Source organism: Hylobates moloch, unplaced genomic scaffold (assembly GCF_009828535.3).
Source record: "Hylobates moloch isolate HMO894 unplaced genomic scaffold, HMol_V3 SCAFFOLD_9, whole genome shotgun sequence".
NCBI classification, from domain to species: Eukaryota; Metazoa; Chordata; class Mammalia; order Primates; family Hylobatidae; genus Hylobates; species Hylobates moloch.
Genome location: NW_026652284.1, coordinates 99,905,015 through 100,190,672, shown reverse-complemented (window position 1 = coordinate 100,190,672; position 285,658 = coordinate 99,905,015). Strand labels below are relative to the sequence as shown.

General features: G+C 40.5%; 3 protein-coding genes across 6 annotated transcripts in view; 2 read left to right on the top strand and 1 right to left on the bottom strand.

The window, feature by feature from the left end:
* The window catches only part of DEPTOR (DEP domain containing MTOR interacting protein), a 193,111-nt gene extending 109,480 nt beyond the window's left edge, over positions 1 to 83,631 (bottom strand). Inside the window, exons 1-3 of the mRNA XM_032760338.2 lie at positions 83,387 to 83,631; positions 29,685 to 29,863; positions 28,314 to 28,437 (exon numbers count right to left, since the gene is read on the bottom strand). Coding sequence (XP_032616229.1) covers positions 28,314 to 28,437; positions 29,685 to 29,863; positions 83,387 to 83,508 — 425 coding nt within the window. The 5' untranslated portion in view covers positions 83,509 to 83,631. The remainder of the gene's footprint in view (positions 1 to 28,313; positions 28,438 to 29,684; positions 29,864 to 83,386) is intronic.
* Positions 83,632 to 105,247: 21,616 nt separating this feature from the next.
* Positions 105,248 to 127,020, top strand: DSCC1 (DNA replication and sister chromatid cohesion 1). Of its 2 annotated transcripts, XM_032760339.2 has the most exons (9): positions 105,248 to 105,528; positions 108,170 to 108,338; positions 110,867 to 111,001; positions 113,971 to 114,061; positions 117,337 to 117,475; positions 118,249 to 118,301; positions 119,131 to 119,285; positions 122,614 to 122,762; positions 125,994 to 127,020. In XM_032760339.2, exons 1-9 carry the CDS (start codon positions 105,347 to 105,349, stop codon positions 126,100 to 126,102), a joined length of 1,182 nt encoding a protein of 393 aa, XP_032616230.1. In that variant the 5' UTR covers positions 105,248 to 105,346; the 3' UTR covers positions 126,103 to 127,020. The 2 variants fall into 2 exon arrangements, with proteins under 2 accessions (XP_032616230.1, XP_058300582.1); XM_058444599.1 differs by lacking the exon at positions 110,867 to 111,001 and having other exon boundaries at positions 105,255 to 105,528; positions 125,994 to 126,978.
* Positions 127,021 to 128,189: 1,169 nt separating this feature from the next.
* Positions 128,190 to 242,045, top strand: TAF2 (TATA-box binding protein associated factor 2). 3 transcript variants are annotated; one of them, XM_058444597.1, is made up of 27 exons: positions 128,190 to 128,551; positions 129,304 to 129,357; positions 139,545 to 139,705; positions 152,725 to 152,843; positions 155,096 to 155,237; positions 157,529 to 157,760; positions 162,140 to 162,324; positions 162,893 to 163,006; positions 164,379 to 164,478; positions 166,593 to 166,678; positions 168,575 to 168,710; positions 170,295 to 170,449; positions 171,134 to 171,248; positions 171,594 to 171,703; positions 174,892 to 174,957; positions 176,526 to 176,778; positions 178,940 to 179,080; positions 182,306 to 182,416; positions 198,229 to 198,422; positions 200,103 to 200,242; positions 202,638 to 202,707; positions 204,687 to 204,796; positions 213,829 to 214,058; positions 215,688 to 215,843; positions 216,334 to 216,439; positions 219,341 to 219,463; positions 240,353 to 242,045. In XM_058444597.1, the coding sequence occupies exons 1-27, from the start codon at positions 128,468 to 128,470 to the stop codon at positions 240,400 to 240,402; spliced, it is 3,543 nt and encodes a 1,180-aa protein (XP_058300580.1). In that variant the 5' UTR covers positions 128,190 to 128,467; the 3' UTR covers positions 240,403 to 242,045. The 3 variants fall into 3 exon arrangements, with proteins under 3 accessions (XP_058300580.1, XP_058300578.1, XP_058300579.1); XM_058444595.1 differs by lacking the exon at positions 240,353 to 242,045 and adding an exon at positions 229,823 to 230,368; XM_058444596.1 differs by lacking the exons at positions 215,688 to 215,843; positions 240,353 to 242,045 and adding an exon at positions 229,823 to 230,368.
* Positions 242,046 to 285,658: the final 43,613 nt, after the last annotated feature.

Below are 285,658 nucleotides of genomic sequence, written 5' to 3'. Positions count from 1 at the left end.
GGAGCGCCTCTGCCCGGCCACCCATCATCTGGGATGTGAGGAGCGCCTCTGCCCGGCCGCCACCCCGTCTAGGAAATGAGGAGCGCCTCTGCCCGGCCACCCTGTCTAGGAAGTGAGGAGCATCTCTGTCCGGCCGCCCCGTCTGGGAAGTGAGGAGCGCCTCTGCCTGGCCGCCGGGTCTGGGATGTGGGGAGCGCCTCTGCCTGGCCACCTCGTCTGGGAGGTCTACCACAGAGGCCAGAAGCAATGTGGGGGCTGGACGTGGTGGCTCACGCCTGTAGTCCCAATACTCTGGGAGGCCGAGGCGGGTTGATAACTTGAGGCTAGGAGTTCGAGACCAGCCTGGCCAACATGGCGAAACATATGAAAAATACAACTGACAAACCAACCAACCAACCAAGTGACAACAAAACAGGTCTACCCTGTTTTGTACTCTAATTTTTTCTATTTTCCTCCCTTTCTGATCCTTTATCCCACTTTCTTTTTCTTCCTCTTCCTTCTCCTTCTTTGTCAAATAGAGGATTGAGTTATTATCATTGATCCATACAAAGTCCCTCTCTCATTTATTTTCTTTAATTCCCACTCCCCATTTCTATTCCCCGTCTTCCCATGGGCAACCTTCCTAATATGTTTCATATGCATCTTTTTGTTTGTATGTACTTTTAGAAAATGTTTATTGTTTTGTGTGCAAAAAAAAATTAAAAATAAATAATTAATTAATATGATTAATTATTTTTAAAAGCAAAACAGACTGGGCATGGTGGCTCACACCTTAATCCCAGCAGTTTGGGAGGCCATGGTGGGAGGATCACTTGAGCCCAGGAATTCAAGACCAACCTGGGCAATATGGCAAAACCCCATCTCAACAAAAAATACCAAAAGATTAGTTGGGTGTAGTGGCACATGCCTGTAGTCTTAGCTACTCGGGAGGCTGAGGTGGGAGGATCACTCGAGCACAAGAGTTTGAGGCTGCAGTGAGCTGTGATCGCACCACTGCACTCCAGTCTGGACGACAGAGTGAGACCCTGTCTCCAAAAAAAAAAAAAAAGTTAATAATTCATTCACCCAAATATTAAAACGGTTACCTTGGCCAGGCGTGGTGGCTCATGCCTGTAATTGTAGCACTTTGGGAAGCCGAGGTGGGTGGATCATTTGAGATCAGGAGTTTGAGACCAGCCTGGCCAACATGGTGAAACTCCATCTCTACTAAAAATACAAAAGTTAGTCAGGTGGTAGTGGAGCACACCTGTAATCCCAGCTACTTGGGAGTCTGAGGCAGGAGAAACACTGAAACCCAGGAGGCGGAGGTTGAGGTGAGCCAGGATGGCACCACTGCGCTCCAGTCTAGGTGACAGAGTGAGACCTTTCTCAAAAGAAAAACAACAACAACAACAACAACAACAAAAAACTGTTACTTCTGGAGTAAGTCATGAATGAGTTTTCTTTTCTTCTTAATAAAGTTCTTCTGGCCGGGTGCAGTGGCTCACACCTGTAATCCCAGCACTTTGAGAGGCCCAGGCAGGTGGATCACCTGAAGTCAGGAGTTCAAGACCAGCCTGATCAACATGGATAAACCTCATCTCTACAAAAAATACAAAATTAGCCGGGCATGGTAGTGCATGCCTGTAATCCCAGCTACTTGGGAGGCTGAGCCGGGAGAACTGCTTGAACCTGGGAGGTGGAGGCTGCGGTGAGCTGAGATCGCACCATTGCACTCCGGCCGGAGGCTCAACAACCACACTTTGGGAGGCCGAGGCGGGGGCATGAGGTCAGGAGATCGGGAACATGGGGAAACCAAAATTAGCCGGGCGTGGTGGCGCGCGCCTGTAGTCCCAGCTACTCGGAGAGGCTGAGGCAGGAGAATGGCGTGAACCCGGGAGGCGGAGCTTGCAGTGAGCCGAGATTGCGCCACTGCACTCCAGCCTGGGCGACAGAGCGAGACTCCATCTCAAAAAAAAAAAAAAGAAGCTAACTGACCTATCTTGTTTGACTGTGGGTCATAAGATTCCCATTCCAGAGAGGGTCTTATCCCACACTCAGAAGAAATGCATGCTCAGAGACACCAAGAAGAATCTAGATAAATGGGCTTTACTGGGTTTCCCCACTGAGTCTATTAACTGTAGATCATACCCTTTTTGTCTAGTCATATTTCTTTCTTTTTTTTTTTTTGAGACAGAGTCTTGCTCTGTCACCCAGGCTGGAGTACAGTGGCACGATCTTGGCTTACTGCAACCTCCACCTCCTGGGTTCAAGTGATTAAGTGATTCTTGTGCCTCAGCTTCCCAACTAGTTAGGATTATAGGCGTGTGCCACCATGCCCAGCTAAGTTTTGTATTTTCAGTAAAGACGGGGTTTCACCATGTTGGCCAGGCTGGTCTCAAACTCCTGACCTCAAGTGATCCGCCTGCCTTGGCCTCCCAAAGTGCTGGGATTACAGGCGTGAGCCACCACGCCCGGCCTCCAGTCATATTTCTACACAATTGTCCATAATTTCTTGAACCTGAGCATAAAAATGGACAATTTCCCCTGTATCTTTGGGTCTTCATTTTAAAGGCTCCTATGTCACATAAAACTATGAATAAATATATATGCCTTTTCTCCCTCGGCCCCAACAGCAAGAAAGGGAAGTTTTCCCTTGGCCTTGACAGCAAGAAAGTATTAATTAGGGAGAAATGCTCACATGAGCATTGATATTTTTAAGTACTATGCTATTGTCTATAGAACACATGTTACATAGCTAAATTGATGCAATTTTCATAATAATTTGGTTTGGAACTAATAAACAGCTGCTCAGTTAATATTTATGAGTAAAAATACTGCATACTGGAAAAGGTGAGGAACAGGGGAAGAAACAGCACTTTATAGTCTGGCAATGAGGATCTTCTACCCTCCTTCACCAGCCTTCGTATCAGACACTGAATAGAACATACTCAGTCTCACCTTTCCTTACTCATGGTGTTCCCTCGCTTCTTCCCGTTTTCCCTTCCCTGAAGAAATTGAAACTACACGTCCTTTGCAGGGACAGGGATGAAGCTGGAAGCCATCATCCTCAGCAAACTAACACAGGAACCGAAAACCAAACCTACATGTCCTCACTCATCAGTGGGAACTGAACAATGAGAACACATGGACATGGCCCGGGGCGGGGGAGGACAACACCCACTGGGGCCAGTAGGGGCGGGAGGGTGCAGGGCTTAATACGTAGGTGTCAGCAAACCACCATGGCACACTATTACCTATGTAACAAACCTGCACGTTCTGCACATGTATCTCGGAACTTTAGGGGCTCCTTGTACAGTGATACAGGTTGTTCACTGTACAAGGGAAGCTAGGTTCAGGGGCTGAAATCCAACTCCAGGCCTTCATGACCAGTCCTGTGTCCTATGTGGAGGTGAGGGGCTGCACCAGCCTGATGGAAAGAGCAGAAGGGGCCTAGCTGTCATTCATATAAAGTGTCAATGGAGACAGTGGGACTATTTTAAATGGACAGATTAAGCCCTAAGGTCTCTGTGAACGTAACCCAACTAAGGAGCAATCCATACAGTCTTGCCCTCTCCTTGAATTTCCTCTCTCTTTTTTTTTAAAGAAATTCTTTGACTTCCTCTTTTTTTTTTGAGACAGAGTTCCACTCTGTCACCTAGGCTGGAGTGCAGTGTTGTGGATCTCAGGTCACTGCGACCTCTACCTCCTGGGTTCAAGCAATTCTCTTGCCTCAGTCTCCCCAGTAGCTGGGATTACAGGTGTGCGCCTCCATGCCCAGCTAATTTTTATATTTTTAGTAGACAGGGTTTTGCCATGTTGCCCAGGCTTGTCTCGAACTCCTGACTCAGGTAATCCACCCATCTCAGCCTCTCAAAGTGCTGGGATTACAGGCGTGAGCCACTACAGTCGGCCTGAATTTCCTCTCAATTTTTATGTACTATTTTTATCCCTCCAGTGAAACTAGAACTTTCTGAAGAACAGGCACCATGTCTTAAATGTTTTTATTTCTTAGAAAACTGAGCCCAGGGAGGAGGTATACATCAGGCGCTCAACAAATATCTTCTAATCGACTGACTAAAAACTAAGTGAATACCATAAGCAACAGTAATGGAGGGTGTTACTTGTTTTTGGAAATAAAATCCCTTCCTCTTCGCTTGCTATTTCAAATTAGCTGAAAGAAAGATGAGACCTTTTTAGTGTTAGTTTTATGCTCTGAAGAGACTGATATTCTGGAAAGTTGTAATTTTCACATTCCCTATGGGTTTTAGTGTTGCATTCAACAGCCATTTTCAGAATCTGAATCAGCTTTAGATAGAAGCCAAGGGTGGATTCTCAGGCCATGGCCGTCCTAAAAGGCTACACTCAACTATGGTTTCATCACCACAAAATTATATAAGAAGGAGAGAAACCAAGTGCTTGTACCCTCAATTCAAAACAATTCAAACCTCGGTGAGCCTTTTCAAACAAATGTCAAGGGAAGCTGGGTTCTAAAACCTATTATAAAGGCTCATCTGACAGGAATGGTTATTATTTATTTTGAATGCTTTCATAATTATTAGAAAATAGAAGAAATTGCTACCAAAACCCAGAGAAAGAAAGGAGGATTAAATACAGATATTTAGGAGAGGTAAGATGAAGTGATGAAGGAAACCTGACGACAATCTGGGAAAACTGATGTGTGTGTGTGTGTGTGTGTGTGTTTGTGTGTATTTTATATATATATATATATATATATAAATTAGATAGTGTCTAACCCTGTCAGTGGTGTGACCACACCTCACTGCAGCCTTGACTTTCCAGGCTCAAGCAATCCTACCACCTTGGCCTCCCAAAATGCTGGAGTTATAGGTGTGAGCCACTTCACCATGCCAAATATGTTCAAAAGATATAAGAAACATGGCAGGGTGCTGTCGCTCATGCCCGTAATCCCAGCACTTTGGGAGGCCGAGGTGGGCAGATCTCTTGAGGCCAGGAGTTAGAGACCAGCCTGGCAAACATGGTAAAACCCCATCTCTACTAAAAATACAAAATTAATTAGCTGGGCATAGTGGTGCACGCCTGTAATCCCAGCTACTCGGGAGGTTGAGGCAGGAGAATCGCTTGAACAGGAGGCAGAGATTGCAATGAGCCGAGATTGCACCACTGCACTCCAGCCTGGGTGACAGAGCGAGATTCCATCTCAAAAAAGAAAAGAAAAAGAAGAAAAGAAAAGATTAGCAGGGTGTGGTGATGCACACCTGTAATCTCAGCTACTCAGGAGGCTGAGGCAAGAGAATTGCTTGAACCTGGGAGGTGAAGGCTGCAGTGAGCTGAGATTGCACCACTGCAGTCCAGCCTGGACCACAAAGCAAGACTTCATCTCAAAAAAAATTTAATTTAATTTAATTTAAATTTAAAAAAAGAAACTGATAAAATATTGAACACAATGATAAGTGTTTCTACATAATAATAGGTTAGGTGATAGCAGGGCTTCTCTGTCCCTCATATTTGTGGAAGCAATATAAAAAGACAAGAGAAGCAGTCTCTGCTTTCATTATTCAACCAAGGTGTTTTATATTATTATCTATCGTAACACAAATTTTAAATCACTACTTTGGTATGTCTATGGTCAGCTGATTTTAACAAGGGTGCCAAGGCCATATAATGGGGAAAGGGTCGTCTTTTCGACAGATGGTGCAGTGACAGTTAGAAAGCCACATGCAAAATACTGAAGTTGGATCCTTAACCTCACACTGCATAGAAAAAATAACCCTAAATAGATTTAAAAGCTAAATGTAAAAGCTAAAACTACACTTCTTCTGGGATTACAGTCTGGTGGCAGTGGCTCGCACCTATAATCCCAGCACTTCAGAAGGCTGAGGTGGGTGGATCACCTGAGGTCAGGAGTTCAAGACCAGCCGGGCCAACATAGTGAAACCCCGTCTCTACCAAAAATACAAAAATTAGCTGGGCATGGTGGCATGCACCTGTAATCCCAGCTACTCAGGAGGCTGAGGCAGGAGAATTGCTTGAACCCAGGAGGTAGAGGTTGCAGTGAGCTGAGATCACGCCACTGCACTCCAGCCAGGGTGACAGAGTAAGACTCTGTCTCAAAATAAAAACAAAAATAAAAGTGGGCAAATGATCTGAATAAACTAAAGGAAATATAAAAATTAGCCAATAATTACATAGAAAGATTTGCATCAGGGAAACTGCAAATAAAAACTATAATGACATACTATTTCATATCCGCTAGTTGGATAGAAACAAGACAGAGAACAAGTTTTGGCAATGATATAAACTAGAAGCCTCATACACTGTTAGTGGGAATTTGAAATGGTGCAGGCACTTCAGAAAATAGTCTCGGTTCCTCAAATCATTGAACACAGAGTTACTGTATGATCCCACCATTCTACTTCTAGGTACATGCCCAAGAGAAATGAAAACATATATCCACAGAAAACCTTGCATATGAATGTTCATAACGATATTATTTATAAAGGCCAAAGAGTAAATACAACCCAAATGTCCATCAAATGATGAAATTGAAAACGTGGTATATGCATACAAGGAATTAGTAGTTGGCTATAAACAGAAGTGAAGTACTGAAACAAGCTACAACATGGAGAAATCTTGAAAACATTACACTAAGTGAAAGAAGACAGTCACAAAAGACAATACATTATATTATTCCATTGATATAAAATTATCAAAATAGAGAAATGTGGCCGGGCATGGTAGCTCATGCCTGTAATCCCAGCACTTTGGGAGGCCGAGGTGGCTGGATCACCTGAGGTCAGGAGTTTGAGACTGCCTGGGCAACAAGGTGAAACCCTGTCTCTACTAAAGTTACAAAATTAGCCAGGTGTGGTGGCGCATGTCTGTAATCCCAGCTATTTGGGAGGCTGGGCAGGAGAATTGCTTGAAACTGGGAGGCGGAGGTTGCAGTGAGCTGAGATGGCGCCATTGCACTCCAGCCTGGGCAACAAGAGTGAAACTCCGTCTCAAAAAATATAAATAAATAAAAATTAAAATTAAAAAAATAGAGAAATGTATAGAGACAGAAAGTAGATTAATGTTTGCTTAGGAATGAGGGGGTAGAAAAAGGCATAGGGGAGTGATAGCTATGGGGTAAGGGGTTTCTTTTTGAAGTAATGAAAATGTTCTGAAATTGACTGTGGTAATGTTGCATACATCTGTGATTATGCTATAAACAAAGTTTTTAAAAAGTATAAAATTAACTTACATGCTTTAAATAGGTGAATTGTATGGTATGTGAATTATGTCTTCATAAAGCTCTTAAAAATCAGTATTTAGTACTTTCATTAGTTCATTTAATAAATACATTTTTTAATTCTTATTTTTATTTTAGTTTTTATTTATTTATTTTATTTTTTGAGATGGAGTCTCACTCTGCCACCCAGGCTGGAGTGCAGTGGTGCGATCTTGGCTCACTGCAGCCTCCACCTCCTGGGTTCAAGAGATTCTCCTGCCTCAGCCTCCCAAGGAGCTGGGATTACAGGCACCTGCCATGATGCCTAGACCATTTAAATATCTATTGAGCATCAAATGTCTCCCAGGATATGCAGAAATGAAAAGAAGTGGCCCTCACTCTTAAGTTGCCTACTATCAGATGGGGAAACAAACATTAAAAAACCTATGTGCAAGACAGATAAATGCTATAACAGAGGTACAGGTACATACAAGATGAAGGGGAAGCAAAGGAATGAAATACTTAAGTGTCAGAGGGCACTTTCAACTTCCAAGTTAAGAAGAAATGGAAGTTGGTCCTTCGAGATGGTGAGAGGACACAGGATCAAGGAGCAAGTACAAATGCATGGTGCAAATGAGAGGTCAGGACAAATCATGTGGTACTCCGCAGGGAGAGGATGGGGGAGGGCAGGAGAGCAAAGCACAGGGAGCTAAGCATGGGCAGCAGGCAAAGATTAGGTCTGAAAGGCTTCATTGCCTATAGGTGATAGCCACGGTAAAATTCTGAGCTCAAGAGTGTCAATCAGGATAAAGATGACAGCATAATGATCCTTTTGTTCTGTGATTATCCATCACCTTTTCACTTTCATTATGGCAACAGTGCTTTCAGTTCAGCAAATGTCTCAGGCACTTACTGGATACACTGCCCTGTGCTAGTCACTGGGAATATAAAGATAAGGCAAAATTTCCACTTTGGAAGATCAGGAGGAAGCAACGTAAACAAACCTCTTGAAAGCTGGAAACTGCTCTTATATATAATGATTTCACCCACTGGCTAGAAACCAGAAGGGGTTCATCAGAGCCAAAGCATCAGTGACTAACTTCAGTCTAGGGTCGATGGGAAAAGGAAACACTCAGCAAGCAGGAGCCACTGGTGTGCAGGCAGATGCTTGGTGACTGTCAACCATCTCAGCACAGACTAGGAGAAAGGAATGGTTTGCAAAAGCAGAATATGATTGAAAGGGAAAACTTCACAGTTCTTTCTGAATACATCTGTCCTAGCACAGGAAGGAAATATAATGAGTACAAAACAGTACTCCAGAGCCACACAAAAGGTGTTGGGATGATCTGGTCAATTACCTTGTCCCCCTTTCTTGCCTATGAACATCCCTAGCTCTGGAGAGGTAGTGGCAGGAGGGAAGCCATCCTGAGACTTCTAAGCTGCAGTTGGGTGCTATGATCCTGAGCTGCTTCTTGTACATAATGAGGACAATAATACTTACCTTAACAGAGTCATTGTGAAAATTAGAGCTAATCTGTTTAAAGCATCTAGCATATTGCCTAGCATAAAGTAGCATGAACAAGTGATATACAAGGTTCATACACACACGCCCCTCAGAGCTGACCTTTGCAGAGGCTGGATGACAGTCTGAACTGGCCAGAATAACAAATTCCTGGCATCTGGAGAGGGTGAGGGAAGAAGGGTTGCATCAGGCGGCAGGTGAAACAGAGAAAAGCCAAGGAAGTTAAGTTACTTAAAAGAATGTTTTATATTCTAGAAGAAACTAACACCGATGCAAAAGTTAATTTTGTTTAGGATATTAAACCTTGGTAGAATACAGAGAACATTTTGTATTTTATTTTATTTTTTGAGATGAAGTTTCGCTCTTGTTGCCCAGGCTAGAGTGCAATGGTACAATCTCGGCTCACCGCAACCTCCGCCTCCCAGGTTCAAGCGATTCTCCTGCCTCAACCTCCCGAGTAGCTGGGATTACAGGCATGTGCCACCACACCCGGCTAATTTTGTATTTTTAGTAGACATGGGGTTTCACCATGTTGGTCAGGTTGATCTCGAACTCCTGATCTCAAGTGATCCACCTCGGCCTCCCAAAGTGCTGGGATTACAGGCATGAGCCACTGCACCCGGCCTCAGAGAACATTTAAAAAAAAAAAAACCACTATTTGTGTGGTGGTTCCACAGGTGTGTTCAGTCTGTGAAAATGCATTGAGCTGTACACTTACGACATGTTCAGTTTATGGAGATTACATTTCAATAAATTTAACTTTATCATTAAAATTTAATTACAAATTTAACTTTAATAAAGTTAAAACTATGATTTGGATTTTCTTTCTTTCTGGTCTGAAACACTCTTTCGTTAGGGGGTCTGAAATTATTAAATGCTTTCTGTCAATTTGGTGCTTTTTCCATTTGGTGGAACAATGTCTTTGTTTTCTCTCCAAAGCTCTGTGTGAAGGGACTGCAATTAAGCGGGGATGTTTTCATTTAGCAAACAAAGCAAGAAAAACAATACAGCAACTACACCCCTTGGAATCATCTCTGCGCTTAACAACAAAGCACCCGACCACCCGAGTGAGCCTTGGTTTGCATGCACAAAGCCTTTAATCTCCTCCTTTAAAAACTTCCAGCCATGCCTTCCACTGGTATCACTCTTCAAATATCCACTTTTACTTCAATACGTGCCTCTTCTCTCAGAAGGCCCCAACCCCGTTGCTGCTCTGTCTGTGTCTTAGAACGTTTAGCACAGCCTAAACCTGCCCCATGTGCCTTCATCCATTGGCTCTAGAATCTCCACACTTAAAAATAAACAAGAGGGATTTCCTCTAGGAAGGACTCTGAGTTTTAGTCCCTCTTCCAGATGGAATCAACTGACCCTCTGTGGCAGCTAGGGTTCTTGGATTCAAAACATGCTGAACATGGCATTCAATTTCTATAGGTTCACTGCAAGGAATTTAACTTTTTTATTTTTAATGCGGAATTGTGGGAAAGTGAAGAGCCTCTTCCATGAGCAACTTCTGGCCAGAATCACTCCTTAGCAAATGGAGTATTGGAAGCATCTACTTAGCCCATCTCAAATTCACCTTCCTTATTTGTAAATTGGTGATGAAAATATTTTCTTCTTAGAGGTGTAGGAAGGATTAAATGAACTAATATGTAAAAAACACTTAGGAAGGTGCCTAGAACATAGAAATCCTCAGTAAATGATGACTAAGATTATTATTCTTATCTTCTGAATTTTTATGATCAGAACCCACAACCAATAAACACAAATATAGTGACCTTAGAATAATCAACATCTACTACTAGTTTTACTGAAATTTCAACATTCTTCAGGTTAGGAAAAGGAGGAAGGGACTGCTTATTGATTTCTTTCCTAATTAAGAATTACATGCACTCATCTATCTATTCATCTCTTCAACAAACATTTATGGGGCATATGCTATGTATGTATACCAAAGTTGTGTGAGGCCTCAAGGTGCATGACCTCAGAGAGCTTATAGTCCAGCTGGAGAGACTGAAACATCAAGACTCAATCACCCTGTTGAGATGGCTGCTGTGCTGGGACCCAAGGTGATACAGAAGCAGAGAGGAAGGGTGTCAAAATAATTCATTATAGGCCGGGAGCAATGGCTTACGCCTGTCATCACAGCACTTTGGGAGGCTGAGGTGGGCAGATCATGAGGTCAAGAGATTGACACCATCCTGGCCAACATGGTTAAACCCTATCTCTACTAAAAATACAAAAAATCATCCGGGCATGGTGGCGGGTGCCTGTAGTCCCAGCTACTTGGGAGGCTGAGGCAGGAGAATGGCATGAACCTGGGAGGCGGAGCTCGCAGTGAGCCGAGACTGCACCACTGCACTCCAGCCTGGGCAACAAAATGAGACTCCGTCTCAAAAAATAATAATAATAATAAAATAAACAGAACCAAAGACAAAAACCACATGATTATCTCAATAGATGCAGAAAAGGCTTTTGACAAAATTCAACAACCCTTCATGCTAAAAACTCTCAATAAATTAGGTATTGATGGGACGTATCTCAAAATAATAAGAGCTATATACGACAAACCCACAGCCAATATCATACTGAATGGGCAAAAACTGGAAGCATTCCCTCTGAAAACTGGCACAAGACAGGGATGCCCTCTCTCACCACTCCTATTCAACATAGTGCTGGAAGTTCTGGCCAGAGCAATCAGGCAGGAGAAGGAAATAAAGGGTATTCAATTAGGAAAAGAGGAAGTCAAACTGTCCCTGTTTGCAGATGACATGATTGTATATCTAGAAAATCCCATTGTCTCAGCCCAAAATCTCCTTAAGCTGATTAGCAACTTCAGCAAAGTCTCAGGATACAAAATTAATGTACAAAAATCACAAGCATTCTTGTACACCAATCACAGACAAACAGAGAGCCAAATCATGAGTGAACTCCCATTCACAATTGCTTCAAAGAGAATAAAATACCTAGGAATCCAACTTACAAGGGATGTGAAGGACCTCTTCAAGGAGAACTACAAACCACTGCTCAATGAAATAAAAGAGGATACAAACAAATGGAAGAACATTCCATGCTCATGGGTTGGAAGAATCAATATCGTGAAAATGGCCATACTGCCCAAAGTAATTTATAGATTCAATGCCATCCCCATCAAGCTACCAATGACTTTCTTCACAGAATTGGAAAAAACTACTTTAAAGTTCATATGGAACCAAAAAAGAGCCCGCATCGCCAAGTCAATCCTAAGCCAAAAGAACAAAGCTGGAGGCATCACGCTACCTGACTTCAAACTATACTACAAGGCTACAGTAACCAAAACAGCATGGTACTGGTACCACAACAGAGATATAGATCAATGGAACAGAACAGAGCCCTCAGAAATGATGCCGCATATCTACAACTATTTGATCTTTGACAAACCTGACAAAAACAAGAAATGGGGAAAGGATTCCCTATTTAATAAATGGTGCTGGGAAAACTGGCTAGCCATATGTAGAAAGCTGAAACTGGATCCCTTCCTTACACCTTATACAAAAATTAATTCAAGATGGATTAAAGACTTAAATGTTAGACCTAAAACCATTAAAATCCTACAAGAAAACCTAGGCAATACCATTCAGGCCATAGGCGTGGGCAAGGACTTCATGTCTAAAACACCAAAAGCAATGGCAACAAAAGCCAAAATTGACAAATGGGATCTCATTAAACTAAAGAGCTTCTGCACAGCAAAAGAAACTACCATCAGAGTGAACAGGCAACCTACAGAATGGGAGAAAATTTTTGCAACCTACTCATCTGACAAAGGGCTAATATCCAGAATCTACAATGAACTCAAACAAATTTACAAGAAAAAAACAAACAACCCCATCAAAAAGTGGGCAAAGGACATGAACAGACACTTCTCAAAAGAAGACATTTATGCAGCCAGAAAACACATGAAGAAATGCTCATCATCACTGGCCATCAGAGAAATGCAAATCAAAACCACAGTGAGATACCATCTCACACCAGTTAGAATGGCCATCATTAAAAAATCAGGAAACAACAGGTGCTGGAGAGGATGTGGAGAAATAGGAACACTTTTACACTGTTGGTGGGACTGTCAACTAGTTCAACCATTGTGGAAGTCAGTGTGGCGATTCCTCAGGGATCTAGAACTAGAAATACCATTTGACCCAGCCATCCCATTACTGGGTATATACCCAAAGGAGTATAAATCATGCTGCTATAAAGACACATGCACACGTATGTTTATTGCGGCACTATTCACAATAGCAAAGACTTGGAACCAACCCAAATGTCCAACAACAATAGACTGGATTAAGAAAATGTGGCACATATACACCATGGAATACTATGCAGCCATAAAAAATGATGAGTTCGTGTCCTTTGTAGGGACATGGATGAAACTGGAAAACATCATTCTCAGTAAACTATCGCAAGGACAAAAAACCAAACACCGCATGTTCTCACTCATAGGTGGGAATTGAACAGTGAGAACTCATGGACACAGGAAGGGGAACATCACATTCCGGGTACTGTTGTGGGGTGGGGGGTGGGGGGGGCGGGGACAGCATTAGGAGATATACCTAATGCTAAATGACGAGCTAATGGGTGCAGGAAATCAACATGGCACATGGATACATATGTAACAAACCTGCACATTGTGCACATGTACCCTAAAACCTAAAGTATAATGAAAAAAAATAATAATAATAATAATAAAATAAAAATAAAAAAGACAGTTTATAATAAAGGAACTACCAAAGCTACGGGTAGGGTTAAGGGAAATTATAAAGGATGGTGGCTCCTGGGTTGACAGAACGGGGTGGTCATTAACAACTCTAGGCCTCAGGATTGTAGAGAGAGACCAGTTTCCAGAGCCCAAAGGGGACAGCTGCATGACAGTAACCGTGACTGATGTGGTTTGGCTCTGCGTCCCCACCCAAACTCATCTCGAATTGTAATCCTCATAATCCCCACATGTCGAGGGAGGGACCTGGGTGGGAAGTGACTGGATCATGGGGGCAGTTTCCCCCATGCTGTTCTCATGATAGTGAGTGAGTTCTCACGAGATCTGATGGTTGTATAAGTGTTTGACAGTTCCTCCTACACTCTCACCCTCACCTGCTGTCATGTAAGATGTGCCTGCTTCCCCTTCTGCCATGATTGTGTTTCCTGAGGCCTCCCTAGTCATGCAGAATTGTAAGTCAATTAAACCTCTTTTCTTTATAAATTACCCAATCTCTGGCAGTTCATTATAGCAATATGAGAATGGACTAATACAGTGGCCTTCAATGGCAGGGAGGAAGCAGGGGAATAAATACACTGACCTCAATCTCCTTCCTCCCACCTACTTCCTACTTCCTAGTGCCCCCCACTGACTGAGCTGAACCGGAAGCCAAAGGGCAGTGGACTCTGGTGAAACCGTCCATATAAGTCAGCCTCTTGGGGACACAGCAGGTTGGAAAGGGATGGAGAATGGATCTGGAAGGACAAACAGCAATGTCCCACATACAAGCTGAATATCTCACCATGCTGAATACAATTCTAGTGTAGGAAGGCATGTGTTTTTTATGCAGCTTGGGTAGCACAAGAATACTTCAGACTACATGCATTGCATTTTTCGTTGTTTATTAGAAACCTAGCATATCCTGCATTAGATGAGACTCCACTGGATTTTATCATGACCTCACAACATGCCTGTAAAGTATGCATTTTCTTCCCATTTTCAGATGAAAAAACAGAGACTCAGAAAAGCTGAATGTCTTGCTAATAAGGGGCAGGATAAGAACTCTGACACATCCTTCTTCAACTCCAGAAAACTTAAATGATTTCTCCATTCTATCAAGTTGAAAAATTACTACAGAGATGGATTAGCAACATCAATGTTACAGAAACTTTGTTCATAGCCCTGACATTACATAGGATTAGGAAAACTTGGCGGAAGTAGCCAGCTCAGTCAATCTCCACCATCAATGAGTCCAGTCCACCATTCAAATAGCAATATATTTACCTTTAAATCAAGTCATGGCCGGACGCGGTGGCTCACGCCTGTAATCCCAGCACTTTGGGAGGCCAAGGCAGGTGGATCACCTGAGGTCAGGAGATCGTGACCAGCCTGGACAACATTGCGAAACCCCGTCTCTACTAAAAATACAAAAATTAGCCAGGCGTGGTGGCACATGCCTGTAGTCCCACTACTCACAAGGCTGAGACAGGAGAATTGCTTGAACTCACCAGGAGGTGGAGATTGCAGTGAGCCAAGATCATGCCACCATACTTCAGCCTGGGTGGCAGAATGAGACTCTGTCTCAAAAAAATCAATCAATCAATAAATCGATAAAAAATAAATCAAGTCACTTCTACATAATAAACCAGAGCTAGAAATCTGCAGATGACAATGTAGGCCTGATGGCTTCTGGCAAGCACAGCTGGCCGGCTGCCTGTTTTGCATGTTAACAAATTGCCACATATGTTACAGCAGGGGGAGGGTGGCATTACAAAGAAACAGTAAGAAGGATGTGATTTCCAAAACCAGACCCAAGAAGTTGGCATGAGCCAAGTGACAGACACTTTTCCCCCCACTCATTTAAAAATTGATTAAGCTGCATCCCATTTACCTTTATTTAGTGGGTTCATTACTGTTGCTGCCTGGGACTGAAGGAAAAAGAATTAAGATCATGGGTCCTAGAGCCAGAAACCAGAGTTTGAAGATGCTCTCCCACCCTTTCCAGCTGTGTGAATTTAGGTAAGTTAGCTAACCTCTCTAGACTCAATTTCCCTATTTTCCAAAGGGAGAATAACCATATTTATCTTCTAGGTTTAGAATGAAGCTTTTAGAAGATACTTGTAAAGTCCTTGGTATACAATAAGCATCAGTAAGGGCTACTCACCCTGGGTTTGCTGCCTTCATCATTATCAACATCTCCAGGCTTACTCTGCTATCTCTTCAACTCCTCCAATCAAAAACATCTGGCCCCAACTGTTTAGATATCATTTTGGCGTTCTCTTGCTTGCCAGTACACTGATAAGATAAGCCTGTCTGTTCCCCACTCCCTGCCTTTTTGTGTGTTTTAAAATATTGATTTACTTTATTTTTTACTGTGGTAAAATATACACAACATAAAATTTACCATCTTAACGTTTTTTTTGTTTTTGAGATGGAGATTTGCTCTTGTTGCCCAGGCTAGAGTGAGTGCAACGGTGCGATCTCTGCTCACTGCAATCTCTGCCTCCCAGGTTCAAGTGATTCTCCTGCCTCAGCCTCCCAAGAAACTGGGATTACAAGCATATGCCACCGTGCCCGGCTAATTTTTTTTTTTTTTTTTGAGGCGGAGTCTCACTCTGTGGCCCAGCCTGGAGTGCTGTGGTGCGATCTTGGCTCACTGCAAGCTCCGCCTCCCGGGTTCATGCCATTCTCCTGCCTCAGCCTCCGGAGTAGCTGGGACTACAGGAGCCCACCACTATGCCCGGCTAATTTTCTCTATTTTTTAGTAGAGACGGGGTTTCACCGTGTTAGCCAGGATGGTCTCGATCTCCTGGCCTCGTGATCCACCCGTCTCAGCCTCCCAAAGTGCTGGGATTACAGGCATGAGCCACCGCGCCCGGCCCTAATTTTTTGTATTTAGTAGAGATGGGGTTTCACCATGTTGGTCAGGCTGGTCTTGAACTCCTGACCTCAGGTGATCCACCCGCCTCAGCCTCCCAAAGTGCTGGGATTACAGGCATCTGCCACCGTGCCCAGCCCCATTTTAACCATTTTTAAGTTCAGTAGCACTAAGTACATTCATAGCAGTGTACAACCATCAGCACCATCCCTCTCCATAACTTTTTCATCTTCCTAAACTATACCTCTATACCCATTAAACAATGACTCCCTATTCCCTCCTTTCCCCTGCTCCTAGGAACCACCATTCTACTTTCCATCTCTATGAATTAACTGTTCCAGGTGCCTCACATAAGTGAGATCATATAATATTTATCCCTTTTGTGATGAGCTCATTCCACCTAGCATAATGTCTTCAAGGTCCATCCCTGTTGTGAAGCATGTCAGAATAATTTTTCTTCTTTTTAAATTACTATTGTTATTTTTAATTTGAGACAGAGTTTCACTCATCACCCAGGCTGGAGTGCAATGGCGTGATTTTGGCTCACTGCAACCTCCGCCTCCTGGGTTCAAGTGATTGTCCTGCCTCAGCCTCTTGAGTAGCTGAGATTACAGGCACCCACCACCACATCCGACTAATTTTTGTATTTTCAGTAGAGATGAGGTTTTGCCAAGTTGGCCAGGCTGGTCTCAAACTCCTGACCTCAGGTTATCCACCCACCTCGGCCTCCCAAAGTGCAGGGATGACAGGCGTGAGCCACTGTGCCTGGCCATATTTTTCCTTTTTAAGGCTGAATAATATTCCATTATATGTGGCTATCACATTTTGTTTATTCATTCATCAGTGAACACTTGGGTTACTTCCACTTTTTGGCTATTCTGAATAATGCTGCTTAGAAATATGGGTGTGCCAATATCTCTTCAAGATCCTGCTTTTCTACTTTTGGGTGCATACCCAAAAGTAGGATTGCTGGATCATGGTAATTACATGGTTTTTTTGCTTGGTTTTGTTTTGTTTGAGATGGAGTTTCACTCTTGTTGCCCAGGCTGGAGTGTAATGGCGCCATCTCGGCTCACTGCAACCTCCACCTCCTGCATTCAAGTGATTCTCCTGCCTCAGCCTCCCAAGTAGCTGGGATTACAGGCATGCACCACCAAGCTTGGATAATTCTGAATTTTTAGTAGAAACAGAGTTTCTCCATGTTGGTCAGGCTGGTCTCGAACTCCCAACCTCAGGTGCTCCGCCCACCTCGGCCTCCCAAAGTGCTGGGATTACAGGTGTGAGCCACCGCGCCTGGCCTGGTAATTATATGTTTACTTTTTTAAGACACTTCTATACCATTTGTCATAACTGCTGCACCATCTTACATTCCCACCAGCAATGCAAAAGGGTTCTAATTTCTCCACTTACTCACCAACACAAATTTGTTTGTTTTTTTGTTGTTGTTTAAAATAATAGCCATACTGGCCGGGTGTGGTGGCTCACACCTGTAGTTCCAGCACTTTGGGAGGCTGAGTCAGGCGGATCACTTGAGGTCAGGATTTCAAGATCAACCTGGCCAACATGGCAAAACCTCATGTCTACTAAAACCGGGCATGATGGCACATGCTTATACTCCCAGCTATTTGGGAGGCTGAGGCAAGAGAATCACTTGAACCCACGAGGTAGAGTTTGCAGTGAGTTGAGATCGCACCAATGCACTCCAGCCTGGGCGACAGAACGAGACTCTATCTCAAAAACAAAAAAAGCCATACTAATAGATGTGAAGAGATTGCCTGCCACCACCTGTTTTCCAATAGCTCTGTGTTCACACATGCATTTTACCACTGGTCCCTTGGTATAACCAAATATGTAGACACTGACTAGTTGTTCTATTCCCAGGAAAGAGGACTGAGCTCAGCTACTTGGATGAAACTAGACATGAGGCTGCCTCCTGAGATGGCCCTTCCCTGGCAGACCAAGCTTGCTGCTATAGAAGATGAGCGAGCCAACAAAGGTGACCTAGGGCTGGTTATTTCCAACATGCAAGCACACTCTTTGACATACTTTAAATGACACTTATAATTTATAAGGCATTGATTACCATAAATTATACAGTATAAAACTTTTGTTGAAATTTAGAATTATAAAACACTGAGTTTGCTTTATGTAGTCTCTTCAGTCCCCAAGACCCCTGATGGGCAAATTACAAAGCATCTGAATAACCTGTCAGGCTAGACAACTTTGCATTGCTTCCTATAAAGAAATTAGAGAAACACACACACACACACACACACACACACACACACACACACACACACAGAGAGAGCAAGAAAGAACACAATGAAAAGAAAGAAAGAAAAAGAAAGAAAGAAAAAGAAAGAAAGAAAGAAGAGAAAGACAAAGAGAGAAGGGGGAGGGAGGGAGTGAGAAAGGGAGAGGGAGGGAGGGAGGAAAGGAGGAAGGAAGGAAAGAAGGCAGGCAGGCAGGCAGGCTGGGTGTGGTGGCTCACACCTGTAATCCCAACAATTTGGGAGGCTGAGGCAGGCAGACCACTTGAGGCCAGGACTTTGAGACCAACCTGGCCAACCTGGCAAAACGCTCTCTACTAAAAATAAAACATTAGCCAGGTGTGGTAATGCACACCTGTAATCCCCGCTTCTGGGGTGGCTGAGGCAAGACAATCACTTGAACCCAGGTGGCGGAGGTTGCAATGAGCCAAGATTGTGCCACTGCACTCCAGCCTGAGCAACAGAGCAAGATTCTGTCTCAATTAAAAAAAAAAATTGAAAAAAGAAAGATAAAGATTTTAGGAGCATCTAACAAACATGTATTTCTAGGTGAAAAATTTCCCATGGCTCTAAGCTGCACATGAACAATAAAACCACTTAAATTTTGTTCTAAAGTTATTAAATACCCTATGGGAAGAGAAGATGGCCCTTTAAAATTAGCATAGGTTTAAAACTTTTAAAACTAACTTCTTTTCTGAAATCTTTCATATAATCCATTTTCAAATTTCATGTTTACGACATTTATTTATAAAAGTAAAACAGAGAAACCTATAAGGTAGTCTTGATTACACAAAAAATAAATAAATAAAAGGATTGGTGAGGATAATTACGGCAACCCCAATGATCAGCTACGGAATCCAATTTACTTGTACATTTTGTTGTAGTTGTTGGGAGATGATTCTTTATGTGTCTCTCAGATTTCTTTATGTCTTATAAGCAGAAGCACTGACAGCTTTTGTTCCAGACTAACTTTTCAAGAATGTTTGCACAGCGAACAGACCTAAAAGATGAAGGTAGTATTTCTTTCTGGAGCAAAAGGGCAGATTTGTTTTCTGCCAGCATAATGAAGATAACATTTTCCTTATCTCGGACAGAGGGCAAGTTTGCTTGATGACCATTAAAAAATACTCAGGTTCCTGAAGCTTAGGGTTCCTCTGCTGTCACACAGCCCACTGCATGTGCAGGTATCACTAGACCCTCACTGTGCTGTTCTGCGAGAACTATGGCTTGGGAACTGATTCATTAAAATTGATGATACTCTGGCTGTTGCTCTTTCTGAGAGTAAGTAATGAGCTGTCTTTGTCCAGAGGTCTTCTGTTTTCTGCCAGTATCCGCAAAATGGTGGCAGCAAACTTGTGAGCTTGCAAGTAGGGTAAAAATCTCAGACTCCTAACAGTTCTTGACATTAGTTACATAGTGTAAACATCTCTGCTCACACAAACAAAAAGTTACAAAAGGTAACAACTTTTAACCCACTCACATTGCAATCTTAGGACATTCTTCAAATAAACCAAGAAGGCCGGGAACATTCATTCTAAAGTTATATGTAACCACTAGGGCAGCACAAGTAAACTGAGAAAGTGCATATCTATGCATATATTAGAAAATATGTAAATGTTTTGAGACAGTCTTGCTCTGTCACCCAGGCTGGAGTGCAGTGGCGCAATCATGGGTCACTGCAACCTCTGCCTCCCGGGTTCAAGCGATTCTCCTGCCTCAGCCTCCCAAGTAGCTGGGACTACAGGCACATGCCACCACCACGCCTGGCTAATTTTGGTATTTTTAGTAGAGACTGGGTTTCACCATATTGGTCAGGCTGGTCTTGAATTCCTGACCTCGTGATCCGCCCGCCTCAGCCTTGGTCCCAAAGTGCTGGGATTATAGGCGTGAGCCCGGCCAGAAAATATTTTTATTACAGTTTGCAATTTGTAAAACTCAGGATCTCAGTTTAAGAAACATTTCTTTTTAAATAATTACTTTATTTTATTTATTTATATTATTTTTTTTAGACAGAGTCTCACTCTATCACCCAGGCTGGAGTGCAGTGGTGTAATCTCAGCTCACTGCAACCTCCGCCTCCCGGGTTCAAGTGATTCTCCCACCCCAGCCTCCCAAGTAGCTGGGACTACAGGTGCCCACCACCACGCCCAGCTAATTTTTGTAGTTTTAGTAGAGATGGGGTTTCACCATGTTAGCCAGGCTGGTCTCAAACTCCTGATGTAAAATGATCTGCCCACCTTGGCCTCCCGAAGTGCTGAGATAATAGTTGTGGGCCACTACGCCTGGCCTTATTTTAAAATTAATAGAAACAGTCTCACTATGTTGCCCAGGCTGGTCACCTGAAAAACACCTCTATACTGGAAATAGAACAAGATGGAGACAAAAGCTTGAAGACTTTTTTTGTTTGTTTTTCACTCCAGTTCCATACCTAGGGTCTATCTCAGTCATTAAACCTCTCTCCATAGCTCATGTCCCCCATTTTTATAATGGGAATAATTATGCCTGCTGGGTATAACTCACAGAGTTGTACAGAGGATCAAACAAATTAATGTATATGATGGTTTGTGGGCTCTAAAGAGGCCAGACAAGGTGAATCTCTGGCTATTGTCGCTTGTTATTAAAAGCAAGCTCTGTGGAGCTCATGGTACAGGCTCAGAAGCTCATAGCAATCACAACATGTAGAGCCCTTTGTTCATTCAACAAATATTTATTGTCCCAGGCACTGGGAGAGAACAGGAGAAAGATCCTAACACACAGGGTAGAGAAACTTCTGATAAGATGAAACACACAGAAGGGCTTTGACTCTTTGGATAACTTTCTCCCTTTTATTTCTCTTTGGTCCTGTGGAAGAGAAATTGAAGGAAGCAGTGGGAATTCAATAGACATCTAATGGCATACGGGCATGTTAAGCCAATTCTTCAATCAGGTCTAAACTCCTAAGCAGGATAAAGAGACTAATAGTAGCTGGAGATAGAAACTCCTGCTGCTGAGAAAATCAAGGCCCTTTGGATTTAAAAAAAAAAAAAAAAAAACTAGACTAATGTGTCTATGAACCAGATTAAGAGGGGATTTAGTTCCATATCAAGACTGAGGTTAAATTAAAATTAAGAAGTCTCTTCTAAGTCTGAAGATGAAATCAAGGTTAGTTTAAAATATATATTTCAACTACTGGGTTTAGTAAGGAAAGACCAAATTGTACCTCAAACGCACACTCTCTTTTATAGCTGATTTTATTTGTTACTATACAGAGGACTTGATAAACCTGAATTCAACTTTTGTCTTTTTTTTTTTTTGAGATGGAGTCTTGCTCTGCTGCCCAGGCTAGAGTACAGTGGCACGATCTCAGCTCACTGCAACCTCTGCCTCCTGGGTTCAAGCAATTTTTCTGTCTCAGCCTCCTGAGTAGCTGGGATTACAGGTGCATGCCACCACGCCTGGGTACTTTTTGTATTTTTAGTAGACACAGGGTTTCACCCTGTTGGCCAGGCTGGTCTTGAACTCCTGACCTGAAGTGATCTGCCTGCCTCGGCCTCCCAAAGTGCTGAGTTTACAGGTGTGAGCCACCGTGCCTGGCCAGCTTTTTTCTTGAAGAAATCTATTTTGCCAACCAAGTTTTGCGGTGGGGAACATGCACTCAAAACACTTTCTAACGCTGGGTGCGGTGGCTCACGCTTGTAATCCCAGCACTTTGGGAGGCCGAGGCGGGCGGATCACGAGGTCAAGAGATCGAGACCACAGTGAAACCCCGTCTCTACTAAAAATACAAAAAATTAGCCGGGTGTGGTGGTGGGCGCCTGTAGTCCCAGCTACTGGGAGAGGCTGAGACAGGAGAATGGCGTGAACCCGAGAGGCGGAGCTTGCAGTGAGCCGAGATTGCGCCACTGCACTCCAGCCTGGGTGACAGAGCGAGACTCCGTCTCAAAAAAAAAACAAACAAAAAAAAAACACAAAACACTTTCTACCATCTTAAGGCCGCATATAGAGATTCGACATTGTTCTTTTAAGTTATGGGTACTATCCTGCTTATAAAGGTTTCCTTTGAGAAGTAAAAATTGTACTGTTTGGGAAAATGTGACTTATGTTCATGTGTTGAGTGTCTTGGGTACTTGTGCCCATGCAAAATTAAGTGGAGGGCTGTAAGCACCTCCCGAAGAGACAAAATGCTATGCCTTATTCTTTGCATCCTCAGTCCATTTGCTGGCCATAATGAAGACTCAACAGAGCTTAGAGCTTGTTGATGAAAGTGTATTGTACCCTGAATGCACTTAGATGAATTCCTCAAAATGACAACATCAGGGCATCAATCCATAAGCACACACTCTCTTTCTCATACTCCCCCAAAGCTGGCAGCAGGAGGTGAGCAATAGCATACACTCATATCTGATGCGGACCCTGTCCTGTGTGCATACCCCTTAGTCCATTTTACCCCCACAACAAGTCTATGAGGTCAGCAAGGTCAGTATCTCCATTTACTAGATAGGCAAATGGAGACATAGAAAGATAAAGCCACTTGCCCCAAGGCATGGAGCCAAGATTCACACCCAGGTAGCTGGGTTCCTGGGCTGTTGTTATCTGCTATGCAAAGCTGCATCTTAAAATAATTTGAGAAAACAAGAAGAATAGGTGTCACGTATTTATATTATTATTTACTACGCTAATAACAACAGCTAACATTTCCTAGGCTCTCAGTCCATGTCAAGCAGTGTGCTCAGCACTGTAAGATGGATCTCGGTCAGTCCTCCCAACAGCCTTTTCCAGCAGTGGGTCCCAGCCTTATCTCCATGGTAGACTGCAGATCAGAGAGATTTAGGCAGCCTGCTGAAGGTCACAAAGCAAGCAAGTTGTGAAGCTGGGATGGAAGACCCAGGCCGTGTGACTCCAGAGCCTACAGCCATTGCCACTCACTACGCAGGACGATCCACGCCTCCAGTTCCTCTAAAGCTTTCCTCACTCACACTGGGGCAACTTCAAAGGGCCAGCTTCTTGCTTCTTCATTAGCGTTTGTTCCAGCGTGTCTGAAGTAAGGTAACTAGAGTGACATACATACCAAGAGCCAGCAGAGTTACTGAAATTGTAGTTTTGAGACCTGGGTTTATCCTACCAACGAGCAGACTGAGAAACACCACTGTGGGTTAGAAAGCCAGGGTACCCAGGCCGGGTGCAGTGGCTCATGCCTATAATCCCAACACTTTGGGAGTCTGAGGCGGACAGATCACTTGAGGCCAGGAGTTTGAGATCAGCCTGGCCAACAAGTTAAAATCCCATCTCTATTAAAAATACAAAAAATCAGCCGGGCGCGGTGGCTCAAGCCTGTAATCCCAGCACTTTGGGAGGCTGAGGCGGGCGGATCACGAGGTCAGGAGATCGAGACCATCCTGGCTAACACGGTGAAACCCCGTCTCTACTAAAAACACAAAAAATTAGCCGGGCGTGTTGGCGGGCGCCTGTATTCCCAGCTACTTGGGAGGCTGAGGCAGGAGAATGGCGTGAACCCAGGAGGTGGAGGTTGCAGTGAGCCGAGATCGCGCCACTGCACTCCAGCCTGGGGGACAGAGAAAGACTCCGTCTCAAAAAAAAAAAAAAAAAATACAAAAAATCAACCAGGTATGGTGGCACACGCCTGTAGTCCCAGCTACTTGGGAGGCGGAGGCACGAGAATCGCTTGAACCTAGGAGGTGGAGGTTGCAGTGAGCCGAGATCATGCCACAGCACTTTAGCCTGGGTGACAGAGTGAGATTCTTATAAATAAAAATAAAAATAAAAAAGAAAGCCAGAGTTCCCAAAAATCAACATGGTTCAGCAAAACCTCAGTCAGAAACCACAAAGTTTCACAAAGTCCTATTTATAACACAGAACAAACAAGCAAGAAAAGAGCCAAAAAGAAATACTGACAATACGCCCACCCCCTCAGAGCTGCTGAGACAGCAGCAGCCCCAACACCTGCCACCCCAGGTTCATGTCTCACCCCGTCCCTCACAAACTGTGTCAACATCACATGTAAATTACTTAAATGCATTGGATCCCAGATGCTCCCTCTGAAAATGAGCCAGTAAAGTAATGCTCCACCTATTTTAAAAAGAAGCTTAGGTAAAATAATCTAAAGGAAGTGCCTTAAGAAGCTTAACTTACAAATAATAAACATTGTTTTGTTTTGTGTGTGTGTGTGTGTGTGTGTGTGTGTGTGTGTGTGTGTGTTTCTTTGAGACAGAGTCTTGCTCTGTTTCAAAGAAAGGGAGCTTGAACCTGGGAGGTTCAAGCGATTCTCCTGCCTCAGCCTCCCAAGTAGCTGGGATTACAGGTGCCAGCCACCACACCGAGCTAATTTTTATATTTTTAGTAGAGATAGGGTTTTGCCATGTTGGCCAGGCTGGTCTCGAACTCCTGCCCTCTGGTATCTGCCCACCTCAGCCTCCCAAGGTGCTGGGATTACAGGCATGAGCCACCCACATATTACTTGAGCCACCTTCACAATTAACGGGAAGCCACAGGAGTCAGTGATTTAGGGAAAGGGGTGGGAGCGGCATGAGTCCTCTAGGCAGAGGGAACAGCACATGCAAAAAGTATATCAGATTGCCACTTTCCCACTCCCTCCTTTCCAACAGCCTCCCATTACACTTAAAATCACCAATTCTTACCGTGGTTTTAAGGGCCCGATTATGAACTGACCCCGTCTCATCTCCTACTACTCTCCTCTTTACTTCTGCCCTCTGGACACTCTGGTCTCATTACTGCCCTTAAATATGTCCAGCACATTCCCATCTCAAAGCCTTTATCCTTACCATTGCCTTTGCCTGGAATGTTCTTCCACCAGATATCTGCAAGGCTTCCTTTATTCAAATGTTGTCTCTTCAAAAACATCTTCCCTGATGCCCCTATTTAAAGTACCCCACCACCCTCAGTAAGTCTATTTTTCTTTCTAGCACCGATGACACCTGTATTATACTCTATCACATCTTCATGTGTCTGTGCCTTTAATGTCTGCCTCTTTAACTGAAGTGCAAGCTCATGAAGGCAGGGGCTTTGCTACAGGCATTTCTAGTGTCTTTAGCATTTCTAGTGTCTATAGCTCAATCTATATTTGTTGAATAATTAATGCATTAATGCATCTCCTGAAGGGAAAGAAGATGCTCAGAGATACACAGTGCTGTGTGACTGGCCCGTAGGATGGAAGGGAGATGCAACAGAACATGAGGCTGGAGTGAGTCTGCTTTCTAGAAGGTGTGAGCAACTTTAACTCTTCTTATTATTATCTTGCCATCATAACTATCTCATTAAGCAATAACAGTTCTCTGCCAGACATTTTCAATTATAGCTGATCCCTGCCCCACAGTGTGGTTATGCAGATCCCAAGAGATAAGCTGTAGCTACAGAAGAGTGTTATAGGTGCAGTAGCTCATGGCTGTAGTCCCAATGCTTTGAGAGGCCAAGGCAAGAGGATCACTTGAGGACAGGAGTTTGATATCAGCCTGAACAACATAATGAGACCCTGACTCTAGATAAAGTTAAAAAAAAAAATTGCTAGACATGGTAGCATAAGTCTGCACTCCCAGCTACTTGGGAGGCTGAGGCAGGAGGATCACTTGAGCCCAGAAATTGAAGGTTACATACAGTGAGCTATGATAATGCCACTGCACTCCAGCCTGGGGGACAGAGTGAGATCCTGACTTTATAAAAAAAAAAATATATAATAATAATAATAATAATAATAATAATAATAATGTTAATCTTTTTTAATTAAAAAAATGGAAAAGTGTTACAGAATCCACTGGCCTTCATCCATGCATGCATGTTTTGGCCAACATAGAATCATTGTTTGAAAGGAACATCATCATAATTGAAATACCCAACATCTGCTAGAATTTTACAAAAGGAACTAAGAAATTAAAAGAAAGTAGCAACAAAACAAATGCACATGCTCAAGTAAACAAAAGGAGGTACTGATAGATCCCTTCCATTAAAATTCATATGAGTCAGAAAGATGAGAGAGTTTCTCCATTTCGATATAGAAAGCAAGGGATAATAGACTAAGTACAAATTAGGACATCAAATGGTGACCATACTGCCTCAAGAAACGGAGACAAGAACTGGGACAGAGAGCATAACACAGGAAGGACATAGTCAAGGGTGGCCATCAGTACTGTGCTCATATTTGGAATGGCTATCATCTGTGAGGTCTTACTACAAACCAGAGACCCTGAGCTAAATACTTAAGCACTTGACACAGTTATCCTTTTAATTCCCACAACAGCACTAGGAGATAGGTTCTATTGCTGCTGTCATGTCACTAATGAGGACACTGAGCTTTACAAAGGTAAGGTGACAGGGCTACACTTCAAATTCTGTCTGGCTTTTAACTATCATGCCAATTAATCTGACCACTCAGACACCCACCCAGACCCTTACCGCCACCCACTGTAGAACAGGCTCTTTTATGTGACAAATATGTTTTGTTTTTGTTTTAGTTTTGAGATGGTGTCTCACTCTGTCACCCAGGTTGGAGTGCAGTAATGTGATCCTGGTTCACTGCAGCCGCTGCCTCCTGGGTTCAAGCCATTCTCGTACCTAGCCTACCGGGTAGCTGGGATGACAGGCGCTCACCACCATGGCGGGCTAATTTTTGTATTTTTAGTGCAGACGGGCTTTCACCATGTTGGCCAGGCTGGTTTCAAACCCCTGACCTCAAGTGATCCACCCACCTCGGCCTCCCAAAGTGCTAGGATTACAGGCATAAGCCACCACGCCTGGCTGATAAATATGTATTTTTCAATTCCCTCAAGTCTTGTAATGCAGCCAGGGTTACAAAGGAGGTGCCATTGCTTCTGCTCCTCTTTTTCTAATGGTTGCCCTGGAAAACTAAATGAGGAAGGCAGGATGGTAAAGAGGCCACAGAAGTAGCACATCAAACCAGAGATGGCGACTCAGAAGATTCGAGACCCACCAGCCAAATACTCCTGTGCTACACTATACTTATCTCTTCAAAGAGCTGAAACTTGTTCCTCATAGACATCCTGCTATCTGAAGTTCTCTCACTACTCATCTCCTGGCCTGACCAATTCCCCTGCTCTCGATGCTGCTTCTCTAGTCACTTACAAGCCTGAATCTCCAATTAACACAACAACAGTATTTAAAAGAAAAAAGGGGGCCAAGCATGGTGGCTCACACCTGCAATGCTAGCACTTTGGGAGGCCGAGGTGGGTAGACCACCTGAGGTCAGGAGTTTGAGAAAAGCCTGGCCAACATGGTGAAACCCTGTCTCTACTACAAATACATAAATTAGCCAGGTGTGGTGGCTCACCCCTGTAGTCCCAGCTACTCAGGAGGCTGAGGCATGAGAATCACTTGAACCCAGAAGGCGGAGGTTGCAGTGAGCCGAGATCATGCCACTGCACTCCAGCCTGGGCAACAGAGTGAGACTCAGTGCCAAAAAGTAAAAAATAAAAATAAGAGAGGAAAGGGGCCTCCACATCATTTGATGGTAAACAAAAGTTCTAGAGCTTTGTAGAATCGACTTAAATACAGAAAATAAGATTTAAGTAAATTCTTTATTAAGAACCTTATGAAATTGACTTATTTTCTGGCAAAGAGAAAGCGAATGCTTGATAGTTTTCTCATATGGAAAAGAACAGTTATGTAACCAGCCCACATAGAAGAGCCACGCTGAAATCAACATAATGAGACTGGCACAGTTCTGCTTCTCTCTACAAGTCAAGATTACAGGGAGGATTTCATGTGGAACATACTTTTCATATAGCCTCTGTCCTCTCATAAAGGCCTTCACTTCGTTATCCAATGGGAAGGTGCCGTCATCCTTTCTAAAGCGGTAGAAGAGTTTGACATCCTTGAATTCCTTATGCTCATCACACACTGAAACACAATATGCACAGAGAAGCAAATGAGAAAAAAAAAAATCACTCTTATTGAATTACTCAAGTGAAGTATGATGCTAATTAAGAATTATTTCACTACCAAATTCTTCATGCATGCAAGTATCTACCATATGAGCTAATACTTGCAAAATAGTTACATAGTACTTGGTACAGAGTAAGTCCTCAGTATTTTTAGCTATTATTATCACCATCACCATCACCATAATCATCATCATCATCATCATCATCATCTTTAGGAAGTTCACATAATTCAATTCATCATGCAATCCACAAATTCTTCTAAAGCATATTGGGGCATGCATCAGCCTCAAAGAATGTGAAATCTAGTGACGTAAGGAGAAATGTCAACTGTAATTGAAATATGGTATGATAAGGCTACAGAGGTAAGGAGAGAGTGCAATGGGAGCCCAAAGGAAGAGTGCCCAGTGCTCCAGGAACACAGTGACCCAGCTTTCGAAAAAGAAAGCTTCCCTGAAGAGTTTGCATGTAAGTGGAGACCTGAAGAACGAATCGAAATTGGGCAAAAAATGAGGGGAAAGGGTTTTCAAGAGAACGATGGCATGTGCAAAGGTTGAGGCCAGGATGAGAGATTTCAAGAAGACATGTTGGTGAATCTTCATTGAACCCACTGAGAGTAACAGCAGAAACTTCAAAACCATGTAAATGCCCACTGAAAAATGTATAGTGGCATAATAATACATATGTATTATGCAACAGCAAAAATAACAAATAAGACATATACTATCAATGTGGATGAAGCTCACAGTGTGTTGATCAAGTTGCAAAAGAATAAATATGCACTTCCATAATGATAGAAAACTTTTAAAACAATATGATGCATTCCTTAAAGATGCATATACAGACAGGTATAAAGCAGTACATAGAAATAACCCAAATGCCGGCTGAGCACAGTGGCTCACGCCTGTAATCCCAGCACTTTGGGAGGCTGAGGCGGGCAGATCACCCAAAGTCAGGAGTTCAAGACCAGCCTGACCAATAGGGTGAAACCCGGTCTCTACTAAAAATACAAAAAAAAAAAAAAAAAAAAGGAAAGAAAGAAAGAAAGAACCCAAATGCCTCTTACAGGGAGAAAGAAAATGCAATCAGAGAGGTACACTGGAGATAAAATAAAGCAAAATGTTTTCTTTCTTAAGTGGGTATGTTCATGAAAAGATTTAGTCCTTCAATTTCTCTCAAGTCACCTTGACTCGCCACCTCACTCACCATGGTGAATAATGCCCCTGTCTGCTAATTTCTGCATGAGTTTAATTGCCGTCTCTCTGTCGGAAGCCTCTTTGTGTTCAATCAGCCAGTCAATCAGTTCTTTTGCGACAAAACAGTTTGGGTAGGTCTTGAGATGATGACGTCTATCTTTAATAACCTTTTCTTCATGCAGCCTGAGGCTGAAAGAAAAATTAGCAATTACTTTGGAAATTTTGATGACAGCACAAATTATTAAACCAATCCCAGAGAGTAATAACATAACAGAAGTTCTAAAGGCATGAGAGTGTCATTGAATATCTTTAGCTCACTTGGTGATTTCCATACTGTCAGAGCTCAAAGGCTCCAGAAAGTGACTCCAGCCTCTGATCTAGACGACAGAGGTAAATATGAGGGTGAAACAATCACAGCCAACCCAGAACCCTCCTGCCACTCCTGAGAGTGAGAAAAGCTCTCCATCTCCTACTCTGCCTCACTCCCTGCTTTTTCTCTCGCCAGTGGGGTTATTGTTTCAACCAGCAAACAAAAACCCTAGAAATGTGCTGAAACAAAGTGCACCCTCTTTATCACAAATTGTTCAGGGCCCACCCTACTTGTAGTCATTCATTCATATAACAAATATTAATGAATGTCTACTACCTGCCTGTTAGGTACTTCTAGGCACTAGAGACAAACATCAGGGTGTGGTGGCTCACATCTGTAATCCCAGCACTTTGGGATGCCGAGGCAGGAGGATCACTTGAGGTCAGGAGTTTGAGACCACCCTGGCCAACATGGTGAAAACCCATCTCTACTAAAAATACAAAAATTAGCCAGGTGTGGTAGCAGGTGCTTGTAATCCCAGCTACTCAAGGGGCTGAGGCAGGAGAATCGCTTGAACCTGGGAGGTGGAGGTTGCAGTGAGCTGAGATCGTGCCATTGCACTCCAGCCTAGGCAACAAGAGTGAAACTCCGTCTTAAAATATATATAATATACATATTTATATATATATATAATAGATATATATGTATATATGCGTCTTGAGCTACTACTAGCCAATCTTGCCATCATAAAGGAAGAACCTGCCTGGAAAGAAATACAACACAGAGGAAAGTGGACCAGATAGATAAAGAGATAGAGATAAAAGAGAGAGACAGAGAGATTACAAACAACCCTATTTGAGCACCTGAATTCAACAGTTCATGAAGCCACCTAACCTGGGTTTAAATTATATGAATCGATACATTCCCTGTGCTTTAGTGAGCTTATTCAGGTATCTGTTACTAATACCAATATTGTCCCAATACACCCTTGAGCTGAATGCTAGCTTGCGGCTCCATGGCACGAAATGTTGCCACAGTGGTACCTTCAGAGACCACATAAACGGCCAGAGCTATGTACTCTGCAACCAGTGGTTCCAGAACTTCCTAGGGTCTGTTTCTCATTCTCCTATCTCCTTCCCCTGTCCTGCTGTGATATGCACCTGTTGTCCTTGTTCCTAAACTCAAGCAGTTCCCCTAATCTGCTGTTTCTGTTCTGCCCATGGTCTGCTAAGTAGTCAGTATTTAGGATTTAAAATATTTTGAGCAAAAGCCTGATATGCACATCTATGAAGAAAGAAAATGAGCATTTTGGGCATGGAATTTATGACATCTATTTTGGTTGCTCAAAGACTATCTTATGTGCTTTATTACTGCCCTTTGGCTGAGTGCTAACTAATTGGGAATAAATGTTAATGATGCTTACTTACTGTACAATGTTCTACCATCTGCGAATATTATCTAAAACTTAAGAGTCAAGTCATACTATAGGATTGGCTAAGGAAAGGACACAGCAATGAATCCACTAGTAACAGAGATGAGGATATCAGTGATACCAGGAAAATACTAAAGGAGAGGTATCCAATAGACCCAGAAAACATTCTCATAAGATGGTGGTGATAGAGTAGGGCTGCCAGGTTTAGGAAGGAAAAACCAGACAGGAAACCCAGTTAAATTTGAACTGCAGATAAACAGCAAACCATTGTGTAGTAAAAGCATGACCCAAATATTTCATGGGACCTACTTCTACTTTAAAAAAACAATTCATTATACTGTATCTATAATTCAAATTTTAGTGGGCACTCTGCATTTTCTGACAACCTTATGGGGGATATATTTTATTAAACTCGAAGGTTAGTACATTAGGATTAATGTTTTATGCTAAAAAAGAAAGGAACCTACATTGATGCCAGAAGACACTTTGAGTCCTTAGGGCTTCCTCTTCTAGGGAAAGCTAGTTGTGTGATTTTTTTAGAGCACCTGAATTATCATGTTTATCTAAGTATTCCAGAAGATACTTCAACCCATGTGCTTGGAGCCAGACTAGGCTTCGTTTGCCAAGGACCAGGTAGGAAATGGGAACTGTAAAGATTATAAATTGGTAAAGCTGGTAGAGTAAAACCGAAGCACAGAATCTCCCTTTCTTCATATTCAGGAAAATAATTTAAAAACAAACAAACAAACAAAAAACAAAAAAAAAAACCCAGCAAACAGAAGTAGCCAGACAAAGAAAAAGAAACCCTAACTACATAAATGTTTTTAATTGGCATCCTAATCAAATTAATGCTGGAACAGAAAACCAGTACCACATGTTCTCTCTTCTAAAAGGGAGCTAAACATTGTGAACACATGGACATCAAGAAGGGAACAACAGGCCGGGCATTGTGGCTCATGCCTGTAATCCTAGCACTTTGGGAGGCCAAGTCAGGTGGATCACTTGAGGTCAGGAGGTCGAGACCAGCCTGGCCAACATGGTGAAACCCCGTCTCTACTGCAAATACAAAAATTAGCCAGGCATGGTGGTGCACGCCTGTAATCCCAGCTACTCAGGAGGCTGAGGCAGGAGAATTGCTTGAACCTGGGAGGCAGAGGTTGCAGTGAGCTGAGACCGCACCACTGCACTCCAGCCTGGGCAACAGAGCAAAACTCTGTGTCAAAACAAAAAGTAAACAGGCAACAATAGACACTGGGGCTGATAATGGTTTGACTGTGTCCCCCACCCAAATTTCACCTTGAAATGTAATAATCCCCATGTGTCAAGGGCAGGGCCAGGTGGAGATAATTGAATCATGGGGCAGTTTTCCCCATACTGTTCATGTGGTAATGAATACATCTCGAGATCTGATGGGTTTTTTTTTTGTTCTTGTTGTTGTTGTTTTTATTATTTTCGTTTGTTTGTTTTTGTTTTTGAGGCAGAGTCTCACTCTGTTGCCCAGGCTGGAGTGCAGTGGTGCAGTCTCGGCTCACTGCAGTCTCCACCTCCTGTGTTCAAGTAATTCTCCTGCCTCAGTCTCCCAAGTAGTGGGGCTTACAGGTGTGCACCACCACTCCCAGCTATGTTTTGTATTTTTAGTAGATACGGGGTTTTGCCATATTGGCCAGGCTGGTCTCGAACCCCTGACCTCAAGTGATCCACCCACCTTGGCCTCCCAAAGTGCTGTGATTACAGGCGTGAGCCGCCACACCTAGCCTTGATGGTTTTATAAATGGGAGTTTCGCTGCACAAGTTTTCTTGCCCACCGCCATGTAAGAAGTCCTTTTGATCTTCCTTTGCCTTCTGCCATAATTATGAGGCTTCCCCAGCCACGTGGAACTGACAGTCCATTAAACTTCTTTCTTTCATAAATTACCTAGCCTCAGGTATGCCTTTATTAGCAGCATGAGAATGGACTAATACAGGGGCCTACTTGAGTGTGGAGGGTGGGAGGTGGGTGAGGACCCAAAAACCACCTATTGCCTACTATGCCCATTACCTGGGTGGCGAAATAATCTGTACGCCAAACCCCTGCAACATGCAGTTTATTCATGTAACAAACCTGCACGTGAATTCCCTGAAACAAAAATAAAAGTTGGAAAGAAAAAATAATAAAATAAAAATAAATGAATAAACAAACAAGCAAAAGGAATCATGATATAATAAAGTGATTTAGGCCTGTATTACTGATAGGGTAGATTAGCCTTAAAATACTCTCTACCCATTGAAATGACCAAAAAAAGGCTTTGTAATTTTTGAATAAAGGGAAAAGATGAAAACATAAATAAAGTAGCAGCCAAAAAAATAAGCAGGAGATTTTAGAGTGGCAAAGTAAGGCAAGTAGACTCTCACCACCCAGAAGCCTTGTTGCTAAGTCAGTGAAATCCTCAGAATTTTCATTAATAACCCCAAAGTTTGAAGAAAAAACACCCATAAATAACTTAGTTTTCTGTCTTCTGATTAGGAGACAGTTGAAATGGCTGTCGGGGAAAGATAGGTGCAACGAAGGAGATGAAGAACTAGACCTTTTCTCTAACAGTGAAGCCTCCCAAGCTCAATAATAAATTTGGGGACCGTTGCAGCGGCAAAAATATCCCTCCATAGCAGTGGGATCCATCTCTGACTATGTGAAATGAACCCTGGGACAGGAAGTTGAACAAAACCTCAGAAGCAAGACTCTCTCCTTCCATCACCGGAGCCCTTAAGCTGTAAAACAATGGAACAAATAATTAGCTATCAAATTTAGCTCAGAGGGGAAAATGACATTCTGAGATGACTTAGGAAGGTTTTAAGGAGATGTCACCTGCCTTTATTTCCGAGCACAGATAGAGTACGGACAGATTGAAAGCATGGACAAAACTATCTGCATTAAGCATAAACATCATGGGAAAAAGCAAACAGCTATGTGATACTGTGAAGCAAAAATAAATAATACCAAAAAAAAAAAAAAAGAAAGAAAGAAAAAAGAAAAGAAAGGAAAAACAGAGGGAAGGGAAAAAGCATTCAGTAGATAAGAAGAACCCTGTCTGAAAGAAAACACAGCCGGGAGCGGTGGCTCACACTTGTAATCCCAGCACTTTGGGAGGCCGAGGCGGGCGGATCACGAGGTCAGGAGATCGAGACCACAGTGAAACCCTGTCTCTACTAAAAATACAAAAAATTAGCCAGGCGTGGTGGCGGGCGCCTGTAGTCCCAGCTACTCGGAGAGGCTGAGGCAGGAGAATGGCGGAGCTTGCAGTGAGCCGAGACTGCGCCACTGCACTCCAGCCTGGGCGACAGAGCAAGACTCATTCTCAAAAAAAAAAAAAAAAAAAAAGAAAGAAAACACAATTCAAGAAACAGACAATTTCCTTAAAGTGGTCTGAACTATAAAAAATTTAAAAACAATTTAAAAAGAACATAAAGTCAAGAAAATAAGGACTCAAAGATAAAATGATTATGAAGAGGGAGATATAGATCTTGGAAAATAAATGGATATCAGACAGTTTATCAAGCAAATTATAAACTGTCAGGACAAATAAATCACATAGCTGAAGAATGAAATTCTTATTGAAAAAATACTTCAATAAAACAAAGAAGAAAAAGCAATTAAAGCAGATAGGCTGGGCATGGTGGCTCACACGTATAATCTCAGGACTTTGGGAGGCCAAGGCAGGAGGATCACTTGACCTCAGGAGTTCAAACCAGCCTGGGCAACATGGCAAAACCCCGTCTCTACAAAAATACAAAAATTAGCTGGGTGTTGTGGCACACACTTGTAATCCCAGCTACTTGGGAGGCTGAAGTGGGAGCATCACTTGAGCCTGGGAGGCAGAAGTTGCAGTGAGCCAAGATCATGCCACTGCATTCCAGCCTGGGCACCACAGAGAGACCTCATCTCAAAAATAAATAAATAAATAAACAAATAAATAAATACAGCAGATAGAAGTTAATAGATATGGAGATTTTTTAAGCCACTAAGTTAATTTATAATATTACCTCGATATACATAATAAGTCTAAACAAAACCAACTAAAATAGCCTCCAGCACACAGCTCCAGGGAAGACCTAGGTGATCTTCAGAACAAAAGAGGTGGCAGGAGTATTTCCCAGCAAGCCAATGAGGTTCAGTTCTTCCTTTTGACAACGGGCCCATGTTCTGGGCTGGTGTTTCAGGAAGTGCAGACCCACCAACTCTTCCTGGGTCTGAAGTACTTCCTGGGGAGAAGCACTACACACTATCCCTACTGTCCCACCAGGGCCTGCTACATTTCCACTCCACACAGATTTGTTCATTTCTGACTATCACAGATTTCACCCTAAAATGTCAGTTCTGAGGATAATGAGAAAAACGGGAATAGGAATACAAAGACTTGGTTCTCACCCTGGTGCTGCCAGTAACTCTACAACTTCTGAGCTTAAAATGAAGATAATCTTATGCATCTATGTGCTAGGGACAGTTTGAACTGCTTTATAGGCATTAATCCTCATAACAACTCCCTGAGGCAGTCAATTCTAAAACCACAAATGATACCTATGTAGAGCTGTAATTATTAATAATAAAAACTAAGCACCAGCTTAAAAAAAAAAAACAAGTTTATGTAGGGTGTACTAAAGTCATCCCATGAATCCTTCTAATTAATTCAGTGACAACGACACTGAGTAATTTGTTTAACATGCTCAGAGTGGCAGAATGCAAAATATTAATTCTTAGATGTGATGTCTGTCAGGAATCCAAGAATAATGAAGACCAATTTACTTAGAAATTAAAATGTGGAACAAGCTACTATGTAATTTGTTATATATAGTAGGAGGAGGAATATATTATGAGCCAAGAGAAAAGTTTTAGCTCCTGTAAACTTTCCAACCTAGAAGAATTATTAGATAGTATTTATCTTTTTTTTTTTTGAGACAGAGTTTTACTCTTCTTGCCCAGGCTGGAGTGCAATGGTGCAATCTTGGCTCACTGCAACCTCCACCTCCTGGATTCAAGCAATTCTCCTGCTTCAGCCTCCCAAGTAGTGGGGATTACAGGTGCCCGCCACCATGCCCAGCTAATTTTTTGTATTTTTAGAAGAGACGGGGTTTCATCATGTTGGCTAGGCTGGTCTCAAACGCCTGACCTCAGGTGATACACCCACCTCGGCCTCCAAAGTGCTGGGAATTACAGGCCTGAGCTACTGCACCCAGCCTATTTATTTTTAAATACTACAAAATAATTAGCCGGGTGTGGTGGTGTGTGCCTGTAGTCCCAGCTACTCGGGAGGCTGAGGCAGGAGAATTGCTTGAATCCAGAAGGCAGAGGTTGCAGTGAGCCGATATCATGCCACTGCATTCCAGCCTGGGTGACAGAGCAAGACCCAGTTTCAAAAAAAAAAAAAAAAAAATAGAACCTTTCAGTTACTATCCTTCTATGACCCTTGAGCTTAGGGCTAATTCTTGAACATTACTGATTTCCACCAATTCCCTGCAAGGGTGGAAGGGGAGAAGCACTACACACTATTCCTACTGTCCCACTGGGGCCTGGTACATTTCCATGTTTAAGAAAACTGAGTATGATGAGGGGGAAATAATTCTGGATCCAGGATATAGCCTAGAACTCAATATTTTTAAACATGTCACCAGGGGTTAAAATCTATAAGAACTGTGCTATTATCTTTTTTCTTTTGTAGTCAGAAACACAGACTTCTAAAAATGAGCTTTGAAAATTGTATATTCCATAAAAACTATCCCAATAAAGAGATAAAAATTTTCACACTGCACACATATGTGTTTTGCCTGGCAGAGCAAATACTTAATACTTGGTGAACCAATGAATGTATAAGGACCCTAATAGAAATGATGTTCTTTTCAGCTGGGTGCGGTGGCTCACGCTTGTAATCCCAGCACTTTGGGAGGCCGAGGCGGGAGGATCGCCCGAGGTCAGGAGTTCAAGACCAGCCTGGCCAATATGGTGAAACCCCGGCCGGGTGCGGTGGCTCACGCCTGTAATCCCAGCACTTTGGGAGGCCGAGGCGGGCGGATCACGAGGTCATGAGATCGAGACCATCCTGGCCAACATGGTGAAACCCCGTCTCTACTAAAAATAGAAAAAAAATTAGCCGGGCGTGGTGGCGGGCGCCTGTAGTCCCAGCTACTGGGGAGGCTGAGGCAGGAGAATGGCGTGAACCCGGGAGGCGGAGCCTGCAGTGAGCCGAGATCGCGCCACTGCACTCCAGCCTGGGCAACAGAGCGAGACTCCGTCTCAAAAAAAAAAAAAAAAAAAAAAAAAACCGTCTAAAAAAAAAAAAAAAAAAAAAAATATGGTGAAACCCCATCTCTACTAAAAATACAAAAATTAGCTGGGTGTGGTGGCACATGCCTTTAGTCCCAGCTACTACGCCGGCTGAGGTGGGAGGATCCCTTGAGCCCGGGAGGTGGAGGATGCAGTGAGCTGAGATTGTACCACCGCACTCTCCAGCCTAGGTGACCGAGCAAGACCCTGTCTCAAAAAAAAAAAAAAAAAAAAAAAAAAAACTCAGTGCTAAAACTCATCGAGGAAACTGGACCATCAGGAAGGAGAGGGGAGTGGGGGCAGCACAGAGAAGTCAAGAAAGCAACAGGAAGCCCCTGAAGCAGCAAATGAGGGATGCAAGAGGAACAAGTTGCAGGAGTTCCTCAGATCCTTAGAGTTTTCCAGTTCCTCTTCCAAGCCATGTGCACTCCTATAATAACCAAGACACTACCAATCCCCTCAGGGGGCTGAGTGGGACTCAACTCCCTGGATCCAAAAGAACCTCACCTACCCAGGAGCTAAGGAGGCCTTCCACCCTGACGCTAGATTCCGTCTTGAGCTTCCTTGTCTCTCTCACCTCCCAAACACATGCATTCCTGCTTTGTACTCTGAATATTCTGAACTCTTCTTCAGCCTCTGAACATGCTAATCACCCTCCATGCCTCTGCTTAGAATGCTTCTTCTTCCTGCCTTCAATAATTCAAAACCATTTGACTTATCTTCAAGGGTCAGCTTTTCAAGGGCATCTCCTCTGTGAACATTTTCCCAGCCTTCCAAAGCCAGAAAACAGCCTTCTCTCTCCTCTACTGTCCCACAGTATTTTAGCACCAACAGTAAAGCATTCATCGCACTGTATTACAACTAGATGACATCGGGGATACTAAAGGAGAGTTGCTTATTTATGGTTGCAATTCTAGTGCGTAGCAAATAGTAGAAGATAGAAATCTCATTGATGTGAAAGTTAATTCGTGCATATTATGTATTCAGCATGGTGGGAAGCATAGATAGAATAGTTTTCTGAGCAACAGAGTCCCAATCACTCCACATTAAACCATTGGGAAGAGTGACCATCTGTATTTTAGCGGCATTTTCAATCCCACTGGCTATGAAATATAAATTAAGAAAAAAAAACCTTCCTATTATTCATCTCAGACAGCTGGTTCACAGGCTTTAGATTCAAGGTGATTCTGTAATGTTCTGTTCCTGTCCAGCTAACCAGCTGCTGAAATTGCATCAGACCATTTCCTCTTCCAGCCCTAAGAGAACAAACATTACTGGGTGCAGGGTGTTAATAATACCTGCAAAATCACTGTCCATCTGATAAGAAATGTAGAAATTGTTTTTCAAAAATAGCTTGCAGAGAACTGTGGCAGATTGTGGGACTCGGGGAACAAAGGGGAGATTGAAACCACATATTCTCATTTTAAAACAGCGTCATAAATCTCAGCCAAAGTAAACAGTTTAACAAACACAGCAAGCCAAATAGTGGGGCTGACAGTGTGAGCCTGTGATTTGGGCAACAGTACTGACATAGATGTGCTTTAAACTACAGCTAGCCTCCTTTCCAGATGTTCTGCAACAGCCAATATCTGTCCTTGGGGATCTGAGAACCCAGGGAAAGTCAATCTTTATCACACACCCTTGAAAGACTCTGAGTCTAAAAGAAAAAAAGAAAAACAGGAAAAATGAAATATAACACACTGCATTTCCTTTTAATGTTTGAACTTATTTTCTAATTCAGATTTTAAATTATCAAAATAATATATCCTCACAGTAGAAAATAATTCAAATATATATAAAAATAAAATTAAAAGTCTCTTTTCTTGGTTCAGATGAACAATTATTAAAGCTGGGTTAACTGGCAATGAACTGATCACTGCTGAAGCTAGGAGATGGGGACATAGAAGGTCACTATATGTTTCTACCTACTGTGCAAAAAATATGTTTCAAGCTTTCCTCGACCTCCACTTTCCAAAGGAACCTAATATAATAGCTGCCTATGTATTCTTACAGAAATCTTCTATGTACGTGTACACATATGGCTATATTTGTATATTTTTTACATGAAATGGGATCATAATACACATTTCATGTAGTTTTGCTTCAAGAAAATGCTTGAATTCTCCTAACCTGATCAGAACAAAACAACAAATACAGACAGAAATAAGAAGGAAAGAGAATAGAACTGGTTTATATAAACAGAGCACAGGTGATTCTGTAGAGCCAGAAGCAATTGGTCTTGGACAACACACACACACACACACACACACACACACACAATGCAAATAGCTGCAGTAACCACTTCATAAGGTGTTCCATGGCCGGGCGCAGTGGCTCAGGCCTGTAGTCCCAGCATTTTGGGAGGCCAAGGCAAGCAGATCACCTGAGGTTGGGAGTTCGAGACCAGCCTGACCAACATGGAGAAACTCGTCTCTACTAAAAATACAAAATTAGGCTGGGCACGGTGGCACACGCCTATAATCCCAGCACTTTGGGAGGCCAAGGAGGGCAGATAACAAGGTCAAGACCATCCTGGCCAACATGGTGAAACCCCGTCTCTACCAAAAATACAAAAATTAGCTGGGCATGGTGGCACGTGCCTGTAGTCCCAGGTACTCGGGAGGCTGAGGCAGGAGAATCGCTTGAACCCAGGAGGCGGAGGTTGCAGTGAGCCAAGATCGTGCCACTGCACTCCAGCCTGGTGACAGAGCGAGACTCCGTCTCAAAAAATAAATAAATAAATAAAATAAAAAATTGGCCAGGCATGGTGGCACATGCCTGTAATCCCAGCTACTTGGGAGGCAGAGGTTGCAGTGAGCCGAGATCGTGCCATTGCACTCCAGCCCAGGCAACAAGAGTGAAATCTGTCTCTAAATAAATAAATAAATAAATAAAGGTGGTCCATGCCAAATGTTTCAGTAGCAATGGCTCTGTGAATAAAAAACAAGTCAGAGTCCTAACTCCCATACAGAGCCCTTCCAGGACTCATGTCAAGTTAATACAAAGCAAAGTTCTATGCAACGTCTGTGTCTTGTCACTGCAATGGATTGAGAGGATAAACACACCCAGGAAGTGAAGGGGTGGATTGCCCCTCTGCACCTGTGGGTTTTTCTCGTTAGGTGGAATGAGAGACTTGGAAAAGAAAGAGACAAAGTATAGAGAAAGAAAAAAGGGGGCCCAGGAGACCGGCGTTCAGCACACAGAGGATCCACGCCAGCCTCTGAGTTCCCTTAATATTTATTGATCATTATTGGGTGTTTCTCAGAGAGGGGGATGTGGCAGGATCATAGGATAATAGTGGAGAGAGGGTCAGCAGGTAAACACGTGAATAAAGGTCTCTGCATCATAAACAAGGTAAAGAATTAAGTGCTGTGCTTTAGATATGTATACACATAAACATCTCAATGCCTTAAAGAGAAGTATTGCTGCCCGCCTGTCCCACCTCCACCCTAAGGCGGTTTTCCCCTATCTCAGTAGATGGAATATACAATCGGGTTTTACAGGGAGACATTCCATTGCCCAGGGACGGGCAGGAGACAGATACCTTCCTCCTGTCTCAACTGCAAAGAGGCGTTCCTTCCTCTTTTACTAATCCTCCTCAGCACAGACCCTTTACGGGTGCTGGGCTGGGGGATGGTCAGATCTTTCCCTTCCCACGAGGCCATATTTCAGACTATCACATGGGGAGAAACCTTGGACAATACCTGGCTTTCCTAGGCAGAGGTCCCTGCGGCCTTCCGCAGTGTTTTGTGTCTCTGGGTACTTGAGATTAGGGAGTGGTGATGACTCTTAAGGAGCATGCTGCCTTCAAGCATTTGTTTAACAAAGCACATCTTGTACAGCCCTTAATACATTTAACCCTGAGTTGACACAGCACATGTTTCAGGGAGCACAGGGTTGGGGGTAAGGTTACAGATTACAGAACAAAATGGAGTCTCCTATGTCTACTTCTTTCTACACAGACACAGTAACAATCTGATCTCTTTCTTTTTCCCACAAGGAAGGAAGCATGTTTCATTCTGAATCTCATATATCATGTACTGTCTTTGAAATCAACATGGATTATTAGCAGAGTGAGACAATGTAACACATATAAGAGGGCATGTTTGCTCATTTCTGTTTCCAACATAATTTCACAAATTCCTTGACTCTAATAACGTGTAGCTCTCTAGAAAGATACTTTGAAGACAAAACAGGATAGAGCACACAGCCCCCTAGGTCTCTTGCCAGAGTCACTGTACACTTTAAAAGATAAATGAGGCCCCACACCATGGCTCACGCCTATAATCCCAGCACTTTGGAGGCCAAGGCTGTCAAGATTGCTTAAACACAAGAGTACGAGACCAGCCTTGGCAACATGGTGAAACCCCATCTCTAGCAACAAAAATAAAAAAATTAGCTGGGTGTGGCGGCACACGCCTCAGCCTGGGTGATAAATCCAGACCCTGTCTCAAACAAACAAACAACCAAATAAATAAATAAATGATAAAGGACTCTAGTCCTTGCCTTTTCCTACCCATAAGATAACATCTGAAGGGGTTAGTAATTATGCCTCTGTATTCTACAACCAGATGTACTCTTACATCCAAACCTTGATGTGATTCAGCTTAATGTAATTTCTGAACAAGTCTGATGTGATTTTGCATGTACTGAACCTCCACCACCTGTATATAAGCAATGGGCTGAAATACTGTGCTGGGGCAGTTCAATAGAACCTTTCTAAAGGGCTGCTCCTGAGCTGCTGACCCCTGTCTATAGTCCTCAGTAAGCCTTCCAAATAAAACTAACTTTAATTCTTTAAAAGCTTAACTTTTTCTTTGGTGGACAGCAGACATAGTAACAGTAATACCTTACATCTGAATGGTGCCATAATACACTATCAGAGCTGAGCCTTATAATATCCCTCTTGGCTGGGCACCATGGCTCGTGCCTGTAATCCCAGCATTTTGGGAGGCCCAGGTGGGTGGATCACTTGAGGTCTGGGGTTTCAGACCACCCTGGCCAACATGGTGAAACCCCCATCTCTAAAAAAAAAAAAAAAAAACACGAGAAAACAAAAATTAGCCTAGCCTGGTGGCATGTGCCTGTAATCCCAGCTACTTGGGAGACTAAGGCAGGAGAATCGCTTGAACCCAGAAGGTGGAGGTTGCAGTGAGCTGAGATCCCGCCACTGCACTCCAGCGTCCACCCGTTATTCACTGTGTAACTTTGGACAAAGCATTCAACTTCTCAGTGCCTTCACTTTCTTATCTGTAAAATGGGAATGATAGAGTATGTATGTCTCATAGGGTTATTGAGAGGATTAAACGAGAGTCAGATTTTGCCAGAAGTGCCATCAAGAGGCCACTAAGTAGCATTTCAGCTTTTTTTTTTTTTTTTTTTTTTTTAACAAATGAAGTCCTGAATCAAGGAACAATTGATTGGCAACTATTGGAGAGACTTGGCTGTTCTCTTTTGTTAAAGGATTAGAAAGAGAGCCCTTCTGGTGGAGTGGTAAGTCAAAGCAGAGAAAAGTCCAGGTGAGAGAGTGCTTGGCCACTCCTTACTGCGAGGTTTGCTGGAATCAACCTCATCTCTTCTATGGTATCAACCTAACTGATAACCAAAATCACTGAATTGTCTTAACTGGAAAGAAAAGTCAGGCAATCTAGTTCAAGTCCTTGCCAATATCACTGTTTTACAGCTGGAAAAACGGAGACTTACAGAACTTAGGTAACTTGCCTCTTTTCCCAGATAAGACTTAAACCTTGACCTCCTGACTGCTACCAGAATATTGGTTGAGTGCCACTGTGGAAACAGAAGTTGCTAATCTAGTGCTTTAACCAAGAGTGGACCGCTAATGAGAGAGCTAGCCTAGAATCTGTTTGTGACAGCCCTGCAAGTCATTTCTGGAAACACCCAGATTATACTCACTCTTGAGAAAGACACTGCATTGCCATGAAATGTTTAGTCCTGGAAACTGAAAACTTCTTCCCTGAGAAGAAACGGTGTCAAGGACAATTTTAGACAAAGACAAAATATATAGAAAGATCAAATATAAAAATATTATTTAAATAATAACTAAAATAGGCCAGGCGTGGTGGCTCATGCCTGTAAGCCCAGCACTTCGAGAGGCCGAGGCAGGCAGATCACGAGGTCAAGAGATCAAGACCATCCTGGCCAACAAGGTGAAACCCGCCTCTACTAAAAAATTAAAAATTAGCTGAGTGTGGTGGCACGTGGCTGTATGCCCAGCCATTCGGGAGGCTGAGGCAGGAGAATTGCTTGAACTCAGGAGGCAGAGGCTGCGGTGAGCTGAGATCGCGCCACTGCCCTCCAGCCTGGTGACAGGGCGAGACTCCATCTCAAAAATAATAATAATATTGCCCAATATACACCCCCTCATGGAATATAAAAAATACACACCAAGTAATCTGCAGACTGCTGCAACTATTACAGTCAGAGAAGGTGAGAGCAGTAATTCTCAAAAATAGACTGTGTTTTAGAATCACCTGAAGGGCTTGTAAAACACAGAAGGCTGAGCCCCACCTCCTGTGGTTTGTAATTCAATAGGTTTGGGGTGGGCCCAAGGATTTGCATTTTTCAAAAGTGCTTGGGGGATTGGCAAGCCCAGCACTTTGGAAGGCCCAGGCAGGCGGATCACCTGAGGTCAAGATTTCCAGACCAGCCTGGCCAACATGGTGAAACCCCGTCTCTACTAAAAGTACCAAAATTAGCCTCGCATGGTGGCAAGCACCTGTAATCCCAGCTACTAGGGAGGCTGAGGCAGTAGAATCACTTGAACCCGGGAGGCGGAGGTTGCAGTGAGCCAAGATCGTGCCACTGCACTCCAGCCTGGGCAACAGAGCAAGACTTCATCTCAAAAAAGAAAAAAAAAGGCTTGGGTGATGCTGATGATACTGATTAGGGACCACACTTTGCAAACCCAGTGGGGTTGGAATGAAACAGAGCCAACATTGCATTATGAAATAAATAAGAGGGTGGGCGCGGTGGCTTATGTCTGTAATTCCAGCACTTTGGGAGGCCAAGGTGGACAGATCACCTGAGGTCAGGAGTTTGAGACCAGCCTGGGCAACATGGCAAAACCTTGTCTCTACTAAAAATACAAAAATTAGACAGGCGTGGTGGCACTCACCTGTCATACCAGCTACTTGGGAGGCTGAGGCAGGAGAATCGCTTGAACTCAGGAGGTGGAGGTTGCAGTGAGCCAAGATCGTGCCACTGCACTCCAGCCTGGGTGAGAGTGAGACTTCTCAAAAAAAAAAAAAAAAAAAAAGAAAGAAAAAGAAAAAAAAAAGAAAAGAAAAGAAAAAAGAAAAGAAGGCTGGGTAGGTATTAAAGCCATTCCCATTTTGATGGGGAAGAAATTTAAACTAGGAAGCCTCATGATTTAGAAGGAAAAGCAGGAGGGCTTGTCCCGCTGATAGGAAAGGATACACAGAGGTGACGCTAGGGAATGGTAAGGCAACTTGACAATTGTCCAAGCCTCGATGGAACAACAGAAGCCAGGGCCTGTGTTGTCTCTAGAAGTCAGGACACCTAACTGAAGAGTATGCATTGCTGCTTTAGGTAACGTGGCCTGCGGAGATCTCTCACCCAACTAAGACCTCAGCTTCCTGAGGAAACTGACTGGATTTATCTCTAAAGTCTCTCAACTCAAACTTCTCAGGTTTTTATGGACACCTTGATGAACGTTGAGAAATAAAAACCTTTTATCTGAGGAATATGAGCCCCTTTAAATTATCAGGCTTAGAAAGACATTTAAAAGGTAACAGTAGTCACATCCCACTGTCACTTGAGCTAAATAATTACCTCTTGAAGACACTTACTTTGTGGGCTATACACTGACACTAAGTAGCCATAAAATGCCATACACCCTGTAGTTCAACAATGTACAGCCAATCACCAATCAATGTTATTTCTGTAAACCAGTGAAAATTCCTGATGAACAACTTTTGTCATTGCCCCCTCTTTTAGTTTGTCCTCTTTTTTCTTTAAAAATGTGAACCTCTCTTTTGTTTTCCAGACCACTCCCCAGTGCAACTTGGAAGTGCCTGGTGCTGCAGTCCTCAAACTTTGAGCTTGAATAAACACTCTTTAAACTAGATGCTGGCCAGGTGCAGTGGCTCATGCCTATAATCCCAGCACTTTGGGAGGCCAAGGCAGGCAGATCACTTGAGGTCAGGAGTACAAGACCAGCCTAGCCAACCGGGTGAAACTCCATCTCTACTAAAAATACAAAAATTGGCTGGGTGTGGTGGTGGGCGCCTGTAATCCCAACTACTCAGGAGGCTGAGGAGGGAAAATCTCTTGAACCCAGGAGGTGGAGTTTACAGTGAGCCAAGATCAGGTCACTGCACTCCAGCCGGGGCAACAGAGCAAGACTCCATCTCAAAAACAAACAAACAAAAAACAAAACAAAAACAAAAAAACAAAACTAGATTCTGATCCTTTTTATTATTTTAGGTTGACAGCCTCTAGGATACATCCTCACACACAAGATCAAAATAGAATCAACTGTGTTGGGCACATTTTGTACTGAAAAGATCTACCGTAAGCCACAAGGCCAGGGAGCACAAAACAGCAAATCTCATTTCCTTTGGGCTTCCAAACAAGGGTGAACACATTAAAGTGAATCTTGTGCTAAGCATGCTGTACAAACACTGTCTAGGGTTATGACCATCTATTTTCAGTTCACAGGACAGACGCTGAGGCTGCCAAAGTGCCACAGGCTTTGAGTGTTGCACGTCTATAACTTGAGAATAGACAAGGTTTTTCTGGATTTAAAAATATTTCAAATCTTCAGAAGTGTTCTCAGGAACATCCACAGCTATCACGGAGGCAGCTTGCAGTTAAGGGGCTTGCAAAAATTTCTCAAATGAAACACATTTATTGATTCCCAACTGCATACCTGGCATAGCTTAAACAACTGTTCATGCTGGCCCGGTTTCTGGAGTTCAAGGATTATGTAACTGAAACAGGTGTTGTTTCCTCCATATGGAAATGTTGTATTCTATATGTTAGGGAATTGTGTGCGTGTATGCCAGTCAAATTTCCTTAATATGTTAAAACTCAATCTATCCAACATTATTTTCCTCTTCCAATTTTAGCCCAATCCTTCTTTTCTGCCTCTTCCCTATATTTAGGCTACTCCCTTTTCAGAATATGCTCTCCCTCTTTTCCTATTTATCCACCAAACTCAAATGCCTCAGCCGTCTTCCATGATGCGTTCTTTCCTCCAACAGATATGATCTACTTTCTAAAACGCTCATGTTTACCTATATAATATTTTGTATTACTTTAATCTTATTTGCACTAATTCTCTTCAATTATACTACAAATTTGATGAGTAAAAAACTATCATCCTTCTTTCATATTTCCCAAAGTGTGTGGGACAGGGCTTAGGGTAAATGATACTCCATGAGTATAAAGGTTTGGATTTTCATCTTTGTTTCAAGGCTGGACAGAAAGAAACCACAGTGTAGTACAGAACGCAAACCTTGAGCCTCTAGTGTGGGGTCCTTTGATAGCTGTGTTGATAGCTGTCATGTCCATGGAAGGGAAGGACTTCAGAATGTTTCTGCCATCACCTTTCTATTAATATGAAGAAGTATTTGGACTACCCATGTGTGTGTTTAGTTCCGCTGGATAAGAAATGTTACATAACCCTTCCTTCAGGAAGGAACCTGTTATTCTTCACAGAATGTGTACACAGCAGGGGCCGGGTGTGGTGGCTCAGGCCTGTAATCCCAGCACTTTGGGAGGCTGAGGTGGGCGGATCACCTGAGGTCGGGAATTCAAGACCAGCGTGACCAACGTGGTGAAACTCTGTCTCTACTAAAAATACAAAATTAGCCAGGCATGGTGGTGCATGCCTGTAATCCCAGCTGCTTGGGAGGCTGAGGCAGGGGAATCACTTGAACCGGGGAGGCGGAGGTTGCGATGAGCCAAGATCACGCCCATGCACTCCAGCCAGGGTGACAAGAGCGAAACTCCGTCTCAAAAAAAAAAAAAAAAAAAAAAAAAAAAGAATGTGTGTACATAGCACAGTCCTGGCTGTTGGCTGAAGCTCTGTCTGCTGTCAGGATCCAGGCAGGTCTGGATAGGTGTAGCTCAGGCTCGTTCACAGGGCACTCCAGGAGACAATGGACAGCTGAGCAAAGAAGTCAGAGCATTAGCTAGCAGGGAAATTGATAGAAGGCCACGGTATCTGGTCAGTCCCAAAGATAAAGAGCCAACACTGAAGGTGCTCATGTTCACTAAAGTCCTGTGAGGCAATGGGCAGAGGCAGCTCTGCTGTGTTGAAAAGATAAAACGGCACCCACCAAAAATGCTGAATACTGAAAATCTCAGACGCAGTGATGGAAACATACACACACAAACACACACACACCTCTAGGAAACGAAAAAGTCACAAATGATCCCAAACCACTCCACATTAAGCATTTTGGGGGTTAACTATCTCTTACTCATCATTAACTCACGTAGTCAAATGTTTAGGCCATCTTTGGTACTCAGTGCAGACATCAAATACACTTGGTACTGTGATTTCTTTTTATGTCTAACAGAATGTGAGTTAAAATGAAGCCTGCGGGCTGGGCACAGTGGCTCACACCTGTAATCCCAGCACTTTGTGAGGTTGAGACGGGTGGATCACTTGCGGTCAGGAGTTCAAGACCAGCCTGGCCAACATGGTGAAACCCTGTCTCTATTGAAAATACAAAACTTAGCCGGGCACCTATAATCTCAGCTACTAGGGAGGCTGAGGCAGGAGAATTGTTTGAACCCTGGAGGCGGAGGTTGTAGTGAGCCGAGATCGTGCCATTGCACTCCAGCCTGGGTGACAGAGCGAGACTCTGTCTCAAAAAAATAAAAAATAAAAAAAAAGGCCTGAAAAAAAATTCAAAAACCCTAAAAATTTATATTTCACTACTGACAATGTAGAAAACAAAAATGTTTCCCAGGGCTGCATAATAAAATGCTATTTCACATATCTGATACCACCCTCATGAAAATCTTCTTTTCTATAGGTCTGTTAGACACAGCCAGTGAAAAGCACCTTCTGGTAATCTGTATATTGGCTTATGCCAGGTTTGCATTTTTGCTTTCTTAACATAGGTGCTCTGACTTTTGCAGGTGTTCTATATACTTAGAGTCAAATTTTCAGACTACCTGTTTCCCAGTGTAGCCCCTGAATACTCTTGGTATATGCCTGTATATGATGAGGCTTTGGTAGATACAATTTCATATATCTACATACACCTCTATCTAGATCTCCAGGTCACTCAAACAGTTTGAGGATCAGAAAAAAATACAAGAGGCGCCAAAGCCATTATCAACAGCCAAGTGGAAATTTGTATCAGGTGTGAGTGAGACTTTAGGTGGTAGCTCCAGATTATCCAGTGTTCTATATATTTGATACCTAATGAGGTTCTACATAATAATAAATCCAAATTTCATGTGCTCAGCACATTATGGCTTATAAGTTACCTCTACATACTGCATCTCATTTGCAAAAACTTGATTTGGCAAACAAGCATATAACCTAGTTAAGAGATGATTAACCCCTGTCTGTAGATGAGAAGAAGGTTCACTTCTGGTGATTGGAATTGGTTATGAATAATTTGTAAGTGGCAAGGCCACATACAGAACCTAGAACTTAAGATTTTTCACTCATCAAGACTCATATTTTAAAGAGTATATTTAGTCTTATTAATATTTCTGCATGGTTTGCAATTGTTTACATTAATGGTTTTATCTGTAGAGTTAATTTGCATATTTACACCTTTCATGCCACCCTAAAGGCTCTGTTTTCTCTCTGTAACTTTCTACTTTGCTATGGTAGATGGGCAGGTGTTCAAAGCCTGCTGATGCCTATATAAAGACGGAAAACTTAACTCTATTTAGAGTCCCAAGAATGCCGACAGGGTGCCAAACACCTGTGGCTACTTATAAAATACAGCACTCATTAAGCCAAAGACAGTGTCTTCTAAAGATAGCTATGTAACTAAAGACTTCATCAGTTATCTGTCACATTCTCCTGACAGCTGTCATTTGAACTGGGGTGGCACTTGGCAAGAACTAAAAAGTCACACTCTATTAATTAGGCTACCAGAGGCAAGGTAGGGAAGCTGAAAGAGGACCCTTTGGAAATCATTAAGATTCTAGACAGCCTTTGAAAGTCTTTTCTCAATTTAACATAATCACGCTACTGCACCTGTCTTCAATATCTTTCCATCCTAGCATTTGTTATTGTGTGAAATGCTAGGAAGCAAAGCCAATACGACAAACTCTCACTCCAGGCACCAAAAAGTAAATGATACTTGTGTTCCGAGAATTAGTGGGCTGGCTGTCATGGTTTTTAAATGAGGCCCTGGCATCTATTTTAGCCTAGGGCTCTGTTCCTTGGTGACTCTGATTTACATCACAGTTACATTTGCCCTGGAGGAATCTGATAATTCTCTGATTTATTTTTCCAATGAAATGTAAAATGTCCAGAAAATCAGTTCGCATTTATCAGACTTGTAATTTTCCCACTGATTACACAAGGGAAGCTCAGGGACAAACAGCTTGATTCAATAGCAACTCAAGTCCTCAATTTCTTTGTTTTAAGAAAAGAGCTGCAAGCAGCCTGGCCAACATGGCGAAACCCCATCTCTACTAAAAATACAAAAATTAGCCAGGTGGGATGACGCATGCCTGTAGTCCCAGCTACACTTGTCCCACAAGACTGCCCCCACTCCAGATATCAATTGCAAGTAGTAGGCAGTCACCTGTACTTTTAACTGACTGGCTTTAAATCAAGATTCCCATCGTCTCCTCCACAAGTTCAAATAATTTGTTAGGAAGGCTCACAGAAGTCATGGAAACACTTCCTTACATTTATTGGTTAAAAAAAAATTTTTTTTTTTTTTCATGTTTTGTACTATCAGGGTCTCGCTATGTTGCCCGAACTGGCCTGGAATTCCTGGCCTCAAGCCATCCTTCTGCCTGGGCCTCCCAAAGCACTGGGGTTACAAGTGAGCCACTGCACCTCACCCATTTACTGTTTTTTTTTTAATCCAGTGTATTAGAGGGGATACTGATGAACACCAGATGGAGATGGATAGAGCAAGATATAGAAAGGGGGACACAGAGCTTCCATGCCCCTCTTTTGGCCAGCCACCCTCCCAGCACCTACACATGTCAGCAACTCAGAAGCTCATCAAATCTCATTGTTCAAGAGTCTTAGAGTTTGATCTCCAGCCCCCTTTGGCCTCTACTTTTCCTAGTGGTTGGTGGGTGGGGTTGAAAGTTCCAACCTTCTCATCCTCTAATCACGTGGTCTTTCTGATGGCCAGCCCCATTGTGAGGCTATCTAGGCTTCCCACCCTAAGTCACTTTATTAACATAAATTCAGTTGTGCTAATAAGGGCTTATTATAACAATAGACACTCTTATCACTTGGGAAATTCTGAGAGTTTAAGCTCTGTGAGGAACCAAGGACTAAATATATTTCATATTATATCACAGTGACTCAATTGCCCTCCATCGATTCATGGATTCTTATTTTCCTTTTCTTCCCCCTTTTTATTTATTTTTTATTTGTATTTTTTTTGAGACAGAGTCTCTCTCTGTCGCCAGGACAGAGTGCAGTGGCATGATCTCGGTTCACTGCAACCTTTAAGCGATTCTCCTGCCTCAACTTCCCAAATACCTGGGGTTACAGGTGTGCACCACCACGCTCCGCTAATTTTTGTATTTTTAGTAGAGATGGGGTTTCACCATGTTGGCCAGCCTGGTCTCAAGCTTGATCTGCTTGCCTCGGTCTCCCAAAGTCCACCATGCTGGCCCTTATTTTCTTTCTCTACCTAAAAATTCATCTCCCTAAGGGCAGGAATCATGGTGTCTATTTCTCGATATTTTGTTTAGTACAAGCGAAAGCTGGTCCCACAGGCCCTTAAAAAATATTTATAGGCTGATTAACTAAACATAAAATATTATCAGTAGGCATATGTATTTTAAAAATCATTCTAGGAAGAAAATATTTTTTTAAAAAATATCTAGGTTTCTTTGAAATTTGGTGAAGAAATCTGTGCCCTATATATTTCTTAAAAACCTCAAATTAATCTGTAATACAATGTTAATCGCACTTCACACAAAACACTACCCTTCAACCTTGTTCCAATCCATCCATTAGTAGGAAGGTAGTGTCATGGGCCAGATCTTATGTTTTGTTGCCATGTGAAAAACACAGTTTTGTTGCTGCAACATCATAGACCCCTGGATTTAAAAGTCAAACAGAAAAATATGCTTTTGGTGTTGTTATCACCAGTAAGAGTCACAGTGGGAGGAAGAATAGCCTCATTCTCTTCGCCTGCTTATACAAGGGCTATTTACCATGTTGATAGTCCTTTCATCCCTGCCAAGAGAGTCACAATATCCCTTTTATTAATCACTCACCACAGGCGCCATGTAATGCACAGGAATACTATTGGCCCTGATGAACAGCACGAATGCTCTCAGAAGACACAGAGAAATTATGTGAGGGTCTTGACTACCCTAAGATAAACAGTGAGGGCTAGAGCTCAAAATCAAAGCTCTGGTGTCCTGCATAGAGCTGGGAACTCCTATGAAGGCCTTCCTTCAGTAAAGTCTACAAACATTTGTCACCAGCCATCACTTGAGGCTTATGGTCCAGCAATAGGGAAAATCAAACTCAATCCAACAATCTATATTTATTGGGTGCCTAGTAATGCTAGGCAAGGGGTATACAGCAGCGAATCTGATAGGCCTGGCCTCTCTCACAGGGCTTAGAGTCTTAAGAGTGACCTATAAAGGAGGGGCCTAAGACCAACCATTGGTGCACAGCTAGAAAACATCAGCATATCTATACTTTTTCTTAAAAAGATTTTAATATTTTTTTCTTTTGAGTCAGGGTCTCACTCTGTCACTCAGGCTGGAGGGCAGTGGCGTAATCTTGGCTCACTGCAACCTCCACCAGTTGGGCTCAAGTGATCTTCCCACCTCAGCCTCCTGAGTAGCTGGGACCACAGACATGCACCACCATACCCGGCTTTTTTTTTTGTATTTTTAGTAGAGATGGGGTTTCATCATGTTGCTCAGGTTGGTCTTGAACTCCTGAGCTCAAGCAATCTGCCTGCCTTGGCCTCCCAAAGTGCTGGGATTATAGGTGTGAGCCATTGTGCCGGGCAAAATTTGTGTGTGTGTGTATATTTATGATATACAGAATGCTTTAGTATAGTAGTACATTTGTGTAACTGTTACATTAGGCCAGGCACAGTGGCTCATGCCTATAATCCCAGCATTTTGGGAGGCTGAAGCAGGAGGACTGCTTGAGCCCAAAAGTTCGAGATCAGCTTAGGCAACATAGCGAGATGCTGTCTCTATAAAAATAAATAAATAAATAACATTTTAAAAATTGGCCAAGTGCAGTGGCTTGCACCTTTAATCCCAGCACTTTGGGAGACCCAGGCAGGTGGATCATTTGAGGTCAAGAGTGCGAGACCACCCTGGCCAACATGGTGAAACCCCATTTCCATTAAAAATACAAAAATTAGCTGGGCATAGTGACATGTGCCTGTAGTCCAAGCTACTCAGGAGGTTGCGAGACAGGAGACTCGCTTGAACCTGGGAGGCAGAGGCTGTAGTGAGCCAAGATCATACCACTGCACTTCACTGTATGTCATCCTGGGTAACAAAGCAAGACTCTGTCTCAAAAAAAAAAAAAAAAAAAGCCCATATAAAGCCCATATTGGGGAAAAATCTATGCCTAAAATATTTTTACAGATAGAGATGGGCAAGCAGAAACATCAGAAACATCGAAAACCACTAGACGACAGGAATATTTCAACTTTCCTAAACATGTCATGTTATTTCACACCTTTATTTCTACCTGCTCTTGTCTCTGTATAGTGCTTCTCCCTTCCTACACTGCACTGCTAGTAAAAACACCTCCAAACTTCAAACCTCACTCAGCTGTCACCTGCTGCAGGAAGTCTTGGCTATCTCACTCTCCCAGGTAGTCTGTCACTTCCATCCGGAGCTCCCATTGCACCTTGCACATCCTTGTATTGCAGAAATTCTCATGCTGGGTTGTAATTGTCTGTCCACATTTCTATCTCTGGCTGTAGCTTTCTGGAATCTCATGCTGTGAGCTTCTTGGGGACAAGATTCCAATGGTTTTCATATTGCCATCAAGGGCTAGCACAGGGCCTGGCACACAGAAGACTCACAGTTTAGGTAAAAGGTTATTCACTGGCTAGGCATGGTAGCTCACACCTGTAATCTCAGCACTTTGGGAGGCCAAGGCAGGAGGACTTCTTGAGGACAAAAGTTCAAAACCAGCCTGGGCAATACAGTGAGACTCTGTCTCTACGAAAAAAAAAAAAATACAAAAATTAGCCAGGCATGGTAGCGTGTGCCTGTAGTCCTAGCTACTTCAGTGGCTGAGGTGGGAGGATCACTTGAGCCTAGGAGTTTGAGGCTGTAGTGAGCTATGATCACACCACTGCACTCCAGCCTGGGCAACAGAGCAAGACTCTGGTCTCTTAAAGGCCGGGTGCAAAATGGCTCATGCCTGTAATCCCAGCACTTTGGGAGGCCAAGGCGGGTGGATCATCTTAGGTCAGGAGTTGGAGGCCAGCCTGACCCACAAGGTGAAACCCTGTCTCTACTAAAAATACAAAAATCAGCTGGGTGTAGTGGCAGGCACCTGTAGTCCCAACTATTTGGGGCAGCTGAGACATAAGAACTGCTTGAACCTGGGAGGTGGAGGTTGCAGTGAGCTGAGATCCTGCCACTGTACTCCAACCTGGGAGATGGAGTTAGACTCCATCTCAAAAAAAAAAAAAAGAGAGAGAGAGAGAGAACTGAGGTTTCACACAGCCAATTAAATCGAGTGCTTTTTACTTCCTCCTCCTCTTGTGGAGGGATAGAGGCACTTTGGGGTGGGGAAGAGTGTTCAGGCTCAAGATGTCAGAGTAGCAACTCCTGGCCCCCAGAGTCAGGAATAACATTTACAGAAGGGAGGTGGGAACGCTACACATTTTAAATTTACCAGTGAGGGCTGCCCAGTTTCAGTCTTGAATTAAAGATTGAGACTAAGCACTGGTAAAGCTGGGAAGACCAAATTGGAAATGCAGAAAAATGCTGTGTTTGGGTGGCACAGTCCTGTGAAGATGCCTGCAGGACTAAGCAGAAAGGAGCCCAGGACGGAGCTGGAAGCCTCATGTCCTGCTCAGTCTCTGTAGGTTACCTCAGAGGCCACTCGGTCTCCAGAGGAGTCAGTCTGGATTCCTCATAAGTACTTTCATAGTTGACATGATGAAATAGGAGCTCAAGACTGTCAGTTCTCATCCCCGATCTAATACCAAATCAGATGGCCAAGCAAGAGTCCTTTAAAGGAGCTGGATTAGATCATTGCTGTTTCCTCCAGCCTAAGTTTCAACAACTTCACTATGTTGATGACATAAAGATAGTATGTTAATCAACCATGCATGGTTTGAGTAACCTTTAGGAAGACCCTCATTAAGGTGTGACTTATGGCAACAAACTTAGGGTAAAAAAATAGTATTTTTGGCTGGGTGCAGTGGCTCATGCCTGTAATCCCAGCACTTTGGGAGACCGAGGTGGGTGGATCACCTGAGGTCAGGAGTTTGAGACCAGCCTGGCCAACATGGCAAAACCCCATCGCTACTAAAAATACAAAATTAGCTGGGCATGGTGGCAGGGGCCTATAATCCCAGCTACTTGGGAGGCTGAGGCAGGAGAATTGCTTGAACCCAGGAGGCCGAGGTTGCAGTGAGCTGAGATTGCACCATTGCACTCCAGCCTGGGCAACAGAGCAAGACTCTATCTCAAAAAAAAAAGGACCTCACCCAGCCAATGAATATTACTTGAACTCCTACTTCACTGCTGTCCATTGGGCACTGTGCCAGGCACTGGGCATAGAATAGCAAACAGACACACATAGACCCTGCCCTCACAGAGCACACAATTTTACTACATTTCACTTGTCTTGTCTCCAAATGTACAGGTTCTTTCGTGTCTAAAAACCCTGAAATTTGATGATTCATTCTAAATTCCAAAATGGCATGACCCTCAAGATGTTCTCTCCAATTCTGCATATTTTTTAAAAATTCCCCTTGAACACATAAGAACTATACAACTTAATTTTAGCTGAAAATAATTCCTCATCCAACTTAAGAAATCTGCATCTTAAGATTTCAAATGTGTTTCTTTACTTTAGCTCTTAGCATCACTATAAACTACTTCAGTTGTCCTCTTTGGCGCATAAGCATTAGAAAGCTGTATGGAACTTGGAGTCAAAAAATCCTAAATCTGCCAGACATGGTGGCTCATGCCTGTAATCCCAGCACTTTGGGAGGCCGAGGCAGGTGGATCACCTGAGGTCAGCAGTTTGAGACCAGCCTGGCCAACATAGTAAAACCCCATCTCTACTAAAAATACAAAATTAGCCAGGTGTGGTGGCACACGCCTGTAGTCCCAGCTACTCAGGAGGCTGAGACAGTAGAATTGCTTGAACCAGGGAGGCAGAGGCTGCAGTGAGCTGAGATCGTGCCACTGCACTCCAGCCTGGGCGAGACAGAGTAAGACTCTGTCTCAAAAAAAAGTCCTAAATCCTAAATCTGAGCACTGTCTCCATCACTTAGTCATGTGTGCCCATGGCCAAGTCACTTAGTTTCTCTCTGAGCTCCATTTATTTTGCCACTTAGCATATTTTTTATTCCGTGTCTATTGTATACCCATCTTTGTGCCAAATCCTGGGGACACAACATTGAGCAAGGAAGTATTACAAGACTTCACGTAACGCTTTTCATCTCTAAATTGGGAATCAACATAATCAGTCAGGTTCCTCTCTGCTCATAGGATTAAGTGTCAGTAGGATGTTGGGGATCAATAGAATGGTGTATATAAAATCTCTTTCCAAAATATAAGATGCTGTGTAAATGTTAGCAGATGTTCATAATATGTATCACAGACACTTAGCACAAAACTAAAATGAAGAAAAGAAAAATTGAAAAAAAAGTTTAAAAAGGATAAAAAAGAAATAAATAAAATGAAATAAGGAAAGGAAAACTGTTATAGAAATAGTGGAATTTCCTTATATTTTCATCTCACCCAGCAAGTGTTCCTTGTGATTCTACAGACCAAAGGCTAACAGTATGACCTATGTCCATTGCTTCAGAGAGCAATGGAGCCATCAGCAAATAGCTGCTGTGAATCAATGAGAGTGAAATTATCACATCTTTCTTTTTTTTTTTTTTTTTTTGAGACAGAGTCTTGCTCTGTTGCCCAGGCTGGAGTGCAGTGGCACAATCTCGGCTCACTGCAACCTCCGCCTCCTGGGTTCAAGCAATTCTCCTGCCTCAGCCTCCCAAGTAGCTGGGACTATAGGCACATGCCACCACACCTGGCTAATTTTTTGTGTTTTTAGTAGAGATGGGGCTACACTGTGTTAGCCAGGATGGTCTCGATCTCCTGATCTGGTCATCCGCCCGCCTCAGCCTCCCAAAGTGCAGGGATTACAGGTGTGAGCCACCGCGCCTGGCTGAAATTATCATGCCTTTCTAACAGCATCAGGGAGAGCTAAAAATATTAATATGTTTGTGTATCTTCTCACCTGCAATTACATAATCAGCTGATTCTGAAGTGGGAGTTTGTGTTTGTACCTAAATATTTAGCAGTTTCAATAGCGCACTGAAGTGACAGACTGAAACATAAAAAGACCAATAGAAAGTTAATGGCTCATGAGAGAATTGCATAAATATCCTTGTCCATGCATAGATCTGAAACTGCAAACAACCAAATGAAATCAGTTAAGTAGAAATACTCTGCTTCTTACTCCCAATGTGAATTCCAAAGCACAGAGAGATTCAATTCTTAAAATCTGAGTCTTCCTACTTTTGAAAAAGGAAAGAGGAGAATGAAATTTCAATGCTTTGAAACTAAAAGCAATTTTACTTTCCACTAGGGATCAATCAACATGCGTTTCACATTTATTTATATTCTACTCTATGCCTAGAAGAGTGAAGATGCTGTGAGAGTTGCAAAAATAGAATAACATTCAGCCATTTATATAACAAATGTAGTCAGAAGTCAAACATTTTTGGGTATTAGAGCTCATACAAATGTGAGGGATAAGACGGTTATTCTATATCAAGCAGAATTAGCCTTTGCTTATACCTTGTAGCAGGCCATACTTTAATATAAATAGCTCTGTCTTTGTGCTTTTAGAAAAGAAAAAAAAAAGTGTAAGGTCCAGGTGCACTGATTCATATCTGTAATCCCAGGACTTTGAAAGGCTGAGCCAGGAGGATCACTTGAGCCCAGGAGTTCCAGATCAACCTGGGCAACATAGTGAGACCCTGTCATTCCAAAAGAAATGTAAAATGAGCCAGGTGTGGTGGCACATGCCTGTAGTCCTAGCTACTCAGGAGCCTTAGATGGTAGGATCACTTGAGCCCAGGGGGTCAAGGTTGCAGTGAGCTATGATCATGCCACTGCACTCCAGCCTAGGCAACAGTGTGAGACCCTGTCTCAAAAAAAAAAAAAAAAAAAAGGCGGGGGTTGTGTAATAGATATTTAGTTGTTTTTTTTTTGTTTGTTTGTTTTTGTTTTTTTATGAGATGGAGCCTCGCTCTGTCGCTCAGGCTGGAGTGCAATGGCACAATCTTGGCTCACTGCAACCTCCGCCTCCCGGGTTCAAGCTATTCTCCTGTCTCAGACTCCCGGGTAGCTGTGCACCACCACGCCCAGCTAATATTTTGTATCTTTAGTAAAGATGGGGTTTCACCATGTTGGCCAGGCTGGTCTTGAACTTCTGACCTTATGATCTGCCTGCCTCAGTCTCCCAAAGTGCTGGGATTACAAGTGTGAGCCACTGCGCCCAGCCGACATCTATAATTTTTGTCACATAGAATTCATATTTATCCCATTCCTGGTACTAATCTCTGTGTTAACTACGGTTCTTTGATTACAAGAAACAAGAACAAATTCTGGCTAATTTAAGCAAAGAGGGACTTTACTGAAAGGAAATAGAGGCTCTTATAAATTCAAGGGAAGGCTAAAAAACCAAGCTCAGAAAAACATAACTGTATAACTGTGACTATGCTCAGGAGTCTCATTAGGGAAGCATAGGAACTACTAGAAGGATTTAAAATTAGATAGGTAAGAGATTTCCAGAGACATTTAAGAACTTCTAGATGATGAAGACTGCAAGATCTTGAAATAGGTTTGCAAGTTTCTCTGAGCTATGTAGTGATTCACGGAGCACAAATTATGGTTGTCTCATAACAGATTGTGATTTTTAAAAAAATGTTTTACAAAACAAAAACCATTCCAATTGCCAATGCCAGAAAACTCATTTCAGAAAGCAGATACTTTATTTAACTTAAATTTTTTGACTACCATTTTAAATAAACATAGATTCTTGCACAGATTTAAGGCATTAACCTTCTATAAGTCTATATTTAGCATCTGAATGAATGTATGCATGCCTTTTGGGTCCAACTGACAAACAACTTTTCCTGCTTAAAGAAGACATGAAAATGAATGAAGAGTAGGTAATTCCTTCTTCAGCCTTCATTCAGCTCCTAGATAAAATCCTGAGACAAAGAACAAGAATTAAAAGATATCGAAAGAGACTCCTGTGTTAGTAAAGTGCAATCCAGCTAAATAATAGCAGGTTTCTAAAGTAATTTCTTATCTCATAACATGAGGAAGTCTGATAACATCAACAAAAACAAGCAGCTGATAAATATATGACAAAATGAATAAATCACTCTATTACAGGATAGGGAAAAGCTGAAGAACCGTATGACTTTCTATCTACAATACTACTTTTAAATTTATAGTGGCTGATAGAGGGTTCACCAAAAGAGATGGGAGAAAATTAAGTCAGTATTCCACATCTGGCTAAAACAACAATACATGTGGTCTCACATGAATTTCACCGAAAGGAATATGGGGTTTTGGCACAGGCTGCACAGAGAGAACCCATTAGTCCTTAGTGGCATATATATATTTTTTTTTTCTTGAGACGGAGTCTCGCTCTGTCGCCCAGGCTGGAGTGCAGTGGCGCGATCTCGGCTCACTGCAAGCTCCGCCTCCCGGGTTCATGCCATTCTCCTGCCTCAGCCTCTCCGAGTAGCTGGGACTACAGGCGCCCGCCACCGCGCCCGGCTAATTTTTTCTATTTTTTTTAGTAGAGACGGGGTTTCACCGTGGTCTCGATCTCCTGACCTCGTGATCCGCCCGCCTCGGCCTCCCAAAGTGCTGGGATTACAAGCGTGAGCCACCGCGCCAGGCTGGCATATATATTTTTAACGTCATCTTCTGTATCAATGAAATAAGTGGTAGGCATCTATGCTGAGGGGAAAATAACTAGAAAACAAATGGTTTACGGTTCTATGTGGCTAATTATTTAAGTAAAGTATTCACCCTTGATCAAAACTATCACAATGTCCCTAAGCTTGCTTTCCTAAAATATAAGCCTTTTTTTTTTTTTAGTTTTCATTTTTTTTGAGACAGGGACCCAGGCTGGAATGCAGTGGTACAATCTCAGCTCACTGCAACCTCTGCCTCCTGGGATCCAGCGATCCTCCCAACACAGCCTCCTGAGTAGCTGGGACCACAGGCACATGCCACCATGCCCAGCTATTTTTTGTACTTTTTGGAGAAGTGGGGTTTCACCACGTTGCCCAGGCTGGTTTTGAACTCCTGAGCTCAAGCAATCTGCCCTTCTTGGCCTCCCAAAGTTCTCGAGATTACACACGTAAGCCACCACGCCCAGCCCAATACAAGGCTTTTAAAATTAAAATTATCATAATCAACACCAAACCTTTCGAAATCAAGTTATAAATTTATAATCTCTTGTTTGGGAGAATGCCAACAACTTCTAGTAAATGTTCCTTAGTTTAACCATATAGAAACCACACACACACATTCACACATGTACACAACACACATCTTTTCTTTCTTAGATACACACCAAGGGTTGGCAAAGTTTTTCTATAAAGGGCCAGATAGCAAATATTTTTGGCTTAGGAGGCCACACAATCTCTGTTGCAACTACTTAACTCTGTTGTTGAAGCATGAAAGTAGTTGTAGACAATATGTCAATCAATGGGCATGATTGTATTTCAGTAAAACTTTATTATACAGGTAGCCATAGTTGTTGTCTATCCCTCACATAGGCATCTATAACTTAAACGTCTCTACATTTAAAATGATGCATGAAAATTTGTACATCTTCATTTCATAATTGAAAAAAAGGTACTTCCTGAATGTTAACTGAGTCACGTTGACCTATTTACTATTATTAATAGCAGGAACAACCTAACAATGAGTGTTTCCTACATGCTAGGCCTCATTCTAAGAACTTCAAATGCATGTACCCCAAGTACCCCTTTTATTCTTCTTATTTTATAGAGTAAACAGCCCAGGCGCGGTGGCTCACGACTGTAATCCCAGCACTTTGGGAGGCCAAGGCAGGCAGATCAAACAGATCCCATTTTCTACCAAATCTCAAGGTCTTGTGTGAAAAAATTCAGTTATAGTCATAAAATTATTGCCTTATCTATTCCTACAAAGAAAGCAGGAGGGTCTTGAATTAGTTGTCCAGTGCTTACAGAAATTGAGACATATCTTGAAAAGCTCTTATATTACAATATACCAAATAATTTTTTGAATTTTTTTTTTTTTTTTTTTTGAGACAGAGTCTCACCCTGTCAACCAGGCTGGAGTGCAATGGTGCAATCTCAGCTCACTGCAACCTCTGCCTCCCAGGTTCAAATGATTCTCCTGCCTCAGCCTCCCAAGTAGCTGGGATTACAGGTGCCTGCCACCATGTCCAGCTAATTTTTGTATTTTTAGTAGAGACAGGGTTTCACCATGTTGGCCTGGCTGGTCTCGAACTCCTGACTTCGTGATCTGCCTGCCTCGGCCTCCCAAAGTGCTAGGATTACAGGTGTGAGCCACCGCTCCCGACCTGGAATATGTTTTAATGATCCTTACATGAGATTCTGTTGGATAATCTATCCCTTATGTGTAAAACACATCCAGTCTGGGGATATGCATTTTCCTAGAATTTCATGTCATAGAAACTCTTCGAGAACCTAAAATATAACCAACAATACTCATATTCTAGAACTTCTAATATTTTTAGTTAATTATAATCCATAGTGATATCTTCTTATATGTGTACATATACACATACACTGATCAGTATGTTGTCTGGTAATTAGGCATACATAATAGTATGAATAAATAATTATTCATGCAACCAACCCAAGTTTTTGTAGCTTTTATTAATAAATATTTCTTCATTTACAATGTATTAATGTTGTTATTAATCATTTCCATATATGTAGTTGACACAATTATTATCATCTATTTAAGTTTAATTTTTGCCCAACACAGACACAAATATTCAAAGATTAGTCAAGGTTGGGCACGGTGGTTCACGCCTGTAATCCTAGCACTTTGCGGGGCCGAGGCGGGAGGATTGCATGAGGTCAGGAGTTTGAGACTAGCCTGACCAACATGATGAAACCTCATCTCTACTAAAAATACAAAAATTAGCCAGACAGCGGCACATGCCTGTAATCCCAGCTACTCGTGAGGCTGAGGCGGGAGAATCACTTGAATCCAGGAGGCAGAGGTTGCAGTGAGCTGAGATGGCTCCACTGCACTCCAGCTTGGGCAACAGAGCAAGACTCAGGCTCAAAACAAAACAAAACAAAAACACCAAGAAACAAAGAAAAGTCAAAGTTCAAAGGTCCAGGCTCCATGTCCACAATAGCTGGGGCATCTCCGCCTCTGACCGTCACACTCCAACAGCTTAGGGCTGAGCCCAGCTGTGTCCTCAACCATCAAAGAGCATGGCCTTTGGAGGGAAACTGGAGCTGCAATCCCAGCTCCTACCTGCTCATCTTGTAACCCTGGGCAAGTTTCTTAATCTTTCTAAGCCTTTGTGTTCTCATTTCTAAAATGGGACTAATGATACTTACTCAAGGATTAAATGATACTGTTCAAATAAACTGCATGCCACTACTGGTCACATAGTATGGTTCAATAAATACTGGTTTTTATTTTTATTATTGTTGTTACTATTTATTGAGAAGATTGAAAGAAAATCCATATAACACAAAATCCATAAATACTGCAAAAAAATAGCATAATAACAAAATTTACAACCTACTCCCAAGGAATAAATTAGTCACGTATCTTGGCGGACATAAAATAGAGTGCTAAAAAGTGTTAAACAATTAAAAAGAATAAGAGGTTAAAAAAACAACCTAGTTTAACCTTTGATCTAAACATCCTTATCTAATAAGATAAGGTAAAGTTTAAAGTCCTCATTTCAAAGCATCAGTGTAAGTCAAAATGCATTTGTACCATGGAAATAATGGTATGCCTCTTCCTGGATTTTAAGCAGGGAACCCCTGGATATATGAATGAATAGGACACCATACCTCACCTTGGAAAGTGTGCAGACATGCCAGCTGTGGAGGGACCCATGGAATTTGTGGATGTGACCTCAGAGGCCCAGCTTGACCTGCCAGGCAGTGAGTGGGCTAGGACTAGTAGCCTGGCCTTTCCATAGCAGGAGAAGCTGCAGCTTCAACCAAGCCCCCAAGGCTTCAGCACTTACTCTTTCGCAGCTCAGTCTCTTCTGTGCCTGAGTTCAAAATACTTGTCCTCCAGAAATAAAGTCATTCAGCCATTCTCATGCTTACACTATAACAGAGGGATAGGGTACCCCCTGAGGAACAGAAACATGCAGCTTGGCCAGACAGCTTGATGTACCTGCCCAACTCACTGTAGGACAGTAAGAGGACAGAGGACCATACGTCCCTTCTTGCTGATCCTTTGCATTTATGGGTGCCCAGTTAAGCTGTTCCTTAATCTGGACCATAAAATGTTGTGGTATTCACCTTTATCTACTTCACCACACAAACGAGACAGAAATGTACAAGGCTGTAGACCCTCTGATGGAAGTCTTCCCCTCAACACCTGTCTATTTAGAAGCTCACAAAGATGAGATAGAGTTCTGGCCACTAGAAGTTTTCTCTGGCAGAGGCTGGAGAATCAATGGAGAAACACTGGTAGGGTAGCGGAGTTACAGGTGACAGAGCAGTGTTCTGAATCTCAAGAACCTATGGAGAGATTTTTTTTTTTTTTTTTTTTTTTTGAGACGGAGTCTTCTCTGTCACCAGGTTCAAGCAATTCTCCTGCCTCAGCCTCCCGAGTAGCTGGGGTTACAGGCGCATGCCACCACACCCACTGATTTTTGTATTTTTAGTAGAGATGGGGTTTTGCCATGTTGGTCAAGCTGGTCTCAAACTCCTGACCTCAAGTGATCCACCCATTGCGGTCTCCCAAAGAGCTGGGATTACAGGCATGAGCCACCAGGCCTGGCCTAGGAGAGATGATGTTTATGAGATTCATCCACCAACTTCATGCACTCCCAGTAAGTCTGGCTTCAACCAGGAAATCATAGACTACAGATAGATAGGAACAACATGAAGGAAACAAAAATGTCCAGATAATCCCCAAATTCTCACGGATTTCAAACTCCTCCCTGAATAAACGTTCTTCCAGAACTGCTGACAAGTAGCCAAACCAACTTCCTCTCCTTCTCTGTGTTCCCCTTTAGGGAAAGAAATTATCTAGCAGCTGAATAACCACCCAAAGCAGAGGAAGACAATTGAAGAGATTCCCCTGGTTAATTAAGCATATAAATAATCAAATAACTTTTTGTCCCATGATAAACAAAATGGCTCAATAAATCCTGGTGCATTGGGATAGTTGTTTCTAAAGAATTCCTGCCCCTAACCACTATACCTTCACTTGAAAGACGTAATTGTAAATTATAATAAAGTCCTTAGTAATCAGACTCTGCTCTTCTTGGCTTAAAGCTCTCATTAGCGCAGACTCAGCAAATGGGGAACATGTAGACAAATGTGTTGGCTCCAAGCCCAGCTTCTTGTATTTCATAGATGCTTCTCAATGGGTTTAACTGGAGCTTCTCTCTTTTGTAGTCAACACAGGCATAAGAAAAATCATGCTTTTCATATCACAGTTCCTTGTCAGTACTTGAGTACAAAAGGTTTGCTGCATGTGGACACGTGCTTCCCATTTCATAGAATAAAAGGCTAAACTCATACAGTATTATCTGAGCATAAAACCATTTTTATTTGGATTTATTCCTATTACTTATGTCTGTGGTAAGATGCAGTACCAAATCAATGCCAAAGTTAGTGTTATAATGTCAATTCAATGATATACTGAAGTATAAGCTTAATCTTATTAACAGTGGAGAAAAAAGTTGACACCTTGATAATCAAAGGTAGCTCCAGGCCAGGTATAGTAGCTCATGCCTGTAATCCCAGCACTTTGGGAGACCAAGGTGGGCAGATCACCTGAGGTCAGGAGTTTGAGACCAGCCTGGCCAACATGGCAAAACCCCGTCTCTACTGAAAATACAAAAATTAGCCAGGCATGGTGGCACGTGCCTGTAGTCCCAGCTACTCGGGAGGCTGAAGTGGGAGAATTGCTTGCACCCGGGAGGCGGAGGTTGCAGTGAGCCAAGATTGCACCACTGCACTCTAGCCTGGGTGACACAGCCAGGCTCTGTCTCAAAAAACAAAAGAAAACAAAAAACAAAAAAACAAAGGTAGCTCCAACAGAGGCTGAGGGGATGACAAATATATTGAAACACATGACCTGAAAGACCTTTACTCAGTTGAGTTATGCAAGTAAAGAACATTTTGCAGTTTTCCCAGAAGTCTGCATCTTAATTATTCCTTAAGTAGCTTTGCTTATACAAAGAGATGACTTTTATACAGCTTTGGCTGGGACTCTCTCTGGGTGGAGGTGTTTCTTGGAAAGACATCAAAACTCAAGTAATACAAAAATAATTCCATGAAATTTGAACGTAAGCCAATTGCCACTTCAGTCATATGTTGAGAGCTCTATTTTACTTTATTACTGAGCAAATCTTCGTGGGGGGGACGGGCATATCTTCCAAGTAAGGGAATGGTTTGGGGTGAAGAAGTGAGCATGGTGAAGAAGTGAGCATGATGAACAGGCCATCCTCATGGTGAGGAGGTTTACCAGGACAATTACATTGTAAGTAGTAAAGAACAAAATGTACACTAATGTCTCCTAATTTTTCCCAACCTGTATCTTTTTCTGTGGAATATTTTCTTCAACCAATGAAGGACATTGCTGTGCCTTAATATCTAGTGGGTCTGTGAGTTAAGATGATTCAAAAAGATCAGAGCTCACGACTTTCGTGGATGGTGAATGGCAGACAGTCCTGTCTTCAGTCTTGATTGCTGCGGGTGGCCATTGTATGACTACAAAAGAAGTCTTCATGAAGACATCGTGAATGCTTAGAGTAGAATCAAGGAAATTTAAGAGAAATAGACCTGAGTCTACAGCCATACCACCCTGAATGTGCCGGATCCCATCTGATCTCGGAAGCTAAGCAGGGGCAGGCCTGGTTAGTACTTGGATGGGAGGAATAGACTTGAAATCCTGATCAAACCCTCTCCTGGAATTTAATGTTACATAAGCTTAAGAAATTCCCATTATTGTTTAAACCATTCTATATATTGCCCTTTTGAATTAGTACCTAAATGCGTATGTCTTTTCCTCCTTCCCATCCTGCTTAGACGGTGACCTGAAGGCAAAGAGAATAAGCCTTACTTCCTGATATTTTACAGGGCTACCTCCACAGCTGTATGTATGTATTCTGAGAGGCCTGGATTCAAAACCAATAAACCAAGCTCCCACACTTACCACATGTGTGACCGTGGCAAGTTGCTCATGCCTTGGTTTCTTCCATTTTAAAATGGAGATAATAAAACTATTGTAAGAATTCAAGGAAATAATGTACATATAAAAGCATAAAATAGGACATGACACATTGCTATCACTATTATTTAACAAATGACTGAATTGTTGCATTTCTTCAAAACTCACATATAGGCCAGGCACGGTGGCTCATGCCTGTAATCCCAACACTTTGGGAGGCCGAGGTGAGTGGATCACCTGAGGTCACGAGGTCAAGACCAGCCTGGCCAACATGGTGAAACCCCCTCTCTACTAAAAATACAAAAATTAGCTGGGCATGGTGGCGGGTGCCTGTAATCCCAGCTACTTGGGAAGCTGAGGCAGGAGAATCACTTGAACCTGGGAGACGGAGGTTGCAGTGAGCCAAGATCGTGCCACTGCACTCCAGCCTGGGTGACAGAGTGAGACCCTATCTCAAAAAACAAACAAACAAACAAACAAAACTCATATAAAAATGGACACCTTGCCAGGCTTGATGGCTCACACCTGTAATCCCAGCACTTTCGGAGGTCGAGGTGGGTGGATCACTTCAGGTCAGGAGTTTGAGATCAGCCTGGGAAACCTTGTCTCGACCCAAATACAAAAATTAGCTGGGTGTAGTGGCCCATGCCTGTAATCCCAGCTTCTCAGGAGGCTGAGGCATGAGAATCACTTGAACCCAGGAGGCGGATGTTCCAGTGAGCCAAGATTGCACCACTGCCCTCCAGCCTGGGCAACAGAGTGAGACTTCGTCTAAAAACACAAAACAAAACAACAAAAAAGACACCTTGATCACCCTCCTCTACAATGATTATTATCATCTCTAACTTTTTGTCCCAAATTCATCTAAAAGTCATGAGAAGATCTTCATACCGTACTGAGCTACTGCCACAAGCTTGTTAGGTCAGAGGGGCAACCCAGAAGCTAAAGGGTCAATTCTGGCCTGGTTTCCCACAACACAGACTCTTTATCACTTATCCTAGGTTTATGGTCTTAAGCCCCCTTGCCCTGCACTCCTTTCTCTTCCCCACTCCTCTCCTCCCCTCCCCCCACTCCCCTCTCCTCTCCTCCCCTCCCCTCCCCTGTCCTCCTCTCCCCTGCCCTCCCCTCCCCTCCCGATCCCTCCCCTCTCCTCTCCTCTCCTCTCCTTTCCTCTTTCTCTTTTCTGAGACAAGCTTTCGCTCTGTCACCCAGGCTGGAGTGCAGTAGCCAGAACATGGCTCACTGCAGTCTTGACCTCCTGGGCTTAAGTGATCCTCCCACCTTAGCCTCCCGAGTAGCTCAGATCACAAGTATGCACTAACACACCTGGCTAATTTTTTAAATTTCTGTAGAGATGGGGTCTCCCAGTGTTGCCCAGGCTGGTCTGAAACTCCTAGGCTCAAGCCATCTTCCCACCTCAGCCTCCCAAAGTGCTGGGATCACAGACGTGAGCCACCGCACCCAGCTTCTGTGGAAGTTTCTAAGACAGTTATCTTCCCTTGTGTTAGAAGCATGACTTCCTTTTTTAAGTGTCCTTCTTTGCCAAGAATGCCTATCAGGCATTCTTCGATACTCCCTAACTCCTCCACCGTTAGATTTTGAATAACTTCATTTTAATGTTTCTCAGTTTTTATATCTATTGAATTATCATCAATATATTTATTAAAGTTATTGTGTACAAATTTTTAAATAAATTCATTATATGAATAGTGTATGAGACATGAGATTTCTATAATATGTGCTTTTGCCCTTTTCCACCCAGGCATCCTCCCAACTCCCACTCCTATGTGATATACACCCATTCATAAAATTGATTGATTTTGCCTCAGGACAAATACAAATGAACAGATAAAGAAGTCTTTTTTTTTCCTGAGACAGAGTCTCTCGCTCTGTCACCCAGGCTGGAGTGCAATAGCATAATCTCTGCTCACTGCAACCTCTATCTCCCAGGTTCAAGCAATTCTTCTGCCTCAGCCTCCCGAGTAGCTGGGACTACAGGCATGCAACACCACATCCGGCTAATTTTTATATTTTTAGTAGAGACGGGGTTTCACCATACTGGCCAGGCTGGTCTCCAACTCCTGGCCTCAAGCCATCTTCCTGCCTCGGCCTCCCAAAGTGCTGGGATTACAGGCGTGAGCCACCGTGCCAGCCTTGGATAAAGAATTCTTGTTTATCAATCAAGATTGTTGATTGTTGACTGTTTGTCAAACTAGTGATGAGGCACTGAGAAAAATCCTGCCCAGAATTCAACAGGAAGACAGAGCCCTTTATGCCACTGTTGAGTCAACTTTTGGCTTCAAAATGTACAATCCAATCTTTTCTACAGCTTTTTGACACTTCTGCCAAGTCGGGAGCTAAAGGGAGGGGAGGAGAGGGCTTGATGTACGACAATTCTAATAGTACAGTATCATAATTCTAAGGATGCAGTACAATTTCGGAAGAAACATAGTCACCTACAAGCGTGGCATCATTTGGTTTTTCTATTTGAAGGAGCTGTTTCTCCTAGAAGGAGAAAAATATGATGTTGTGTTCTCTTTGTTCTCTTTCTAATAAAACAAATAATATTTTAAATTAATTGCTATAGTAAAAAAATAAATAAATAACTGAGGCCCAATACAGTGGTTCACCTCTGTAATCCCAACACTTTTGGAAGCCAAGGTGGGAGGATTACTTGAGCCAGGAGTTTGAGAACAGCTTGAGCAATACAGTGAGACGTCGACTCTACTAAAAAGAAAAAAATCAGCCAGGTGTGGTGGACTACACCTGCAGTCCCAGCTACTCAGAGGCTGAGGCGGGAGGCTCACTTGAGTGGGTAAGGTTAAGGCTGCAGTGTGCTGTGATCATGCCCCTGCACTCCAGCCCGGGTGACAGAGAAAGACCATGTGTCCAAAACACAAAACAAAGAAAGAAAGAGAAAACAAAAACAGCCGCGGTGGCTCACACCTGTAATCCTAGCACTTTGGGAGGCTGAGGTAGGTGGATCAATTGAGGTCAGGTCAGGCATTGGAGACCAGCCTGGCCAACACGGTGAAACCCCATCTCTACTAAAAATGAAAAAATTAGCTGGGCGTGGTGTTGCATGCCTGTAATCCCAGCTACTTGGTAGGCTGAAGCAGGAGAATCACTTGAACCCTGAAGGTGGAGGTTGCAGCGAGCTGAGATTATGCCACTGAACTCCAGCCCAGGTGACAGAATGAGTAAAACTCCAGAAAGAAAAGAAAAGAAAAGAAGGGAAGGGAAGGGAAGGGAATGGAAGGGAAGGGGAGGGGGGGGGGGGGGGGGAGGGGAGAGGACGGAAGAGGAGGGAAGGGGAGGGAAGGGGAGGGAAGAGAAGGGAAGTGAAGGGAAATAACTGGTAAAAACACATAACCATTTCTCCATAGTCTTTAACATAATGTGGTTTTAGGTCATGAATTACACTTAGTACACACACTTGGTAAAACTGGGCAGGATATATTTTGAGCTGCTCAAGAATAAGAACCTTCTCTTATTTCACTTGGTATCTCTCACAGCTAGTACTGAAATGCCTGACAAATAGCAGGCACTGAGTAAATATGAGCTGAGCAAGTGAAGAAACGGTATCATTTGCTAAAAATAAGGTTTGTTTAAAAGAAATTCTCATAAAATTAGCTGAAATATAGTTGTCTATTATAAATTTAAGGATTACTATCACAGTGTTGACCTCTTGATTCGTAGTTTTACATTTGCAAAGAAATAAAAGATTGTCTTTTCACTGGAGTATTTTCTAATTTGTTACACTATTCTTTTTCTCAAAACAACATGTACTAGTGGGTTTTTCCCTTTCTCAAAATAGCAGAAAATTATATTAACCAGTGCAGTTTTTCTGGAAGTGGTAGAATAGGGTTGTGGGTGAATCGTGGAGTGACTCCTGTATGTGTCTGTGTGTATGTGTGTGTCTGTGTGTTTATCTGTGTGTATATGTGTGTGTCTGTGTATGTGTATGTGTGTGTCCGTGTGTCTGTGTGTGTGTATTGGGGGAGATGCCTCCTTGGCTTGTGTCATTCCCCTCCCCTGGCTACAATCCCACCGACTCAGGAATAGGCATGTGACCTAACCAGCGAAATCAGGGTGAACCTCAGGACTTGTGATTGGAGTCCTGAATGGAAATGCTTCTTCTCCTTCTCCCAGACATCATTGTAAGCCATGTGAGGCCTGAAATTCCTGTTCTACCACTGGCTGGAAGATGAAGCCAACCAATAAAAGAGCTGGCACATAAAGGAGCTACAAGAGAAAACCAAAAGAATTGCAGAGAATCAATTAAATTTTAAGGCATTGTATCTCCTGAACTTCCACTTATAGGAGGCAATAAGTTTAAGTTGATTGTCTGTTTCTTGCAGTCAAAAACATTAAAAAATATCTGGATAGGGATTTGGGTTGCATAGATTTGCAATTGCCTTAGCCAATATTCATCAGATGGTATATTTTATTCTCTATAAATTTTATCTCTGAAAAAAAGAACCAAAAGCATAGTGAATACTAGTTAGCACACTGAGGGCTGAAGGTTTTAGGAAAAGTGTATTATTGTCTACAATGTACTCTGAAATACTTTCCAAAAAAGATGAATTAATTGATGGATGGATAGAGGGAGAGCTAGATGGATAGTTATGTGACAAAGCAATACAGTGAAATGTTAATTGTGGAATCTTAAGTGGTGGACATGAGTGTTCACTATAAAATTATTTAAACTTTTCTGTACATTTGAAATTTTTCATAATACAATGTTAGAGGAAAAAGCTCTAGCTTACTCCTATTGCTTATACTTGGATGTCCTTAAATATTATGTGATGGCTTCTGGCTCTTCAAGTATAGCAAGAGAAAAAATGTTCCTTATCATGGCGTCAAGGCCTGCTAATCCTCTCTTGTGACAACCTAGGCTATGCTCACTGTAGAACAGTAGAATTTGTTTCTACTGTTAGAATTTATTTTATTGATGGCTGGTTTGTAGAATGTGATCGGCAATATGAAGGAAAATGAATCAGAGTCATACATTAGGTAATTCCCTCAAAACCACATCCCTAAACAGTTTTATTATTGTCAGTTCCTCAGAACAAAATAGGAAGAGCTTTGGTAAAGTCTTATTTTATCAACCACACTATAACTTAAGATGATTAAGGGGCATTTCACACTTCAATGTAAAACACAGTCATATACCACTACAGGGAATACACCCCACTTTTTGCAGTGAATATATTCTGTGTACGTCACTTTCATATATAGAAAAGTTAAAGAGTAAAAAATAAGTAGCGCTTTAAAAAAATTCAGTGAAAAGAGGGTCCAAGGTTACCCCATTCTCCTTTCCTCTTGGGAAAGGAGAAAGAAACTAAGAAGCAAAACAATAGTTCTTCAAATCAAGAAATTCAGGCCAGGCAAGGTAGCTCCACCTATAATCCAAGACGGGCCGATTGCCTGAGCTCAAAAGTTCGAGACCAGTCTGGACACGTGGTAAAACCTCATCTCTACTAAAATACAAAAAGTTAGCTGGGCATGGTGGTGCACGCCTGTAGTCCCAGCTACTAAGCAGGCTGAGGCACAAGAATTGCTTGAACCTTAGAAGCGGAGGTTGCAGTGAGCTTGAACCCTGGAAGCAGAGGTTGCAATCACGCCACCACACTCCAGCCTGAGCAACAGAGAGAGACTGTCTCCAAAAAAGAAAAACAAAAAAAGAAATTCTCTCTCTACTACACTCATTATATGTGTTTGGAAATAGGACACAAATCTTATCTGTATAAGGAACTTGCATTTTAAGTAGCAAACTAACTCAAGATCCTCAGTAGAAATATGTGCTCAATTCTTCAACATGAAAAAAAAAAAAAGCCAATCCTTTAAAAGTATTTTTTTTCTTTGCAAATTGCCTTTTCTCATATTGGTTGTCCTTAAACCAGCAAATAATTCTTTATTTCTACACTGTCCCTCCTCTACACTATCTTCTTTGCTTTTGGACACCACTCACGACTTGCATAGTATTCCTCCAGAATTTCAATACTTGTTAGACGTTAGCCAAACTTCATACATAATAAAATGCAACTGGCCAGGTGCAGTGGCTCATGCCTGTAATCCCAGCACTTTGGGAGGCCGAGGCGGGCAGATCACTTGAGGTGAGGAGTTTGAGACCAGCCTGGCCAATATGGTGAAACCCTGTCTCTACTGAAAATACAGAAATTAGCAAGGTGTGGTGGTGCATGCCTGTAGTCCCAGCTACTGGGGAGGCTGAGGCAGGAGAATCACGTGAACCTGGGAGCCAGAGGTTGCAGTGAGCCAAGATTGCACCACTGCACTCCAGGCTGGGCGACAGAGAAACATCATCTCACTCTAACTCTAACCTAACTCTAATGAAACTAGGGTGGCATGCAGTGAGAGAATGGCCATGAGAATGTTCATTTGTTTCTTACACCTTAAGTCAAGGTCAGAGTAGCTACTGAGCGTACTGTGCTAGGACTAGTCCTTCTGAATCCTGCCTGCTCTGCACACAAAGGACAAGGTTCAGTTTTCTATAGCTGTAATAGTTTAACCACTCAAAGGAGAGCCTCATAGAGCTGGATGATCTAAACAAGGCCAAGACATAGATACGCACTGGCCCAAGGCTTGCTCAATAAAGAGAGCTTCCGGGTAAATATCAGAACCCAAAATCTGTAGGTAAAAGTATTGCAGGGAGATAGGAGGACACAAGGATCCAAGCAAACAAACACAATCAAACAGATCTATAAGTAGCAGCCTGAGAGTTATAGGTGGAAAGACTTGAGCCTTGAGCCTCCCTCAGCTGCTACCTACCTCCTCTTCTGCAGCTGCCACGGGCTTCCCCAAGCTAGAGGCCATGACATTTGTTTCCTTTTGCTACACCCTAGAAACAGCTGTTATCTGAAAAGTGGGACTACTAAAGCATATCATTCTTTTTTTTTTTTTTTAGATGGATTCTCACTCTGTCACCTAGGCTGGAGTGCAGTGGCACGATCTTGGCTCACTGCAACCTCCGCCTCCTGGGTTCACGCCATTCTCCTGCCTCAGTCTCCTAAGTAGCTGGGACTAGAGGCATTTGCCACCACACCCAGCTAATTTTTTTGTATTTTTAGTAGAGACGGGGTTTCACTGTGTTAGCCAGGGTGGTCTCAATCTCCTGACCTCGTGATCCACCCACCTCGGCCTCCCAAAGTGCTGAGATTACAGGCGTGAGCCACCACGCCTGGCCCTAAAGCATATCTTGTCTCACACTGCAGGGTATGTTTTCTCTCCTCATCTCCCCATCCAAACTCACAAATATTTGTAAAGCTACCAAAAAGTGATTCTCTGCAGCCAGCCCTGATGAAAATAGCTCAAGTTGATCCTGAAGGTACCACCCTGCAAGCATGCTGTCTGTCCCACTGAATCCTCTCCCCGACTCCATCTTCACTATGTCCCCCATGTATCTAATGATACATAGAAACAATCACTGACATAAACTTCTAAGTTTAGTTAAGGCCGATAATACTAGAACAAGGATCTCAGATTTGGTACCCACCTCTCCTTGGTAGATAATGGAACACGGAAAAGTATAATTACCATGTAGAAAGAGGGACTGATTGTTCTTTCCTTCGCCATTTCCTAATCACTAAACTCATGGAAACCAACCATTTAAGAGCCACCAATGAAGGGGAAATGAACTCCTGACTCAAATGAAAGCTAGAAAGAACAGGACAGGAAGCTGGTGCTGATGGCCTCTAATATCAGCACTTTGGGAGGCTGAGGTGGGAGGATCGCTGGAGTCCAGGAGTTTGAGATCAGCCTGCTCAACATGGCAAGACCCCATCTCTACAAAAAATACAAAAATTAGCCAGGTGTGGTGGTACGTGCCTGAGTCTCAGATACTTGAGTCTCAGATACTTGGGAGGTTGAGGTGGAAGGATCACAAGAGCCCGGGACCCAGAGGCTGAAGTGAGCCAGGATCATGCCACTGCACCTGGGTGACAAGAGTGAGACCCTGTCTAAAAAAATAAAAATAAAAATAAAAATAAATAATAAAAAAAGATATAAAACAATGTATTTTTTTCTAAAATTAAAAAAGAAAGAAAGAACAGGACAGAAGAATGACCTTCCTTCACCTTGCATTCTCTTCCCTTGAGGTTTATTTAACTTATTTTCAGTTTTATTGATTCCAAAGCTGATGGAAGCCATAACTTATATCAGCAATGGCCTTTTAGAAAAGTAATTACAAGGCCAAGTGCAGTGGCTCATCCCTGTAATCCTAGCATTCTGGGAGGCCGAGGCGGGTAGAAAACCTGAGGTCAGGAGTTTGAGACAAGCCTGGCCAACGTGGGGAAAACCCCATCTCTACTAAAAATTAAAAAATTAGCCGGGCACAGTGGCGCTTGCCTGTAATCCCAGCTACTCAGGAGGCTGAGGCAGGAGAATCACTTGAACCCCAGAGGTAGATGTTGCAGTGAGCTGAGATTACACCACTGCACACCACCTAGGTGACAGAGTGAGACCCTGTCTCAAAAATAAATAAATAAATAAATAAATATAGAATAAACATTTTACATAAATTAGGCTCTTGATCACTGACTCCAAATACAGGGACTCTTCATTTCCTAAAGCCCTTGTTTTTTAAAAATCTGTATAGGCAGTAATTTCCTGACTCCAGGATATCTCTCTGCTATTTAGGAGAAGAAAATTTCAGTCCCAGCTTCTAAGGGGACACCCCCTAAGATATTCTTATACCAACCGTAAAGTTCCTTAGGTGCCTACTTGAATAAAATGAATTATTTCTCCTTTTCCTGTTGTGTATGCTCTAAATTCCTTATCTCATATTCGATTTATTAGAGGAGCTTGATCTTTGGTTCAATGGCTGATTTTACCTTTTTTTTTTTTTTTTTTTTTTTTTTGAGACAGAGTCTCACTGTGCCTCCCAGGCTGGAGTGCAGTGGTGCCATCTCAGCTCACTGCAACCTCTGCCTTCCTGGTTCAAGCGATTCTCCTGCCTCAGCCTCCTGAGTAGCTGGGACTGCAAGCATGCACCACTACACCCAGGTAATTTTTTTGTATTTTTAGCAGAGACGGGATTTCACTATGTTGGCCAGGCTGGTCTGGAACTTCTGACCTCAAGTGATCTGCCCACCTCAGCCTCCCAGAGTGCTAGGATTGCAGGCCTGACCCACCACACCTGGCCTGTTTTTACCTTTTTTCTGAAAACTGCATTAACAGTTGCAAAGTAAATTCAGGAAAGTAATTCAATATTTATTAAAGACGTTTTTATTAAAAAGACAATAGCAAACTTGTAAGAGCCTGAAAGGCAGCCTGTTATAGAAAAAAGGCAAAGGTGACAAACAATTTGAAAGAACTGCATTTCCTCCAACTTAGCTAACTAAACTCATAGCCTAGTAAGTTGCCTTTGAGAAGTCAGCCTTAGTGATTGGATAAGATTGTTGTAATTAGCACACTTCATCTTGGTAGAGGAGCAAAAGTGAAATTAATTATGAATTAATGAAATTAAATGAATTAAAGTGAAATTAAGGATTAATGCATTTTCTCTCTATTTAAGCATTCCCTTTATTATACATTCTTAATTCTCTTCCTTACCCTACTCCCATTCTCACAGATGGCAAAATAGAACTGCAATTTATCTTCCCATTAAAATGGTTACAAATTCTGAATCAGTGGAGTCCAAATTCACTTTTCAAAACCACATGTCAGGAAAGATTGAGTTTAATATTTAGTAGAGAAAGTGACAATCCTACCTTGTCAAAATATAAATACTCACAGGAATAAATCAGATTTTCCCCAACAGAATGGAAAAGCTACTTGTCTACTTTTTTGTTTACCAAAGTTGTCACACTGCAATGTGATATTCTCATATACATGATTCTGTTTTAAAGTTGTTTTAGTGTTTCATTTTTTTTAACCCTCTAAGTCATTAGTTGGGAACACTATTGTACCTTATCATACTGCTTAAGAGCAGAAACGCTGAACTCTACCGTAATTTTCTGGCTGAATAATCTATGGCCTGTTGGTTTAAATGATCTTTTCCTCAATTTTTTAATCTACAAAATACAAGTAATAAAGGTATCTACTACATAGAGTTGCTATAAAGATTAAAGGCATTACCATACATAAAGTGCTTAGAAGTGTCCTTAGCAGGTAATAGGTGCCATGTAAGTGTTATTGTTATTATTATAATTGCTACCATTGCTAGAAAGAGAATAGTGATATTGTTGGCCTTCTTTATTTTATTTTATTTATTTTGAGACGGAGTCCCGCTCTCTCACCCAGGCTGGAGTGCAGTGGCGCAATCTCGGCTCACTGCAACCTCTGCCATCTGGGTTCAAGCAATTTTTCTGCCTCAGCCTCCCGAGTAGCTGGAACTATAGGTGCCTGCCACCGCACCCAGCTAATTTTTGTATTTTTAGTAGAGGCTGGTCTTGAATGCCTGACCTCATGATCCACCTGCCTCAGCCTACCAAAGTGCTGGGATTACAGGCATGAGCCACCGTGGAGTGAGATTCCGTCTCAAAAAAAAATAAAAAAAATAAAAATAATAAATGTCATGGCATTCTCTGGCCAATCCTTTTTATTGCTGAATAATATTCCATTATATGGATATATCACATTTTGTTTATCCACTTATCAGTTAATAGATATTTGAGCTGTTTCTGTTTTTGATTATTCATTTATTTATTTTTGAGACAGAGTTTCACTCTGGTTGCCCAGGCTGGAGTGCAATGGTACAATCTCAGCTCACCGCAACCTCCGCCTCCTGGGTTCAAGTGATTCTCCTTCCTCAGCCTCCCAAGTAGTTGGGATTACAGGCATGTGCCACCATGCCCGGCTAATTTTGTATTTTTAGTAGAGACAGGGTTTCTCCATGTTGGTCAGGCTGGTCTTGAACTCCCAACTCAGGTGATCCACCCACCTCAGCCTCCCAAAGTGCTGGTTACAGGTGTGAGCCCCTGTGCCCGGCCCTTGATTATTTATTTAAGACAGAATCTTGCTCTGTCACCCAGGCTGGAGTGTCATGGTGCAATCTCAGCTCACTGCAACCTCTGCCTCCTGGGTTCAAGCTATTCTTGTGTCTCAGCCTCCTGAGTAGATGGGACTACAGGCATGTACCACCACGCACAGATAATTTTTGTATTTTTATTAGAGGTAGGGTTTCTCCATGTTGTCCAGGCTGGTCTGGAACTCCTGACCTCAGGCGATCCACCCACCTCAGCCTCCCAAAGTGCTGGGATTAACAGGTGTGAGCCACTGCACTCAGCCCTGTTTTTGATTATTATAATACTGCTATGAACATTTGTGTACAAGTTTTTATGTAGACATGTTTTCTCATTTCTCCTGGGTGTATACCTAAAAGCAGAATTTCTAGGTCATATGATAACTCTATGTTTAATATTTGAGGCGCTGCCAAATATTTTTCCAAAGTGGCGGTACCATTTTACATTCCCACCAAGTAGTGTGTAGGAGTTCTAATTTCTCCACAATTTCTCCAATGTGAAATTGGAGCCAGCCCCCAATTTCACATCTGGAGGTTACAATAGTCATAACAACACTCTTCTTGCTTTATTGATTTATTTTACAAAGTTTCTTCCCATGTTGTACCCTATTTGACTTGTGACTCTGTTTTGTTATACCCATCCTGGGGGCTGTGAAGTAGTATCCAAATACATTTTTTTTTTTTTTTTTTGAGACGGAGTTTTGCTCTTGTTGCCCAGGCTGGAGTGCAATGGCGCGATCTCGGCTCACTACAACCTCTGCCTCCCAGGTTGAAGCAATTCTCCTACCTTAGACTCTCAAGTAGCTGACATTACAGGCATGTGCCACCACGCCTGGCTAATTTTGTATTTTTAGTAGAGATGGGGTTTCTCCATGTTGGTCAGGCTGGTCTTGAACTCCCGACCTCAGGTGATCCGCCCGCCTTGGCCTCCCAAAGTGCTGGGATTACAGGTGTTAAGCCACCGTGCCTGGCCCCAAATGCATCTTTAAGATGCAAAAATATAAATACATTGGGGGAAGGAAGTAAAATATTTTATGACGAGGGAAAAACATGAAGAAATTAAACAAAGGGTCCTGCAGTTAAGCTGAAAAAGGAAGCAAGAGATATTTTTAGGTCTGTTAGTTAATTTCTTGTCCTTATACAACCAACTGCCCTTTAAAAAGTGTGAGGATTGGCCGGGCACGGTGGCTCACGCCTATAATCCCAGCACTTTGGGAGGCCAAGGCGGGCGGATCACGAGGTCAAGAGATCGAGACCATTCTGGCCAACATGGTGAAACCCCGTCTCTACTAAAAGTACAAAAAAAAAAAAAAAAAACTAACTTGGCGTGGTGGCGCGCATCTGTAGTCCCACCTACTTGGGAGGCTGAGGCAGGAGAATCGCTTGAACCTGGGAGGCGGAGGTTGCAGTGAGCCGAGATCGTGCCACTGCACTCTAGCCTGATGACAGAGCGAAGACTCTGTCTTTAAAAAAAAAAAAAAAGTGTCAGTACTGGCTGGATGCAGCTCATGCCTGTAATCTGAGCACTTTGGGAGGCTGAGGCCAGCAGATTACCTCAGGTTGGGAGCTGGAGACCAGCCTGACCAACATGGAGAAACCTCATCTCTTCTAAAAATAAATAAATAAATGAATAAATAAAATACAAAATTAGCCACAACCTCCACTTCCTGGGTTGAAGCGATTCTTGTGCCTCAAGAAAAATAAATTTAAAAAATACAAAATAGGGCGTGGTGGCGTCCCAGCTACTTGGGACATTGAGGCAGGAGAATCGCTTGAACCCGGGAGGTGGAGGTTGCAGTGAGCCAAGATCACGCCATTGCACTCCAGCCTGGGCCACAAGAGTGAAACTCCATCTCAAAAAACAAAACACAAACAAAAAAAGAAGTGTCAGGATTGTGGAGCCAGCCCCCGATTTCACATCTGGAGGTTACAACAGTCATAACAACACTCTTCTTACTTTATTGATTTATTTTACAAAGTTTCTTCCCATGTTGTACTCTATTTGATCCAATACCACAAATCTTATGTGGGAAGATATTATTATTCCCATTCTGTAGGGAAGGATACTTAGGACTAGAGAGGTTAAGTGACTTGCTCAAGAGGGCATAGCTACAATTAAAGAAAGAAAAAGAAATTGATAGACCTGGGCCTAGAGGCTAAATTTTTTATTTCAAATCCCAGTCCTTGGTTTCCTCTTATCACCTCTACCTCATCTTTGATGACCCAGAAAGTAATGCAAAGCGAGAGAAAGCAGGGGGGAACTGAGAGTGTGTGAAGCACTTAAGAGTCAGGAGGCCTGGACGTTGCAAAGCACTTACAATCCTGCAGCGAGAGGGTAGCTGCAGACAGAAGAACTCTTTGTGAAAGTGACAATAATGACTGAACTTCCAACCCTCCAATAACTAGGAAACCAGGCATACGACCACTTTAATTCCTAAATTCTGACTATTATATTGCTCTGTACTAACAGAAGTATATTGAATACTTACAATATTCATTTAACTACTTACTGAGTAGTTACTATGTGCTAGTTACAGTGACAAAACAGTTGAGATAAAAAAGAGCAATGATTAAAATTTTCCAAAGTAGAATTAAGTGGCTAACATTTACTAAGCCTTTTACATGTAGCATCTCATTTAATCCTCACAGAGCTCCTGAAGAAGTGTCATCAGAATAACATTTCGTAGAAGAGGAAACTGAGGCACAGAGAGGCTAAACATATTGTCCTAAAGTTACAGAATAAATGGTGGAGGCAGAATAAGAACCCAGGCAGCCTAGTTCTATATCCTGCCCTCTTCACCACCACCCAATCCTTCCTGCCCGATCTTACTTGGCTGGAAGTCACATGCAGTGATGCAGAAAGACCAATAATACTAATTAATTCCAGGAACTATTTGTTGAATGCTCATTAATACATGAAGCCCAGGGGCAAATTCTCACAACTCCATGAAATACATTCATCTTCACTGTCTTTTTCAAATGTGGAAACAGAGACTCAGAGAAGTGAATTTCCCTGTCCAAGGTCACAGAACTCTACCTTAGCTAATGTTGACCTGGTGCTTACTACATATCAGAAACTGTCCTAAGTGCAACTCATCTAATCCTCATACTTACACCATGAGTATGTATGTAAAATTCCATCATTATTACCCATCGTTCTTCTTTTTTTTTTTTTTTTTTTTTGAGATAGAGGCTTACTCTGTTGCCCAGGCTGGAGTGCAGTGGCACTACCTTGGCTCACTGCAACCTCTGCCTCCCAGGTTCAAGCAATCCTCTTGCCTCAGCCTCCCAAGTAGCTAGGATTACAAGCGTGTACCACCACACCCAGCTAATTCTTGTATTTTTAGTAGAGATGAGGTTTCACCATGTTGGCCAGGCTGGTCTCGAACTCCAGGCCTCAAGGGATCCACCTGCCTTGGTCTCCCAAAGGGCTAGGATTACAGGCACAATAACTTGTCGAAGGTCCCACACTAGTAAGTAGCAAAGCCAAGATTCAGTCTAGCTTAAAGTCTTCCTTGAAACAATTTAATGCTGACACTTTCCTACATAATGGTGGAGCAGTCATTCAAGCCCAGGTCTAATTCCTGCGTGACAAGGATGGCTCTCAAAACTGCTGCAGTGCAGAGAGGCGCTAGAAAAGCGGGGAATAACAAGTGCTCTGGGGACTGCAAGGAAGAGGCATTTAAACTGCATCTTAAAGGAAAAAGTACTTGCTGGACAAAAAGAGCCATCATGCAATTTAACATTTGTAAAATAAATGAAAAATAAGTAACCCTATCCAACGGAAGACTTAAAAAAGATGGCCCAGTAATGAAGAACAGAGAAATTAAACTTTCTTTCCCACAGCAGGCTTTAAAGGGACTGAAGCCTGTTATCACTCGCCCGCTACAGCTTGGGCTTCTAAAGGCTACAAACTCTCCTTACAATTCCCCCATTTTACCTGTCCCAAAACTGGACAAGTCTTACAGGTTAGTTCAGGATCTGCATCTTATCAACCAAATTGTTTTGCCTATCCACCCTGTGGTGCCCAACCTGTACACTCTTTTGTCCTCAATACCTTCCTCCACAACTCGCTATTCCATTCTTGATCTTAAAGATGCCTTTTTCACTATTCCCCTGCACCCCTCGTCCCAGCCTCTCTTTGCTTTTACGTGGACTGACCCTGACACCCATCAGTCCCAGCAACTTACCTGGGCTGTACTGCCGCAAGTCTTCAGGAACAGACCTCGTTACTTCAGCCAAGCCCTTTCTCATGATTAATTTCTTTCTACCCCTCTGCTTCTCACCTTATTCAATATATTGATGACCTTCTACTTTGTAACCCCTCTTTTGAATCTTCTCAGCAACACACCCTCCTGCTCCTTCAACATTTATTCTCCAGGGGATATCAGGTCCCTTCTTCCTTACTCTACTCTTTACAACAGGGCTTTATGAAGTCACCCCCCGCCTTCTTGGACTGCACCTCACAAACTTACGCCACTATCCATTATCTACCCAACTCCTGTAAAGCAACCCCTTCCCCATCTCCCTTCGCTGACTCCTTTTTTAGACTCGGTCCACCTGCACCCAGGTGATTAAAAAGCTTTATTGCTCACACAAAGCTTGTTTGGTGGTCTCTTCACACGGACGCGCTTGACAGGTTTCATTAGAGAGTACTTTTGATGAAGGAAAAGTTTTTATTCCCTTTAATTTTGACCACATATTTTTAAAAATCAACAAAGAATCGATAGGTGCAATTTGCCTTTTGTAACATTAAAAATCAGTTAATTCTGACTTCCAATATTGGTCTCCTTTAAAGACCTTTGCCAGTCACTCTTTCAGGTCCTGAAACACAGACATCTAGAAACCAAAACGAACTGGGGAATTCAGGCTAAGAACTAGAAGTAACAGGGGCCCGCGTACAAGTTGTGGCTCAAACGCTGCAGAGCTGGGTTTTCTTTTTCCTGGCAAACTGATTTATGACCACACGAAGGGCAGCTGCAGAACCAGTTAGACCATAAGTACTATTCCCAAACAGCCCTAGAGGAAGGACCATACAGGGATGGGAATGGCAAGGGGGATTCTGGGGGTCATCCTTGTTCCCAAGTTCCGTGAGACGCCGCAAGCCTTAATTCTTGCAGCAGCCAGGGTCCCCATGGATCCCGCTGCCCAAAACGTGCGGGACCGGGGAGTTGGCACAACCTCAAGGCAGCCCGACAAGGTGCCTCCACGCCCCCTTGCGGACCCAAATGATTGAGGACGATGTGCCAATTAACTGATAGGTGCAGGGTTTCAGAAATGCTCTCTCAGTTTAACCCCACAAAAGCCCTTGAATCAGCCCTGTTTTACAGATGTAAAACACCGAGGCTCAGGGGAGTGAAGGAAGACTTGTCAGCAAAATGGAAAACCTAGTGAAGGCTATCGTTGGTCTTGCTCCTTTTATCAAGGAGTAGAGGGGCTGGGGTCGCCTCGGGACCCCACAACGACCCCTCTTGCTCTCTTGGCGGACAAGGCGCAGGCTGTCAGCCGGGAGGCCTGGCGGCGTCCAGGTACTCGGGAAGACGGACAGCGCGGTGGGTGGCAGGGACTCTGCCCGGCACAGGGCTGCAGCAGCCAGGCTAGGGCGCAGCGCGCACCACCCGCTCGTCGGCTTCTGCCAGGCAGCCCCGCGTGGCGAGCGAGTCCTCAGGGACAGGGGCTGCAGCTACGAAGGGCGGGCGCACCGAGGACCATCCACGCGCCCGCAGCCGTCCCGACGCCCCACGCGAGTCGCAAGCCACGAGCCAGGGAGCGCGTGCGCGCAGGACTGCAGCGGGCACGCGTTGGCAGTGCCATCGTGAGCTCACCCGCTGTGTCTCCTGCCTTACCGTAGCTGCTCCCCGGTGACCAAGACCTCAGCCATGCGCTCCAGCTCCCTTTGCTGCGCGCCGCCACTCCCGCTGGTGCTGCTGTCACTGCCAGCACTGCCAGTGCTGCTGCCCTCCTCCATGGTTGGGGCCGTGCGGCTAACACTGGCTCCGCTGTGCGCCGAGGGTTTGGGTGTTCGGCTCAGTTTGCCCTCACAGACGCTTCCCGCGCCATCTTTGTTCGGGGCAGCTCCGCTGCTCTGACTGGATTGGCTGGAGAGGGAATCCCTGTGGGTAGGCAGACGCGCTGGGCTAGTCCGGCCCCAGAAACTTGAGCTTGGGGGCGTGGCTAGAGCCGCTCGTGGTCGGGGGGCGGGGCCGATGGAGGAAAATATAAACATCTGGGCGGGGCGCTGCTTCGGAGCTGTGTGTGCTGCTGGAGGCTGAATTTGGTGAGCTTGCTTTACCCACAAAGCTCATGCTGTAGAATCCTGGGGACAGGCCTGGAGGTTACTAGAATGAAGGCCTTTTTATTGTACGTTCCATATCCCAAGTTGCCAGAGAGCAAAACATAATTCAACAATCTGGCCAAATGGTCAACAGTGAAGGTTATACATGTCATTGAAGGGCATGGAGAAATTAAACATTCTTCTCTCCCCAACCTCTCTCACCAAAGACGACTTGTTCGCCTTATGTTGTAATCAATAAGGAACGCCGGCCTAGGAATCAGGCCGACCTGGGATCCAGCTCCACTCCTGTGATGTCCTATTTAAATGTGTTTAATCCTCCCTTACAAAATAAAAATAATTGCGGCTACCACTTTTTGACATCTGCTGCATTAAAGATACTTCAGGTATGTTATTACCTCGTTTAATTATTACAGTAAATCATAAAATGGGTGTTGGTGTTTATTTGCATCAGAATGCAGGCTTGGAGAGGTGAAGTTACTTGTCTAAGGCAAGCAAATAATAAGTATAAGAAGAGCCGGGCACAGTGGCTCATGCCTGTAATCCCAGCACTTTGGGAGGCCGAGGCGGCAGATCACCTGAGGTCAGGAGTTCCAGACCAGTCTGACCAACATGAAGAAACCCCGTCTCTACTAAAAATACAAAAATAACCGGGCGTGGTGGTGCATGCCTGTAATCCTAGCTACTTTGGAGGCTGAGGCAGGAGAATCGCCCGAACTCGGGAGGCGGAGGTTGCTGTGAGCCGAGTTCGGGTGAGCGGAGTTAGTACCATTGCACTCCAGCCTGGGCAACAAGAGCAAGACTCCGTCTCAAAAAATAATAATAATAATAATAAGTATAAGAAGAAATCTAACCCAGGCCATTCTGGCTTCAAACTTATGCTTTGAAAAGACTGAAAGACTGCCTCTTAAAATGGGGATACAATGGTATTGTCTACGCATAAAAGATTATGAAAGGAACTTTGATTAGTACCAAATAAATGTTCTGTTTTTCTGTTTCATGCAGAGTCACAGCTGGTCTGCAGGAAGGCGAAGTAATGTTTATGGCAGTATTCATGTGTGTTGAGCATCTATTCTGTGCTTTACCTTGTGCTAAACACCTTATCCTCACAAAACCCTGGAGTTTGGTATTATTTTCAACTTACAAATGAGAAAGCTTAAGTATAGAAAGATGAAGTAATTTCCCTAGAAAGTTAGGCAGCCCTTAAACCCTGGCCATGCTCAGCCCCACTCCAGAAAGAGAATAGTCGTCCAACTCCCTTGAGCATCCAGGAGCAGACCAGCTCTGACTCTGCATGAGACAGATGTTAGGTGACTGTTTTGCCAAAAGAAATTATTTAAGTTTCTTAGCTTTTTAAATAGGCCACAATAGACATGTAGACCAAGGCAGACATAGTTCTAGGTGACTGTGATTCTAAGAGCCTTATTCTGCATAAGAGATATAAATCATTGAACAGAAGTCCCAGAGTTAATGAGATTAAAAGGTGTCTGTTGCTCATGTTTTAATCTTATAACTACTAAATAGAATATCAAGAGTTTGCACAGGCTTCTCAGTCAAACATGCAATTTCTATCTCAATTCTGTCGTTTGCTAATTTTGCAACCTTGTGCTAGTTATTTCTCTTGGCCTCCCTTTCCTATCAATAAAACAGGAATAATAATTTCTACTTCATAGGGATGTTGTGTGGCTTAAATGAAATAACGTAATCCCAGTTCTTTGGGAAGTTAGGGCGGGAGGATTGCTTGAGGCCGAGAGTTCAATGCCAGCCTGGGCAACATAGCAAGACCCTGTCTCTAAAAAAAAAAAAAAAAAATTAATTACCCAGGCATGGTGGTGCATACCTGTAGTCCCAGCTACTTGAGAGGCTGAGGTGGAAGGATCACTTGGGCCCAGGAGTTCAAGGTTACAGTGAGCAATGATTGCACCACCACACTCCAGTGTGTGTAACAGAGCAAGACCCTGACACTTAAAAAAAAGAAAAAATAAATAACATTAAAATTTCTATTATGTAAAGTTTCTAAGATCCATGTCAGTAACAAAAATTTGTAAGTTTAAGATAAAAAAGCACCTTAACATAAAGAAAAGAAAATTCAAGTTAGGAAAATACCTGGTGCTATTGTTCCAGTGACAGTGAGAGAGCATGATTTATTTTTCTTGCCTGATAAGAAGTGTCTGTAGGGGGCGGTGTGTGTATAGGTAGGTATATTTGAACAGGAAATGGGAACTGGTTTGCTGTTATTGTTTTAACCTTTTGACATATGACACACACCATGCTCCACTGGGTAAGAAGACAGATCCTTTTTCCTAACTTAGGAAAAAATTGGTGAGCCACATCCTGAGGACATGTCCATGACTGTGAGCCCAGGAGCAACTGGTTCCAGATAAACTGTAAGTTTTTAGATATTGATCAAGGAGAAAAGGACACTCATTTGGCAATTAATTCAGCATAAATATTTTAGAAAAACAGAATTCTGACAAACCTTGGTTTGATTCTTGGCCATGTTTGGGCAAGCTCATTATCTTCTCTGAATTTGCGGTCCTCTTTTGTAAAATTAAGATCATAACACCAATACCATTGGGTTGTTGGGAGGATTAAATAAAATTTACTGAAAGCACTTATTACAGGTGGGAACTATTAAGTGTGAGCTTTCTCTTCTAGCTCTCCACACTTTTCTCTTCTAGCTCTCCACACTTACCTCTTTCATGCCTTCTGTCTGTTTTGGTGCTTTGGGGCCAGTGCTTCTCAAAGGTTTGGCGGGGAAGAACCACCTGTGTGTGTGTGTATGCTTTCAACCCATTGAAGCCTGATACTTTGATGAAATACAATAATAAAAATGAAGCCAGGCGCAGTGGCTCACATCTATCATCCCAGAACTTTTGGAAGGTGACGCGGGCGGATCACTTGAGGCCAGGATTTCAAGACCAGCCTGGCCAACATGGGGAAATCCTGTCTCTACTAAAAATACAAAAATTAGCTGGGTGTGTTGGCAGGTGCCTGTAATCCCAGCTACTTGGGAGGCTGAGGTGGGAGAATTGCTTGAACCTGGGAGGCAGAGGCTGCAGTGAACCGAGATCGTGCCCAGTTAGCAAACCAGGCTTGGAGTAGCACTGGTGTAATAAACTATTCCTAAGGGTCAGCAGCAATGTGAGAAGGAGATGAACTTGAATTGATAAAATGCGTGAAAGAATACTGTCAGCTATGAAGTTTAATACGTTAGCTGTCATGATTATTGTTGACTTTTAATATGCATTGGTGTTATTCTTCCCTGATTTTAATTTATTTTATTTATTTACTTATTATTTTTTGAGACACAGTCTCTATCAGCCAGGCTGAAGTGCAGTGGCATGATCTTGGCTCACTGCAGCCTCTGCCTCCTGGGTTCCAGCAATTCTCCTGTCTCAGCCTTCTGGGTGGCTGGGATTACACGCACGTGCCACCAGGCCCAGCTAATTTTTTTGTATTTTTAGTAGAGACAGGGATCTCACCATGTTGGTCAGGCTGGTCTCGAACTCCTGACCTCAGGTGACCTTCCCACCAGCCTCCCAAAGTGCTAGGATTACAGGCGTGAGCCACTGTGCCCAGCCATCCTGCCTGATTTTAAAGACTAACTGAAATGCCACCTTCTCTGTGCTATTTTCCTGCACTTCTCCAAGCAGTTTATTGCTATTTATCGCCCAAGAGGTTCACCTTGCCCACTGCCTAGAAAAAGCCGACTCATCAAGACAGGGGAATTGCAATAGAGAAAGAGTAATTCACACAGAGTTGGCTGTGCCAGAGACCAGAGGTTTTGTTGTTGTTGCTGTTTGTTTGTTTTTAATTATACTTTAAGTTCTGGGATACATGTGCAGAACGTGCAGGTTTGTTACATAGGTATACATGTGCCATGGTGGTTCACTGCACCCATCAACCGGTCATCTACATTAGGTATTTCTCCTAATGCTATCCCTCCCCAGCCCCCCACCCCCCGACAGGCCCTGGTGTTTGATGTTCCCCTTCCTGGGTCCATGCGTTTTCATTGTTCAACTCCCTCTTATGAGTGAGAACGTGTGGTGTTTGGTTTTCTGTTCCTGTGTTAGTTTGCTGAGAATGATGGTTGCCAGCTTCATCCATGTCCCTGTAAAGGACAAGAACTCATCCTTTTTTATGGCTGCATAGTGTTCCATGGTGTATATCTGCCACATTTTCTTTACCCAGTCTATCATTGATGGGCATTTGGGTTGGTTCCAAGGCTTTGCTATTGTGAATAGTGCTGCAATAAACATATGTTGTGCATGTGTCTTTATAGTGGAATGATTTATAATCCTTTGGGTATATACCCAGTAATGGGATTGCTGGGTCAAATGGTATTATGCAGCCAACAGACATATGAAGAAAAGCTCATCATCACTGGTCATTAGAGAAATGCAAATCAAAACCACAGTGAGATACCATCTCACACCAGTTAGAATGGTGATCATTAAAAAGTCTGGAAACAACACATGCTGGAGAGGATGTGGAGGAATAGGAACACTTTTTTTTGTTTTGTTTTGTTTTTATTTATACTGTTGGTGGGAGTGTAAATTAGTTCAATCATTGTGGCAGACAGTGTGGCGATTCCTCAAGGATCTAGAACCAGAAGACCAGAGTTTTATTATTACTCAAATCAGTCTCCCCAAGCATTTGGTGAGCAGAGTGTTTCAGGACAACTTGGTGGGTGGGAGGAGCCAGTGAGCCAGGAGTGCTGATTGGTCAGGGATTAAATCTTAGAGAGTCGGAACTGTTTCCTTGCGCTGAGTCAGTTCCTGGATGGGGAGGCCTCCAGATCAGATGAGCCAATTAATCGATCTGGGTGGTGCCAGCTGATCCATCAAGTTCAGGGTCTGCAAAATATCACAAGCACTGATCTTAGGAGCAGTTTAGGGAGGGTCGGAATCTTGTAGCCTCCAGCTGCATAATCCCTAAACTACAATTTCTAATCTTGGGGCTAATGTTAGTCCTACAGAGGCAATCTAGTCCCCAGGCAAGAAGGAGGTCGGCTTTGCGAAGGGGCTGTTATCGTCTTTGGTTTAAACTATAAGCTAAGTTTCTCCCCAAATTAGTTCAACCAATGCCCAGGAATGAACAAGGACAGGTTGGATGTTAGAAGCAAGACAGAGCTGGTTAAGTTAGAACTCTTCCGCTGTCTCAGTCATAATTTTACAAAAGCAGTTTCACTGTTTCCTACAAATGTACATCTTTTTCTTCTTCTTCTTTGAGACTGAGTTTCACTCTTGTCGCCCAGGTTGGAGTGCAATGGCGCAATCTTGGCACACTGCAACCTCCGCCTTTTGAGTTCAAGCGATTCTCCTGCCTCAGCCTCCCGAGTAGCTGGGATTACAGGCGTGTGCCACCAAGTCCGGCTAATTTTTGTATTTTTAGTAGAGACGAGGTTTCACCATGTGGCCAGACTGGTCTTGAAATACTGACTTCGGGTGATCCATCCACCTCGGCCTCCCAAAGTGCTGGGATTACAGGCGTGAGCCACAGCGCTCGGCCCAAATGTACATCTTCTTACAGAAGATTTAAATTGTTCTTAACCATTAATGGAAGTCCTGATTCTTTAGCTACCACAATTTTTATTCTCTTTGTGAATGGAAGATTGATGATTTAGCAATATTCTGTGCAGATCTTTCTGTTTGTAGATCTTTTAAAAATAAATGTAAGAAGCCGGGCACAGCGGCTCATGCCTGTAATCCCAGCACTTCGGGAGGCCAAGGTAGGTGGATCACCTGAGGTCGGGAGTTCAAGACCAGCCTGGCCAACATGGTGAAACCCCGTCTCTAATAAAAATACAAAAATTAGCCGGGTATGGTGGCGCACACCTGTAATCCCAGCTACTCCGGAGGCTGAGGCAGGAGAATCACTGGAACCTGGCAGGCAGAGATTGCAGTGAGCCCAGATCGCACCACTGCACTCCAGTCTGAATGACAGAGGGAGACTCTGTCTCTAAATAAATAAATGTAAAAACAGAGAAAAGTACAATTTCCATGGCTTTTGTCATTCACACCCATTTTTAATATTTTTGTCATATTGAGTCATCTTTTTGTAGTGATGGAAATAAAACATTACAAATAAAACTGAAATCCTCTTGTCCTTCATTTCCAACCCTGCTCCCCTCCCGGGAAGTCTTACTAATCCTAACCTTGGTTCCCGCATGGTCTTGAGTACCTTGATATATGCTGCCACCTAGTGATTGCTTTCGCAATGACATGAAATGCTTGTATGTCTATAGAAAAAGGGTCACCCCCAACGAGGGTTTGTTGGGAAATTTGGGGTGTAGGCTGTGGTGTGTCATATTATCGGGAATGCTACTGGATTTAGTGATCAAAGACTAGGAATGCTAGATATTCTCACTTGTTTGGGACAACAACTCACAAAAAAATTGGGTTGTTCCAAATCCTTAATGTTTTTCTTATGAGGTATTTTTGTCACAATTTTAGTATGTAGGCTGCGCTTGGTAACTCAGACCTGTAATCCCAGCACTTTGGGAGCCTGAGGAGGGTGGATTGCCTGAGCTTAGGAGTTTGAGACCAGCCTGGCCAACATGGTGAAACCTCAAGAAAAAATACAAAAAATTAGCCGGGTGTGGTGGTGCATGCCTGTGGTCCCAGCTACTTGGAAGGCTGAGTGGGAGGATTACTTGAGCCTGGGAGGCGGAGGTTGCAGTGAGCTGAGATGGCACCACTGCACTCTAACCTAAGTGACAGAGTGAGACCCCATCTCAAAAAAAAAAAAAAAAAAATTAGCATGTAATTCTCAATGGTCAGGAATGTAACTATTGTGTGCATTGAGAAAAGATTGTTCTATTCAAAATATTACTAAGAAAGGTTTATCACTGCATAAAATTACTCCTCTTTTGTGCCATTTGTGTGGCATACACACCTCCAGTATAACACAAATTCAGTCTGCATTTGGAGCTCTCACATGTGGGGTAATTCTAGGTGTGTGTTGAATAGGAATATGTTACTTAGCCAAAGCTTAAAATGCCAAGTATAAAAAAGAAGTGATGGCAATATTCAGCTAAATATTGTCTTAATTTTCTTACTCTAAAATTATTCATTATGAGTAGTTGTAAACATCTGACTACAACTATCTCATTAGGCCTTCTACTGTAATCATTTAAATACTGAAATATACATTATTACACATAATTTCTCTTTTTTAATACTCTATTAAGGGCATTGTATTGATTTTTCAAATTACGTACACAGCAAGGTTATGTTATCTATGAATTTAATTACAACAAAATAAAATGAGAGTTACATATCTGTTATTTATTTATTTATTTATCGAGACATAATCTTGCTCTGTCACCCAGGCTGCAGTGAAGTTGTGCAATCTTGGCTCACTGCAAACTCTGCCTACTGGGTTCAAGCGATTCTTGTGCCTCAGCCTCCCAAGTAGTTGGGATTACGGGAGCCCACCACCACACCCGGCTGATTTTTGTATTTTTAGTAGAGACGGGGTTTCACCATGTTTGCCCAGGCTGGTCTCGCACTCCTGACCTCAGGTGATCTGCCCACCTCAGCCTCCCAAAGTGCTGGGATTACAGGCATGAGCCACCGCACCCGGCCACATATCTGTTATTTTTAAAGGAGACATTGAATTAGATGGGATTGATAATTTTTTAGGTGGAATAACAATAAGATTATATTTATTGAGCTCTTGCTATGTACCATGTTCAAAAAGTATTACGTTTATATCTCAAAATAACCCTGTGAGTTGGCTATTTCCCTTCCCATTTTCAGATGAAGAAGCTGAGGCCCAGAGAGGACTAGAGTAGAGTATAGAGGTTGGGTTAGAACCCAGCGTCTCTGGCTTTAGAGGCCCTGCTGGAAGTTCCTCCATTCTACTGCCTCTCCATAGAGACAGATCACTGAGCCCCCAAGCTCTTCCCACCGGCCCGTCGCTCTATGTGCTTTACTGGCCTCATCACAACCCTGTGATATAGGTGTTATTACCTCCAGGCTGCCTAGCCACTGAGAGCCCCAACTGTCTTCACTATTGGCTGTTTCAGACCATGAATGTGATGGTAACATCAACTTCACAGGATTGAATGAGAAATTCGAAGGAGCTTTGCAAGTGCTGTACATGGTATTAGTTCCATCCCCCTACGGGCCTGGATAATCAGCTAGTGCTTTATAACTACATCAATAAAGGGGAGCCAGGCACAGTGGTAAGCTACTTGGGAGGCTGAGGTGGGAGGATCACTTGAGCCAGGAATTCCAGGCCATCCTGGGCAACATAGTGAGACTCCATCTTAAGAAAAAAAAAAAAAAAAAAAGGAGGAAGGGGAATGATGGCGGTTCTCTGAGATCAGCCTGCTATGACTCCTGCACTGTCATACTCCTCAGTTAGCATCACATTATATGCTAACCATCAGTTAGCATACTCCAATACAGCATGGAATAGATTTTGTTTCTTGAGTGTATGTCTTCTCTCTCCTCCTAAATTATAAAAAAGCATGGCACCTTTGTCATCCTCCTTTCTCCCTTTGTGGGGTCCAGCCCAGTTCTAGGCACAGAAAATGTCCTTATTCAGTGCCTTGCAACATTAAAATATTATTTTGTTCTCAAATGAAAAATACCATTGATGAAGAAGTTATCGAACATCTTTACTTTTGTCCATCACAATAGATGACCTGGAAAATCATTGAGCTTGATATAAACATGTGTGCTTACTGGAAAGTTTTGCTTGATTAAAGGGCCACAAGAGTTCTCTCAACAGAAGCACTGAAAACAAAAGGTCAAAACTTTGCAGGTTGTCATAATAAAGTCTTAAAACAAACACAAAACAAACACAAAAACAGTATTACAAGTATAACAGTTGGAAGTAATGCTGTCTTTATTTTATTTAACAAATCCCCATAGAGCGCTTATTATATGATAGATACAATTCTGTTTCCCAACTTTTTTTTTTTTTTTTTTTTTTTGAGACAGAGTCTCACTCTGTCACCCAGGCTGGAGTGCAATGGCATGGTCTCAGCTCACTGCAACCTCTGCCTCCTGGGTTCAAGCGGTTCTCCTACCTCAGCCTCCCAAATAGCTGGGACTACAGGCGTGTGCCACCACACCTGGGTAATTTTTGTATTTTTAGTAAAGACGGGGTTTCAGTATGTTGGCCAGGCTGGTCTTGAACTCCTGACCTCGTGATCCGCCCTCCTTGGCCTCCCAAAGTGCTGGGATTACAGGCGTGAGGCACCACACCCAGCCTATTTCCCAAATGTTAAATCATTTAATCACAATGTTTCTATGAGACAGAGTGCTAATCTTTTAGGACCTGTTTGCTCTCTAATTCCTAAATCCTTTCCTAGCTCTACTCTATGTCACAAGGGGCCGGACCCTGCATGCTGCATTTCCCAGGCCCAGCCACTGAAATGTGGCTTCCAGTTAGATTCAGTTAATGGGAGGTAGTGGTGGGAGATTGGAAAGCAGGCATAAAGGAGGAGTCAGGGCATTTCTCCTTCACATTCTTTGTTTCTGTGGCTTTAGGTCTTCCTCAACAGGTCCATTATATTTCCCAGGGGAACCACAGCTCCTAGGGACCAGGAGCTCTGCCCCTTTCCCTTGTCTCTCTGGCATGGGGATAATAGAGGTTTCCTGCTGTCACTATTCTCTCAGTTGCTTCTCCATTCCTCTTCTTGGCTTTTCAGATCTTCTATTACCCATAAAATCCATTTCCTATAATAAATTCTCCTCTCTTTTAAATGCTTAATGGGTGTTCTGTTTTTCTGCTGGGATCCTGACTAGCTAGTATCATCATCTCTATTTTATATAAAAGGAAACCGAAGCAAAGTTAAGGAAATTTACCCCAAGGTCATACAACCAGTAAGTGACAGAGTGAAGATTCCAACAGGCAGCAGAGTCCATAGCATCACAATTAAATGTAAGTTAGAGATTATCCCTGCTCCACTCCCAAGAGATGCTATATAAGTCCACAGTTCTCAAACTTTTTTTTTTAGAAAAATAACAGTCTCACTCTGTCACCCAGGCTAGAGTTCAGTGATGTGATCTGGGCTCACTGAAGCCTCCACCTCCCGAGTTGAAGTGATTCTCTTGCCTCAGCCTCCCAAGTAACTGGGACTATAGACGCACACCACCATGCCTGGCTAATTTTTAGTAGAGACCGGGTTTCACCTTGTTCGTCAGGCTAGTCTCGAACTCCTGACCTCAGGTGATCCACCTGCCTTGGCCTCCCAAAGTGCTGGGATTACAGGCGTGAGCCACCATGCCTCGGCACACATGGCTAATTTTTAAATTTTTTAGTAGAGTCGGGGTTTCAGCATGTTGACCAGGCTAGTCTTGAACTCGTGACCTCAAGTGATCCTCCTGCCTTGACCTCCTAAAGTGCTGGGATAATGGTGTGAGCCCCACGCCTGGCCTCAAACTTTTTAGTCTTAGGACTCATTTACACTCTTAAAAAATTATTCAGGGCCCCAGCATGCTTTTGTTTATGTGGGATAAAGAGAAAAGTCTTTTTTTTTTTGAGACGGAGTCTCACTCTGTTGCCCAGGCTGGGGTACAGTGGTGCGATCTTAGCTCACTGCAACCTCCACCTCCTGGGTTCAAGCGATTCTCCCGCCTCAGCCTCCTGAGTAGCTGTGATTACAGGCGTGCGCCACCACCCCGGCTAATTTTTGTATTTTTAGTAGAGGCAGGGTTTCACCATGTTGGTTAGGCTGGTCTTGAACTCCTGACCTTGTGATCCACCTGCCTCGGCCTCCCAAAGTGCTGGGATTACAGGCGTGAGCCACTGCGCCTGGCCTGAGAAAAATCTTTAACATAGATAGAGAAAAGCAACCCATCATATTTAGAGGAACGACTATTCAAAAGAACATGGATTGCTGAGAAACTATGGCGGTCAAAGACAGTGCAATAATCTCTTTACAGTACTGAAAGAATAAGCTATAAAAACAGAATTCTAGGCCGGGCGCGGTGGCTCAAGCCTGTAATCCCAGCACTTTGGGAGGCCAAGGCGGGCGGATCACAAGGTCAGGAGATCGAGACCATCCTGGCTAACACGGTGAAACCCCGTCTCTACTAAAAATACAAAAAATTAGCCTGGCGTGTTGGCGGGCGCCTGTAGTCCCAGCTACTCGGGAGGCTGAGGCAGGAGAATGGTGTGAACCCGGGAGGCGGAGCTTGCAGTGAGCCGAGATTGCGCCACTGCACTCCAGCCTGGGCGACAGAGCAAGACTCCGTCTCAAAAAACAAAAAAAAGAAACTCAGAATTTAGGAAGAAACGAAGAGCATAACAAATGATATATGTATATCTCTTGGGAAATGCAGATTTTTTTATCTTAATTTCTTTATTTTTATTTCTTATTTATTTACTTTTGAGATGGAGTCTTGCTCTGTCACCCAGGCTGGAGTGTGGTGGCGTGAGCTCAGCTCACTGCAACCTCCACTTCCTGGGTTCAAGCAATTTTCCTGCTTCAGCCTCCTGAATAGCTGGGATTACAGGCACGTGCCACCATGCCTGGCTAATTTTTGTATTTTCAGTAGAGACGGGGTTTCACCATGTCGGCCAGGCTAGCCTTGAACTCCTGACCTCAGGTGATCCACCCGCCTTGGCCTCCCAAAGTGCTGGGATTACAGGCGTGAGCCACTGCGCCTGGCCTTAATTTCTTTAAAATATATGTGATTGTTTAAAGCAAAATTATAACATTGTTGAGTTTATAATCAGCAGGATACTAATGCTGGCATGTACTAGCTCATGAGAACCAATTGCTAAATTTTCAGGAAATTTATGAACCAGTTGAAGATACACTGGTAACTTGAAATTGGCCATGGTGGGAATATTTACACTATGAAATCAGCAAACACTGTAAACTGGACCTTTTTCTTTAGATCCAGTTGTCAAATATTAACCAGCCACCATTGTTTATAATGTATGTAGATATGATACATACAACAACTATAGCACAAGGGATGTCCGATGGTCTTAAGGGATCTATATGACTGCAAGTTCTCTACATGATAAATGAACTGATCAGTGTTAACTCTAAGTGTGCAGTGAAAAGTTAAGGATATAGATTTTAACATCTACAATAATGACTGGAAAAAATGCAAAGAGAAAGGGCTAAAATGACAATAGATAAATTATAATGAAATTCTTTTAAACATTCAAATAGTCCACGAGCGGGCGAAAAGGGAGGGAAATAAGAAAAAAGGAGGGAAAAAAACAAATAAGAAAATAGTATTTTCACCAGGAAAGTCTTAATACATTTAAAATGATTGAAATCATAGACAGTGTGTATGTTCTCCACATATAAGCAATACCATAATGACATTAAATTAAACCATGACAGTATTAAATTAAAAATTAGTAAAACATCTGGGAAATCACAAATACTTGGAAATACAATCCACTTCTAAATAATCCATGGGTCAAATAAGTAATCACAAGAATTACAAAACATTTCAAACTGTGTAATAATGAAAGATAACTTTCCAGCCAGGTGCAGTGGCTCACACCTGTAATCCCAGTACTTTGGGAGACCAAGGCGGGTGGATCACCTGAAGTCAGGAGTTCAAGACCAGCCTGGACAACATGGTGAAACCTGTCTCTACTAAAAATACAAAAATTAGCCGGGCATGGTGGCAGGCACCTGTAATCCTAGCTACTTGGGACGCTGAGGAAGGAGAATCACTTGAACCCAGGAGGCGGAGGTTGCAGTGAGCTGAGATTGCGCCACTGCACTCCAGCTTGTGTGACAGAGCGAGACTCTGTCTCCAAAAAAATAAATAAATAAAAGAAAGACAACTCTCCAATACTTCAGTTACATCTCCACATTTGTGGGATGTAACTAGAGCAGATCTTAGAGGAAAATTAATAGTTTAAAGTATTTATATTAGAAAAGAAAGGTCTAACACAAGGATAAGAATCTAGAAAAAGAAGAGTAAAGCAAACACAAAGTACATAGAAATTAGTATTTCATAAATATTCCTTCTCTTTCTTTTACTTAGGGCAGGAGAAAACTTTTGGGGGTAATGAGAATGTGTGCAATATTAAAAACCAAATATGCAGAATATTCTCATCACCCCCCCAAAAGTTTTCTCCTGCCTCTAAGAAAGAGAAGGTATCAGTGTGTACGTGTGCCAAAAGATTAAATTGTATACTTTAAACAGATGCAGTTTATTTTACTTAATTTATACCTCAAAAAGGTTGATTAAAAAAACAAAGGAGCCCTGAGGTAAAAGTGTGTTCTGTAAATTTAGAGAGTGGCAAGGTGTGGGTTATGGGGTGTGGGGGCAATGGAGATTGTGTTAAGGTCTTATGGGCCTTGGTAAGGACTTTGGTCTTTATTCTAAAGGAGATCAGAATCCACTGAAGCATTTTGAACAGAGAAATGCCAAGATTCTGACTTACATTATTGCAGGGACTGCATGAGATAGCATATACAGGGTACTCGGTTGTGTCTGTTTGTTTGTTTGTTTGTTTGTTTTGAGACAGAGTCTTGCTCTGTCGCCCAGGCTGGAGGGCAGTGGCCGGATCTCCGCTCACTGCAAACTCCGCCTCCCGGGTTCACGCCATTCTCCTGCCTCAGCCTCCCGAGTAGCTGGGACTACAGGCGCCCGCCACCGCGCCCGGCTAATTTTTTTTTTTTTTTGTATTTTAAGTAGAGACGGGGTTTCACCGTGTTAGCCAGGAAGGTCTCTATCTCCTGACCTCGTTATCTGCCCGCCTCAGCCTCCCGAAGTGCTGGGATTACAGGCATGAGTCACCGCGCCCGGCCTATACACGGTACTCAGTTAAGTGCTTAACTCAGTAAATAACTGAATAAATATTCCTTCACTTTCCTTTTCTAAGGCAGTGGAAGAAAAAAAAGGCAAAGCAGGCTGCTCTATAAAACATTAAATAATACTGCCATCTAGTGGGGGAAAAAGCCTGTTTTATAAGCAAAATCTTGGAAGTTTAACAAAAGATGTGAAGTTAAAATTTAAGCTACTCTATTTTTCATAGAATGAAATGAATCTTGCTGTAAACCAGAACTTGCTTATTTGAAACAAAGTAATACAGTTTCCAAGACAGTGCTTTATTCTATTTCTCCAACTGCTTGCAATTCTTTCCTCTGGCAGATACTTCTTTCAAGGCTTCTACCTCAAATGTTAGTGAGGCTTTAACTTCAGCCCTTTTATCAGTTGCACATCACACTGTCCCTGGATGATCTCAATCATAGGTACTCTCCGACCTGGGCCGGTTCACCCCTCCTTAGGCAACCTGGTGGTCCCCCGCTCCCGGGAGGTCACCATATTGTTGCCGAACTTAGGGCGGACGGACACTCGATCGGCATAGCGCACTACAGCCCAGAACTCCTGGACTCAAGCGATCCTCCAGCCTCAGCCTCCTGAGTACCTGGGACTACATGCACGCGCCACCGAGCCCGGCAATCACAGGCACTCTCATAACTACAATATATGTACACTTTAAAGCTTTATATTTTAGCTTCTGGCAAGACCTTAATTCAAACTCCAAGTTCACTGTTGTCCATGCTATCTCCAAATTATCATTATTATTACTATTATTATTATTATTATTATTATTTTGAAATAGGGGCTGGGCGTGGTGGCTCATGCCCGTAATCCCAGCACTTTGGGAAGCCGAGGCGGGTGGATCACCTGAGGTCAGGAGTTCAAGACCAGCCTGGCCAACATGGTGAAACCCTGTCTCTACTAAAAATACAAAAAAAAAAATTAGCCGGGCGTGGTGGCAGATGCCTGTAATCCCAGCTACTCGGGAGGCTGAGGCAAGGGAATCGCTTGAACCTAGGAGGCGGAGGTTGCAGTGAGCCGAGATCATGCCACTGCAGTCCGACCTGGGTGACAGAGCAAGACTCCATCTCAAAAAAAATAAAAATAAAATAAAAAAAGAAATAGGGTCTCACTCTGTTGTTCAAGGTGGAGTGTAGTGGTGCAATCATAGCTCATTGCAGTCTCAAGCACCTGGGATCAAGTTATCCCCCTGCCTTAGCCTCCTGAGTAGCTGGGACTGCAGGCATGTGCCACCACAACAACTAATTTTTATTGTATTTGAAAAAATGTTTTGTAGAGATGGGGATCTCACTATGTTGTTTAGGCTGGTCTCAAACTCCTGGACTCAAGCAGTCTTCCTGCCTGGGCCTCCCAAAGTGCTGGCATTACAGGCAAGAACCACCATGGCCAGCCCTAATTACTTCTTAAATCCAGCCACCTTCATCACTCATTTGGCCTCTTAGCAGGTCTCCTTGCTTCTATTCTTGTCCCCCTTTAATCTGTGTCACAAAATAGAATGATCAGCTCTTTCCTTCTCCTTTTCCCTCCCTTCTTCTCTTTCCTTTTTTCTTTCTCTTTATTCATGTATGATTTATTACCTGCTCATTTGAAGTTATTGTCTGTACATTGGGTTTTGTAAAGCTGAGGAAAATTTTTTTAACGTTTTTAATTGCACATATTTAATGCATGAATATGTTCTCTGTGTTGAGATATATAAAAATAAGAAATCCCTTTTTATCTACCCTTCTACTCCTCTCCTTAGAGGTAAAGCATTGTTATAATTCATTCATTCATTCATTCATTCAGCAAATTGTTCAACAAATATATATCATGATCTACTACATGCTGGGCGTTTGCTTAATGATAACCAAAATTTTATCTTATTGAAGTCTATAGTCTGACAAAAAAGACATTAAGTAATCACACAAATAAATACAAAATTGCAATTTACTTAAAACTAAAAATGAGAAGACTTTCTACCATGAGAGCCTATATTAGAGAGATTTGACCTGATCAGGGAGAGCAGAGAAAGATTTCTGAGAAGCGACTATTGATTTAGAGTTGAGTGTTCCAATACAGTAGCCACTAGCCACAGGTGGATGTTTAAATTTAAATTAACTAAAATTGAATACAATTTAAAATTCAGTTTCTCATTCTAGCTGTCCATATTTCAAGCACTCAAAAGCCACATGGGGCTAGTAGTTACCACTTCAACTGTGCAGCTATAGAACATTTCCAACATCTCAGTAAGTTCTGTCAGTGTTATTGGCTAGAGAATGAATAGGTGGTACCCAGATAAAGAAAATACGGAAGAAAATGCCAGACAGAGCCCTGTATGGCAGGAGGCAATATGATGTAAATAAAAACCTAAAAAAAAGAAAAAGAAAAGAAAGCCAGTGTGCCCAATGCTACAAAGAAACATTGAAGAGGAAAAGGGAAAGCAATAGATGAGTTGGGCTAGGGTACATATGTTCCAAACTGCCGGAGGAAAAAATCAAAACAAAAGCAATCCAATGAAAGATAATGAAGAAAATAAGCAACAAAACAAATATGCCTATAAATAGAGAAAGAAAAAAAGGTGGGAGAGATGAGGTCAAACATAACAGATACAAAAACTGTAAACCATGCTGAACTGTCTTAGGAAAGATACTACATTCATCACAGCAGTTGCAGGGGCCAGACAGGTGAATTAAATGCAGGTATTAAAAGGAACCACTATCTCTGCATTCTTTAAATCTTTAAGGGTAGCATTAATTTTTGCCATTGCCTCTGTTATGTGATGCTGTTTTTAATTTCTGCATGGAGTCAATTTCAGTGCTTCTACTTGGCCTTTTCTACCACAATAATTCTTTTCTATTTTTGTACAGATTGTCCAGGCTGGTCCTGAAACCCTGGGCTCAGGCAATTCTCCTGCCTTGGCCTCCTAAAGTGTTGGGAATACAGGCGCGAGCTACCATACCTGGCCTAGTAATTCTTACTCTATGAATGAAAGACTTAACGAGAGGCTGCCAAATACTAAATATGTCATTCCAAATGGGACCGACATTTGGGAAGCTGGCAAATGATCTCTGATCTCTGATTGACTCTTTTCTATGAATTCTCTCCCATCACTGTGAAGATAGTGTATTTACCATAAAGTCATGTGGTTTTTGCTCTATTCTGCCTCCTTGGGTGCTAACTCTTCTATTTGATGATTTTAGATGTCTCTATTTTGTGCTATTGGATGTACACAAACAATGATTCTCTCTTCAGCTTTATATTTGAGAAGCCCTGTGCACTAGCTGTTCTGTGTTATTTCCCTAACTCCAGAGATTGTGGGGAGGGAGTAAGGCCATACCTTGAATAGGGAGGTTTGGTGGTAGTTTGTCTTCTGGGAGCTGATGCTCCCCAGAGCTGCAGATTCATTAGCTGCAAGGTGGGAAGGGGGCGCATTTCTCTGCCTATCCAAGACCATTTCCCACACTGCTTTAGCTTACAAAGTTACCGCTAGCTTATTATAGCTGGACACGAGGGAACTACCAGCTTAGCTGCTCAATCAACCTGATACTTGCCCTAGAGCCATCACTCACTTCTTGTACCTAGGCTTTGAGTTTCCCTGATCTTTATTCACTGTACCCGGGTGTACCAATTGTTAACATTTTGCCCCACTTTTTCTATCATTTTCTTTATCTTGCTAAAACCAAATATCTGATATTGAAACTTACATGTCTATATAAGAAAGTATAAAAAGTAGATTTCCAAAATATAGAACAGGCCAGGCACTGTAGCTCATGCCTGTAATCCCTGCACTTAGGGGAGGCTGAGGCAGGCGGATCACTTGAGTCCCAGAGTTCGAGACCAGCCTGGCCAACATGACAAAACCCCATCTCTACAAAAAAATACAAAAATTAGCCAGGCATGGTGGTTCCCGTGCCTGTAGTCCCAGCTACTTAGGAGGCTGAGGTGAAAAGATAGCTTGAGCCTGGGAGGCAGAAGTTACAGTGAGCTGAGATGGAGCCACTGTACTCAAGCCTGGGCAACAGAGTGAGACTCTGTCTCAAAAGAAAGAAAGAAAAAGAAAAGAAATAAAATAAGGAAAGAAAGAAAAAAAAATCTGGGCTGGGGTAGCAGTGAGGGGATCTTATCAAGGAAATCATATAATAAAACTTCCCAGAACTGAAGAATAATGTAGGTTTCCATACTGAGAGAGCCTGGCACAGGCCTGAAGAGAACTATGAAGAAACCATTAGAAACTCCAGCCCACTGCTGCTATCCAGAAATATGAGTCCCATGTTGAGAGATATCCTGATTTTTTTTAAAAGACAAAAAACGAAAATGTTAATGAAAACTTTTCTAATTTATAAATGGGCTGGGCATGGTGGCTCACACCTGTAATCCTAGCACTTTAGGAGACCGAGGTGGGCAGATCACCATCACCTGAGGTCAGGAGTTCGAGATCAGCCTGGCCAACATGGCGAAAACCCGTCTTTACTAAACATACAAACATTAGCTGGGCGTGGGGGCACACACCTGTAATTCCAGCTACTCGGGAGGCTGAGGCATGAGAATCGTTTGAACCCAGAAGGCAGAAGTGAGCCGAGATCGTGCCACTGCACTCCAGCCTGGGTGACAGAGTGAGACTCCATCTCAAATAATAATAATAATAATGTGTAAATGATGGCTGAAATTAAACATGCCTGGCCACACAAGCATGACAGTAGGGAAGGATGGGGCCATCTGTAGGTTTGGCTATCATGTATGTGAAGAGTACTCAGGGCCGTGGAGTCTGGAAAGGCAGAACGGACACAAAACACAGAAAACCAGAAACCAGCGGAGGTTTGAGTATGAGCTTTGACAGGAGAGGGAGGGGTTGATGACCTGTGAGCATAGTGTAATGTCATTAGAGAACTTAATGTTCAGAAAATTAATCTGACTGTGGTATAGAGATGGAGGGGTACTGGGAAGAGGGATAAAAAGCAGGAAAATCTGTTAGAAAGTCACAGTAATAAGAATAAGGACTCAAACCAAGGCCACATTTTCAGTTTTTGGAATGTCTGGAAGTGACTGTGTTCCTTTTTTTTTTTTAGACAGTCTCACTCTGGAGTGCAGTGGCATGATCTCCACTCACTGCAACCTCCGCCTCCTGGGTTCAAGTGATTGTCCTGTCTCAGCCTCCAGAGTAGCTGGGATTACAGGTGCCTGCCACCATGCCCGGCTAATTTTTTTGCACTTTTAGTAGAGACGGGGTTTTGCCATGTTGGCCAGGCTGGTCTCGAACTCCTGACCTCAGGTGATCTGCCCGCCTTGGCCTCCCAAAGTGTCGGCATTACAGGCGTGAGCCATGGCACCTGGCCGTCACTGTGCTGTTTATTGAATAAAAAAGAAGAGAAGAGGAAAAGAAAAGGAAAAAAGTTCATACATGATTCTATAATATGAACTATGATTTAGTAAATAAAATTCTCATTTCATGCCGTGAAACACAATATATGAGCACTATAATCAAGAGTACAGTGTCCATGAGAACAGAAGCAATTTTAGCTGATTCTGTTCTCATGAACAGAACTTTTGAAATTTATTATAACTGTTCATTTTTTTTTACCTGATACAGAATATTTTTTTCCTGCTACCAGATGATTAAGCCAGCTTCAATTGTTTTTTGAAAAGGTGCAGAAAATTTCTTACTTTAGAAAAACGTATTAACATAATTTTAAAGAAAGAATTAATAAAAACTATCATCATTTTATCTTATGAGAGGAACACAGGTCCAGCTCCCTGCCAGAATATCAAATTAATGGCAATAATTTCATATCATTAATTGGAAATTAAATTCATAATGAATACATAAAAACAGAAAGAACTGCTGCCATCTATTAAGTAGCCATGCATTTTATTATTTTTATTTTATTTTATTTTATTTTTTGAGACGGAGTCTCGCTCTGTCGCCCAGGCTGGAGTGCAGTGGCGCAATCTCGGCTCACTGCAAGCTCCGCCTCCCGGGTTCACGCCATTCTCCTGCCTCAGCCTCCCGAGTAGCTGGGACTACAGGCGCCCGCCACTATGCCCGGCTAATTTTTTGTATTTTTAGTAGAGACGGGGTTTCACCACGTTAGCCAGGATGGTCTCGATCTCCTGAACTCGTGATCCGCCCGCCTCGGCCTCCCAAAGTGCTAGGATTACAGGCGTGAGCCACCGCGCCCGGCAGCCATGCATTTTAGAATGTAGGTCTTATGTCCTTTTTAATCGATAAGGAAGTTGTACTCGGAGAAATTAGGTAAATTGCCTTAGGTCACAAAGATCTGAAGAAAGTTGGGATTCCCAGCCATGCCTGTCTGATGTAAATGTCAGGGTTCTAGTTGACACTGCTTCTAGTTGTAGGGAATGTTTCCCATTTAATAGAGCAACTACAATGGTTGATTCTCTTCAATAATAACTTCTCATCAGGCAACCACTGTCACATTCAGGATTTCATTCCCTCGAATTCCTATGCATTCAAATGTAAAAGAGGCTAGTGAAGAAGTAGGTCACATGAACCAACCTTTTCACCACCAACGAAAGCACTGCCCAGACTCCTGGGATGCCCTACTCTGGTATTTTCATATCATTTTACCCAAGAATTGAAAAAAATGTCTGCTCAGATCCTTTGAATTCAACACCTTACCCACCTCTTTCTTTCACTTCAAGCAAGATCTGATTTGCACTAACTAGTAGGAGGTCACCATCTCTTAAGTGATTCCTCCTAGACTATTTTAGCTCTCAGGGACAGCCAGGGCCCTAAATGAGTCTGTAAGCATCTCTGGGAAAGTTTACACATTATGCTGTTACAAGCAATTCATGTATGTGTGCATAGTGAAAACCTTTTCTCTTAAAACTCTTAATACTGAAGTTCCCCAAACCTTTGGAAAATGTACAAGTCACAGATGCTCCTGTGACTTGTGTTTTTCCCTTCGGGTGCGTCCTCATCCTTGGTTAAATAAACCTCTATTGAACGAGACCTGCATCAGTCACTTTTCGGTTAACACTAGGTATTCAGCGAATACACTAGTCCCGCCGTTGTCTCCAGATATGATGGTGCCCTGACCCAAAGAAGTGAGATACTCCTTCCCAGGGCCTCGCTCCCGAGCATGGCTTATTTGCACAAAACCCCGCAGGAAGCTTTTAGAGCCACGGTCAACTAGGCTGGAGTCAGACCCTCTTACCTCCGGGCTCTGCCATCACGAGCAAGGAGCCTGCTTCTTCATTGGCAAAAGGGAATGACCAAGGGACCACTTTACAGGGTTGTGGCAACGGACTCATGGAATTATACATGCCAAGTGGTTATCACAGGGCCCGCCACTAGCGGAAGGTGAGACAATGTGGACGGCGAGGAAATTGGAGCAACGGCTGGAAACCAGGGCCGGAGATCGGGGATGGGGGGCGGGCAAGGGGACAGCGGAAAGGGTGGGCGAGGGATCCGTGTCCCAACCCGCCGGGTCCCAGCTCTACCCCTGCGAGCTTCCGCCGAGACCGCGCCCCGGGAAGCCGCGTTTCCTTCCTGCAGTCACGGTCCGGCATGGGGCACGGAAGGGCTCGCGCACCCAGAAGCCGGCAGGCCTTCCCGAGGGCGGGCCCTCAGCGCGCTCCGCCCCGGAAACACGCCCACGGCCGCCTTGGCGCGCTTTCGAAACGCTCAGGCTTCCTAGCTTCCCGCTGCTTGGGAACTTCTTTGTTACCCGCTAAGCCCGCAGCCAGCCGGGCGCGGCGGGACCACTAGACCCGGCGCTGCAATGAAGAGGACCCGCGAGGAGGTGGATGCGACGCTGCAGATCGCCAAGCTGAACGCAGCCGAGCTGCTGCCGGCGGTGCACTGCCTGGGCTTCGGCCCCGGGGCTAGCGGCGCTGCCGCCGGCGACTTCTGCCTGCTGGAGCTGGAGCCCACGCTGTGCCAGCAGCTGGAGGATGGACACAGGTGAGCCCTGGACCTGCCGCGCCCCCAGCCTCCGGCCGGCCGCTTTATTTGCTCAGTGGGGAAACTCGGGATGAGGAAACAGGGCCAGAGAGATGCAGTGACCTGGCCGGGGGCTCACAGCAAGCTGTCTGTTCCCAAGGAGTCCACGGCTCCGGTGGGCCGTCCAGTTAGCTGCAGTGCGGTAATGAGTAGCACTGGTTCAGCTGACCTTGGAGGCATGTGTCAGCGGGAGCAGGTCAGGAAATACTAATACAACCTCAGTGAAGTTTTTGAAGAGTTACCGGTGATTACAGAGACTCCACAGGACACCTGTCATTTTACCTTAAAATACAGTGGTGATACCCAATATTTATAGAGCTCTTGCCTTCCACTTATATTTATTTTACTCAGACGATAGATAGGAAGTGTTGGGAATCAGCTTACAGACTTGGTGAGACCCCCACCCACCCCAAAGCAAACTTGCTCAGTGGGGATCTGAAGCTGTTTCTAATTCCAGGTCAGATACAAAGTTGCTGCAAGATCATTGATTAAAAGCTGAAGTTGAGGTATTTTTTAAAGGCAGTCTTGAGAAGTTTAGAGAATCGTTGTATCCCTCCACCCTGTGCAGTCCCAACTCCTGCAAAATAGGAAGCTCCAGCTTGATTATCTTCTGCACAATTGGTCCTCTGACACCTATATATATATATATATATATATATATTTTTTTTTTTTTTTTTTGAGACGGAGTCTCGCTCTGTCACCCAGGCTGGAGTGCAGTGGCACAATCTCCGCTCACTGCGAGCTCCACCTCCCGGGTTCACACCATTCTCCTGCCTCAGCCTCTCCGAGTAGCTGGGACTACAGGCACCCGCCACCATGCCCGGCTAATTTTTTTGTATTTTTAGTAGAGACGGGGTTTCACCGTGGTCTCGATCTCCTGACCTTGTGACACCTATATTTTATTAGGCTATTTTTTCTCTTTTTTCTTAATGGAATCCTTTAGGCTGTCTTTCAGTTTTCGTACTTTGCCCACCAAAGAGTATTAGAGTAAACTGGCCATTCTTCAGATACCTACTATATACCTCAAAGTACCTTTAAGGGAACTGGAAGAACTTAACTAGTCTGTTTCCATCCCACCTCAGTTGGTGGAGAGTTGAGAAAGGAACTCAGGTGTGAGGACTTTCTCTCGGTCCAGTTCTAGTTAATCTAGCTGGCAAAAACAAAACAAAACAAAAACAAAAAAATAAAAACGGGCCCTGGAAACGTGTGTTTTTAATTTTGGGGTGTAGGGAGTGATGGTATACACAAAATATTTCAAAGTGGGGGTAGTGCAGTTAGAGAAATAAATGTTAAAGACTAGGTACTTGGGTCTATTAAGCATTATTAGCATTAGGAATCTAAAAAACCTTTTATTCTTTTTACTTAAATGAAGACTTAGTCAAAAATAAATACACAGTCTGCTATTTCAGGTTTCTTATTATCTATTCAAAAGTTTTAAACGAGTTGTGCACAGGAGAATTAAATGCTTTACAGACAAGGAAAACTACTAGACCCAACTCCCCTGTCATTGCCATCATCTTTGTCTTTAATCCTTCCTTTTCCTCCTCTTCACCTTCATCCTTTCCTCTTCCTTCTTTTTTGTGGGGAGAGAGTGGTGGGAACAGGGTCTCACTCTGTCAGCCAGGCTGGAGTGGAGTGGCACAATCATGGCTCTCTGCATGATGGTGCCATGACTACTTGGGGTCAGGCGATCCTCCCACCAGCCTCCTGAGTAGCTGAGACTTAAGGTGTGCACCACCACACCCAGCTAACTTTAAAATTTTTCTTTTGTAGAGATGGGGTCTTGCTATGTTTCTCAGGCTGGTCTCAAACTCCTGCTCTCAAGCGATCTTCTGGCCTCAGCCTCCTAAAGTGCTAGGATTACAGGCATGAGCCACTGTGTTCTTGCTTTTCTTCAGCTGTGACAAAATCCCTTTGCCAAAGTCTTTGGTTTAGTCCAGTTTGTAAACATATCCTTTTCATATTTTTCATTCACCACTGCATCCTTTTTTTCATAAGGTCCCGATATTTTTGCAGCACAACTTATGGTTAGGCCAGGATGTGCTCCTTTGATTGTGAGGGGGTACTCAGAACAAAAGAAGGACGACACTTGGGTGGGTACCAGGAGCAGCAGCTTGGCCTTTCTTGGGGAGCTTGTTAGAAATACGGGACCCTGGGTCCCATCCTAGACCCAGTGTATCCCACTCTGCTTTTGAACAACACTCTCTAAGATGCCTATGCATAAATTTGAGAAGTACCACTTTAGCATGCTGTAGAAAATTGAGACAGCTTGACAGAAGCTTCAGGATGCTTTGTCTTGTGTTCTTTCCAGCAGTTTGCACAAGATGCCATGTAGTGCCATTTGGCCTCTTGGCCTCTATGAATCTGTCTTGCCCATCTTTAATTATTTTTCCTTAATGAGGCTCTGGGTGGGGCGTCTGTGTGGCTCTCAATTGGCCCAATTCTTGCTGTGTGGAATCCAGCATTGTGCTAGCAGGGGGCAGAGGCAGCATCAAAACTTAATTCTAAGTTCTGTAAGCCTAGAGGGTTTGAGAACTGTTTATAATGAAAATGGCTACTGGATTGTCAATAAACTATATATTTTTCCCCCATTTTGCTACAGTCTTGTGATTCGTGGTGATAAAGACGAGCAAGCTGTGCTGTGCAGTAAAGACAAAACATACGACTTGAAGATAGCAGACACTTCCAATATGTTGCTTTTCATTCCTGGTTGTAAAACTCCGGACCAGTTGAAGAAGGAAGATTCACACTGTAACATTATTCACACTGAGGTGCTCTTTTCTGTACTCTGATTTATAAAAGTCTGAGAATGAAAACAGATATGGTAATTTGGTCTTTAGTTTAAAAGTTTACCTGTAAAATCTATAATCAGGGAGAATCTAAGAAGTTCTTTAAAGAAATTTGAATTTCTCAGCATTGTTATTATTATTGCTTGTTTGTTGGAGTCTTGTGAACTTGTCTGTTTTTTCCTATTTTGATTTTCAAGTCCCAATTTGATCTTTTTTCTATAATGTGCAAAGTTTGTTATTCAATGACTCATTCTAAAAATTCTACCTATTTTTAGTAGATTTTGCTGTGGATGTGTTTTGAAAGGAGACTCCCTCAAACCATAACTGGTTCATTTGGTAATATTTATGAGGTGGAGAAATGAAGAAATTTGGGCCAGGTGTGGTGGCTCACGCCTGTAATCCTAGCACTTTGGGAGGCCAAGGTGGGCAGATTGTCGGAGCTCAGGAGTTTGAGACTAGCCTGGGCAACACAGTAAAACCCTGTCTCTACTAAAATACAAAAAATTAGCAGGGTGTGGTGGCATGTGCCTGTAATCCCAGCTACTTGGGAGGCTGAGGCAGGAGAATTGCTTGAACCCAGGAGGCAGAGGTTTCAGAGAGCTGAGATCACACCACTGCACTCCGGCCTGGGTGACAGAGCAAGACTCTGTCTCCAAAAAAGAAATGAAGAAATTTGAGTTTTTGAAGGAAGTGTGTTTCTTAGCTTTGAAGTTGGTTTAGTTCATTAATATCTGTAGCCAAGTATAACAAATTTTTAATTATTTTGGAGAATATTGATGGCAGTAACCAAACAACTGTCTAAGTTGTTACATATATAAAACAGTAACTGTCTAAGTTGTTACATATATAACAATCCAAGCATAGCCCTTATTTCTTTGGGAATGACTTTAGACCAACTATATCCTTAAATACAGAATTGGAGAGGAAAGAAAGGAAAATGCTGGGAAGCTTCAGTGATTCATATGATGTTACTAAAACAGAGGAACATCCAGTAAATATACTAGGTTGGCTTTTGTAGGTTTTAAGTCTTTCGTTGTAATTAACTAAAAATATTGGCAGTTCATCCTATTGTAAAAAAGTAGTGTTATTTTTTCATCACTTATCTGTTCTGTAGGTGTTTTTGTGAGGGCATAATAATGCCTATGAGAATCTTTGAGCTCTTGCTTGTTATGGAAATTCTATGTACTGAGATTGGCTAAAACTTCAGGATCCACTAACCAAAGCCATAATCCGTGACTGAACCTGAGATGCTTAAAGGGGTTAGATGAGAAATAGGCTGGGGTTGATAAATGGCAGATACCCAGGAGTAACAGGGAGTGGTTGGGTCTACAGCAAATTGGAAAGCACAATCCCCAAGTAGGCGGACGGCCACTACTCAGCTGCTTTGTGGGAAAGTAGGCCCAGCGTTGCTAGACTTTTGACTTATTTTTTCCAAGTAATTCTTGAAATTTAGATTTTTGGGGTGAAATCTCCTAATTTTTAAAATGTTGGCATCTAATTGAAACACTATGCCAAACCTCCCCCAGCACACAAAAGCATACCACAATATCTGTGTATTGGATGTAGCCAGAAGGCTGCCATTTTTTTGTTTTGCTTTGTTTTTCCTGAGACGACAATAAAACAGCAAACCACTTTTAACTATGGGTAAAATCAGTCTGTCAGATTTGGTCCTTAAACTCTTCTTTGGGAAGTCTTAGATTCAGCAACATCTCCTTCAGGCTCTAGGCCTCATCTTGTCAGTCAAGCCTTATCCTAGTTTGAAAGTAGAAGCATCCCCTGTCCTTCCATTTCAGAGTTGGAGGGCATCCCAAAGATAATCCAGTTTAGCCTTTTTTTTTTTCTTTTATGAAACACTTATTGGGCACCTACTCAGTGCTAGGAACTAGGCAAGTCCTGTAGGTGCAGGCAAGGATAACAGATACTCATCCATTCTGTAGCATCCTACAACTGGATTTTGAGTGGTAGGCCTCTCACTATTTCACAAATCAAACAGTGGAATTAGCTGCAGTTCTAAGCAGTAGAAAGATCTTGCATTAAACAGAAATCTCTGTCCCTTAACTTCTGCCTCATTTCAACATGAGCAACACACCCCCTCTTCCCTTTAACGTCCCTATTTGAAGACTATGATAATACCTTTTTTCTGTTTTCTGGTTTTTTTTTGGCCTAAGTATATTAACTTTTAGTGGTTTCCATCTGGTTTCCAGAATTGTCACCATCCTGGTCATTTTTTCTGGGCATACTCTAGTTTTCAGAGTACATTTGAGATGTGACACTCAATTATTGATTCTCACAATGTTGATGGTGTCTTATTAATGGGATTTGAAAAGATGTTCTTGAGGATGCCCATCCATCTAGTTGAGATGGCTGGATAAATACCTTCCTGATACAAAGCAGAATACCTTGGGGCTTCCTTTTCCCGGTACTTGTTGAGGGGGCAGATTGATTAGCTGGAATTTTGTATGATATTTTCCTTTAGAATGGCCCCTAAAAGGTTATATTATAATTTCTAGATCTTTGGTTTTTCTAATAATTATTGGGAATTAAGAAGACGTAGACCTAAGTTAAAGAAGCTAAAGAAACTTTTGATGGAAAATCCATATGAAGGACCTGACAGTCAAAAAGAGAAGGATTCAAATAGCTCAAAAGTAAGACTCTTATTTTCACTTTTTTATTTGGAATTTAACAACTATAATCAGAGGCACTTAAAGGTCACATTCTTACTTTTTAAAATTTATGTCATATAGCTGTTATAAATGCTTGTGTTCAAAAAGTTATAAAATTTCAAGCATACCCCAAAGCAGACAGAGTAATATAATGACCCCCATATATTCGTCATTCACTTGAACAATTAATGTCTTGTCAGTCTTGTTTCTTCTATCCCGTTTCTATCCTTCCATCTTTTTAATTTTTCTAGAGTATTTTAAAGCAGATCCTATATATCATAATGCCATTTGTATAGCTAAGAGCTTCTCATATTCTTAACCTTGAAAACAATAGTTTTTTTTAGTGGTAAAAAATTTATTTAATTAAAAATATGACTAGATGCTCTTGAGAAGGGACATAACGGAAGGTATTCTTACTCCAATGTCAAAATTAACTAATTCCTGAAAGTCAGGAAAAATATAAACAAAATAAAAGTTTTAAAGTTTTTAATTTAAAAATTACAGAACTCTACTGGTATATGAGGACCATGTTTGTACTACAAGTTCCCTTTTTTTCCAATGGACTCTTTCTAAAAATTTTTTTGGTAACAGCTTTATTGAGACATAATTCACATACCAAACAATTCACCAATTTTAAAGTGTGCAACTGAGTAATTTTTAGTACATTCACAGAGTTGTGCAACCATTACTACCATCAAGTTTAGAACGTTTTTATAACCCCAGAAAGAAACCCTGTAGCCTTTAGCTGTCACCTTCCAGTACCACTTTCTTCTCTCCCCTTTCCCCTAGGCTACCACTAATAAACTTTCTGTCTATATAGATTTGCTTATTCTGGACATTTCATATAAATGGAATCATATAATATGTGGCCTTTTCTGACTGGCTTCTTTCACTTAGCATAATCATTTCAAGGTTCATTTATGTTGTAGCATGTATCAATGTTGTGTTTTGTTTTGTTTTGTTTGCAGACGGAGTTTTGCTCTTCTTGCCCAGGGTGGAGTGCAGTGGCGCAGTCTTGGCTCACTGCAACCTCTGCCTCCTGGGTTCAAGTGATTCTCCTGCCTCAGCCTCCCAAATAGCTGGGATTACAGGTGCACACCACCATGCCCAGCTAATTTTGTACTTTTAGTAGAGACGGCGTTTCACCATGTTGGCCAGGCTAGTCTTGAACTCCTGACCTCAGGTGATCTGCCCACCTCAGCCTCCCAAAGTGGTGAGATTACAGGCATGAGCCACAACGCCCAGCTGCAGTGTTTTATTCCTTTTTATTGCTGAATAATATCTCATTTTATGGACATACTCATATTTTATGCATTCATTTGTCAGCTAATAGACATTTGGGTAACTTCTACTCTTTGGATATTAAGAATAGTGCTTCTGTGAACATTCGTGTACAAGATTTTAATGTGGACCTATGTTTTCATTTTTCTTGGGTATGTACCTAGGAGCAGAATTGATGGGTCATGTGGTGACTCTGTAGAAGCTTTCAAGCTGCCATACTGTTTCCAGGCTGCACTATTTTCCATTGATGTTGAACATCTTCTCATGGGCTTATTGATGATTTGTATATTTTTGGAGAAATGCCTATTCGGTTTCTTTGCCTGGTTTTTAATTATTTATGTTTTAATTACTGAGTTGTAAGTGAATTCTTTAGATAGTCTAGATACAAGTCCTTTATCAGATATATTATTTGCAACTATTTTCTCCCATTTTGTGGGTTGTCTTTTGACTTTCTTGCTTTTTTCAATTGGAGTAAAATATACATAACATAAAATTTAACACTTTTGGGGTTGGGGCAATGGTTCATACCTGTAATCCCAGTTTAGGAGGGCAGGGTAGGAGGATTGCTTCAACCCAGGAGTTTGAGACCAGTCTGGGCAACATAGCAAGTACCTGTCTCTACAAAAAATTTAAAAATTAGCTGGGGATGGCTGCATGCCTCTAGTCCCAGATGAGGTGAGAAAATCACTTGAGCCTAGGAGGTCGGGGCTGCAAGTGAGCCGTGATCACACCACTGCAGTCCAGCCTGGTGACAGAGTGAGACTTTGTATTAAAAAACAACAACAACAAAAAGAGGCCGGGCGGGGTGGCTCACACCTGTAATCCCACCACTTTGGGGGACCAAGGCGGGTAGATCACCTGAGGTCGGGAGTTCCAGACCAGCCTGACCAACATGGAGAAACCCTGTCTCAACTAAAAATACAAAATTTGCCGGGTGTGGTGGCGCATGCCTGTATTCCCAGCTATTCGGGAGGCTGAGGCAGGAGAATCGCTTGAACCTGGGAGGCAGAGGTTGCGGTGAGCCGAGATCACACCATTGCACTCCAGCCTGGGCAACAAGAGCGAAACTCTGTCTCAAAAAAAAAAAAAAAGAAAAGAAAAAATAAAATTTAACCATTTTAAAGTATACAGTTCATTGGCATCAAGTACATTCATAGTGGTGTGTAGTCATTAGCACTATCCATCTCTAGAACTTCTCCATCTTCTCAAACTGAAACTCTGTACTTGTTAAACAATAACTCCCATTTCCCCTGTCCCCTCAGCCCCTGGCAGCCACCATTCTACTTTCTGTCTCTCTGAATTTGACTGCTCTTAATACCTCAGATAAGTGGAATCATACAGTATTTGTCCTTTTGTGGTGATAGTGTTTTGAAGTGCAAAAATTTATTATTTTGATGATGTCCAATTGATCTACTTTTTCTTTTGTTGCTTGAGTTTTTGGTGTCATATTTAATAAGTCATCACCAAATCCAGTGTCATGAAGATTTACCTCTGTTTTCTAAGACACCCATTGATTTTGTGTAGAAATCATTATACATTAACAAAAGAAACTGAGCTAGTGCATAAATATTGCCTTAATCTGTTCTGTGTATTTATTCCCCAATATTCAGCAAGAAATCTAAAAACAAAATATTCTTCAAAGGCCTTAAAGTATTTTTTTCTTTTTGCAGTATACAACTGAAGATTTGCTTGATCAAATTCAGGCAAGTGAGGAAGAAATAATGACCCAATTACAAGTTCTAAATGCCTGTGAGATTGGAGGTAGCATTACTTACTACTATTTTAACAATGATGAAATTGGGCATCATAAGGGAGAGAAGGTTTTGGACATCTTCACCCTACTGCATATAGTTTATTTAATATTCTTTTGGGTTTAAGGATGGTGTCATTTGGGCCAGGCGCAGTGGCTTACGCCTGTAATCCCAGCACTTTGGGAAGCTGAGGCGGGTGGATCACTTGAGGCCAGGAGTTTGAGAGCAGCCTGGCCAATGTGGCAAAACCCTGTCTCTACTAAAAAAATACAAAATTAGCTGGGTGTGGTGGTGCATGCCTATAATTCCACCTACTTGGGAGGCTGAGATACGAGAGTTGCTTGAACCTGGGAGGCAGAGGTTGCAGAGAGCTGAGATGGCACCACTATTCTTTAGCTTGGCCATCAGAGCGAAACTCTTGTCTAAAAAAAGAAAAGATGGTGATATTTGTCTTTCTCGTTGTGGGATAGAGACTACATGTGATCATCTTTACATGAGGTCAGTCTGCTACCAGTGACTTTAATCACACTTTGACTCCTTCCAATTTTTTGAATTAGGTGGTAAAGTAAGAATCATGTTAGATTAAGAAAGGTCCAGGCTGGGCGCAGTGGCTCACGCCTGTAATCCCAGCACTTTGGGAGGCTGAGGCTGGCCGATGACAAGGTCAGGAGTTCAAGACCAGCGTGGCCAACATGGTGAAACCCCATCTCTACTAAAAATATAAAAACTAACCAGGCGTGGTGGTGGGCGCCTGTAATCCCAGCTCCTTGGGAGGCTGAGGCAGGAGAATCCCTTGAAACTGGAAGGCGGAGGTTGCAGTGAGCGGAGATTGTGCCAGTGCCCTCCAGCCTGGGCAAAAGAGCGAAACTCTGTCAAAAAAAAAAATAAAAAGTCCTTAGACATCAAATAGTCTAATCTTTTATTTTTTATAACTGGTGAGGAAACTAAGGCCTAGGAAGGGCAACTAACTTGTCCCGGGTACATGTGGAGTTAGTAACAGCATATGGCATAGAACCCAGGTCCTTGAACTCCTAGCAAAATTAATTTTTTTTTTTTTGGATGGAGTCTCACTCTGTCACCCAGGCTGGAGTACAGTGGTGTGATCTCGGCTCACTGCAGCCTCTGCCTCGTGGGTTCAAGTGATTCTCCTGCCTCAACCTCCTGAGTAGCTGGGGTTACAGGCATGCGCCACCATGTCCACCTAATTTTTGTGCTTTTGGTAGAGATGGGGTTTTGCCATGTTGGCCAGGCTGGTCTTGAACCCCTCACCTCAGGTGATCCTCCTGCCTTGGCCTCCCAAAGTGCTGGAATCACAGGTGTGAGCCACGGTGCCTGGCCCTAAAGCTTTTTTTTTAAAGGCAAACGAAACCATGCATTTTAATGCCGCTCTCTGCATTATTAACTTGCAGCATGGGGATGGATACAATTTCCATAGGGGGATGCATAGATTACTTCTCGCTTTCTTCCTCAGTTTTACATCACGCGATCCATTTTTTAAATGTTGCCTTTATGTTTTCAGAGTAAGAATAGAAACATTCTCCTTTAGAAATGGTGGATGTATACTTTTCTTTCTCTGGGGTGGTGGTCGTGCCATCAATTATAAAATGGCATTTCATGGCCAGGCATAGTGGCTCATGCCTGTAGTCCCAGCACTTTGGGAGGCCGAGGCAAGTAGACCACCTGAGGTCGGGAGTTTGAGACCAGCCTGGCCAACATGGCGAAACCCTGTCTAGCACAAATACAAAAAACATGGCTGGTCATGCTGGCGCATGCCTATAGTCCCAGCTACTCAGGAGGCTAAGACAGAAGAATCACTTGAACCTGGGAGGTGAAGGTTGCAGTGAGTTGAGATCGTGCCACTACACCTCCAGCCTGGGCAACAGAGTGAGACTCCATCCCAAATAAATAAATAAATAAATAAATAAATAAATAAAAATGGCATGTCATACTCTCTCACAGGAATGGGAAAGGGATCTTTATGATGCCCAGCCCTTAACCTGGCCCTCATCCACATTGTACCTCAGAGTCTATCATCTCTTTGGTGAGCTGGACTTCTTTATGAGTATAGAAATGCCTCTGCAAGATAGCTGTGATGAGAGTTATAACCATGGTAGTGCAGCACAGCAGAGATTATCATGAATATTGAACCTATGACCTTCACCTCATTTGTATGACATTCTAATGAAATGACTGTACCAACTGCAGATTTCCTAATTTCTGTTTGGAATGACAAGATTATTGTGAGATAATTGAATGTCAAAGCACTGGAGAGAGGGGTGCCATGGTATGTGCCTTTAATATCCCAGCTACTTCAGAGGCTGAGGCAGGAGGATCATTTGAGCACAGGAGTTTAAGACCAGCTTGGGCAAGAGTAAGATCCCATCTCTAAGGAAAAACAAAAGCAAGCAAACACTTGAGAAAAGCTAGTCATATGTAAAGTGCTCTTGAAAAACAACTTGATCTCCCTGAAGACACAATTTAAAATGATTGGGAGAAAAGCTTAAAAAGAAGCACTGTTAACAGAAAGTGAAGACTTTTTTTTTTGAGACAGTCTCACCATTGCCCAGGTTGGAATGCAGTGGTATAATCTTGGTTCACTACAACCTCGGCCTCCCAGGTTCAAGCAATTCTCATGCCTTAGCCTCTTGAGCAGCTGGGATTACAGGTGTGTGCCACCACACCCAGCTAATTTTTTGAATTTTTAGTTGAGATGGGGGTTTCACTATGTTGGCCAGGCTGGTCTCGAACTCCTGGCCTAAAGTGATCCGCCAGCCTCGACCTCCCAAAGTGCTGGGATTACAGGAGTGAGCCAGCATGCCCAGCCTAGTGTCTCTTTTTTGCAGTGAGCAAGAGTATGCTGTGACTTTGTCAATCTATTAGTTAGTTTACGAGCAAGAGTATGCTGTGACTTTGTCAATCTATTAGCTAGTTTACATAAAATGTTCTTTGGGCCGGGCACGGTGGCTCATGTCTGTAATCCCAGCACTTTGGGAGGCTGAGGCGGGCTGATAATGTGAGATCAGAAGTTCAGGACCAGCCTGGCCAACATGGTGGAAACCTGTTTCTACTAAAAATACAAAAATTAGCCAGGCATGGTAGTGCATGCCTGTAGTCCCAGCTACTTGGGAGACTGAGATGGCAGAATTGCTTGAACCCAGGAGGTGGAGGTTGCAATGAGCTGAGATCATGCCACTGCACTCCAGCTTGGATGACAGAGTTGAGACCCTGCCTTTAAAAAAAAAAAAAAAAAAGTTCTTTGGTAAATCTAACTTTTGAAATTTGTAGGTTATTGGAGGATTCTTGAATTTGATTATGAGATGAAACTTCTGAATCATGTAACTCAGCTTGTGGATTCCGAATCGTGGTCTTTTAGTAAAGTTCCTTTGAATACATGCCTTCAGGAACTTGGACCATTGGAGCCAGAGTAAGTATTTTAATTTCTTGTCTATCCAGATTTCCTTAAGGGGAAGGGAGTTCTTTTACAGATTGGAATTAAACCCAGGGCATAAACTACAATCGTTATATTTTGATATCTTTGAGAAATGTTTAAAATTACAACCAAAGAAGATTTGGGAATTTTGGTCACTGGGGTGAATACATGTGCATTATCTTGTTTGTTTTTGGCCATAAAAATATAAAGAAATAAGCCAGGCGCAGTGGCTCACGCCTGTAATCCCAGCACTTTGGGAGGCCGAGGTGGGTGGATCACGAGGTCAGGAGATCGAGACTGTACTGGCCAACATCGTGAAACCCTGTCTCTACTAAAAAATACAAACATTAGCTGGGCGTGGTGCCGTATGCCGGTAGTCCCAGCTGCTCGGGAGGCCAAGGCAGGAGAATTGCTTGAACTCCGGAAGTGGAGGTTGCAGTGAGCCAAGATCGCACTACTGCACTCTCAAATAAATAAATAAATAAATAATAAATAAAGTAAGGAAATAATATGTTTGAGCTATTTTATAATAATAAATTTATGCTTACATAATTGATGTTAAAATGTTTAGCATGGGGCCTGGCACATAGTAGCTTCCCAGTATATTTTAGTTAGTTCCTAATTTAAATAAAATATTATTTGGCAACCAAAATCACTTAGTATTTGAAATCTCAAATCTGTTTCTTAATTTTGAGTTGGCAGTGGGGTTAAAATATAGTGCATAAAAATGCTTATAACTTTTCAAGTGGGTGTTTTAAATTTTTCAGGGAAATGATAGAACACTGTCTTAAATGTTATGGGAAGAAATATGTAGATGAAGGTAAGATTTGGAAAGTATTAATACTCATTTAACTCTTACATGTTAAAACTGGCATACCTTTCTAAAGCCTGTTGGTGTTAAAAATAAGAACCCTGGCTGGGTGCAGTGGCTGACACCTATAATCCCAGAACTTTGGAAGGCTGAGGTGGGTGGATTGCTTGAATCCAGGATTTCAAGACCAGCTTGGGCAACATGATAAAATGCTGTCTCCACAAAAAATATACAAAAATTAGCTGGGTGTGGCAGTGCATGCCTGTAGTCCCAGCTACTCAGGAATCTGAGGTGGGAGGATCACCTGAGCCCGGGGAGGTCGAGGCTGCAATGAGCCTTGATTTTGCCACTGCTCTCTGGCCTGGGCAACAGAGCGAGACCCTCTCTCTCAGAAGAAAAAAAAAAAAAAAAAGGCCAGTGCAGTGGTTCACGCCTGTAACCCCAGCACTTTGGGAGGCAAGGTGTGCGGATCACCTGAGGTGTCAGGAGTTTGAGACAAGCCTGGCCAACATGGTGAAACCCCATCTCTACTAAAAATAAAAAAATTAGCCAGGCGTGATAGCACACACCTGTAATCCCAGCTTCTTGGGAGGCTGGGACAGGAGAATCACTTGAACCCAGGAGGTGGAGGTTGCAGTGAGCCGAGATCACGCCAATGCACTCCAGCCTGGGTGACAGAGCGAGACTCTGTCTCAAAAAAAAAATGAACTATGGGGTTGTGGGAAGTGAGTTTAGGTGTATAATTCCTTTCAAGAAACTGCAGCAAAGAAAAGGAAACGTTAGTATAGTATTTAATTATAAGATGATAATATGAAAATATCTGATAACTTTTCCTTAGGCGAAGTTTATTTTGAGTTGGATATTGATAAAATATGCAGAGCAGCAGCACAAATGCTACTTCAGAATGCGGTGAAATTCAGTCTCGCTGAGTTTCAAGAAGTGTGGCAGCAGAGTGTTCCTGAAGGAATGGTAACTAGTCTTGATCAGCTTAAGGTAATAGCAATAGACATTGCTACCTTACTTCAACAGTTGATGAATTACTAGGTGAACGATACTTGAGTTGGAGCTGAATTTGGAACCAATTTCTTTTCTTAGACACCCATTAGGAGTGCATGTACATCCAATCCATCACATAGTCCTTAAAACCCAATAAAGTATTGGGGTATAATTTACATATTATAAAATACACCTTTAAAATATTTTAAATAATTTTAAAATAAGTTGCTCTCACTACAGTACAGTTTTAGAACATATCTATCACCTCTGTAAGATCGCTTGGGTCCATTTTCTGTTAATCCCTCTTCCTACTCAGTGTATCTCATTTTTTCCGTTTCTCACCATTTCCATCACCCCTCTCCTAGTCCAAACTACCTTGATTTTCTGCCTCTAAACAGCAATAGCATCCCTAGGCAGGCCCCTTGCACTTTTAATTTTGCTCCCTTCCAATCCATTCTCTGTGACGCTACTAGAATGATCTTTTAAAAATGCCAGTTAGACCAAGTGCGGTGGCTCACGCCTGTAATCCCAGCACTTTGAGAGACCAAGGCAGGCAGATCACCTGAGGTCAGGAGTTCAAGACCAGCCTGGCCAACATGGCCAAAGCCCATCTCTACTAAACATACAAAAATTAGCCAGGTGTGGTGGCCGGCACCTGTAATCCCAGTTACTCGGGAGGCTGAGGCAGGAGAATTGCTTGAACCTGGGAGGCGGAGGTTGCAGGGAGCCGAGTTCATGCCAGTGCAGTCCAGCCTGGGCGACAGAACGAGACTCTGTCTCAAAAATAATAATAATAATAATAATAATAATAAATAAATATGTAGTCAGATCAGTGAATGTCTAAACACTTTTTTTTTTTTTTGAGATTAATCTCATTCTGTGGCTCAATCTTGGCTCACTGCAACCCCCGCCTCCTGGGTTCAAGGGATTCTCCTGCCTCAGGCTCCCGAGTAGCTGGAATTACAGGCACCCACCACCACACCCAGCTAATTTTTGTATGTTTAGTAGAGACGGGGTTTCGCGATGTTGGCCAGGCTGGTCTCGAACTCCTGACCTCAGGTGATCTGCCCACCTTGGCCTCCCAAAGTGCTGGGATTATAGGTGTGAGCCACTGCACCTGGCCTTAAATCAGTTTAATGGTCGCCTACTGCACTCAGGATAAAAAACTCAGAATTCGTGTTTTGGCCTATAAGGCCCAGCTTCATCTCTGGCTACTTTCCCTTCTGCTCACTGCCTACCAACCCTCCTTCAGGTTTTCAAGATCATCAAGCTCTCACCTACCTTAGGACCTTCACACAAAGCTTTCTGTTCTAGAATGATATTCTCTCTAATTTCATCTGGTCACCTCCTGCTCATCTTTGAGTCACTTCATCAAGGAGGCCTGCCTTCATTCTCTGCTTGAAGCAAAGGCCTCTGGTTTTACTCTTCGATAGCATGCTATTCTTTCCTTCATGGCACTCTCCCCTTAGCTTGGAAAAATGTTTATGTGGTTCACCACTCTCTACTTTGATGGCATTTTGTTTGCTGTTGCTTGCTAGTATGTAGCATACTACCTGGCATGTGGCGTATACTTGGTAAATATTTTGTTAGTTAAATGAAAAGATTTGCTTGGTATTTATGGAGTTCTTTTTATGTCAAGGCACCATGCTAGGTGCTCAGGAGAAAATGTCATACAAGGTGTCATCATGGTGCTTAGCCTGGGAACTGGCAATGGGGGACACATATTACATGCATAAATCTGTTCTTACAATGCAGAGTGATCTACGCCATGGGAAAGGCGTGCACACGAAGTTATGAGAGCAAAGAAAAGGGGCTTAGCCATCAGACTGGTCAATCACGGATGACTTTCTGAAGGAATAGACGTTTTAGCTGCTGAGTATGGAAAGATGAACTGTTGCTCTCTAGATGGAAGGAAAGCCAGAGGTGGAAATCTAGGAGAGCATGGTCAAAGGTGGGGGGCAAATAAAAATTAAGGCACTGTTATAGGGATGCATGGGCTGGAGTAAAGGATGCTTGTGAGGTAAGGACACTGGACTGTGCTAAGGAATTTCAACTCTTTCTAGAAAGCTCTTTGAGGCCACTGAGTGACATCAGTTAGAGGGGTTACCTCATCAGGAACTCATCAGTTTGGCCTTTTGAAAAGAATACTATGACAATAAACAAGATGGACAGATGGAAGGTTGGTTAGATTATGAAAAAGGATTACTGTGCAGGCTGTCAACACATATGCTCCCAACTAAGAGTACTGGCCGAAGAGATAGGTAATGGGGGAATGGATAGAGGAATCCTGAAGCCTTAACACCTATTATATAGACTTTAGTGACCACATAGGTGTGGGGTTTGACTAATGGAATCAAAGCTGATGCCTAGGTTTCCTGTTTTCCTAGCATAGTGGAACTAGAGCAGGTTTGGATGATAAATGAGTTCATGTATAGATTTGGATGTAGAGGTCTGGGACTCAAGAGACATCTGAGCTGAAGATATAAATATTACAGTCATTAGCAAGTAAGTGGTGGCTCAGGCTACAGGTTTAGATGAGGTTACTCAGTAGAGTGACAGTGAAGCAAGTAGAGTGGTTGGGATGGAAGCCTCAGGGAGCTACAACATCAAGTTACGAGGAAAATAAGAAGACTGTGATATCAGGGATGGAGAGAGATTTAAAGGAGGAGGAGTAATCTACAGTAACAAAGAAAATAGAGGGCTAGGGACTGGCCCAGTGGCTCACACCTGTAATCTCAGCACTTTGGGAGGCTGAGGTGGGTGGATCACTTGAGGCCAGGAGTTCAAGACCAGCTTGACACATAGTAAAACCCCTTCTCTACTAAAAATATAAAAATTAGCTGGACGTGGTGGCGTGCACCTGTAGTCACAGCTACTCAGGAGGCGGAGTCAGGAGACTCTTGAACCCAGGAGGCAGAGATTGCAGTGAGCCAAGACTGTGCCACTGCACTCCAGCCTGGGTGACAGAGCAAGACTCTATCTCAAAAAAGAAAAAAAAGAAATAGAAAATAGAGGGCTAACACGATGAATCCAAGAAAAGGGCCCACTGGATTTGGCAATGACAGGTTACTGGTGACCTTTAGAACCAGAGCTGTCTTGATAAACTGCTGGTGGTAGAAGCCAGATTGCAGAGGAGGAAAGAAGTCACTGCTTAAAGGATCTCTGTGTGTGAAAAAGGCTATTGTAAATCTCTGGGTAGTTTAAGTTTCATATAGCTGACATTTTGAATATCTTGAGCTAAGCTAAACCTAAAGGGAAAAGAATTAGTCATGTTTAAATATTACAACATTACTTTAACTGTTCTGTTTCTTCTCATTTCTTGTAGGGTTTAGCGCTGGTGGATAGACACTCGAGACCAGAAATCATATTTTTGCTGAAAGTAGATGATTTACCTGAGGATAATCAGGAACGTTTTAATAGCCTTTTCTCTCTAAGGGAGAAGTGGACAGAAGAAGATATTGCTCCATATATTCAGTAAGTAATTTATTAAAGATGGATTTTGAGGGTTGTTCTTTTTATAGTGAGTGGCACAGCATTTTAGATTTATGATTGGAACACAATTTTCTTGAGTATTCCCTGAGGATACTGCTTCCCTAGAAAACTCTTAGGTGGTGGCTGTCTTCTCTGTCCTCCACAATTACTGCTTCTGGAGGTGGAATATGTGTTATCTCTGTTCCTCACTATTGCCTCTAAAACCACTTCTCTGCTCTCATTCCTGGAAAACTGTCTCCTTTGCGGGACAAAATACATACCCCACTATGACTCTAAGGCAAACACCCATCTCTGATTGCCACCTCATGCCTTACTTTATTTAACATTGTGGGAGAGGCCAGATTGCAGTAGAACACGTTAGCCCCAAAGTCACTTCTTACAAAATCTTGAGTCCCCTAATGCTTGAAATCCACTAACACTACAGCTTTGTCACTGCATCACACCTCTCAGGTGCTCTTTCTTCTCTTTACCCAGCTTGAATCCCGTGGCCAGTCTTCTTAGCTCTTACTGTCTACACTTTACTCCTGTGGCCCTCTCTCTCTCTTGCCATATCTCCCTGGCAAAAAGCTAAAAAGATTAGACCCAACTTTCTGCTTACTCTGTGCCTACAGGTGGCCAGCTGAAACTTTCCGGAGAATACACAATGAAGCTGCCAGTCTTGCTTAAGAACCTAGCGGTACTTAGAACGGCCCCTCACCAGGCATGATTTCCTCATGAAACTTCTCTACCCTTGGAGCTTCTTCTATATCTTCTTTTCCTTTTTCATACCGGCAGTACCCTCTGTTTCCTTGTATGATCTTATTTTTTTCAGAACATAGAAGCAGTGAGGCCAGAACAACCTTCTTTCCCACTGTCAAATCGGCCAACCTCCTCATGTGTACACCTACTTCCTTTGCAGTCCTGGTAGCGTATGAATTGTCCCTGCTCCTAAGGCCAATCCTTCTGCACTAGGTCCATCTCCTCTGCCTTCTTAAAGACTTGGATCCTCGAGTTATCCCTTTCACCCCTCGTGTTATTAATGTCTCCCTCTTCTGGATCATCTCCATCAGCATACAAAATTCTGTAATATTGCCCATCTTGCAAGACAACAATAGCAACCTACTGGACCCCGTGTCCTTTGCTCTCCTTCATAAGAAAATGCCTTTTACAAGTTTCCTATACTCACTCTATGCTTTTCACCTCCCATTCGTTCCTTTACCCAATGACGTCTTCTTAATCCAATGACATCCATCTTTCTATACTCAATGCTTAATTATTTGTCCTTGATTACTTGACTTAGCACTATTTGACAGTGTCTGCTTCCTCCTACTTGAAACACAAGTTTGTCCCCTCTTCCTTGGATGAGAGGGGAGAAAACCATCTCTTTCGTTAATGTCTCCGTGTTCTTCTCCATCTTTAAATGTTGGAGTGCTCCAGGTCTATTTCTGGGCCATCTTCTCTTCTGTTTATACTTTTCCTTTGGTGCCCTCATCTAGGCCTGGAAACAAATTTAATGACTTCCTAATTTCATCTTCATACTTGCCCTTTTCCCTGAGGTCCAGATTCCTATATCTAGTTGCCTAATTCACCTTTCCAGTTGGATATCCAATAGGAATTTCAAGCTTAACATGTTCATAACAGAACCGTTGCTTCTCCCTCATCCTTAACACAGTTAACAGCACCATTACTAATCCAGTTACTTAAACCAAAGTCTAGGAATCATCCCTGTCCTTTCTTTCCCCTACCTTCTGGTTCAAACTATGAGCAAACCCTGATGGATCATCTATGCCTGCCTCTGAATTGGTCTCCCTGTTCTATTTTTGCCCCCTTCCCCTTTCTCCTTCTTATACTGTTTAAATATTCAAAAATGACAATATAATGAAACCTCCATATATCCACTGCTCAGCTTCCATAATCGTCAACTCATTGGCTCCTTTATTTATTTGAGACAGAGTATCACTCTGTTGCCCAGGTTGGAGTGCAGTGGTGTAATCTCGGCTCACTGCAACCTCTGCCTCCTGAGTTCAAGCAATTCTCCTGCCTTAGCCTCCCAAGTAGCTGGGACTACTGGTGTGCGCCACCATGCCCAGCTAATTCTTGTGTTTTTAGTAGAGACAGGGTTTCACCATGTTGGCCAGGCTGGTCTCAAACTCCTGACCTCAAGTGATCTGCCCACCTTGGCCTCCTAAAGTGCTGAGATTACAGGCGTGAGCCACTGCGCCCGGCCACCTCCCTTATTTAAAACTTAGATCACATTGTACTTTTCCAGTAATTAAAACACTCGAGTTGCTTCCCATTATGTGTAGAATTAAGTCACAAATCTTTTTCCCTGTCCTTCAAGGTTCTATGTGATCTAGTTGTTGCCCTTTCTCCCGCTCATGTCCTCCTATTCCTCCCTCTCCTTATTATGTTCCAGTCATAATCTTCTCTTTGAGGTACAGAAAAGGAAACCAAAGTTCAGGAAGCGCCGGTAACCTAGACAAGTTCACACAGGTACTTTGTATCCAGGTTCTCTGACTCTACGCCCTGCTGTGTAGGCCTCACTGTATTACACTGCTTGTATTTCTAATTTAGAGGCTATGTCATATAATAGAAATAGCATAGACTTTGAAGTTATACAAACTTGGTGGCAAGATTTGACTCTCATTTATTACTTGTCTGAGCCATAGTTCCTCATATCTATTAGAGGGTTAAATAATACATTACTTCTAGTTTTTGTTTTTTGCTTTTTGTTTTTTTGAGACGGAGTCTCACACTGTCGCCCAGGCTGGAGTGCAGTGGCATGATCTCTGCTCACTGCAACCTCCGCCTCCCAGGTTCAAGCAATTCTCCTGCCCCAGCCTCCCAAGTAGCTGGGATTACAGGCGCCCACCACCACGCCCAGCTAACTTTTTTCTACTTTTAGTAGACACAGGGTTTCACTATGTTGGCCAGGCTGATCTTGAACTCCTGACCTTGTGATCTGCCCGCCTCAGCCTCCCAAAGTGCTGGGATTACCGGCGTGAGCCACCCGCCTGACCTACTCCTATTTTTATTGTGTGGGTTAAATGAGACAATACATGTATTTAATTAAAACTTAGAACCACTCCCCACCCTCTCTCTCCCACAAACACCTTCACTTACGCTTGCTGAGAAGACAGATTCAGGGGCAGAGAGATAAAATAAGTACATAGTACTGTATCATAATATGTTCCCTAAAATATTCATGTTATATATTTTTTATTGTTCCTACAGAGATTTGTGTGGAGAGAAGCAAACCATAGGTGCATTACTCACTAAATATTCTCGTTCTTCGATGCAAAATGGTGTTAAAGTTTATAATTCAAGAAGACCCATTTCTTAAAAGAACAACAGTCTTTTCTTTGGGACTCAAGCTGCTTTATAAAGTTGCTGGATACAAGAAAAATAACTTGTACTTTTATTTCTGATTTTTAAATACCTAGTCTTCTAAGGCATTTTTCTCCTCATCTTAAGATTTTGAAACTACTGTTGTTATTTCTTAAATGTTATAGGATGTAGCTTTCAAATTATATTTGTACTATGTACACAGTGTAAACAAGGACAGAAGAATTATTTCCTATTTTATGTCTGAGGTCTCTGATTTATTTAAAGTTTGGCCTTTTATATTTAAAATGTCATTTCTTTATTTAGGATTTGATGTTCTAATCATTAATATGCTTACGTTTTCCAGAGAACTAAATAGTAATAGTTTCATAGAAGAGAATTATTTATTCACTTAAATATCATTTCTCAAGTGAGTGAATTCCCCTCTACTTTTAGCCTTCCCAAACTGGAAGCCACTAGGTGCTATCAATTATTTATATTCGTTGTTTACATCCATGAAATTGGCTGAATAATTACTCCTCTGCCTGGCATAGACATGCGCTTTGGGAAAAAAATAGGTTTATAATCCTATAATGAAGAATACTGGCACAGGCAGTGCTCACTTGAAAACTTCAAGTAATTTCTAGTTGGTTTTGGAATGCTTGATAAAGTTCCTTTATAGCTTTATTTTCCTGATTTGTTTTGGTTTAGATCAAAGTTCAAATTAATTTTAACTTAGCTAATGAACTCGTCACCAGGACAGTTGGAGGGGGTAGGCCAAGGTTAAATGGTCCAAGTTTCAAAAATGTTAATGGCTAATCCATAATTAATTAAACAAGGTTTTACTGTTACTGAAGTTTACAAGTTTTATTGTCACGAACATGAAATACAAACACGATGGCTTTGAAATGTCTTTCAATAAATGTTTCTGCATTTATATGGATTATATGATATATATACACAGTCTATGTATCTATATGTAGTCTATTTATTTATTTTGAGACAGAGTCTCGCTTTGTCTCCCAGGCTGGAGTGCAGTGGCATGATCTCAGCTCACTGCAAACTCGGCTTCCAGAGTTCAGGTGATTCTGGTGTCTCACCCTCCCGAGTGGCTGGGAATACCGGCGCACGCCACGACGCAGGGCTAGTTTTTGTATTTTTAGTAGAGACGGGCTTTCACCATGTTGGCCAGGGTGGTCTCAAACTCCTGACCTCAAGTGATATGTCTGCCTCGGCTTCCCAAAGTGCTAGGATTACAGGAGTGAGCCACCACGCCTGACCTGTCGTCTATATTTTATTTATTTATTTATTTATTTATTTTTTTTTCTGAGACAATCTCGGCTCTGTAGCCCAGGCTGGAGTGCAGTGGAACGATCTCGGCTCGCTGCAACTTCCGTCTCCCGGGTTCAAGCAATTCTCCTGCCTCAGCCTCCCAAGTAGCTGGGATTACAGGCGTGCACCACCACGCCCAGCTAATTTTGTATAATTTTTAGTAGAGACGGGGTTTCACCATGTTGGTCAGGCTGATCTCGAACTCCTGACCTCAAATGATCGGCCCGCCTTGGCCTCCCAAAGTGTTGGGATTACAGGAGTGAGCCACTGAGCCCGGCCTTGTAATCTATACTTTAAAATAAATACTAAGGCAGCAGTGCCTAGTGAGAGCTCTGGAGTGCTGGAGTTTTGACATTTAGACTACCGGCAGCCTAATCACATATTTTACAGTTTAAATCACCGGACCCAGTGTGTCGGTTCACACAGCAAGCCAGAGGCACGCACCTCCTCCTGATTTCCGGAGACTTCCCCCCGCCCCACCCCCGCCCCGCCCCGCCCCGCCCCGCCCGGTTACTAGCACCCTGCCCCAGCCTATTTATACCTGGCTCTTCGCAAACTTTGTCTTCCATTCTTCTCAATATGCTTGTACTAGAAAACTACCTTCCCTCCTTTTCTTCCTGCTGTTCTCGCTTCATCGACTAAATAGTTTCTTCGCTTTCCTAAATTTTAACAATTCTTCACGGTAAGGCACATGCGAAGATCGCAAGACCTGCCCGTTGACAAGACTTCCTGGTTCTACCCCCGCCGCCGTTCCACTTCCGCTGACGTCGAGGTCGGAGGTTACAGAGAAGATGTCTGCCGATGGTCGCTGTGAGCACTTGCGGAGAGGAGCATCTCTGTGACAGAAGCTTGTCGACGGCGGCTTCTAGGAGCTAGTCGAAGGAGCGAGGTTGAGGCGGGCAGCGACCCCTCAGGTCGCTGTCCTGGGGACCGGCCAGCTGCGAGACGTGACTTGGGGACCGCAGGGGAGCGGGGAGTGTGAGGTGCCAAAGACCAGTAATGCCCCGTATGCCCCCGGGAAGCCGGGAAGCCAAGCTCCGCGGGACCGCTTCATGCCGCTGACTGGTGTAGAGCCCGCCAGAATGAACAGGAAGAAAGGAGACAAGGGCTTTGAAAGCCCAAGGCCATATAAATTATAAGTATTTTTTCATTTCCCTTCCTTCCTTTTGGTTTTGTTGCCATTAATTATATTTTGTGATTGCTTGAAATTGACTTGGTGGGCCTGGGAAACCTAGTGGGAAACTAGAATTTACCCACTGTGATGGAAATGGTGTTTGTAAGGTAAAAATGCTTTGAATGACAGTGTTATTCAGCAAATTTAATTCCCATTTCAGCTTACTAAAGTTTTTTTCTAAGTACTAGATTGTATTTCTGTCAAATCTGTTTTCGTGACTGTTGCTAGATTTTAAAAAGTTATCCCAATTGGTAGAGTGTTTTTTTTTTTAAATTTTTTAATTTTTAAGATGGAGTTTCTCTGTCGCCCAGGCTGGAGTGCAGCGGCGCGATCTCGACTCACTGCAGCCTCCATCTCCCTGGTTCAAGCTTTTCTCCTGGCTCAGCCACCTGAGTAGCCGGGATTACAAGCATGTGCCGTGATGCCCGGCTAACTTTTGTATTTTTAGTAGAGACTGGGTTTCACTCCGTTGGCCAGGCTGGTCTCGAACTCTTGACCTCGTGATCTGCTTGCCTCGGCCTCCCGAAGTGCTGGGATTACAGGCGTGAGCCACCGCACCAGGCCCCAATTTGTAGAGTTTTAAAATGAAATATTGACATGTAATTTTGAATTACTTAGAACATAGTCCTAATTTATACTTGGATAGAATTATACTTTGATTTAATAATAATAATTATTTTTTCCTTATTTTCTTTTTATATTTATTAATATACAACCCATCAGGTCGTCTGCATCAACAACATAAATTTCCAGAGAAAATCTGTTGTGGTAAGTTTATTCTCAACAATTATAAACAGTAACAAGTCCACTATAAAGAGTAACAATCCACCCCTCACAGTACTTAGAAAGTTTATAGTCTTCCAGATAATTGTGTTTCAAGAATAGGTAAAGAATTAAAATTAGGGTCTATATGATTACAAGTTCCATGGTCCTATTAATACCTATTGCCTCCCAAATTCTCCCTTTCCTTTTTTTTCAATTTCCTAGTTAAAATTTTATTCCTCTTTATCTGGTGTATAATATGAAAGCCTATATAGCCAAGCATTTTATAATTGTGCACAAAACAAGTATAAGCCCATAGCGACATTTCTTCTATGAAAAAAATTAAGATTAATACACTCACTGACTTGGCTTCTAAGAGGCCACTTTTGCTTCTTGACTGACTTGGTTTAGGTGATGTTGCTTTGTAATGAGGTTTTAGATAGAGTATTTGAGATCTAGAAACCCTCTACCTCCCCCTGCCTCCCGACACAATTTAGATGTGTGGATTACTGATGTAATCAATTTTAGGAAAAAGCTTGAACATTCAAGTTTTTTATTTGCTTGTTTGTTTTTTGGAGACAGAGTCTCGCTCTGTCACCGAGGCTGGAGTGCAGTGCTGTGATCTTGGCTCACTGCAACCTCCACCTCCTGGGTTCAAGCAGTTCTCCTACCTCAGCCTCCCAAGTAGCTTGAATTACAGGTGTGCACAACCATGCCCAGCTTATTTTTGTATTTTTAATGGAGTCAGAGTTTTCTCCATGTTGGCCAGGCTGGTCTCGAACTCCTGACCTCAAGTGATTCACCTGCCTCTGCCTCCCAAAATGCTGGGATTACAGACATGAACCACTGCACTGAAAACTGGCTGAAAACTCAAGTATTTATTTAATTTACTTTCTTAGGGCTACCTTTATTACATAGGCTAAAATGTTAATGAGATCTGGTTTTCCTTGAGTGATGGTATCAACTTCTCTGTCAGATTTGTTACCCATGTATGTATATATTTACTTAGGATAAGCTGAATAGATAGAAAAATGTCACTTTTCATGAGTCATAGAATCTTAGATTTGTAATGTTCCTAAAAGGTTTATTAAATCTAGTCTCCTCATTTATGGAATTTCTCATGCAGTCTTCCCTAGGTTATGTACCTTGTATCTTATATAGTAGGATACTTGAGTTGTATTATGTTGTATGAATTGGGTAGGAAAGATAAGGGAATTAGGGAGTCTAGTTCAGAGGTTACTGCAGTGATCTAGGGGAGAAATGGTGAAGTCCTAAATGAAGATAGCATTAGTGAAAATGGAATTGAAATAGAGTTGACATGATTGAATTAGTGAACATATATTTAGCCATTAATATATGTAAGATATCTTCTAAGGTTTATGTGTATTAACTCACTTAATCTTCATAATTACCCTGTGAGGTAGATAATATTTTAATCCTAATATTAGAATTAAAGTATGATTGAGGCAGCTAAAAGAATGGAGGTTCAGGGCCGGGCGCGGTGGCTCAAACCTGTAATCCCAGCACTTTGGGAGGCCGAGGCGGGTGGATCACGAGGTCAGGAGATTGAAACCATCCTGGCTAACACGGTGAAACCCCGTCTCTACTAAAAATACAAAAAATTGGCTGGCCACGGTGGCAGGTGCCTGTAGTCCTAGCTACTCGGGAGGCTGAGGCAGGAGAATAGCATGAACCCGGGAGGTGGAACTTGCAGTGAGCGGAGATTGCGCCACTGCACTCCAGCCTGGGTGACAGAGCAAGACTCCGTCTCAAAAAAAAAAAGTGGAGGTTAAGTAACTTTCTTATGGGCATAAAGTTGGCAAATGATGAAACCCTTTTTAATCACTGATGACCTAAGAGTTTGATGCGCTTTTTACGTCTGTCATTCCCCCTTCCACCTGTGTTGTCCCTGAGTAATCAATAGACAGAAGTTGCACATGGCTTTTTCAGGACTGCTATAAAGGGGTTGTGGATGACTTAAGTTTCCCATTGGAAACTTTGGTTGGATGTTGTATGGGTTAGGATCTTGGTAGGAAGTAAATGGCAGATATATATATATATATATACACACACACAAGTTAATTGAGGGAAATGAAGGGACTGTTTAGAACAGAGTTAACAGAAACCAACATGAGGTGGAGGAACGCTCTGAGCTATCAACAGGGAGGAACAGTTGCCTAGGCCTGAAACAACAAAGGGAAGGGGAAGTTACTAGAACCTACTGTAGCCATGAAATGGGTCACCTTGTAGGACCTGTGTCTTTTAATAGAAGAATGAGGCTACTGCTTACCTGCAGCCTGGCAGAAAGGAATCTGGGGTAATTAATATAAACTTGCTTTCCTTCTGTTTTCCAGTTTCCTTTTTGTGGAAACTGTTGGACCAACCCAGCCAGAAGGGTAGAGCCCAGTTAATGCAACTTGTAGGGTATTGAGTAGGGTAGAGAGCAGATCAGGAGGGGCAAAATGAGAATAATCAGAACAGTCTACCTTTTTAACCCCAACACATCCACTATCGTCTTTGGTTGAGATGAAAAGCTAGTGCTCCTAACATGGGGAACTTACAAAGTCCTATGAGCCACTGAAAGAGTTGGCAATGGCTGACTACTTGTTTTTTAAGTGAAATGTTACTTGAACATAGCCATCCCCATTTAGTTATATATTGACTGTGGAGGTTTTGGAGCTACACTGGCAGAGGTGAGTAGCTGAGACAGACTGTGTGACCCACAAAGCCTAAAATATTTCTGTCTATCCCTTTAAGAGAGAGTTTGCTAACCCCTGAGCTATTCTGTTAGTGTGAGAGATGACAGTTCAGCCCTGTTTCCACCTAAAATATTAGTTACCTCTAGTGTCTTTTATGCAAGATAATGGAAAGAAAAGTGGTTGAAATAGTATAAAACTAAATTGTACCAGTCCCTGTTTCCCTTAGCTGGTAGCATGGCCGAAGTTGATATATACTGCTTTATTTCTCCACCCCTTTGGTCCTTTTCCTTCTGCTGATATTTCTATTGGGATGACCTAGACCCTTGTTTCTTTAGGACCTTCACTGCTGTTCATGTCTTTATTGGGTTGTTGCAGTTTCTGTTGCCTAGGACTGTTAGGGGGGATATGAGAGGCGTTTCGGGGAATCCCCTAGATTTCAGATGTGATTCTTGTCCTTATTGTATAGCAAAGCTTTAATTTTCTATTTGGTAATTGAAATGATTAATTCCAGCCAGAACAGGACCCCTTTCTCTGCTTTTTGGTTCTTTGGGATGAGGAGCTCAAGGTGGTCAAGGAGCAGCCTCAACTTCCAATGGAATGGAATCATGGTTATGTGCCCTGGTGGATGCATTCTTCACTTAGGCACTAGGACCTCTCAGCACGCTGAACCCAGGGTCACAGAGACAGGAGCCAAAAATTCCTTCCATGGCTGGGCACGGTGGCTTACACCTGTAATCCCAGCTCTTTGGGAGGCCAAAGCGGATGGATCACCTGAGGTCAGGAGTTTGAGACCAGTTTGGCCAACATGGTGAAACCCCGTCTCTACTAAAAATACAAGAATTGGCCAGGCACAGTGGCTCACGCTTGTAATCCCAGCACTTTGGGAGGCTGAGGCGGGCAGATCACGAGGTCAGGAGTTTGAAGCCAGCCTGGCCAACATAGTGAAACCCTATCTCTACTAAAAATAGAAAAAATTAGCTGAGCATGGTGGCAGGCACCTGTAATCCCAGCTACTTGGGAGGCTGAGACAGGAGAATCACTTGAACACAGGAGGCAGAGGTTGCAGTGAGCCAAGGTTGTGCCACTGCACACCAGCATGGGCAACAAGAGCAAAACTCTGTTCCCCCCCCCAAAAAAAAATTCCTTCCATGGCTTTTTTGGTGTAGTAGTGAGAGTAGTCACTCCAACTTTCACCCCTTGGTTCCCAGTTTTGTTTTGGCTAGGAGAGATATATTGTCCACTAATTTAAGGCAGCATCCTGTAGAAGGTTTCTCAATTGTTGCTGTAACTGAGCCTTCAGCAACTGATCATGCCATCTACTTCTGTATGATAGGGTACAAGATAAAATGCGTAAGTTTAAACAAATGCTTACTGTGTGTATGGAAGGGAGGGGCAGCAGGTTTGAGAGGAAAGATTCATAGGTCATATTAGAAAATGTTACATTTCATGCACTTTCAGGTTATTAAATTGAGATGAATAGTGAGTAGTTGGCTACATGTCTGTGCAGATAAAGGATGGTGAGAGAGATTTGGGAGCCTTTGATATACAGTTGTTCATTAAGGGTGTGGAAAAGCTTACTTAGAGTATCTAGCAGGAAGTGAGCATCAGGGAGAAATATCTGAAGAACATGATATTTGAGAATGCTGACACTTGGGCTGTAGAAACCAGGGAAAACCTTTTTTATTTGAGACAGGATCTCACTGTCACCTAGGCTGGAGTGCAGTGGCGCAATCACAGCTCACTGCAGCCTCAACCTCCCTGGGCTCAGGTGGTATAACACCTCAGCCTGCTGAGTAGCTGGGACCACGGGCACGTACCGCCAGCCTGGCTAATTTTTGTATTTTTTGTAGAGATGGAGTTTTGCCGTGTTGCTTAGGCTGGTCTCAAACTCCTGGGCTCAAGTGATCCACCCTACTTTGGCTTTCCAAAGTGCTGGGATTACAGGTGTGAGCCAGTGCGCCTGGCTGAAAAACATATTTTAAGAAGGAGGAGGCTGGGCATGGTGGCTCACACCTGTAATCCCAGCACTTTGGGAGGCCGAGCCCGGTGGATCACCTGAGGTCAGGAGTTTGAGACCAGACTGGCCAACATGGTGAAACCCCGTCTCTACTAAAAATACAAAAAAATTAGCTGGGTGTGGTGGCAGACGTCTGTAATCCCACCTACTCGGGAGGCTGAGGCAGGAGAGTCACTTGAACCCAGGAGGTGGAGGTTCCAGTGAGCTGAAATCGCACCGCTACACTCCAGACTGGGCAACAAGAGTGAAACTCCGTCTCAAAAAAAAAAAAAGGAGGAAATAGAATGGTTATTAATTTTAAATGTAAACAGTAAATATAAACTTGAAAACTGAAAGTAATTCTTGGTCATTAGTGACCACAGCAAGGGTAATGTATTAGACCATCTTCATGCTGCTGATAAAAACATACCTGAAACTGGGCAATTTACAAAGGAAAGCGGTTTAATGGAGAACTCACAGTTCCATGTGGCTGGGGAAACCTCACAATCATGGCAGAAGGCAAGGAGTAGCAAGTCACCTCTTACATGGATGGTGGCAGGCAAAAAGAGAGCTTGTGCAGAAAATCTCGTTTTGTTGTTGTTGTTGTTATGTTTGTTTTTTACTTATACTGGGTTACATGTGCAGAACATGCAGTTTTGTTACATAGGTATACACGTGCCCTGGTGGTTAGCTGCACCCATAAACTTGTCACCTACATTAGGTATTTCTTCTAATGTTATCCCTCCTCTAGTCCCCCACCCCACAACGGGCCCTGGTGTTTGATATTCCCCTCCCTGTGTCCGTGTGTTCTCATTATTCAACTCCCACTTATGAGTGAGAACATGAGGTATTTGGAAAAACTCCTGGTTTTAAAACAATCAGGGCCGGGCACGGTGGCTCATGCCTGTAATCCCAGCACTTTGGGAGGCTGAGGCGGGTAGATCACGAGGTCAGGAGATCGAGACCATCCTGGCTAACACAGTGAAACCCTGTCTCTACTAAAAATACAAAAAAAAAAAAAATTAGCCAGGCATGGTGGCGGGCACCTATAGTCCCAGCTACTCGGGAGGCTGAGGCAGGAGAATGGTGTGAACCCAGGAGGCAGAGCTTGCAGCAGTGAGTCGAGATCATGCTACTGCACTCCAGCCTGGGCAACACAGCGAGACTCCGTCTCAAAAAAAAAAAAAAAAAAGAATGAGTCAGATCTGTGTAGGCTAATATGGAAAGATCTACAAAATACATAAATAAGTTGTTTAAAGAAATACAGGATAGAGTGTTATATATTAGACTTTGTGTTTAAAAATAGAGATAAACAGGGCCATCTAAACTGTTCCAACCTGTGCCTATTACCCAGTTCCGAAGTTGCTTCCACATTTTCAGTTAACTTTTTAGCAGCACCCCACTCTATTGGTAGCAGTTTACTGTATTTATTTTCGCTGCTGATAAAGACATACCTGAGACTGGGCAGTTTACAAAGGAAAGAGGTTTAATGGAGATCTTACAGTTCCACGTGGCTGGGGAAGCCTCACAATCATGGCAGAAGGCAAGGAGGAGCAAGTCATATCTTACGTGGATGGCGGCAGGCAAAAAGCTTGTGCAGAAAAATTCCCGTTTTTCAAACCATCAGATTTCATGAGATTTATTCACTTTACGAGAACAGCACGGAAAGACTTGCCCTCATGATTAAGTTACCTCCCACCAGGTCTCTCCCACAACACATGAGAATTCAAGATGAGATTAGGGTGGGGACATAGCCAAACCCTATCAGGTAACTTCAGTGGAATGATGACTGCATAAGTCATATTGTACTGAATGGAAGAGAGAGTTGGAACAGTGAACATATTCTACTTTTTCAAGAATTTCTCTTTTGAAGATATGGGAAAAAGATGGCAAAAAATTCATTTGAGGGTAGCATAGATCTAAAGGCTTTTAAAACCTTGAGTCTTGAACATATTTATAGGCACAGGAAAAAATTCTACAGAAAGGAAAGATTGTAATTATAGGAGAGAGAGAAACAGTGATATTTCTGAGGATACTGTGGGGAGTGGGTGCTAAAGGACCATTGGATATATCATTCTTAAACAGAAGGGAAAGATAATTGGTAGTTGGCAGAGGAGTGGTTGAATTTAAGGTTTTAGGGTGAAGAGAGAAAAAGCCCCAGGAGTGCCAATAAGATTGTGGTGAGAAATGGAAGAAGTCAAGTTCAGGCAGTTGAACAGGAGAACTGGGAGAGAAGTAATGAGAGGGGTGAGGAGAGGCATTGTGGACATTTGAGTTCATAATGTCAGCATCAGAGCAGTTCTAAGCACTGATGAAGTGCTTTTCAGAGTGTGATCTTGATTCTTCCTGGATGGAAATGAAGATTGTAAGAATTGAGGTCAAGGAACTTTGAGGCAGTTTTATTGGATGGATTAGACACATCTATATTCAAGTCACTTAGAGTGATGGCAGACATGTGTTACAAAAGAAGAATATGTGACCAGGTGCAGTATTTATACCTGTAATCCCAGTGCTCTCGGAGGCTCACTTGAGGCCAGAAGTTCTAGACCAGCTTGGGCAACATGATAAGACCCGTCTCTAGAGAAAAAACTTTTTAATTAACCAAGCGCGGTAGTGCATGCCTGTAGTCTCCAGCTACTCTGGAGGCTAAGGTGGGAGGATCACTTGAGCCTGGGAGGTTGAGGCTGCAGTATGCCATGATTGCTACACTGCACTCCAGCCTGGGTGACAGAGCAAGACCCTGTCTCTGAAAAAAAAAAGAAAAAAAAAAAGACAAGAGTATGAGCCTTCAGCAAATGTTGGGGAATTTCATAGATATTAATGAAGAAGCATAAAGGATGGTGTACCTGTATAGCATGAACACAGAGGATAAACAGAAAAGAATAACAAAAGCATTTATTAAGCATATACTAGATGCCAGCTATAATTTTAAGTGATTTCCGTGTAAGTTTTTCAGTTGTCTTTGTTTTTTGAGATGTGATCTTGCTCTGTCACCCGTGTCACAGTCATGACTCACTGCAGCCTTAACCTCCCAGGCTCAAGCAGTCCTTCCACCTCAGCCTCCCCAGTAGCTGGAACTACAGCCACCATGCCTGGCTAATTTTTTAATAGTTTGTAGAGATAGGGTCTTGCTATGTTGACCAGGTTGTTGACCAGGCTGGTTCTGAACTCCTGGACTCAAGCAGTCCTTCTGCCTCAGCCTCCCAGAGTGCTAGGATTACAGGTGTGAGCCCATGCCTGGCTGTTCGGTTGTCATAGTAACACTAATAGGCCAGTAATGTCATTTTTTATGAGGAAACTGAGGCACAGTGAGCTGGAGTTACTAGCCCAAGATCATACAGTTACTAAGTGGTAGAGCTAGGATTTGAATACAGGAAGTCTACCTCCAGAACACCTGCTTTTCACGGTGACACTACACTGTCCTTAACCTTGTAGTGTACATTAAATAAAATCCTGTAAGTGGCCCAGAAGTAGTCGTGGAAACTAGGAGAATGCCTATTTTCCACTACCCTCATTTATAGTGAATGGGAGAGTAAGGAGGATTCAGGAACCATTTCATTTAAGGCAAGAGGGTAGAGAGGGAGTTTTAGAAATGGTTGAAAGGCACAGGGGAAATGTTTAAAATGGAATGTGGGCTCCAGGAGAATCTGTGAAGTGGTGGGGAGAGAGCAAGAAGCAAGGAGTGAGAAGCTAGGTGACCTGAGGGGCTTGCAGTTATGCCAGTGGCTAAGGGCGGCAGAGATTGAAGACTTATAGAGGTTAATGGGTCTGAATGTTTCAGGCAAGTGTAGGTTAGATCCCTAGGTGGTGGCAGAGGCCTGATGGTGGAAGGAGACTGGGCTTTTCCTATCTTCCTGAACTACATTTCATCATTCTATTATTGTTACCAGAGTTTAGAAAGCCAGATGCTGTTCTTATGTCCCACCCAAGTGGCAGTTGACAGTACTTTCTTTAATCTTTTGTTTTGTAGTTGTCTTGGTTCTAATTCTTATCTTTCAGCTGATCCAAGCTCATTTAAATTTAGAATGGTCATTGGATGACAGATAGGCTAATTAAAAGGAATTCCGGTCTTCCTTCATACAGCAGCTCATAGTTTACACCTTTAAACACAGAATCTTTATCAACTTTATTTTGGCCTTTGCTCTTTTGTTCTCTGTGTTTCTAACTCACAGATATGTGCAGATTGTTCTAATTTAAGAGTGTATGGCTCTCCTCTTACTTGGGAATTGAGAACAAAGGGGCTACAGAATCTCTAGGCTTTCTTGAGCAGTAGGTCTAAATGTTACCTAAGAACAATTCTTGCATATTATTTAAAACCCTTGTACCCACAGGCATTATGGCATAGTGGGAATTGTTTGGAATTATTTAGTTGTGTTTGAATCTCTAGTCTCTACTTATTACTGACCGATTTTTTTGCCTTTGTTATCTTTAAAAAGTTAACTTTTTTTTTAATACTTTACAGTAGTATTTATAGCTTCTCTGTAGAAAGTATGAAGTACTTGTTTACTTATGTAGAAAGTATATAAGTACTTGTCTCTTAGAGTTGGTATTAGGATTAGAGGGAACATAGGAAAGTATCTAGTGTAATGTCTGGTACATGGTAGCAGCCATTATAATCTAGTCCTCTATGATTGCTATCTCAATTTTGTCTTAGATATTTCTGTTATAGCCTCTGAAATTTTTCTGTTCACTTTGGAGCCCCTGAAATATTGCTATTTCATGCCCTCCCTCGTTTTTTGTTTGAGTACATAAATTTTCAACCCAGGATATTAAAATCAATTGACATATATTCTGTGTTTCATCTGTTCGTCTTTCCCATTGATTCAATACAAGAGGGTGGTGGGCAGTCTGTATTTAACTGTTTTTCATGTGTTGGATACAGAGACCATTGTTTGCTACCATACAGCTAACATGGTAGAACTACATATGGCCTCTGGACTACTTGATAGGAAGTGATTGAACACTGTGACGTATGTGCTGCTCCTGGATATAGCAGCAGAGTCTTCCTACTTGCCTTGGTATCTTTTGTAGCTCTTGCCATTTTACATGTCCTAATTTACTCATGAGCAGAAACTCATACTTGTTAGCTTCAGTGGTATAATTTTTTACCCCTTTCTTTTCTGCCATGTTCTTTAACTCATCAACCTTTTGGTTTTGATTCTCTTTCTGCTCTATCATTTTTTTCTTCTTCCCTTTTTAGGTCCTAGTCTGTTCAGAAATTCTTGTTTTTGAGAGTAGCAAGCCCTTTTACTTTTTTCTGACTACCTAATTTTCACTGATAGTAAATATGAACCACCAGGATGATGAAGTATACATAACTCACACCCATTCAGTCACTAAGACAATCATGTTTGATACTTGGAGAGCATATGTATGTATGTAGCTATTTGGGATTTTGTCTCTGGAGTATAATATGTGTATAAGTGGTAAAAATAAAAGAAATATATTCTGAAACATAGCAGTCTTTATAATGAAGTTGTTATTCTCTATCTTTACAGGGATTTGTGGAACTGACTATATTTCCCACAGTTGCAAACTTGAATAGAATCAAGTTGAACAGCAAACAGTGTAGAATATACCGAGTAAGAATCAATGATTTAGAGGCTGCTTTTATTTATAATGACCCAACCTTGGAAGTTTGTCACAGTGAATCAAAACAGTAAGTTATGCACTTTAAAAGTCACTATTTTTAACAGTTTTGAAAAAATGTTTTTAATGATTGGATTAGTTTTTCTCAAAGTATTTTTTTTTAGATCATTAATAGGCTCTGAATCCCAATCTTTTTTTTTATCTGTTTTACCACTCTGTACATTTGGTTCAAGTGATTTTGCTAGCTGTGCCCAACGTAGTTACTAAGTTTCCCTTCTTCATGTTAAAACTCTAAGGAAGTATTATCTGGGAACTTTAATTAGATTTTCTTAGTCATTTTTTTACTTTCAATGTTTTTCTTAACTATTTACTTCATAAATATTGAAAGTAATTTTCAGTGGGTTAGATGGGCACTGTAATCTGTAGACCAGAGGCTACTTTAAAATATTCTATAAAAAAGTTTTAGAAAGTAGCTAATGACATTGACTGCATTAAGCTATCTTATAAACATATTAGGTCTAAAGTAGCTCATTTCTTCACCTTAGATAAATACTACATCTATTGAGGCTACTTCTGATTTTTATCATTAAACATATATTGCTGTTATCAGTTTTATGTTCTACTTTTTCTATTTCATACTTTGTTTCCATTTTCTGTGTGTGTGTGTGTGGGCTTCATTTTTTGTCATCTTTATGGTTAAATAATACTCCATTTGCTCAGTGTACTATAGTTTGTATAATTATTCTCCAGTTGTTTGGCATTTTGCAGTCATAAGTAGTGAGTGAATGTTTTGTCACATACAAATTTTTTTCTCTTTGATTATTTTACTTGTCATTTCTAATGGCTGTTTTCAGTATTTTACTTGATTGTGCCCTAGTATTTAAATTTATACGACTTTAAATACCATCAAGTACAGTTGAGGGCACTTGCTTTTTCAAAGCTTTGATAACATTGGGTTATATCATTTCTGTGATTCTTTGTGTTTTGGGGTAGGATGCCAAAACTTTATCATAAACTTTTTAGTCGGGATGATGTTTTAACTAGTCCAGATGTATAATGCCTTAAGGCAGCAGTTCTTAAAGTGTGATTCCCAGACAAGCATCAGCATCAACTGGGAACTTGTTTGACTGGCCAGTTCTCAAGCAATACCCCAGACCTAAGGAATCAGAAATTGTGGGTAGGCTCCTACAGTTTGTGTTTTAACAAGCTTGCCAGGTGATTCTGATACAGACAGAAGCTTGAGAACCACTGCCATAAGCAATTGCAAAGGTGTAGAAGGGAGGCTTATTTTTAGACATATTAATGGTCCCAATAATCATTGGTTTAAAATTTTTCACATTTAGAGAGGAGATACACAAATGGGATTAGAAAAATTCAGGGAATCCCTGATATACTCCTGTAACTTTCCATTTCACAAAGGTGAGTTGTTGAAATTACATTGCTTTTAAAGCCACATTTGTAGAACTGACATAAAAATACTTATTAGAAAATTATCTGCATCCCTTTCCCCCCAGAAAACAAAAACAAAAACTTCTACCTTTGGGGAAGTTAGTATACACCACTAATAAATGGAAAGGTCACCTGATAAAGAGTAGATAGAGGACCCATTACCTTGCCAGAAGGCCAAAATATCCACCCTGTCAAGCCTAGAACTCTGCATTTGATAATAGAGTAAGATGCCTGTTTGTCGGTCACAAAAGACAGTGTCTGTACATCTTTTTTACTAATTATTTGTTGTTGCTGCCCAGGTCTCAAGATAATCTGTTAAGTGTAATGACAGGGCTCCTGGTCTGTTAAGGAAACAAGCTTTACTTCGCTCTTTTTATTTTGATGATATTCCCTAAAATTTTTCTCTGGTGATAATGGAAGATGTCTCATTACTTTTAGTGTTCTAAATCAGCAGTTTCATGGAAGACAGTTTTTCCACGGACCAGGGGGGCAGAGGGGGTTTTGGATGAAACTCCCACCTCGATCATCAGGCATTAGATTCTCATAAGTAGTGTGCGACCTAGATCTCTTGCATGCACAGTTCACAATAGAGTTTGGGCTCCTATGAGAATCTAGTGCTGCTGGTGATCTGACAGGAGGCAGAGCTCAGAAGGTAATGCTTGCTCACGTGCTACTCATCTCCTGCTGTGTGGCCTGGTTCCCAACAGGCCACAGACCTGTGTATATATTATATTTATAATATAAAGAATGAAAAGGAAGTTATAAAAGAGAATCTTTTCAAAGGTTAGGCTAGGAAATTGGGAAAGATGGAATGTATTTAAAGTTTTTCATTCAACTAGAACCATAGCTCTGTTGGCCATGGCCACTTAGTAAATGCTTGACTAATAATTGACTACTATACTTGACTATCCCTGCTTTTTTGCTTAGTTTTAGAATCTTGATTACTCTTTAAGAGAGGTGATTTTCAATATTTTTTGCTTCTGTTTATCCTCTGAATTACTCAAAAAGAATTTGAAATTTATTTTAGAGTTTTATTAGACAAAAGTTTTAGAAAGTAGCTAATGAAATTAGCATGAAGGATAAACAAGTATAGGATGGTGGATACTCACTATTAAGTTACTGCACGATTCCTAGAGGAAAACTGCAGATTTGTGTCTTACATTTCTGACTGCCATAGCAAAGAGGGTTTTTAAGATTCATAAGACATGACAAAAACATACCAATTATTCAGAAGAAATATTATGTTTATTGGCCGTTAGATATGAAAAAGACAAGTGAAAGATGTTATTTTTAAAGAGAACTTTGGGAAAGGCAGATAGCTAAGGCCTTTAGCATGCTCCTAGATGCTTCTGTTACTTATTTCTAAAATAACTTTCTTTAATGAACCAATAAAGCTAAAACAGAAATTAAATATAGCAGTTTTGTAATTAAAAGTGAAATATCAAATTCAGTGGTAAATTTGATTTTACCATTGATTTTACATACAAGTATGTCTTAATACCGAAAGAAGTACTATTCAGTCACGTTTTCTTATTATTTGTTTTAAAGTTAAGGTGCCATGCCCTCCCTATTTTTGATTGAAAGAGTGTGCTTACAGGCCTGGTGCGGTGGCTCACGCCTGTAATCCCAGCACTCTGGGAGGTCGAGGCGGGCAGATCACGAGATCAGGAGATCGAGACCATCCTGGCTAACACAGTGAAATCCCGTCTCTACTAAAAAAAAAAAAAATACAAAAAATTAGCCGGGTGTAGTAGTGGGTGCCTGTAGTCCCAGTTACTTGGGAGGCTGAGGCAGGAGAATGGCGTGAACCTGGGAGGCGGAGCTTGCAGTGAGCCGAGATTGCGCCACTGCACCCCAGCCTGGGTGACAGAGACTCCATCTCAAAAAAAACAAAAAAGAGTGTGCTACAATGGTTGAGATTCAGCTCCTTTGAACTGTAGAGGAATATAAGGAAAAGAAACATTTGGATAAGAGGCTGAAAGGCATTTCTATCTATTTTATCCGACTGTTAGCTGACATGTTACATTACGTATACTAACAATTTAAAAACATACTGGTTATGTAACATGTATAAGCGGCTGTCTTTTTGCTTTACCATTTGTCAGTAAAATAATTCAGCACTTGAAGTTTTTCTACATATATTTTGTGCGTGAATCTTATGGATTGTAGATAGATTGTAGATTGTCTCCACAGGAGCTACACTTTGGTGTTTTTGTTTTTGCTGTATTTCTCTTTTCTTAGAAAAAGTTAAATGTAGACTTTGTCAGAGAAACTGTCTCTGTGGATGGGTAACCTAGCTCTTTTTCCTCTTTGTTTTGTTCCTGGATAGGCTTTGCCTCTTTTTCTTTTCTTTTCTTTTTTTTTTTTTTTTTTTTAAGACCAAGTCTCGGCTGGGTGTGGTGGCTCATGCCTTTAATCCCAGCCGAGGCAGGCGGATCACGAGGTCAGGAGATCGAGACCATTCTGGCTAACACGGTGAAACCCTGTCTCTACTAAAAATACAAAAATTTAGCTGGGTGTGGTGGCAGGCGCCTGTAGTCCCAGCTACATGAGGGACCGGAGGGGGTTGAGTGATTACAGCCATGCACCAGCTGGTGAAAAAAAAAAAAAGACCAAGTCCCGCTCTGTCATCCAGGCTGGAGTGCAATGGTGCAATCTCTGATCACTGCAACCTCTGCCTCCCAGGTTCAAGCGATCCTCCTGCCTCACCCTCCCAAGTAGCTGGGATTACAGGCACACGCCACCACACCTGGCTAATTTTTGTATTTTTAGTAGAGACAGGGTTTCACCATATTGATCAGGTTGATCTCGAACTTATGACCTTGTGATCTGCCTGCCTCAGACTCCCAAACTTCTGGGATTACAGGCGTGAGCCACCACACCTGGCGAGGCTTCGCCACTTTGAGAAGCCACCCCCGCCCCACTTTTCTTTTTTTTTTTTTTTTTAAGACTAGAGTCTTGCTTTGTCGCCCAGGCTGGATCACTGCAACTCACCTCCGGTTCAATAATTCTGTGTCTCACTTCCTAGTACTGGGATACAGGCTGCCCACCACACCTGGCATTTTTGGTAGAGACAGTGTTTCACCACATTGGCCAGGCTGGTCTCGAACTCCCGACCTCGTGATCCGCCTGCCTCAGCCTCCCAAAGTGCTGGGATTACAGGCATGAGCCACCACATCCAGCCAAGAAGCCCTTTTTTATTTTACTTGAAATGTCCCAACTTTTCTCAGTGTCAAAAATGAGTTTAATTTCCACCAAGGAGGGGCAGCGGAAATGAAATTATCTATTTTAGTATATAAATGAAGTAGTTATCCAGTTATAATGATTTTTTTAAATTGCTGTGTTTTTTTTTTTAAAGATTTTGTAGATTCTATATTTTAATGCAGACTTCTACATGGAGTTTAAAATTGTTTCATTAATGTCACATAATAGAAATTGGTAATTCCCTTATTGATTATGGTTAAGTAATAGCAACAGTTTAACTCAGCTACAATGCTGCACTGCCAGTTGGTTTATTAGTATTAGAATTAAGTTATCTTAGAGTTGGAGGGACATTAGAGTTTATTTAGTTTAAACTTCAAAGTGAAGCCTTACTATTTCGTCTTCTACTTGAATACTTCCAGTTCGGCAGGGCTCATAATATGTTTTTCTTAATTTTTTTATTTTTATATTTTTAAAGACAGAGCCTTGCTCTGTCACCCAGGCTGGAATGCAGTGGTGCAATCATAGCTTACTGCAGCCTTGAACTCCTGCACTCAAGCCATCATCTACCTTAGCTTCTGGAGTAGCTGGGACAATATGTGCATGCCACCATGTTGGTTAATTAATTTATTTTTTATTTTTTTACCGGATGCATGGTCTCACTATGTTGCCTAAACTGGTTTTGAACTCCTGGCCTCAAGTGGTCCTTCTGCCTTGGTCTCCTAAAGTGCCGCAATTACAGGTGTGAGCCACCATGCCTGGTCCTCATTATATTTTAACGCACCCCTTTCATTATTTCTAAATGCTGGAAAGTTCTTTATTACATTGAGCTACAGTTTGTTTTGCCTTAATAGTCACAAACTTAATCCTAATTAAATAAATACCTTTCCCCTAAGTTTTCTCTTCTTCAGGCTACGGAATTATTGAGGTTATTCTCGACCATTCCTCATGTTAGAAACTCTTTCTCAATTTATTTCCATCCTCTTTGTCCTTCTCTGGATAATCTCAGATTTGATACTGTGTTTTCTTAAATGTGGTAATCCCAGAACTCTAGATATGGTTCTTCCTATTTGGACTAATCAGTGTATACATTCCAGTAGATCCATTTTGTACTTTATCTAGATACAGTATTTCTAGTAGCTTGAAACTCATTCGCCTTTTAAAAGTTGTTTTAGGATTAAAAATCACAAACCAAATATCCACTGTCCTCAAGAGAATCACCTAACACCCATAAGGATTCTTGTAGACTCACAGTAAAGGGGTAGCTATTCTTTTATATCAGATAGCAGGAGTAGCTATTCTTTTATATCAGATAAAACACATTAAAGCAACATAAATAGTCATTTGTTAAAAGAAGATATACAAATAGCCAACACATATAAAGAAATTCTCAACATCACTAATGATCAGGGAAATGCAAATTAAAACCACAATGACATACACCTTATCCCAGCCAGAATGGCCATTATGAAAAAGTAAAAACAAAAACAAAAAAAAACCAGATGTTGGCATGGATATGGTAAAAAGGGAATGCTTATACACTGCTGGTGGGAAGTAAATTAGTACAACCTGCGTGGAAAACAGTATGGAGTGTTCAAGTAGATCTACCATTTGATCTAGCGTTCTTACTACTGGCTATCTCTTCAAAGGAAAATAAGTCCCTATGTCAAAAAAGACATCTACATGTCTATGTTTATTGTAGCACCATTCACAATTGCAAAGATATGGAACCAGCCTAAGTCCACATTAACTGATGAGTGGATAAAGGAGATGTGGTATGTGTACGTGTGTGTGTATGTATATACATGTGTATATACACACATACACCACATATATACACATATATACATACACACACACACATACACCCCATGGAATACTACTCAGCCATAAAAAAATAATGAAATGTGTTTTGTAGCAACGTGGCTGGAACTGGAGGCCAGTATTCTGAGTGAAGTAACTCGGAAATGGAAAGCCAAATACCATATGTTCTCATTTTTTATTTGTATGTTGAAATCTAAACCATCAGATTATTCGAGACTGAGCTATGGGTATGTGAAGACATACAGAGTGATAGAAGTCTGGATATTGAAGACTCAGAAGCAGGGAGGAGGGAGAGATTTAAAAAATGATATTGGGTACAGTGTACACTACTTGGGCAACAGGTACACTAAAATCTCAAACATTCCTATTGTAAAATTCATCTATGTAACCAAAAACCACTTGTACACAAAAAGCTATTGAAATGAAAAAAAAAAAAAAAAATGAGGTGGCAATCACATTCGGCTCCCTGTCTTGAGCTATCAATACCTTGAAACTGCTTGTTATCGCACAGGTAGTTAGTTAACCTAACAATGTCACATAGGATACTATAACCCACAGAGTTATGATATAGTATTTTAAGCTATAGCTTAAAAATATATAGCCAGTCACTAATCAATGCTATTTCTTTAAACCAATGAGAATCCCTGACAGACAGTGTTGTGTCAACCCACTTCCTGTCCCTCTTTTTTGTCTTTAAAAACTTGCATGCAACAAAGTTTAAATGGAGGTCATATCCAAGGTTACTTGGGTGAGTCTTCTGAGCAGCTGTCGTCACTTTGGCTCACGTAAACGCTCTAAATTTAAAAAAAAAAAAAAAAGTTGCATTTGTAGTTGGATCAAATTTGAGCTTGTAAGCAGTGAAACCCCTAGGCCTTTTCATAGGAAAACCTGGTAAGGTAGATTTTTCACTCAGCAGCCTTATGTCATGGTTCCAGGTTAAATTTTGTTTTGGTTATTTTTAGAGTCATCCTTATTCATTGTGGTTTTGGCTTATTACTTTAATTTTTCAGTTTGTGAAAATTTATCGAGCTGTTTACTAGGGTGTGTGTAGCTTTCTGATTTACCTCCATAAAAGTTTACTTCTATAAAAAAATTTTTAAATAGAGGGAAAGTTTACAAATAATTGAAACTGAAGTTTTATAAAATCTGTACCTATAGTTTTAAGAGGCAAATGTTCTTTATTTGACAAATGATTATCAGATTACATTAATTTAATATGGATATTTAAAATTCTTAGAGAAAATTATATCTATTCCCTTAATTTACTAATTTTTCAATATCTCTCTATTGCATTTCTTCCTTTTAAGTTGCATTTCCATAAGGAGGATTGAGAGATGGGGATGGTAGAGGTTATAGGGGAAGGACATATTAAATATTTTATAGTCATTATTATTCTGAAAATTGAAAACACATTATAATTTTACACTGTAATTTTTGACTTCTATGAAGTTATTATGAAAGAAAACATTTGATTTGTGTATTGAAATCTAAATCATCAGATTATTTGAGACTGGCTTCCCAGTTGATTCCATTTATAATGACTCACTCATGTTATTTGGACCACTTCACCTTTTCTCAGGAAATGAGATTAAATGAAAATAATTTCCCATAAAAAAACGAATAACTCTAATATGTAATGTTTAAATCTGGCTTTCTTTTTGTACAATAGTTATTTTATTTTTGCATTTCCCTGATAACTTGGGGTGGAATACAAGTTTTGCAATCATCAAATTTTATGTTTTTGAAATTTTATTGAAAATAAATTACACTCTATAGATAAAATAGTCCTTAAAATTAGATGGTGTGTTAAGTAAGTGCTGACAAGGATTTGGAGCAACTGGCACTTTCAGATCTTGCTGATGGCAATGCAGAATGGTACAATGTTTCTTCTGAAACAGTTTTGTAGATTTTTAGAAAGTTAAATGTGTTTACCATATGACTCAGTAGTCCCATTGTTAGATATTTGTACTACAGAGATGAAGCTTATATTCACACAAAAACCTGTACACAAATGTTCATAACAGTTTTATTTCACACTTCCAAAGCTGAAAATAACCTAAATGCCCTTCAGCTGGTCAATGGATCAACAAACTGGTACAGTCTATACAATATAATACCACTCAATGGCAAAAGGATCAAATTATTAATATATGTAACAACTTGGGTGAATTTCAAAAACCTAGTGACACAAGCCAGTCTCGAAGGGTAGGATTCTATGTGATTCCATTTATTTGACACAAAGGATAGCATAAGGGACTTTTTGGGGTTGATAGAACTGTTCTATATCCTGATTTTGGTGGTGAACTGAATCTGTACATATGTTAAAATTTATACAACTGTAGACCCCCAAAAAAGGTTTTTTTTATTGTATGATAATTTAAAAAAACAAGCATACCTCCTTTATTGTGCTTTGCTCTATTGTGCCTCACAGATACTGTTTTTTTTTACAAATTGAAGGTTTGTGATAACCTTACATATGCCATTTTTCCAACAACACGTGCTCATTTCATGTCTCTGTGTCACATTTTTGTAATTCTTGCAGTATTTCAAACTTTTTCATTATTATATCTGTTAAGGTAATCTGTGATCAGAGATCTTTGATATTACAGTTGTAATTGTTTTGGGGACGCCACAGATGGCATCCGTATAAGATGGCAAACTTAAATGATAAACATTGTGTGTGTTCTGACTACTCCGTGGACCAGCTGTTCCCTGTCTCTGTCCCCGTCCTTGGGCCTCCCTATTTGCTGAGACACACAATATTGAAATTAGGTCAATTAATAACCCTACAATGGCCTCTGAGCATGCAAGTGAAAGGAAGAGTCTCATATCTTTCACTTTAAACCAAAAGCTATAGAAATGGTTAAGCTTAGGGAGGAAGGCCAAAAGCTAGACCTCTTGGCCCCAGTTAGCTAAGTTGTGACTGCAAAGGAAAAGTTCTTGAAGGAAATTAAAAGTACTGCTCCAGTGAATACACAAATGATAAGAAAATGAAACAGTCTTATTGCTGATGCCGAGAAGGTTTTAAAGATCTGGATAGAAGATCAAACCAGCCACACCATCCCTTAAGGCCAAGCCTAATCCAGAGCAAGGCCCTAACTCTCTTCAGTTCTGTGAATGCTGAGAGGTGAGGAAGCTGCAGAAGAACATTTTGAAGCTAGGAGAGGCTGGTTCATGAGATTTAAGAAAAGAAACTTTGTCCGTAACATGAAAGTGCAAGGTGAAGCAACAAGTGCTAATGTAGAAGCTGCAGCAAGTTATCCAGAAGATTTAGCTAAGGTTTTTGATGAAGGTTGCTACACTAAGCAACAGATTTTCAATGTAGATGAAACAGCCTTCTACTAGAAGAAGATGCCATCTGGAACTTTCCCAGCTAAAAAGAAGTCAGTGCCTGGCTTCAAAGGACAGGCTGACTCTTTTATTAGGGGCTAATGCAGCTGGGAACTCTAAGTTAAAGCCAGTGCTCATTTACCATTCCAAAAAATCCTACGGCCCTTAACAATTATGCTAAATCTATTCTTCCTGTTCTCTGTAAATGAAGCAACAAAGCCTGGATGACAACAGGCGTTCACAGTATGGCTTACTGAATTGAATATTTTAAGCCCACTGTTGAGATTACTGGTCAGGAGAAGAGTCCTTTCAATATGGTACTGCTTATTGACAAGACACCTGGTTACCCAAGAGCTCTGATGGAGATGTACTAGATTAATACTGTTTTTATGTGTGCTAACATAACATCTATTCTGCAGCCTATGGATTAAGGAGTAATTTCTGCTTTCAAGTCTTATTATTTAAGAAATGCATTTCATAAGGTGATAGCTGCCATAGATAGTGATTCCTCTGAGGGATCTGGACAAAGTCAGTTGAAACCCTGAAAAGGATTCACCATTCTGGATGCCATTAAGGACATTCATGATTTAGGGAGGAGGTCAAAACATCAACATGAGCAAGAGTTTGGAAGAAGTTGATTCCAAACCTCATGGATGACTTTGAGGGGTTTAGAGAAGGAAGTAACTGCAGTTGTGGTAGAAATAGCAATGAAACTAGAATTAGAAGTGGAGCCTAAAGGTAAGACTGAATTGCTGCAATCTCATGATAACAACTTTAATGGATGGAGGAGTTGCTTCTTACAAATGAGCAAAGAAAGTGCTTTCTTGAGATGGGATCTACTGGTGAAGATGCTCTGAACATTTTTGGAATGTCAGTGTTCATTGTCATTGTCAACAATGTTTATTTAACAGAAAGAAATTTATATTGAGAAGTCTTTTCACTTCCAGAACTCTGTGCTTTGTAGTTGTTACCTTGAATAGTTGTTAAAGCCATAGTTATATTATATCCTTCCTAATTGGTAGAGAGATTGATGAAGATGGAGAGGGAATGGCCTCTGTCAAGTTAAGAGTCTATAGCCTTAATGTTTCTTTAATGGCTTTTCTCATTTTATTTTTCCTTTAATTATTCTGTAGAGTATGTGGAACTTTTTATTTTTATTTTTTAATTTTTTTGAGAAAAAGTCTCACTCTGTTGCCCAGGTTGGAGTGCAGTGGTGCAACCTCAGCTCACTGCAACCTCTGCCTCCCAGGCTCAAGCGATTCTCGTGCCTCAGCCTCCCGAGTAGCTGGGATTACAGGCACGCACCACCACGCCTGGCTAATTTTTGTATTTTTAGTAGACAGGGTTTCGCCATATTGACCAGGCTGGACTTGAACTCCTGTTCTCAGGTGATCCACCACCTCGGACTCCCAAAGTGCTGGGATTACAGGCATGAGCCACCGTGTCCAGCTAAAACTTGTCTTTTAACTAGATGAAAAAATTATTAAGCTATGGGAATGTCACTAATTTCACCTTGTGGCTACACCTAATGGCAGGATGGCAGACATAAAGGTATACAATGAGGATGTGGCTCATGGTGTTTATGTATTTCATCTTGTATTCTTGCCCTTCCCATTCCATATCTTTTTCCTGTCTTTCATTTCTTTCGTTTTAAACTAATTTCAGCCAGGAAATGTAATATGTGTATATATACACATATAAGTTGCTTTTATGGAGTACGATTTAAAAACCAGTTGGGAACAACATTTCACGTTTCCGTAAGACTTTGTCGTATTGTTTTCATCAAATGGGAAATAAGGTCAGATAACTGTGGAACAAATATGTAGTAGTTTCTCCTGACATAGTGAATATAACAGTGAGCCTGCTGAAAATTCTCTGCTTCATTAAGCTTACATTGTGATGCACTAATGGGTGGAGGTAGGTGCTATTACATTTTGAGGAAGTGAGTCCCATCCTGATTTGTTTTAGACATGTTAATTTTTGTCAAATTATAAAGCTTGTTGAATCCATTCAATTTTTTGCCACATTGATAGGGAATAATTATTTATTCAGTGCTTCACGTATTCTTTTTTTTTTTTTTTGAGACGGAGTCTCGCTCTGTCGCCCAGGCTGGAGTGCAGTGGTGCGATCTCGTCTCACTGCAAGCTCCGCCCCCCGGGTTTGCGCCATTCTCCTGCCTCAGCCTCTCCGAGTAGCTGGGACTACAGGCGCCCGCCACCACGCCCGGCTAATTTTTTGTATTTTTAGTAGAGACGGGGTTTCACTGTGGTCTCGATCTCCTGACCTCATGATCTGCCCGCCTCGGCCTCCCAAAGTGCTGGAATTACAAGCGTGAGCCACCGCGCCCGGCCAGTGCTTCACATATTCGTTACATTTGTATCAAAAAAGTATTGGCTTTGTCATTCCAAAATTAATGAAGAATGTGATAGTCATAATAGTCATGTAACTTGGTGAGTAGAATATATATTCTGTTGTAGTCATAGATTAATAGTTTTTAACATGGTGAGTAGAACAAACCATTACTTGGCTAAAGAGTGTTTTTAGAAATTATATAAGAAAGGCCGGGCGCGGTGGCTCACGCTTATAATCCCAGCACTTTGGGAGGCCGAGGCGGGTGGATCACGAGGTCAGGAGATCAAGACCACGGTGAAACCCCGTCTCTACTAAAAATACAAAAAAATTAGCCGGGCGTGGTGGCGGGCGCCTGTAGTCCCAGCTACTCGGAGAGGCTGAGGCAGGAGAATGGCGTGAACCCGGGAGGCGGAGCTTGCAGTGAGCCGAGATTGCGCCACTGCACTCCAGCCTGGGCGACAGAGCGAGACTCCGTCTCAAAAAAAAAAAAAAAAAAAAAAAAAGAAATTATATAAGAAGATAAAATGCTTACAAATAATTGGTATCAAATGATATTTAAGAAAATGCTCAGAGGCCAGGCGTGGTAGCTCATGCCTGTAATCCCAGCACTTTGGGAGGCCAAGGTGAATGGATCACTAGAGGTTAGGAGTTCGAGACCAGCCTGACCAACATGGTGAAACACCATCTCTACTAAAAATATAAAAATTAGCCGGTTGTGGTGGTGGGTGCCTGTAATCCTAGCTACTCTGGAGCCTGAGGGATGAGAATGCTTGAACCTGGAGGTGGAGGTTGCAGTGAGTTGAGATGGTGCCACTGAACTCTGGCCTGGGCAACAGAGTGAGACTTCATCTAAAAAAAAAAAAAAAAAAAAAAAAAAAAATGCTTGGGAAGATATATGTCTTATTATTAAAAGTTGGCTCTTTTTTTCCCCAGGAGAAACCTCAATTATTTTTCCAATGCTTATGCAGCTGCGGTTAGTGCTGTGGACCCTGATGCAGGAAATGGAGAACTTTGCATTAAGGTTCCATCAGAGCTATGGAAACACGTTGATGGTAAAGCACCAAGAGTATATTGACTGTACACTAAAATCATGTTAGATTCAGAGACTAGAGAATTTTACATGAAAACTAATGATGCTGGCCAGGCACGGTGCCTCATGCCTGTAATCCCAGCACTTTGGGAGGCTGAGGCGGGTGGATCACCTAAGATCAGGAGTTCAAGACCAGCCTGGCTGACATGGCGAAACCCCATCTCTACTAAAAATACAAAAATTATCCCGGCATGGTGGTGGGCGTATGTAATCCCAGCTACTCAGGAGGCTGAGGCAGGAGAATTGCTTGAACCCAGGAGGTGGAGATTACAGTGAGCTGAGGTCACACCCCTGCACTCCAACCTGTGCAACAGAGTGAGACTCTTGTCTAAAAAGAAAGAAAACACTAATGATGTCAAAATTGATTGTAAATTAACCAGTTGAAATATACAGAATGGGTTGGAAGCTCTTTTTCTTATTAAGGATCACTGTCTAATAGGATAATATCATTTCAGGGCTGTGGAAAAAGCAATTTATTTCACTGTTGTTTTTTAAAGCAAAAAAAAAAAATTTTTTTTTGTTTTTTTGAGACGGAGTTTCGCTCGTTGCCCTGGGTGGAGTGCAATGGCGTCATCTTGGCTCACTGCAACCTCTGCCTCCTGAGTTCAAGTGATTCTCCTGCCACAGCCACCGAGTAACTAGGATTACAGTCTCCCACCACCATGCCTGGCTGATTTTTGTATTTTTAGTAGAGACAGGGTTTCACCATGTTGGCCAGGCTGGTCTCGATCTCATGACCTCAGGTGATCCACCCGCCTTGGCCTCCCAAAGTGCTGGGATTACAGGAGTGAGCCACTGCGCCCGGCCGTGAAAAATATTTTTAAAAAATCGTATAGATAGAACCCGCACAATATCAAATTAGTTTAGAATTACAGCATTTTGTAGCAGGAAAGATCCTGAAAAATGTGGTTAAATTCCTTCTTTTTACAGAAGAGTAATCTGAAGTCTAATGAGAGTGAGTGACCTGCTGAACTTCACTTAGCAAATTATTGGTGAAGTTAAAGCTAAAACACATGGTTACTGATACTCAGTCTCCAGACTTTTTAAACCTTCTTTGTGTCTTATATAAAGTTTTAGCCATTGTAATATTGTGTATTAGCTTCTGCCTTGCTTATTTAGCCTTATAAAAATTAATCAAGATAAGGAAGTAAAAGACTTCTTGTTTTGTTTATTGGTTTCTGTTGTGGGTGCTGGGGATGGGGTAGGGTTTGTGGAGGAACTTACCCTAATTTAGGGGACAGACGTGGAAGTCATCATTGCATTTTTAGGGTTTGGAGGTAGTGCATATGATTGTAATGCTTGGAGGGAAATTAAAATCTTATGAAAGCAACGCAGTTTATAGTGAAGAAATCAAGCTTAACAAAAAACGTGATAATAATGCAAATTCTCAAGTGGTGTTCCCTACTCTGCCTCTCATCCTTGTACTCCCCAAAGTCACCTAGGGTTAAGTTTGCGGGATAATGTAATAGGAGAAAGAACTTGAAAAATAAGTGTATTAGTCTGTTTTCATGCTGCTGGTAAAGACATACCTGAGACTAGGAAGAAAAAGAGGTTTAATGAACTTATAGTTTCACATGGCTGGGGAGACCTCACAATCTTGGCAGAAGGCAAGGAGGAGCAAGTCATGTCTTATGCAATGGCGGCCAGCAAAAAGAGAGAGAGCGAGCTTGTGCAGGGCAACTCCCATTTTGAAAACCATCAGATCTTGTGACACTTACTATCACAAGAACAGCATGGGAAAGACTTGCCCCTGTGATTCAATTACCTCCTACCGGGTCCCTCCCATACCACGTGGGAGTTATGGGAGCTGCAAGATGAGATTTGGGTGGGGACACAGAGCCAAACTATATCAGTAAGTTTGGGGTTGGATTTGGAAGGCCTAAGTGTGCAGTGTGAGAGTTTTGGACTTTTTAGGCATTGTACATTGTCAGAAATGTTGAGAGAAGAATGTGGCGTAACCAAAGATGTATTTTTGGAAAATAATACAAGCAATAATTATAACTGATTGGAGGTAGAAGACCAATAGGAGCAGCCTGTTGAGTTAATATAGGCAGACATATGGTAAAAGTCTAAACTAGGGTAAGTAGTGTGGTTTTTCATATAAATCTCAGTCCTCAATTCCATTTAATGTTCAGCATTAAATCTTTGTCTTTATTATATAGACCACTGTAACTTACTTATGTATCAATGTATGTATATGTTTATTTGTTGCAGAGTTAAAGGTCCTGAAGATACACATCAATTTTTCTTTGGATCAGCCCAAAGGAGGTCTTCATTTTGTGGTACCCAATGTAGAGGGAAGTATGGCAGAGAGAGGTGCTCATGTTTTCTCTTGTGGGTATCAAAATTCTACAAGGTAGGTTATAGATTCTTAAATATTTCAATTAATTTTTAAATTGCATTTTTTATGTATAAGCAAGACATACATTTAGTGTAAAACAAGAAATACTAGTTTTATTCCCTCCCAAATTTAGACTTCTTTCAAATTACTTTCTGTTAGTCATTCCTCTTAAGTTTTTTTTTTTTTTTTTTAGACAGAGTCTTGCTCTGTCACCCTTGTTGGAGTGCACTGGGGTGCTATCTCTGCTCATTGCAGCCTGTGCCTCCTGGGTTCAAGTGATTCTCATGCCTCAGCCTCCCATGTAGCTGGTGTTACAGGCATTCACCACTACACTTGCCTAATTTTTTATATTTTTAGTAGAGGTGGGGTTTCACCATGTTGGCCAGACTGGCCTTTAATTCCTGACCTCAAGTGATCCACCCGCCTCGGCCTCCCAAAGTGCTGGGATTACAGGCATGAGCCACCATGCCCGACCCCTCCTCAATCTTAATCTCCCTTCTTCTCTCTCATTTTCACGTCTGCTGTTCTAAAATAATCATCTCACTTGATACCTTCTTTTTTAAAAACTTTATATTGAAGTAAAACATAACAGAAAATTGCACAGAATGTAAAGCTCGATGAATTTTCACAAGTCAACAAGCCCACATAATTTACACCTAGACAAAGAATATTACAAGCATTATAGAGACCTCCTCTCACCTGCTTTCATACTCTACTTCCCCACTCCACATTCTACTACTCAACTCTGCTTATTTATTTATTTATTTTTGAAACAGAGTCTCACTCTTTTGTCCAGGCTGGAGTGCAGTGGCATCATCTTGGCTCACTGCAACCCGCACCTCCTGGGTTCCAGTGATTCTCCTGCCTGTCCTCCTAAGTAGCTGGGACTACAGGCATGTGCCACCACACGTGGCTAATTATTGTATTTTTAGTAGAGACAAGGTTTCGTCATATCTTTAGTAGAGATAGCCTGTTGCGCCGACTGGAGTACAGTGGTGCAATCTTGGCTCATGCACCCTCCACCTTCCAGGTTCAAGTGATCCTCCTGCCTCAGCCTCTGGAGTAGCTAGGATTACAGGCAGATGCCACATGCCTGGCTAATTTTTGTATTTTTAGTAGAGACAGGGTTTCACCATGTTGGCCAGGCTGGTTTCGAACTCCTGACCTCAGGTAATCCACCTGCCTCAGTGTCCCATAGTGCTGGGATTACAGGTGTCAGCCACTGCGCCCAGCCTCTCCTCAGATTATTATAATAACTCTTCTAAACCAGGGATGATGTCTTACACACTTTTTTTTTTTTTCTTTTTAAATTATATTATAGTTCAGGGTTTTAGGGTACATGTGCACAATGTGCAGGTTTGTTACATATGTATCCATGTGCCATGTTGATTTCCTGCACCCATTAACTCGTCATTTAGCATTAGATGTATCTCCTAATGCTGTCCCTCACCCCTCCCCCCACCCCACAACAGTCCCCAGAGTGTGATGTTCCCCTTCCTGTGTCCATGAGTTCTCATTGTTCAATTCCCACCTATGAGTGAGAACATGCGGTGTTTGGTTTTTTGTCCTTGCGATAGTTTACTGAGAATGATGTTTTCCAGTTTCATCCATGTCCCTACAAAGGACATGAACTCATCATTTTTTATGGCTGCATAGTATTCCATGGTGTATATGTGCCACATTTTCTTAATCCAGTCTATCGTTGTTGGACATTTGGGTTGGTTCCAACTCTTTGCTATTGTGTCTTACACACTTTTATGCCTCAATACTAAGTACCTACCCTGTCACATAACACCTTACCTGAACTGATGAAAGCTGACTATAAATTTTATATCTAACTTAACCAGCACTCAGTTGGAATTTATACAATGCGTTACATACTCCAAAAAAGCAGTTTTATAATTTAATGGAATAAATTCTGAATATTAATTATGCTTTATAAAACTTTTTGCTGTAAGCCTTTTTTAGTTTCTAGGAATGAATGCTGCATAAAAACTGACTAATATGCATATACAAGTTAAAATTATTTTTTAAAACACTGGAAACTAAGAATTGCTTAACTCTTTTTAGGGTTTGAACTGATGGTACCACATAATATATTTTCTTAATGTTGCCAAATAGTATTTGGAAACAGATTTTATTTTATCAGATTTTTTTCAGGTTGTACAGTAAAAAGCTTCAGTAGCCAAATAGCTAAAGGTTTTTGTTTCTTCATTTTCTAGAAATGCTAAAATAACTTGCATGTGGGGAAAACAATGTGGAGAACTCTTTGAATACATTTTCTATACTGTCAATCTTTTTTCTAGATTTTGGTTCCCTTGTGTTGATTCATACTCTGAATTGTGTACATGGAAATTAGAATTTACAGTAGATGCTGCAATGGTTGCTGTTTCTAATGGCGATTTGGTGGAGACAGTGTATACTCATGATATGAGGAAGAAAACTTTCCATTATATGCTTACCATTCCTACAGCAGCGTCAAATATATCCTTGGCCATTGGACCATTTGAAATACTTGTAGATCCATACATGCATGAGGTAAGTCAGAGCTCTCCCCTCTTACTCTCCTCCTGGCCCTTTACTGCTTTTAAAAAGATAGATATTGGCAAGGCATGGTGGCTCATGCCTGTAATCCCAGCACTTTGGGAGGCCAAGGTGGGCGGATCACAAGGTCATGAGATGGAGACCATCCTGGCTAACACAGTAAAACCCTGTCATTACTAAAAATACAAAAAATAAAATAAAGAAAATTTGCTCATGTAAAAAAAATTTGGTTATGCCACATTCTCCTCTCAACATTTCTGACAATGTACAATGCCTAAAAAGTCCAAAACTCCCACACTGCGTACTTAGGCCTTCCAAATGCAACCCCAAACTTACTGATATAGTTTGGCTCTGTGTCCCCACCCAAATCTCATCTTGCAGCTCCCATAACTCCCATGTGGTATGGGAGGGACCCGGTAGGAGGTAATTGAATCACAGGGGCAAGTCTTTCCCATGCTGTTCTTGTGATAGTGAATAAATGTCACTTATACAAAACATGGAAATGTGCAGAAGTATTTTAAATATAAAGATTGTAAAAAGTTTTCCTTAAAACAAGCTGAGGTTGAGAAGAGTATCCTAAAAGAGGGTAACATTTCAACTCCGCTATTGGGAGTTTTTATCTCATATGAGAGGCTACCTGAACATATTATGGAGTTCTTTAAAATACAGGGCAACGCAATGAAAACAAAATTTGGAAAAGAAAACATCCACTGCTATGAGTAGAAGACACCATTAAAAAGCTAGAGAAAAGAAATTAAGCGGCCGGGCGCGGTGGCGCACGCCTGTAATCCCAGCACTTTCGGAGGCCGAGGCGGGCGGATCACGAGGTGAGGAGATCGAGACCATCCTGGCTAACACGGTGAAACCCCGTCTCTACTAAAAATACAAAAAAAATTAGCCGGGCGAGGTGGCGGGCGCCTGTAGTCCCAGCTACTCGGGAGGCTGAGGCAGGAGAATGGCGTGAACCCCAGGGGGCAGAGCCTGCAGTGAGCTGAGATTGCGCCACTGCACTCCAGCCTGGGCGACGGCGAGACTCCGTCTCAAAAAAAAAAAAAAGAAATTAAGCGTATAATTTGACCATGTATATCTCCACAGCATTTCTTTTAGTCATGTGAATAAAAATTGAGGGCAGCAGGCTTTTGGTGAGTGCCTCAGTTTGCCTTTTATATTTGCCTTGCTGAAATACACAGGATTTGTAAAATCACTCGTGGAAAAGATTCAGGATATTTTGTGTTGGTTTTGCTTATGTTGTCTTAACAATGACCCTTTTTAAAGGTTTATCCACTGATAAGATTGGCAGTGAACTTTATTGTCTTTGGTAAGTGATTAGCGTTAAACACGCTACCTGACTTCAAACTATACTACAAGGCTATAGTAACCAAAACAGCATGGTACTGGTACCAAAACAGAGATACAGACCAATGGAACAGAACAGAGCCCTCAGAAATAATACCACACATCTACAACCATCTGATCTTTGACAAACCTGACAAAAACAAGAAATGGGGAAAGGATATTCCCTATTTAATAAATAGTGCAGGGAAAACTGGCTAGCCATATGTAGAAAGCTGAAACTGGATCCCTTCCTTACACCTTATACAAAAATTAATTCAAGATGGATGAAAGACTTAAATGTTAGGGCCGGGCATGGTGGCTCATGCTTGTAATCCCAGCACTTTGGGCAGCCGAGGCGGGCAGATCACGAGGTCAGGAGATCGAGACCACGGTGAAACCCCGTCTCTACTAAAAAATACAAAAAATTAGCCAGGCGTGGTGGTGGGCACCTGTAGTCCCAGCTACTCGGAGAGGCTGAGGCAGGAGAATGGCGTGAACCCGGGAGGCGGAGCTTGCAGTGAGCCGAGATTGTGCCACTGCACTCCAGCCTGGGGGACAGAGCAAGACTCTGTCTCAAAAAAAAAAAAAAAGAGTTAAATGTTAGGCCTAAAACCATAAAAACCCTAGAAGAAAACCTAGGCAATACCATTCGGGACATAGGCAAGGGCAAGGACTTCATATCTAAAACACCAAAAGCAATGGCAACAAAAGCCAGAATTCACAAATGGGATGTAATTAAAGAGCTTCTGCACAGCAAAAGAAACTACCATCAGAGTGAACAGGCAACCTACAGAATGGGAGAAAATTTTTGCAACCTACTCATCTGACAAAGGGCTAATATGTAGAATCTACAAAGAACTCAAACAAATTTACAAGAATAAAACAACCCCATCAAAAAATGGGCAAAGGATATGAACAGACACTTCTCAAAAGAAGACATTTATGCAGCCAAAAAACACATGAGAAAATGCTCATCATCGCTGGCCTTCAGAGAAATGCAAATCAAAACCACGATGAGATACCATCTCACACCAGTTAGAATGGCGGTCATTAAAAAGTCAGGAAATAACAGGTGCTGGAGAGGATGTGGAGAAATAGGAACACTTTTACACTGTTGGTGGGACTGTAAACTAGTTCAACCATTGTGGAAGTCAGTGTGGCAATTCCTCAAGGATCTAGAGCTAGAAATACCATTTGACCCAGCCATCCCATTACTGGGTATATACCCAAAGGATTATAAATCATGCTGCTATAAAGACACATGCACACGTATGTTTATTGTGGCACTATTCACAATAGCAGAGACTTGGAACCAACCCAAATGTCCATCAGTGATAGGCTGGATTAAGAAAATGTGGCACATATACACCATGGAATACCATGCAGCCATAAAAAAGGATGAGTTCATGTCCTTTGTAGGGACATGGATGAAGCTGGAAACCATTATTCTCAGCAAACTCGCAAGGACAGAAAACTAAACACCACATGTTCTCACTCATAGGTGGGAACTGAACAATGAGAACACTTGGACACAGGAAGGGGAACATCACACACCGGGGCCTGTCGTGGGGTAGGAGGATGGGGGAGGGATAGCATTAGGAGATATACCTAATGTAAAAGACAAGTTAATGGGTGCAGCACACCAACATGGCGCATGTATACATATGTAACAAACCTGCACATTGTACGCATGTACTCTAGAACTTAAAGTATAATAAAAAATGATAATACAAAAAAATTAAAAAAAAAATGTTTGATTAGTACCTATTTTGTATTTAAGAAGAATTTTTTTTCTACTCTGAGCTATTGAATAGGAACAAGGCAAATGATAGTCAAGAATTGTTTTTCCTGACTTAGTCTTCTCTGTGTCAAATACATGAGTTGTCTGCATTATCAGTAAATTTGCTGTCTTGTAGGTTTGTCTAAAAATTAGTCCTTTTTTTGGTGAATAGTATTTTTTATTTGCATACACAAAATTATGATTAAATATGATTAATACAAAGGGAGTGTTAATCATGATGTAGTTTTGGGCCCTGATTATTAATAATACATAGATGCTTTTCTCCACTCTTATGGTAGCCTCTAATCTGTTCTTTTTAAATGCTATTAGAAGAAAATTTTTATGATAAATTAAAAACTTCCCTTGCCTTTATAATTCTGTAGTAATTAGAACTCTTTAGCATGGCTTTCAAGATCTTCTATAATTTGACAGTAATAGATGTTATATTCAAAATAGTTTACTTATATTTCTCTGAACATACCTTTTTTCTCCCCATCTTTGACTCTGGGATGTTCTCTTTTCCTGTACCAAAAGTTTCCTATCAAACTTCTGTTGAACTCAAAAAGATTACCACAGCTTCACACTCCTGCGTGAAACCTTACACAGTTGTTCTAGTTAGTGATCTGTGTCATTGTTGATGGCACTCATTTGGTACAGATCATAATAAGAGATAGCTATATGATATTTGTGTGACCAAAGTGAGATGTAACCTAGTGAAAAAAACCAGAGTTACTATTTCTGTTGCAGGCATTTTTAAATCTCCTAACTACCAGTAAGCTTTTCTGCAATATTCAGTATGTAATTAAAATATTAGAGGGGGACTACAGTAATTATTTTTATATGCCGATAATATGATTAACATTAACTTGATAAGATAGTACTATAACGTGCATTATTCACTAGGTTAAATATTTATAAATAAGAGGTATGTTTATAATAAGCCTTTGAAATTTAAGTCTTACTATGTGTACCTATGAGAAAAAATTTTAATTGAATTTGGAACTAGAGTTATATTTTAGTTGGTCTGAGCATTCCACAGACTTATAATCCACCATGAATTTAACTTTTAAGTACAATTAATATTTTATAAATGTGATCAGTAATAGTGATCACTATTTTCACATTTTCTTTCAGCATCTTGAAATTATTAAAGAATACATTTATGAGAACATTTATTTATAATTGAGATGTTTAGGAAATTTACAATATTAAAGTTAACACTTTCATTTAGATGATCTTCCTTGCTTCTTCTTTTCAGGTTACTCATTTTTGTTTGCCCCAACTTCTTCCATTGCTGAAACATACCACATCATACCTTCATGAAGTCTTTGAATTTTATGAAGAAATTCTTACGTGTCGATACCCATACTCCTGTTTTAAGACTGTCTTCGTTGATGAGGCTTATGTTGAAGTGGCTGCTTATGCTTCCATGAGCATTTTTAGGTTGGTATCTCTTCAGATTTGAAATGCCTAAATTAAGATCATGATATGAAGAAAATTTACTGATTTTGTGGTCAATTTTAAGACGAGCTTTGAACTTTTTTCCCCAATTTAGATGTGTTTGGCTTTGTAGAAAATTTGGTTTTAAAATTTTTTAAATGTAGAAAAACATGAAGACAAAGATTTTGAGATAACTCAAAAGGCTCATCTTCATCCAGAATTAACTAATATTAGTATTTCCCCTATTTTAGTCTTGTTTTCATAAGTTCTTTAAAAATTGTATGAATTACTTTATGACTAGTATGAATTTTTTTCTAGTACTGTTTAAAAATGTACTGATATTGTCAGAAATTTACTGATATCAGTGGAAAACGTTGTGTTCTTTGCTTTAAGCAAGTTGCTAAGATGATGAATTTTAGCTAAATTTTGGAAAGATTAGAAAGCTGGGAGAATTTTTTTTTTTCTATTTGATATCTAACTTCCATTGTTTTAAAAGTGGAATTATTTTATTTTCACTGAATAAGTATTTATTTCTTGGTTATAATGAGCTTTCTTCTCTTTTAAATTCCAGCACAAATCTTTTACACAGTGCCATGATTATAGATGAGACACCTTTGACTAGAAGGTGTTTAGCCCAGTCCTTGGCCCAGCAGTTTTTTGGATGTTTCATATCTAGAATGTCTTGGTGAGTGACGTGAAAGTTGATACTACTGAGAAAAGAATCAAGTTTATTTTTCTTTTCTTTTCCTGCATTTAAGCTGACCTTTGCCCTAATTGCAGATAGCTAATTTAAGAGACACTGTTCTATATGTATTTAAAGAAAAATGATTAAAAGTTTCATCCTAACTTTTTGGCCATGAAATCAATATAGTCACTTAACATTTATTAGTTAATTAAATTAGCTAATTTAAAAGACACTGTTCTATATGTATTTAAAGAAAAATGATTATACGTTTTATCCTTTTTGGCCATGAAATCAATATAATCACTTCTGCAGTTTATAAGGTAAGATTTTGGTAAAACAGTGTCTTAAAGAACCGAATGAATTCTGTAAATAAAAGAACTTAGATGTACAGAAATCTGAAGTTAGAATTTTAATGTCAGTGTTCAAAGCAATTGGAAATAACTCAACATTTAATGTAAAATAGTGCTCCTCTGCAATATTAATAATTATTTAGGGATTTGCCTACTAGTGCTCAGCTTTGTACCAGTTTGTTGAAAGAAAGGTATAAATGCTTTTTCTTTTCTTTTTTATTAACTTGAGATGATTTTGAAGAAAACAGAAAAATTAAGATTATAATTGTGAACATTCTATACTATATATAGTATGGAAATCTTGGTTTTCTTTTTTCGCTTTCTGGAGTGGAGAGGGCAGAGACTAAAGATAGATCTCTTGATTTGTAGTTTTCCTAAAACCACATGTAGAAGTTTCATTAAAGAGTAGTGCTTGGAATGTAGTAGGCAAAATATTACGGATGGATGGATGGATGGATGGATGGATGGATGGATGGATGGATGGGGTGGGTGGATGGATAGATGGATGAGTATACAAATGAGTTAATGAGTGAGTGATGTTAATTGCCATTTTTCTAGAGAAAGCAAAAAAAATGAATGAAGCAATTGAACTTTCAGTTTTAGAATGTCATTGGTAATGGCATAATGCATGGGATTGGCAATAATAGCATGTAGACTTTTAGAATTGAACAGTATAGTCCTGGCTATGAGCAAGTATTTCCTTAGAGGCAGAGACAGTAAGAACAGAGTTGGGCAGGAGGGAAGCAGCACTGTCAGATTAGAGCATATACTCTAGTAATTTATACTTGAAGCAAGACTGTAAAGCAGTCTCATAATTAAAGGTAAAGGCAGGTGTGAATAAGGTATAATAAATGGGCAAGTAGAACTCAGAGGAAGTTGGGAAACTTGATGATTTGTTAATAATTTTCATTTTCTTTATGAAAGCAGGGAAATACACACTACACTTATTCCGTTATCCTCTTTGACATTATCTGAGGAGTTTTTATGATTAAAAGTAATTTATACTTTGACTTTTTGCTTAGGTCTGATGAATGGGTGCTGAAGGGAATTTCAGGCTATATCTATGGACTTTGGATGAAAAAAACTTTTGGTGTTAATGAGTACCGCCACTGGATTAAAGAGGTAATAACAGCTAGATCCCTTATCCACTTACAAGTCAGTAAGACTGTTAGTGTCCTCCTGATTTCCAAGTCTCATGTCCTCCATTTTTAATGACTGTAAAATACTTTTAAAATAGTACTTGAAAATCCCTAATTTTTCCCAGCAAAATGGGAATCAATTTACTGAGAAAGACTAATGGTCTATTTTATCTAATCTCCATTGCCAACATTGTCCCCTAAAAACCTTTTTTTCCCCTAAGGAAGAGAATATTTAAGTTTCTTAAACATCAGATTGGTCGTTAGGTATGTCCCAGCTCCTTATAGCAGTCGTTTGTAACTGTGCTTCCTAAATTTGTTAGCTTTGTAACCTTAATCTTTCCAAGTCTCATCTGCTTAAGGAGGGCAATCGTAGTGTCTGCCCATAGGCAGAGATTATTAGACATTATACAAGTAATGTGCATGATGCTTTGCACATATTAACTGCTTATTATATTCTGGCTAGGCTTTGAATGCATTTATGTTGTCATTGTCACATCTGGTTTTTTTTTTTGTTTTTTTTTTTTTTACACGATTTAAAGATTTGGCCAAAAAGAAAACATCAGTTGTATTTTACTTAGCACATTCTGGTCATATACATAAACATTTTAATCATACCATGCTTAGTGTCTTCCTTCTCAGGTGGAAAAATTGCAGCCTTTCATATCTTCATTAAACAAACCTTATCATCTTCCCTTTATTCTCATTTTACATATTATTATCATCCAAGAGTAAACTCAAGTAAGCCAAAAAGTTAATTTTCGAAAACTTCAAACACCTAGAGCTATTAAGGTATTTGTACATATAGAACTGGAGTCTCTTCTTTATTTCAGAAACTATTAAAGAAGAAGAATAAAATAATGCAACACTTAAAATGTTTCAGGCACTGTTACAAACATTTTATAAATATTAATGATCTTAATTCTTCTAACTACCTTTCTATCATTCCCATTTTGTAGATGAAGAAACTGAGGCACAGAAAGAAAGGTTAAATTATTTGGTCAAAGTATATAGCTAGTAAGTAGTAGGCCCAGGATTCCAGCTTGGCTTTTAATTTCTTCTCTATGCTGTTTGCCACTTTTCTGTACTACATCTGTATTAAAGCAGTTATGAGTTTCCAGCACAATTGTGGTAGTGTCTTTATTTTAACATATGCTTTTTTTTTTCTGAGACGGAGTCTCACTCTGTTGCCCAGGCTGTAGTGCAGTGGTGCAATCTCGGCTCACTGCAACCTCCGCCTCCCGGGTTTAAGCGATTCTTCTACCTTAGCCTCCTGAGAGCTGGGATTACAGGCGCCTGCCATCACGCCCAGCTAATTTTTTGTATTTTTAGTAGAGACGGGGTTTCACCATGTTGGCCAGGATGGTCTCGAACTCCTGACCTCGTGATCCACCCGCCTCAGCCTCCCAAAGTGCTGGGATTACAGGTGTGAGCCACTGCGCCCAGCTTCACTTATGCTTTTTTTCTTTTAATTAACCAGGCATGGTGGCATGTGCCTGTAGTTCCAGCTTCTTGGGCTGAGGTGGGAGGATCACCTAAGCCCAGGAGGTCAAGGCTGCAGTAAGCCATAATCAGCTACTGAACTCCAGCGTGGGTGACAGAATAAAACTTGTCTCAAAACAAAACAAAACAACTCCCCTGCCCCCGCTTTTTTTTTTCTGTTTAAAAAAAAAAATCCCTTTTTTTAAAGTTCGATTTATGTCATGTTAGAGAAGACTGGAGAAGTTTTAAAATCATGGATTCCTGACATAATTTATTCCCATTGCTTTTTACTCGCCTAAATTCTTTGAAGCAAAATACGGAGAAGGAAAAAATAAACTTGGAGACAACTCAGAGAGATTGAGAACAGCCGTAAGAAAAAGTTGCCAGGCTGCTGTCCAGCCCTGAAGTCACAAAGTAGAGAAGTCTTTGGCTTTTGTCATTCTGCCAGCTGTGTAGGCTGCTTTATTTATAAGAACATAAACTACTCTTTAAATACATTTCACTTATTTTAAGAAATTTACATTCTGATTTTAGGAAATGAGAATTCACAGTTTAATTCTAAAATTTGGTATGTAAAAAAAGTTACATATTTTACTGACTCCTATTATATTTTTTTAGGAGCTAGACAAAATAGTGGCATATGAACTAAAAACTGGTGGAGTTTTACTACATCCCATATTTGGTGGAGGAAAAGAGAAGGATAAGTATGTTTATTGTTCAGAGATGATATTATAAACCTTGACTGTATATAAAAATTATTCTATTTAAGAGCTAAATAGTATTTCATTGTACCTCAGAATTTATTTAACCTGTTTCTTATTGCTATTCTTTGCTAAAGCTTACAGACTCATAAAGCTCATAAGGTTGGAAGTAATAAGTAAAATATAAAAATAATTTTTAAAATATCAGATTGATTAAAGTATCTGAAGTTTTAATATGCCACATTAACAATTTTTTTTTTTTTTTTTTTTAAATGGGGTCTCACATTGTTACTTAGGCTGATCTCAAACTCTTGGGCTCAAGCAATCCTCCTGCCTTAACCAATATGCCACATTTTGAAGGAGATGTGTAATACCGCTTGCCATAGTTTGTTTCTGCTACTATACCAAAGTACCACAGACTGGGTAATAATATAAACAATAGAAATTTACTTCTTGTTCTGGAGGCTGGGAAGTTCAAGACTGAGGCACTGGGAGGATTGGTGTCTGGTGAGGGCTGCTCCCTGCACCTAGTTGGCACCTAGTTGCTGCATCCTCTAGCAGGGAAGAATGTTGCGATCTCACAAGATGGAAGGGATGGCAGGGCAAGAGAACACTCCCTTCAACCTGGAGCCATTTTATGAGGGTGCTAATCCCATTCATGAGGGTAGACCACTGATGATTTAATCACCTCCCAAAGTCCACACCTCTTAAGACTGTTGCATTGGGGTTTAAGTTTCCACATGAATTTTGGAGGGGGCACCATCATTCAAACAAACTAGAGCACCACTCATACACTGTGAGGGTATAGTTTGATAGTGTTTCTGATGGGTAATTTAGTTTGGTACTAATCAGAATTGTAGAATGGGTAATTTTTAGATCCAGCAATTCTTTTAGGTATGTGATCATGTAGAAATTCTTCTGGCCCAGCGCAGGGGCCCACACTGTAATCCCAGCACTTTGGGAGGCCGGGCAGGTGGATCACCAGAGTTCAGGAGTTTGAGACCAGCCTGGCCAACATGGCGAAACCCCATCTCTACCAAAAAATACAGAAATTAGCCAGGCGTGGTGGCGGGTGCCTGGTCCTGACTACTCGGGAGGCTGAGGCAAGAGAATCACTTAAACCTGGGAGGCGGAGGTTGCAGTGAGCCGAGATTGTACCACTGGACTCCAGCCTGGGGACAAGAGTGAGACTCTATCTCAAAAAAAAAAAAGAAAAAAAAATTCTTCTAGGCATTTATCATACAGAAATATTTGCACATGTGTAAAAAGATATTCACCATAGCATTATTTGGTCTAGTGATAATTTGTAAACAAATTAAATGTTCATGTATGTCGTAAATATTTTCTAGACTGTATCTTTCTCTAAATTTACTTATGATCCTTTTCATTATGTCAAAATTTTTTAATTTTTATGTAGTCATTGTGGTCTTTTGTCTTCCAGATTTTATATTTTTTCTTAGGAAAATTTTTCCCGTCCCAAAATTATAAAGAGAAATTTTTTCCTTCATTTCTTTTAGTACTTTTATAATGGTTTTTGTTTTACATATATAATCAATCTTTAATATATTTTAGTGCATGCTTCAATGTTGGGATATTGATTGGAATTGCATTGATTGTATTGATGGATTTGGGGAGAATGGAAGTATTTACAGTATTGTATCTTCCCATCTAGGAACTTGGTGTTTGTTTCCATTTATTCAGATTTTCTTTTATGTCCTTAAGTAAAACTTCATAATTTTCTTCTAGTTACGTTTATTTTTAGATGTTTCTTAGTACTAAGGAAATTACTTGTATATTCCCATGGGGTTTTTTGGGTATTTTCTTGATGTGGTCATGAAATTTATTGTTTATTTAGTAGTCAAATTTGCTGTATTAGGTAAATGTGTTTATTTTTTTTAGTCCAGCTTCCCATCTACACTTTTCAATAAAGCATCCACATACACTGTCCTGGGAATACTACACTATGTTTCAGTGTAAAGCCCACCTTGTGATGAGATTGATTGAAAATAGGATCAGTATGGAATTTATGCTACAAGTAAGTATTAAAGTTAAGAACTTAACAATGGTAAATAAAGATCTGTATGTGTATAATCTGAGTATGTTTCTGTAGAATAGGAGTCAGGACATCTGGATTTATAGTTTTGTTTGCCCACTAAGTAATTGGTGCTTTATATTTGCATTTCCTCAGATGTAGAATGGGTATCAATACCAGAACAACTTTGCACATGAACTTTATGAAGATATAATTAGAATGTGGTGGCTGGGCATGGTATCTCATGCCTATAATCCCAGCACTTTGGGAGGCTGAGGTGGGATGATTGCTTGAGGCCGGGGGTTTGAGACCAGCCTGGGCAGTATAGTAAGACCCCATCTCAAAAAAATTTTTATTACTAAGTCAGGCATAGTGGCATGATTCTGTAGTCCCACCTTCCTGGGAGGTGGAGGCAGGAAGATCACTTGAGTCCAGGAGGTTGAAGCTGCAGTGAGCTATGATTGTGCCACTTCATACCAGCCTGGGCGACAGAGCAAGACTGTCTCAAAAGAAAAAAAAAACTAGAAATGTGGGGATGAAAGTAAAACATATTTATACATATGAATTTGTGTTCTGCGTTGTATTAAGGATGAAATGCCACTTTAAACTGTTTTCAATAGAAAAACGTAAATCAATATAAAAGATGTTTATTTTTGCTATTGCTAAATTTTGCCACATATTTTAAGCAAGTTTCAGAGTAAATAGTTGTGATTTAGTGTTGAGAGTGGAAACCAAATGTTCAGCCATTTTTTTTCATTGTTAACATTCTTAGAGGCAGGTAAAAAATAATACTTTTTTTTAAAGCATTTTAAGTTTGCTGTAAAGTTCAGTTTCTTTAATCTTTCTGTCCTTCACCTTGACTTTTTTTGGTTTGTTTTGGTGTTTTTTTGAGATAGGGTCTCACTCTGTCACCCAGGCTGGAGTGCAGTGGTGCAGTCACGGCTCACTGCAGCCTTGACCTCCCAGGCTCAAGGGATCCTCTCATCTCTCTCAGCCTCCTGAGTTGCCGGGACTACAAGCATGCACCATTGTGCCTGACTAATTTTTGTATTGTTTGTAGAGATGGAGTTTCACCATGTTGCCCAATCTGGTCTCAAACTCCTGGGTCAAGCCACCCACTTACCTTGGTCTCTCAAAGTGCTAGGATTACAGGCATGAGCCACCGCACCTGGCCTTTAGAATGAAGAACAGAAACTTTAAAAGAGAGATGGTCCATAAAGAGCCACTCAAGCTTTGGAGTGGTATAAATCCTGATGAGTATCATTAGCTTCTTAATTTCTAGTTTCTGTATAAACTCATAGCACAATAAATTATAGGTATTATATATTATTCTTACTATAATTCTTAATATTATTCAGTACATCATTAACATTCAATAATGTTTATATGAAGAATGTTTTTGTATTCTGGCTGCTTATATCTTTGCATATTTCTATTGCTGGTAGTCTTTAGAAAAATCTATGTAATAAATAGTGAAATTATTGTCTTCTATAATTGACTACAATAAAGTTATAGTGCAAAGTGAGTATTCTATATAATTGAAAAGAATCTGTTATATGAACTTACTAAATGATTTTATCCTTACAGGTTTTCAATAAACTGCTAAGTCTGGCTAGTACTGCTTCATCTCAGAAGTTCCAGTCACATATGTGGAGTCAGATGTTGGTTTCCACATCTGGGTTTTTGAAATCCATTTCAAATGTCTCTGGCAAAGATATTCAGCCGTTAATAAAGCAGTGGGTGTATCCTTTTCAATAGCAGTTCAACAAAGTGGGGAAGGGAATAAGGTATATGTGCAAGGGGAAGATAGAAGAGAGGTTCGAGGGGGACTCAAGGAAGTATGAACTGTTTATATTTCTAAACAATGGTAGAAATAATGATGAACTGTGTATTGTTTCATCTAAGATGGCTACTAGACATTAAGGTACACACACATGTATGTTTATATTTGTAAAGTTTGGCATATTTTAAAGTACTTTCTAGTGAGTAAAGAATATATGAGTAAAAAAATGGGTTTGATGGTAGGATAGGTAAGTAATCTACCAGACAGGCCTGTAGGATTACTTGTGAGGTGCAGTAGTTTAGTGACTTGTGGATGTGGTTAGGGGTTGGCACAATTTGAGTGGTGTCTTGGAATTTTGCAATTTTTGTATTTTTCACTTTAAAACACTATTAATAACCTTGTATAGTGGTTCTGCTTCTTTCAAAACACAAATTTGTCAGTGTTTCAGAAATTTTATTTAAATCTGGGAAAGCATTTTTCACAAGTACTTTGAATACTTTGCCACCTGGTTTACTGTAGAGTATGCTCTCAAACTTTGAACTGGTGGGAATGCACTTGAAAATTATTAATACCATGATGGATAACTTATTTTGTTTAGTACATATTCGTTTCGGTATGTAAACTTTCCTTTACAATTCTTCAGAGATCAGAGTGGAGTGGTAAAATTTTATGGGAGTTTTGCATTTAATAGAAAACGAAATGTTTTGGAATTGGAAATAAAACAGGACTATACATCTCCTGGAACTCAGAAATATGTGGTAAGTCTTTTTCCAAAATGGCCTTTGTACTGCTATCTCCTCAGTTTCAATAGAAGAGGGACTTAGGGTTGGGTTACTACTTAGAAATTAATGAGATTTTGTTTGAAGTGGATAAATTGAGAAAACATTGACTTTGTCAAAGAAGGGAAGAGGAAGTACAGAGATTTCAGGGGACTCAGAATCTTCCGGTTGCCCTCTGACACCAATTGCCTATCTAGGTCTCCAGATACTCATTTTGTGTAATATTTTATATCTTGATTTATATTTCTCTTTACACATAAGCATACATATTGATATTTTTTAAATCACATCTCTGAACAGTAAGTTTTTTTTTTTTTTTTAAAGGGACCACTTAAAGTGACAGTGCAGGAGTTAGATGGATCCTTCAATCATACACTGCAAATTGAAGAAAACAGCCTTAAACATGATATACCCTGCCATTCCAAAAGTAGAAGGTAGGCATTACATAATAACTATAAATTGAAAGTTAAACTACAAATCTCACAGACTAAAATGCCAAAATAAAAATTCTCTTGTATACCTAATTTTTTAAAATTATACTTTAAGTTGTGGGATACATATGCAGAACATGCAGGTTTGTTACATAGGTGTACACATGCCATGGTGGTTTGCTGCACTCATCAACCCGTCATCTACATTAGGTATTTCTTCTAATGCTCTCCTGCCCCTAGTCCCCCACCTCCTGACAGGCCCCGGTGTGTGATGTTCCCCTCACTTTGTCCATGTGTTCTCATTGTTCAACTCCCACTTAATGAGTGAGAACATGCAGTGTTTGGTTTTCTGTTCCTGTGTTAGTTGGCTGAGAATCATGGTTTCCAGCTTCATCCATGTCCCTGCAAAGGACATGAACTCATTCTTTTTTATGGCTGCATAGTATTCTATGGTGTATATGTGCCACATTTTCTTTATCCAGTTTATCACTGATGGGCATTTGGGTTGGTTCCAAGTCTTTGCTATTGTGAACAGTGCTGCGATAAACATACACGTGCATGTGTCTTTATAGGAGAATGATTTATAATCCTTTGGGTAATACCCAGTAATGGGATTTCTGGGTCAAATAATATTTCTGGTTCTAGATCCTTGAGGAATTGCCACACTGTCTTCCACAATGGTTGAACTAATTTACACTTCCACCAACAGTGTAAAAGCATTCCTATTTCTCTACATCCTCTCCAGCATGTGTTGTTTCGTAACTTTTTAATGATTGCCGTTCTAACTGGCGTGAGGTGGTATCTCATTGTGGTTTTGATTTGCATTTCTCTAATGACCAGTAATGATGAGCTTTTTTTCATATGTTTGTTGCTGCATAAATGTCTTCTTTTGAGAAGTGTCTGTTCATATCCTTAACCCACTTTTTAGTGGGGTTGGTTTTTTTCTTGTAAGTTTGTTTAAGTTCCTTGTAGATTCTGAATGTCAGCCCTTTGTCAGATGGATAGATTGCAAAAATTTTTCCAATTCTGTAGGTTGCCTGTTCACTCTGATGGTAGCTTCTTTAACTGTGCAGAAGCTCTTTAGTTGCATTAGATCCCATTTGTCAGTTTTGACTTTTGTTGCCAATGCTTTTGGTGTTTAGTCCTAAAGTCTTTGCCTATGCCTATGTCCTGAATAGTATTGCCTAGGTTTTCTTCTAGGGTTTTTGTGGTTTTAGGTATACCTAATTTTTTTGGACAGAGTCTTGCTCTGTCACCCAGGCTGGAGTGCAGTGGCGTGATCTCAGTTCATTGCAACCTCCGCCTCCTGGTTCAAGCAATTCTCCTGCATCAGCCTCCTGAGTAGCAGGGATTACAGGTGCCTGCCACCAAGCCCTGCTACTTTTTGTATCTTTAGTAGAGACTGAGTTTCACCATGTTAGCCAGACTGGTCTCGAACTCCTAACCTCAGATGATCCGTCCACCTCGGTCCCCCAAAATGCTGGGATTACAGGCGTGAGCCACCATGCCCGGCCTATGTATACCTAATTTTTTAGGTAGAGAACATGTTATCGGGTATCTTTTTTTCCTTATTTTACTTCCAGTTAGTATTACCAAACATTCTTTGTTTGCTTGCCTTCTTGATGACATTTTTATAAGAATTTTTAACATTTAGTTTTAAGAATGCTCATTTTGTTGGAAGGTAGAGGCCAAGGAGCTAGAATGGAAGTTTGAGTTTTTGGTACTAGAAAAAAATTCAAGACAAATAGGTTCATTCTTATTAGTCTTGTTGGATTAATACCTACAGGAAATATTAGAAAAATGGTGATTGAAGGGAAAGAGCTGAATATGTCATGAAAAGCCTCTGCATCTTGCTTACTATGTCTTTTTTCTTTTTTCTCTATATCAGCATGCCCCTTCAGAACATTCTTGATGTATTTCAAAGGCAAATTGCCACTTTTCTTTAATATATTCTTCATTTACCCCTTATTTAACACAACAATTAGTATATACTCTGAACAGTGAGAGATGAGAACATATCTGTGCTTTGCTGGAGAAATACGAACTTTCAGGAACAGAAGTTTTATTATACTCATGACTGTGTTTAGTTCACTCAGATAGATGAGAGTGTCTGTTGACTTTGAAGTCTTTTAAAGAACTTGATTCTGAAATCATCTTACAGTCATTCTTACTCTGAGAAAATTCTTTCTTAAACCAGAGTGAGATTCTTACTTCTTTTTTTTTTTTGAGACGGAGTCTCGCTCTGTAACCCATGCTGGAGTGCAGTGGCGCGATCTCGGCTCGCTGCAAGCTCCACCTCCCGGGTTCACGCCATTCTCCTGCCTCAGCCTCCCGGGTAGATGGGATTACAGGCACCTGCCACCATGCCTGGCTAATTTTTTGTATTTTTAGTAGAGGTGGGGTTTCACCGTGTTAGCCAGGATGGTCTCGATCTCCTGACCTCGTAATCCACCCGCCTCGGCCTCCCAAAGTGCTGGGATTACAGGCGTGAGCCACTGCGCCCGGCCAGGTTCTTACTTCTTTTTGTCCTATCCACCTTGGAAATTGGTAACATTCGATTGCTATTCTCAGGTTTTTTTCTCTATAATAACAGAATGTCATTTGAGTATTCTTTGGTATGAGGAACACAGGAAAACTTTTCTCCTGTACTGTTTTTATTTGCCCTTCCCCAGTTAACATAAAAACAGTTGCTTTTGTTTTTGCTTATCTTGAACCTTGTGCATATTAATTGGTTCTACGTATTGATCAATACTCTTAAGATATTTTATTAGTTAATTCATATAGGACAGAACCTTGCATATATGCAGCTGACAGCTCAGAATTATTCGTATCCCATTTCAAGCCTGATCCTTTTTCTATTTAAGAGTTTTCTTCATTGATATATCCCCTTTTCTATACAAAATTGCAGCTATCAGTTCCTGGAATATATGTTTTAGGTTGACATTTTATTATATATTTATGCTTCTTGTTAACATTTGATCAGGAAAATAGTTTAATTTTTACTTCATTCCCACCAGCTTTAAAATAAACAGACTTTGTTCTATTTAAATTTTATTATATTTGATAGCCATTTTTCCTAAGGATAGCTTTCAGTGTTGTGTGAAATCCTTTATTTGAACTTTAGCTGCTGTTAATCTCCATTCAGAATTAGAAATCTCATAATTTTCCAACCTACTTTTTCTTAAATGTAGGAATAAAAAGAAAAAAATCCCACTAATGAATGGAGAAGAAGTTGACATGGATCTTTCTGCAATGGAGTAAGTTAGTTAACTTAAATATAAGGTTATACTACTTTCTGCATTCTCATCTGTCTACTTTGTTATGCATATGTAGAAGTGTGTAACTGTCCTCCAAATGAGTGCTTTAACATTTTTTTAATTTAATAGAAACCCTATGTTAAAACAATTTATGTAAAATCATAACTAATCTAAGAGATAAAAGTAAGTCTGCCGGGGCCTAGGTGAAATTAAGAGGAAATTCGTTATGGTTGAGGGGTGGGCACAACTTTGACTAGGCAGCTTTCTTGTTCTCTCTTTGTGGCCTCTAGAGCAGTGCTCAAACTATAACGTGCATGTGAATCAGTTGGGGACCTTCCCAAAATGCAGTTTCTGATCCAGTACTACACTAGTGAGGCCTGATAGTTTGCATTTCTCATGAGCTCCCAGGTGATATTGATTCTTTGTCCTTAGAAGAAAGGTCTTGGGTACCTTAAGTCTCCCTGTGCTTGCAAAACAATTTAAAAACCACTGTTCCAAACTTTATGTGGTAATATTTATTGATTGACAGTGTTTTATTTTTAAATATGATACAGCTCAGACTTTCTAATTTTACCCATTCTGTACCTGTACATTTTTTATAAAACCTCTGTAATTATTTACTAACTTGATTGCCAGATTATTACTACTGTTTATATACAGATTGTGTTTGTTTGCCCTTCAAGATCAGTGTTATTTTTTTTTTTTTTTTGAGACAGAGTCTTGCTTGGTTGCCCCAGCTGGAGTGCAGTGGCACCATCTCGGCTCACTGCATGCCTGGCTGCATGCCACCATGCCTGGCTAATTTTTGTATTGTTGGTAGAGATGGGGTTTCGCCATGTTGGCCAGGCTGGTCTTGAACTCCTGACCTCAAGTGATCCACCCACCTCAACCTCCCAAAGTGCTGGCGTTACAGACGTGAGCCATTGCACCTGGCTGAGATCAGTGTTAATTTTGATTTTTCCATAGCAAGTACCCTGCCTGTAGTAAGCACGCAATAATATTTGCCGAATTTGAATTAATATTACAGGTGGTGTTCTTTTGATGAAGGTGTCGACATAGACTAGATTTTTTAAACTGTGTTTGTTACTTTGAGAAATACATGAAAATAAATTTGTGATATACCTCCAAATTATGATTTCAGAACTTGCTGTTTGAAAAAGGCGATCATGAGTCTAGTATTTTTAAAAAGTCTTAAGTCAGCTAAACAAATTAAGAAATTTGTCTCATTCTTTTTTTCGTCGCATATAATCACAAATCAAAATCGTCAAAATAATTTCAGATGGGAAATGAGAGATTCAGTGTCCTTTGTAAAAGACAGTTAATATTTTCTTATTTTTGAATATCTTTTTAGCAAAATTGATACAGATCAGACATTGTGAGAAAGTTGACATATGTTAAACATAATGAGAAATTTGTCAGTGCAGTTTAAAAAATGAACACAGTAAAACTCCAGGCAATCTTGAATACTACATCTAAAAGGGAACCTGGTTAATAAATGCTTTGTATTTATTTTCTAAATATATAGATTATAAGTTTAAAAATTAAATTAAAATTATATTTTCTTTCAGTGCCGATTCCCCTTTGCTGTGGATAAGGATAGACCCAGATATGTCAGTATTGAGGAAGGTAGAATTTGAGCAAGCTGATTTTATGTGGCAGTATCAGCTCCGCTATGAGAGAGATGTTGTTGCACAGCAGGAATCCATTTTGGCTTTGGAAAAATTCCCTACTCCAGCATCTCGGCTTGCTCTCACTGATATATTAGAACAAGAGCAGTGTTTCTACAGAGTGAGAATGTCAGCTTGCTTCTGTCTTGCAAAGGTGAGATTATATATAGCATAAAGGAAATGACTATTGTATATATTTTTTGTATCTCTGAAAATGAATTAAAATTCACCTAGTCTTTAAATTTACTTGGTAGCTGATTCGTTGAAAGCTTTTGCTAAATGCTTTTAAATTAATAGGACTGTGTTGAAAGAAACATGTTTTGACCTGAAAATAGATATGCAGAATAATTTTATAATTGTCAAAATGAAAAGTTAGATTTTAAAAATCAAAGAGAATTTTCACCATTTTGTTGAATTGTCAACCACATTTTTAAAGTGAAGAATATATTTGGTGAGCAATTCCTTGGTTTGAGTGGTGTTTTACATTGTAGTACATGAAATCTGTGTGCGTGTGTGTGTGTGTGTGTGTGTATTTTGTTTTTTTAAATAAAGACAAGATCTCACAATGTTGCCCAGGCTGGTCTTGAACTCTTGTGCTTGAGTGATACTCCTGCCTCAGCCCCCGACACAGTTGGGATTACAGGCATATGCCAGCATGTTCCACTGTGCTTGATTGATTGATTAATCTTAATTATCCCACTGTAATAATTATTCACTTTGATTTGAGTTTATAAGTCGGTATTAGTGATAAGTAACTTAAAATGGTAGACTATAATATTCTAGAAAAGTTAATTAAGAAAACAAATATGTTTCTTTAGATGCAAATTATCTGAAGGTAGAACAAATGAAAATCAGAAAAATGCAGACAAAATTTTGGCTAGAAATAATGTTTTCCAGGTATTTTTTAAAAACTTGATAAAAGGTTCATTTTCCATTTAGTGACTCTTGCCTTCCTCACTGTTAAATGCATTTGTCCTATATTTCAACAAGTTAATAATGGTTTTGATTTATTTTTAATGATAAGTGTAGTTGAATTCCTATGTTCTTAGACGTATGAGAGAGCAGTGATTTTCTTTGATAAAACCATCTGCAGAGGATATAATTTCATTGTTTCTATAAAGATCTTTGTGATCCCTGTATGCTAAAATCTTAGCAGGCCTATAAAATTGTAGAATATTTTGTTTAATCATAATTTCATTTTTTGGGGCATGATTTTTATATACCCTAAAAATATCAATAGCAAGACATAGGGTAAAGCAAGATATGCTTTTGTAAAGGATGCTTACCGCCTTAAATAGTAGCACTGTATTTGGCATCTGGTTCAGTTAGGGTAGATTGAAAAACCTTATTTAAATAAATTCATGATGATGTTTCTGTCTCATAAGATTAAAATATTAGAATTACATCTGTCTAAATGAATAAAGACAGACTATTCAAAATATAAGTCTTTTGCATATTTTTCTAAAACTTAATACTGCCATTTAGAAATTAACTAGTAGAAAATCATTATAAGTACATGTAAGAATTTTTTTGGCTGAGTGCAGTGGCTCACGCCTGTAATCCTAACACTTTGGGAGTCCGAGGCAGGCGGATCACTTGAGGTCAATAGTTCAAGACCAACCTGGCCTACATGGTGAAACCCCATCTCTACCAAAAGTACAAAAATTAGCCAAGTGTGGTTGTGTGCACCTGTAGTCCCAGCTACTCAGGAGGCTGAGGCATGAGAATCTCTGGAGCCCGGGAGGCAGAGGTTGCAGTGAGCCATGATTGCACCATAGCCTGAGCGATAGAACGAGACTCCATCTCCAAAAAAAAAAAAGGAAAAATTTTTTTTTTTTGGGAGAGAGTCTGTCACCCAGGGTGGAGTGCGATGGTGCCATCTTGGCTCACTGCAACCTCCCCTTCCCCCTCCTGAGTCAAGCGATTCTCCCACATCAGCCTCCCAAATAGCTGGGATCACGCCATCATGCCTGGCTAATTTTTTTTGTATTTTTGTATAGACGGGGTTTTACCATGTTGGCCAGGCTGGTCTTGAACTCCTGACCTCAGGTGATTCACCTGCTTCAGCTTCCCAAAGTGCTGGGATTACAGGCATGAGCCACCACGCCCGGCTGGAAAAAGAATTTTTTTGCAGGGTGAGTTTGTATAGTTTCTTGGAAATGGTGATAAAATGCTAAATTGTTATAAATTTCTGAAAAGTAAAGTTGTTGAAAAACCAATCCAGTTGTAGTATTGATAACTTTTAAGAAGCTGTTTTATTTAAAAGTATGTTTGCATTGGTAATGGAAATTACTTTGTTTTCTAATTATTTGCAGATTGCAAATTCAATGGTAAGCACATGGACAGGACCACCAGCCATGAAGTCACTCTTCACTAGGATGTTTTGTTGTAAAAGTTGTCCAAACATTGTGAAAACAAACAACTTTATGAGCTTTCAAAGCTATTTTCTACAGAAGGTACAGTTTACTTTCTAATTTTCTCATGGTTTTTATATATTTCAGTTTAAGTTGGAGACTGTTCAAATAATAGATGTGTTTACTTTCTTTGCCTCTATTCTTTTGTTTTTTTTTGAGACGGAGTCTCACTCTGTCGCCCAGGCTGGAGAGCAGTGGTGCAAGCTCCGCTCACTGCAAGCTCCGCCTCCCGGGTTCACGCCATTCTCCTGCCTCAGCCTCCCGAGTAGCTGGGACTGCAGGTGCCCACCACCATGCCTGGCTAATTTTTTGTATTTTTAGTAGAGATGGGGTTTCACCATGTTAGCCAGGATGGTCTTGATCTCCTGACCTTGTGATCCGCCCGCCTTGGCCTCCCAAAGTGCTGGGATTACAGGTGTGAGCCACCGCACCTGGCCTCTTTTTTTTACTTTTAAACTTTTTTCCAAACTTTGATTAAGTGATTATTGATTTTGTGATGTGTGCAAGTAACTCATTGGCCACATTAATATTAAAGTGTACAGAAATGTTTAATTTGCCTTTTTGGTTGGTTACCTGGGGGATGGAGAAGTGAGTAAGCCCTTCCGTTGGCAGTCCTAGAATGTGGACAGCATGTCTGAGTCAGAGACAGCACAGCATAGAGCTCTAGTTTTAGTCCCAGTCAACTACTCACTAGCAGTTTGCACATGCATAAGTTTCTTAACCTTCTACACCTCGGTATAAAATTTATCTTTTTTAGAATTAAGATCAAGTATGTAAAGTGTTTTATACTACATTTATATTAAGTTTTCTATAAGTGGAATTTTTGGAAAATGGTGGTTAGAGTCATTGTTTTAGGAAAGGATATGGGAATGACAGGATGGTCAGCATTTGGGCTATTTGGATATCATACATAGAGTTTTTTTTTTTAGTAATTTCATAATAATGAAGGCAGAGGCCGGGCACGGTGGCTCAAGCCTGTAATCCTAGCACTTTGGGAGGCCGAGGTGGGCGGATCACGAGGTCAGGAGTTCGAGATCATCCTGGCCAACATAGTGAAACCCTGTCTCTACTAAAAAAAATACAAAAAAACAATTAGCAGGGTGTGGTGGCAGGCGCCTGTAGTCCTAGCTACTCGGGAGGCTGAGCCAGGAGAATGGCGTGAACCCGGGAGGTGGAGCTTGCAGTGAGCTGAGATGGTGCCACTGCACTTCAGCCTGGGGGACAGAGCCAGACTCTGTCTCAAAAAAAAAAAATAAAAATAAAAATAAAAGAAGGCAGAGATCAGATTAACTAGATTGAACTAGAAAGGAGGAGTGAAGTTGAAGTAGAGAGAACTAATGAAGCCTATTCTTTCATGATTTTAGTCAAAGGTAGAAGAAAGGATACTATGTTGAGGATGAAGCAGGGTTGAGAAAAGGACTTCTTGGGTTTGTTTTGTACAGGGGAAGAACAAACTGGAGGCATGTGTGACACAGGGAAAAGAGCCAGTGAAGAGGCAGAGATGGAATAGTCAAGTGGGAGAAAGTAAATAGAGAAGGCTGAGCAAGTTCTGGAAGTGTTAGAGGGTGGGGCACAGTAAGGAAGTAAATTTTAGAAAAGATAAGAACATCCCTTTTTTTGAGACAGGTGGAATGTAGATTAAAAACAAGTGAAAAGATAGATGTTGAGGGGAATGTTAGGCAAGTTGAAATTTATTTATGATGGAAAAGAAGTAGGTTGCACAGCAGCATTGGGGTGCCTTTTGAGAGTGGAAGCCAGGATGTATTTATAGTAAATCTAATCAGCAGGACTGATTCAGGATGATCCAGGTTTTGGGAAAGGAAATGGTGTGATCAAAGAAATCTGTGGCATCCTGTTGTTTTATTTTTAAGAACTACTCTGTATTACCATTTCATGAATTTATGGTATAGAAGCAAGTTAATTTCTGTGTCCACCTGATATATCTGTCTCATGATGCCACTGTGCTTTCATGTAGCTTAGGTCAATGTTTCAAATTGGAGTTATGAACCGTTAGTGAAGGGATCATGAAATCAGTGTAGTTTTTATTTCTATTTTTATTTTTATTTTTTAATAAAGCAGAATAGGTAGTATTCAATATAAGGCGTTTGGGGTTTACTTTTAAATTTGTATACGTTGCATCTAAAATGTGTGTTTGTGTGTGTTAGGTTGTGTTATAAAATGTATTTTTTCCTGTTAGCTACTGTCAAAAAAATTGGAAAGTCAATGCTTTTATACCAGTTCACCTTTCTGATAATACTTCTGGTGGACAGGAGAGAGAGAGAGATTGGTGCCTCAATGAAACTTGAGTCTCAAAGGGCAGAAAAGGCATAAGACAGGTATTTCTATGGAAAAGCACCTTTCCCTCAGTTGTTCCTATAGTACTAAAACTGACTGTTGTTGCTGCTTCTTCAAGCAAGAAAATGAGCCATTCTCCTTTCTGACCTCCATTTTAGAGGGTATAGTTATTTTGAGTAAGAAGAGGGGTTAGTCCGTATCTCCCCATGTGCTAAAGACTAAGATGTCTATGCATCTGTAGTCCTGCCTAGAATTTAATTAGCTTTGTTTTACTGATAGAGTTAACCAGTGTGTGTAAGTCATGTTTCTACATTCTTAAAAATGTTGCCTATGAAAATTTGGAAAGAGAAAAATTAGGCTGCATTTCAGATAATTAACCTTTTTGTCCTTAGGTTGAGGATTGGGTGTTCTTGAGGATTAGGTGTTGGGAGAATCAATTTATTCTAAGACTGAAGATTGGCTCCACCTACTTATATCATTTATTCCTGAAAATGGTTGTGAGGAAATGAGGCTCCTACTCAATAGGCAACGAGCTAAAGGCACCTAGCTCAGAAGGTAGTAGAGCTTAGGAGTTGAATAATGGTCCATCTAATGCTAAAATCTGTACCTTTTCCACTGTATCACATAGAAGTAATTCTAAAATCTATGCCTTTTCCACTATATCACATAGAACTGAATTTGTATAATTTACATCACATATATTTCCTCCAGCAAATGAGGGCCAAGGCACATAGCCTACAGAGTGATGTGCAGTCATGCAACTCTTCCCTTGGTTTCCTGCCCAGCTCTTCTCTTATGTAGAATGCTTTGAGATATGTTGTCAGTGGGAGGGGTTGGGGTGTGGAGGTGTTAGGCTCCATCCAGATATCTATGTCAGCCCAAGAGTAACCCTTTTCTATTTGTAGTTCAATGAATTGTAGTAACAAAAAGTTAGGTTCTGTGCTTTTAAAAGTTCTTTTTTTTCTTTTGTAGACTATGCCAGTTGCAATGGCTTTATTAAGAGATGTTCATAATCTTTGTCCTAAAGAAGTCTTAACGTTTATTTTAGACTTAATCAAGTACAATGACAACAGGAAAAATAAGGTGAGGTACTTTTATTTTTTCATCTTCTACAACAGCTGTCTTAGATAATTTTCTTAATGAATATTACAAAACTACGCAATGGTATTTTGTTTCTAAATAAATATTTAGTCTATAAAAATCATCATTGAGTCCACAGTGCTTGACATTTCTAGAGACAGAGGCATGTAAACACTATTTATTAGAATAACCAGTGGATAAAAAACAAGGTTAGTTTTTAAATGTTCTTCAAACCTCTTGTAGTATGGAGAGAGTAGTACATCAAATTTGGGGTAGCCAGCTAAAACTTGATAAAACCTGACAGTACAATTTTATTTATATTGATTTATTTTTTGTTCACCTAATGATACCTAGAAAAGAGTTCTCAATTGGGATTAACTTGTTCCTTGATTCATTTGACCTTTTTCTTTTCTTTACCATTGTGTCTTTATTCATTTATTTAGCAAATAGCAATTAGATGTCCTGCTTCAAAAATTATTTCATCTTACTTGTTATCAGTCCAACAATCAGCAAATGTTTTTAAGAATATATGCTATGCTAGAGAGTGTCCCATGTTAACTGGAATGAAAAGATGGTTGATGTCTTAATGAACTTCATTTATTCATTAAAAAAACTGCTGTATATTAGTCTGATTTTACACCATTAAGGACACAACCTGATAGGGAAATCAGACAAGTAAGCAATCAGCAGTCACATGTGATAATTGATACAATGGAAGTATATATGATTCCCTAGGGGAACGCAAAGTGTAGTCATCTCTCAATATCCATGGGAGATTGGTTCCAGGACCCCCTTTTTGGATACCAAAATCTGTAAATGTTGAAGTCATTTATATAAATGGTATAATATTTGCATATAACCTATTCACATTCTCTCATATACTTTTAAATCATCTCTAGATTACTTATAATACCTAATGCAATGTAAATGCCATATATATCATTGTTAATACTATTCTGTTTAGAAAGAATGACAAGGATAAAAGTCCATACGTGTTCAGTACAGACACAACCTTCCTTTTTCTTCCCCAAAATATTTTTGATCTGAGGTTGGTGGAATTCACAGATGCAGTATCCATGGATATGGAACCCATATAGAGAGAGGGTCAGCTATAGTGTCTGCTTTGAAGGATGTAGGGAGAGACTCAGGGAAGTTTTGTGTAGAAGTAGTGACCCTCAAACTGAGTCATAAAGATGAGTAGGATTTTCCCAGAGTATGAGTAGGACCAGTCTAGGAAGATTGTTCTAGACAGAAGGAACAGCACATACAAAGACACAAGTAAGTGTTAGGATAAGTCGAATTGATGAAACTTTTTTTTTGAGACGGAGCCTCAGTCGCCCAGGCTGGAGTGCAGTGGTGCAATCTCGGCTCACTGCAAGCTCCATCTCCCTGGTTGACGCCATTCTTCTGCCTCAGCCTTCCGATTAGCTGGGACTACAGGTACCCGCCACTACGCCTGGCTAATTTTTTTTTTTTGTATTTTTAGTAGAGACGGGGTTTCACTGTGTTAGCCAGGATGGTTTCGATCTCCTGACCTTGTGATCCGCCCGTCTCGGCCTCCCAAAGTGCTGGGATTACAGGTGTGAGCTACTGCGCCCGGCCAAATTGATGAAACTTTTAATAAAACATTACAACAGTAAAAAAAAAAAAAAAAAAGAAAAGAAAAGCACAGGCATGTTTATTAAAAGATGACTTTTTAATGAAAATCAAGAAAACAATATTGCCTCTTTAGTTTATTTTTTTATTTATTTTTATTTTTTTTGAGACGGAGTCTCGCTCTGTCGCCCAGGCTGGAGTGCAGTGGCACAATCTCGGCTCACTGCAAGCTCCACCTCCCAGGTTCACGCCATTCTCCTGCCTCAGCCTCTCCGAGTAGCTGGGACTACAGGCGCCCGCCACCACGCCCGGCTAATTTTTTGTATTTTTTAGTAGAGACGGGGTTTCACCGTGGTCTCGATCTCCTGACCTTGTGATCTGCCTGCCTCAGCCTCCCAAAGTGCTGGGATTACAAGCGTGAGCCACCGCGCCCGGCCACCTCTTTAGTTTAATATTCAAATAATTTAAGCGTAAAGACTCTTTTAAAAATTAACATTTTAAAAGAATACATTAATTCATTTTTTCTTGCCATTGTTTAATACTGTTGACTTCATCTCTGATAGGCTCTATGATCATTGGTCTCTCCCAGAATAAGGCATATTATTAGGGACATAGGAGTCCAAGGTTATCTTTTAGTTGCCTTTGTTATGATAGTCCAACTTTTTTAATGAGTAGTAAGCTCGTCTGTGCATACCAATTTTAGGAAACATGTGCTTTTTATTTTTTTATTATTGTTTTGCTCAAATGGCTCAGATTTTCATGTAATTTAATACTAAACTAGAATAATAAAACTAATAACTGGTAACTAAAACTAGTAACACTAAATTAACATAAGTCATCTAGTGTTTTATTTCACTTAATAGATAGGTGGCTAAGTAGTTCCCAGGGAAATTTTATCTGATGGATAGTATAACTGGCTATGTTTCCCTTAAAAGTTGTTAATTTCATGTTAAAGTTTTTTCGGCAATCAACGTTTATTTTTTGTTTTATTTATTTATTACTCTTTTTTGAAACGGAATCTCGCTCTGTCACCCAGACTGGAGTACACTGGTGTGATCTCGGTGTACTGCAACCTCCACCTCCCAGGTTCAAGTGATTCTCCTGCCTCAGCCTCCCAAGTAGCTGGGACTATAGGCATGTATACCCACGCCCAGCTGATTGTTGTACTTTTAGTAGAGATGAGGTTTCACCATGTTGGCCAGGCTGGTCTTGAACTTCTGACCTCAAGTGATTCGCCTGCCTCAGCCTCTCAAAGTGCTAGGATTACAGGCGTCAGCCACCACACCCAGCTGCAGTCAACCTTTAAATTGTGTTGGCCTGCTTGTAGGAAGCCCTCAAATGTACCCAAAACACATAATTACTATTATTTTTTGAATTACTCTCTGATGCTTGATTTGGGGATTTGATTTTCAATTTTTTTTTTTTTTTTTTTTGAGACGGAGTCTCGCTTTGTTGCCAGACTGGAGTGCAGTGGCTCAATCCTGGCTCACTGCAACCTCCGCCTCCTGGGTTTAAGTGATTCTCCTGCCTCAGCCTCCTGAGTAGCTGAGATTACAGGCACAAGCCACCATGCCTGGCTAATTTTTGTATTTTTTTCAGTAGAGGCAGGGTTTCACCATGATTGCCAGGATGGTGTCGTCCTCTTGACCTTGTGGTCCGCCCTCCTTGGCCTCCCAAAGTGCTGGTATTACAGGTGTGAGCCACCACGCCTGGCCTCCAATTTTTAAAATATTTAATAAAGTCCTTTTTTGTCCTGTCAAGCTTTGTTAGAAGTTTTTTGTTTGTTTGTTTTTACCATGTATGTTGCATTAAAATAGCTCTGAGGATCCTACTAAAATTGATTTTTTTTTTTTTTTTGAGACAGAGTCTCGCTCTGTCGCCCAGGCTGGAGTGCAGTGGCGCAATCTCGGCTCACTGCAACTTCCGCCTCCCGGGTACACGCCATTCTTCTGCCTCAGCCTCTCCGAGTAGCTGGGACTACAGGCGCCCGCCACCACGCCCGGTTAATTTTTTGTATTTTTAGTAGAGACCGGGTTTCACCGTGGTCTCGATCTCCTGACCTTGTGATCCGCCCGCCTTGGCCTCCCAAAGTGCTGGGATTACAAGCGTGAGCCACCGTGCCCGGCCTAAAATTGAAATTTTTTAATGAGCTATTTTATTCATATGATGCTGGAGTTTCTTTCTAACACCAGCTTCAAATCTCATGGAACACTATAACTACAAGAAGCCAAATGTGTAATTTAGTTCAGCTATTTGCTTTGTAACAAGACTAAGAGCATATAAGGGGAAGTAATTATCTCTGCTGCTTTTAAAGAAATCCAAGATTGGGATTTTAGGACCAGTTTTACTCATCAGGTCAGTATGTGGTTTTGTAAAGAAATTTTCTCCGCGTAAATCAGGGATGTCCAATCTTTTGGCTTCCCTGGTCCACATTGGAAGAAGGCATATGTTGGGCCACACATAAAATACGCTAACACTAACGATAGCTGATGAGCTAAAAAAAAAAAAAAAAAATTGCAAAATAACTCACAATATTTTAAGGAAGTTTATGAATTTTTTTATGAACATTCAAAGCTGTTCTGGGCTGTGCTGAACAAGCTTGGTGTATATAGTCTATATGTGTAGATAGTCTATGTGTCATAGTAAATATATAAAATACTGGAAAATAGTGGACACGTTTTAGTTATCTTTCTCTAAGTCAGACACTTAAAGTTCATTTATTTAATAGACGTTAATACTAGGTTTTGATGATACCGTGATGAGTAACTTATGATCTTTCCAGGTACTTAATCTGTAGTGAAAGAAACATATAAAAGATCAATTTTTTTTTTTTTCTTTTTTGAGATGGAGTCTCGCTCTGTCCCCCAGACTGGAGTGCAGTGGCGCGATCTCGGCTCACTGCAAGCTCCACCTGCCAGGTTCACGCCATTCTTCTGCCTCAGCCTCCCGAGTAGCTGGGATTACAGGCACCCGCCACCATGCCCGGCTAATTTTTTGTATTTTTAGTAAACAGGGTTTCACCATGTTAGCCAGGATGGTCTTGATCTCCTGACCTTGTGATCCACCCGCCTCGGCCTCCCAAAGTGCTGGGATTACAGGCGTGAGCCGCTGTGCCTGGCCAAGAACAATATTTTTAATAAGATAAGTATTATGACATTAGGTTAATTAACCTGCTAAGGAAGTGCTTGGAAGGATTAACCCAAATTAAGGATGGGGAAGCCAGAAAAGGCTTCCTGGGAAAGGTTGAATCTAGAGTGAGCTGTAAGTTGATGAGGTGAAAGAGCAGGAGAGGAGGAATATATGGTCAATTATAGAATCTATAAAAGTATAGAGAGGGAGCTTATTGAATTCGAGAGGTTTCAAGATCATTATTTTAGAAGTTATTTTTATAACTTTTGGCATATTTCTTGAAAATGGATCCATCTTCCTCATATTTTTACTTACCTCGTAAGATGTGAATATCTTAACTCCTACTATAAATCCAGTTTCTATTATTGTATAAATTATGTAAGTACAAAGAGGATATATATATAAATTTAACCCTCTGTAAGTTTAAGAAATCTGAGGGAGGATGGTAGGGAGTAAGAATGGCGAGAAAGGGTTGGGAAAATAATTGTAGCCTTGAAGAAATGAGGGATTGATTTATAATTTGGAAAGTTATGGAAAGTATATCAACTTTTAACTTGGAACTTATCAGCAAACTGAGCTCTTAAGACTTCTTTGTATTTTTTTTATATGAATAGAAATGGTAGTGTATTGTAAGAATAGCTTTAGCACAATGCTATTTGGAAAAGAATAATCTACTTATTAGGTAATAGTGCTGTTTAATTTTGTAGCTAAATAGTGCTATTATTTCTTCTCCTATCTTTTTAAAAAAGGAAAATTTTAAGGAAAGATAACCATAGGCTTTTTTTTTTTTTTTTTTGAGAAAATCCAAGCTTGCTTTTTCAATAATGATGATGTTGATTCTGATGTTCACTTATTGAGTGCTTAGTACATTCTTGGTACCATAAGTGCTTTGCCTGTATTTTCTTAAGTAATAATATTATTATTTGAGATGGAGTCTCTCTCTTGTCACCCAGACTGGAGTGCAGTGGCATGATCTTAGCTCACTGCATCCTCCACCTCCTGGGTTCAAGTGATTCTCCTGCCTCAGCCTCCTGAGTAATTGGGATTATAGGTGTCCGCCACCACACCCAGCTAATTTTTGTATTTTTAGTAGAGACGGGGTTTCACCATGTTGGCCAGGCTGGTCTCGAACTCCTGACCTCAGGTGATCCACCCACCTTGGCCTCCCAAAGTGCTGGGATCACAAGCGTGAGCCACCACACCCTGCCTTATTTTAATTAATATTATTATTGTATATTATGTATCTTTTAAAATTTTATTTTATTTTAGATTCAAGGGGTGGGTATGTCTGCAGGTTTGCTGTGTTGATTTATTACCTAATGGTTGGGTCTGGACTTCTAGTGTACCCATTACTCAAATAGTAACCATTGTACCCAACAGGTAATTTTTCAACCCTCACTTCCCTCCTAGCCTCCCCTCTTTTGGAATTCCTGGTTTTTATTATTTCCTTCTTTATGTCCATGTGTTCCCATTGTTTAGTTCCCACTTACAAGTGAGAGGATATGATATTTGATTGTCTGTTTCTAAGTTATTTCACTTAGGATAATGGATTCCAACTGCAGTCATGTTGCTGCACAAGACTATTTTGTTCATTTTTGTGACTGCATAGTACCTCATTGGGTATATATACTACATTTTCTTTGTTCAATCCAAAGTAGGTTGTTAATTTGAGATCTTTTTGATGTAGGCATGTAATGCAGTAAACTTAACTCTTAGCCTTGCTTTTGCTGTATCCAAAAGGTTTTGGTATGTTGTATCTCTATTTTCATTCTTTTTTTTTTTATTTGTCTTGATTTTATTGCTTAGCCAAAAATCATTCAGGATCAAGTTGTTCAGTTTCCATTTGCTCATGTAGTTTTGAGAGTTCCTCTTGATACTGATTTGTAATTTTATTCTACTGTGGTCTGAGAAGATACTTGATATTTTTTATTTTTTTGAATTTATTGAGATTTGCATTTTAGCCAAGCATGTGGTCAATTTGGGGGAAAGTTCCATGTTCAGATGAGAAAAACGTATATTCTGCAGTTGTGGGTAGAATGATCTGTAAATGTCTGTTACGTCCATTTGGTCTAGATTCTAGTTTTTTAAGTCCAGAGTTTCTTTGTTGACTTTCTGCCTCAATGACCTATCTGGTGTTTTCAGTGGGATGTTGAAGTCCACCACTATTATTGCATTGCTGTCAATCTCTTCTTAGTTGTAGGTGTTGTTTTATGAATCTGGGTGCTGCAGTGTTGGGTGTGTATGTAATTAAATCTTGGTTTTGTTTTAAACTTTGTCAGTATATAATGCCTTTCATTTTGCTTCTTTCTTTCTTTACTATTGTCAGTTTAAAGTCTATTTTATCTGATGTAAGAATGGCTACTCCTGGTCAGGCACGGTGGCTTATTCCTGTAATCCCAGCACTTTTGGAGGTCGAGGAGGGCAGATCACTTGAAGTCAGGAGTACAAGGTCAGCCTGGCCAGCATGGTGAAACCTCATCTCTACTAAAAATACAAAAATTCGCCAGGTGTGGTCGCGCATGCTTGTAATCCCAGCTACTCAGGAGGCTGAGGCAGGAGAATCACTTGAACCCAGGACTGGGAGGTTGCAGTGAGCCGAGGTTGCACCACAGCACTCCATCCTGGGCAACAGAGCGAAAACCTGCCTCAAAAAAAAATAAAAAAGAATGGCTACTCCAGCTTGCTTTTATTTTTCATTTGCGTAGTATATCTTTTTCCATCCTTTTACTTTGAGTCTGTAGGTGTCTTTTGTCATTAAGGGGGTCTCTTCTAGGCAATAGATGGTAGTGTCTTGTTTTTTATCCAACATGCCATTCTATATCTTTTTTTTTTTTTTTTAAGAGATGGAGTCTCACTCTGTCACCCAGGCTGGAGTGCAGTGGTGTGATCTCAGCTCACTGCAACCTCCACCTCCCAGGTTCAAGCAATTCTCCTGCGTCAGCCTCCTGAGTAGCTGGGACTACAGGCGCACACCGCCACACCCAGCTAATTTTTTGTATTTTAGTAGAGACAGGTTTCACCTTGTTGCCCAGGCTAGTCTCAAACTCCTGAGCTCAGGCAATCCGCCCTCAGTCTCCCAGAGTGGTAGGATTACAGGTGTGATCCACCGCACCCGGCCACTCTATATCTTTTAAGTGGAGCATTTATGCCATTTCTGTTCAAGGTTAATATTGAAATGTGAGGTTTTCTTCCTGTCATAGTGTTGTGGGTAGTTGCCTTGGAGCCTTAATTGTGTAATTATAGGGTCTGTGAGCTTTCTGCTTGCATGTGCTTTTATGTTGGTGAGCGTCATCCTTTCATTTCTATATTTAGAACTCCTTTGAGCATTTATTATAGGTCTGGCCTAGTGGTGATGAATTCCTCTTGATTGCTTGTCTGGGAAATACTTTATTTTTCCTTCATTTATGAAGCTTGGTTTGGCAGGATATAAAATTCTTGGCTGGCAATTTTTGTCTTTAAAGAGATGAAAAATAGACCCCCAGTCTCTTCCTGCTTGTAAGGTTTCTGCTGAGAAGTCTGATGGGATTTCCTTTATAGGTGATTTGACACTTCTCTCTAGCTGCTTTTAAGATTTGTTCTTTTATGTTGACCTTGGGTGGTCTGGCCAGCATATGCTTTTGTGAGGTTTGTCTTGTATCGTTATCTCCCAGTTGTTATCTGGATTTCTTGTCTGGATATCTATCACTGTAATGAGATTGGGGAAATTTTCCTGAATTATTTCCTCAAATATGCTTTCTAAACTTCCTACTTTTTTTTTCTGCCCCAGGAATGCCTATAAGTTACAGGTTTGGTCACTTTATGTATTCCATATTTCTTGAAGACTTTGTTCATTTAAAAAAAAATTAGGGGCTGTGTGCAGTGGCTCACACCGGTAATCCCAGCACTTTGGGAGGCTGAGATGGGCGGATCACGAGGTCAGGAGATGGAGACTGTCCTGTCTAACACGGTGATACTCCGTCTCTACTAAAAATACAAAAAATTAGCCAGGCATGGTGGCACGTGCCTCTAGCCCCAGCTGCTTGGGGGGCTGAGACAGGAGAATCGCTTCAACCTGGGAGGCGGAGGTTGCAGTGAGCAGAGATCATGCCACTGCACTCCAGCCTGGGGACAAGAGCGAGACTCTGTCTAAAAAAAAAAAAAGTTCTGACTGGTTTAATTCAAAAGACCAGTCTTCAAGTTCTGAAATTCTTTCTTCTGCTTAGTCTAGTATGTTGTTAAAGCTTTCACCTGTGTTTTGAAGTTCTTTAAGTGAATTTTTCATTTCTGGAAGTTCTGTTTGTTGCTTTTTTAAAAATACATCTATCTGGTCTTTCATCTCCTGAATTGTTTTTCTGGTTTCTTTGTGTTGGTTTTCAACTTTCTCTTGTGTCTCTTTGGGCTTCCTTACAATCCATATTTTGAATTCTTCATCCATCATTTCAAAGTTTTCATTTAGGTTAGGATCCACTGATAAGAGAGCTTGTGTGTCACAATACTCTCTTTCTTCATGATACTGGAGTTGTGCTCATTCCTTCTCATCTGTAGCTGTTGTTACTTCTGATTTTTGAATTTACTTTCGGTTGGATGGAACTCCTCCTCCCCTCCCACCTTGAGGGTGCGACTATAGAGTATACTGGGTAGGGTATTTTTTTGGCTGTGCTTCTATAGCCCTGTGTATTTCTGTTATTAGGGTTTGTGTTGGGTTATGCAGTTCAGCCTACAGGCCAGTAGGTGGTGCTTCCAGGTAAGAGCCAGCTGTGGTAAAAGCAGATGGGTATGTACTTGATCTTTGTTTACTGTGTGGTACTCTTTTTTGTTTCAGCCCTGATGGGGGTGTCTGGTGGAGCTCCTAGTGAAACGCACTGAAGTCTCTGCGGGGGGGCTGCACTAGCTCCAAGTCTTAGGCAGAAATGTGATCTCTTTCCCTGTCACACTCCTGTACTGGGGCTCATAACTCTCTATGCAGATGCACACTGTCGTCTGTCTCCAGGCCATAGTGTAACTGAGAACCGCAGAAGACACCTCTCCCCTGGCTCTCCACTGGAGTGTTTTCACGCTGGAACTCCTCACTCGGCCCAATACAGACAGCTTTGTGGCTCGCCTGTTCTCCAGTGTGGTAATGCTGCTGCTTCAAGCGGAGAGGGGGAGGGGCTCCATCTTTGGCACTTGCAGGTGGGTGTCGGCTGTGGTGCTGTCAGCTGGCTGGGTCAGCCTAAGCTCAGACCCGATGGACCTAATAGACATTTACAGATTATTCTACCCGACAACTGCAGAATATGTATTTCTCATCTGCAAGTGGAACCTTCCCCCAAATTGGCCATATGCTTGGCCAGAAAGCAAGTCTCAATACATTCAAAAAAATCAAAATCATATCAAGTATCTTCTTAGACCACAGTGGAATAAAATTAGAAATCAATACCAAGAGGAAAAAATAAGGAGTTTTTCAATAGGTAGAGGAAGGAGAAAGGTGCCCTGGGGTTAAGAACACATTAACAAAAGTACAAGAGGCATGAAAATGCAGTGTGTTAAAGGAAGAGAAAAGTTAATGATGCACCTTCATGGTAAAGGGATACAAAGCTGGAGGTAGTGGACTGGACAAGGCAACCCTCCAAGCCCAGAGCCTGTAAATGGCCTGCTCGATGGTGTATGGGAATCCTCAGGCAGTAACAGCTGAGTTGGTGGCAGAATATGCAGGTGGTGGGAACCCCAGGGTTGATCACAGGCCTGTCAGCATGGGCTCTCAGAAGGGCTCCAGCTGGCAGCTGAAATGGTTGGGTGGGAGCAGGGTGGCTGTTCTTTCGCTGAGTAAGGCGGGCTCCCTCAGCTGGAGCGATGGAGGCTAGCACCTGTGGGATTCGTGACTCGATTGCACTTCCCTTTTATGTGTATTTCCCTGCTGGGGACATGCAAATATGCTCAGCCTCCCCCTGTCTCCCTGGCCTCAAGGTGGCAGTGTGGCATCTGTGGTGGCCTGTGGTGACAACAACTGCTGCGGCAGGAGCCAAAGGGCAGGTCCCTGGCTTCTTGGGGCTGGGCTCTCACTACACTGGGCCACAGCCAAAATACACATGCAGCGGCAGGGCAGCTGCACTGTGGACCCAGCGCTGAAGAAGTGGGGACCTGTTTAGGAAACAGTAGCTGAAGCAGATTTTCTTCACATTCTGCAGTCTGCCTGCTCCTCTGCACTGTGGCTGCCGCCGTTATCTATCTTTGTGAAAATGCCGGGCCTGCCTGCTCCTTCCCTGGTGGGGCAGTAGCAGCTGGCACCTGACTTCTCAGGGACCAAAGCCTGTGGGATTCCACGTAGGCTCCAGCAGTGTCTTTACAGTCTCCAGGCAGCTGTCTGTATTAGACTGGAAGCCTGAGGGGCCAAGAGGTCTCGGCTTCCTGTGGCTAGGATTGTAAAAGTTCTTAGTAGAAGTGTGGAACGCCAGGGATCTCTCACTCACTCATCCTTTCCACACATCCGGGAGCTTCTTCCAGCTCCACACTTGCCCTGGTTTAGCTGGCTGCCGGGCTTTGCTCTCCTCTGCTTTCCATGATTGCCATTGCTTCTCTGATGAATTCCAGCATGCCCTCTTAAGATGATAATAGTTGAATTGTTCATATTTACTTGCTACTTTGATTCCTGTCTGAGAGAGAGGCACCCACTAGCTGCTTCTAATCAACCATCTTGAACCGGAACCTCAGTGTTAATATATTAATCTATATTTTTATTTCATTTTAGATACTCTTCCTCCACAAAGTTATATCAATCACATTATAAGAATTGATGAGATTGGAAGGTAGTCTTGTTTATCCCCCTATTGTAAGTGGCTGTCAGTTCTGTGTCATATGAATTAAATTTGTGGAGGCTTACTGAATCAGAAGATATATGCAGGTGTGTGCACATATGTGTATGTGTGTAAATCAGAAAGCATGTGTAACACTTTTTAGAATGATTCTGAGAGCCCTTCTTTACCCTGTTTGTATACTTTTCGAGAAGAGGTTACTATATACCTACATATATCATTCATCTTCCCTCAGCAACTTTTTTTTGTTATTTTTTTGAGAGAGAGTCTTGCTGTCTTGCCCAGGCTGGAGTACAGCAGTGTGGTCTCGGCCCACAGCAATCTCTGCCTCCTGGGTTCAAGCAATTCTCCTGCCTCAACTTCCCGAGTAGCTGGGATTACAGGCATCCACCACCACGCTCAGCTAATTTTTGTATGTTTAGTGGAGACGGGGTTTCACTATTTTGGCCAGGCTAGTCTCGAACTCCTGACCTCAAGTGATCTGCCCACCTCAGCCTCCCAAAGTGCTGGGATTACAGGTGTGAGCCACCGTAAGTCTTCACTAGTAAGCAAAACTTCCACAGACTATCCAGCCTTATCCATGCTGTAGCTTTATGATGTAAAATAATTCATACCCTTTCATGTATAACAGGTTTTCTCAATCATGGCACTTCTAATATTTTGGGTTGGATAATTCTTTGTCGTGGGGCTGTCCTGTACACAGCACATGTTTAGCAGTATCCCTGGCCTCTACCCATTAAATGCTTGTAGCACCCCTTACCTCAGTTATGATATCCAGAAATCTCTCTAGACATTGCGAGAAAGTCTGAGGGGCAGAATTGTGTTGAGAACCACTGATGTGTGGGGATAATATTAAGAAATATAGAAATAGTTTATTACAATAGATTCCTAAATCGCTAAGTAGTTTAGCTGGGATAAAGTTGTAAAAATGAATTTATTTGTGAAGTTAAATTGAATGTAATATCATAGTTGTAGTGTATATCACTAAGCATAAGACTTGATTCTTCTTTTCAGCAGCTGTGATACCTACATCATCTTTTCTATTTCAGTGTCCTAGTTCAGGCCTTTATTCTTCCCTGGACTCTTGAAATAGCTGTGTCATCTTGAGCAAATTACTTAATCTCAGTGTCTTAGTTTCTTCATCTATTAAGAAAAAGTGTGTTAGTAATAGTACCTCTATCTCATAGGGTTTTTGTGGAGATTACACAAGATAATATATATAAAGCACTTAGAGGAATCCCTACAGTTATGTTGCCTATCATTAGCAGTTGCAACATTATCATCATTCCTAGCTCAATATCCCAATACCTTTCCTCTTAAAATATTTTTATAATTAAACCAGAGTAATCTTTGTGATGGAGCTCACCTGAATTTCTTTCCTCCTTAAAAAAATTCCCTTCTTAAAAACCTTCAAAGACTCTCCAGTGCTTATAAGTAAATTTATGCATGGCATTCAAAAAGTTTGAATGTTGGTGGTCCCAGTCCACCCCTCCAGCTTTGTACCCTTTTACTGTGAGGTTGCATCAGTAACTTTTCTCTTCCTTTAACTTACTCATTTTCATGCCTCTTGTACTTTTGTTAATGTTGTCTCCTTAACCCAAGGGCACCTTTCTCCTTCCTCTACCTATTGAAAAACTCCTTATTGTTCTAAGATCAGTATATCCTCCTGATAGGATGCATTGTTTGTATTGTTTTGTTTTCTTGACTCCTGGAACAATTTGATTACTTTTCCTGTCGTCTTACTCTTTTTTCTATTTTGCTTGCAAATCAAATAGTTCTTGTCTTGAAGAAGTCATCTTATCTCTGTGTCTCCAGAACACTTAACAAGTACTAGATGCCTATATTTATATATTCATTTAATTGTGTCTCTGTGTCACAGTCACTTTCTCAGTCATTATCTGGCTACTATTTAGGAAGTATTTAATTTATCTCCTTTAATCACAAAGCCCGCAGAACTTACTACATTGTATAATAGCAAAAACACAACAATGGAGATAAATTAGATTTAAATTTCCTCTCAACCAGATATTTTATTTCCTTTAAGAACTGTTATACCTGACCTACTGCCTTCTGGACTTAAAATACGTATTTTTTAAATAAAAAATTAAAGACATTTTGGTAAGATTCTTTCCTTCCTAGTCTGCTGGTTTATTTTGGCCTTAATTTTTAGTGTTCCTTTTTTCCCCTACACTTGAATTTCTTTTACTTGAAGAAATTAGAATTCAGGATGGTGGCAAATCACATTATATTCAAATGGAAGAGGAAGATGTTTTATACATTGTCATTTTTTTTGTGGAATGTTTACATAATTTAATTCCTTTATACTTCTTTCTACTTTGTATAGTGATTCTACTCACCTTAATTCTTTGAAATGTGCCTATTCCTGTGGTTGAAGGTGTTTGTCAACCCTTTTTTGACAAAAGTAAGACACAGAAATTGAGAGTCTAAAATTACACAGGAAATGCAGTCTGGGAATTGTGCTGTAAGGCCCTGCTACCCATTTGTGTGGTGATGTTTTTAGTATTACCATGTTACTTTACAGCATGCCATATGCTTGTCATCATTTATGATTTTGTGTGGCACACACTGCTATATTATTAAATTTTATACTTCATTAGTGTTGTGGAACCACATAAGACTCACTATGTTTTCATTTTGAAAAGAAGGCTAATCAGTTTTTGTAGTTATATGCTGTAAATTAAGTAGTTTTATATGACTTAGTACCTCAGAATACTAAGGATAGCATAAATGCAAATAATAACTACAATAGGTAACACTAATAATAAGTTCTTGTGTGTTCCATGCCTTATGCCAAAACATAGATGATCTAATATCCCCACCAGACTGCTGAAATAAATACTATATTTATGTATTTTTTATTTTATTTATTTATTTATTTTTTGAGACGGAGTCTGGCTCTGTCGCCCAGGCTGGAGTGCAGTGGCGCAATCTCGGCTCACTGCAACCTCTGCCTCCCAGGTTCAAGCAATTCTCCTGCTTCAGCCTCCCAAGTAACTGGGATTATAGGTGCATGCCACCACACCCTGCTAATTTTTGTATTTTTAGTAGAGACGGGGTTTCACCATGTTGGTCAGGCTGGTCTCAAACTCCTGACCTCATGATCTGCCAGCCTTGGCCTCCCAAAGTGCTGAGATTACAGGTGTGAGCCCCCACACCTGGCCTATTATTATTTTTTGAGACAGAGTCTTGCCCCGTCACCCAGGCTGGAGTACAGTGGTGCAATCTCGGCTCACTGCAACCTCCATCTCTTGAGTTCAAGTGATTCTCATGCCTCAGCCTTCCGAGTAGCTGAGACTACAGGCACCTGCCACCACACCTGGCTAATTTTTGTATTTTTAGTAGAGATGGGGTTTCACCATGTTGGCCAGGATGGTCTCGAACTCCTGACCTTAAGTGTTCCGCTGGCCTCGGCCTCCCAAAGTGCTGGGATTACAGGCGTGAGCCACCACTCCCAGCCTTAAATACTATTATTGTCCCAGTTTTCATGTGAGAAGATTGAGGCTTATAAAAGTTAAGAGATTTACCCAAAGTCACATGATTGTTTTCTGTGGCTCCAGTAAACTGAAGCTATAGAAATTAAAATTTCAATCATTATAGTGGTCTGTAAGCAAAACTTTATCTATAGTGAATACTTGTGGGGTATTTTTTCTTTGGTATTGTTTGTTTGTATGTGCCTTACTTTTTTTCCTGCCCCGTATTTGAACATAAAAATGTTTAGGGACTCTGCATTATGTGTGTCAATGTGAGCTTCTGCCTCCACAATAGAAGTCAAAAGAGGGCAGGTATTCTTCTTCCAGTCTCTTGGCAGTTTGTGTTAGCACAAAATACTCTCAGCATGCTGATAGAATTCATTTGCTTGCTCCATGTTGAATTTCCCTGGCCACAGCATCTGATTTGCTGAGTATAAATCAAGCCACATCCAGGTCACCTTTCAATAAATTGCTTCTATGAGAATTGACTGCCATATAGATTAGGATTTGTTTTTTTTTAATGGCTTCCTTCTCTTTTCTGCTTCTCTGGCTAGAACTCCTACATTAACCCTCCAATTTCCTTATGCTTTCCTCCTATTTTCTATCACTAGTTTTCTATTCAGTAAACTAATGTATCGTTATAGTGAATCTCTTACTGTTTTCAGAGTGACCGTATGCAAAGGGTGGAGTTGAATGTTTACCAGAGGACTTGCTTGTGTTTTGGGAAAAATTTTATTTTATCTAAAATGTAATTACACAAATTTTATTTTGTTAATTTTGATCAGAAGAGTTAATTTTGTTATCTTCATTTAATTTTTCTTTGGCCTAGTTTTCAGATAACTATTATCGTGCAGAAATGATTGATGCCCTGGCCAACTCTGTTACACCTGCAGTCAGTGTGAATAATGAAGTTAGAACTTTGGATAACTTAAATCCTGATGTGCGACTCATTCTTGAAGAAATCACCAGATTTTTGAATATGGAAAAACTTCTTCCGAGTTACAGACATACCATCACTGTCAGGTATGATTAAATTCCTTACTTTAAAGTTATATGTTCTTATAACTATAAAAGAAATTTATTTTCATTATAGTGAATTGGGAAATATAGTAAAATGAAAGGAGAAAACTAAAATTCTGTATGATTCTACCACCACAGATAAATTATTAGTATTTGAAGAATGTCCTTCTAAATTTTTTCTCTCTTTAACTACATAAATTTTTAATTATTTGAGATTATACTGTATATGTAGTTTTTGTATTCTGTTTGTATCATAAATACTTTCTCATGTCATCACAAATTCTTTATAAGCGTTGCTTTGATGTCTGCATATTCTTTTATTTCATTGGATTTTATGTAAACATTCTCTATTGTTAGCCTTTTTTTAAGATGACTTTTCACTTTTACCAGCTTTATATAGCTATCAAGAAGTTCTGCCAATTTAAGTTTGCTAAAAGTTGATTCAAACATAGACAATTTTAACTTTCTATATAGTGAACAAACTATATTACTAAAACATTTGGAGAAAATATTTAAATTATATTTTATGGTAAATACTTCTTTTTCTGAAAACTATTCCTGTTACAAGTATAATGACACTTGAAACTTTGAGTTTTGGAATTTGTTTTCTTTCTGTTTTTTTTTTGAGACCATGTTTCACTCTTGTTCCCCAGGCTGGAGTGCAGTGGTGCAATCTTGGCTCACCACAACCTCCGCCTCCCGGGTTCCAGTGATTCCCCTGCCTCAGCCTCCCGAGTAGCTGGGATTATAGGCATGCACCACCATGCTCGGCTATTTTTGTATTTTCAGTAGAGATGGGGTTTCACCATGTTAGTCAGGTTGGTCTCGAACTCCTGACCTCAGGTGATCCACCTGCCTTGGCCTCCCAAAGTGCTGGGATTACAGTCGTGAGCCACCACACCCGGCTGGAATTTGTTTTAACAGAATTTAGATATTAATTTTGAATTTTTATCATTGCAAACATTTATTATAGTTATATGTCACTTAACAACAGGGATATCTTCTGAGAAATGAGTCTTCAGGCAATTTTGTTGTTTATGCAAATGTCATAGAGTATATTTACACAAACCAGATGGTGTAGCCTGCTGTATACCTAGGCTTTATGGTATAGCCTGTTGCTCTGTTGCTCTTAGGCTATAAAGCTGTAGAGCATGTTACTATACTGAATACTGTAGGTAATTGATAACACAATGGTAAGTACTTATATATTTAAACATATCCAAACATATGAAAGGTATGGTAAAAATACAGTATAAAAGATAATAAATGATACCCCTGTATAGGACACTTACCATAAGATAAATGGAGCTTGCAGGCCTGGAAGCTGCTGTGGGTTTATCAGTGAGTGAGTAGTGAGTGAATGTGAAGGTATAGGACATTATTATTGTACACTACAGTAGACATAATAAACACTGTGGACTTAGACTACACTAAACATATTAAAAATATTTTTTCTTCAGTGATAAATTAATTTTAGCTTACTGGACCACCATTGTATATGCAGTTCATCATTGACTAAGATGTCTTTTATGTGGCATGTGACTGTATTACAAAATTGAAGGTGGATTAAAATCACATCAGTTTTTAAATTGATTGCCACAAAGGATTCTTTAATGCCTAGGAAACAAATTGATTTATAATACCTCAGTGAAAGTAGTTAACATATGTATTTTTTTCCCCTAGTTGTTTGAGAGCCATACGGGTACTTCAGAAAAACGGACATGTGCCAAGTGATCCAGCTCTTTTTAAATCTTATGCTGAATATGGCCACTTTGTGGACATTAGGATAGCAGCTTTGGAAGCAGTTGTTGATTATACTAAAGGTAATGCTTTAGAAATACATGCTCATATCATTTTAGAAAGAAATATTTACTTTTTAGAGCCAGTGTTGTTGGGGTTTTCATAATATGTATAACACAGATATTTTAATTTTAAATTCTTGACTCAGTGATTTAGAAATCATCTTTGATAAATGTAGAATTCACATAAGAGTTAATAAATGAGGGAAAGGAATAAAATTATAGGTATCTTTAGTCTTTCCAAGAAGTCAGTGTTCATCCTGTAGCTTTAATTGGATGTTATTTTAGGAAATAGAAGATTTTTGAGAAATTTCTAAGAAGGATTTAAGAAAACATCTCACACCTGTGCAAAAATTTGTGTCTGTGAAAGGAGAGGACTAGACATAAACACAAACTTCAGTAGGGGAATTAGGCAAGGCATCATGAATATGGAAAAAACATAAGGCCAAAAAATCGCTAAGGGAAGAATACACATATTTTTTTTTTTTATTTAGGGGAAAAAGATACAGAGATGGAAGTGTTAAAAAGTCATGAAGAATAGAGCCGGTAGAAGACAAGCTGTAATCCAAGAAACAACAGAATACTCTGGGGGTGGCAAATGAAGCAGACCTACAGTAGTTTCTGATGAAATTTTAATTTTTAAGGCTAAGGGAAAATGTGTAAGTTTCTAGGACTATCAGAACCAGATTATTGTACAAGGCAAAAGAATAGTGTGGCCTCTGAATTCTCTAGAATATGTAGAATCAAAAGACATTGAACAAATGGCTATGTCATTGTTAGGGAAAATTATGACCCAAGATTTTCTGCCTTGCCAAAGTTGTTGCTCATGTAGCCTTGGAGAATTAAAGCTGCATCTCTTACGTAACATTCTTAAAAACATAACTCCCAAAGATAATTTTCAGCTGACCTGGATGTGAGTCAAAATAACAAGTCTGGTGAAAATGTGAAATGAAAGAACTAGTGATGAATAACTACGCCTGTCAAATACTTAAGCTTAAATATTTGTTAAACTGGTTGTAAAATGTAATGCATATTTGAAAAATAATTTGTTAAAATATGAAAATAGAAGAAACATGTAAATATAATCTAAGTCTAAAATTCCAGATTCTAGCACTAAAATATGAGAGGAGTAAAAAACTTAAAGTATGCTAAACTTTTGTCTGACTGTGGAAGGAGAGGAAGGGCTGAGAGAAGTTCTTCAGTAGATACTGGTTCATTTTTAAGTAGGGGAAAGTATACTCACATCTTTGTAATTTTTGGTAAATTTCTGTAGAAATACTTATTTACAGTCAGAAAATAAAGGGTAATAACAACATAATGTGTATATTCTTATGTGTTGACCCAACTTCGAAAAGGACTGTCATTTGTGCTTCCTTTTTATTGAAGGTTAAAATATCCTTTCCTGTTAGAAATAATTATTTATGAAAACAGTGATTTTGTTGTTAAATGTATTTTTTGACATGAAAGAAAATGTAATCCTGTATCTGTCTCCATTTCTGTTTTGACAAGTTTTGAGATCCACCAAATATGTCATTGTTGCCAGTCTTCTTTCCCAAGATGTATGAATAGTTTTTAATGTCTCATAAATATGAGTAAGATTTTATGAATTAGTACTACCTGAAATGAAATGGAATACTAATACTAGGATTTTCAAAAGAATGCCAAACTTTAATAGATATAATTTAATTGTGACACCTCACTTTTGTCCGTGTCTAAATGTGAACTATGACTTCAGACTTCATGTTTTGTTAAATTGTAAATTTAAATATTGGTACTCAAGTTAGAAAATGGAAGAAATGAAAAGTATTGCAAAAAAAATTCTGAAGACATAGCTTTTCAAATTATGAAAGCAAAACTTGTTTGAAAAGGTGAATGGAAATAGCTAGTCATTTTATGTCAACTATATTCATAGCACTATTTTTGTAATTGCCTTTTATATTATGCTTGAAAAGTAAGACTGTTCTTTAGTCTTAAATGGAAGAAGCCACTTGGGCAAAAACAGTGGACTATACTATATAATATAGTTGAGATACCATTGAGGGTCAAACCTCTCCATCATTTAAGCATCTAGGAAAACAATTGTATTTAAACAGATTTTGTCCAGTTAATCATCTGTAATTTAGGGTTCTTAATTACAACTTGCTTTATGTTATGCTTGCCATTGGTTTGAACTTTAGTAAAAAAATACATTCTTGATGCAACTTTATGTCTTGGCTCTAATATATAGCGTGATACTTATAAGAGTTACAAAGTGGCCATTGCATAAAAATATAAGAGCTTACCTATAACCTTCAACTCTGATTGAAAACTCAGCTAAGGCAGAGTCCTAAATATTAAATGTAAACTCCCTGCTTGTCACTCATTATTCATTATTTAATTTGTTATAATTAACAACAAATATATTTTCTTTTATTTTCAGTGGACAGAAGTTATGAAGAACTGCAATGGCTACTTAATATGATTCAGAATGACCCTGTACCCTATGTAAGGTTAGTTTATGTGCTATGATGCTATGATATTTTGTAAGTCCTATAGTGAACTGAGTAATTTCAGATTACACATAAAATGCTTGTTTATGATTTCTGAAAATATGGGAATATCTTTTGCATTTATTCATGTCCTTTTTAAATTTGATTTTCAACATAAAAAAAAATTTTTTTTTTTTTTTTTGAGATGGAGTCTCACTCCGTGGCCCAGGCTGGAGTGCAGTGGCACGATCTCGGCTCACTGCAACCTCCGCCTCCCGGGTTCAAGCGATTCTCCTGCTTCAGCCTCTCTGGTAGCTGGGATTACAGGCATGCACCACCACACCTGGCTAATTTTTGTATTTTTAGTAGGGACGGAGTTTCGCCATGTTGACCAGGCTGGTCTCGAACTCCTGGCCTCAAGTTATCCATCCTCTTGGGCCTCCCAAAGTGCTAGGATTATAGGCATGAGCCACCACACTCAGCTAAAAAAATAAAAATAAAAAATAAAAAATAAAAAAAAAATTATTAGCAGAACTTAGTTGGCATTTAGAGTAATTAGGTGACTTGGAAAGCAGCCAGACAGAAACTTCACTTTTCTTCGTCAAGCAAATTAAAAGTGTAACAACTTAAAATGTACTAAAGAACAAACTCACTCACATTTTAAAATATGTTATTTACCTATAATACTGATCAGCTGTTACAAATAGAGTATGAGGCCTGAAGGAGAGGAATTGTGTTTATATATAAAGATGAAAATATGGATATGAAATGTCCATAAAGATTTATATCCCCATTTATATTACATATCTGTAAATTGCATTCTATAATTACATTTCACTTTTATTCTTATAATCCTTCAGTAGTCTTACTTTACACAGTCTTAAATTTCAAAGCACAAGAGGATGTTAACAGAATCTACATCTTTTAGGTTTACAGACATTAAATTGCAGCCAAAAGGGGTTAAATTACTTACACTACAACCTAGCAGTTTCACTTTTCTCCCATCTCTTTCTCAATTACAAATCCAATTTAATGTCTTACTACCATCAGTTAAATGTAAAAATTTCCCCAATTCACCTTCTTTAAAGTTTTGCTAACCTCCATAAGAATTACAACCCAATTTCTTTCTTCCTCACTTATATCCAAGCATTGCAGTTACTTTTAGTAATTTCTCAAACTTGGTCCTAGAGCTGGTTAAATGCTAGACTACTGCAGTAGGTTTCTTCATACTTCTCCTTTCTTTTCTCTAGCCTTTTAATGGTGTCTTCTACTCACAGCAGTGGATGTTTTCTTTTCCAAATTTTGTTTTCATTGTGTTGCCCTGTGTTTTAGAGAACTCCATAATATGTTCAGGTAGCCTCTCACATGAGATAAAAACTCCCAATAGCGGAGTTTAAATGTTACCCTCTTTTAGGATACTCTTCTCAACCTCAGCTTGTTTTAAGGAAAACTTTTTACAATCTTTATATTTAAAATACTTCTGCACATTTCCATGTTTTACAAATACAGTAATGACATATCTGTTCATTTTATTATCTCAAATATAGACTTCTTGGTCTATATGTAGATTTTTTTGCTCCATGTTAAGATTTTTATACTTACTGACCAGTCGTTGTACATATATCTAAGCAGAGTAGAATGTTCATTTTAGAAAGTGGGATGGGAAAGATTGGTTAGGATTATGTAGAGTCAGGTTTTAGAAGATCTCATCACACAGTAAGGTGATTTTAGAAAGACCAAATCCACCAGAATTTTGTTTTAATTACTCTCTTACCCAAACCCCAGAGTGTGTTAGTGAAAGAACAAGTAATAAATATTCAGGATATAACATCATGTCTTTGGAAATTAAACTAAATAAACACAAAGCTAGATTTAAGAGAGAAAGTGTTAAAATAGGAAGGAGGAACTACAGATAATTTTTCAGTGTTTATGTTGTCTCCTGCTCATAGCATCTGTCAGTAAATGGTCAGCAAAAATTTAATCTTTTTTTAATCTTTCAGGCATAAGATTCTCAACATGTTGACTAAGAACCCACCATTTACTAAGAACATGGAGTCTCCCTTATGCAATGAAGCCCTGGTAGATCAACTTTGGAAACTTATGAATTCTGGTGAGAGAGCAGGGATTTAAATTTTTATTATTATTAGAGTATTTTGATTTTACAACAGGTTTTCAATTCAACAGCATTTAGAACTAAAGGTAAAAGTTGAAATTTTTTTTTTCTTTTAAGTAGACTATCACACCTTCACAGTGGTGGCTGTGATAACATTTATTAAGGATATACTCACTTTACTCCATAGGGTGGTTGAGGAAACAAAAATATTTATATGAAAGTGTCAGATGGTTAAGGTGCTATAAACATGAGCCTGCAAAGTATTATTATTATTTCAGAAAGTTACAAAGGAGTGAAAAATAAGTCTCACGTCTTTCCCTGGCCATCTGGTGGCCTTTTCCAGAGGTGACCAATTTCTTGTGTATCCTTCCATAGGCAGGTAGTGCATATAGAATAACATACAGGCTGTATTTTTTCAAAGTACTTACTATTATTGTTCTATACTGTGGAGATCTTGATATCTCATCACAGTTTTTATTTTTTAATTTTTTATTTTTTTGAGATAGAGTCTCTGTTGCCCAGGCTGGAGTGCAGTGGCGCAGTCTCTGCTCACTGCAACCTCCACCTCCCAGGTTCAAGCGATTCTCCTGCCTCACCCTGCTGTGTAGCTGGGATTACAGGCATGTGCCACCATGCCTGGCTAATTTTTGTATTTTTAGTAGAGACAGAGTTTCACTATGTTGGCCAGGCTGGTCTCAAACTCCTGACCTCAGGTGATCCACCCGCCTTGGCCTTCCAAAGTGGTGGGATTACAGGTGTGAGCCACTGTACCCAGCCTTATCACAGTTTTAATTTATTACTTGAGTGAGGTCAAGAGGTAAGAAAACAGTGTTTAGGAGTGCTAGCTCTGGAACCATTTTGCTAAGGTTTGAATCTTAGCTCAATTATTTACTTATTGTGTGATTTCTCTGAACTGTTTTCATTTGTAAAATGTAGGTGATAATGATACCTACTTCAAATAGAATTAAATGAGTGTTTGTAAAACGCAGTGTCTGGCTCATATTAAATACTCAAAAATGTTATACTAGCATAACGATAGTTATGCTTCTCATATATTTGAGCTATTTGTATTTCTGTTTTTCCAAATTATTCATATTCTTTGCCATTTTAGTTAATTGAATTATTCTTTCCTATTGATTTATAAATGTGTACATTTAAAGAAAATTTGCCTTATGTTTCAGTCAAAAGCTAGGCTGAAATGTGTTTTGCTTAAAGATAGCAAGAGTTGTTTTAGATAGATAGTGGGAGAACAGTGGATATTTATCCTTTTTTTTTTTTTTTTTTTTTTTTTTTGAGACAGTCTTGCTCTGTCGCCCAGGCTAGGGTGCAGTGGCACAATCTCAGCTCACTGCAACCTCCACCTCCCAAGTTCAGGCGATTGTGCTGCCTCAGCCTCCCATGCAGCTGGGATTACAGGCGCCCACCACCGTGCCCAGCTAACTTCTGTATTTTTAGTAGGGACGGGGTTTCACCGTGTTGGCCAGGCTGGTCTTGAACTCCTGACCTTGTGATCTGATGCCTCAGCTTCCCAAAATGCTGGGATTACAGACATGAGCCACCACGCCTGGCCTATCCAAATATTTAAAAGTTTTGAGTATGTTACTTTATTTGCTCTCTATGATATTGGAAAATAACTTGTCCTGCCTATCTCATTAGTAGCTACTTCACTGATTCACAATTAAATACAAAATTTTAATTATTTTATTACTTAGTTCACTAATATTGAGATGTTAAGTGGTTGTATAACTTCTGTTTTTCGTTTTCATAATAATAGTGCAATACAACCGAGTAAAGGCACCATGCTAGGTATTTATGTGAAATATAATAAAATTGAAAATAGGATGGACCTTGTCCTCAAGGTCTTTCGAAAACAACACATAAAACCAGCTTATACTAAAATATTGCTAATTTTTTTCTAATGTTTTCTTTAATCTCTGAAAGAATGATTGCTGCTTTTTACATAATGTTTTATATTTGCTTCCTTTGGCTACCTTAAAAGATACTATTATTTCTGCTATTTAGACCCAGGGAATTAACACATAAGTTCAGGAACTTACAAAGGTTCATTCAACAGTTCATATGTGGCACTAACTCTGCTGTATTGAATACCTTTTTAACGGGAATATGTGATTCTTTGACCATGATAGGTTACAAATTTGAAGAAAGCATAGTGAAATATGAAGAATTATTTTATTATTTTCTAAAGAAGATGTTTTGGACAAAATAAATATGTGTTCAAGATTAATGAGACATTTTTATAAAACATTTGAAGCTCATTGGAAGGTTTGATTATACAAATTCAAGCTGTGACTGATGTTTAGTATTTAATTTTGATAGTGTGCAGTACAGTACAGTTCTGCTTTGGTTTAAAATTCTCTGCCAGTATCTAAACCAGTGAGATCAGTGAGGCTGTAGTCATAAACAGTTTATTACTCAGTTTTTCGGATTTATAAATAAATGGGAACAATATGAACAGTGGGAGTGGCATGAATAATTGGGAGGGTTAAAAAATGTTTTTATAGAACATTGGACAATAGATAGTGAAGATGGACTAGAGAGGATTGTCATTTCCTTTCCAAGCCTGAACCTTTGGGATAAATGAATGAATCTGATCTAAGAAATCCTTTTTTTATTTGATTAAAAATAATTTAATGGCAAAAGTAATATCATGTTACAGAGTTTATCTGAAAAAACTACAAAAAAAGGAAATATTACATAATTCTTGAGAAGGAAAAATAAACTGGCTGGGCATGGTTTATTCAGATTTGGGTATATTTGGCCCTTAGGAAAAAATAATTGTGTGTGTGTTGTGTTATATAGTTATAGTTGAAATAAAAGTTTTAAAATAGCATTTTATCATGAGAATTTTTCACATTGCTATATTATCTTCTTAATGGTTATTGTTTTAAGAAATGGTAATGAGGATTCATCAATAATAAAAGGAGCTAGAGCATCATCTAAGTCCCCGAATCCGGTGGAACCCTGCCCGCTCCTCATTTTGGGGCTTCTGGGCTATCTGGTCACTTGAGATAAGCATTATCTGGAAAACAAAAACTGTGAACAATGTAGATGTAATTATATTAATTTATTTCTCTCTTTCTACAAAGTGGATTTGAGGTATATTGACTTTGCATAGTTACAAAATTTACTGACCCAATTTAAAATATATAGGAGAGAATATCATGGCAGTTCAGAAGGATCATCTTATCATGTACTTTTGAAGAATTAGAGTTTGTTTTCTTATTCTGAAGAATCAAACTTTTCAACAAGAGAGAGAAATTGTGGTTGGATTTATAGAAACAGGATTTGAAATATTGAAATCAATTTGAGAGTGAGACAGAAAGATACTCATGACTTTTAAAAATTTCATGTGCCATTCAGTTAATACTAGTACTCATTTTAGAAATATACTAGGGGAATTTGGAGCTGAGAGACAGGTACAGAAACCGAGGGCTCTTGGTAGCTGAATCACTTTAGTGACCATATCCCAGAGGGAAGGTTGTCAGACTTAAACTTTTTGAGATCTCAGGGCTGCCTGGTCTCTGCCTGCTTCTTGGTGTGTAGTAACTCCACTTAGCCTTAAATTCTGGGAGGTGCTCTAGTATCTTTCCAACAGTTTTTGCTTTGTAAATGTATACACACACCGACCTATATATGTGTATATTCACTCATACACATATCAGATATCTTAACCCATTCCGTATGTAGTTTAATTTTTCATACACATTTTTATCTTCAGCATTTTACTTCTAAAATTTTTAAAGCTTAAAAATCTAAAGAATAATACAGTGCATAATCATATGCTTTCAGTTTGATTCACCAGTTAAAATTTTACCATTTACTTTATCTCCTTTTCCTTCTCTTTCTTTATATTTATACCCTGTTTTTTTCTGAATCATTTGAAAATAAATGGGATCATGATCCTCTTCCCAAATACTTTAGTATATACTCCTGAGAATAAGGTCATTCTACATCTCGACAATATGGTCATCAAACCCCACCCAGTATATAGCCCATATTCACAGTTCCCCAGTTGTTTCCAAAAATGCTCTTTGCAATTCCCATGACAGCTTTTAAATTAATGCTCCACAGAAAGATCGTAAACAGTTTTAAAGACAAGGATCTTTTACATTGTATGGTCTTTGTCCGTGGTTGCTTAAGATTCTTAAATAAATAGGTTTATTTTTAATTGAAAATATCTCATTTGCCAAGGGCAATCGTTTTTAAAGGTTTCACATATTAATTCACTATTTTTTTCTTGAGCACTTTCTATTTGCCACTATGCTATGTTTTCTGTGTATTAACTAAGTATAATGGAAAGAGAGACATAGGAACAGATAAATTAATAATATGAAGAGATAGTTGCTAAAGAGAATGAACTATTTGGGGAACCCAAAGAAAGGAGCCATGAACCCTGTCTGGAGTGATAGAATGTTCATGGATAGGTAGCATTTGAGCTAACTCTTGATGAATGGAAAGGAGTTTTCCAGCAGGATAAATATATTTTTAGGTAGTAGAATTATATATAAAAGCCTCATGTTCTGAAGGAGTGTTTAGAAAATAGTATTATCTGGAAAGATAGATTAGGATCTAAATGTGAAGGGCCTGGGGAATTTAGGTTTTATGCTCTGGGCAATGAGGGACAGGTGTTGCTAGAACCAGGCTGACTTCAGTTAGTGGTGTGGTAGCTTTTTTCCACACTGAAAGCAATGATTTTCCTCTTCCAAAGGAATGTGTATCAAAATTCAGAACATATGTGATCCTGCCTTTATAGCTTTAAGTAAGATACTGAATTACAGGCCAAAATGACAGTAATTTTAAAATACATTAAAAAATTAAAACCTAAGAATTGGAGATTTTTATTGGCGCTTTATATTTTAATTAAGACATAAATACTTTTGCTTGTCTTGCCTAATTGAGTGTTTTTTTTATTTCTGAAGAAACAGATCTTCATTGAGGAGATGGTATCTTTGTTTCTTTATCATTATGAAGGAAATTTTAGCTGTTGCTTCCACATTGACCTTTAGTGTCTGGCATATTACTATAAGAATGACATAAAAACATTAATTGTTCAAGTCATTGAATGCTGTTTATTTACATCATAATTTTTAGTGTTTGGAAATTACAACTACACTCAAGGGAGTAGAATGAGGGACAACTTCTAATTCAGTTTGATAGGATTTGCCAGGTTTCAGAGTAAGAAAATAAACAGTTTTGATATTAACATCAGAAGGTTTCAAAGTTCTGTCCCACCATGTCTCTCCCTAATACCTTCTTTCTTAGGAATGGAAATGGTGGAAGAAAATGAAAACATATTGATTCATCTGCTTAGGAAATTATATATATATACACACACACACACACACACACACACACACACAGAAATGAATTTGCTGTTTTTATTTATTGTAAGATGGACAGAACAGTCAGGACAATAATACCCAGTGGAAGTTGTATTTCTGGCTTAACTGTGTACAAATTTCTAAGCATCAGCCGTCAATAAGGAGTGCTGGGTTTATTCAGAAGTGTCCTGAAAACAGTGGCTTTCAAAGTGAATTTTCTTCTTAGCAGCTTTTTTAGTTGATCAGTTTTTTTGTTTGTTTGTTTTTGTTTTTTTGAGATGGAGTCTCACTCTGTCACCCAGGCTGGGGTGCAGTGGTGTGATCTTGGCTCACTGCAAGCTCCGCCTCCCAGGTTCATGCCATTCTCCTGCCTCAGCCTCTCGAGTAGCTGGGACTACAGGCACCCGCCACCATGCCCGGCTAATTTTTGTATTTTTAGTAGAGACTGGGTTTCACTGTGTTAACCAGGATTGTCTCGATCTCCTGACCTCGTGATCCTCCTGCCTCAGCCTAGTTGATCAGTTTTAATAGCAGTTACCTCAGAAAATGAAGAGATGATTTTTCGATAGGATCAGATTTACTACTTTGGTGGTGTTTGTCTCAAGGCACTTTGTGATTTGAATAGACAACATTAATAATGGGTTTCCTACTTCTTGAGTGTTGCTGTTCTAATTCAGATAAACAGGGTTGGTCTCAGAGTATAACTGCTAATGAAGACAGGATGAATAGCAATTTTACTGGGAGGAAAGACTAGTGACTGTCATTTTGTCATATGTGATCATTCGTTGCCATAAGTGATGGGGAAAGGGGAGGTAGCTGGAAGATTAAAGATGTGTCTTCAGAATACTGTAACTGAAGGCAGAAATCAGAGGCTGTTTCAGGGCCTCTCTCCAATGGGATTGATTGACTTGGAATCATCAGATTTTAGACCTGATGAGGGGAGTCTTAAAGATCATCTGAGTGAACCATTCTGATCATCTCAGTTATAGCCCAGACAGCTGACTTGCCCAAGGTCACAGAGCTAACAGGCAATTAATTAGAAGTGTTTTTTCCCCATTCTGTCTCTCAACTTAATTGAAATATACTAACGTACTAACGTGACAACCATCTTAAGATTTCATTCCATGATTTTGAAATACAATGAAATTTTGGCTTTTATCTCTATTTTTTGCTCTCTTTTGTACTTTTAACAAAAGTACTGCTATTCATTTTTTAGCTCCCTTGTCCCCAATTTTAATATGTAAGTTCATTTTTAGAAGACAGAAAACACTATCAAGAACCTCCCTCAGGAACAAAATAGTGGTGTTCATTCCTTTGTCCAAATTAAAGGTCCAGCAAAACCAAAAAGCCCACATAGAAATAAAAAGTAACCAAAATCATATTAGAGGGCTTCAGTGCACTTAGCAGCCTTTACTGTGCTGCCTAATCATCCTTAAGCTGACGTTCAAAAACAAAATAAAAGCCCTAGCTCATCAAAATACACATACTCAATTTGTCTTTTAAAATTAACATATATTTTTTTTAAATGTTAAGGAATTCACAATCGAATGACTCATTTTGAGATCATCGACAGCATGTAAAAGTTCAGGCTGGTTTTTGTAGCACACATGATTGGGTAATGTTGATCTTCAGGGTTTAGTTTTCTTCCAAACAACAAATGTACTCTAAACTGTTCTGTTCTGTTTTTCTTTTTTTTTTTTTCAACTGATAAAATGCCTAAGATTCACTCCTTTTCTTGCTATATCTATGGAGAGAGAGATACATGGCCAGCTGCTCTGGGTTGCCAGACTTTTTATTGCTCACTCCTGGCATTTATTCTCTTCCCTCAGAGGGTTGAGACCCTCTAGCCTTTGCTAATAGAAGCCCCAGGAATCTGATAACCTCCTCTTTGTGGAACTTTTCTATATGTAAAATGCTTTGAGGAGGAGAAATGAATGCCTACAAAACAATACTACCTCAAGCTATTGAAGTGTCCACATATACATATTCTAGGAAGGGAAAATGGGTTTCCAGTGTAAAATTCTTGCTTTTACTATGTAATGTTTTTTCCATTACTTGGTTCTCTGTAGCTCTTGCCTGTCTCTTGCTTCTACCAGTGTTGTATGTCACACAACAGCAAAACTGAAAATGTCTCAAGTAGGAATGATGAGAGCTATTTCACAACATTATAGCATGCACGGTAGCCTAGTACAATGCATGCTCTAGTATGAAAGTGAATTTACAATTTTTCCCATTGCAGATTTGCATATAATTAATAATTACCTGTTAGAGTAAATCTGATAAGAATTACTATTAGTTGATAATTTATTTACTTATATTAATATTTGTTGTGGAAAACCACAAAGTTTAATATTTATGATATCCAAATTTTTTCCTTTTTGTTTCTCCTTTTTAATTGTGGTACTCTTTTGAAACAACAGTTCTTGGTAAAAATTAAGTATTTATGGGACCTTCCTTCCCCCTTCCCTCCCTCCCTTCCTTTCTTTCTTTCTTTCTTTTTTGAGACAAGGTCTCACTCTGTTGCCCAGGTTCGAGTGCAGTGGTGCAATCTTGGCTCACTGCAGCCTCTGCCTCCTGGGTTTAAGTGATTCTCCTGCCTCACCCACCCAAGTAGCTGGGATTGCAGTCATGGCCATCACACCCAGCTGATTTTTGTATTTTTAGTAGAGAGTGGGCTTCACCATGTTGCCCAGGCTTGTTTGGAACTTCTGAGCTCAAGCGATCTGCCCACCTCGGCCTCCCAGAGTGCTGGGATTACAGGCGTGAGCCACCATGCCTAGCCGGGTTTATTTTTCTTCTCAAGAAGAATATCCACTTTTCTTCTGTTCACTTATTCTATACTCTTCAAGTCATTTAAAATTCTGACTAGAAACCATAGAGATTGTGTAACTCTAGCTGCCGAATTTCATCTTTTTAGTCAGTTCTATTTGATGACAATATCTACTGGAGTGTTCTACTGGGGAGAAAAGGAAGGTGAGAAAACCCTGGTATCAATGTGCTCTGATCTGTCATTGCTATGGGGTAAGGTATGACTTGAGACCAAAACTCCTATTTTGGAGATGAAAAAACTGAGACTCAGAGAAATGGAAAGAACTTGCCTCTAGTGTTTCAACTGGGAGAAACTGAACTTCTACCCAGGCAGTTATTTTCTGGTCAAGTCCATGTCTACTGCCCATTGTCATGCTTGTGGTTTGCTTATTTCTGTTATTTAAAAATCATAAATAAGTTCTCACTACAGTAACACAAATACAAAGGTGTTTAGCAAAATATTTTCTTCCTCTACAATAAGTCCAATCGTAGTTGTATGGTTTCTTACTATATGTAAAACCTGAAAGTAGTAAGTTCTAGAGATCAGAAAATGTGTCTCCATGATAGGGAGTGCAAAGGCTCATGGAGGCTGTCTTCCCAACAGGCTGTTAATGAAGAGAATCAGATAAGATGAACAGAGAATGAATGAATGTGGAATAATTACTGAGGAGAAAGAATAAAAAGGAAGATTTAAGGCTATAAAAAATACAATTTTTGGAATGTTAGATTTTTGGTTGATGTCTAGTATTCATTTTGTAAGATGAAAGGTGTAAAGGTTTTTCCAGTTATAAAGTTCCTTTTGTTGTACAGGTTCTGGGACAGTTAAAATGTATGAATCAATGTGCATATTGACTCATTTCTTTATTACTTACTTTTTAGGTACTTCACATGACTGGAGGTTACGGTGTGGTGCTGTGGACTTGTACTTCACACTTTTTGGCCTCAGTAGACCTTCCTGTTTACCCTTGCCAGAGCTTGGGTTGGTTCTTAATCTAAAGGAGAAAAAAGCTGTCTTGAATCCTACGATAATTCCAGAGTCAGTAGCAGGCAACCAAGAAGCTGTAAATAATCCAAGCAGTCACCCACAGCTGGTTGGATTTCAGAACCCTGTAAGAATCACATGTATTACAGAAGATGTATTTCCATTATATAGAGGATCTAGAGAAGAGAATTGTTTCCTGTGAACTAGTGAATTTTATAGCCGCTAACACAGTTTCTTGTGCCCTTTTAAAACATGCTGGCTGACATTTGATTAGCACTGTGCAAATTATAAAATGCTACTGGCAACTATAAAACTGCACATAACAAATGATGTGCTCCCGGTCCCATTACTCCTATTGTGATAACCTAACGATTTTTTTTATACTTGAGCATAGAATTTCTTCTCTGAGTAGCAAAAGATTGAAATGAATAACCTTTTTTTTTTTTTTTTTTTTTGAGACAGAGTTCCACTCTTGTTCCCCAGGCTGGAGTGCAATGGCTCAATCTCGGCTCACTGCAACCTTTGCCTCCCAGGTTCAAGCAATTCTCCTGCCTTAGCCTCCTGAGTAGCTGGGATTACAGGTGACTGCCACCATGCCCGGCTAATTTTTTGTATTTTTAGTAGAGACGGAGTTTCACCATGTTGACCAGGCTGGTCTCAAACACCTGACCTCAGGTGATCCACCCACCTTGGGCTCCCAAAGTGCTAGGATTACAGGCGTGAGCCACCACACCCAGCTGAATATTTAACCTATTACGTATGTCCCATATGTGTTAATGGCAAGCCATGTGAAAACAGGGGCCTTGTCTTTTTAAAATTGTTGCTCTGTGTAATACCTAGCACAGTTCTAAACATATGATAAATGCCTGGCAAATGCTTGTTGAATGAAATAAATAATGAATGAATGAATGACTAGGTAAATTAATAATCTGCTGATTTGGGAGGAGACTGTGTGTTACATTTTAAAACGTTTTATATACACACACACACACACACATGTTCATTTGCCTTTAGAGAAGCTTTTATTTCTACCTTTGTATTATAAGATTACCAGACATTTTGTAGAAAGACTTATAGGATACATATTAATCATTTTACTGTAATTTAAAGAAATTTTTCATGAAATTTTTTTTATTGATGACAAAATGTCTCCAATACTTCAAGCTTCATTTTTCACCAATATTTAGACCAGATTACTTGCCTGGCAATTCCCTACTGGTGTTTTGACACTTTAAAATGCAGATTCTCTCTATGCTAGTTAGTAATAGTTCATTTTAAATTTGCTTACTCACCTAAATTTTCTGAAGTAACATCATACTTATTTGTTGTCAATTTAAAATATGTCCTAGAGTTTGGGTTATGAAGAAGTAAGACAAATATTTACATAGAAAAAAGAGTCTCATTAAAGAGCTCTTTCAGATCTACATACTTACCAACCTGTGAAAATTGATATATTTATAATTCTTGCTCATATATGTTAATTTATCCACATTCGCACTGCAGGCCAAGAGGAGAAAATGGCATCAAAGGACATGTTCTTTTGGGAAAGCTCTAAAAGTTCACTTAAATACCTCCCTTCTCCCCCTAAAAAGACCAGCAGACAAGAAAAGATTACATTTATTTTAAGCCCATTACTGATAATTTCTAGCCACTGGGCATGCTCTAATCTGCATGGTTGCTATAGCTATTAGTTTTCAGCTATAATATGAGCTACTCGTCTTCAGAAATCTAATTTTGATCTTGAATATTGCCGCAGGAAGATGATCACCTTGCCAAGGAAGCATCATGTAATATATCAGCTCATCAGCAGGGAGTGAAGAGGAAGTCTGATACACCACTGGGGTCTCCCCTAGAACCTGGTCAAATACTGGAGAAGAATGAGGATAGCAGTAAAGTCAAACTCAAAATCAGAGTAAGAAATACAGGTTAAACCTGTATTAACAGTGTAGGATATTCACCTTCTTGTAAATCTTTTTGAATACTTGCAGTGGTTTTTCCTTAGCAGGAACACATGCGACAGACTGCATTATAAAACTCAAATGTCCTTCTGAGACATTCGAACCAAGTATTTAACTTACATTATCACATAATTCTTCTCTACTTGGGGGAGGAACTATGTGTGCACGTTCCACCACAACTCACTACTTTTTCTCACAAAATAGGAGTAGATTTTAGTTGCTATTACATTTCCAGTAATTTCTAATTGGCTTCTTTTAGAGGTTGGACCACATAATCTTTTCTTCTCTTAATATCTTTGAAGAAACAAACTACTTTTTATTTTAAGATTATATGGGGGTATATCCTATGGCCTCTCTGCTACTTTTCCTAAGAGCTAAGATCCAAACATAACGTGTGTAATGGTTCTTTTATTCCTCTGTTTTATGTGTGTGTGTGTGTTTTAGTTTTCCAGTTCTCAAGATGAGGAGGAGATTGATATGGATACCGTTCATGATAGCCAGGCCTTCATTTCACATCATTTAAACATGCTTGAAAGGCCGTCAACTCCAGGTAAGATTAGTATTCTGCAATCATTGAGGAGATGGAGACATTGGTTGATGTCAGTATTCTAATGTGTGTTACTTTATTTTCAAATGAACAAGTATTAAGTTTAAAATTAGCCAGCTTAAAATATTAAATTGTGTCAGGTTATAACATAAATTGGCAAAATAACATATAGAAAAAGTGCTGCTTTTGGCTGTTTTATTTTGGTCCTGCTTGTATAAAATCCATCATTCAGATTCTTTCTGGTAGCTCAGATTTCTTTTTTGTGTGTATGTGGTAGACTTCATGTAACCATAGTTACATTAATTTTTTTTAACTGCAGTTAATGCTGCTTGTAGCACTACTTTCTCTTTTTGCCTGCCTATCTCATATAATATTATGTCAGTCATTTTCATACATCATTCAAAAAGCATGTTTTCTTTTGAAAATACTACCTAAGACAACATAGAGTCAATATATTAAAATTTACCTTGTCATTTCCTTGTTGATAGGCATTAGGTTGTTTTTTATTTTTATATATTGTAGGTAATTCTGTACTTTTTTTTTTGTTAAATTATGTTTCTTGGATAAATTCCCCAAAATGTATTATTAGTGAAAAGATTAATGTTAGCTATATTGTGAGATACATGTCTTTAGATTTTCATAGCTCTTGATATGTATTGCCATGTTTTTTGAGAGATTATACCAGTTTATATCATAAGCTTTTTCTAATTTTTAAGGAATAAAAGCCTTTGATAAAAGTTACGACATATAGTAATAAAACAAATATCTGTGTACCTGCCACCGAAGTTAACATGTACATTATGTATCACGCACGGATGTTTCCTATATGCTTCTTCCCTGGTCCTGTTCTCCTGCCTTTCCACTACAAGTAACTACTATATTGCATTTTCTTTTTTTTTTTCTTAATTTCATTCTGTTGCTTTTCTTTGTAGTGTTCCACATAGGTATGTGATCCTGTATGTTTAGTTGCACTTGTTTTTTGAATTTTTTAAGAAATGGTATAACATGACTTGCTTTTTTTTACTCAGCATTATGTTTCTAAAATTCTTACTGGTGTATAAGTTGTAATTCATTAATTTTCATTTATGGTAATTATCTGTCATAGCACTTGTCATCAGTGTAATAATTCAGAACTTTTAGAGTAACTGTAAAATAACTCAGGTTTACTGTTTTTGTTTTTTGGGGTTTTTAAATTATTTTTTAAGATGGAGTCTCACTCTGTTGCCCAGGCTAGAGTGTGGTAGTGCCATCTCTGCTAACTGCAGCCTTTGCCTCCAGGGTTCAAGCGATTCTCTTGCCTCAGCCTCCCAAGTAGCTGGGACTACAGGTGCACACCACCAGGCCCAGCTAATTTTTATATTTTTAGTAGAGACGGGGTTTTGCCATGTTGGCCAGGCTGGACTCAAACTCCTGACCTCAAGTGATTCGCCTGCCTTGGCCTCCCAAAGTGTGGGGATTATAGGCGTGAACTGCCGCGCCCTTCCAGGTTTACTTTTTAATGCATTTCTTCTATTATGGGTATGACTGTTTGTCTCTTTTTTTTCTGGGTAATGTTTCTGTTTTTTTTGTTTGAAAATCCTTTTCATTGCCCGTGGTGGTTGTATTTTAGGATGTTTACATTTGAATGAGATTTTTTTCTCTGTTGTTTTTAACATGTTACATTTGTGCTAAAGACCTTATTACTCCTGTTGCTTTGCTTTTTATTTGGCTTTTTGTTTTAATTTTATTTTTGAGACCTGAATTATTTTTTCATTATCTAGTAATCTAAGATGAGCTACTAGAATTTGAGAACTTGCTGCAGGTAGGACATGAATCTAAGATACATTTGAAGACTGATAGGTCATGAATTCTTTGGGTTTTATAGTTGAAGCTTAACAGTTATTTTATCTATTCTGTCCATTTAAGTAGACAAGTACAGAGATGCTAAGTGACTTCCCCTAGATGACATACCCAGGTAGTGGCCAACTAAGGGCTAGACAAAATCTTAGGACAAGTGAAGGAATGTGACAAGTGAAGGAATTAAGACACAAAGAGATAAAATATCTTACTCAGAACGTATTTCTGAATTTTTGATAAGTTTGGAATCAAAACCTCAATCTCCAGATTCCACCACAATGCTGTTCACGTTACACAATTAGACCATTTTCTGTTTTAAATGTCTTTTGTAATCCCTAAACTATTTTGGATCTATTTGTTGAGTAAATTTTATAATGGTATTTGTTACCAAAATTTGGTGGGGGGGCTGGGCAAACTACTGTATACAGAGTTCCACATAAATAATTAAAAATATGAAAGGTTCCTGCCCCAGAATACAGGGTTTAATTTATATGTTCAGCAAGTCATTCAAGCTTATTGTCTCTCTTGAATGCTTATTCTACACAGATTTAAGCTTACAGGAACCATGACAAAGGATTAAATTAAACGAGATTTTTAGTAGTTTTAAAATAGTTTTTTTTTTCTTCTAAAGACACAGAGTCTTGCTTAGTGGCCCAGGCTAGATTGCAGTGGCATGATTATAGCTGACTGCAACCTTGAACTCCTGGGCTCAATACATCCTCCCACCTCAGCCTCCCAAGTAGCTAGGACCACAGATACACACCACCATACCTGGCTGATTTTATTTATTTATTTAGTTTTTGTAGTAGAGATGTGGTCTCAGTATAGTATGATGGCTAGGCCGGTCTTGAACTCCTGGCCTCAAGTGATCCTCCCTCCTCAGCCTCCCAAAGCATTGGGATTAAAGATGTCAGCCACTCCACCCAGCTAGTATTCTTTCAATTGTTAGAATTTTACTGTGGATGAATTGCTTCTTTGAGGCTAGCTTATAAAAACCTGTCAGCCTTTTTTTTTCTTTTGGGAAACAAGGAAATAAATCCCTCTTTTTTCTCTTGTTTGGCATTTTAGGGCTCTCAAAATATCGGCCAGCTAGCTCCCGATCTGCTTTAATACCCCAGCACTCAGCAGGCTGTGACAGCACACCCACCACAAAGCCCCAGTGGAGTTTGGAACTTACACGGAAGGGAACAGGTAACAATAATTAATCAGAATTAATGTTATTTTGTTCAAGAACAAATCTATAAATGTAATAGAGTTACTTCATCAACTTTAAAAAACCCTTTAAAAATACAGATCTTAGGACTTGGCTTTTCTTGTAATACATTGAGCTTATATTATCTAACTTTAAAGACTATTTTAAAATAGACTTTTCTTTTTCAAAAGTAATGTATTCCTATTGTAGAAAACTTGGAAATAAAAGAAAATTAGGTGAGGAAAAAAATTATCCCCCATATGCCATTTAAAGATAATTTAAAACATAATGCCATGTAATTATAATGAACATTTTGCTCTTTCTTTGCCATGCTTTTTCTAAGAATATTATGACAAATGCCAACTTCAATAGAAACCATCTAATTTGTACCTTTATAAAAAAAGATATAAACGCATAAAATAAAAAATCAACCACTTATCCCCCACTCATGTATATAATTGGTGATTCATTCCTGAAGACTTGATGCTATATTCTCTTATATCATTTCACAGTAATTGGGCTCAAGTTTGTGAAAAGTAATTTAATTCAGCTGTGTTTGTTACCTATTCTGTTTCACATTGTTTTCTGCTTATTCTGTTTCATCACTTACAAAGAGGGGATTATAATCCAAATGAAGTGCAAACATTTGATGCTGATGAACTACCGTGAAACAGATTCAGTCCTCAAATTCTGAAGGAACAGGGAGTGAAAAAACAAGATACATAAACAAAATCATTTTTAAAGAATAGTTTTTCCAGAAGTAGACAGACTTTACAATCTGTGAACTTCTGATTATATTCCAGTTGATGGACTTTGCTTATATAAATTATGTTTTATCTGATATTTTAAAGAGTGCTGTTTATTGCTTTGAGGAGCTTACAAATCAACTGTTATTAATAGGGGACTTCAAACAAAAGCAGCGCGTTAAACTGTTTTGATGTTGAGACCCCAGACTGTTGATTGCTTACTGTTCTTTGTGTGTTCTGTGCATTTATTGGAATAGATTCACCTAAAATATGTTTCAGAAGTAAATCAGCTGGGGACTTTTGCACTTACTTTAATGAGTGAGTTTTGATATTTCTTGGCCCTTCCTGATTTTTTGTGTTCTTTTGGTTTTGTTTTTGGTTTTGGTGTAATTTTGAAATTTTACTAGATGTAAATAATTTTCTACATTTTTAAAAATTATGAAGCTTAGAGAATTTCAAACTCCTTCATACAGTTTGAGGATGATGCTTCTGCTTACCTTTAAAAAAAAATTCTCTCTGAATTTCCAAGAGTCTAATCAATTTCTGTTCCAAAAAGAGTCAGAATACATTTGGTTTTTCTTAGGGGTGTGGCACATTAACCTATGTAGAAGCAAATCTGAACACTTTTTTTGTGCCTACCAGTGTGCCTTTTTATCATTGTTCCTTATTGCTTTTAAAAATACATTTTCACTTTTTTTCAGGTCTTTCTTTATAGGCTTTTAGTTCTCATGGCATCATATGGGAAGACTGGGGAGAAAGAAACACAGCCCTAATGGTGGGGAATAGGAATGCATTAACATTTGAGTTTTGGCTGCTATTAGTGTAGGGTCCTTTCTTGGCATGAGGCAAAAATGTATACCAGTTAGATGGACTGATCTAGTAATCTTAACTTTGAATATATTCTTTAATGTGGCTGTAATTTCCTTTAAATGTGTTTTTGCTATTCAGTACTCTGAGGTCACTGAGCAAGTCTTAAAATTCAACAGTGATATTACAAGAATGTAGAAAACCTTCATTTTACAAATAATAGTGTTTTGAAGGTTTATTTGTAAATATATTTGTTCTGGAATTTTGAATGCAGTTTTTCTATTAGTAGTTTTTTCTTCTTCTTCTTTTCTTTTCTTTTTTTTTTTTTTTGAGACAGTCTCGCTCTGTCACCCAGGCTGGAGTGCAGTGGTGCGATCTTGGCTCACTGCAACCTCCACCTCCTGGGTTCAAGTGATTCTCGTGCCTCAGCTTCCTAAGTAGCTGGGATGACAGGCATGCATCACCACACCCGGCTAATTTTTTTTTTTTTTTTTTTTTAGTAGAGACAGGATTTCACCATATTGGCCAGGCTCGTCTCAAACTCCTGGCCTCAAGTGATCACCAGCCTCAGCCTCCCAAAGTGCTAGGATCACAGGTGTGAGCCACCAGGCCTGGCGACATTGTTGTATTTGTTAAGTAACTTTCCCAAACTAGCCAACAAAAGCCTTACAACTCCTACCATACATCAAGAATACAAATATCAAACCTAGCCCTTGTGTGTGTCAACGTTTCTGTGAGAAGATTCACTCAGAACTCCAACTTTTGGGATGTGGGAAGCACAACTTTAGCCTAACCCAAGTCAAGTCAAATTGGCAGTGAAAAAGGAATTTCTTCTCTTCCTGCCTCCCAGCAGGAGCTGAAGATCTCTTACCATGGCAGCCACCTTTCTTGGGGTTGAGAGTTGCGGGTTTAGGAGGGAGACAGCACTGGTGAGGGAAGCTGTGACCTCTCTTCAGTCTCTAGGGATTCTAGATTAGAGGTCACAAATGAGGTTCTTTGGCCTATATCCAGTTCATCAAGCTGAGACATCTTCCTATAAGTCTCACAAAAGTTTTTGAACTAGATAACTAAAAATGAAGAGGTTACACATAAAAATATGGATTTCCTTTTACTCTGATGGAGACATTCAGGAAACAAAGCAAAAAAGCAATTCTGGGTTTCTAGCTTTTCTTGAAAAAGTGTGAGGCGCCCTTTTAGTAAGGCGTGTGATCTCTTATGCTGCACCCAGTAGTCTGTTTACTCATTTATGCTGTTCCTCAGGCCAAGGCTTTTGAGTTTCCGGCCTCTGCTTTTTATTTTATTTTATTATTTTATTTTATTCATGAGCTGAGATGAAGTCCTAGATGGCCCCCTTAGAGCCAAGGAGCCAGATGATAATTGAGATCTGGAATGTGTTACAGACCTTGTCTAGGAGGGATAGAAAAAGAATATGGGTTTAAAGAAGAGACAGAAACTTTTAAGTAGAGGACACATTATGGTTTACTTTTTAACCTTGCTTCCCCAGTTTTCCCTTTCCTTGCGTTTGATAGTAGAATATTTTAGGGCAGGATCATATGTGGATGTTAGATTAAGCCACTGGGATGAGAAGGGAGAAATGGCAAGAGTATTTTCCTTCATTACTTTATTATTTATTTTCCTTTTCCTGAGGTAAGGAAGGGGATATAAAGAAATGGCCATTATGGTTCCCGTGGTGATAGGGATGAACGTACAATATTCTCTCCCTTCTCACCACAGCAGCTCCCTGTCTATTACTGCAGAGCTTGAGGTGACTGGACTGTCTCCCAGGTTGCTGTAGGGATTGCAGTGCTGGAGAGGAGAGGCGGGGCAAGGGGAACAAGGAGCAAGGGAATTCCCTAGTGGTTTTTGTGGGAAAGAAGCGGAGAGTTTCTGTAGCTGCCTAGCTAGGGCTGCAGTATTATGTAATGCCTTCTTGCATAAGTCAGAAAAACACAATTCTGGTAAATTTTTTAATTTAAAAAAAAAAAAAACTTCTTTAAAGCTTGAGAGCTTGCCCTAGAGGTCTTTCTTTTGAAACCGGTATGAAAAACAGACTTTGATTTTTTTATCCTTAAATTATAATGATATAATTTCACATTTTTTTACAGTGATCTAAACAATCTGAAGAACAGAACTTACACCTTTCCTAATAAAAACTGCAGGTTTTATGTTGAATTTAAACATATACCTAAGGCGAATGAATTTACTAGAATTAGATTATTCACGGTTTCTTATCAGCACTTTCATCACATGGGCTGAAAAGCTTCCACATTAGACTTACGTTAAGTACCTCTTTCTGTTTGTTTTACATTTGTTAACTTGACTGCAGCTAACCCTTATCCATGGTGCATTTTATTTGGTCTCCAGGAAAGATTTTACATTGAGTAGAACAATACAACTCTGAACATCTCTTTTGTTCTTTCCATATAACATGAAATAGGAAAATTTTTTTTATTGTGAATTAAATGTATCTCTTTTCTCTGATATATTCGTTGTTTAGAAGAGTGACATGTATTTCAGGTTACTAAAAGGACTTTTATTAGCCTAAAGATGAGTCGTGCCTGTGAATGGACAATTTAGCAGGCGTCTTGTAAATCCCTGAAAGGATATGTGAAATTATGTGTGTAAATGTTTGTATCAAGGGATGGTAATATATGTATTGTCTTGATAGAGTTCTATAGATGACCTCATTATGCTCCTATGAAAGTAAACTTGTGTGTGTCCCAAATCTGATTATAAGGAAATTACGCTTTCTTACCACCTTAGATTAGAGCTGGTAAACGTTATTTAGGAAAGATAGATAATAAGCAAAACATATATACGTACATATATAGAGAGAGAAAACGAATGTATAAACATATATTCTCTCTATAGAGAGAGAATAAAACATACTATATATATATATACAACTGTATATATATAGTATACTTAATATTCAATTATAGTATATAGTATGCAATTATAGTTTATAGTATAAGTGAAAACTTAAGAGCTAAAGGTTGTTGGTGATGATAGGGTAGCATAGATCATTTGTTCTCCTGTTACTGCCAATTAATATATTTGTGTATGTGTCTTTTCACATATGCATGAGCATATTAATGGCATTAAATTTCTAGAAAACTTTCTAAAGGAATATAGGCATGTAACACATTCATGGTATTGCCAGATTGCTTTAATTTCTCCTTTAAAAAAAAGCTTTAGGCCAGGCACAGTGGCTCACGCCTGTAATCCCAGCACTTTGGGAGGCCAAGGTGGCTGGATCATTTGAGGTCAGGAGTTCAAGACCAGCCTGGCCAACATGGTGAAATCCCGCTTTTACTAAAAATACAAAAATTATCCAGGCATGGTGGTACGCACCTGTAATCCCAGCTACTCAGGAGGCTGAGGCAGGAGAATCTCTTGAACCTGGGAGGCGGAGGTTGTAGTAAGCCGAAATCATGCCACTGCACTCCAGCCTGGGCGACAGAGCGAGACTCTGTCTCAAAAAAAAAAAAAAAAAGGAAAGAAAAAGAAAAAAGCTTTATTATAGAGAACTGTGAAGTAGTTAGACAAGTATAATGAGGCCCCTGTATCTGTTACTCAGCTTCAACAATAATTGGTTCATGGTCAGTCTTATTTAATCTTACCCATTTCTACCCTTCTGAATTATTTTGAAGTGAATCCCAAATATCGTATAATTTTATTCATAAATTAGTATGTATCTGTAAAAGGTAGCACATTAAAAAGTCATAACCACAGTAATGTTACACCTAAAAAACTTACTAATTCTTTTATATCATTAAATATCCAGTCACTGTTTAAGTTTCAATTGACTCTAAATGCCGTTATTTATTTTTGTTTTTAACAATTTATTTGTTTAAATCAGTATCCACATAAGGTCCACATTGCAGTTGGCTGATATAGCCTTTATATCTTTTTGAATCTAACATTTCCAGTTCATACCTCTTTTCTTTTCCTCCCTTACAATGTATTTGTTAAAGAAGCCAGGATTTTGTTCTGTACTTTTTATTCTAATGTTTCCAACTCATACCTCTTTTCTTTTCCTCTCTTACAATGTATTTGTTAAAGAAACTAGGTTTTGTTCTGTACTTTTCAAGTCTGTATTTTATTAATTTTATACCCATGATATAATTAACATGTTAAGTTCTCTAGTTTCTGTAAATTTGTAGTTGTATCTAGAATTCTAATTGGATTCAGGTTTATAGAGGGTGTGTGTTCTTTAGTCTGGAAGCATACAATGTCTGGTCGACTTTTTGAGGTTAACCACTATAGATGTTCAACCTAGATTCCTTAATTCATTAAGTTGCAAGATAGTGATATTTCAGTTTATACTTTCATTTTTATTTATAAGCTGGATTACTTCTATAAAGCTAAATTTCTCCTCATTTACTATTACCCAGTGGTATAAGTCTAGGAAAACACAGATAAAATGCTTAATTCTTCTATGTATTTAATAATTTTCAAAATAATGAGTTGTTGCCTAGCAATCTCCAATGGTGAGCAGTCATTTTCTGTCTATCACAATTATTGTCCTTATCAGTATTCAATTTGTTCCATCTTTGGACTGAGTTCATTTGACAAAATTTTAACTTCCTTGCAGTTAGACCCTGCGTTTCAAGCTCACCTTGTAAATATTCTGCCATAGACCTGGAATTAGCCATTTGTCCTAGGAGCCCTGGTTTCTAACTCCTTTGTCCTTTGTGCTAACTAATCCATTGTCTTCTTAGTAGACTTCATGTATCTCAAGACAAATGCAAGATTTATTACCAATATTTCTTTAATGCAAAGTGTAAGGTCACTGTCTAGACAAAAAATTGGATTCACTTTTGAAGTGGTTGTAAGTATTCTTTTGAAAGATTACACCTACAAATGCTCAGTTGCCCATTAGGCAGTTGCCTGTGCTGAGAAGTACAGGTTCCAACATAATGTTTGGCTTTCTGCAATCCAAGTAGTTTGGTAGGTGTTTAGGATTAAATGATAAAACTTCTCTCTTCTCTGAAATGCAGAAGAGAACCTCAAGCTTCCAAGAGTGCAGACAACCAACAGGAAAGCTGCAAAGTCTGTTGATATAGAATGATTAAATAATGAGATGGAAGCTAAAGGAATTTGTTCATGAGACTTTAAAGCTTCTTACTACTTCTTATCATCCGCCTGTGTATTCTGTTAGGTATTGGCCTATTTTCCCATATTTATAGAATCAGGAACATATTCATGCAATTTATGTATTAAAATCTGAATTAAAATATGGTAGCATATATGGCTGAAACTAAATCAGATAATCTCAATATTTTTGTTCTTTTAAAGAATATCTGGGTACCAATTATTACAGAAGATACAGTTCTCCAAACTTGCCTGTATATATAAATAATACATTTAGCTTTTACTTTAGTATTAGTGTTGGCCTTATTACAAAGATCATGAATATAAGAAATAGAATTTTGGGATACTAAAATGTGAATAATCTGTGAGCACAGAAACTTTGATTTGTTCACATGTTCTAAAATATTGGAGCAGTGCCTGACAGAGGAAGTACAGGAGTCAAATACCACTTGAATGGATGAGCTATAATACTTTTTGTGCATTATTCTTCTCTCCTCAAAATCAGTGACCTTCAAGTTATATTTAGTTGGACTAAGTTCACCTGACATTTAAAAAGAAGCACAACTGTATAATTCTGTTATATTCATTCATTCATTCATTCATTTAACAAGCTTTGTTAGAGGGGGCGGGTTAGGGGATGAAAGATACTGTGCTATATGTTGGGACACAAAGATGAAAAAGACAAACTTCCTGTCCTCAAGAGGCTATCAGTTTAATGGAAGAGACTCAAAGACAAAAGAAATACAGCAGTCCATCTTGGTGTAGATGGACACTGTAGCATCATGGTTAAGAGTAAGACTCTGGAGTCAGGCTCTTTAGATTTGTAGCTCAGACCTGCCTAAGTACCACCTTGGGCAAATCTCTCTCTGACTTAATTCCCTTATCTGTATTATGCTGTGGAAACATGAAGGAACCAGTTCCTTTGGGAAATTTGAAGAAAACTTTCTAAAGAAACATTTGAATTAGGTTTTAAACTATTGAAGAGACTAAAATGTTCTTTGTTTCCTTATCTCTTCCTTCAGGTTGCAGCTTAACCATTACTTTCCTGGAGAACTTTGCCTCTCTAATCCCCCTCTTCCCCCAACTAATTTAAGTGCCCTGTTGTGCTCCTGTTTCACTTTATGTTTTGCCTTTTTATTACTCAGGTTCACTTACTCAATTTATTTCTTCTTTGCTAGTCTGTAAGCTCCTAGGAGGGAGGAGGGCTGATATCTGTCTAGTTTATCAATATATTCCCCAGTTCCAATATAGTTTCTGATGTTTGTTAAATGAGTATATCAGTTAGACAAGAAATAAGGAAGGAAGGACATCTCAAGCATAGGGAATAGCATTTAGAAATACACAGTGTTATGAAAGGTTTAGCTTAGAGTAGTATATAGAAAGGAAGAATGGAAGGCTGGAAAGGTAACTTCAGGACAGATTATGAACTGTCAATAAATAAAATTAGTACTGCAATGTAATTTTTAGAAAGCTTCTGTGGTGATGTCTGTTTTGGTGAAAACCATGATTTGGGGGCTGGTTTGGATCAAAATTAGTGCTGAGAAATTTACTTTTTTAAAAAAAGAAACTACATTGAAATCTATTAGTGAAAAGCCTTTTTTTTAGCTAGTTTGGATTAATATATATATAATATTTTTTCAGAAATTCCTGCACTAAAGTCCAAGGAGTTTATCTTTTGTACTGTCAGTAGAACCAATTGGGTTTTTAAGCAGATAAAAAGCAGCTTTGTTTAGGAAGACCATGATGCAGCAGGGTTTCCCATCCTGGACACTGTTGACATTTTAGGCATAATTCTTTGTTGGGGGTATAGGGGTGTCTTGTGCATTTTAAGATGTTTGCCAGCATCTCTGGCCTCTACTCTTAGGATGTCAGTAACAAAATGTCTCTGAACATTGCCAAGTAACCCTTTGGGGGCAAAATCACCCCTGGTGTTCTGAGAACCACTGCTGTGAACTATATATACATTAGACACTTAACCCATAAGCTACTTCAGGCAGAGAAACCTTAGTGACTAGGAGGAGACTAGTACCTAGTATCTATAATACTAGTACCCGTAATCCAGATGAGGTGGGGTGGTCTGAATTAATACAGTTGCAGACAGGATTAGGATGGTGGGGCGGGGGGGGGCAGATTTAAGAGATACTTATGAGAATCAACAAGATTTGGTAACCACGTAGCTCTGGAAGGGAGGGAATCTGAAATGAATCTTAGGCTTAAGTTGGCTGCATGTAAAGCAATACCATTAACCTATAAATATAGAGAGAGATTTGTTTCTCAGAGTATGGTCCAAGGATTATAGGCCTGTGGGTCTGGAGGAAAACAAATCTGTACACTAGAGTTGGAGAACTACTATTATAGATTCCTAGACGGATAGAATGTTAAAACTCTAGAGAGCCTTTGAGGACATTTGATCTAGATTTTTAGATGATGAACTAGGCCCAGAGAGATGAAGTATAGCTAAAGGCTAACAGGACAACCTAGTCTAGAGTATGGGCCTGCTAATTCTGTTTCTTTCTTTGTACTGACACTACTCTCATCTGTGTAGAGAGACAGATGTTCCCTTTATAGACTCCCCACCTTTTCTGGGTTTCTTAATCTGTGTGTTCTGAATCTTCTTAGAGTTCATTTGTCTATCCCTAGAAATTGTCTTAAGGAGCTATACAAATGTTTTATTTTCACGAGATACCATTATCAGTAGCTAGAATAGCATGTTTATGTGTATATCAGTTGTTCTTCAGATGGCACAAAGAAAATAGAGTCATCCTTTGGTATATGCAGGGGGGATTAGTTCCAAGACCCCTCCCTGGTATACGAAAATCCATGCATACTCAAGTCCTGCAGTCAGCCCATATGAAAAACCAGCTCTTCTATCTATATGCAGGTTTTGCATCCTTCAAATCTGTATTTTCAATCTGCGTTTGGTTAAAAACAAAAAAAGTCCACATATAAATGGGCTCATGCAGTTCAAACCCATGTTGTTCAGGGGTCAACTGTACTGTCATCTTCCCCTCCCCCATACCTTAGAGCAGAAATGTAATTGAGTGAGTTATGTTTTCATTGACCAATGTTGGTCGTTTTTTGTTTGTTTATTAAGATGGAGTCTCACTCTGTCACCCAGGCTGGAGTGCAGTGGCACGATCTCAGCTCACTGCAACCTCGGCCTCTCAGGTTCAAGTGATTCTCCTACCTTAGCCTCCCGAGTACCTGGGATTACAGGCGCCTGCCACCATGCGTGGCTAATTTTTGTATTTTTGGTAAGATGGAGTTTCACCACGTTGGCCAGGCTGGTTTCGAACTCCTGACCTCAAGTAATCCACCCACTTTGGCCTCCCAAAGTGCTGGGATTACAGGAGTGAGCCACCGCGCCCAGACCCGGTGTGGGTCTTAACCTGTAACACCATGTGTAATATTGTTTTTTTCATAATACTTAGAAAATATTAATTTTTAAAAGATGATTTGATAACACACTGGTATATGGCCAAATTTGTATAGACTATAAGGAACTATATATTCAACTTCCTGGCCACGATGCTGAAAAACTCTGTGTGTAACTAATTACATGTCTTATTTAGATACTTCTCCCATTCCTGATAGAAGTGATAAAAACTTAGGAATCCCTCTTTACATACTGTCATCAGCTTCCTCTTTCTTTAGTCTGGCTTTCCTTATCATCAGCAGGAATTCATTTGGGTATTTTTAATCTTGAAGGTAAAGAACAAGCACCTATGGAGATGAGTATGCATCCAGTGGCAAGTGCTCCACTCTCAGTCTTTACTAAGGAATCTACAGCCTCCAAACACAGTGACCACCATCACCACCATCACCATGAGCACAAGAAAAAGAAGAAGAAGCACAAACATAAGCACAAACACAAGCATAAGCATGACAGTAAAGAAAAGGACAAGGATCCTTTCACTTTCTCCAGCCCTGCCAGTGGCAGGTCTATTCGTTCTCCTTCCCTTTCAGACTGAGAAGGGGACAAAGAGACCTTTCCTTCCATGTCCAGAAGAATGTATATAACTAAAGCTTTGTCCTCTGTGAACAATGATAAAAGGGAGGGGGGAAAGGATTTGCCTCTCCTACAGAAATTCTGAATTCATTTAAGTTCTAAGCATTTGATTTACATTATTTATACAGTTGGGATCTAATTAGGAAAATGTGTTTTGTAGTTCTGGATAAACTATTTCATCCGCTGTTTCCTCCCCAAAACACACACACAGAGCAAACTCCCTTTCATAAAAGCCCTCATATCCACTGGCAGTCCCCATTCGCATCATGGTCTCCATGTGTACTGCCAAAGTCAATTATGTTTGAAAGCCTTTGGTGGATGTTATGGGGCAAAGTTACGATTTATACGGAAGCAACTGCCAAATCTGTGGTGCAACCACTATCTCCAGTGAAATACTGTATAACACCATTTGGAACTACTGAAATGACAGAGGCTTTTCTACAGTACTCTTCCTTATTGCACCATTTTTGTATTAACCATAGAAACTAAGCATCAGAGTGTATGAACAAAGAATATGTTATTTTTCCTTTTGCTCTAAAATACTGAGATTTGAGGAAGCAATTCTTTTTTAAAAAAATTTTGAATAACTATCTTTTGATAACACATTCGGCGGTTATGATGTTGGAATTTAGCAGAACTGTCAAATTCAAAATTGTTTTCAAATTAAGATGTTTAAATTATAAGTTGTTTTGTTTTCCAGTAAGTATAAATTAAAATATTCATATGTAAAATATGTTTTGCTTAATGTGGACAATTTACACACTCAACACAGTCTTTCCAAAATTATTTCTGTATGACACAAAGTATGATACCTTTAAAAAGGTGAGCTTATATATTGTTTATTAACCTGGAAATAGACAATTTGGCTCTCATACCATAAGCATTTAAAGACACATATGAAATGTTTTGATTTCATTGAATAATGGTGTGTTTTTATTTTTATTTCTGAATTTTCCATGTGCTTTAATATTCGTTTAAGAATATTTTTTATATCTGTTCAATTTTTATCATTCCTCTTATCATTAGAAAGTTTGACAAAAAATACTTGAATCTTGGACCTCTAAATATACTTTTAGGTGTGTTTAACTTGTTTAATAAATAACTGTTTAAGTTGATCATTCTGTCTTTGTAGCTTTTTATATTTTGTGTTACCTTCTTGTGTGTGTATATATAATAAACCTGTCCACATACTTTGCAGAGAGCTTTGTGAGTAGGTGGGATTTTTAGCTGGCCTCACTAGGAGGAATGATTTCAGTAGGCTGAGATGGGGTAAAGTTCTCTCAGCAGAAGAAACAGTATCTTCAAAGGTATGTAGGAAAGCAAGGGGGTGTGTTCAGGTATTAGAAGGCTGTGCAGTTGGCCTGTAGTATAAGTGCAAAGGGAATAAGATCAGATGTTGAAGGGCCTAAATGAGAGTTATTTAAAGTTTCAGTTAATTGAATGTTGTCCAACTGAAATTATTTTTGGAAAATAGGATATTTTAGAGTGTATAGTGATACCATATATAGAATTCCCAAATTTGAAAATTCTAAGCACAGATTTCAAAATAATTACTTGTGTTATAGGAAGACATTGATAAATATAGCTAGCTATTATAATTCAGGAACCTCTTGTATGCTAGGCATTGTACCAGGAACCTTATGTTATGTATATTATTTCTTTATCAGATGTTCATATTAGATGTTTCTTCCAGGGAACTTCTTTTTATAGTGAACTCTCGATTATTTACGCTTCTGGCTGGGAGCAGACAATGCAAAAGGTATTTTATTCACATTTTTGAAATAGATAATTAAACACAATGCAGTTTCAGTCTAAGTCTCCCAGTCTCCTTTCCCAGAGGCAGTAATTTTTGACAGTATTATATATATATCTTTCCAGCACTAGTCTATATATATATTTCCATATATTTTTACAGTATGTACAGATTTTTTAAAACAATTAGTAGCATCTAATACAGACTTGCAGAAATTGTTTTTTTTTAAATTGTGCTTTATCTTTTATGGCTTTTGCATATTATATCATAGTTACAAAGATCTTCCTCATTCTACGATTATATAATAATTCTTTCACTTTTTTGGAATGTTCTTAAAATTTTATATTTCAGGTTTACGTTCTTCATCCAACTTGAATCCATCTGCAGTTTATTTTAGCAAAAAAATAGGGGTTCAACTTTTTTTTTCCTTCTATTTAATTTTTTTTTTGCCCAGGCTGGTCTTGAACTTCTGGCCACAGGCCATCCTCCCACCTCAACCTCCCAAAGCATTGGGATTACAGGCATGAACCACTACACCCAGCCTTGTCTCAACATATTTTTTAAATTCCCTTTTAATTTCTTCATTGACTTCTTGGTGGTTCATGCGTTCAAGAGCATGTTGTTTAATTTCCATATACTTAACGAATTTTCTAAAGTTCTCGTTTTGACTTCTAGTTTCATAATTGTGGTCAGAAAAATATGATTTCAAGTAGAATTTTCAGAATTTTGCAATGAACTGAAATTTAATTGAATTGACAGAAATCAAGAAGATTTCAGTCTTCTTAAATTTGCTGAAGCTTGTTTTGTGCCCTAACATGTTACATTCTGGAGAATGGTTCATATGTGCCCAGAAGAATGTATACTCTGTTGCTGTTGGATTGAATGTTTTGTATATGTCTTTTAGGTACATTTGGTCTAAAGTGTTAAAGTTCAGTGTTTCCTTATTACATGTCTGAATGGTCTGTCCATTATTGAAAGTGGGGTATTGAAACCTCCTTCAGTATCTCCTGCAATATTGTATTGCAGTCTATCTCTCCTTCAGATCCTTTAATATTTCTCTTATATATAGTATTAAGGTGCTTTGAGGTTGAGTGCATATATGTTTACAATTGTTATACCCTCTGAATGAATTGGCCCTTTTTTCATTGTGTCCTTTGCCTCTTTTTTATAGTTTTTGGCTTAAATTCTATTTTGTCTGATATAATTTTTAATGTCACCCTGATATGTATACTATTTGGACTATTTTTATCATCAAAGTATGGTTTTCTTAACAATTATATATTATTCTAGAAATTTTATTACTACTTAAAAATCAGGGCTTAAAAATATTTCTACTGTGCCGGGCGCAGTGGCTTACGCCTGTAATCCGAGCACTTTGGGAGGCCGAGGCGGGCAGATCACAAGGTCCAGGAGTTTGAGACCAGCCTGACCAACATGGTGAAACCCCGTCTCTACTAAAAATACAAAAATTAGCTGGGCATGGTGGTGCATTGCTGTAATCCCAGCTACTCAGGAGGCTGAGGCAGGAAAATCGCTTGAACCTGGGAGCTGGAGGTTACAGTGAGACGAGATTGTGCCACTGCACTCTGGCCTGGGCGACAGAGCGAAGAACGAGACTCCATCTCAAAATATATGTGTGTGTGTGTGTATATATATATATATATATATTCTTTTTTTTTTTTTACTGTTTAGTAAAATGACACATAATTAATGAGACCTCCTTTGTTCATCATACTAGAATATTGTGGCTTTATAAAATTTCCAAGCAACTGCTGTTCCATATGCAAATTTTTTAACTTATTATCTGTGTAACTTAACCACAGTAATGGAATGTCAATCCATTCAGCATTGCTTCTACTGGAAACAAACTTGCTTTACTTGGTTTAGCCCAGTAATCTCTACACATTTTTGGTTTTTTATTCCATTCATTTTCTTTAAAAAATCAATGTACATATCTAATATATGTAGATTTATTATATATAAGTATATATGTATTGATACAGCATGTTCATTATAAAGTATATGTAAGGCTGAGCATGGTGCCTCATGCCTGTAATTCCAGCACCTTGGAAAGCTGAGGTGGGAGGATGGCTGATGCCAGGAGTTCAATATCAGCCTGGGCAACATAGCAAGACCCCATTTCTACAAAAAATGAAAATGAAAACAAATTAACCAGGCATGGTGGCATGAGCCTATAGTCTCAGCTACTCAGGAGACTGAGGCGGGAGGTTTGCTTGTGCCCAGGAGTTTGAGGTTGTAGTGAGCTATGATCATGCCAGTGCATTCCATTCTGGGCGACAGCACAAGACCCAGTCTTTAAAAAATTTTATTTTTTTCTTGAGACAGAGTCTCTGTTGCCCAGGATGGAGTGCAGTGGGATGATCTCAGCTCACTTCATCCTCTACCTCCCAGAGTCAAGCAATTCTCATACAGCAGCCTCCCAAGTAGCTGGGACTACAGGCATGCACCACTATGTCCAACTAATTTTTGTATTTAGAGACAGGGTTTCACCACGTTGGCCAGGCTGGTTTCAAACTCCTGACCTCAAGTGATCCACCCACCTCAGCCTCCCAAAGTGCTGGGATTACAGGCGTGAGCCACTGGGCCTGGCCAAAAAAAAAAATTTTTTTTAAATATTTTTTATTTTCATTTATTTACTTTTGAGGCAGGGTCTTCCTTTGTCACCCAGGCTGAAGTGCAGTAGCACAATCACAGCTCACTGCAGCCTTGACCTCCTGGGCTCAAGCGATCCTCCCACCTCAGCAACCCAAGTAGCTGGGACTACAGGCGCTACTTAGCTAATTTGTATTTGTATTCACACTTGGCTAATTTGTATTTTTTTATAGAGATGTGGTTTTGCCATGTTGTCTGTGATCTCGAACTCCTGAGCTGGTTTTGAGCTCCTGAGCTCAAGCGATCCACCCGCGTCGGCCTCCCAGAGTGCTGGGATTACAGGTGTGAGCCACAATGCCCAGTGAAATAATAATAAAAAAAAAAAAAAAAAAAAAGAAGTGTCAGAAAGGATAGGATAAAGATGAAGTATTAGGCTGGTGCAAACATAATTGTGGTTTTTGCATTACTTTCAATGGTAAAAAACCACAAATACATTTGTACCAACCTAATAAATTATTTGTTAATGTCCTGCAGTTTGTGATAGCTTCATACTAAGTACTGAATTTATGAAGCCCCAATGTAGACTTAGTTCAAGGTTCATTAGTAACAAGAGTTTGTCAATTCATATTTCAAATTATTTTAATTTTTTTTTGCTTTTTTTTCCTCAAATCTGACTAGGAGATTTATCTTGCAATATTTAAGTACTTTTTATGCATTAACTTACCATTTATCTTGCAATATTTAAGTACTTTTTATGCATTAACTTACCATTTATCTTGCAATATTTAAGTACTTTTTATGCATTAACTTAACATTTATCTTGCAATATTTAAGTACTTTTTATGCATTAACTATTTAATTTTAGGCCAGGCACAGTGGCTTACACCTATAATGCCAGCACTTTGGGAGGCTGAGGCAGGCAGATCACCTGAGCTCGAGAGTTTGAGACCAGCCTGGCCAACATGGAGAAACCCCATCTCTACTAAAAATACAAAATTAGCCAGGCATGGTGGCACATGCCCGTAATCCCAGCTTCTCAGGAGGCTGAGGCAGGAGAATCGCTTGAACTCGGGAAGCAGAGGTTGCAGTGAGCCAAGATCGCACCATTGCACTCAAGCCTGGGCAATGAGAGCGAAACTCCGTCTCAAAAAAAAAAAAAATTTAATTTTAGCAACAGCCATATGAGATAGGTATTATGATTATGATAAAGAATTTGAGGCACAGGAAAGTTAAGCCAAAGGTCACACAGCTTGTGTGTGATAGCATTTGGATTCAAACCCAAGGGCCTGGCTCTGTTTGTGTCTCCTAGATGTGTGCTGTCCAATGTGGTAGCCACTAGCCTATGTGTGTTTAAATAATTATATTTTTAAAATAAAACTTTAGCCCACTTAGCTATATTTTAAGTGTTCAGAAACCAGATAAGCCTAGTGACTATCAATGTTGGATAGTGCCAGTCTAGAACACTTCCAGCATCACAGTAAGTTCTATTGAATTAAACAATTGGTTACCATGTTTTATCTTTTAATGTAGCTTTGGGAGAGCTCCTCCTATGAGATGAGCATTAGTTTAACTTTTTTCAGTTGTTTATCCATGCGTGCATGATTGTTATTTTCAATCCACTGTTTGTAGGAATCTTTTTTGAAAGACTGTTGTCTATTTTGTAGTGTTTAATTAAAACATGATACGGGCCAGACATGGTGGCTCATGCCTATAATCCCAGCACTGTGGGAGGCTGAGGCGGGCGGATCACTTGAGGTCAGGAGAGACCAGCCTGGCCAACATGGCAAAACCCATCCCTACTAAAAATTCAAAAATTAGCTGGGCATGGTGGCATGCGCCTGTAGTCCCAGCTACTCAGGAGGCTGAGGCAGGAGAATCACTTGAACCTGGGAGGTGGAGGTTGCAAGTGAGCCAAGATCGCACCATTGCACTCCAGCCTGGGTGACGGAGTGAGACTCTAAAAAAAAAAAAAGAAGAAGTAGATGATAAGCCAAGTGCAGTGGCTCATGCCTGTAATCCCAGCACTTTGCAAGGCCAAGGCAGGAGGATTGCTTGAGTCTAGGAGTTCAAGACCAGTCTGGGCAACATAGAGACTCCTTGTCACTACAAAAAGTTTTTAAAAAATTAGCCAAGCATGATGGCACATGCTGTGGTCCCAGCTACTTGGGAGGATGAGGTGGGAGGATTGCTTGAGCCTGAGAGATCAAGGCTGTAGAGAGCTATGATCATGCCACTGCACTATAATTAATTCATTAATTAAATGTAAATATTAAAACAGATGATATCTTTAAGTTTATTTAGCTAGACACATAAACTGCAATATGCCAAATACTGGAATGGGTGAGAGCACCACTGTCACCAACCCCTTGATACTGGAAAATACCTAAAGTAAATAAATGAATGAAAAAAATGTAAATAGTAAAAAGAAAACAAAAACCAGATATCTTTAAGTTCATTTAGCTGGACACATATAAACTGCAATATGCAAAATACAAAAATGGGTGAGAACACTGTCACCAACCCCTTGATACTGGGAAATACATAGTCTGATGCATGATTCAGGTGAGAACCTCAGTGTCAATTTTCAGAAATAAATACAAGCAGAGGTTCTACTATAGTCTGCCTTTGTCTCCTGGGTGCTTCTCGGAGTATGTAAGCACCGTACTTTGGAGGTCACTATTCTAAATCCTTTTCCTTACATTCCTGACCTATATATTTCCCTCTTCAGTGTTTTGCCATTTTATCATTTGTCTGTCTTCGTCTTTGCAAAGGAATAGGCAAATCTTCTAGCAAGCCCAGCAGAACTATTGCTCAGCAGGGGAACGGAAATCTTACAGGAACACAGATGTTTACTATGTGGAATACAGGGCCAGGAGACAATAAAGAAAGGGTGAAAATAGATCTTCAAGTTGCTTTGTTTGATTTCCTTAAAATATTGTCTTGGTTGTTTCTGTGATCAGGTAAAATTCTTTGTAATGGTTTTTGCAAACATATTTTCTGCATATAGTGCCACATTTTCTGCACCATTTCCATTAGAACTTTAAAAAATTTATGCATGTATAAAAATTGCGTTTTACTTGATTTTATTGAACAAGATAAGATCTGATATCTATTTGTTCATGTATGTGAGACAAGAGAATGGAGGTAAATGTAATTTCTTGTGCAAGTACTTTTCAAACAGCCTTGCAGTTTTGTATGTTTGTGTTAAAGTGAAAGATGGCAGGAAACTAATAGATATCATGATGTCATGACTTCTAACACAATGCCGTCCTTTTTTTTTTTTTTTTTTTTTTTTTTTGAGGCAAGGTCTTTGCTTTGCTCCGCAGGCTGGAATGCAGTGGCACAAACACGGCTCACTGCAGCCTTGACCTCTCCAGCTCAAGGGATCCTCCTGCCTCAGCCTCCCAAGTAGCTAACTAACACTACAGGTGCCTGCGACCACACCTGGCTAACTTTTTGTATTTTTTGTAGAGATGGAGTTTTGCCATGTTGCCCAGGCTGGTCTCAAACTCCTGGGCTCAAGCAATCTGCCCTCTTTGGCCTCCTAAAGTGCTAGGATTACAGGCATGAGCCACCATGCCCAACAATGTTGTGCTTTTCAATGAGAGCACAATTGGGCATTTTAAATTGCCTTAAGACAATCTCATTTTGTATTTTTCAAAGAAACTGGCTTAGGTATTTTGTGTAGAACTGTCCCACACTTTACTGGACAATTAACATCTCTGGTCTGGTCCCTGCCCACCAATCATCATTAACATGTCCAGTCATTAGACAACCATAAACTCCTCACCTGTCTTCAAATGCCCCTCCTAGTGATGGGTACTGCTCAAGTTGAGAAATACTGGGCTAACCACATTCCCTTCCGACTCTCATTACTGTCTCTCAGCTTTTAATACAAAGGATTATACAATTATAAAATTGGATTAAACATTTTCATTCCAAAAAGCCCTGTTTCTAATAATAACTTTGATTCATAAGCATTCACCCTGTGCCTGTGCTGTGGTACACACTTCATACCATATTGTCATATGCTCATTGTACCATGTAAAATGAGTGCCAGCATGCTCATTTTACAGACAAGAAAACTATCAAGTGCACCATATGTGATTAAAATTCATCACCCAATATTTATTAAGTACATTCTGTGTGCATGATACTGAGATAAATTCAGAACAAGGTAGGCAGATTTTGTCCTCAAGGAGCTTGAAGTTGCACAGGTAAGTGGAAAGGCCAAAATTTTAACTCAGATCTGTCATTTCTAAAACAGCATACTGCCTCCTATTTCTACCACTACCTCCCCCTAAATTATCTTGAAGAAAAACTTAGCCAAATTAATCATAATTGATGAACTGTAAATAGATTTAGAAGAAGACATCTACCACTATGCAGTAATTTTTCTAGTCTTTCCCCTCCTTGGAGCTGCTGGAGTCTATATATATAAACAGGCCCTTCTAGAGTAGCATAGTGCATGCCCTGAGTGGCCATAAATAAGAAGGAGCCCAGTCTCTGCCTAGAATACTTTCTCCACTCCCAGCATCATGCTTTGCCTAGAGACCACTCAAGTACCTGCTCTGACACATGAGTTTTTCAGCTTCTAACTAACCAGCCATCATTTCTTCCTCCCTCCATCCCTCTCTTTTCCCTCCTTCCCTGCTCCCATTTTTCCTTCCTTCATTCCCTCCACTCATGCATACGATATTTTGGAATGCCCACTGTTTTTCCATGTTCTAGGAAAATGATAAAATATTCAATAAAACATACAGTCCCTTTCCTCAAGGATCGTACCACTCAGAATTAACCCTCTCACTCCTTTTTCATTGTATGTGTAACTCTCATAGTATTCACCATAGTGTGTCTTTCAGTGCTTTTACCATGATATTTGTTTGGAGCATTGATTAGATTAACACTGATGTATACTGACAAGTGACATCCTTATCTTGATTGGTGTGATAACTATAAGTTTGCATACTAGTGTATAAGCTGATAAGCAGGGTTTTGTACAGCAGACAATTTGATAAAATATTTTATTTTCCTTCTCTCAAACATTGAAGAGCAGCCTCTAGAGGCCTTTTTTGATTTTTGAACAAGGATATCTAGTTGCCTATACCAGATATTCTATGTAATATGCATATTAGATATTAAGAATACAGTAGAAAAAAAGAGCAAAAGGCTCAGCAAATTGGGTAGATTGAAAAGGTTGAAAAAATGTTATTATTTCTCAAGATAAACTTTTACCCCAAAACATGTTACTTGAGTGTGTGAGTGCCCTTTTCCATTCAATTATGAGTCACTGAGGACAGGGGTCATGTCATTATCCTGTTTATGATGTTTATTCTCTCTTCACCATCTGGTGCCACTGCCAGTCACTGTTTGCACTTTTGAATTGAATATGAAAGCAGAAGGTGACTTTTATCAGCCAGAGGAGTAAACAGTGTTGTGGAGAGATCATGGCTCTGGAAAACAGGAAACGTGTGTTCTATGCCCAACTCTGTGAGCACTCAGTGCTGTGTCCTGAATAGATTACTCAGCCTCACTAGAGCCAGTTTCCTTGAAAAATATAAAACAAGATTGTCTTAAAGTTTCTTACTAGTTGCCAAACTCTTGTGATTATTCCTTTGACAGTAGGTAGTAAGTACATAGAGAAGACTACATGTTGCATAAGAAAATCTAGGTTATAAAGTCCTTATTTCAGGACTTCAATATAGACAGCCTTGATTGTTTTGAGTTTTGTTAAAAGACATATTTTAGCTGCAGATCACCTTCCTATACTCTGAGCATAGGCACAAGGTACTATGTAGTTAAATATATGAACATGAACACTTCCAATTAACTGTAAACTGTTTTTTCTTACTTCTTTGGACAGGTCCATTTTCCCCCCAGGATCAACTCACAATGATGTTCATCTGCTGCTGAATGGCTTTTAGAACTTTTACAGACTCCAGAGTCATCAAGGCTCACACCCTAAGTGCCTGCTGAGTGGCAGATCCTGTGGAGAATATAGCCCCTGCCTGCAAGGAGGCTAGGTTCCAGGAGTAGAGTTAAGATGTATACGTAAGTGGCAATCATGGGAGTTTGAATCTGTAGTCTAATCTTTAATCGTAAAGGAATGAGAGACTTCAAATCAAATCATGAGGATGAAGAGGGAAGCCTTTCCAAGTTCTCTGCTCCAATTATAAATATGCTCTAGAATTTCTAGTGAAGATTTTTCATTGCATGCCTCTTGAAACTGTTGGATCCTGCCTGTAATCCTATACCAGAGAACCTTCTTGTCCTTGAAATCCAGTGCCCAGAAAGTGAATCCAGGACTCAGAGAACAATGCCAAGACTGACCCTGTGAATCCCAGGTGCTAATCTGTCCATACCAAGTGAGAAAAATTAGGTTAAGGGAGTGAGATTTTGATAAAGCTCATTCCACTTAAATAGTGCTGTTTACATTGAAAAATATTTCATCCTCTTTGCTTGGTGTTAAGAAGTCCTTTTCTGAAGTTATGTCAGTGGTAGGTGGTTGGGTGGTTGGTCATTATGATTGTTACTTTAATGTTCCTACTTGGCAAGGTCAAAGTTGATCATCTTCATTTTATTTTATTTTATTTTTTAATATTTTTGAGATGGAGTCTCCCTCTGTCACCCAGGCTGAAGTGCAATGGCACAATCTCGGTTCACTGCAACCTCTGCCTCCCAGGTTTAAGCAAATTCTCCTGCCTTAGCCTCCCAAGTAGCTGGGATTACAGGCATCTGCCACCATGCCCAGCCACAAAGCTGATCATTTTCAAATTGCCTAAGTCCAGCAACTAATGCTATCAGGCCTTGTAGACATAGCTGATGTCTTCATGGAGCTTATCTTCTGTTTTTTTACCCTCTGGAAAGTAGTAATACTCTGCTCATTGTATGGTTGAGCATGGAAGACAGAAAATAATAAGATTTTCTGGAGGCCAAAGGTAAAGCAACAACAGCTCATGGAAGGGGTTGGTGGTAAAGTTATGACCACAACCATGTTACTAGAGTGATAATCTTGGACAAGAAAAATACTTCCTTTTTTTAGCAGCCAGGGATTAGTGGAGACCCCAAGAAGATGAGTCAAATCAGTAATACTTTGCTCATTGTATGGTTGAGCAAACAGACTTGGAACCATGTGTTCTACATTTTCTATTAATGTAATACAGGCTTTTCCTGGCATTGATTAAAAATCTGCTCTCCAGACACCTCTGTACACAGTAATTATATCCATGGAGTTATTCTATATGAAGTCACTAACTCACATGTTTCTCACACCTTGCAAATGCAGAGCTAAGTCCTTTCACGCAGTGGTGGGCATGAAAGGAGGCATCATTCTCTAAATGTTGTGGTTTTCATTAGTAATGGTAAGTTTTTTTAAATGAAAAGTAGAGATGTCTATTTTCCTGGCAAAAGCTTCTAACATCTTTAGAATATCTTGCTTTGAAGGGACAGTTCACACATCAGGTTTTGATTCTCATTCAGTTATTTTCCATTCTGAGAGGAGCTAAGCATTGTCCTGAAAGGTCAATATTCCATTTTCATGATTAATTGAACGATCGTGCTTCAAGGCTATTTTTCTGTTAGATACAGTTTTCTCTTAAATACAGATTTTTTTTTTTTTTGCTGTATTGTAAGTGGTTGCCTGGTGATTCAGAAGACTTAGCCCCAGAGTTGGCCATTTGTCCACTTCTTATTGCCCTAATTCAGCTCTAATTCAGCTGCAGGGGCTCCAGCTGAGCCATACTTTAGTATATCTGTGAAGGAAAAAATGTGTGAATCTTAAGTGTAAAAAAAGGAATTCAGGAACAATGGAACCCTTTAACAGCCTCTACCCAGAAGTCCTAATGAATTTTTATATTATTAATGCTTAGGTTTTAGAGTCCACAGGAACTGCCTTTGAATCTTGTCTTTCTTGAGTAGAAACCACGTGATTCAGGGTAAGTTGTTTAACCTCTTCATTTGCAGAAGAAAACAGCTAATATTTATTGGCAGTGGATGAGTACATGGTCTGTGTTAAAAGCCTGGCATGAATGCTGTCAATTCTCACAATGCCATAAGGTAACGTAGGAGACACTGTTTAGATGCTTACCCAACAATAGTCATTCTTCCCTCCCTTGCTTACAGAACCCGTTTTGTGTGGGTAAAATGTGGCTCCTACATACTTCCAGCTTGGGTGGCTGTATATGATAGTACTGGCTATGGAGACATAAGCAGAAATCTGCTGGGGTTTTGCCTTGGCTTTCCCAATCAAAAGAGGGCTCCTGGAGCCTGGTAAGCAATTCTGCTCCTCTTGCTGCCCTAAACACTGACATGATGCCCGAGATGCATCTGCCATCTTGTGCTCCCAAAGAAAGGGCAGAAAGAATCATAGAATACCATCCCTGACATTGTTGAAATGCTAAACCAACATTTACAGTCAGTATTCTCCAGAATTTTGATTATGTAAGAAAAATAAACTCTTATTTGTTTACACCACTATTGTTACAGGAAAGGGGTCCTAATCCAGACCCCCAGAGAGGGTTCTTGGATCTCACGCAAGAAAGAATTCAGGGCGTGTCCATAAAGCGAAAGCAAGTTTATTAAGAAAGTAAAGGAATAAAAGAATGGCTACTCCATAGAGAGAGCAGCCCTGAGGGCTGCTGGTTGCTCAGTTTTATGGTTATTTCTTGATTATATGCTAAACAAGGGGTGGACTATTCATGCCTCCCCTTTTTAGACAATATAGGGTAACTTCCTGATGTTGCTATGGCATTTTTAAACTGTCATGGCACTGGTGGGAGTGTAGCAGTGGGGTCAACCAGAGGTCACTCTCTGGTCCTTGGTTCTGGTGGGTTTTGGCCAAGCGCTTCTTTACTGTGACCTGTTTTATCACCAAGATCTTTATGACCTGTATCTTGTGCTGACCTCCTATCTCATCCTGTGGCTTAGAGTGCCTTAACCATCTGGGAATGCAGCGCAGTAGGACTCAGCCTCATTTTACCCAGCTCCTATTCAAGATGGTTCACACACCTTTGACACTTCGGCTAGGTGTTCGTTTACTTGTAGCTGAACACATTCCTAGCTGCTACCAGAATTACCCATCTCCAGATGAAGAAACTGAGGCCCAGAGATTTTAAATAATTTGTCTGATTGACACAGCAGGTCAGTGATGGAATTGGATGTCAGCCCCACAAGGCTGACTTCAGATCCTGCATTATTAACCACTTACCTTGTGGTGTTTGGTAGGATGAAATGAAATTACTTCTGTAAAGCACTTTGGCATTAGCATGGTGTCTGGCATGTGGTACATGCTTATTAAAATGTTAAGACCTTTCCCACAGTCACAGCTTTGTGTTAGTGCTTAACAATGTTGTTTCCCATGGGAAACAATGAGACTCAAACCAGAGCTGTCCATGCTTAAATAATCAAGCTTAATGGCTATAGTAGGTGCTCAGTATGTTTGCTGAGTGAGTAAATGGGTAATTCTCTTAAATAAAGAAAATTTTCTAAGCATCACCCTTAGGAGGTTACTGTATGCATTTTTTATGAGGATGCTAAAATTTTGTTGTGTATTAGCGTAGATCAGAAGTTCGGTGTATGAACCCTAAATATCTGAGATAGGTCTCAATTAATTTAGAAAGTTTATGTTGCCAAGGTTGAGGACATGCACCCATGATATAGCCTCAGGAGGTCCTTATGACATGTGCCCAAGGAGATCAGAGCACAATTTGGTTTTATACATTTTAGGGAGACATGAGACATCAATCAACATATTAAGATGGAAATTGGTTCAGTCTGGAAAGGCGGGACACCTCGAAGCAAAGGCAGGAGAACGAAGCTAAGTGGGAAAGGGGCTTCCAGGTCATAGGTAGAGAAGAGACAAATGGTTGCATTCTTTTGAGTTTCTGATTAGCCTCTCCAAGGGAGGCAATCAGATATGCCTTTATCTCAGTGAGCAGAGAGGTGACTTTGAATAGAACAGGAGGCAGGTTTTGCCCTAAGCAGTTCCCAGCTTGATCTTAGCTTAGTGATTTGGGGCGCCAAGATTTATTTTCCTTTCACAGGTGAAAGCTCTGGAAACGAGAGTAACTAGGGTTCAAATCCAGCCTCCACCACTGACTAAAGAACTGAGTGACACTGGACTAATAGCTTACCTCTCAGTGCCCATTTCTTTATCTGTGAGATTGAGAAAATCATCTGAATTGCCTCATAGTAGTATTGTTAGAATTAATTTAAATAATACATTCAAAAATATTAAAAGGGACTGGCAAAGCACTTGATAAATTTGAGCTGTTATAACAATAATTATTGTTTTCTCTTTTTTTTTTTTTTGAGATGGAGTCTTGCTCTGTGGCCCAGGCTGGAGTGCAGTGGCATGATCTTGGCTCACTGCAACCTCTACCTCCCGGGTTCAAGCAGTTCTCTGCCTCAGTCTCCCAAGTAGCTGGGATTACAGGTGCCCGCCACCACGCCCGGCTAATTTTTTTTTTTGTATTTTTTGTAGAGATGGGGTTTCACCATCTTGGCCAGGCTGGTCTTGATCTCCTGACATCATGATCCGCCTACCTTGGCCTCCCAAAGTGCTGGGATTACAGGCGTGAGCCACCGCACCCAGCCAATTATTAATTGTTTTTGCGGATTCATATGTATACTACCAAAAGTGGTTCCATTGAATGAAGACAAGTTGAAAATAAGATCCTCATGTGATAGGTGCAGTAATTCAAATGTGAATTTATGATACCTTACCCATATTCAAATATAGCTGGGTCAAAATAAAAACTCAGGTGTCTCAGCTTGGTAGCTAGTACCTACATGCTTGCTTCCCATTATAAAATATAAATTCGCTTTGAGTCTTGGTGGTTGCGCTTTTTTTTTTTTTTTATTTGGTAGAGACAGGGTCTAACTATGTTGCCCAGGTTTGTCCCAAATCCCTGGGCTCAAGCAATCCACCCACCCAGGCCTCGAAAGTGCTGGGATTACAGGCATGAGTCACTGCGCCAGGCCGGTTGTTGCCTTTTAAAACCAGAAAGAAAAATAATGTATACTCTTACCTTGACAAATTATAAAATGTCTCTCCCATCTGGTTTCCTCTCCCCATTCTGTTTTTATATTTGCATATAAATTTATTTATTTGAGAGGAGTCAACTTCATCAGGAAGAAATAATGTCACTCTGCCTTACTGGCAATTATTATTACAACTTAAAAATGAAACAGTCAACAATGACAACAAAAACTAGCAATTATAATGTTAACTTATGGAATTCAATTTTTAAGAAGGGACTAAGACTTCTGGAAAGGTATAAAGAGATCTACAGACCCATTCTCCAGTGAAACAACCATGCTGGTAAATATTATGCAAACACAACAATTTAAAATCTCTGAAAACTGTCCTAAGAACATACAGCAAATGAAGCAATATTTATTCAACAAAATCTACTAAATATGTAAAACAGCAATAGTCAGTGACATTTGAACAATGACCTGCTGTCTCCCTCCCTCTCCCACCAGCTCAGTTTGACGGAAGCTCCACTCCAGGCAAATGTGGCCAAAAAAGACACTATATCACTTGATTGGTTTCCAGTCAAGAGATATAGTATCTCACAAGGAGGGGCAGGCCAAGAGCATTTTTAATCTCCTCTAACTTCAGTTGACACAGGTTCACCATCTCCTGAGTAGTGCAGCCAAGAGACTGGGGGCCCCCCTCCTCAATCCAGCCCCCACTCATAGCTCAGGGGCTATTTCCCCCACCCCATCCAGGACTCCGCTCGTAAAGCAGAGGTGTCATTCCAAGGGAGGCAGGCCACTTGTTACTGTTCAGCACCTGGGTCAATGGCTCTGTGGTTTTGTTCGAGGTAGGAGAGGTAGTCATAAAGAACAGAGAGTTCTAATGCTCTCTCCCAAAGGAGTTGGCTTTATCTGAAAAAGGGGAAGTTCAAGCCTAAGGGCTCTCTCTAAAACAATGGTGATTTGGTGAGAGGAGATTAAGAGGGGGCTGGTAGCTCTATGAGAACAATCTAAACTATAGGCCATATTTATGAGAGAGAACCAGAAAAAGAGATAGCTACTAACAGCCCTCCTGAAATGAGGGAAGAAAAAATAAAAAATTTTGCTTGAATTTAATTAGATCAAACTGTGTCACAGTGTATGTCCCAGGGCATTGTTGGAAAGATTAGAAAAATCAGCAGTCAATTAGTGGAGCCTAACAGCTGGGTGTGATGTAATAGGGACAGACAGCTAAACAGAATCAGGGAAAGAGTCAAAGAGAGCTCTGCTAAGCCCACTCTTATCCCAGGGTGTCATCCCATACGGGGGAAATTAGATTTTATTAAAATAGTGTAACCAAGTCACCAAACAAACAAGCAAAAAAAAAGAAGAGAAAGAGAGAGGGGGAGAAATCAGTATTCAGAATTGCTGCTGTGTATTACCTAAAATGTACTGTTTATTAAAAGAAAAAAAGGCAAAGAAACAAACAAACAAAAATAACTCATACATAGTAAAAAAGCAGGCAACAAGACTGCCTGTGAGGGTGTCTAGATGTCAAATTTAACAGATGGAGACTTCAAAGCAGTCATTATAAATATGTTTTAAAAACTAAAGAAACAATGCTTAAAGGGAGCCACTCCAGCCTTTTTTTTAAATCATTGCTCTTTGCACTATGTATCTTCTTTCATTCTTTTACTTTTTATCTGTTTGTATGTATCTTTTTTTTTTTTTTTTTTTTGAGACAAAGTTTTGCTCTTGTCACCCAGGCTGGAGTTCAATGGTGCGATTTTGGCTCACTGCAACCTCTGCCTCCTAGGTTCAAGCGATACTCCTGCCTCAGCCTCCCGAGTAGCTGGGATTATAGGCATCTACGACTATGCCCGGCTAATTTTTGTATTTTTAGTAGAGATGGGGTTTTACCATGTTGGCCAGGCTGGTCTCGAACTGCTGACCTCAAGTGATCTGCCCGCCTTGGCCTCCCAAAGTGCTAAGACTACAGGAGTGAACCACTGCACCCAGCCTGTATCTGAATTGAAACTCTGTCTCCTGTAGCAAAAGAGGCTTTAAAATAGACAAAAAGTTACTAGATATATAAGGTCCCTCTTTAGTACATTTTTTAATGTATCAGGAAAATATAATAATTATAAATATGTATGTACCTAACAATAGAACTTCAAAATACATGAAGCAAAAATGGACAGAATTGAAAGGACAATTGAACAGTAGTAGTAGGAGCTATAAATAACCCACTTCCAATAATGGATAGAACCCCTAGGCAGAAGATCAGTAGGTAATAAAAGACTGAACAGCACTATAACCATCTAGAGCTAGCACACATCTTTATTTATTTTTATTTATTTAGTTTTGAAACAGGGCCCTGCTCTGTCACCCAGGCTGGAGTGCAGTTGTGTGATCTCGGCTCACTGCAACCTCTGCCTCCCAGGCTCAAGCAATTTTTCTGCCTCAGCCTCCCAAGTAGCTGGGACTACAGGCACGTGCCACCACGCCCGGCTAAGTTTTGTAGTTTTAGTAGAGATGGGGTTTCACCATGTTGCCCAAGGCCAGTCTCAAACTCCTGGGCTCAAGCAATTAGCCCGTCTTGGCCTCCCAAAGCGCCAGGATTACAGGCATGAGCACCTGTCTGTGCACCCAGCCACAGACATCTTTAGAACACTCTACCCAATAAAAGCAGAATATGTATTCTTCTCAATTGCACTTGGAACATTCTCCAGGATAGCTCTATGTTAGACCATAAAACAGCCTGAATAAATGTATAAGGATTGAAATTATACAAAGTATAGTCTCTAATACAGTGAAGTGAAATGAAAATTTAATAATAGAAAGAAATTTGGAAAATTCGCAAATAGGTGAAAATGAAATAACACCCACCTAAATAACCAATTGGTCAAAGAAGAAAGTACAAATAAAGAATACTGTGAAACGCCGGGCATGGTGGCTCATGCCTCTAATCCCAGCACTTTGGGAGGCTGAGGCAGGTGGATGACCTGAGTTCAGGAGTTCAAGACCAGCCTGGCCAACATAGTGAAACCCCATCTCTACTAAAAATACAAAAATTAGCCAGGAGCAGTGGTGTGCACCTGTAATCCCAGCTACTTGGGAGGTTGAGGCAGGAGAATCACTTGAACCTGGGAGGTGGAGGTTGCAGTGAGCTGAGATAGCAACACTACACTCCAGCCTGGGCAACAGAGCGAGATTCCGTCTCAAAAAATAAATAAATAAATAAATGCTGTGAAGTGAATGAAACTGAAAGCTCACATACCAAAACTTTTGAGATAGAGCTAAGCATTGCCTAGATGAAAATTTATATCTGTAAGTGTCCACCTCAAAAGAAGAAAGATCTCAAATTAATAACCTTCCAGCTTAAGATATTGGAGAAAAAAGAAAAACTAAACCTAAGTCAAGCGTAAGTTAGGCAAGAATAAAGATTATAAAGATTAGAGTAGAAATTAATGAAATGGAAAATAGAAAAACAGTAGAGAAAATCAACAAAATCAAAAGTCGGTTCTTTTAAAAGTTCAACAAAATTCTCAAACCTTTAGCTAGATTGACCAAGGAAATATATTCAATTACTAAAATCAGAAATAAAAAGAGGAGACGTCTCTACAAATGTTACAGAAATAAAAAGGATTATAAAGAAGACCATGAACAATTGTATGTCAGCAAATTAGCCTAAAAGACACAAACTATCAAAACTTCTTTTTTTTTTTTTTTTTTTTTCAGGTGGAGTCTTGCTATGTTGCTCAGGCTAGTCTCTAACTCCTCAACTCAAGCAATCCTCCTACCTCACCCTTCTGAGTAGCTGGGATTACAGATATGAGCCGCCACTGTCTCAAAACTATCAAAACTGACCCAAAAGAAATGGAAATCTGAATAGACTATAACATGAGATTGAATTAGCAACCAAAACACTACACACACACACACACACACACACACACACACACACACACACACGCCCAGTCCCAGATGACTTTACAGGTGATATCTAGCAGTCATTTTTTAAAGAGTAATGAAAACCATTCCTGGATGTGAGAGTGATCTAGCTGCAACATCTGTTACCCCATTAATTGCCAGGGTTGATTCGGCTGATCTGGCTGGCTAGATGGGTGTCCCCTTCCTCCCTCACTGCTCCACGTGCATCCCTCCCAAATACTGCACACTCGGTGGAAGAGGACGACCATCCCCAATAGAGGAGGACCAGTCTTCCATCAAGGATATAGGAGTAGCTGTGCTTCCCTGCCGGAACCCCCAAACAAGCTCTTAAAGAGGAATGAAGACCAATCTTCAAAAACTCTTCCAAAAAAATACAAGAAGAGGGAACACTTCACGACTTATTCTTTGAGGCCAGCATTTCCTTAACACAAAGAAACACACGAAGACTTCACAGAACCATCTGCCAATATCTCCTGTAAATAGAAATGCAAAAATCCTCAACAAAATACTTGTAAACTGAATCTGGCAATGTATAAAATGTATTCTACATCAAGACCAAGTAGGATGCAAGGTTTGTTTAACATCTCAAGGCTAATCAATGTAATATACCACATCAACGGAATAACAAAAAACACATGGTCATTTCAATAGATGTAAAATATTTAACAACATTCAGCACTTTTTTCTAATAAAAACACCTAGGAAACCAGAAATCAATGGGAACTAGTTGATCCGATAAAGAATATTTATGAAAATCAATAGCTTGCATTGTACTTAATGGTTAAAAACTATAAGGGTTTCCTTCTAAGATTCAGAAAAAGAAAAGGTGTCCACTCTTTCTATTTCTGCTCAGCATTTTGGTGGAGGCTCTAGCCAAGACCATTAGGCAAGAAAATTAAAAGACATTCAAATTGGAAAGAAAGAAGTAAAACTATCTCCATTTGCAGATGACATGATCTTGTATATATATATATAGGAAATTAAAAGGAATTCACTAAATACTATTGAAATTACTAAACGATTAGTAGGCTATAAGATCATATACAAAACTCAATTGTATATGTTTGCAATGAACAATCTGAATATATATTTCAAATTCCATTTATTTATTTATGAGACAGAGTCTCGCTCTGTTACTAAGGCTGGAGTGCAGTGGCACGGTCTCAGCTCACTGCAACCTCTGCCTCCCAGGTTCAAGCGATTCTCATGCCTCAGCCTCACGAATAGGTGGGATTACAGGCACCCGCCACAGTGCCTGGCTAATTTTTGTATTTTTAGTAGAGACGGGGTTTCACCTTGTCAGCCAGACTGGTCGCTAACTCCTGACCTCACGTGATCCACCCACTTCAGCCTCCCAAAGTGCTGAGATTACTGGCATCAGCCACTGCGCCCGGCCAACATCTATTTATAATATCACTAAAAATGTATTAATTTAACAAAATAAGTGTGAAACACATTCTGAAAACTACAAAATATTTTTGAAGGAAGTTGAAAGGTTAATATTGTTAGCAGTATCTTCTGAATCGATCTACAGATTCAACAGACTCTCTATCAGAATTCTAGTTGAATTCTTTGCAGAAATTGACAAGCTGATCCAAAAATTCACATGGAAATGCCAGGGGCCCGGAATATATATTTTTTCAAATATAAAGAAGAACAAAGTTGAAGGACTCTGATTTCAAAGCATACTACAAAAATATAATAAGGCAATGTGGTAGTATTATAAGTATAGACATATAGTTCAATGGAAGCAAATCAAGTCCAGAAATAAACTCTCACATTTACAGGCAATTGAATGTCAGCAAGGGTGGTGAGTATAGTCTTTTCAACAAATGAGCTGGGATAATTGGATAGCGACATGCAAAGTAAAGAAGTTTGACCTCTACCGCTCACCATATACAAAACTTAAATTCGATCAAAGACTTAAATGTATGAGCTATAACTATAAAACCCATAGAAGAGTAATGTAAGATTAAATCTTCATGACCTTGGATTTGACAATAATATCACGACAAAATCACAAGAAGCCAAAAAAAAAAAAAAAAAAAGGTGAACTGGTCTTGATCAAAATTTAAAACTTTTATGCTTCAAAAGACACTTCAAGAAAATGAAAAAACAACCTACAGAATGGGAGAAAATTTTTGCAAACGGGATATATCTAAAATATGTAAAGAACTCTTACAACTACATAATAAAAAGACAAATAACCTAGTTATAAAATGGGCAAAGGATGTGAACCGACATTTTCACAAAGGAAATATGCCAATGGCCAATAAGCACATGAAAAGATGCTCAACATCATTAACCATCAGGAAATACAAACCACAGTCATAATGAGATAGCCCTTCACACCCACTAGGATGACTAAAATTAAAAAGACAGACAATAATGAGTGTGGACAAGGATGTGGAGAAATTGGAACCCTCATACGCTACTGGCGGAAATGTAAAATAGGGCAGCCACTTTGGAAAAGTTTGTTAGTTCATCAAAAGATTAAACATAGGCTGGGCACGGTGGCTCATGCCTGCAATCCCAGCACTTTGGGAGGCCGAGATGGGCAGATTGCTTGAGCCCAGGATTTCAAGACCAGCCTGGGCAACATGGCAAAACCCCGTCTCTAAAAAAAATACAAAAATTAGCCAGGTATGGGGCCACGTGCCTGTGGTCTCAGCTATTTGGGACACTGGGGTCGGAGAATCATCTGAGCCCAGGAAGTTGAGGCTGCAGTGAGCCGCGATCGCGCCACTGCACTCCAAGCCTGAGCAACAGAGCAAGACTCTGTCTCAAAAAAAAAAAGAAAGATAAAAGAAAAAAAAAGATTAAACATAGAGTTACTACATGACCCAGCAGTTACAATCCTCTGTAATATATCCAAGAGAAATGAAAATCTATCACTCTATGACTTACTGTATGAAAATGTTCATAACACCTTTATTTATAACGACCCAAACAAAAGTGGATACAACCCAAATGTCTATCAACTTATGAATGGATAAATAAAATATGGCATATAAATACAGTAGAATACTACTTAGCAAGAAAAAGAAAATCCTGGTGCATGCTACAACATGGATAAACCTTGAAAACACCATGCTAAATGAAAGAGGCCAGTTACAAAAGAGCACACATTGTGTAATTCCATTTAAATTAAATGCCCAGGAGAGGCAAATCTATAAAGAGAGAAAGTTGATTAGTAGTTGCCTAGGGATGGGTGGGGTGTCAGGGAAGGAGATGAGGGTTCAGTGCTAATGGGTGCAGGGTTTTTGGTTTGTTTGGTTGTTGTTTTTTTTTTTTTTTTGGTGTAATAAAAACTTCAAAATTGATTGTGATAGTTGCACAACTTTTTGAATATATATACTAAGAACTGTTGAATTTTACACTTTAATTGGGTGCATTGTATGTTATGTGAATATATCTCAGCCAGGTGTGGTGCCTCACATCTATAATCTCAGCACTTTGGGAGGCTGAGGTGGGAGGACTACTTGAGCCTAGGAGTTCGAGACCAGCCTGGGCAACACAGTGAGTCCTCATGTCTACAAAAAATTCTAAAATTAGTTGAGTATGGTGGCATGTGCCTGTAGTCCCAGTTACTGGGGAGGTTTAGATGGGAGGATTGCTTGAGCCCAGGAATCTGAGGCAGGAGTGAGCTATGATTGCACCACTGTACTCCAGCCTGGACAACAAAATGAGACTCACTATCAAAAAATAAAATAATAATGAATATATCTCAATAAAGAGATTATTAAAAGAGGGCATTGCTAAGAGGTACATGCCTGTCAGATGGCAGAGACAATTATGGGAAAGAGCTAGGGAAGGCTTCGTCAAGAAGTGGGATTATAAACTAGAAAAGGAAGAAGCCTGGTAATCTGGAGAGTGACAGGATTTTGCTAAAGAAGAAATAGGACTGGGAATTTCACAAGTATCCAAAGAGAGTTGAGTGATGAGGGGAGGACAATGAATGTTAAGGATCTGAGGAAATGCAAAATATTCCCATACAGTGTTTGCCAATGTTCACCTGCTTGCAGTGATTTTAATTGCTTGTTTTCCTGTTTGCAAATTGGAAAATGTCATATTCGATTTAATACCTGCTCATGTCCCCGAACACAAACATTTTTTTGACATTGAAATGCAGCCAATTGGAATCAATGGTCACTCAGAGTCTGTGATTGCACCAGAGCTTGGTTTTCTCCTCAAGGAGAAAAACTACTGGAAATGTACTGACCTCAAACCATTTCATGCAAAAATGAACCAGATTTTAAAAAATCTTTTGATGCCATATTACAAAATTTCACAACCATAAATTAAGATTTATTTGCCAGAATATGTTCTTATAATTTGAAATTTCTTCAGAGTTACTTAAAATTAATGAAATTGGTCTGCTATTTTAGGGTAGTTTTGACTTGGCAACCTTTCAGCAATTCCATTTTTGAGAAATTTACTCTAGTTTAGTCAACTGGATGGTGATGCTTTAATTTATCATCACTTTAGTTTTGTAGTTTCCACTTCCAAGGGCACTTGATTTGTTTGCTATATTCCAAAGGAAACAGAAGAGTAATTTAATCCTCTACCACGAGGTGGTGATAAAAAGTTGTAGGTGCATGTTTGTAGCACTAGATTTAATACAATCATTTTTATTCACCTAGCAGGGAGGTAAGTACTGGAGACATGAGGGTTAAAGGTAGGACAAGGATAGTCCGTAGTCCTTAAGGAAATTGTCATCTAAAGGGACAGGTACTCCTAGAAACAGGTCATTTCAATACAGTATGGTAAGTATTATGTTAGAAAGGTGATGGACACTCTAACAAAGAGAAGGGCATCAAGCAGGCAATGGTAGACAGAGATAGTGGAAAAGAAATATTTGTCAGGGAGAGCTTTTCAGAGGAGATAACCCAGACTTTGAAATTATGTGTTTGAGGCAGAGACAGACATTCTCTCCTTTTCACATCAGACATTAATCTTTATTAAGTGGTAAACAACATTTTAGAACAATTTTAAAGAAAACAATGACAATGTTTTAAAGAGACAATGATACAAATTTTGGTTGGGAATTTCAAATGCAACAAAAACCAACTGAAGGCTGGGAATGGTGGTTTATGTAATCCCAGCACTTCAGGAGGCTGAGGTGGGAGGATTGTTTAAGCCCAGGTTGCGAGACCAGCCTGGGCAACATAGGAAGACCCCATCTCTACAAAACGTTTAAAAATTAGTTAGGTGTGGTGGTGCATGCCTGTGGGCCCAGCTGCTCAGGAAGCTGAGGTGGAAAGATCGCTTCAGCCTGACACGTCACCACTGCATTCCAGCCTAGGTGACAGAGGGAGGCCCTGTCTCAAAAGAAAGAAAGAGAGAGAGAGAGAAGAAAAGAAAAAGAAAGAAAGAGAGAGGAAGGAAGGAAAGGAAGGAAGGAAGGAAGGAAGGAAGGAAAGGAGGGAGGGAGGGAGGGAAAGAATTAGAGAAAGAAGAAAGAAAGGTAAAGAGAAAGAGGAAAAGGAAAGAGAGAGAAAGGAAGAGAAAGAAAGAAAGAAAGAAAGAAAGAAGAAAGAAAGACAGACCAGCCAACTTAAGCAAAACATAAAACATAAAGAATTTACTGGATCTCATACCTGAGACATCAGACTTCAGACACACTTAGATCCAAGAATTGATAACATAACATTGTTATTTCTCCACTCTATGGATCTGCTTGTCTTTGTGTGTTAGCCTCATTCTCTCCTATTGCAGATAGAACATATTTCATGTAGCTGAGGTGAGATGAATGTCAGTGGTCCTGGATTCATGAATTCCCAGCTTAGCATCCCCAAGACAAAAAGGTTTGATCTTTCATGCTTTATATAGAAATCTTACAGGCAGATCTGTGTGGCCGTGTCTGCCCATTCCAGGCCTTGCTTGGGTCATGTGATCATCTCTGGATTGATCAATGGGTCGAGAGGATAGAATATGATAACTCACCTAGTCTAGGTCACTTTTTCATGTCTAGTAGAGGAAGTACTGTGCAGATATCGCCAGGACCACAAGAAATGATATAGAGTGGGGAAGAGTTCCTTAATGGAAAAGGAATTCCATTACCAGAATTGTGCAGACAATACAATACCTACCTATAGCAGAGACTGCTGATGGCCTCCTTTCCTCTATGGAACCATCCCCAATATTTTAGTTATGTGTGTGTCCACTCAGATTAAAAGCATATTTCTCAGACTCACTTGCAACCAGGTATGGTAATTTGACTAAATCTGGCAAAGGAATGTAGGCAGGATTGTTGAGTGGCAGGATTGTTGAGTGGCAGGATTGTTGAGTGGCAGCCTCTGAAAGTCTTTCTTTAAAAATAACGATTATGCACCCTTTACTTCGCTTTTTTTCTTGGTCCTTTCCTTTGAGAATAAGGATATGATGTCTGGCTCTACCTGACATATCGAACCATGAAGAAAGGGTCACACCATAGAGTTCCTGAGAACTTTGTAAACCAGTCACCATACCTTCCCTGTACTGTCTAGCTCTAGACTTTTAGTTGAAAGAAAGGTCGGCCTTGTTTAAAGCACTGTGTTTGATACATACACATTACAATTCACCTCAGGGCAGTTCGATCCTTTCTCCCTATTAACATTCTTTCCTCAAACCTTAATTGTAGTCTTAAGTCTACATAAGTAGTACGATGCATTTATTCATTTCATCAATAAATATTTATTAAGACCTACTATGTGCCAGTTCTAGGCACTGGGAATATAACAAGGAACTAAACTGTTCAAGCAGCCTAAGAAGCTAATATTATAGTAGGGGAAGAAGAAACAAAATGATACATGTATAATTTATAAATGGTGATACATGCAAAGAAAACTGAAGCGTGGTTAGGGAGACAGAGGGGATAAGAAGTTTTTGGTGTTATTTTATACAGGATGCTATAGGGAAACCTCTCTCTGATAAAATAATATTTGAGCAGTGACCTAAATGAATGGAGGATGTGATGGTTAGTTTTGTGTGTCAACTTGACCGGACCATGAGGTGCCAGATATTTGGTTAAACATTTTTTTCTGGGTGTACCTATGAGGGTGTTTCTGGTTGATATTAACATTTGAGTTGGTAGAGGGAGTAAAGCAGATTCCCCTTTCCAATGTAGGTGGGCCTCATCTAATCCATTGAAGGCCTAAATAGAATAAACGGCTGAGCAAGAAAGAATGCTTTCTCTCTGCCTGTGTTTGAGCTGGGACATCAATCTTCTCTTGCCTCCAGATGTGAACTGAAACTTACAATGTCAGCTCTCCTGAGTCTCCAGATTGCCAACTGAAGATCTTGGACTTCTCAGCCCTCCATAATTACATGAGACAATTACTTGATCTCTTTTTGGAATGGAGAAGAACAATTATAAGGCCAATGAGTTTGGAGCAGTAGTTCTCAAATTTTTGGGTGTCAGGCCCCCTTTACACTCCCAAAAATTGTTGAAGACCTTGAAGAGCATTGGTCATATGGATTCTATTGATATTTATCAATATTTTCTTGCTCTAGTCAATTCTGAAGGCATATTAGAAATTAAAACTCAGAAAATTAGAAAACAGTTACTGATTCACTTAAAATTACTATAATAGACATACTACATGTTAATATAAGTAATCTTTTTATTTAAAATAAATTATATTTTCCAAAATAAAGATAATGAGAAGACTAACATTGTCTTGCATTTTTGCACACCTCTTCAATGTCTGACTTATTGGAGGATAGTTAGATTCTCATAGCTGCTTCTGCATCCAATCTGTTTTAGGATATTGTTTTGGTTTTAGTATATTTTTTAAAATCTGGCTTCACACAGATTCATGGCTGGAAAAATGGAAGAATATTTTAACAGCATTTTCAGATCTTTGTAGTTATTCTTCCCTTTAATACTACCTCAAAACTCAATAAGTGGTAGTCTTTTGAAGAGTAGATACAATGTGGAATCTAAAGCTATATTGATAAACTATTTGTGCTCTGAGAAAATGAGCATGAAAGCAACATCTTAGTATTAGAATAAAAGTAATTTTGACATCCCAGATCCCTGAAAGGTCATTAGAAATTGCACTTTGCAGAGCACTGCCCTAGAGCGTAGTGAGGAAAGAGTGAATAAAAATGTCATCAGAGAGGACAGTTCTAGCAGATACCTGCAGGGACTTGCAGGTTGTGATGAGGACTTGGAGATTTATTCTGAATAAAATGGGAAGTCATTGTAGGGTTTGAGCAGAGAAGTGAGTTGATCTAACATGGAGAGGGTCCACTCTCTGTGTCCTTATTCATCTGGTGGTAGATAATGGGGGGTAAGGGCAAAGCAGAGAGGCCAGCCAGGAGGCACTTGCAATAATCCGGTTGAGAGATGATGGCATCTCGGACTACAGAGAACATGGCAGAGGTGTGTCTGACTTGCCAGATCAACATCCGTGAAATGATAGAAATGGAAATGTATCTTTGCCTGAGGTGGTTTTGACCCTGTGATAAGGTTGATTCAATAATTTAAGCAAAAGCCTCTATTTTCCTTTTTTTTTGAGACAGAGTCTCACTGTCGCCCAGGTTGGAGTGCAGTGGCACAATCATGGCTCATTGCAACCTCTGCTTCCTGGGTTCAAACAATTCTCGTACCTCAGCCTCCCGAGTAACTGGGATTACAGGCGACCACCACCGTGCCCAGCTAATTTTTTATTTTTAGTAGATGTTTCACCATGTTGGCTAGGCTGTTCTCAAACTCCTGACCTCAAGTGATCCGCTTGCCTTGGCCTCCCCAAGTGCTGGGATTACAGGCCTGAGCCATAGCGCTTGGCCCATTTTCCTTTGTGATGCTCCTGATTATCTACTTTTTTTTTTTTTTTTTCGAGACAGAGTCTGGCTCTGTTGCTCCTGCTGGAGTGCAGTGGTGCGATCTCGGTTCACTGCAACATCTGCCACCCCAGTTCAAGAGATTCTCCTGCCTCAGCCTCCTGAGTAGCTGGGATGACAGACATGCACCACCACACCCAGCTAATTTTTGTATTTTTAGTAGAGATGTGGTTTCACCATTTTTTGGCCACGCTGGTCTTGAACACCTGACCTCAGATGATCCGCCCACCTTGGCCTCCCATGGTGCTGGGATTATAGGCGTGAGCCACTGCACCCAGACCTGATTATCTACAAAGGTTCTTGACATCTCAACAAATCAGAGTATGTCAGAGTATAACAGAACCTCTGAGAACATCTTTGTCAATAATTTAAAAAGTTTTCTCTAGGGAGCCATAGGATCTCAATGAAGGTAGCACATCAATGATTATAGTGGATTAAAGCAGGGTAGTGCATCAGGGGACTCAGTAACTCCACTTTCATCTGTTTTATTAATGGGATCTTTAAAAGCTTTTGTTTAAGAAAAGTGATCTGGAGCCAGATGCAGTGGCATGCACCTGTAGTCTCAGCTACTTGCAAGGCTGAGGCAGGCAGATGGCTTGAGCCCAGGAGTTTGAATCCAGCCTGGGCAACATAATGAGATGCTGTCTCTAAACATAACACAACCAAAAAATAAAAAAAAAGAAGAAGAAGAAAGGGAAAGGAAAGGAAGAAAAATGTTCCATTGCTAAAACGACTTCATGACTCAGTCGGCATCCTGCTGTGTCAAGGTACAACCTCAGAATCCTTCTCAACACCTTATTCCATTTATCCACTAAACATGGATCAGAATGGGCATTTCAGATGAATAATATTTGCCATTTCTCATGTAAGCCCAATCTTGGTGTCTTATCATGTAGTTAATTTCAATGTCTCTCACTTTGACTTCGCTAGTTTCTACTTTATACCCAACCTGCTTTTATGACTATTGATCTTTCAGTGATGTAGAGATTATAAATGGTCAAGATAAAGAAATATTTATAGAGTGTTCAGGGGCTGAAAACTCAAATCCTTTCAGAAAACAAACAGGCAGCAGGCAAAGAGCAGAGTCTAACGTGGGAAGACAGGCGAGCCCTGGATTAACTGGGGGGGCAGATGTCCCGGCTAATGATATCCAAGTTCAAACTTGAAACAAAAAGTTTTTTTTGGCAAACAATTACAATAACTCAAAGGAATGAACAAAAAATTCCATAATACCTATGGGCTCTTTTTTGACCCTCTAAAATCTCAAACTGGTCCAACATACCTATTTTACCAATTGATCTCATAGAGGTGCCGTGACGTGGAAGGTTGTGCAGTTTGGGGCTTTAGAGCTTAGATCTTAGAGTCAAACTGATCTGGTTTGTACCCTAGGACCATAGTTGGTTAGGTGCATAATCTTAGAAATAACAACCTCTGTAAGCCTGCATTTCCTCATATACACATCTGCAGGAAGCACCTTGCCCAAGGCCTGCTAGAGCTAAGTGTTCAATAATGGCAGGTGTGTGTGCTATTATTGGATAGGGTCACACACAAATTGTTTGCTGCAAAGCTGGAAGATTTTCCGTTATACTGAGATTTTATTATGCATTGAGTAAGTCTACCACTGGACTTCTGACCACTGTGTGTGTGTGTGTGTGTGCACGCGCGTGCACGCCCGTGTGTGCCTGCACACATATGTACGCATGTGCACGTGCTGGATACTGCTTTTAAGATATAAAAATGAAGAAGATTGGAAAAAGAGAGGACATGACCAAGGGGATGATCTGAATTCTGGGATGGCTGTGGCAGGGCACAAGGCTCCCTTTAGCCTGATGTTTCTCAGGAACATCTGTTTTGCCTTAAGCATAGGGTCCCTTTGGGGAATGTTTTTAAAGGAAGTTGATCTTTTCCTTAGGTTTCTCCCAACTCTGCCATGTGATTAGGCAGAGGCCAGTGGCATTCAGAGTTTGTGCACAGGCACCTCTGCCTCTTGGGAACACCAGTTTACTGAGAATAAGCATGGACGGCTGAATGGCTGTCAAGAGGGAACAATTTTCTGTCAATTCAAAGCTAGAACAGATTTGAACTAATGCATCCTGTCTGTGGCTGAATAGAGAATGCAGTTATGAAATGCAGTGTTCAGCAGGCTGCCCAGATAGGTTTTATATTGTAGCATACCCTTTTCTAGAGTGTTAAACACTTTATGAATATCTGTTGGTTGTTTGGGTACAATATGGCTTTGATTAAGTCATATTCATAATTCTGGGAAATATTGTCCCATAAGTATTCATATAGTGTGAGCTTTTGGTTTCTAAAAGGACATGCTTTTACCGAATGCCCACTCAATCAATTCAGGGTAAGGGTACTTAACGATTAATCACTTATAATTAAATAATTTTTATTGTGCTCAATGGAGGGAGACAGTGTGGTGTGATACAGTGACGACATCGAAATTAGAAGGGCAAATTCCAGCTCTCTGCTTTCTAGGTGTGTGACTTCACCCATGTCATTTAAGTTTCTCTTTTTGTATCTATTAAATGGTCATAATCAACACCTCCTAGGCAGGGCCGTTAGGAGGTTTAAACTGTATAAAATGTGCTGAGGACCCAGCTCCATGTCTGGGACTTGGTAGGTGTTCTGAGCACCATATTACCGTCCTTTACTCTCTAATGCCCTGAAGAACAAAAATAATGAGTCACATTTATACAGCTTGAATCAGCAATGCATGCATTAGGTTTCTTCAGTTGAGAAGGAGCAATTGTCAGTTTTTCTATAACATCGCAAGTACTAAGAAGTGAGTCCAACAGAGATCTGAGGAACCTTTTTAACTTTCCAGGCTTTCCAGTGATCAATGATAGTCTGCTTTGGAAAAGTGCAAAAAATTTAAAAAGCTACAAAGACAGTCAGTAACTGATGATGCCAAACACATGAGGATAGATTCACAATTCTAGCAGGTAGAAAGTCAGATGGGACAAACTTTAGAGTGGGCTTAAGTCTGTTGAGGAACTTTTATTGAGAATCAAGAAAGGGAAGTTTGAGATTCCTGGCCAGATCTGGAGAAATTCCAACGAGCCAGGCACGATGGCTCCCTTGGGGTTCCTGGGACCCAGGCTGCCTGGGAGGGTCACAAGTCCCGGACTCCACTGAGAGACCCTGGCATGGGCTTTCTGTATTCACCTATTTTTCTAGATGGAGCTGAGGCTGCAGTGATTTGAAAGCAGATACCCACTAACGACTGCGCTCAGGCCCAAATTGTCCCCTTTCCTCACCTCCTGAAATGCTCATGATTGCCTCAGTGTCTATCTTTCTTTTATGTGAAAGCACTTTTTAAATTATATTTTTGAAAAGAGTCTCACTCTGTTGCCCAGGCTGGAGTGCAGTGGTGTAATCTTGGTTCACTGCAACCTCCACCTCCTGGGTTCCAGCGATTCTCCTGCCTCAGCCTCCTGAGTAGCTGGGATTCCAGGTGCATGCCACTGCACCTAATTTTTGTATTTTTTGTAGAGATGGGTTTTCGCCATGTTGCCCAGGTTGGTTTTGAACTCCTGGCCTCAAGTGATCTGCTTATCTCAGCCTCCCAAAGTGCTGGGATTATAGGCATGAGGCACTGCACCCAACCTGAAAGTATTTTTCTAAACTACCACTTTCTTCTTCTCCCTCACCAAAAAAAAAAAAAAACTTTTCTGGGAGAGAAAAGTTTTCCAGTTATTACCTCCTATGTCAGATTTCAAGTTTCCAGTGAGACAGCTCCAGGGTGAAGATGAAGACATGGGCCTGGCGAGTTCTGAAGGAGGAGGTGCCTGGTGCCCAACATACTCTCCTGGGAAGTGCTTCAGTAGGTCTGAACATCTACATCACAATCCCACCTAGACTGCTTACTACAAATTCAAATTTCTGGATATCATCCTGCACTCCCTAAACAACCTCTCGGGCAAAATATGGGAATGTGCCTGTTTAACAAGCTCGTGGTGTGATCTGATCGCAGTAGTGTTTGAGGGCCCTTGTCCCTGTGGAGGGGTCCTGGGGGTGAACCACGTGCAGTTTTTTTGTTTTTTTTGTTTTTTTGAGACGGAGACTGGCTCTGTTGCCCAGGCTGGTGTGCAGCGGCACGATTTTGGCTCACTGCAATCTCCACCTCCTGGGTTCACGCCATTCTCCTGCCTCAGCCTCCCGAGTAGCTGGGACTACAGGCACCCGCCACCGTGCTAGGCTAATTTTTTTGTGTTTTTAGTAGAGATGGGGTTTCCCCGTGTTGGCCAGGATGGTCTTGATCTCCTGACCTTGTGATCCGCCCTCCTCGGCCTCCCAAAGTGCTGGGATTACAGGCGTGAACCACCACACCTGGCGCACACATGCAGTTTCAAGCAGGCAAATATATGATACTTTTGCTTACATGGTTGCCCCTAAAGACAAAATCTCTCTGTTGTACTTCACCACTTTGCTAGAGACATCTTGCTTACCACTTGTCTCCACCAGGTAAGGAGGGCCTGCTCTAACTGACTGAGATGGAGAGGCAGAAACAGAAGGGAGGATGTCCTTTCTCACTTCCTCTGCACCCACTTCTTATTCTACCCTAACAAAAGCACTAGTTACTCCCAGGTAGAAACCTATAGACTCTTTGATTCCGATTGCATTCTATGAACACTTCTGAATCCGGTTGTTTGGAGATTCAAGAAGAGAAAAGGCAGTTAGCAGCCTCCCGCAAGGTCATCAGCACAAGGCAGAAAGATCTCCAGCCAAAGCATTAGCACAATCGGCCGTAACTCAGAGACTCACTCAATTCCTTTCCAATTTCGCAGAAATGGTTTGGGTATTCCGTAAGTTCTGTGGCAACCTTTTCTTTGTTTTGTCTTGGCAGAGCTGAAGGAAAACTACAGTGGGGTAATTTTCCATATTTTTACCATAAATTTCTAACTATCCACCAGGAAAGAAAAAGAGCAGTAAATTGAATGTTCTGCTCTTAAGAGAGACTCATGCAGAGAGGAAGGAAACTCACAAGGCCCTAATGACATCATTTACTAAGAAAGTCCTTAGAAACTGTCAGCGCTGCCAATGGGACTCAACTGAGAAGGTATCTGAAGGAAATTAATTGATTCCTGTTTTTGTGTTAGAGTGGAAAGGGGATTAGAAATAATGAATAGCTGCTTTTACCTTGCCACTCGTCCTCAGATTTGCAAACAGCAATAAATGCCCTGAAGTATCTCCTGAGAGAACTAGTTCAAATAATGAAGAGATATCTCTGGTGGTCTTAATTTCTAATCAGAAGGCAAGGATTTGTACCTTTTTTTTTTTTTTTTAGAAAAGCAGTAATATTCAAAAGGAATGGCACAATTTAAACAAAAAAATAAGAAAAGTGGTAATATATATGCTGAGGTTTGAATTGTATAACTGCAATTGCACATGAAGAATTTAATGATGGCTTGTATATGTTGTGAGCTTTCCTACAGTTTTTAACTCTACCTTTCATGTTAGTCAAATCAAGATTGCATTAAAGTCTGTGCATTTTATTTCATAATAGTCATAATTTCATATATGGAGCATTGACTTTGTGTCAGGCATTGTACTAACACTTCACAAGAGATCAAAAGAAATAGGTATTCTAATTTTTATTTTACAGACTAGAGGAAACTGAGATTTGGAGATGCCCAAAGGAAAAAATAAGTAGAAGATTTGTGATTTGAAGCCAAACCACCTAATTCCGAAGTCTGTAGAGTTGAGACAACTTTAACCCTATACTTTCCTTAGGCATAAAATACTTCTTTATTTTACAGGGACTAAGATCAAGAGAGATAGAGATTTTCTTTCTTTTTTTTTTTTTCGAGACAGAGTTCTGCTCTCTTGTCCAGGCTGGAGTGCAGTGGCGCAATCTCAGCTCATTGCAACCTCTGCCTCCCAGGTTCAAGTGATTCTCCTGCCTGAGCCTCCCAAGTAGCTGGGATTACAGGCACATGCCACCACACCCGGCTAATTTTTGTATTTTTAGTAGAGACAGGGTTTTGCCATGTTAGCCAGGCTGGTCTTGAACTCCTGACCTCAGGTGATCCACCCGACTTGGCCTCCCAAAGTGCTGGGATTAAGGCGTGAGTTACCATGCCTGGCTGAGATAGAGAATATTAAAGGAAGGAAACAAAAAATAAAAAATATGTCATTTGAAAAAATGGGCTGGGACTGTTAGCGTCTGATACCTCTTTTCAAATCATTTTAGCTTTGCATTTTAGTGGTATTCTTTCCCTAACTATGTATGTTCTTATGGGCAAAGTACAATGTACTTGAATCTGGGTTTTCTTACCTATAAAAGATGGAGTTGGATGAAATTAACATTAAATTCTTTCAGTGTCCAGTGTCCTACATGCTATAAGAATACGTGGTCCCTGCCTTCAAGAAACCTGCCGACTCAGGTCAGGAGCAGTGGCTCAGGCCTGTAATCGCAGAATTTTGGGAGGCCGAGGCAGACAGATCACTTGAGGCCAGGAGCTCGAGACAAGCCTGACTATCACGACAAAACCCCATCTCTACTAAAAATACAAAAATTAGCCGGGTGTGGTGGCACATGCCTGTAATCCCAGCTGCTGGAGAGGCTGAGGCAGGAGAATCGCTTGAACTTAGCAGGTGGAGGTTGCAGTGAGCCAAGATCCCGCCACTGTTCTCCAGCCTAGGTGACAGAGTGAGACTCTGTCACCAAAAAAAAAAAAAAAAAAAAGAAAAGAAAGAGGAAAGAAAGAAAGAGTCTCTAGTCTCTAGGCAGGTAAAAAGATAAAAAGATACTAGCAGATACTAGCAATGCTTGATGCAAATAGAAGTTCAGGGTAATAATTGAAATATCTCTTAAGGTGGTCTTGGAGTCATTGCTCAATGAATGGTAAAAACTAAGGAAGGCATAACACTGAGAGATGACAACGGTACTGTCATCAGAAAATTTCTCCAAGGGGATAAAACTTAAACTGGGTTTTAAAAAAGTTCAGCCCAATTTGGAACTTAAAAAAATTTAGAAGATGGATACATACTGTCTGTAATGAATCAAATACTACAGGAGTAGGTGAAATTGAAGAAGAACTAAAATAGGTAGGGAAAAAGATGAGAACAAAGGTCTACAGGGAAGCCCTTGCCCTAACATAGGATGGTTTTTGATTTTGCATATTCCCATTAATATTTCATACATGTTTATCTAACATCACACTGTATCATCACCATTTGCTTATGGTCCCTTTATTTATCTGCAGCTCTTTGTCAATAATTCTCTATCTCCATACTTGGCACAGAGCCTGCATTGATGATTCACTTAGTAAATAACTGATTGAATGAATATTGGCACCATTTGGAGATATTTATTCATTCATTAAAAGAAGACAACTCTATTGAGCATTTTGTGGGTTAGGTATACCATGCAAAGGTTTAAGCAAAATTGGTCCTGCCCTCACGTTTCTCCATAGTCCCATTCATAAATACCTGAAATGTGAAGTAAGAAGGGAAGAATGCCTCGAGGGAAATTTTCTGATTGAAACTCTGCCAATTTGGATGGACCAGTAGGAAGAGTTCGAGTAACTTTTCAACTCATAGTGCCTAAAGAGAAGAGAGAACAGGCAAATATGATCCTGAACAGCTAATTTTTTGGTCTTGTTTCTCTATTTTCAGGATAGATTAGTTTCCTCAGGCCTTACATGTTTCCTCTACTATTCTAGCCTCTTGTAAGGCTATAAACAAGAGACTAAGATCGTGTTCTGACTTTTTGGTAGAGGTGTATCTAATTCTAGAAGAATGCAGAACATATATAAAAGCAATGCAATAAGAGCATTGCTTCCCATCATTGACTGGAAAAAAACTTGAATGTAAATGCTGGCCTTGAGATTGGGAGGAAAAGGAGAGAGGAGGCTGAAGGAAAAATAGGTTGGTGTTTTAATTTCCATTTGTCACTTTGTAGAGAGTTAAAGCATAGGAAGTCTAGATAAGTGATGGTTTCATTTTAAAATTAATCCACTCATTTTATTACAAACACAAATGGTGTGCTTACATAGTGTCCAAGGCACTATACTAAGCTTTCAGAGACTCAACATTTGTGTAAATCTGAGACAGAATATCCAAAGTGTATACATTTGCTCAAATGGCCATAACAAAGTGTCACAGACTGGATGGCTTATATAAGAGCAGTTTGTTTTCTCACAGCACTGGAAACTAGAGGCCTGAGATCAAGATGGCGGCAGGGTCGAGTTCTTCTGAGGCCTCTTTGGCTTTTTGATGGCCATTTTCCCCTTCTGTCTTCACCTACACTTCCTCTGTATGTTGTCTGTGTCCTAATTCCCTCTCCTTAGAAGGATGCCGGGCATCTTGGCTTAGGGCCCACCTGTATAACCTCATTTTACCTTAATTACCTCTTTAAAGTTCCTAACTCCAAATCCCATCAAATTCTGTGGTACTAGGGGTGAGGGCTTCAACATATGAATTTTAGGGAGACACAGTTCAGCCCATAATACTAAAGCTTCAAACATCCAGTCTTAATTCCAGAAGGGGAAGAGCTTGGGGCTTTAAATTTTATTCAAGTTGTTCTTTTCTAGCTTTAAAAGGTAAATAAATATATGTTCTTCTCAAAAATTAAAAACCAATTCAAAGCATTAACATTTTCCATTCACTCAGGATTTTGCTGTTTGATAAAGATGGTGATTTTTCAATTTTTTGGCACTAGGCAGTGTTAACCAGCCCTGACCGTTTTGTTTACTAAGTCCTTAGTTACAGCTTGGGGTTGACGTAGAATGCCTTGCTCTGGAAATGTGTACACATTGTACAAGCCCTAAAAGAGAAAAAAAAATGATACTTTGTTGGCCTTAGGTTAAGATTTACTATAAAGGAATACTTCAAGGGTATTAAGAAAGGGGATACATGATGCCTAACAATTCCCTTCCATTGGGCACAGATTAATTGTTTGGACTTGGATAAGAGAAAACATTGTTATTTGGAATTAAGGGGAACAATGTGACATTAATATTGTTGGTTGTGCTTATCAACAGGAACCTACATGCTTGTTAAAGTCACTTCTGTTCCCATAGAGGACAATTCCATTTTTGAACTTAACAACAATATAAGAGATGTCATGAGGTTCTTGTATTGGTTGGAATTAAACCGAACTGTGGGAAACAGGAAATAAAGGCAATAGCTTAAACAAGTAGAAATGCGTGTCTACCACACATTCAAGAGGTCTGTAGGCAGGAGCCAGTGGTCCATGGTGCAAGTGGCCTAGACAGCTTTTTTTTTCTGATTGTAACGCTGAGTACAGCTTCTATTCCAAAATGGCCTCTGGAACTGTAGTGATTACATGTAAACTCTAGCCAACAGGAAGGAAAATGTAATGAAGAATGATGGGTCACCTCCTGTTAAGAATACTTCCCAGAAATTTTATACGCCACTTTTGCTTATATCACATTGCCAAAATTTAGTTGTAGCCATAGATAGCTGCAAGGGAGGCTGGGGAATGCAGACTTTTTTCTGGGGAGCCACTGGCCTCCCTAAATATGAAGGTTTCAATTACTGATGAAGAGGAAAAATCAGGGAGAAAACAGGCAGGAACTGACACAACTCCAAGCTCCTAAAAACAAATTTCAGTGCTGATATTTCAGTATGTATTTTTTTTTTTTTTTTAAATACAAGGTGTGGGTTGGGGGGGCAGGCCCCTGGTCTCTGATCTTATGATTACAATTGCAGACTTTATAATAAACATACCTGATTGTGCACTGGCACTGCAAATTACTCCGTGTGTGAGTTTGGCACACACGTGGAATGATTAAGGCACATAACGCATAGGAGAATTGGAAGAGTTAAGCCACATTCCCTGGCACATTTGCAGTATGGAATAAACGATGGTGTTTATTGCTATTGTTGTTCTTTTTAATTTCCCTGTTGTAAAAATGTATACCCCAAAACATGTCCAATAAAAGATATGCCATCTGGGCTGGGCATGGTGGCTCACACCTGTAATCCCAGCACTTTGAGAGGCCGAGGCAGGCAGATCACAAGGTCAATAGATCAAGACCACCCTGGCCAACACGGTGAAACCCCGTCTCTACTAAAAATACAAAAAAATTAGCTGGGCATGGTGATGCATGCCTGTAGTCTCAGCTACTTGAGAGGCTGAGACAGGAGAATCTCTTGAATCCGGGAGGCAGAGGTTGCAGTGAGCCAAGATTGTGCCACTGTACTCTAGCCTGGCGACAGAGTGAGACTCTGTCTCAAAAAAAAAAGATATGCCATCTGTATTAGTTCATTCTCATGCTGCTATAAATAACTGCCTGAGACTGGGTAATTTATAAAGGAAAGAGGTTTAATTGACTCACAGTTCTGCAAGGCTGGGGAGGCCTCAGGAAACTTACAATCATGGCAGAAGGGGAAGCAAACACATTCTTCTTCACATGGTGGCAGGAGAAAGAAGTGCTGAGCAAAAGGGGCAAAAGCCCCTTATAAAGCCATCAGATCTCATGAGAATTCACGCACTATCAAGAGAACAGCAGCATGGGGGTAACTTCCCCCATGATTCAATTACCTCCCACCAAGTCCCTCCTGTGACACATGGCGATTATAGGAACTCAAATCTCATGTACTCACATTTCAAAACACAATCATGCCTCCCCAACAGTCCCTCAAAGTCTTAAGTCATTCCAGCATTAACCCAAAAGTCCAAGTCCAAAGTCTCATCTGAGACAAGACAAGTCCCTTCTTCTATGAGTCAGTAAAATCAAAAGCAAGTTAGTTACTTCCTACACACAATGTGGGTACAGGCATTGGGTAAATACACCCATTCTAAATGGGATAAATTGGCCAAAACAAAGGGGCTATATGCCCCGTGCAAGTCTGAAATCCTATTGAGCAGTCATTAAACCTTAAAGTTCCAAAACCATCTCCGTTGACTCCATGTCTCACAACCAGGTCACACTGATGCAAGAAGTGGGCTCCTACAGCCTTGGGCAGCTCCACCCCTGTAGGTTTGCATGGTCCAGCCCCTCCCCGGCTGCTTTCATGGGCTGGCATTGAGGGCCGCTTTTCCAAGTGCACAGTGCAAGCTGTTGGTGGATCTACCATTTTGGAGTCTGGAGGATGGTGGCCCTCTTCTCATAGCTCCACTAGGCAGTGTCCCAGTGGGGACTTTGTGTGGGGGCTCCTACCCCACATTTCCCTCCCACACTGCCCTAGGAGAGGTTCTCCATGAGGGCTTGTCCCTGCAGCAAACTTCTGCCTGGACATACAGGCGTTTCCATACATCCTCTGAAATGTAGGCGGAGGTTCCCAAACCTCAATTCTTGTCTTCTAGTACCCACAGGACCAACAAGTGAAAACTGCCAAGGCTTTGGGGCTTGCACCCTCTGAAGCAATGCTCTGAGCTGTACGTTGGCTCCTTTTAGCCACAGCTGGAGCTGAAACAGCTGGGATGCAGGGCACCAAGTCCCAAGGCTGCACACAGCAGGGAGTCCCTGGACCATTTTTCCCTCCTAGGCCCTCCCACTACCCATCATGTCTCTGACATACCCTGGAGACATTTTCCCCATTGTCTTGGTGATTAGCATTTGCTCCTCATTACTTATGCAAATTTCTGTAGGTGGCTTGAATTTCTCCCTGGGTTTTTCTTTTCTACTGCATTGTCAGGCTGCAAATTTTCCAAATTTTTATTCTCTGTTACCTCTTGAATGCTTTGCTGCTTAGAAATTTCTTCTGCTAGATACCCTAAATCATCTCTCTCAAGTTCAAAGTTCTATAAATCTCTAAGGCAGAGGCAAAAAGCTGCCAGTCTCTTTGCTAAAGCATAGTAAGAGTCAAGAGTCACCTTTTTTCAAGTTCCCAACAAGTTCCTCATCTCCATCTGAGACCTCCTCAGCCTGTACTTCAGTGTCCATATCACTAACAGCATTTTGGTCAAAACCATTCAACAAGTCTCCAGGAAGTTCCAAACTTTCCCACATTTTCCTGTATTCTTCTGAGCCTTCCAAGCTGTTCCAACTTCTGCCTGTTACCTAGTTCCAAAGTTGCTTCTACATTTTTAGATATCCTTATAGCAGCACCCCACTAATGGTGCCAATTTACTATATTAGTTCATTCTCATGCTGCTATAAATAATTGCCTGAGACTGGGTAATTTAAAAGGAAAAAGGTTTTATTGACTCACAGTTGCACATGGCTGGAGAGGCCTCAGGAAATTTACAATCATGGTGGAAGGGAAGCAAACACGTCCTTCTTCACATGGCAGCAGGAGAGAGAAGTGTCAAGCAAAGAGGGAAAAGTCCCTTATAAAACCATCAGATCTTGTGAGAACTCACTTGCTATCAAGAGAACAGCAGCATGGGGGTAACTACCCCCATGATTCAATTACCTCCCACCAAGTCCCTCCTATGACACGCGGGGATTATGGGAACTACAATTCAAGATGAGATTTGGGTGGGGATACAGCCAAACCATATCACCATCCAATCAGCTAGAGAAGAACACATGCCTAGCAAGCTGCAGTCACTACAGTGCCAAAACAAGGAGTTATTCTTTGCTTCTAATTAAGTTGGTTTGGGAACCCATGGCTGTGAATATTCTGTATATATAAATCCTGGTCCTGTGGCCCCCATGGAATAGGCTTTTCCTCTTAGAATTCTCTGGGAAGAGGGGCTAGGTGCCCTGGATAGAAATAGCATGGAGAAATTCCAGAATCTTTGAATATCTTCCAATCGTACATTCATAAAACATATCTTTTTCTCCTATTTTTGCTGGTACCCCTTCCCACCAATATCACTGGTTGATTGGTTTTGAATCAGTTGAGCCATGAAATTGAGCATCAGTTCTGTACTCCAGACTTGGTGTGTTCTTGGGCTTTTTTTTAAAGAGGCACATAAGTTATGGATCCACCTGCAGTGACCTCAGCCTGGAAAAAACAGCTTGGTAGAATGAACATTCTTTGACCGTCTGTCATGTGATAGGCATTTTACTGAGCAGCAAAAAGCACTGATGTATTGTGGGAGAGACAGGAGCTGAAAAAATAATCCAAGAGATTCGATGATACCCTCAGAAAGAGTACTTATGATATCATCTCCCACGTCAAGGAATTTTGTGTATTCATCAACATACAGAAGTTGGAAATGAATAAACACAACTCGATGTGGAAAAATTTCTGTTAAAGAAAGTACAGGGGAAGCATAAAGAGATTTTCATTGTTGCCCTTCTTTTGGTGCCAATTTTGTGACCTCTATTAGTTTAGTTTCCATTCATTGGTACTTACCATTGCCAAGAATGCTACTGGCACAGTCTGGCTAATCTGCAGGACAGAGGCTGATAAGTTAACATTATACCAAAACAGTCCTAGGTAGAATAATTATGTTTTGCATGGCAGCCAGAATTTGTAAAAGGAATCCAGCCACAGTTTTCTAATAGGAGTCCCTAGGAAACTATTATCTAAAAGCATGACTTTTTTTTTTTAGGTTAAGGCATTTGTTAATTTAATATAATCTAACTTGAAAGTTAGCATAATGGAAATAGGTGGTGCTTTGAATCCAGGATGGGATTGTATGTAAATCTAGCTTTCTCTATTAGCTTCAGCATGATTATGCAAGGGTTACTGAATGTCTCTTAGCCTCTGTTTCCTCTTCTGGAAGATTTTTCTGAAGATTAAGTAAAACGGAATATGCAAAACACTAGTGTGTTTCCTGGTATGTATTAGATTCTTACTTAATATTCATTTGTCATCTTCCCCTCCACTCTCCTTTCTTCCTCCCCAAATTGCTGTTGTCAATTGCCAAATTCAGTGGGTGACTTTTAGTGCCTGTTTTATGACACTTTTCACCATGTGGCCCCTGTAGACTAAATCTCTTTTTTTTTTTTTTTTTTGGAGATGGAGTCCTACACCCAGGCTGGAGTGTAGTGGTACAATCTTGGCTCGCTGCAGCCTCCGCCTCCTGGGTTCAAGCAGTTCTCTTGCCTCAGCCTCCCGAGTAGCTGGGATTACAGGTGCCCACCACCATGTCCGGCTTAATTTTTGTATTTTTAGTACAGACGGGGTTTCACCATGTTAGCCAGGCTGGTCTTGAACTTCTGACCTCAGGTGATCTGCCCACCTCTGCCTCCCAAAGTGCTGGGATTACAGGTGTGAGCCACTGTGCCTGGCCTACAAATCCTTTCTTGGTACTCTTTCTCCTGTTGGTTTTTACAACGCGACTGTCTTTGCGTTTTCTTCCTACCTTTGCAATGCTACCCTTCGTGAACTCAGCTTTCTCCACAAGTGCTTTAAAGACTGTTGTTCTTTAGCTTACATCTTAACCCTCTCTCACTTTATACTATCTTTCCTGTCAAATTAATCGTGGTTCCAGCCACCACAACTTTCAATCTATTGGTGACTTCCAAATCCATACCTGCTGCCCTGACTCCTTCTTGAATCCCAGTTCCATGTTCGCAACAGCCTGATTGATATCTTCCTCGGAAGGTCCCAGGCCCTTCAACATATTAAAAAATGAATTCGTTCCCTCTGCTGTATTTCCTGTCTCAGTTAATTCATGGCATTTACTAAGTTACTTCTTCTTTTCTGCTAACCCTAAACTTCCCTTTCAATCAGTCAAAAAGTCTTGTCAATTTGGTCTGCAAAATTTTTTCCAGACTTTTCTTCCTGTCATTACTGGTACCCCCACCCCCCGCCCAGGTCAGTTTTGGTTGATCTCTGTTCTTATTTTTGATGGCTGCATTAGCTTCCTAATTGATTTCCCTGCCTCCATTCTCTTTCCCCTTCTAGTCTCTCTGTCGATTAGTTTTACATCAATATATGCTCTCATGCTTAACTGTTTTAAAGGGATAAATGCTGGTTAGAAACAAAGAATTAAAGCCATTTCCACCCCAACTCTACCTTCTAAAACGAACTGAACAAAAGAAAAGAACATTTCATCTTGAAAGAACTTAGAAAATACGTACAATCCCCAAACTCTGAACAATAATTGCTAAACATAGTCAAATTTGGATCTAATGGGAGGAAGACACTTATAGTTTTTGAAGTCGAATAAAAGAGAGAGACGAATCTTTGAAATTTGAACACTTTATTTGGGAAGAAAGAATTTCAATTCCAAGGCCAGGTGTGGTGGCTCACACCTATAATTCCAGCACTTTGAGAGGCTGAGGGAGGTGGATCACCTGTCAGGAGTTCAAGACCAGCCTGGCTAACATGGTGAAACTCTACTAAAAATATAAAAATTAGCCAGGAGTGGCCAGGCGTGGTGGCTTACACCTGTAATCCCAGCACTTTGGGAGGCCAAGGCGGGTGGATCACAAGGTCAGGAAATCAAGACCATCCTGGCTAACACGGTGAAACCCCGTCTCTACTAAAAATACAAAAAATTAGCCGGGCATGGTGGCTGGTGCCTATAGTCCCAGCTACTTGGGAGGCTGAGGCAGGAGAATGGCATGAACTGGGAGGCGGAGCTTGCAGTGAGCAGAGATCACGCCACTGCACTCCAGCCTGGGCGACAGAGCGAGACTCCATCTCAAAAAAAAAAAAAAAAAAAAAAAAATAGCCAGGAGTGGTGGTGCATGCCTGTAATCCCAGCTACTTGGGAGGTGGAAGCAGGAGAATTGTTTGAACCTGGAGGTGGAGGTTGCAGTGAGCTGAGATCATGCCACTGCACTCCAGCCTAGGTGGCAGAGCAAGACTCTGTCTCAAAAAAAAAAAAAAAAAAAAAAAAAAAATTTAATTCCAGGCAAACATGCAGACCAGGTGGTTTTCAGTATGTCGAAAGAATAAAGAGAAGGTCGGAAGTTTTATTTTTTTAAAAAGATAAGTGTTATGTATTTCTCTTTGACAAAGTTCATTGGCACTAGTAAGGTTTTGGTAAGCTTTGCAAGTTTTGATTGGTAGGTGATGGCAATGGATAAGACTGTTCTTTGAGTCACAGCAGGTTGTTTCATCAGCTGTTAGATAAAACCGCTTTCAGCTTACAGCAGACAGTTTCAGCAGCCAAGCTCACAGAGAATTACATTCTTGGAGCAACATTATGTGCCCTGAGTGCTTTTTCCTCCTGATCCTACGACTCTCATTTAGTTGGGTGTGACAAGGATGACCCAATTTGTATAATCAACTTTCACATTGTAAATCCACATTTCCACAGAGGTCTCCAAAAGGAGGCAGCACATCTCTGAAAAGCCAATTGTGCCTGAAACAGCAACACATGTGGTTGTGCGTAGACTAGGAGAGCATCCTTGTCCCTGTTCCTTACTGCAGAGCATCATGGGAAGCAGAGTCAAAAGAGAATCCTGCTACCATGCCATCCTTATGGGAATTCTCAGTGAGAGAGAACATCATAACCCTCTCAGAGGGTGGATGGCATCGTATCAGAGTCAACTGAACAACACGGGCAGATGCACAAACACACAACACTTGTGATAGAGGAGGCTTTACTGTGTGCCAGGTAGAGCTCCTCTTCTTCCATCAGATAATTCTCCATAAAGAAAAACAAATTGCAGATAGATCAAAGAAGACGAAAACAGACCATGTAACCAAAAAATGAAAAACTGAGAAAGAATAAAAAAAAAAAAGAAAACAAATCAGAGAACAGAACTAAGAACAAACATATGTATTATGACAATTTTAGTGAGGGTAAAATCATCTATTAAAAGAAAGACATAAGGAATAATAAAATAAATTCCAGATCTCATACCCTACAGCAAAACAAGATCTTAATTTATCAAAAACATAAACATGAACTAGGAAGTCATGAAAGTGTGAAAGAAAACATGAGTGGATTTAAAAATAACATTGGCGTGGAAGAGGTCTTTCTAAGCATTGAATAGAGCCCAGAAGCCGTAAATGAAATGGTGGTCAATTTTCTTATTTCTGTAAAATAGAAATAGCTCTTATAAATCAGGGAGGAAAATATAACAAACTAATAGAAAAATTGGCAAGGAAAAATAAAAAAAGTTTTTCTTAGACAAAGAAGTGCAAATGGTTTATAAACATATGAGCCATTGGTTATCTTCACTCAGTTAAAGAAATGTAAGTCAAAACAAGGAAATAAACAATGTTCAGTTATCAGATTGGCCAAGACTTAAAGTTTGATAACAGAGTGATATAAAGAGTATACAGAAGTAGATACAGTCATATTCTAGTTGTGGGAATATAAATAGGTATTTTTTTTAATGGGCAAGTTGAAAATAACTCTCAGATTTAAAAAGCACATACCCTTTGATCCAGCAATTCTCCTTTTAGGAGTTTTTTTTTCTACAGCGATACTCCCACATGGTTGCAAAGGGTAGATAGTGCAAGAATGGATTGAAGCCTTGTTTGTAATAATCAACAACTGGGGACTACCTAAAAATCTGCCAACTGGGGACTATTGAGAAGATGATGTAACAATCTGATGTGTGGAATACCGTATAGCTATTTAAAATAATGAGGTGAAATTATACATACTGAAATGTAAAGATCTGTATGCTATATTGTAAAGTGGAAAAGAAGTAATGCGGTAGTGTATAAATATTTATTCATTAAAAAGACTTATAACAGTATTTATTATACATGGACAATTTCTTGAAGGAGAAGGAATAAAGATTTGACACTGGTTACCTCTGAACAACAGACCCCATAGTCTGGGATAAAGAGAGGGATTGATTTTTAAAAGTGTATCTTTTTGTACTGCTTGAAATTTCTTTTTACTACATGCATGGTTTTTATAATGAGGATAGAAAATACTAAAAAGAAAATATAATAAAATACAAAAGAGAAAATTTCAAAGATCTTTAATGAGATTTGCCTTAAGCCTGCATTATTTATAGAACTCAGTCTAGATACTCTGCATGATAAGAGCTTGGTGAACTAGCCCAGTTCACCTTGCCAGCCCCATCTCTCAGCATTTCTTAACATACTTAACCAGTTATTGTTTCTTGAGCACACCATGGCCTCCGTGTATTTATTCATCTACCTCTTTTGTATAAAATTGCTCTTATTCCCCCCCCAGAAAATGTTACTCATCCATTAAATCCCCGTTCAAATGATACCTCATCTATGAGGTCTGAGCTGATTATTCTAGACTATTCCATTGTCCTTGCTCTTGTAGGGGAGACCAGATTTGTTTTTGTCTCATGCACTCTGAGTCAAAGGACAACTGGATGAAACTAGGCCCTCTACAGAGCACTCTGATCAGGTCACCAGTTGCTGTGTAAATTGGCTCCAGTTCCTTGGGACTTCTGGGTATGAGAGTTGCGTTCAGTGAGAGTTTGGCTTTAAACTTGCTTTGGCAGGTCATCAGACAGAAGGAAGAAGGGTCAAACACATTTGTTAACATCACGTAAGTGTATGTGTTTTACATAAACGATTGCATTCAGTCTTTGTAGCCCTCCTTCAAAGTAGGTCTCATCCTTGTTTTGCAAACAAAAAAACCTGAGGCTCAAAGAGGTTAAGTGAATTACTCAAAGTCAATGGGGAAATTTGGTTTCAAATTTGGGACTTTCTGTTTCCAAAACCTGTGTTTGTTCCACTCTGGAATTTGTGTTTGGATAGGAGGCAACAGTGCTCTCACGTGAGAGGCTCCATCCTCCAATTTCCTCTGATATGAAGGTGAGCAGAGACCAGGCTGAGGGCAGGGGCATGGAGGCAGCATTGGCAGCAGGGTAGGGGAAGCTGGAGGAAGTACGTATGGTGATCTCCATTCTGCATGCCGTTTGTTCATTAATTTTCTCTCTATGAAAGTCCTGGATTTGTTGGATGCTCTCCTGACCCAGGTTCTGTCCTTCCAAGGGCCAGCTGGGGTAATACTGTTTTCTGGAATATCATAGGGTATATGATTATTAATACTTGGCAAACTTTGGCCTAGGAAATGTGAAACACGTGCATGTTTGTGAGGTTCCTTCACATGTTTCTAATCAACCAACCAGATTTCACTTGAATCTTTTATGGCTTCCCTGAAATTTGTAGTGAAACTGGAAGCCAAGTGTAGCTCTGGGCCAATTTGTGGTTGCTGTAATAACCATCCCTTTTCCTGACTCCTTCAACCACTTAGTGAAAATTATTATTGCAGGAAAATTTTTTAGTCATACTTTCCAGGGGGTTGCAATTTCTTTACTTGTCCTATGGATAAATATTATATTAGAGCAGTATGGTTGGATAGGTCTTTGCACGTTTTACAAAAGACACACCACTGACAGTAGGAATTAAATATATTGAAAATTTTATAAGTAGGATGAACTGCACCTTCAATTCAATTCAAGAAACATTTTGAATACCTCCTATGTATAAATTCATCTCCATGAATTTAAGCCATACCAAAGAGGGGTATACAGACACAGTTACTATCTTTGTTTCTTATGAAAGTTCACAACTTAAACTGAACACATCTTAAAGAGAACTCAATATCTTTTGCACGGTTCTGAGCTTGGATGATAGCACCACCAGGGACCCAGTGCTGAAACTAGAAACTCTGGAATCATTTCCAATTTTTCTCCTCCCCTTACATCCATCAAGTCCAGGAGATTTTGACCTCCTAAATGTTTCTTGATTCTTCATTTTCACGTTCACTGCCATGATCCCTTCCCTGGTCCAGGCCTTTATCATGTCTTGCCTGGACTGTTCCAGTGGCTTTCTCTCTGCCTTCCCTGGCCTCAGGCTCTCATATTTCTTACTCTGCCAGAGTGATTACTCAAAACACAAGTATGAGCATGTCACTCCCCTGCTCAAAATGCTTCATGAACTCCCTATCCCCGATAGGGTGAAAACCAAACTCCTCAGTAAGACATTCAAGGCCTTTTACTATGTTGCCTCAGCTGCCATGTTGGGGAAGGGTGGGTAGACCTGTGAGTGAAGACATCTTAGAAAGACTGTTATCTTTTCATATAAAAATATCAAGAATCAAAGGAAAGAAATTTGACATTTTTTCATCTGTAAAATCTGAAAGTTGTGGTTTTGGATGAGCTAAGATAGATTCTCAGTCCCTAGAACTGCACCTCTGCAAGGGCATTCTGTAAAGGCAGAGAAAAAAACTCTTAAGATGAATATTGGACAGTAAGTAAGAAGAAACAGAAGTTCAAAATTTTTAACGTATTTATGCATCCATCCATTTATTCATTCATTCCTTTGATCAACAGATATCTGTTGAATATCTAGACAAAGAGATTACAAAAGAACATGGTACAGACCCACTCTCAAAGGAAGACAGATAAATAGGCAATTAAAAGACTATAGAGGCTGAGTGTGGTGGCTCACGCCTGCAATCCCAGCACTTCGGGATGTCAAAGCGGGTGGATCATGAGGTCAGGAGATCGAGACCATCCTGGCCAACATAGTGAAACCCTGTCTCTACTAAAAATACAAAAATTAGCTGGGCGTGGCGGCGCATGCCTGTAATCCCAGCTACTCAGGAGGCTGAGGCAGGAGAATTGCTTGAACCCAGGAGGCAGAGGTTGCAGTGAGTTGAGATCACGCCACTGCACTCCAGCCTGGTGACAGAGCTAAACTCCATCTCAAAAAAAAAAAAAAAAAAAAAGGACTATAGAATGATCTCTCTGTATGAAAAACACTTGGTGCTTTGGGAACACATATTTGAGGCACCTAACTTATTCCAAGAGGGTCTGGGAAGATGATGTTTAAGTGGAGAGCAGGAAGAAGAATGTGACTTATCCAGGTGAAGAGAGAAAGAAAGAGAAGTTAAAGCAGAGGAGAACATGGGTAAAGGGTTAGAAAGAAGATAGAGAGAAATTTTGAGACGCTAATATGGTGGGATTATAGTGCTGAGGTTAGGATGGAAGCAAGCGTAGGGACGACTAGATCTGAGTTTACAACAGTATGTAATAAACCCTCGGTGGCACCTCTAGTTCTCACTAGATATTAGGCAAAAGTAGGCCATTGCCCGGGTTCATGGCTTAGCATGTGGGTTCCAGCCCCACTCAACTTCTTAGCCAGGTGCCTGTGTCTGTAGGCAGCAATCTTGGCCAGATGATTGCTAACCTATATTAAGGAGTTGATGCTTTCTTTTCAGGACAGTGGGAAACCCTGCAGGGCATGACTCAGAGGAACTAGGTGGTCAGGTTAGAATTTTAGGATGATCTCTCTGGCTGCAGCATGGAAGGTTTTTTAGAAGATTTCAAACTGGAGTCAAGGAGAATGGTTAGGAGACCTACTCGGTGGTCCAGATGAGAGATGATGGTGGCCTGACCTAAAGTTGTGGCATTCATTGGTGTCAGTGCCATCATGACTAATTAAGAGAAGTGTATCAGCAGCCTTCATGAGGCAAAAGTCTTGCTCTTTCTCACCAAAGCCTGTCTTGGTGAGAGACACAAAATAATGGATTTGCTGAACCATTATTTAGACTCAATGAGAAAATAGATTCTTCTATTTTTAAAAAACAACTTTATTGAGGTATAAATAATATACAAAAACTACACTTGTTTAATGTATACAATTTGATGTGTTTGGGCATATGCAAATATCCATAAAACCATCACTACAACCAAAGTAATGAATGTATGCATCACCTCTATCCAAAGGGAAATAGGTTCTACTTTTTTTTGAAACAGGGCCTGGCTCTGTCACCCAGGCTGGAGTGCACTGGCACCATCACAGCTCACTGCAGCCTTGACCTCCTGGGATCAAGGGATCCTCCCACCTCAGCCTCCTGAGTAGCTGGGACTACAGGTATGTGCCACCACTCCTGGCTAATTTTTAATTTTTTCTTTTTTTTTTGTAGAAACAGTCTCACTTTGTTGCCCAGCCTGGTCTGGAACTCCTGGGCTCAAGTGATCTTCCCAAAGTGCTGGGATTACAGACGTGAGGCATTGTGCCCGGCCTGGAAATAGGTTCTTAATAGAAATTACAAAGAGCAGTAGGAAGAGGAAAAGGGATTTCATCTGTCTCCTAAGCTGGCCCAAAGGAGCATCCACTTGCTTCCTTCATTTGTGTAATAACCTCGCTTGAGCGAGTTGTTTGTGACAACTTATTCCATTTTTTCCTTCCAAGGGGGTATTGAAGACTTTCATTCATTGCTTCAAAAAGCAATTCATGCTTTCAAGATTGTGCAATTGCACTGAGTTAAATTTTTACAGGCCCTGGCTTGGGCGAGACATGAGCCTGCAGAACGAAGGTGTGAGAAGTGCAGAGAGTCAGGCAACAGTGCGATTAGCCACAGGGAGAATTTGGGTTGGTGTGTGTAGATATCCTCAGCCACCAGCCCAGGGGTGCTTGGAGGGCTAGTCCTTGAGCTGGAAAAACCACTAATGAACACAATCACTCAGATTTTTCTCTAGTTTTCTTTTTTTGAGACAGAGTCTTGCTCTGTTGCCCAGGCTGAATTACAGTGGTGCAATCTCAGCTCACTGCAACCTCCGCCTCCTGGGTTCAAGAGATTCTCCTGCCTCAGCATCCTGAGTAGCTGGCACGCACCACCACACCTGACTAATTTTTCTATTTTAGTAGAGATGGGGTTTCGCCATGTTGGCCAGGCTGGTCTCGAATTCCTGACCTCAAGTGATCCACCCACCTTGGCCTCCCAAAGTGCTGGGATTACAGGTGTCAGCCAGTGCATCCGGCCTTTAGATGTTTCTCTAGTTTTCTAACCAAGTTATAAAAATTCTGTCATTTCAACCAAAGGAAAAATCCCTGCCATAAAAGAGCAAGGTGTATTCCTAGAGTTTTCCCCACCTAGGCATTGGGACGCTCAATAAGACCTACTTTCTCTGGGGCCTCCTTTGGTCCCCTCAAAATTCCTGTCAGAGTTAAAATTCCATGCTTTCATGAAATGTTTGCATTTTGAAGTATCAGCACACAATAGGATCTCAATGCATATCTGTCAAAGGGAGGAATGAGCATTTTTTTGTGCTAGACCCAAGGCTAGACTGGGAGACACAAAGATAAAGGAAAAAGGTCCTTATTAATGCTCACAGTGCAGCAGCAGAGATGGTCATATACACAGGTGATAACCGGGCACTGTCCTAGGCGCTGTCCTAGCTGGGGAATCATAGAGAAGGGAATGGCAAGAGGGATGGTGGAGCGGAATCTGAGCAAAGGTTTGTCAGATATGCAGGCAAGCCCATTCAAAGCCGTGGAAATGAGACAAAGGTCCACTAATTATGCTACATGACTTGCAATAGACATGTGAGGCTTACATGCGAGAACAGCTCCCCTGGAGCTTGCAGGATAATTGTCTGACCAGCTGACAGCAAAATCAAGATACCCTGTGGCTCCTTGCTGCAGTGTCTGATGCAGACAGATGGTTGTATCTGACCAGTAGATTGCCCACTGAGGGTCAGCAGCCCAAGTACTGATTTCAGGTGTATTTTGGAGACACCTCCTGAGGGCTTGTATTCAGATCTATTTAGGAGACAGCACATACAGGTCTGGCACATAAGACTAGTACAAAGAAAATAAAGAAATTTTGGGAGAGGGGTGCAGGTGAATAGATGATCTGCCCTTGGTGAAGAGAACCAAGTTCCATAAAGCCAACAGACTCTGCCTACTAGTGGCACTGGTGAATATATGGTAGGAAGAACTAGATCCTTTCCATCAACTTAAAAAAAAAATTTATTTAGACAGTCTCACTCTGTCACCCAGGCTGGAGTGCACTGGCACAATCTTGGCTCACTATAACCTCCACCTCCTTGATTCAAGCAATTCTTGTGCCTCAGCCTCCCAAGTAGCTGAGACTACAGGTGCTCACAACCACACCTGACTTTTTTTTTTTAATTTTGTATTTTTAATAGAGACGGGGTTTCACCATGTTGGCCAGGCTGGTCTCTAACTCCTGGCCTCAGGCAAGCCACCCGCCTAGGCCTCCCAAAATGTTGGGATTACAGGCGTGAGCCACCCTACCCAGTCTTCATCAACTTTTTGTCCTAGGAATGAACCTAACCTATCTCTCCCTTCACTTTCTATGAATTACTCTTCAACTTCATCTAAATCTTTCCACTGTCCTAGCTCACAGTAAGCAGAACACAGATGATCATCTGGCATTAGAATCCTGCATGGTGTGTGAAGTTTTCCTAGAATAATGGTTTGCAGTACTTTTTAAACCATCAGAACTCCCTTTTAATATTAAATATTACTTAGAAGAACAATATATAAACAGCTGTGGTCAAGCAACTAGTGTAAACATGCATTGGTATTTACAATGTCCCAGGTGCTGTGCTATGACTTGTATGTGTGTTTTTTTCATTTAATCTTCACAATTCTATGATGTGGTATCTATAAAGTAGGAATTACTTCTATCGTTTTTTAAGAGATGAGGAAGCAGGACATAAAAAGTTACAGGTAATGTGTGGCAAATCTAGATTTTCACTCTGGAAGTTTGCCCTCAGTGTGGGGGTCTTGATGGTGCAGGAGGTCCTGTTCATACGGCCCAGCTGGGACAGGCTGGGGCGGCAGGAGGCACAGCTGAGCCCTGTTGAAATCCATCTCTGCTTCCCGTTCTTCTGGGGTAACAGGTGTAGCTAAGTGTCTCCATTCTCCTTCCTCCTTATACTCTCTCACCTTGGGGCTCAGGAATTTGGATGATTTACCAGGCTGCTGTGAAATATGGTCTAAGAAATATTGCCTTGATTCATCCTTCAAGATCTCTACCAGAGTCCATATTCCATCGTGTACACTCAATAGGAAAGGGATGCTTACGGCCAAATGGGTCTTCAAAAGTGGAAGTTAATGCCAATCACAACAGACCAGGTGTTGTATGATTCTATTTACATGAAATGACCAGAATAGGCAACCTATAGAAACAGAATTCTGTCTCTATGAATGGTTACTGAGGCCTGGGAGAACGAGGGGTACAAGGGGAATGACTGTTAATAAGTATGGGGTTCCTTTTGGATTTGGAGTGATGAAATGTTCTAAAATTGATTGTGGTGATGGTTATATACTTTTGTGACTATCCTAAAAACCATGGAATGGTACCGTTTAAATTGGTGAATTGTACATTATGTGACTAGGTCTCAATAATGCTGTTAAAAACAACAACAACAACAAAAATCACCCGAAAATGAAAGTAGAGCATCTCGTTTAAAGTTCATTAAGTGTGTTACTTCATTTCCTTCTACAATATCTGTGGAATGCCATTGCTGACTAGGCAGCCTGCCACACATGGGGCACAGGAGAAAAGAGCTCTTGGTCAAGAATAATCATGACACAGCAGCAGGAAGCAGCCTTGACTGCACTAATAGCTTGTCATGAGTAAGCAGAGAAGAGGCCCAGAGCCTGGCAGAGGAGCTCGTGTTGAGCCCAAACCCAGATTTTACCAGTAGGGGAACTCCTTAGGGAGCCAGGCTGGGGCGTGGATGTTTTAGTAGAGCTAGCACCACTTGAAAGGTTGGAAAAATGAGAGGGCAGGGCTTGTTTGGGGGTTTGCATGCCTAGATAACAGATTATGTGGGGAGAGACCAAGGAGAAGAGGACTAAAGATAAGCAGAAGCTGAATGACCCCATTCCCTGAATCATTCATTCATCTCCTTTATTGAGCCTCCCTTGTGTCATGCAGAGGCTAGGTGAGTGGTTCTCAAGCTTGGCTTTTGGAATTACCTGAATCTCACCTCAGTGATAGCTGGTCTGAGTATGCTTTGGGCATTAGGTTTGTTAAGAGCCTGGGAGATTCGAATTTTAGTTGATGTTGAAATTCAGTAGGCTGTATGATAGAGATAAAGAAAAAATTAAAAAAAACATTAAGGCAAATATGATGCTGGCACCTGGCGTGTACAATCAACAATGCTTTCTGAGTTGCATACTAGGTACGAGATACAGTGCTGAGTAAAACATAAGAGTCTCAGTCCTCATGAAGTTTCAGACTAGTGGAAACAACAGAAAATAAGCAAGTGGGCAGACTGAGAAGCTTTTCATCACAACGTGAGATAACTGATATGAAGGAAACAGGAAAGGTTAAAAGATAGCCAATAATGAAGAAAAAGATGGCTCATTCGATTGGCTGGTCAAGGAAGAACTCTTTCTTTTTTTAACATTTACTCACATATATACATATAAATGCATACATATATATACAATCATCAACACAAACTACCATCTCCAAAAATTTCCTCATGCCCCACTGTATTTTTTTTTTTTTTTTAATTTTGCTTTGAGTTCTGGAATACCTGTGCTGAACGTGCAGATTTGTTACATAGGTATACATGTGCCATGGTGGTTTGCTGCACCTATCAACCCGTCATTTAGGTTTTAAGCCCCGCATGCATTAGGTGTTTGTCCTACTGCTCTCCCTCCCCTTGTCCCCCACCCCCCAACAGGCCCCGGTGTGTGATGTTCCCCTCCCTGTGTCCCTGTGTTCTTATTGTTCACCTTTCACTTATGAGTGAGAACACGCAGTGTTTGGTTTTCTGTTCCTGTGCTAGTTTGCTGAGAATGATGGCTTCCAGCTTCATCCATGTCCCTGCAAAGGACATGAACTTATTCTTTTTATGGCTGCATAGTATTCCATGATGTATATGTGCCACATTTTCTTTATCCAGTTTATCAGTGATGGACATTTGGATAGGTTCCAAGTCTTTGCTATTGTAAATAGTGCTGCAATAAACATACATGTGCATGTGTCTTTATAGTAGAATGATTTATAATCCTTTGGCTATATACCCAGTAATGGGATTGCTGGGTCAAATGATATTTCTGGTTCTAGATCCTTGAGGAATCTCCACACTGTCTTCCACAATGGTTGAACTAATTTACACTCCCACCAACAGTGTAAAAGCGTTCTTATTTCTCCACATCCTCGCCAGCATCTGTTGTTTCCTGACTTTTTAATGATCACCATTCTAACTGGCATGAGATGGTATCTCACTGTGGTTTTGATTTCATTTCTCTAATAATCAGTGATGATGAGTTTTTTCTCATATGTTTGTTGGCTGCATAAATGTCTTTTTTTTGAGAAGCGTCTGTTCATATCCTAGGAAGAACTCTTTGAGCAGGTGACATTAAGCCAGCACCTAAAGTATGAATAGAAACCGGCCTTGGAAGATCTATGGAAGAATGTTCCTGGCAGTGGGCACATGCTGGGTGCGCGTGCTGTTGTTGTTGTTACTGTTGCAAGGAACTGGCACATATTCAGACTCCATGAGGAAACATGGTGTGTGGGAGGGACTTTAATGTGTTTATAGGCTGTAATGTTTTATTTACCCGTGTATGTGCAGAATCAAAGATGCTCGATTATAGTTGTTTTATAAATGCCTACTGAATGAATGAACTGATGTTATCAGTAGAGAAGAAGTTGAAAGGAAAGATGATGGTTGATGAGTTTTCCAAAGGAAGTGGGAAGAGAGGGAATCTATAGTGCACAGAAAAAGAGGTACCTCTGAGGTAGGAGGGGAGAAGTGGAGAATAGATATATTTTTCTGGTGCAGGGACAGGAAATAGAATTTCCTTCTGATAGCTACTGTGTTCTTTATTGGGGGAAAAGAGTTTGTTTGCTGAAAGCAAGCCAGGTGGGAGTGAGATCAGGGTTCTAAAGAGGTGGGAAGTGTTACTTTGCATAATT

What these genes read in the sequence shown, in the direction of transcription:
- DSCC1 (XM_032760339.2), top strand. Translation starts at nt 105,347, where the DNA reads ATGAAGAGGACCCGCGAGGAGGTGGATGCGACGCTGCAGATCGCCAAG. An exon ending in AGGATTCAAATAGCTCAAAA is followed by an intron (nt 111,002 to 113,970) that starts GTAAGACTCTTA and finishes TTCTTTTTGCAG; the next exon opens with TATACAACTGAAGATTTGCT. An exon ending in CTAGTCTTGATCAGCTTAAG is followed by an intron (nt 119,286 to 122,613) that starts GTAATAGCAATA and finishes CATTTCTTGTAG; the next exon opens with GGTTTAGCGCTGGTGGATAG.
- TAF2 (XM_058444595.1), top strand. Translation starts at nt 128,468, where the DNA reads ATGCCGCTGACTGGTGTAGAGCCCGCCAGAATGAACAGGAAGAAAGGA. An exon ending in GCTATGGAAACACGTTGATG is followed by an intron (nt 152,844 to 155,095) that starts GTAAAGCACCAA and finishes TATTTGTTGCAG; the next exon opens with AGTTAAAGGTCCTGAAGATA. An exon ending in CCGTTAATAAAGCAGTGGGT is followed by an intron (nt 170,450 to 171,133) that starts GTATCCTTTTCA and finishes ACAATTCTTCAG; the next exon opens with AGATCAGAGTGGAGTGGTAA.